The 250,230-nt window shown below is 41.6% G+C and overlaps 5 protein-coding genes across 23 annotated transcripts; 2 read left to right on the forward strand and 3 right to left on the reverse strand.

Moving 5' to 3' along the window:
- Positions 1–12,203: 12,203 nt before the first annotated feature.
- rasa2 (RAS p21 protein activator 2) lies at positions 12,204–71,062 on the reverse strand. 2 transcript variants are annotated; one of them, XM_034216062.1, is made up of 24 exons: positions 70,913–71,062; positions 66,511–66,634; positions 56,509–56,612; positions 56,328–56,422; positions 53,950–54,026; positions 48,840–48,923; positions 46,556–46,628; positions 46,380–46,456; positions 45,808–45,909; positions 42,357–42,510; positions 39,924–40,072; positions 39,180–39,294; positions 38,740–38,814; positions 37,674–37,797; positions 35,848–35,954; positions 35,674–35,757; positions 35,007–35,075; positions 34,840–34,913; positions 32,243–32,349; positions 27,512–27,594; positions 24,123–24,331; positions 17,269–17,372; positions 15,760–15,940; positions 12,204–14,428 (listed from the first exon to the last, which is right to left on the reverse strand). In XM_034216062.1, the coding sequence occupies exons 1-24, from the start codon at positions 70,968–70,970 to the stop codon at positions 14,398–14,400; spliced, it is 2,460 nt and encodes an 819-aa protein (XP_034071953.1). In that variant the 5' UTR covers positions 70,971–71,062; the 3' UTR covers positions 12,204–14,397. The 2 variants fall into 2 exon arrangements, with proteins under 2 accessions (XP_034071953.1, XP_034071952.1); XM_034216061.1 differs by having other exon boundaries at positions 12,205–14,428; positions 34,998–35,075.
- Positions 71,063–74,568: 3,506 nt separating this feature from the next.
- On the reverse strand, positions 74,569–85,922 carry zbtb38 (zinc finger and BTB domain containing 38). Of its 6 annotated transcripts, none has more exons than XM_034216056.1 (3): positions 85,811–85,922; positions 85,118–85,261; positions 74,569–79,131 (listed from the first exon to the last, which is right to left on the reverse strand). In XM_034216056.1, the coding sequence occupies exon 3, from the start codon at positions 79,129–79,131 to the stop codon at positions 75,505–75,507; it is 3,627 nt and encodes a 1,208-aa protein (XP_034071947.1). In that variant the 5' UTR covers positions 85,118–85,261; positions 85,811–85,922; the 3' UTR covers positions 74,569–75,504. The 6 variants fall into 6 exon arrangements, with proteins under 6 accessions (XP_034071947.1, XP_034071946.1, XP_034071951.1 ...); XM_034216055.1 differs by having other exon boundaries at positions 85,118–85,279; positions 85,811–85,897; XM_034216060.1 differs by lacking the exon at positions 85,118–85,261 and having other exon boundaries at positions 85,811–85,914.
- A 472-nt stretch (positions 85,923–86,394) lies between these two features.
- Positions 86,395–90,240, reverse strand: fbxo36a (F-box protein 36a). Its single transcript, XM_034216063.1, has 4 exons — positions 90,145–90,240; positions 87,246–87,354; positions 86,927–87,099; positions 86,395–86,762 (listed from the first exon to the last, which is right to left on the reverse strand). Exons 1-4 carry the CDS (start codon positions 90,238–90,240, stop codon positions 86,613–86,615), a joined length of 528 nt encoding a protein of 175 aa, XP_034071954.1. The 3' UTR covers positions 86,395–86,612.
- Positions 90,241–90,684: 444 nt separating this feature from the next.
- trip12 (thyroid hormone receptor interactor 12) lies at positions 90,685–141,095 on the forward strand. 13 transcript variants are annotated; one of them, XM_034216065.1, is made up of 42 exons: positions 90,685–90,835; positions 94,322–94,468; positions 94,898–95,023; positions 95,368–96,155; positions 100,462–100,567; positions 103,025–103,161; positions 104,850–104,933; positions 105,102–105,197; positions 105,290–105,441; positions 107,403–107,438; positions 107,535–107,630; positions 107,725–107,817; positions 107,908–108,069; positions 108,888–108,956; positions 109,042–109,207; positions 110,379–110,496; positions 112,577–112,733; positions 113,329–113,482; positions 117,496–117,724; positions 117,854–117,972; positions 118,340–118,547; positions 119,811–119,911; positions 123,631–123,805; positions 123,888–124,029; positions 124,387–124,578; positions 126,369–126,520; positions 127,119–127,276; positions 129,231–129,304; positions 129,428–129,627; positions 130,121–130,248; positions 130,393–130,544; positions 131,925–132,067; positions 132,160–132,316; positions 132,475–132,573; positions 133,799–133,913; positions 134,834–134,988; positions 135,243–135,407; positions 136,223–136,387; positions 136,487–136,600; positions 137,945–138,039; positions 138,175–138,278; positions 139,613–139,809. In XM_034216065.1, exons 2-42 carry the CDS (start codon positions 94,371–94,373, stop codon positions 139,807–139,809), a joined length of 6,177 nt encoding a protein of 2,058 aa, XP_034071956.1. In that variant the 5' UTR covers positions 90,685–90,835; positions 94,322–94,370. The 13 variants fall into 13 exon arrangements, with proteins under 13 accessions (XP_034071956.1, XP_034071962.1, XP_034071963.1 ...); XM_034216071.1 differs by having other exon boundaries at positions 113,410–113,482; XM_034216072.1 differs by having other exon boundaries at positions 113,413–113,482.
- Positions 141,096–144,202: 3,107 nt separating this feature from the next.
- Positions 144,203–242,060, forward strand: dner (delta/notch-like EGF repeat containing). Its single transcript, XM_034216080.1, is given in 15 exon segments — positions 144,203–144,908; positions 196,953–197,185; positions 197,244–197,355; positions 199,489–199,586; positions 210,011–210,174; positions 214,119–214,267; positions 216,377–216,490; positions 216,492–216,531; positions 218,705–218,818; positions 225,856–226,089; positions 234,257–234,379; positions 235,006–235,119; positions 236,083–236,214; positions 237,258–237,504; positions 240,885–242,060. Coding segments are annotated over 15 exon segments (2,277 nt in total). The 5' UTR covers positions 144,203–144,617; the 3' UTR covers positions 240,997–242,060.
- Positions 242,061–250,230: the final 8,170 nt, after the last annotated feature.

Raw genomic sequence — 250,230 nt, forward strand, 5'->3', positions numbered from 1 at the left:
TTGAGAGGACAGAGTCGTGGCACAGCAGGCAATCAACCACCCACTGCTGAAATATGAAAAGAGATATGAGGACAACCTTCAGGAACAGTGATGACGGTAAAAAAAAATCGCGATTTGCTTTCTAATATCCAAATTGTATATGCAAAGTAAACAGACCAAAAGAAAAGAAAGCCACTGGTGCAGAAGGAGTTTTTAAACCCAGTCAATCACTAAATATAGAGGTTTCAGTCAAATAAACACAGGATTTAGCTTTCTGAAGTGCAATGTATGATGCTCGGTGTCGACGGTGGAAACAAACTAAGCAGCCAGAGAAAAACAACAAGGCCACACAATTTGGAGAGACAGTTCCACAACCAAACTAAAGTTATTTATCCGTCTAGTTTACTTTAAAGGTCACCTATTATGGTGACTTGGAGTTTCAGGCTCTGCACTTTCCCTCCTCACCTCATACCTCAAAGACCGCACCTACAGGGTTACTTGGAAAGGGTCGGAGTCCGACCCTTGTCAATTAACTACAGGGGTCCCTCAGGGCTCTGTTCTTGGTCCCCTCCTCTTCTCCTTGTACACAAACTCGCTCGGATCTGTCATTAGCCCGCATGGTTTTTCATACCACTGCTACGCTGACGACACCCAATTAATTCTGTCCTTTCCCCGCTCAGAGACCCAGGTCGTCGCACGCATCTCTGCTTGTCTAGCTGACATCTCTCAGTGGATGTCTGCTCATCACCTCAAGCTCAACCTTGACAAGACTGAACTGCTTTTCCTTCCGGGAAAAGATTGTCCCACTCTTGACCTGACAATCAACATCGGCACCTCTGTTGTTTCCCCGACTCAGACTGCAAGGAATCTGGGTGTGATCCTAGATAACAACCTGTCCTTCACTGCAAACATCGCTGCTACAACCCGCTGCTGCAGATACACGCTTTACAACATCAGGAGGATACGTCCCGAGCTGACCCAGAAAGCGACGCAGGTTCTGGTCTAGGCTCTCGTCATCTCACGCCTAGACTACTGCAACTCCCTCCTGGCTGGTCTACCTGCATGTGCCATCCGACCTCTGCAGCTCATTCAGAATGCAGCGGCTCGTCTGGTCTTCAACCTTCCTAAATTCTCCCACACCACTCCGCTCCTCCGCTCCCTTCACTGGCTTCCGGTAACTGCTAGAATCCACTTCAAGACAATGGTACTTGCGTACCATGCTGCGAATGGATCTGGCCCTTCCTACATCCAGGACATGGTTAAACTGTATACCCCAGCACGTGCACTCCGCTCTGCATCAGCCAAACGGCTCGCTGCACCCTCGCTGCGAAGGGGACCCAAGTTCCCATCAGCAAAAACACGTGGGTTTGCTATCCTGGCTCCAAAATTGTGGAATGAGCTCCCCATTGACATCAGGACAGCAGATAGCTTACACACCTTCCGACACAGACTGAAAACTCATCTCTTTCGACTCCACTTCGAGCAATAGAACTATTAACAAAGCACTTATATACTAATAAAGGACTGGCTTACCTAAAGCCAGTTGAGTAGCACTTGAAATGTTTTTGCTCTATGAAACCTGATGTACTTATATGATTCTGTTTTCTTCAAGTTTGTATTTTGTTGGTCGAACGCACTTATTGTAAGTTGCTTTGGATAAAAGCGTCAGCTAAACGCAATGTAATGTAATGTATTATGCCAAATCCACTTTTTCATGTCTTTTATACATCAACATGTGTCCCCTATAAAAAAAGAATATAATATCCAATATAAAGGATTGAAACAGTGAGTTCACGACCTTTGCTCATTAAAGATCCCCTATTATACTGTTTTTCATCAATATATTATAGGTCTCAGATATATACAAAACATGTTTCTGAAGTGTTTGGCTCCAAACACCGAACTGATCATTGCAGCATTACCCATAATCCCCTCTGTTTCAGCCCTGTTTCCAACGTGCTGATTCTCTGTCTGTGACTTTAGATGAAAATAAGGAGCCACTCCCCACGCCCCTCTGAGAGAGATTTGGTTAAAAATAACACTATAGGCGCGTTCACACCGGAGTACTTTTACCCGTACTTTTCCCGTTTAGTTCCGATAGTTCCTGGAATTTTGCATTCACACCAAAAAGAGTGCTTAGTTCCGAGAACTTTTACCCCCCTTTTTAGTGCCTGCTAGAGGTGGGACTATCCGAAAAAAGTACCAATTTCTGATTGGCTGGGCGAATTGCAAACCATGCCCCGTAAAACTCTGAAAAGTTTTGTGAAGCCGCCATTGTATTTGCTGGCATTAGCATTATTAGCATTAGCATTAGCCCCGCGCACCAACGGAGAGAGAATAACTTATGGCAACACAAAAGAAAACATGGGAGCGGTGGAGATGAGGAGGTGTCGGCGTTCTGGCGATTTACTCGGAAGGCTTTTTGTCCTGATCCATTTATAGCCAGTCCCCAACTCCGGGGACTTCCGGCCGGGGACTTCGGGTGGCAGTATACGCCGTGAAGTTTTTTGCGGCCTGCCAATAAACCCAAAGCAGAAGAAGAAGAAGTGACGTCAGCGGCTTCATTTGCCTAATCTTCCCTCAGGGAATTTATTCCGCTGTGAACACGATCGGCTCTTAGTTCCATGGGGGAACTAAGTGCTGGGAACTAAGTACGGCAAAGTACTTGGTGTGAAAGCGGCTAATGGTGCTCTAGGAGGAGATTCAGGTGATATGGTTGGGGGTACCTTGGTTGGTGATTGGCCAATGGTTACACAAGCCAAAACATCATTGACATCACAAAGTGGCCAAAATCTGATCACCTCATTTTCAGACAGGTTTTTATAGAAATGGATCAGCACAAAAAGAGAGAGAATCTTTGTTCCTGAAACTTTCAAGTCTCTTTCCACAGAGGGGACACATGTTGATGTAGAAGAGACATGAAGAAGAGGGGGCACATGTTGATGTAGAAGAGACATGAAGAAGAGGGGACACATGTTGATGTAGAAGAGACATGAAGAAGAGGGGACACATGTTGATGTAGAAGAGACATGAAGAAGAGGGGACACATGTTGATGTAGAAGAGACATGAAGAAGAGGGGACACATGTTGATGTAGAAGAGACATGAAGAAGAGGGGACACATGTTGATGTAGAAGAGACATGAAGAAGAGGGGACACATGTTGATGTAGAAGCAGGGGCGGACTGGGACTACAAATCAGCCCGGGACTCTCGACCGGCCCACTTCGGTACCGCGGGCCCACCGCAAGTAAATACCGCTAGTAAATTGTCGACGGGGACAGGGGGGGGGGGGGTAGACAATTTACTAGCGGTAGACATTAAGGGTAAATAATGTCTACCTCCGGGCCGGTGGACTTGTATTATCACTGGCCCCACCATTGTAACCACTGGCCCAGAGCATTCGTCCAAAAAAAATCGACTAATAATGAAGAAAATTAACACATTTGTTGCAATAGTAATTTATGCACTAACTACATTACTACTTGTACTACAACATTTTAATCATCAGTTCTTCCTCATTTTCCTCAATTGTTCATATTTGGTTTATTAAAATAATGATATTGTGGTCATTGTTAAAACATGTCTGCTATTATTATGAGTAGCCTATTATTATTTGTATAATGCACTTTCTGCCTTCCTGTCATTAGGAGTTAGAAATGTAATGGCTATGTAATTGATTTGATTAGAACCTTCATTATCCTAAACTGCTGGGACATTTCGCCAATACCTTTATATTGTCTACTCTTCACTTACTTGTCAGCATAGGTCGGCATTGATGTACAGAGCCGACAGAAGGCCTTGTTTATATTGGCATCTTATTGAGAGGTGCAGCTGCCAGTGACGCGTCCTAAAACCAGGAAGTAAGCTGCTGGTTCCCTCGATAAGGGTTTTGGAAAATAGCTGGAAATAAGGTCTGTGGAAAACAAACCTGTTTGATAAATGCACGTTTTGTTCAGCCGGATAATATCCACATGTCTACCCTACTTTTATAATTTTCGAATCATAAATCTAATCGATAGATTATAAAAGGGTTTTAGTACGCGTCACTGCACCACTAGAAGCCAACTCCATCGATCAAGCTGGCTGAAACTTTCTCTCCCTCTTCTTCTCATGCTCCCTGTCACTCTCCTTTAACTCCTCCGGTGACTTTCTTTTATTTGAAGATTGTTTTTTGCCCGGCGCTTGGCCGGTTACCGCTGGTATTAAAAACATTTGGCAAATGGTTAGGTGGCGCGATAGTCTGTAGTGAAGGAGCGCGCTCCCGCTCACGGGAGCCTGCTCGCGCTGCGCTCCGCAGAAAACAGCGGTTTGCTTTTCACCCAAAAACGACAACCGACTCACGGAACGCTATGTTGTAGCGTTGATAAACGAAACAATTTAACTAAATTGCTAGTCAAAATACCAATACCACAGGACAATTATTTTAAAGCAATATTTTTAGTGGCCCGAGCGGGCAAGTGGAAAGTACGTTATGCTGGCCTGGGGTGTCTAAATAGTGCTTCCGGGCCAGCGGGCCATTTAATGTCGAGCCCTGCCGGTTACCGGCCGGCTCACATCGTCCGACCGGCCCACTTCAGTACCGGCCCATCGGGATTCGTCCCGAACGTCCCGATGGCCAGTCCGCCCCTGTGTAGAAGAGACATGAAGAAGTGGATTTTGCATAATAGGTGACCTGTTGTGTTCAGATCAAATCTGACCGATTTACTACTTTCATCAATCATAACTTATTTGTTTTACATTTGATTGCATTAAGGCTTTATGATATCCTTCACAGTAACATTTGAACATTGCTGATCACCACTTTCAGGGCCGCCCCTACAGACTGCCCAGAGGGCCTCAGCTGCTGTGCGCAGTTCTCCGCTCAGTTCTCCGCTCACCCCCTGCTGACATGCGAGAGTGAGAGGTGACAAGGGGAGCACGTCTGTAAACCGACACAGTTGCAATTAATCGACATCTGACCAATCACGGCTTTGATACGGCCACTAGTGCAGGTGAAGAGATGTCGGTGAAAAGACAGTTTCAGTCCGGCGCAAGCAAGAGGGAAAAAAAACAAAACATGAAGAAACTAGAGCATCACTCAAAGGTGGGTTATTGTATGAGTCAAATGTACAACTTGCGAATGTTGTATAAGTCAAATTGCCAATTGCCAATAAAACATCAGCTACAATTCACGACATGAAGAAGGCAGTCTCTGCAGAGCATATAGGCTAATGGAGAAGCAGTTATTTCCAGCATTCTTTATTTACCATTCATTCAAGTATGTTATGCCTTTTATCTGCTGATGTACAGGAGGAAGAGTGATACACTGTCTGTCTAGTTGGCTTACATAACAGTTAAAGTTTACAGCCTAAAAAACATGGAGCATTTGTTCCCCTTTTATTCATTTTCATGTCAATTTGCACATTTCATGGTGATGCTCAGCCTCTCCCCTTAACTCCTAACAGTCATCATCATGTCAACCACAACACAGAGAAATACTGAGAGAAATGTGTGTGTAGTTGTTGATACATTGCTGACAGAGGGAACTAGAATACAGATTTAAGAAATATCAGTTTTTGAGCATGTCATAAGCATGTTTTGTCTTGACTATATTACAACTAAATTATAATAAAATAATTATATTATTGAATTGATGATTATTAGTAGAAGTAGTTTATTTGCATTAATTATATTTTAATCTTTTTGAGGCTAGTTTGGCAGGAAATGCAGACGTATCACCTGTAAACGCATACTGAACGACATACATGCACATTTACCATTTACCTCACTGTATACAAAAGTAACTGTTGATAATAATAATAAACAGGAATTATATTTGCAAAGTAGCCTACTTTGTCTCACAATGTCGCTTGGGGCCCCAAGTTGACCACTTTCATTGAATCTTGGATGATTTAGTCAACTTTGTAACACCCATGGTGTTCCCGGTCAAAAGTGACCGCCATAAAGAAAAGGAATTAGTAACCATCCGGATCAGATAAAAAACACACACAAACACCCTAGATGTGCCCAACCCCCCCATGTGAATCACACCTGGCACACACAAACACACACACACACACACACACACACACACACACAGAACAATTTGATACATTTCCCGCTCTTATGTGCCCATCCCCCCACATGGATCACACCTGGCACACGCAATACATGTTCAGTGTCTAGTCTTTGTATATTTACTGCAGTTTTTCATGTATACCAGTAGTCTGATACATGTGTTAAATGAAATGTGGTGATGATTAATGGTTTTTGTGTTAATGTAATAGCAGTTAAAACAGGACCGGTCAAATTTGACCGCGAACACCGAAGTAAGGGGGGGAAACGAAGACAACAGGAGGGCTAAGTTATATTTCTCAAACTTGCCCCTTTAATTGTATTTTCTTTAAAAGTCAGGTGGAGGGGGACAGGGCGAAAGAAGTCCATTCATAAGAGATGAAAGCAAATACATCAACGCACGCTAAGGACTGTTCAGGGATCAGAACGCAGCACGCCTCTGTAGGATGTGCTTTAAACTTGAACTGGACATCAGATCCCTCACACACTGCGCTTTGTATCCCTGTAAGGTGAAGACATCTCATGCTGTGGTATATGTTTGACCCTTAAAATGCTAACTTTTTCCCAAAGACCTCAAAGCAGATGTTTCAAGTCTCTGTGCTAAGATAACAAGCTGCTGTACTGCACAGAAACTATCTTTCTAACTCGAAAATAAACATATTCTCAAAAATATCTTTGGACAGAAGTAGACGGGGTCAGGTTAGATGAGTCCATACCACTGGGTTACTGTATGGCCACAGTATAAGCACATTTTGATTGTAGCAATTAAACAACATTACTTGTAGTTGCAACCTGATGTCCCACTCTTGACCTAACAATCAACATCGGCACCTCAGTTGTTTCCCCGACTCAGACTGCAAGGAATCTGGGTGTGACCCTAGATAACAACCTGTCCTTCACTGCAAACATAGCTGCTACAACCCGCTGCTGCAGATACACACTTTACAACATCAGGAGGATACGTCCCCAGCTGACACAGAAAGCGACTCAGGTTCTGGTCCAGGCTCTCGTCATCTAACGCCTAGACTACTGCAACTCCCTCCTGGCTGGTCTACCTGCATGTGCCATCCGACCTCTGCAGCTCATCCAGAATGCAGCGGCTCGTCTGGTCTTCAACCTTCCTACATTCTCCCACACCACGCCGCTCCTCCGCTCCCTTCACTGGCTTCCGATTACTTCTAGAATCCACTTCAAGACAATGGTACTTGCTTACCATGCTGCGAATGGATCTGGCCCTTCCTACATCCAGGACATGGTTAAACCGTACACCCCAGCACGTGCACTCCGCTCTGCATCAGCCAAACGACTCGCTGCACCCTCGCTGCGAGGGGGACCCAAGTTCCCATCAGCAAAAACACGTGGGTTTGCTGTCCTGGCTCCAAGATGGTGGAATGAGCTCCCCATTGACATCAGGACGGCAGATAGCTTGCACATCTTCCGGCGCAAACTGAAAACTCATCTCTTTCGACTCCACTTCGAGCGATAGAACTATTAACGAAGCACTTTTATACTAATAAAGGACTGGCTTACCTAAAGCCAGTTGAGTAGCACTTGAAATGTTTGGCTCTATGAAACCTGATGTACTTATATGATTCTGTTTTCTTCAAGGTTGTGTCTTCCTGGTCGAATGTACTTATTGTAAGTCGCTTTGGATAAAAGCGTCAGCTAAATGTAATGTAATGTAATGATCAGAGGTGGGAAGTAGTCGAGTACAAATACTTCGTTGCTGTACTTAAGTACATTTTTCTGGTATCAGTACTTTACTCCACTACTTATTTTTCTGACAACTTTTTACTTTGACATCTTACATGTTGAACACAAATACCTGTAGGCCTACTTTCTACTTCTTACATGTTGAACACAAATACCTGTACTAAGGGGAGGTCAGGTACTCTTTAAAGCAGCTGCTAGTTATGGGTACTTTTTACTGAATTATCAAAGCCTCTTTACTTTTACTTGAGTAAAGAAGTTTAGTCAGTACTTTCACCAGAGTATTTTCAAACACGAGTATCTGTACTTCTACTTGAGTAAAGGATGTGTGTACTTTTGCCCTCTCTGGCTGCTGATGCAGATTGCTTAGGTGCTAATAAATTGTAATGCTGACTTGCTATACACTTGCAATGCATGTACTAAATCTTGATCATTATTCAACACCGCAAGCACGATTAATTCTGTTATTTTGCATTGAATAATGTTTAACGTATATTTTTTATAATATTTTCATTATGAAGGCTTTTAATGTTCCTAAGACTGAGCCACCGCAGTGGAAAGGAGGCCCTGAATGTGCCCTCAATAAATCAGAAGATTGAGGTTGAGTGTAATAACATTACAGACGCCTGGGAGACCACGCCCTGAAGGCACGCAGGTTTATTTATCTGGCACCTTTTAAAATTTAAACAGACAAGAGATTAAAAATCATGCATTTGGCGTTAAAATTCAACACAGAATATCCAGGGAGAGCCAAGAAAATAAATTGAAACGGGATGACTATTACATCAAATAAAAACAAAAACCATTAAGACACTCCTCATGGCTCTGTGGTTATTTGAGGTTTTATTCCTTCCACCCACACTTTAATTCATATGTCAAACAAACTGTGGGGGGGGGCATTAAAAACCAAATACTGAACTGTGTTACATAAAGGTTATCACCGCCTCCAACAGCAACAAACCTCAAGCTACGTTTAACATTTTAAAACCGCTGTTAATCTCTTTAAGATATAAAAATAAGACTTGTTTTTTGTTTTAATGGTTGTGTAAATCCAGAAAGTAAAAAAAAAAGCCCCATTTTGGAAATATATTGTTCGTTGCTAAGGGGCTCTTTACAAAATACTATGTCCTGCTACGTTTAACGTTTTAAAACCACTGTGAATCTCTTTAAGATATACAAAGAAGACTTGTGTTTTATTTTAATGGTCGTGTAAATTCAGAAAGTCAAGTGGAAAAAAAGGTAAATCACATGTGCTGGTAAGAGGCTCTTTACAAAAATACTGCTGCGTTTAACGTTTTAAAACCACTGTCAATCTCTTGAGGATGTACAAATAAGACTTGTTTTTTGTTTTAATGGTTGTGTAAATCCAGAAAGTAAAAAAAAAGCCCCATTTTGGAAATATATTGTTCGTTGCTAAGGGGCTCTTTACAAAATACTATGTCCTGCTACGTTTAACGTTTTAAAACCACTGTGAATCTCTTTAAGATATACAAAGAAGACTTGTGTTTTATTTTAATGGTCGTGTAAATTCAGAAAGTCAAGTGGAAAAAAAGGTAAATCACATGTGCTGCTAAGAGGCTCTTTACAAAAATACTGCTGCGTTTAACGTTTTAAAACCACTGTCAATCTCTTGAGGATGTACAAATAAGACTTGTTTTTTATTTGAATGGTTGTGTAAATCCAGAAAGTAAAAAAAAAGCTCCATTTTGGAAATATGTCTCGTTAGAAAATATTTAAAAATATCTCCATAAAACAGCGCACTAAATCTCATGAAATATAAAACACCAATTTTCCAACCAGCTTTTATGTGGAGTTAGTCTTAATCTTTTTAATGCGAGCTCAGACACGGCAGGAAATATGAGACGCATTGGCAAAGTGTTTTTATTGTAAATTGTTTCAAATGGACATAGGAAAGACCTTGCATGGAAAATAAAACATGTAATGTGTATAAAAACAGACACAGACTTTGTACCGTGGAGACATTCAGAAGCGATGTGAAGATGTGCCGAACAGGAAGAAGCTTTTTCTTATTTCAGAAAAACTTCCCGTGAGGATTGTTTGTCGTACTCACGCTCAACAGATGTCCGCTGATTGAGAGGAGACTTGATTTGTAAACCCTGACATTATTTGTTCTTAATTCAAACCTTAACTTCTTGCTTTTGTGGTTAATATCAGAAACACACATCAGACGGCTGCTTCTAATGTTCCTCTGATCAAAGCACGTCCCTTTTCAGTTTGGCATTAGACGCTGACAAACGGGTTTTTATTACACGGACAAAAATGCATGAAGAATCCCTTATTAAAATCAGAAAAGCACAACTAACTGACCAAGTGAATGGAAATTAAACACCGTAACATGTTCGCCGTCTTTTGAACAATAGCACACAACCAGAGGACATCAAACGCTGCTTCACTGGCCCCTTATTAAAACCAGCAATGGAGTTGACATGAAAGCTTTTACAATAAATAACAATAACTTTACGCCATGAATTGTGGTTGAAATTTGGTCCAGAGTCATTTTGTTCAACCTTAAATCTTTCCACGAGTATAGGCAAAGATTAACTTCCTGTAATCAATCATTTTGGCTCCAATTAACCACCTGCATGTGGACAGTCATTGCTAGCTGTTGGACATTTCTCACAGTTTTCACTTCAAACTGCATTCATTTCAAAACAGCTGGCAGATACAAACACACAGTCAGTAAAGGGACACAAACCTCAAAGAAGCTGCAGACACTGAACAAGGTACCGCGACGAGATAGCACATTAAATCAGTGTTTAAAAAAAAAAAAAAATACAAAACATTTCTAGAAAAATATATTGTTAAATACACAACACATGCACATTTTAGAAATATATGACGCACCAAAGACAGAACAAATAATTTCCACAGGCAAAAAACACACGGTTAAGCGTGTATCATCAGCATAAAAATGTTCCAACTCTTGTCATTAAAATAAATTCAAGTTTCTTCTTCTGTATCTTTCAACACTTCATTGTTCAAATGGGCAAATGATGGGGGACAAAGACAAAACCACGATCGAGTCAAAGCTCTGATTGTTCATCACTTTATCCAGCTCAAAAATATTTGTTGATTAACTAACGGCATTTTAAAACTTCTTAAAATGTGCTGGTTACACCCTAAGATGTTTCTTCATGTCAGGGGAACAATCTTTTTTTGATTTTAAGACATGATGGTTGGCTCTTATACGTTATGATAAGCATGGATCATTATATTTGACAGCTTCGACAGTAGATGCAACCCTACTTCTGCAAGATATGATTGTGAGGATGACACTAGGACAGAGTCACATAAAGAGCATGTGTATCATTTTCAATAAATGCATTTTTTTAAAACTTTACAACACATACTTTTTCTTCATGGTTTTGGCAGTTTTACCTACGGTGGCCTACAGGTGCAAACGCGAACAACGGACTAAAACACGCTGCAGCGTCAGAACAAGGTGCAAAAACACACCAAAAGTGCCAAAACACGTGCAAAGGAAGAAACATCTTCACCAACATGACAACACATGCGCAGCATTTAGAAAACATTTGACGAAACATGCGTCTGCAAATTTAAAAAAAAGCCTCAAGAAGCTAAAAAATCGGCAGAAACGGGGACACGAAAAAGTGACGCCCAGAGCTGGGACAGGAGAGCTTAATGACGTTCTGGGATTATAATGCTGGCCAACTGTCACCGTTGTTGGAAGCGTACCTAAAATGTAAGATTTATTGGCTTAATTTAACAATGTGATCAAATGATTCCTGCTGATATTATTGCCGATCTGTTGTAAGCTAGCTAGCTAACATAGCTAGCTAGCCGATGTAACATAGCTAGAGTCATTTCAAATATACTGACAAACCACTTATAGACTAACTCTGCTAACGTCAACAAGCTCTCCTGTCCCAGCTGTGTGCGTCACTTATTATGGCGCGTTTCCACTGCAGCGGGTAGCTCGCTTTAAGCGTGCCGAGCAGTGCGGGGCCCGTTTTTGGTTGCGTTTCCACTTGGCCTAGTTTTGGCCCAGGGCTACTTTTTCACCTTTTTTCTGGCCCGACTAAATCGTGGTTCTAGGGCCAGGAACAACCAGGCTTAGTCGGGCTGAGTATGCTAAACTAGAGAGAGAATCGCTGGCAAGGGGGCTACAACTACAACAAGATGAACATATTTGACCGTGATTTAATTGTAATACACGTTTCTAAATGATGCCGAAGTAACAACATACTGATACCGGTTAGTACAAACCATGAATTAACGATTTGACAAGTCTGCAGACAGACGGCAGGCGAAAAACCCTTTTAAAATGTGTGTTTTCTGAATGGAGATCGGCTAAGCTAACGTTGTATATGCTCCGACCGTCCACACTCACAATAACGGCCTACAGAAATAAATAAACCAGCGACTGTATTCGCCATGACACAGACAGTCTGTGGTTTGTACTTGTTTAACTTGTGTCTAGTTTCTGAACAGATATGAAGAGCTGTGAGCTCTGAGGGCTAAGAGCTAACGGCTGTGTTGTTTTTCTGGGGCTCTCATTGAAGATGACGTCACGGCTCCGCCTACACTGCGTTACTATAGTAACTACCCCAGTTCCTAAACTGTAATGGAAGCGCAGCATTAAAGTGAGCCGGTGTCGGTACACGATGTGTTCGGGGGCCGTCTCTTACCAATGACGTCACGCATTGTACGCATTGTGATTGGCTGTACGGTAATTTACACAGGGGTGCTCGGGGGCAAATCACATCTACAGATCATGACGAACCGAATTGAAGTATTCCTATACTCCTAGCGTGTGAAAAACATGTTAAAAAAACATGAAAACGGAGCAATGGCTGTACGGCAACTCAAGAGGACCATCATACACGGTCAGATTCCGAACATTTAAACATAGCCTACACTTCATTCTTTACTTTGTCCGTTATTATATGTAGAAGATATTACTTTTTTCTCCGTGATGTTGTTTCCATAGAATCCTTTTCCGTTTCACAGAACACAAATTGGGTTATTTACATAATTATGTTTACACTACTACTCCCATACTCCTAGCGTGTGGCTGCGATGCTAGCTTTGCGGCTAGCGGTTAGCATTTGAAATGGAAATATACATCGAAACATCATGTTTCAGTAAAAGAAGGCCCCACTGATCATCTACTCTGAGACGATTCCAGGGAGGCCTGACTTGAGTTTCTAGCACCAGGGAAAGTGGACAAAAGTGCCCCAGATCAGCCTCTTAATTTACCCAGAGCCTAGTGCTTGGCTTTGGGCATAAATTCAGGAAACTCCCCTGAGTGTTTTATTAACCCTTTCATACTCTAGACAGCGTGGGTAAATTACCATACAGCCAATCACAATGCGTGACGTCGTACATCGTGACGTCACTGGTAAGAGACGGACCCCGAACACATCGTGTACCGACACCGGGCCTAATAAGGCCTAACCAAAGCGAGCTACCCGCTGCAGTGGAAACGCGCCATTAGTGTCCCCTGGTTTACGTTGTGTTTTGAGCTTGCAGCGATTCCTAAATGCAGCACTTGAGTAAACGCCACAAATCTTCATTTGTATGCGTTTTGGCACATTTGTGTTTACATTATTTTTGAAAGTCCAGCGTGTTTTTCCTAATGGAAATGTTTTAGCATGTTTGCACCGTACTAAATCAACAAGAGACACATTTCAAACAAATTCTCTTAAGCCATAGGTACAAAAGCTGCTGATTTTAAAAATGAAATGTGTTGTGATTGTCTGGACTATTTAAGGGATGATGGGGAGGTGATTTATGAATATGATTGTTCCCTCTTGTTCCTCACATAAGCCACTCCAGATATGTTGCGATGCACAGCGTACCGAAACGATTCACAATCACAGGGAAACACGACTCTACACCACCATGTGCTCTCAGGACTGCATGCTCGCCTTAAGTCACTAAATCAAGGATATGTTAGCAAAAACAAACAAACACAGAAACCAAATATATATATATATATATAATTTTCTCCATTAGAAAACATTTGTATTCAAAATACATTTTGTTTTTTCTTCAAGTCAAACCTATGAAATCGTCTTTGGTCAAGAAAAATATCTTAAAATCTACAGGCTTTAAATGTTATTGAACACGAATGATTAAACAGACAAACGGATCATGAAACTGATCAAATTGGGGAGAGTTGATACCAAGTATCTAATCGTTTCCATTTGGAGAGCTCCAAATATTTAAAGTGCTTCTGCATTATTCCCTCAGCATTTCATGTGAAAGAAACATCCATCAAAGTAAGGCAGATCGGTTTCCTCTACTCAACTGTCCTCGGAAAATATTTATACACTTTTGTTCAGAGCAAGGACACTAAGAGAGGATAAAAGGGGGGACACATAGAGGACCATAATCCACAAAGATGATTATTAAATCAACTTTTAAAGACGTGGTGTCAGAGCAAAACCATACGAGATTTGGGAGAGCATCATTAAAAAAAAAAATGGGTGAATAAAAGAAATTAGCAGCCTATTCACACACCAGGTAATGATGCTTCTTTCACACAGCTGTAGATATCAAAGAGGACATAAATTAAGATGAGGAAAAGGGACCAGAGGAGGGGGGGGTCCGAACAGAGCGAACTCAACAGGGTTCAGAGGAGACGGTTCCGGTTCAGATCTGCTCGGGTTAGGAGGTTTTCCCTATGATGGGGTTGTCCCTGAAACAGAGAGAATACAAAAGGTAACTTATCTGGTTGGTAGAATCCATGTGTTCGTTCTTTGGTTTTTCCGTTTCAAATGCGAATAGGAAAAACTAAACAGCGGTGTTGTTTTTTTTGTTTTAAAACTAAAACGGGAAAACCAAAGAACGAACCATACACAGATTTGGTATGTATGTGTTACAGAGGGTATATGCAGGAATCCTGAAGTCAAATGTAACACGTTTTGAGACCCTCTCCATACATTTTAAGACCTCATCGCCACTTTGAGTTGTAACCTTGGCGACACACTTTACCTCACATTGACTATATGCAGTATTGATTGTCCTTCCTCCTTATCTTCCAACCATTTGGACGCAGACTTGCATTTCCCCATAACGATGTTGTTTGACAACCGGCGTAAACGGACCTTCGCGCGCTATCAAGCAGTGAGCGTGCGATGTCCTGTTCAGATGACGTCAAATCCAACGGGATGCCATCAATAAACTACACAGAATCACACTACACACCTACGCAATGATTACATTCAGGCAGACTGTAGAATACAACCTCTTTGGACCATTTATATACTTATTGAAAACAAGCTACAAAATGTAACCTTGGAAAATGCCCTTTAATACTTTTTAATAGCCTTAATTTTCGCTAAATTGATTGATCAACTTTTAATACTTTTTAAGACCCCGCGGACCCCCTGAGGAAGAATAGCCAACGCTCATGCTAATGCTAATCCTAATAATGAATAACAATCTGTGTGTAAGCAGGTATGGCTGATCGATTGCAGTCAGAATTAACAAGGCAGTGTGAAGTGGCAGTTCACTGTGTCTGTTACTTCATGTTATCCTCTTCGACATGAAAACATTTCAAAATGATCAAATCAAACTGTTTTGCACTGGTTGCCCCCAAAAAATATGTATGCATATATTCTACATTTCCAATTAGCTGCTAATGGGGAAAAAACTAAATGTTCGTTTCGATCAAATTTACTTATCATATTAAAAAAGTTAGGCTGCTATAGTCCTTGAGTTGGCATAGCATCCTTAAGTCCAAGTGGATATTTGTAAGAAAATTCTCTCAAGGCATGCCTGAGATTTAATGTTCACTAGAGTCGGAGACATCTAAATATTCAACAAGCTATTCTCTAAATTCACACACACCACACAAACACCTCACACACACTTTCATATTTACCTCTAAGGCAAGGAAACGCACCTGTCCTATCCTGGTAATGCACTGACTTTAGAGACTTATACTTCACATAAAGGTACATGTAACAGAGTGATAACTGATATGTTTCTACCCCTGCTGGTATTACAGTACAGATTTGAACTCACATGCTCCCGTACTGCGCCGCGGTGTCGCTGCGGATGTTGTGCTGCCTCTGAAGTTCCTCCATGATGTTTCTGAGCTGCTTCAGGGTCTGAAAGGTCTCTTTGGGTTCCTGAATGGTGAACTTTGAGTAATCCTCCTGCTCCCTCTGAGGCCCCTGGTACACCGCCATGCTGGCACACGCATCTGCAGAGAGGGAACCAAGCATTATAGCATCATTATTATAGCAGCATATAGCAGCACTATAAAGCATCATATAGCGTCATTAAAGCAGTGGCGAACCGTCAGGGCCTTCAAGGTATTCAGAGAATACCCTGGAACACTCAGATAAAAACTAAAAATCGATTTAATTATATATATAAAATGAATAAATGAGAATGGTATCTGTGTTGTTGATCTGTAATATTACAGTTGATTTGTTTGTCCTTCTCGAACCATGCACTACGCATTTCAGTGGTTTTGTGTTAGAAAAAAAGCAACCAATCAGATCTTGTTCTGGGTCTCTGGGTAGAATATCCTTCAACCAAGGTATTCTACATCCTTGATCGAATGCCCTGGCCGTTGCTCTGAATGAGAGCGTACGTTTGGACTGACAGTTTGATCAACCAATCATATATTCATTTGTAGCCGATGGGCGTATCCTTTCAGAGTTTCCCTCCGTTTTATTGTTTTTAACGTTGAAATGACAAGATGAAGTTGGTGCGGAATTGTTGCGAGTACCCTTTTCAAGACGACAATTCAGTGAAAAGACGGACATTATAATGCCGGGGGGAGGTGTGTGTGTCTACAGAAGGTCCAGTTGTGATAGACACGGTTCGCCACTGCATTATAGCACCATATAACATCATATAGCAGCATTATAGCCTAACAGCACCATATAGCGTGATTAATATCATTGTTCCTATTTTACCATTTTGATCCCTGCTTTTATTTATTTGATGCTTTTCATGTTTTTTTGCAGAGCACTTTTGCCCCGACTGTTTTTTGCACGTGCAAACATAAATCACTAAAAGGTCAGGAACTCTGACAAAGACGTAACGCTCCAGGAATCCACAAGGTGTCTCGGGGGCAGCTTTATGTGGAGTGCAATCCTCAGATCCTGCCATCACTCACACTTCTCCTGAGATCTCATGATGTTGTTTTATTAAATGTGCTAGGACTGTCTTAGGGAAGAAAGCTTTTAGTTGTGCAGCTCCACTAACTTGGAACAGTCTGCAAACATGTTTAAAACTGAGCACTTTGGTTCCCCTGCATCATTTTAAAACTCGGCTGCGTGACATGCTGTTTGATACTCACGGTACCTGTCTCTGTAAATAGAGTTTGTAAACTGTACCCTGTACATTATGTTGTTTGTCATCCTTATTGTTGTTCTGTTGTTTTTATGTTACATGTGTAACTAATGTCCTGCAGGTCACCCTTGAAAAAGAGATCTTTTGATCTCAAGGGGCTTTCACCTGGTTAAATAAAGGCCTCAAACAAACGGAGAATATTTCCTGAACAGAACACACACTGACCCTCCATGTTCTGCAGCTTGGCATCGTTTGCGGAGAGCAGGGAGAAGATCCTCTCCGTCTCGCGGTCACAGTCGATGTCCAGCTGCAGGTTGGCCAGCACGGTGCTGAGAGAGGAGAGAGCAACAAGTGTAAGAGGATCTCACACACAGAGGGGGGGGGGGTTCACTGAGACTACCTGAAAGCACATGTGGGGAGAGAAGACATTGATAGATAAACCCTAAATTATAAAAGTTTGCCTTGGAAAGTAAGAGAGCCTAAGGATAAATCATTTATTTTGGCATGTTTGGGGTCAGAGCTTTATTGGAGCTAGGGTTTTGAAACGAGGAGATCAAGGGGATGACATTGCTGTTGAACTATCCAGCAATCCTGGAATTCCTTTTATTTTGTATTTCTCTACCATAATCTGAGATATTCAATATTTGAATTTGTTGAGATAAAAACAGAAATCCAGTAGAGCCCTGCTTGTGCTTTTATGAGCTAAATAATTAAGAAAATTTAGGAAAAATACCCCAAAAACTAAAGGTGTCACACTGACTTAAAGGTCACCTATCATGCTATCTTTAGGCAATAGCATAGGTATATAAATATATAAAAAACATGTCTCTGAAGTTTTTTGCTCAAAATACCAAACAGATCACCCATTCTAGCCATGCCTCATATCCCTCTATTTCACTTCCTGTTTCAAAAGTGCTGATTTGGGGAATAAAGCTTTAAAAAATAAAAGATTGATAAAATAAAAGAGGGGTCTGAGCTCATGCGGGACCCGGCAGCTACTGTCTAAACTAAATGCTGCCGTGATGAAACGCCATATCATGGATTATCAAGGATCTGAAACAGTATGGAGCTCAAAGGCTTTCTCTCTTGCCGGTTATACCACAAGGTGAGTTCCTTTTTATTTCCTGTTTCTTCACACACATGCTCTCCAGTACAGGTTAGCTCTGAGTGTTAGCGATGCTAATGTAAACACCCGACCAGATTACGTCCAAAGCAGTCGGGCATTGTTTCTGATAGCAACTTTCTGATTGGCCCGTGGGTCCACATTTCAGATATTATGTCATATCGGACGCAAATCTGGATCAGCTCCGTTGTTCCCCGTTTTTAGAGATTTGGGTACGGAGGAAAAGAGAGGGTTTTATTTTCTGACGCTGCGTGAGTTCCCCGACACACCGGGGAGACATATTTATGTAGAGAAGACATCAAAAAGTGCATTTTGCATGATAGGTCCCCTTTAAGGCAAGGCAAGGCAAGGCAAGTTTATTTATATAGCACCTTTCAACACAAGGCAATTCAAAGTGCTTTACAAAAAACGAAAGACATTAAGAAAATGGCATTTAAAATCAGTCATTAAAAAGAAAAGATAATAAAAGAAACATTAAAAGAAAAAATACATGGATCAAAGTTACAGTGCAGTTTAAGATATGAATAGTTCAATTAAAAGCAGCGGCAAAAAGAAAAGTCTTTAGTCTGGATTTAAAAGTAGTCAGAGTTGTAGCGGACCTGCAGGTTTCTGGGAGTTTGTTCCAGATATTTGGAGCATAATAACTGAACGCTGCTTCTCCATGTTTAGTTCTGACTCTGGGGACAGAAAGCTGACCAGTCCCTGAAGACCTGAGAGATCTGGATGGTTCATCATTTAGCAGGAGGTCAGAAATGTATTTTGGGCCTAAACCATTCAGTGCTTTATAAACCAGCAGCAGTATTTTGAAATCTATTCTTTGACACACAGGAAGCCAGTGTAAAGACTTCAGAACAGGAGTGATCCACTTTCTTAGTGTTAGTGAGGACTCGAGCAGCGGCGTTCTGAATCAGCTGCAGCTTTCTAATATATTTTTTAGTGAGACCTGTGAAGACACCATTACAGTAGTCGAGTCTACTGAAGATAAAAGCATGGACAAGTTTTTCCAAATCCTGCTGTGACATTAGTCTTTTAATCCTAGATATATTCTTTAGGTGATAGTAGGCTGATTTAGTAACTGTTTTAATGTGACTGTTGAAACTCAGGTCAGAGTCCATGACTACACTTAGATTTCTGGCTTTATCTGTTGTTTTGAACATTGCAGACTGAAGCTCAGCGCTAACTTTTATACGTTCTGCCTTGGCTCCAAAGACCATTACCTCAGTTTTATCTTTGTTTAATTGGAGAAAGTTCTGACACATCCAGTCATTGATTTGTTCAATGCACTTACTCAGTGTTTGAATTGGAGCATAGTCTCCTGGTGAAATTGTTACGTAAATTTGTGTGTCATCCGCATAGCTATGGTAACTTATTTTGTTGTTTTTCATTATCTGAGCCAGTGGTAGCATGTAGATGTTAAAGAGAAGAGGCCCCAAGATGGAGCCTTGAGGAACCCCACATGTCATATTTGTCAACTCAGATGTGTATTTACCTATAGAAACAAAGTTGTTTCTGTCCTTTAAGTAGGATTCAAACCAATTTAGAACTGTTTCCGAAAGTCCCACCCAGTTTTCCAGTCGGTCTAGTAATATGCTGTGGTCAACAGTGTCAAACGCAGCACTGAGATCTAATAATACTAACACTGAAGTTCTGCCACTGTCTGTGTTTAAGTGGATGTCATTAAAGACCTTTACAAGAGCAGTCTCAGTGCTGTGGTTTGGACGAAAGCCTGACTGGAACACATCGAAACAGTTATTTAAATGCAAGAAATTACTCAACTGTTGAAAAACAACTTTTTCAATGATTTTACCTAGAAATGGGAGGTTTGATATGGGCCTGTAATTGTTCATTACTGAAGCATCTAGATTATTCTTTTTTAAGAGCGGTTTAATGACTGCAGTTTTCAGGGCCTGTGGAAAAATACCTGAGTGAAGAGATTTGTTTACTATATGAAGTAGATCTGAGGCCATGCAACGAAAAACATCTTTGAAATATCCTGTTGGAATAATATCAAGGCAGCAGGAGGAGGATTTCAGAAGTTGAATAATGTCCTCTAGGTTTTTATCATTAATCTGATGGAATTGTGTCATGGTGTTTGAATTTATGTTAGGTGGACATAGGGACAGCACATTTGCTGTTCCTGATGCAGAGGCACTGACTGCTTGTCTGATTTTCTGAATGTTGTCAGTGAAAAAGGCAAATTCATTGCACGCCCTGGTGGATAGAAATTCAGAGGCTACTGACACTGGGGGGTTAGTTAGTCTGTCGACGGTAGCAAACAAGGCACGTGCATTGTTTTTGGTAATGATGTCAGAGAAGAAAGACTGTCGTGCGTTTTTCAATTCCAAATTATAAAGGCCAAGTCTCTCTTTATAGATTTCAAAGTGAACCTGGAGATTTGTTTTTCGCCACCTGCGTTCAGCTTTTCGACATTCTCTTTTTTCTGCTCTCACGGTCATGGCCTTTCTCCATGGAGATATTTTCTTCCCAGTCACTTCCTTTACCTTAGTTGGAGCAATGGCATCTATAACATTTTTAATTTTTGAATTAAAATGATCTACTAGCTCATTTACTGAGATGTTAACAGGGGCAAGTGTGGAAGAAAAATTCTGAGTAAACATTTCCCTAGTATTTTCAGTTAAATATCGCTTTGTGGTTACCTCTTTTTGAACATTTTTGTGAACAGAAATAGAGCTCTCAAAGAAAACACAGGAATGGTCAGAGAGTGCAACATCAGTCACCACAACCTTAGAGATATTCAGACCCTTTGAGATAATTAAGTCCAGAGTGTGCCCCTTATTGTGCGTGGGCTCCGTCACATGCTGAGTCAGTCCATAGCTATCAAGAACACAAAACAGTTCTTTAGCCCCTCTGTCCTGGGGGTTATCAACATGGATGTTAAAATCACCAACAATGACTAGACGGTCAAAGTCAATACACACTATAGACAGCAGTTCAGTAAAGTCATCAAAAAAGCTTGCACAGTATTTGGGTGGTCTATAGATATTTAGGAACAGAGCTCGAGAGGAGCATTTCAGCTGAAGGGCCACATATTCAAAAGAAGCAAAGTTCTCATAAGATGTCTTCCTGCATTGAAGGGAATCATTGAACAGAATACCAACTCCACCCCCTTTCTTATGCATTCTTTCCTGACTCATAAAACCAAAGTTGGGAGGGGTTGATTCGATAAGAACAGCTGCACTGTTATTTTGTTCAATCCAAGTTTCTGTTAAAAACATAAAATCGAGATTGTGCTCAGTGATAAAATCATTGATTAAAAATGTTTTTCCTGCCAGAGACCTGACATTTAATAAAGCTAGTTTAAGTTTGTTAGATACACTATCAGTCATGTTTTTTGTAACAAGCTGTGGCTGACATGGAATCACTGCTAAATTTGATAAACTCACACAAACGTTTGAGCACTTCCTGTTTCTAAGCTGATTCACCGCTCTTAATATATTACCTATCAACACAGATATCGGCAAAGCTACAGGCAGGCAGGGCCCCGACATGTCCTGGAAAGAGTTGAGAGTAGGGCTGCAACAAACGACTAATTTGATAATCGATTAATCTATCGATTAATGAACATTTTTAATCGATTATTCGGATCGTTAAGGTTTTAACTGTACTACTACTTATATCGATACTGCTTATCGATCCGGTCTTTTTAACAATAGTATTAATGGTTCTTTTGACAAGAAATAAGGTAAAACTAAACAAATTGTGAAGAAAACTAACATTGCTTTTTATTGTAATTAAATGCATAATATTTCACATCAAAAGAAACAACAACGTTTTAACAAATCGTATTAAATAATGTGATGACAGAACTGTAAACAGAATAGCTGAAACTTTTACAAAATAAATAACTCAGTTTCCTCTAATCATTAACCCATGTTTGTATAATTGTGTTAACTCCGTGTGTTGCTGCTAGCATACATAACACCTGACGTGGAAACGTTCCTCGTGGATGGGGCTACAGAGCTGCTGGAAATACAGTGGAACCCGGTGCATTCCTCCGTCTGGATGTGGAGCACTTTTGATAAATGTTTAGACAAATTGCTCGCGTTACCGCCCTTACATACTAAACTCTTATTGCACTTTTGGCAACGAGGATTCTCCACATCGAGACGGGTAAAGTTTAACCACACCTTGGAGCGCGTTCTCTCTGCCATCTCCTCCGTGTGTGTGTGTGTGTGTGTGTGTGTGTGTGTGTGTGTGTGTTGCATGCATGTAGCAGCTGCGTGTGTGTGTGTAAACGGCCCCGCCCCCTCGCAAGCAGGCGGGGGAGAGATCTCTCGTCTGAATTGGGAAGATCGAAAATACATTATAGACGCATTTTGTAGTCATATTGCATATTAGAAACGGAGTTGGCGACACTAAGACTGCGATATAATGTTTATGTAGCAATAATACATATGACATATGTTTTAAATGTCTCCTGTACCGATAAAAAAGAGTGATAACGTTGGAGCTTAACGGGGTGTAGAACACATGTGATGACGTCACCAACGAATCGACGACTGAATTAGTTGCCAACTAATTTGGTAATCGATTAAGTCGATTAGTTGTTGCACCCCTAGTTGAGAGTGCCATACGCCCTTGAGCCTGGACCCATCACATATCAGTAAGAGTTTGTTGCGTTTTGTACACACACATCCTTATCAGGCTTCGGAGACTGCAGATGCTTTCTTGAAGGGAGGGGAGGTGGTTGACATAGGCACGGTGATGGAGACGGGGGAGATGGTGCGGGGGTAGAGGACATGCTGCCAGGGGGGGGAGGTGGTTGACGTAGGCACGGTGATGGAGACGGGGGAGATGGTGCGGGGGTAGAGGGACATGCTGCCAGGGGGGGGAGGTGGTTGACGTAGGCACGGTGATGAAGACGGGGGAGATGGTGCGCGTCTCTGCAGTGATTTTGGTGGGCGTCGTTGAGGAGCGGGGGTAAAGGACATGCTGCCAGCCCTGCGTATCGCCTTAATTTGGTCTTTGAACTCCAGGAAGGAATCGGTGCCAACCCCCTGTATCTCCTTTGTGTGTTCAGCGATCTCCAGGAGGGTGGGCGAGGGTGAAAGGGTGACCGGAGAGTAGAGAGAGCTGTGGGGTGAAGGAAGAGTATCCTCAGAGGTGACAGGGGGGGGTGAAGGGCGGTGGAGACTCCTCCATTTGTCTCTCTTAAAAGCATATCCAGGAGAAATATGGCGTTTCTCTCCTGAATTAAGATTCAAATGAATAGCAAGTGCAGTCAAACACCTGTGGATGCAAACTAAATAAGCTTTTTAAAAAGAAGCAAGAAGAATTTCACACCAACATAAAGTGTCTTTATTAAGAGTGTTGAGCTTGGTTTGCGTTAATGTTGATCCTCATCTGTCAAATTAACTCTTTCTACCCGATATGAGTGTTTTCTCCTACCTCTCTGATCTTGGTCAAGTGTTCATTTGGCAGCTATTTTGGATTGTGTCTTGGTAAGAAAATACGAGATAGTTGAAAGATAACGTATCTCCGTGCAGGTGCCGGTGACTCATGTTGTTAATTAACTCTTTCTACCTGATATGAGTGTTTTCTTTACATCTCTGAAATTGACCCTGTGTTCATTTGGGCAGCTATTAAGTCTTAGTATTATTAAAAAGTATATGAGATACTTTGGCGATAACGTATCTCCGTGCAGGTGCCGGTGACTCACGCTAAAGTGTCATTTAAAATGTTTTCTCTCAGTGATGTTATGTTAAATGTTTGTTTTTCATGTGTCCTGATATGTGTCCATATTGATGTTACACATTGAGCTGCAAGACACATTTCAGACTTGATCGGACTAGTATTATCGTATCATTAATTAACCCTTTCTACCCGATATGAGTGTTTTCTTTACATCTCTGATTTTTACCCCATGTTCATTTTGGCAGCTATTAAGTCTTAGTATTGTAAAGAGATCGATAACATATCAGTGCAGGTGACTCACGTGGTGCAGGGCTTGCAGCCGGGGGCGCTGCTGCTCGGGCTCCTGCAGCACTGCCAGAATCCCCCGCTGTAGTTTGAGGGGTGGAAGGAGGAGAAGCGGCCCTCGTTGCAGCGACTGACCGGGCCGAGCACCTCCAGCCACTCGCCGGCCTCCACGCAGTTCCCCGCCTGCATGTACAGCAGCTTCTCGCAGTGCACCACCTGAAACATCTAACACCACACAAACCAGTCAGGTCAACAGGGTGTGAATGTTTTCATACCTCTACTGTTTAATGTAAAAAGAGTAGAGCTGCTACGATAACTTATAGAAATATAATCAAGTGGAGTAAATCCACAAGCTACCCTGCAGTATACAAAGTCATTCAAACTAGCTGCACCTTTACCAGCTTTGAGAACACTTTCATGATCAATCATTATAAAACATATCATATATATTATTCTGAAATGGACCAATCTGCACAATGAATACTTTTACTTTTGGAAATATCTACAGTTTTATGTAAATATAATAGAGCTGCTCGACAACTCAAATCGACAGAGAAATAACTATTTTGATAATGTATTTAAGAGGACATATTCTGCCTATTTTCAGGTTCATATCAGTATGTAGTGTCTCTACTTTAAAGAGTCCTCTCCTGCTGATGTTCAGGTGTATATCAGTATGTAGTGTCTCTACTTTAAAGAGTCCTCTCCTGCTGATGTTCAGGTGTATATCTGTATGTAGTGTCTCTACTTTAAAGAGTCCTCTCCTGCTGATGTTCAGGTGTATATCAGTATGTAGTGTCTGTACTTTAAAGAGTCCTCTCCTGCTGATGTTCAGGTTTATATCAGTATGTAGTGTCTCTACTTTAAAGAGTCCTCTCCTGCTGATGTTCAGGTGTATATCAGTATGTAGTGTCTGTACTTTAAAGAGTCCTCTCCTGCTGATGTTCAGGTGTATATCAGTATGTAGTGTCTGTACTTTAAAGAGTCCTCTGCTGCTGATGTTCAGGTGTATATCAGTATGTAGTGTCTCTACTTTAAAGAGTCCTCTCCTGCTGATGTTCAGGTGTATATCAGTATGTAGTGTCTCTACTTTAAACATTCCTCTCCTGCTGATGTTCAGGTGTATATCAGTATGTAGTGTCTCTTCTTTAAAGAGTCCTCTCCTGCTGATGTTCAGGTGTATATCAGTATGTAGTGTCTCTTCTTTAAAGAGTCCTCTCCTGCTGATGTTCAGGTGTATATCAGTATGTAGTGTCTCTACTTTAAAGAGTCCTCTCCTGCTGATGTTCAGGTGTATATCAGTATGTAGTGTCTCTACTTTAAAGAGTCCTCTCCTGCTGATGTTCAGGTGTATATCAGTATGTAGTGTCTCTACTTTAAAGAGTCCTCTCCTGCTGATGTTCAGGTGTATATCAGTATGTAGTGTCTCTACTTTAAAGAGTCCTCTCCTGCTGATGTTCAGGTGTATATCAGTATGTAGTGTCTCTACTTTAAAGAGTCCTCTCCTGCTGATGTTCAGGTGTATATCAGTATGTAGTGTCTCTACTTTAAAGAGTCCTCTCTTGCGGATGTTCAGGTGTATATCAGTATGTAGTGTCTATACTTTAAAGAGTCCTCTCCTGCGGATGTTCAGGTGTATATCAGTATGTAGTGTCTCTACTTTAAAGAGTCCTCTCCTGCTGATGTTCAGGTGTATATCAGTATGTAGTGTCTCTACTTTAAAGAGTCCTCTCCTGCTGATGTTCAGGTGTATATCAGTATGTAGTGTCTCTACTTTAAAGAGTCCTCTCCTGCTGATGTTCAGGTGTATATCAGTATGTAGTGTCTCTACTTTAAAGAGTCCTCTCCTGCTGATGTTCAGGTGTATATCAGTATGTAGTGTCTCTACTTTAAAGAGTCCTCTCCTGCTGATGTTCAGGTGTATATCAGTATGTAGTGTCTCTACTTTAAAGAGTCCTCTCCTGCTGATGTTCAGGTGTATATCAGTATGTAGTGTCTCTACTTTAAAGAGTCCTCTCCTGCTGATGTTCAGGTGTATATTAGTATGTAGTGTCTATACTTTAAAGAGTCCTCTCCTGCAGATGTTCAGGTGTATATCAGTATGTAGTGTCTCTACTTTAAAGAGTCCTCTCCTGCTGATGTTCAGGTGTATATCAGTATGTAGTGTCTCTACTTTAAAGAGTCCTCTCCTGCTGATGTTCAGGTGTATATCAGTATGTAGTGTCTCTACTTTAAAGAGTCCTCTCCTGCTGATGTTCAGGTGTATATCAGTATGTAGTGTCTCTACTTTAAAGAGTCCTCTCCTGCTGATGTTCAGGTGTATATCAGTATGTAGTGTCCTCTACTTTAAAGAGTCCTCTCCTGCTGATGTTCAGGTGTATATCAGTATGTAGTGTCTCTACTTTAAAGAGTCCTCTCCTGCTGATGTTCAGGTGTATATCAGTATGTAGTGTCTCTACTTTAAGAGTCCTCTCCTGCTGATGTTCAGGTGTATATCAGTATGTAGTGTCTCTACTTTAAAGAGTCCTCTCCCTGCTGATGTTCAGGTGTATATCAGTATGTAGTGTCTCTACTTTAAAGAGTCCTCTCCTGCTGATGTTCAGGTGTATATCAGTATGTAGTGTCTCTACTTTAAAGAGGTCCTCTCCTGCTGATGTTCAGGTGTATATCAGTATGTAGTGTCTCTACTTTAAAGAGTCCTCTCCTGCTGATGTTCAGGTGTATATCAGTATGTAGTGTCTCTACTTTAAAGAGTCCTCTCCTGCTGATGTTCAGGTGTATATCAGTATGTAGTGTCTCTACTTTAAAGAGTCCTCTCCTGCTGATGTTCAGGTGTATATCAGTATGTAGTGTCTCTACTTTAAAGAGTCCTCTCCTGCTGATGTTCAGGTGTATATCAGTATGTAGTGTCTCTACTTTAAAGAGTCCTCTCCTGCTGATGTTCAGGTGTATATCAGTATGTAGTGTCTCTACTTTAAAGAGTCCTCTCCTGCTGATGTTCAGGTGTATATCAGTATGTCGTGTCTCTGTTGACGATCAAATGATACATTCATAATAAATAATAGCTTTGCAGCTGATTGTGAAGTAAGTATTAGTTCCCCTTTGTGTTATTAATCAATAATGAAAATAATCAATGGTTGAAAACCCAATAAAGACCATCAGAGCGGACCGTGACAGCAGAAATAGATTTATGAAACAACGTGTTTTACTTCCTGTGATTCATAACGCTTCACTTTGACACATTGCAGGAGATTTAGCATCAGATGTGTTTGCATTTCCGTACTCCTCCAACACGACTTTCCGGGTAAAAAGGAGTGAAAATACCTCCATCTGTGAGTGTTCATTAAAAAGGGGCCATACTTTGAGAGTGATGAATGGGTGGGTGTCTCGGGGGGATCGGCTTACATTTTTGCGGTTAAAGGCACTTTCATCCAGTTTCTCCACAGCCTGGATGTTTTTCACATTGATGATGCAGAGGGCTTCTTTCCCTAAAAAAGTAAACATGTAAAAAATGAAACTAGAATAATAGAAAGTCAGAGGTAAGAACAACCCATGTGTGGTGTACAGTGTAGTCGTAAAAGCTCTCAAATATAAGAAGGCGTAGGTCTATTTTTACAACCACAGTGCTTTAAAAATATATATGTTTTGGGTCATTTCTGAAAGATGATCCATCCAGAGTAGTACAAGCTATTTGCAAGGTCCACAATATAACGTTTGGTGAGTTCTCACAGACTAAATGGCAGGTTAGTAACCACAACATTTTAAAAAGTGCATTTAACGCTGTAAAATGTTCCCATAGTCCAGTTCGCTGCAGGAATGGTGCGCTCAGCCTTCCTGCTGATCTAAACCTTATGATATGGATCATATACATTTTATTAAACATTTTCAAATCAAGTTTTATTTATATAGCACATTTATAAACGATTTTTGGTCGAGCCAAAGTGCTGTAAATATAATAAAAATAGCCTACAGTAGAGACACTTTACAGCAAATACAACAGCACAGATTGTTCAGAATATCAGTATGAGAAAAAACAACACCCTCTATCCTTAGACCCTCTGTCCTTAGACCCTCTGTCCTTAGACCCTCTGTCCTTAGACCCTCACATCGCACAAGGAAAAACTTCCAGAGAAAACCCACAGTTTAAAGGGAAAATGGGAGAAACCTCAGGGAGAGCAACAGAGGAGGGATCCCTCTCCCAGGAGGGACAGACGTGCAATAGATGCCGTGTGTAAATCAAAGAGATAATATATAATACAATATTGAGTTATAACCAGGGGTGCACACAACCTTTTTGCCCTGGTTCTCAAAGGAGCACCTGGAGATGGTGCTTGGTGCGCATCCTTCAAATGAAATAAACCAGACCTTTTGAGGGGTACTTGACTTTATAAACGGGGGGGGGGGGGGGGGGAGTTGCGCTAGTGAGCACGCTCATGGACTGTTCACCGGAGCCTCGCAGCAGGGTTACTGTGCGGAGTGCATAAAGCAGACCCTTCACACAATAGCGAGGGGGTAGAGCGAGGGATCGACAGATGCCGTCGTGCTCGCGGACGGATTAAAAAAATCAAACCTAAACGGCTTACGAATTATACTTTGGCGGCCGTTAATATACCTGGGTGGCCCGCCCAGGTAAAGTCTATGTGTGGGAAACCCTGCTATCTTACCAGTTAATATGCAACTTGCAAATATCTCTCTCTCTCAATGTTGGTGCGCAAATGCGCCTTTTTTCAAATGATCCGGTGCTCCTTTTTTCGCGGCGGGTGCGCATGCGCACCAGCGCACCAGCGCACCAGCTATGTGCAGCCCTGGTTATAACTGTTCACACAGCAGGGTGTCTTCGAGTCTCTGTGAAAACCCATATCCAAAAACCTCCAGAGAGCAATAAGCGGGAATATGCAGGAATCCTGAAGTCAGATGTAATACCCTTTAAGACAGGGCTATTCAATTACACATTCAGTTGGGCCAGACATTCAGCGGCCTGTAAAAAGCGGGTAATGACACATTTGAAACCAACACATATTACTGCGATGAAAAACATGCCATTTGTATTCATTGTTCATCTAACAAAAGGTACGTCAAAAAGTGCATAAAAACAAATTTGCATTAATTTAACAGAATCTGAGGCATCTCAAAGTGCATTATTGTAGCATTACATTTGTTTGCTTTAGAAGTCAAATATTCAGGTTATTCTTTTTGAACCAGGCACATCACAAAGTGCATTTAACTGAATACAATAATAGAAGTCTTAATAAATGTCCTCACATACAAAATAAAATTGGATGCATGTTATGGAAATAATTATCATAAGACGCCAATTTGTAACATACAGGACAAACCTCGATGTCTGTTTACCTTCTTTAAGGACACAGGCGGCTTAGCCAATAATGTTATTGTTCCCATTCTGTGACCGGTCAATACTGGGTCACAGATGGTCTGTGTTGTGGGTACACTGGGACACTTCCTTCTCTGTATTTGTGGACTCCAAGGTGAAATCTTCGAGGTCATAAGTGTCCGAGGCAAGTAGCTCTGTGTTCCCACACTGTTTAGGCTATCTTCTCAAATATGTTGTTTACTCTCTGCGAAACCAGTTAGATGGTCTGGCAAGAGAGAGGCTCTCCAGAATTGACGTGGCAACTCTACCGTGAAGTCAGAACCTCTGACTCTTGGATTTGTGATGTGAATACTCTGGTACCAACTCCAAATAAATCACAGTGGTTTGACATCAAAGCTCCGACTCTTCCCGTGTCTCCTTCCTGAGTCGGTGACTCCACTGCATGCTACACAGAAGTTTCCTCTACAATGCATATGACACATGCACATCAAAAAGTGCATAAACAAACAGCTAAAGAGCTTCAATGTAACAAAAAGAGTTCTACTATTTTTTCACTTTTCAAATAATAACAAAAAGAAAAATCATACGACACATTACAAAGTGCATTTAAATGAATACAGAAAGAACTGTCAAACCCTTCAGTGCACAAACCCATAACAAAGGATAAGGGCAACTAACATATGAATGAACACTACACGTCTACTATAGTAAACTAGGAGCTTACTATCACCTCAGTTGTGATTTGTCATCGCTGACTTTCTCAATGGGAGAAGTGACATTTTTCGTTTTGAACAAGAGCAGTGATTTTTGGCTCATAGGATGTCAATGCAATCCTAAGACATTGGTGAAGAGTGCTGTCAGTCAGGGAGCAGCGAGTGCTACTTTTCTTTTAGTTCATGTGTGAAAAGCTTGACTCACATTTGTATGTTGATCCAAACATACTGAGCACACAGATCGCTACTTTCTGAACGTTAGGGAACTGCTGTTTATTGACATCATTCCAAAACTTCGCTGGCCCGTTATTTGGCCACGGGAGGCTGGGCCACTCGGGAGTTGGTTCTGGGCCGCATCTGGCCCACGGGCCGCCATTTGAATAGGCCTGCTTTAAGACCTTTTTAAGACCCTTTCCATACATTTTAAGACCTCATCGCCACTTAGAGTTTTAACCGGTTACCTTGGCGACACACTTTACCTCACATTGACTATATACAGTATGGATTGTCCTTCCTCCTTATCTTCCAACCATTTGGACGCAAACTTGCATTTCCCCATAACGATGTTGTTTAACAACCGGCGTAAACGGACCTTCGCGCTATCAAGCAGTGAGCGCGCGATGTCCTGTTCAGATGACGTCAAACCCAACGGGATGCCATCAATAAACTACACAGAATCACACTACACACCTACGCCATGATTACATTCAGGCAGACTGTAGAACACAACCTTGTTGGACCATTTATATACTTATTGAAAACAAGCTACAAAATGTAATACCTTGGAAAATGCCATTTAATAGCCTTCATTTTCGCTAAATTGATTCATCAACTTTTAATACTTTTTAAGACCCCGCGGACACCCTGAATACTGTGCATTAGAAATAACTGTAGTGTAAAAAACAGCACATTTTGTAATATGTGGGCCAACGACTAAACCACTGTAATGTCAAACGTTGCACTGAGTTGCAAGTTATTTAGAAAAATAACGTTAAATGCATATATTATGGGGTTTTTCAGGTCTAGAAACATGATATGATTGTTTGATCCTCATTTCCTCATTGTAAAAAAGTTTTGACACCCCTTATTTACATAATCAGCTTGAGATCTCCATTTATACATTACATGACATGTTACTTGTTAGACGCTTTTATCCAAAGCGAATGACATACTCAATACTGTGGGCAATCCCCACAGGAGCCATTTGGGGTGAAGGGTCTCAGGGACACAACGACATGCTGACTGCAGTGGGGTTTGAACCTGTGACCCCCCTGATCTGAACACCAACGCACAACCCACACGCCTCCGTGTACATATTCCTTTCTACATATTCTGCATTTCCATTTATTATATACAGTGGTGTAGTGGTCGTTGGACTCGGGGGACCGCCATCCCCCCACTTATTTGGAGCCCCCACCTTTTTGAAGCATGTTTTTATTTTATTTTTAATAGTCAGTTATCAGTTGCAAGTGTGTATTTGTTGTAATAATGACGAAAACATTATACATTTCACAGTAATTATAATAAAAACGTAGCTCAAGTATTTATGCAACTTGATTTGAAGCATGTGTGTGTGAGGGGCAGCATCGTGTGTGTGTGTGTGTGAGGTGACCAGGTGTCCGGGTTTGTGCGGGACTGCACACATAGCATTTTTATCATTTGTCCCACGTCCCACAAATTGAGACTATGTCCCGCATTTGAGTGACAGTGGCGCAGAAACGCCGGCTCGGTTCGCTGACGTAAACGGCATCATGTAAGTTGCGCTGACAGGCGACAGAGGTCCACAGTGTACTCCCCCCCCCCCCCCCATGACAGTTCACGAGGGCGTCCAGTGTCCCTCCCCCGCCCCGTCCACCCAGTAAAAAATCACCACTACACCACTGATTATATGTTATTAATGATTTCCAAGGCTTTGACAATTATGTATAAAATAAAGGTGACAGGATTTGAACGTTTGACTTGTATTACTTTGACGCCCCCTGGTGGTAGCATTAAGAATGACACCATGACAGAAAGTACTGCATGCAGCTTTCTCTTGTTGGTTTGATTTTATATTATGCAACAAGTTGTCATTATACAACTGGATCTCACCTTTATGTTTGTGGTAGGAGAGCTCCCTATTGGTCAGTCTGAGCCATCGCTTCTTAAAGGTTTTCTTTCCAAGTCGTTTCCTGCCCTGGGCTCGCTTCTGTACTTCCCTACAAGAACACACACAAGATTAAAAAAGGAGTTTAAGACGATGAAAAACAAATAAAATAATTGCATTTTCTTTGTTCAGCTGCAAAAAAATAATACAACAGGCCACTTAATGTTGTTTATATATTATGTCATGCCTTCTTTTTTTTACCTGCTATACCACTTTTACTGTAAATATCCCCGCTGTGGGACTAATAAAGGAATTCTAATTCTTAAAGGCAATGCAAGTTTATTACAAAAATGAAAGATATTAAGAGCATTAAGAAACACTAATTTAAAAGCAAAGATAATAAAACGTGAATGACAAAGGAACATGAATTAAAGTTACAGCAGTGTGAGATACACACATCTGAAATGTTGAGCTCTGACTCTCAATCATTGCTCACTTTTTAGCAGAAATAGATTTCCATCACCTCATTTCATTTTTAACTTATCCTTTAGTTATTTCAAGTGCTTCATGCTAAACGAACCCCCCTTTGGAAAATTATAATCTGACCCCATGGTACCTTTTGGTTTTCGCCAAAACTATTGCTCTTTTAAAAAAATGCACATTAGTTAAGTTTACCTTGTCTTTCTAGGACAAAAGAAGCAGCTTCGCTTAGCTTCACAGCAGCCACTAGCTTCACTTAGCTTCACAGCAGCCACTAGCTTCACAGCAGCCACTAGCTTCACTTCGCTTCACAGCAGCCACTAGCTTCACTTCGCTTCACAGCAGCCACTGGCTTCACAGCAGCCACTTAGCTTCACTTAGCTTCACAGCAACCACTAGCTTCACAGCAACCACTAGCTTCACAGCAGCCACTAGCTTCACAGCAGCCACTAGCTTCACTTAGCTTCACAGCAGCCACTAGCTTCACAGCAGCCACTTAGCTTCGCTTAGCTTCACAGCAACCACTAGCTTCACAGCAGCCACTAGCTTCGCTTAGCTTCACTTAGCTTCACAGCAGCCACTAGCTTCGCTTAGCTTCACTTAGCTTCACTTAGCTTCACTTAGCTTCACAGCAGCCACTAGCTTCGCTTAGCTTCACTTAGCTTCACTTAGCTTCACTTAGCTTCACTTCGCTACGCTTAGCTTCACAGCAGCCACTGGCTTCACTTCGCTTCGCTTCACAGCAGCCACAGGCTACGCTTAGCTTAGCTTCACAGCAGCCACAAGCTACGCTTAGCTTAGCTTCACAGCAGCCACAAGCTACGCTTAGCTTAGCTTCACAGCAGCCACAAGCTACGCTTAGCTTAGCTTCACAGCAGCCACAAGCTACGCTTAGCTTAGCTTCACAGCAGCCACAAGCTACGCTTAGCTTAGCTTCACAGCAGCCACAAGCTACGCTTAGCTTAGCTTCACAGAAGCCACAAGCTACGCTTAGCTTAGCTTCACAGCAGCCACAAGCTACGCTTAGCTTAGCTTCACAGCAGCCACTAGCTTCACAGCAGCCACTAGCTTCACTTCGCTTCACAGCAGCCACTAGCTTCACTTCGCTTCACAGCAGCCACTGGCTTCACAGCAGCCACTTAGCTTCACTTAGCTTCACAGCAACCACTAGCTTCACAGCAACCACTAGCTTCACAGCAGCCACTAGCTTCACAGCAGCCACTAGCTTCACTTAGCTTCACAGCAGCCACTAGCTTCACAGCAGCCACTTAGCTTCGCTTAGCTTCACAGCAACCACTAGCTTCACAGCAGCCACTAGCTTCGCTTAGCTTCACTTAGCTTCACAGCAGCCACTAGCTTCGCTTAGCTTCACTTAGCTTCACTTAGCTTCACTTAGCTTCACAGCAGCCACTAGCTTCGCTTAGCTTCACTTAGCTTCACTTAGCTTCACTTAGCTTCACTTCGCTACGCTTAGCTTCACAGCAGCCACTGGCTTCACTTCGCTTCGCTTCACAGCAGCCACAGGCTACGCTTAGCTTAGCTTCACAGCAGCCACAAGCTACGCTTAGCTTAGCTTCACAGCAGCCACAAGCTACGCTTAGCTTAGCTTCACAGCAGCCACAAGCTACGCTTAGCTTAGCTTCACAGCAGCCACAAGCTACGCTTAGCTTAGCTTCACAGCAGCCACAAGCTACGCTTAGCTTAGCTTCACAGCAGCCACAAGCTACGCTTAGCTTAGCTTCACAGAAGCCACAAGCTACGCTTAGCTTAGCTTCACAGCAGCCACAAGCTACGCTTAGCTTAGCTTCACAGCAGCCACAAGCTACGCTTAGCTTAGCTTCACAGCAGCCACAAGCTACGCTTAGCTTAGCTTCACAGCCGCTTCACAGCCGCTTCACAGCCGCTTCACTTAGCTTCACTTAGCTTCACTTAGCTTCACTTAGCTTCACTTAGCTTCACTTAGCTTCACTTAGCTTCACTTAGCTTCACTTAGCTTCACTTAGCTTCACTTAGCTTCACTTAGCTTCACTTAGCTTCACTTAGCTTCACTTAGCTTCACTTAGCTTCACTTAGCTTCACTTAGCTTCACTTCCTGTTGATCAGGCTCATATCGAACACTCACCCCTCCTTCAGCACCACAGCGTCCTCCAGCACACTGGACTCTTTGCTGACGTTAGTGGAGATCTCATCAAGGAACTGGACAACAGAATAATTTCAGTGTTAATCATTTAAAATGAAAAATAAAGGAGAACAATTCTACAGAGCTTTAGGTAAATGTACCTTTTTTACTTTTTCGATACACTTGTCTTCTTGGAATGATTTGAAGAAGTCGTACATGTAGGTTTCTTTGAAGCTAGACTACAAAGAGAAAGAAAGAAACACAGAATTTACGATATTGCATTTCACTCAAAGAGTGACTATATTTAACACTTTTGACTGTTCCTCTAAAACATAGACTGCAAACAAATCACTTTTACAAATGTCGTTATTACAGTTTTACCCAATTTATTTTGGCTCTTTTTAAAAAGTTGTGATATTCTCTAAACTTAAAGTAAATTGTCACAACCGTTTCAAGGGGTATCACAACTCTACTGCATGTCTAGGAGTAACAACATCTTTCTAAACCTTGCATGTTGGCCAATACAACCAAAGTGAAAATGTGTTTTTCTATGTGAAGCAGTCCAAAGAGGTAGGTATGCTCGGACGGCACCGATTTCTCCACAGAAAAACAACATCTGCACAGAGCCTTTCACCACTTGTCATGTGAACGCAGCTTTAGTAACAAATCTCTGTTTAGTTGTGTTTGCTTAAACGAATCAGACATTCAAGACTGTTAAACGTGTTGTTCAGAGATTGGAACTCCTTGTTTTAAAAGGAATTGAGCCAAAGCTAATCAGAATGAAGCATCATGCTACCCTTCCTCTCACTTTGCCATCATATTTCTTTTTACTCTTACCATTTTTTTTGACAGACTCCCCCAGCTGCCCAGCGTCTGGATTGTTTTTGAGATGAGGGTGAGCGTGCGGGAGATCTCAGGGTCCTGGAAATAAAAAGAGAAATGTAAAATCACAACTAGTCTTCCTGTATATTATATATATATATTAAAAAGGTGTTGGGACGGTGCACTCACAGGGTGGTGGGAGCGGAGCTGGAAGGAGTGCGGAGAAAGAACAGCGACGGCGAAGAACCGCAGGAACACAAAGCTGCTGACGGCCGAGTACTGGACATGTGGGTCAGCTGTAGGGAGAAACAATGAAACATTTAATTTATCAAGCGCTTTATCAGGCGAAATGTCAAATCGAGCAATAAAACAACATTTATCACAAGGACCCCCAAACAACAGATTCAGAGACCTGCACTACGAATCCAGTAGTGGATATGTTCGAGTTACCCGGCTTACCTAACCCTAACAAACACGCTCTCGCTAAGCGGTCCTACGACGCTGGTTATCAACTCGGTAACTCAAGCCAGGGTTTCTCTCTGTCCGGCTGAGTGCGCGTTCACATGAAAGGGGCGGGGCTAGTAACATTTGACCAATCACAAACATGGAGAAGCGTACTGACAGCGCAGCGTCATACTTCCTGAATGAAAAGTCAACTATAATATTAGACATATGAAGTTAAACTTCCATGACACTTTATCCAGGATCAAAGCCACATAAACCTGCAAGGTGAATACAGCTGGTAAAAGAAAAAGTGTTTGAATGCGTACATTAACAGGTTTATGTCTAAGACACGATCTGTCTTTAATTACATTTGACTCGAGTGTTTCATCAACTTAATGTGTTGCTTAAAATAATACTTCTGCATACAGTATGTGACACTGAGTGTTGCAAGGCCAGATACGGCTCAGCTGACTCAGATAAGGAAATATATGATACATTATGAAGTGATAATGGGACACATCGACGTCTGCACTCAGTGCCGCGGACTGTAGGCTACGTAATGTTACTTTGATCCGGTTACTTATGTTGTGGCAGATATTTAAGTAAGCTTTCTTAAAGGTCATCTATCATGTTATTTTAAGGCAATAGCACAGGTCTCTCAGATATATAAAAATATATTAAAAACATGTCAATGAAGTGTTTTGCTCAAAATACCAAACAGATCAGCCATTCTAGCCATGCCTCATATCCCTCTATTTCACTTCCTGTTTCAAAAGTGCTGATTTGGGTATAAAGCTTTAAAATAGGAGGGGTCTGAGCTCATGCGGGACCCGGCAGCTACTGTCTAAATGCTGCGGTGATGAAACGCCATATCATGGATTATCAAGGATCTGAAACAGTTTGGAGCTCGAAGGCTTTCTCTCTTGCCGGTTATACCACAAGGTGAGTTCCTTTTTACTTCCTGCTTCTTCACACACATGCTCTCCAGTACAGGTTAGCTCTGAGTGTTAGCGATGCTAATGTAAACACCGACCATATCACGTCCAAAACAGTCGGGCATTGTTTCTGATAGCAACTTTCTGATTGGGCCGTGGGTCCACATTTCAGATATTACGTCATATCGGACGCAAATCTGGATCAGCTCCATTGTAGCCCGTTTTTAGAGATTTGGGTACGGAGGAAAAGAGAGAGGGTTTTATTTTCTGACGCTGCGTGAGTTCCCTGACACACCGGGGACACATAGTTATGTATAAAAGACATCAAAAAGTGCATTTTGCATGATAGGTCCCCTTTAACGCTAAGGTTATAATAGTTGCTCTGAAGATGGGAGGTGATACAGTTTTTCTATATTTCCTTTCTCCTGTAATATGACTCGATAGCTTTAAACTCCGCACAATCAATAAACACATAAATAGAACAAATTGCATAAATGGTTTGGTCCAGTCAAGGATAATAAAAAATAATGATGCATAATGCTCATTCATTTTAATATTCTGAATCATATTGCAATTGAATAAAAAATAATTGCGATTATCTATTCCGAATCTGGCAGCCCTTCTACAGGCTCTTACCTGAAAAGCGTTTGCAGGCCAGGTTCCTCAGAGACCTGAAGACGTCACACATCAGGGGGGGGCAGCTGGAGCTGGACTGGGTGATGGAGGAGAAAACCTTCTGCACGTAACCCTGAAGGTTCTCCTGCACAATAAACAAAAACATTAGTGCTGCTTTCATTCAAACCATCATAAAAAAGAGAGGAAAACTAATGTCTAAAAAGGAAAAAGGCCTACAGTCAAATGTGGAAGACAAATTACACAGGCATTCAGATGGATAGTCTTATTCAGGATTTATCAACTTGATTAAATAAGTTGTATTTTGTGTCTGTGTAGAGGTCTGTAATGGCGCATTTCCACTGCAGGGCTTAGTACGGTATACAGTTAGGCCTCGGTAGGCCACGCTCACTTTATGCTGCGTTTCCATTACAGTTTAGGAACTGGGGCAGTAACTATAGTAACGCAGTGTAGGCGGAGCCGTGACGTCATCTTCAATGCGAAACACAAAACCAACCTCAGCCGTTAGCTCTTAGCACTCAGAGCTCACAGCTCCTCATATCTGTTCAGAAACTAGACAAAAGTTAAACAAGTACAAACCACAGACTGCCTGTGTCATGGCGAATACAGTCGCTGCTTTATTTATGTCTGTATAGGCCGTTGTTGTGAGTGTGGACGGTCGGAGCATATACAACGTTAGCTTAGCCAATCTCCATTCAGAAAACACGCATTTTAAAAAGGTTTTTCGCCTGCCGTCTGTCTGCAGACTTGTCAAAGCATTAATTCATGGTTTTCACTAACCGGTATCAGTATGTTGTTACTTCGGCATCATTTAGAAACGTGTATTACAATTAAATCACGATCAAATATGTTCATCTTGTTGTAGTTGCCAGCGATTCTCTCTCTAGTTTAGCATACTCAGCCCTGGTTGTTGGCCGGAAAGAACCTGGATTTTGGAGAGCCAGAAAACGGTGAAACAGTACCCGCTAGCCGGAACTACGCCAAGTGGAAACGCAACCAAAAACAGGCCGGGCACGGCACGCTTAAACCGCGCTGCAGTGGAAATGCGCCATAAGAGTCAGGTGTTTACCTTGTTCACCACCACGTTGTCGCCTTCCTTTAGTTTAACCGGGTCTATCTCACATGTTTTGTTGGACTCACAGATCTATGGAAGACAAAACAACAACAGTCAGGCCTGATAAATGAGAAATGACTGATTGAGATTTCTGTGTATAATGCAAATGTTTTCCTATTTTCTTGAAATTAAAAAGGACATTAACAGGATCAAGACATTTTTCAGACGTCCCTAAACTAAAAATATATCCTTTAACATGAAGCAATATTAAATCAGAGATAGAAGACAAAAAATTACGACAAAGAATAAAATATAGCACATTTTGAAGATGCAGGTAGATCAGTGTTGTAGTGGAAATGCAGCTGTGTGTGTGTGAGTGTGAGCGTGTGTGTGAGTGTGAGCGTGTGTGTGAGCGTGAGCGTGTGTGTGAGTGTGAGTGTGTGTGTGTTTCATACCTCATCTATTACAGGCTTCAGGGTAACAGCCAGGTAATTCTTTCCCACAATCTTCATCATGTCGTCGATGCAGCGCGTTGCCAGTGAGTTGCCACGGAATATAGTGTTAGCCTCCCTGTAAGGACACAACAACAAAATCAATCAATCATCAATACGTACATTATATACAGGTTTGACAACATTTCTTATTTTAACAACAAAACAGATTTTGATTCCAAAGCTTCTCACGTATATTTGGATAAATTCTCAACTTTGATGACAAATACATAATTTTGTTTTCATACATTGGAATTTTTATTTGATCCTTATTGCACATTCTTGCATTACAGTATTTTTATTCTATTTTTTTGTATGTATCTTTTATGTATTTAATTCTCAAGTAAATCAACTGTTACAAAACCCAATATAAAATATTCTGATAATTAATGACAAAGATAAAAGAAATCCTCAATTTGAGTAAAGTGATTCTAGTCCAGTAACACGTTTATCAAAGTTAAAAAATAAATAAAGATACCGTGAAAATCCTCCAGACTTCCCATTTATTGTTTTTCAGAACTACTTCCCGTTTCTAATTTCACTTTGGTTGCATTATGACAGCCGGTACAAATGATGCATGAAAATAGAACAATAACACCAACGTTGTGGAGAAAAAAGGGAACTTAACTTTAGGGTAAGAGAGGTTACAGAGTAGACCATGATAACAATCTGTAACCATGTACTGTATGTGTTTGTGTGTAAACTCACTGAGTGTTTTCCAGCTCCAGCGCTGCCACCGCAGAGACGAAAGGCACAAAGCGGTTGTGGTGGAGCAGCAGCCGGACCGTGGGCAGGACCGCCTCGTAGCGCTCCCTGCAGATGTCCCCTAAGATGTGAGCGGCTGAAGCCGAGATGGGCTGAAGGAGGCCGGGAGAAAGAGGGGGACGACATGAAATACATAGGTGGCTTTTCATTATGCTAAAGCAGGGGTGTCCAAACTTTTTTCAGCGAGGGGCACACACAGAAAAATATACGAAGGGCTGGGCCGCTCACTAGAGGTACATCGAGGTAGAGGTACATAGGTTCAGTTATAAGTTAGAAAAATCAATCAAATGTAATAATACATTTATTTTGGGGGGCGCCTTTCATAACACCAAAGGACACCTTACAGGGCATAGGGGCAATATAGGGAACAATTAAAACAGTGGATTTAGTGAAGTATTTAGTGAAATGTAGGTACATGATGCTTGTGTGTGTTGGCAGCTCATCCCTCAGATTGATTACAATAAGGAGAAATATGAAGGGTGTATTTCAAGCATGTAAATAAGTCATTGGGCTTTTTTCTGATTAACTAAGATATGTTAGAACATTTTCCAACTTGAATTGACTGAATTTATTTGAAAAGTCTTATTAACACATGAATACTACTGTGTGATATATGTTTACATATTACATTACATGTTAGTAGCTTTTATCCAAAGCGACTTACATACTCAATACTGTGGGCAATCCCCACAGGAGCAATTTGGGGTGAAGTGTCTCAGGGACACAACGACATGCTGACTGCAGTGGGGTTTGAACCGTATATATACATATATATTTAAGAAGTACAATATAAGAAAAGCACAAGTTTCCTTTGTGGGTCTTCCATTATACTTTTAGAATTTGCTGAGGGCCGATTCAAAATGGCCCGCGGGCCGTAGTTGGACACCCCTGTGCTAAAGTGTCTTGCAGAAGATGGGCTGAAGGAGGCCGGGAGAAAGAGGGGAAGGTGAGAGGGGGAAGACATGAAATACATAGGTGGCTTTTCATTATGCTAACGTGTCTTGGAGATGGCGAGAAAAGAGGCGAGGACGAAGGAGCCGAAGCTGCCAAATGAGAAATCCTTGGTGCCTTAGCTAGATCATTAAATAAAAAATAAAAAAGTGGGTACAAGTACTAACATTGGCACATTCAACTCCTACTATAAGCCTGTTAGCCATTGAAAAAAAAATTCAAGATGGCCACCACTGATGGCTTTGAAATATAGTCATTTGCAAAAAAATCACTTTCCCTTTATGAATGATCTCAGTGTCAAATCATACATTATTTAATCACGCAGAAACTGAATGTAGACCTCAGGAATGACTCAGAAGCCTCTTATATGTGACAATATGTAAGTCACACAATCAAAATAATGGAAAACTAGCCTGAAATGCATGGTAGTTGAGGTGGTGGAGGTAATTTAGTTGTAGGAGTGTAGTACTGTAGAGGTAGTACTACGTTGGAGACATCACTGCTACGAAGCTTGGGGTTCAGTGACGACTCATGTTGCCAACATAGAATCTAGTATTAGTGTAGTGTCCCAAATCCTAGTATTTTAACATTGTGTGTTTAAAAAAGGACAGAAAACATCTCTGAAGAAGTTTCTAAATGCTAAGTTTGACCTTCCCATAGTAAAAAAATAATTTGTTTTTATTCAGTGGTTAAAACTCCGTGGTAAAATACTGGTTCCTTGGCAGAACATTTCAGTGTTCTTGAAATGTGGGAATGTTTGTGCTTGTATCCGCTTTTGAAAGGTCGTTACAGCTATCTGCTTCACCGACTGTGTAGAGCAGGTCTGGCAGTCAAACGTCACGCCACTTGCTAAAAGAATCACACGTAGCTCTAAGCTCCTCTAGAAGCCTCCTCAATCTGAGGGTTGAGAGGTGCATTTAAGGCCTTTGAAAATCCTCCACGATGGCAGAGAGGGAACGATTCCCGGGTCACAGGAGGAGAAAGGACACGAGGAAGCACACGGTTGCATAATGAAAAGCACCCGTACATTAATGGCAATGAGAGAAGAAACAAACGGAGTATGAAACGACAAAGGAACAAAACAATTTGCAACTAATTGTATTTGTAACTAGGGACCATTTGGAAACATGTCTTTGATCATTGTGTGATTTTTTAAAAAGAGGATCTGGATCAAAGAAGAACCGTTTGTAGGTCAGGACTTTACATTACACTTCCTGCAATTAAAAATATTGCACTGGTCGATGTTGCACTGATGAATTGTGCAGCCCTTCTTGATACATTTTAAATGAAAGGAAAGCGACATATCTATCAGGAACAATTGGATCCTAATGAGCCGCAGAAAGGCTTTGGTGTCCTTTTCTCAGAAATATCCACTTGAGTTTGTTCTTTCAGAGGTTCTCTCTCCGCTGTAACTTGAGCTCCTACCTTCACGTCGGGGGATTTGAGCAGCAGGTTGCAGAGCGGTGTGTAGAAGGCAGATGGCAGCACCGTGTCTTCGATGTAGGTCAGCTTCAGACGCAAAGATCCCAGATCATCGGACTTTGACTTGCTGCCGTTCCCTTTGGGCTGGAGGAGATACCTGTTCAAAACCACAGGAACGCAGAACGTGCTGTGAGGATGTACGGGAACAACAAATACGTTTCCATGTCCCGATTATACATCTCCTTGAAATGGAGCTTGATTATAAAATAAAGCCAATCAAATAAATATAAGATATACATACATAAAATGATACATCGGTAAAAAAAAAAATCGAAGTTAATGTTCGGAAAGAAATGCTGAAAACGTGTACTGTTAATATAATTTGTTATACCTCACACCTTGTCCAAATACAGGATAGGTTGTGCAAACTAATACATTTCTGCATTAAAAGAAAACTACAGCTGAACAGGGCGGTGGTCAATGAATACAAAAGATACATTAGCATCTCATCAAAGTCAATAAATGAGAGAAACAATTGGAAAACAAGTTTTGACAGATCAAAATTTGGCAAGTTTCCCCTCCAAAAGAAACGTGTAAACGCATAAAACAAAACTGAAGATTCCTGAACGACTTTAGTTGAACTACATTATTGTCTAATATATAATTGAACAGACTACCAGGGCTACATTAATGCCCAGAGAAGGATTTGCACTGTGAGGCTCAAACTGACTTAATGTGACTCCATAATGTGAATCAGACTTCCAGCTGTTTATCCACATGGATGCACTGGGTTACTTCTACTTGAATACTAAAAAGGACATGTTAAATACTTCTATTTCTGCTGCATGCATGTCCTCCCTAAAGCCAACAGGTGGAGCAAGATACAAAAGGATTTAGTGCAGTTACACAGCAGTGCTTTAAAAGCTGCAGCTACATACAGTAGACCCGTCTATAAGCCGCTTGATCTGTCATCAAGGTAAACAGGCGCAGAGACGCTCCCCAGAAGACGTAAACAGATCACCTGTCCTGATTTCATGAAGCTGAACCGTCTCAATGTGTGCACCATGTCCAGCATAAACAGGACAGGAGGTACTGCCACCACGCAAAGAGCCGCCCACACACTCCACTCACAGCCCTCATGTACTAACAGATTGCTATCTGGCATAATCCCACATCACCTACACTGACGCACAGCTAGGAAACACCCACACAAAATGAAAAACTGCTGAACACGGAGAAATCCGGGAAGATTTTTCAAACCATCGAGTAAAAGCAGGGAGAAACGTAACGGTTAAAGTTAAGCAGGGTGTGTTTCCTTCACATACAGACTAGAAAGTAAGAGTAAGACCTGATGTGGTTATGACCAGGCTATGAGGTTTATTGCCAACAAGTTAATACATTTATGAATTAGCACACCGGACTTCCTGGACTTGATAACATTATTATTGTCTCTGGTGTTTCCACAGTCCATTACCAAAGAGAAAGGCTACCACTGTTTGTCCAAAGAAGTCTTTTTTTTCAAACCGCAGACAACCAAATATCTGTCGGTGTATGAAACTGTTGCAAAGTTATTCTTTTATCTTGCCTGGAGATCTAGGAATGGCCTATTCATTCTCAGCCATGGCAGTACAAAAAGCCTTCAGGGCATTTGACTGCATGAAGCCAACAGACTTCGCAGTGTGTGTGGCAGACTGGCAGTTTAACCAATGTCTTTTTCAAATTTAATACACATTACAGTACCATGAATCCAACACATTATTAGTATAGATCAGTGGTTTTCAAACTGTGGGGCGGAGGTACTGCAGGGTGGTCGTGGGAAGATTTTATTATTTTCTCCTTTTAGCTTTGTGAAGCACCTTGAGATGACGTTGTTTTTAAAGTGCACCTATGTATTGTTATTAATATTATTCAATTGTAAACAAACACTGCTCGAAAATATCTCATTGGTCAGAGAGCTGTGGGCATACTGCTGCCTTTTGCAACATTACTTGTGTGATCGGCTTTTTCTGCTGCCATCAAAACCAAATACAGATCTGAACATTGAGAATGAACTGAGAGGGGCAGACTGAAAACAACAGCCCCGCTTTGAAAAGATCTGCGAGGGAAAGCAAGCACACACAAGTCATTGATGAGCTAGTGTGGAATAGGAATGGTAAAGTGATGTGATCGTTTGCAACCTGCAGTAGAAAGTCATTAATTCATATATTTTCCTTAAAGAAATTTGAATTTAAAAATCTACTACTATGGGAAGAAGGCCTGCTAGTTTTAATTAGGCCAAATTAATTCACAGTATCTTACAAGCACTTTTGTTCATGTGTAATCCATAATAAAATATACAATTATAGTTGGATCTTTGTGTCTTCTTATTATTAGCAGAGAAAATGTAATGTTTTTACAACAATTAATCCTACCAATATAGATGGGAACCGGGTTGGGGGTCCCGAAAATATTTCCAATACCCAAGGGGGTCCCGACTGAAAAAGTTTGGGAACCACTGGCAAAGATAAATAGCCTATTCCAAAGAGAAATTGATGACAGTAACTCATGTAACCCATGAGTGCAATCAGGTGAGCAAGTTACCCAGAATGACTAATATGCTTAACAATGAGTGTTTTTAAATGTATTCAAATGTTTCCTTTGTTTAATGCTTTTAATGTTTTTGTAATACACTTTGAATTACCTTTATGTTAATGAAATGTTCTATGAAAAAAAAACATGCCTTGCCTAAACAAGTGTGCAAGTTGTTGTGTAAATTGTGTGACAGGAGGAAAAACCATTATAGCAGAAATATATATATGTATAACTTAAGAGCAATGGCGCAGAGTGTTCGTTTGTGTATTCTCAAGTTTTTAACGCCTGAGTTTAAAGACGTGATCAACTTCTTAAAAATGTGTTTGCTCAGCTCAGAAATGTCGATATTTTTTCGGGTTTATGCGTGATAAGTTTACCGACGCTGGGGGACCGTAACTCAGGATAAGCCACCTGCAGAAAATGTGCAGGATTTGACGCACAGGCTACTTTATTTGATGAAATATTAAAAACAGTTTTTATTTATTTCAGTGTCACAGTATCACCTCAAACTATAAGAGGTGATACATTAGAAAGGCAGGGTACATGCAGGAATCCTGAAGTCAGATGTAATTCCTTTTAAGACCTTTTTTAAGACCCTTCCCATACATTTTAAGACCTCATCGCCACTTTGAGTTCTAACCGGTTACCTTGGCGACACACTTTACCTCACATTGACTATATACAGTATCGATTGTCCTTCCTCCTTATCTTCCAACCATTTGGACGCAGACTTGCATTTCCCCATAACGATGTTGTTTAACAACCGGCGTAAACGGAGCTTCGCGCTATCAAACCCTAACCCCCACCCCCCACCCCCGTTGACAGTTCACGAGCATGCTTCCAGGCTGAGTCACGACTGAAGAGCCGCAGGTCGAGTCCTTACCAGGCTTTGTGGATGTGGTCGCTTCTCAGGATCTTCACGTGGACCCGCGTCTCCCCCAGAAACACATCCTGAGCTAGATTCTCATTGTTCCACAAATCCACTCTGCACAGATAGAGAAAGGACAGTTATACAAATAATATTCAACTCATGTATTGTTACTGTGTGTGTGTTCAGCACTAACATCACATAACCACCCATTTCCAAACTAAATGGCAAACATAAATGTCACTACAGGAGTGATGCTTACCTGCTCGCTGCATAAAAGCTAAAACAATAACCCGTGCATTGACACCACCTCAAATCCAAACCTTTAAAACCATGCATGAGTTTACCTTCCAGTCTGTCTAGTCTTACCCAGTGAGCTATGAGTCCACTGTCACGGACGCCCCACATATCCTTAACCAGAAAGCAAGGCTCTCTATCAGTAGTCAGAACACACCACATCTAAAATGCACCTTTTTGTCCTCAAGTTGTTAAGACATATCTGTTCGTCTGTCAGGACTACAGAGGGGGATGAGACAGAAAGAGGGAGGGTCACAGAGGGACCAGATGAGAGTGAAGGACAAACGTACTTGATCTCCAGTTTTTCTATGTCTTCCTCCTCCACTTGGAAATGAGACTTTTTAGAGTAGCTGCTGGTCCGTGTGACCTGAGGGGGGGGGGGGGGGGGGGGGGCATGTGAGGGTTTACTTACAGAATACAGGAGTTATTATACAAATAGTGTTGAAGAAAGCAAAGTGAAATTTACCTCAAAGAAGAACGTCTCTTCAAAATGAGGGTCGCTGGTTTTCTTCTTTACCTTCGTTTTCTTTTGGTCCGATCTGAGGAGAAACATTATGGAAACTCTTAAAAACTCACATTTAAAACAATAAAATGTCCTGCTGATCTTTGTCTAAACTGTATCTATGTGGTTACAATCGCTTTTTAAAATACTGTTTATCAAGATCACAGCCATTGAAAGACCGTGAACAAACACATTAACGTCATTATCACATTGTCATTTGATATGTATTTTATTATAAAACAGATATTGAATATTGCCGCTTTAACATTGAAGTAGAGCTGCAACAATCAGTTGATTCATTATTAGGGATGTAACGATACCAAAAACGCACGGTACGAGAATATCGCGATAACAAGTCCACGGTACGATATTTATGGCGATATCGAAAAATAAAGAAAAACAAATTTGAAATCTTTTTTTTATTAATTTGCTACGTCAGAACTCAATTGGCTTTTCAGGGTCCCAGTTACTATAGATGAGAGTAACACCTACGTCACTTCCGGGCGAAAATTACAGCCCGCCCACTTTTGGGGGAAAACAACGCTGTCATTTGATTGGCGGTTAATACAAATTCTGAAGTTTTTGCCAATCCGATCAGACATTAAAGAAAACCGTGGATTTTTGGATCTTCAGAGCCCGATCACGATGGCCAGTCAGGCAAACAATTACATTCAATCATTTGAAATCGACGATCAGGCTCGATATATGGTTAAATTAAAATCAGTAGGCGAGTCTGTAATTTCGTCAGCTGTTACGCTCATGAGCGAGGTGGAAAATAATAGTTTTATCATGCCAAATCGCTGCTGTGTCGTTTATTGCTCCTCAAACATTAAAACAAATCCATAATTACGTGTTTCTGTACTTCCTCTAAGAAGAAAGGACAGTAAAGAAGAGCTCTGTGGCTTCAGGCTCGATCGCCGTTCAAATGACAGCGTTCCCCCAAAAGTGGGCGGGGCCGTAAAGTGACGTAGATGTTACTCTCATCTATGAAAATCGATAGCCTACTGCTATATTTAAACATATATCGAGCCCGATCGTCGATTTCAAATGATTTAATGTAATTGTTTGCCTGACTGGCCATTGGAATCGGGCTCTTTGAAGATCCAAAAATCCACGGTTTTCTTACATTTCTGATCGGATTGGCAAAGACTTCAGAATTTGTATTGACCGCCAATCAAATGACAGCGTTGTTTTCCCCCCAAAAGTTACTCTCATGTATACAAACTTATTTTGGACAAGGCGAAAAAACACCTCAGGTGAGCTTAAAAAAACGTTTTGGGCCAAATTGAGAAAGTTATGTCAACTTGCTTACAATACAGCATTTAATAAGTGATACTTTAAAATGTGCATAAAATAAAGAAATAGCAATATTGAAAATTGACTTTTTGACTTGAAAAAAAGATTTGTACAGCATTTTAGTAGATAGTAGTATTTTAAAGTGTCAACAATATAATAATCAGACCCTGCAATAGAATAAATCAAGTTTCACTTTAGTTTTTCAAGTAACTCAACTCTAACTCACTCACTCACTCACTCAGCATCATCAGGTTATCTTTGAGGAATATGAGCATGTCCACATTTCCAGGTAGAAGCTGGGATGTTTGGGCGTTTACAAAATCCCCTGCTGTGGAACAAACTCTCTTGCTTGGTACTGATGTTGCTGGGACAGAGAGATATGCTTATGTCTCTACTGTAGGTGTGTACATGTAGCCCTGCAAATACGATGTCCTTTTGTGTTGTCTGTTTTATGTTCATGTTGTAACCTACTTGTTGCCATGTTGGACAGGTAAAAAGGCGATATTCTATATATCGTTACATCCCTACTAATTATTTAGACTTACACAATAAAATCATGACAATCTTTAAAGTGATTTCTGATTAAATAAAAAGGCAGAAAATGCAGTTTTCAGCCTCTCAAAAATGGAGGTGTCCTGCTTTGATTTAGATCACATCGGTTTGACCAAAGAAACGTTTGGGGGAAACAACGCTGTCATTTGAATGGCGATCGAGTCTGAAGCCACAGAGCTCTTCTTTTACCGTCCTTTTTTCTTAGAGCAAGTACAGAAAAACGTAACATTTTTTATCTGGTGGGTAATTTGAAATATGAAAATTAGTAGTAATGTAGTGATGTTGAACCATCAAGTTAAAAAGGGGCAAACGTGCTGCTAATATACTTTATAACATGCAGAGAAGAGCAATACATAGGTACAAAAAAACATTGCTATATGTGTGGTATTTAATGAGTTACCTGGCAGGTCCAACGAGTGACACGGTGGCGTACGGGTCACAGTTCTGCCCGCTGATCAGAGGCAAACCCTGACACTCGATTATCCTGCAGGAAACAGTGAGGGACACAGTTAATACAAATACTGTGCACGGTTTTAAATGACAGCATAATTACCAGTTCAAAGTCAGTCATATTGTTTATTATAGCAGGGTGGTGGTCAAATCACTCATTTTAAAGTCATGTAATAATGAAACACTTCAAGCCGTTATGAATAAAAGGAGTTTAAAGTGACCCAGACCTTGGGAGAGATTTTAAAGCATGAATGGTAAATACACTTTTTGTTGGTTCAACAGACAGCAAAGCGGAAATGCTATTGCTGTTAACCCTCTGCAGACTGAATTTTATGAGCATGGAGTATATTTATTTAGAACCAATGGAGGTTTGAAAAAAAGAAAAAGTGCATTTATGACGGTGCACTAAACATACGACTACTGAACATTTAATTAAATCGGTATTAAATGCTGTGGGCATCAACACACAGGATACAATCCCTGTGTTCCATCCAGAGGAAGTTTCTCTCCCACACACTAGTGACATCACTATGTAACACGGATAGCGCTCCAACGCATTGTACGTGATAACGTAAGGGGCGGGACATCGCTAAGACCAATCACAACAGAGCCTGCCAGCTAACCAATCAGAGCAGACTGGGCTCTGGTTTCAGACAGAGGGTGAAAAGAGGTGCTGCAGCACAGACAGTATGAGAGCAATGAAGAGCTTTTTGAACATTAAAGGGTTCATACACTTTTTCACCAATGACTTCTCCAGGACCTTTACCTAATTTTCCATGACCAAAACAATGACTCTTTCTCAGCGTTCCACTGAAAATGGTTTATTTTAACATGGAACAGGAAAATAAGGTCTGCATATGAAACATGTCGTGCCTATCTAAAACAAATCAAATGAAAGGCTGACCAGCTTCTACGCGCTAAAGCAACTAAAATCTCTGACCAGTAAAATACCTCGTCAGTTAAATGCCATTTTACGTTTCATTACTATACGATACAGTATTTATTAGATGGATAAAATCTAAATTATATTTGATGCAACTTTAGTTAAATTTCCATGACTTTTCCAAAACTTTGGGAAAAATATCGTTTTCCATAACTTTTCCAGGGCCTGGAATTAGCATTTTGAATTCCCATGACTATTCCAGATGTGTAATGACCGTAGAACCCTGACATTAAAGCATGGAGACATTTCAGAGGCAGAACATACAAACATGAACCTGAAAATGAGCAGAATACGTCCTCTCTAATTCCCAAACAGACATTTTGACAACAATATAAAACAGCAGAGTTGTCGGTCTTCATTGAGAGGCATAGTGCTGTGCTCTCATGTTTGGCTCTTGACACACAGGGACCACTGCTTTTTTCACAGGTGTTTCATGTGACAACAAACAGACACTGTAGGCACCCTAAACAGGATGTGGCTGCTAAGCCCGAGTCACCCGAGAGTGAGGATGAATACAGCCGTCACTAAGTGAAGCCGGAGGGAGATAGTCAGGATCAGGATGTTTGTGTATCACCTTCCAGGGCGCCATGACAATATTCCCTACAGTGTCCTTTGCATCCCTTAACTTAACCCCATCTCCCCGAGTGCTCTGGACATCTCTGGTGACTAATCTGGCTGCAACAGGATGGCTGGAAGTGTGCAAGTGATAAGCGAGCGGGCGACAGGTTAAGCAAACAATCTGAGAGGCGCAGTGAATGACGGCAGCAGAAAACCGCAGCGGTTGCAGAGTGAGAGGCGAGACTTCCTGTTCAGATGCCATCACTTCCTACTCATTAACCCGCTCTCCAAGTATGAATGGGGGATGCAAAACAACCGACGTAAACAGCATGAGGTCTCACACGTACGCACATATACTTGGATGTAAATGTGTGTATACATGCTCAAGCACAACCTTTAATGAGTGTTTTTCTCTTGAGCAGACAGCCTCCTGTGTCATTAGTGGCAACAGTGACGACTTCTTGAAGTCAAACGCTGGGCAGAAATAGATAAAGTAATGGGACACAAACATCCCACGGAAAGTTCAGATGAGTAATTTGAATTTATCAATGAAGACTTCTTTTTGATAACTACTCGAACACATCGTTGGTTTCATTCTCAGAACTAATAACAAATCCTCCCAATTTGTTTTTTCTACACAATTTTGAGGTTACATATTTTAAAAACGTGTGCCTATAATCCATAAGAATACGTATACAAATATAAATCTTCTCAGTGGCTGTAGGTCATATAGTTCAGAGGAAGCGAGCCATTGTTGTTGTTGAATCTGAACAAAAGATACAATACACATTTTGTTTATTTCTATAGTAGTACGAAAACGCCCCTTAGGGCAGTGTCTGATTAGGACAATGACATGTTGTGTTTTCCCATCAAAACAAACTACTAAGAGAAACTATTTTGGAGAAACCATAAAATTATCCTGCATTTGTATGTTTTTTATTTTAAGGAAGAATTTTAAATTGTAATATTTGGGAAGATGTCGACATCTGATCCGCCATGCAAGTTAAATGAAAATGTATTCGGCTTTTCAGGGTCCCAGTTAGTAAACAAACGTATTTTGGACAATGCAAAAAAAAACACCGCAAAAGTGTCTGGAGGCTGTGGCTCAGTGGATAGTAGGGATGGGAACGATTGATCGAATATTCAAAATTATTCAGGTTTTCGAATATGAGTTATGAATATTTTTATTCATTTATTAATTTATTTTTTAGGGAGAGGTGCCCAAGTTGATTACATATGATCAAATGGAATAATTCAATGTGCCATAGCTAAGTGTGTTAGGTCTAAAGGTGTGCAGAGCTGCAGGTGCTGATCTCTCTCCGGTTATACTTCACCAGTGTTGTGCTAGTTACTGAAAACCAGTAACTAGTTACCATTACTAGTTACTTCATTTCAAAAGTAACTCAGTTACTTTACTGATTACTTACACCCAAAAGTGATGCGTTACTGTGAAAAGTAACGTTTTAGTTACTTGTAAAAAGGGCTCCCATTAATGCCCTTATAGCCTTCCTTTCAGTACTGTTATTGCATTGGAGAATAACAATCTGTTGATCAACTTCACATGCATTATATGCAATCTGGATTGCATCGATATTAGCTGGCTTTCCATGTTTGTATATTCTTTCTCCAGGTAGTTGGAAAAAGTTTTCCGTCCCATATGTGCCGCCCGGACATGCTATCATGCTAACTAGCTCCCTGAAAGCGGGTGACTCCACTGTAGCAATAGCCTGCATGTGTTCTACAACATACCGTGCAATGGCTTTATCGACTTTTCCCTGGCTAGCAGTCCCTTGGTTAAAATCCAGCCGCTGTTGGTTAGGTGGAGGTGGAGTGGCGTCGGCTGAGTCTCTGTGGTCTTAGCTACTAGCTTCGTCCCAGCATGTTGTTTTTGCAGATGTTTTAAGAGATTTGAATGACTGGTTAGGGCAGTAGATAGGATCTTTGACCCGCCAAGACACAACTTACATTTAACTAAAACGTTCTTTTCTTTGTGCTCGACAAAAGTGAAATAGTGAGAATATCTCCAGGTGGAGAAACTAGACTTGAGCTCCGCCGCCGACATGATAGTCTTGTTAGTAAACAACACAAACACGCCCACAGCGCGTCTCCGCATGTGACACAGGAAGTATCCAAGTACATTTACTCAAGTACTGTACTTAAGTACAGTTCTCATCTCTGTTCGCCTGGCTGTTGACTATATACCAAAAAATTAACGGAGTAACGCACCATGTAGTAACGGTAACTGAGTTACTGAATTTAAAAAGTAATGCGTTAGAGTACTAGTTACTGTCAAAAATAACGGCGTGACAAAGTAACGCGTTAGTCACAACACTGTACTTCACTTGCGTTTATGTCCAAATCCATCAGATCTCGCTAGTTCTAGCTAATGATACGGCTGCTGCCCCTCCCTACACGCAGATCAAGCAGACAAACCTCATCTTATGCCCAAATCCCAGCTGAGAGGGTCTTCTCTACAGCTGGCCTGATTGTGAATCCTCTCTGCACCCGCCTCTCCCCTGAGTAGACATGCTCATATTCTTAAAGAAGAATGAGTATTGAATAGCTGCATTCTGTGCATAGGCCCTGTTATAGGTTGTTGATCTCTGTTGTGATAGGGTTACGTTACCCTAACCCGTTATGATGTTCGTGTCTGATCCCTCTTTCATTTCAAAACCAAGTTATGTTTTAAGCATGAAAGCTGTAGGCCTATAGCTGTCAACTGTTCAAACTGTGATCACCAGTTCAATACATTTGACTAATTCGTCTTGGTTTCTTTACTTATTTGAACATGTATTAATTTTTTTGTCAACATTTTTTTTTATAGGATATACATTTCGGTTAACCGTTTTTTTGGGGGTCGAATATTCGAATATACATTTGCTTTCAAATTCCCATCCCTAGTGGATAGTATGATGGACTTCGAATCAGAGGATAGCAAGTTCGAGTCCCACTGCAGTCAGCATGTCGTTGTGTCCCTGAGACACTTCACCCCAAATGGCTCCTGTGGGGATGTCCACAGTATTGAGTATGTAAGTCGCTTTGGATAAAAGCGTCTAACAAATGATATGTAATGTAAAAAAAAAAAAAAATTCAACTTGTTTACAATACAGCATTTAAAAAGGTAGGGTAAGAATGGAGAAACCAGCTCGAGTGCGCTAGAATTTAAAAGTACACAGCCGAAAAAACACACACGAACGCGCACATGACCAATGAGGGCACGAGATAAGTTTGTGCCCAGATGGAAGGCTGACAGGCAGGTAGGCCATCCAGTTACTTCGTCGTGCTTTTTACAGCGCCACGGCTTCCATAATGGATTTATTGTCACAGCATTTAATTTATTCATTGCTATCGGGATGTTAAGAGCATTCCATGGAATATAACAAGTGTTTCTGAAGTGAATTACATACCCCACCTTTAATATGCAATACTACATTTGCATAAAATATAGAAATAGCAACCATTCCCAGTTTATAAGACAAGATCAGACATGGCTTCTCAGACGAGGTACTCTTGGCTTTTGTAAGTGCAGCTAAATGAAGTCTGATGTGATGGTACTCACCGGACCACTAAGTGTTGACCCACTGATCCGTTCTCTGTGATCACTTCATTCAGCCGCATCTCCAAGTGAACCTTTCCCTGTAGGAGCAGAGAGGGAGCAGTTACTCTAAACATCACGTCTGTGTTTTAAACTACGACATAAAGGTTTCAAATCAAAACCCAGGTTAATATAAGGGATGTGACATGAGATAGAAACATGTGCAGTGGTGGTATGGAATTACACTTAAGAGCAATTTGAGCTACTTGAGTTTAACTAGGTTTTGTAGATTTATGCTACTTTATACTTCAATACCACTATTTTCTCGGATACATTTTGTACTCTTTACTCCAGATTTTAAGTAATACAAAATATCAACTTGTAAAAAAAACATTGACATATAATAAGTTAAAATGTCCAGCAGTCAGTAATTCAAACCACATTGTCCAGCTGTGGTGAACACATGAATGCATCAATAATCCAGTAATTAACATTTAGTAATTGCATTTTGTTTTAAATATTTCTCTGGGTCTTTTTACTCTCATGTGTCCGGTCTCAGCCTCATGTTGTTTTAGGTTAATGTTGGTACAAGTGTGTGACAAGAGCCACAGCAGCTGCACATTTTGTCATCAGTCATAAAAGATCTTTACGGGGTCGGATGTGGTGAAGGCTGCCGGTCTCGCCTTCGGAAGTGTCGGAGAGAGTGAGTGAGATATAGAGAGAGACAGAGCTAAACAAAACGCCCACACACTTGCACTCTGCCTCTGCAAATCAGTACTTGGCTGAGAAGGCAAGCAGCTCTCTCTCTCTCTGATGCAAGATAGGCCTTTAAGCTAATATTATATTTACTTATATATCCTCCCTTTTCAAAAAGCCGTTGTACCTTTGTCTTCATTACCTCCATTGGAACAAAGCTGCTCACATAACAGCCGTTTGACTAAAAGCCAGAGAGGTATTGCAATAATTCCTCCCTCTCTCACTGACTTTGCAGTTTAGAGTGTCTACTTGTGAGTGAATCAGTGTAGCAGCACAAACCCAGAATAGTCTGGCGTGGGCTAATGGCAGCTCGAGTCAACACGTTAGCTTGCAGCAGCACAGAAGTGGTAGTGAGCTGTAGTTTCACCCAGCGCAAACACACCGCAAAAAATATCTGATAAAAGACATGTACAGTTGAAATAGGGCAACCCACATGCCCTATATGCGAAATAAACTAGAAACTGCACCCTGAAAAAAAAGATGAAGAAAATGCTGAAAGGCAGATGAAGGTTTCGACACTAAAAAAGGCAGACATGGACCCAAAATAAAAACATGATATGTCAAGATTATAGCTATAGAATCATAAGCATTAGTACTTTAGGTAGGTGCTACCAACTCCAACAACTATTAAGAACCAATAATCATAGAAAACTTGTATACAATTATATTAGCCTTGATTTAGGCAGTATACACATTTTAAAAGGGGCCTTATTCGGCTCATTTTCAGATTCATATTCAGTGTCTCTACTGTGACATGTTTCCATGCTTTAATGTTCAAAAAGCTCTTTATTTTTCTCATACTGCCCGTGTGTCTTTTCACCCACTGTCTGAAACCAGAGCCCAGTCTGCTCTGATCGGTTAGCTGACCGGCTCTGTTGTGATTGGTCAAACGCTTAGCCATGTCCCGCCCCTTAGCCTATCAAGTATAATGTGTTGGAGCGCTAGCCAATAGAAGAGCGCTGTTGAAACATGACTAACGCGCCTTATTGGACATGAAACAATCTAATCAGTTTGCACATTTTAGATCACATCAGTGTTTCCGCCAGACCAGGGCTGAGAGGGCGTCCGCCCCGAGAGCGGGAGGTGTGACGTCACGTTGTGTCGCGTGACTTGAATTTTGAATTGAGCCGTCCCTTTTATAGATACTCTCTCTTTACGTATTAGTGATGGGAATTCCGGCTCTTTTTAGTGAGCCGGATCATTTGGCTCGGCTCCTAAACGGCTCTTCATGTTACCACAGTTTACCACGGAGCCTCAGTTTTGCCGCTGCGAGGCTCCGGCGCTCGCAGTTCACGCGCTTGCTCTACTAGCACCCCCCCGTCAAGTCTCGCCGGCAGTACACTTTCCGTCACAGGAACACGCTTTGCTGGCGGCGAAAAGAATCCCACCAGACTCCTTTGCCCCTCCAACAGAGGGATGTCCTTTTTGTCATTTCAAAACGATAACATTTTTATTTTTTTATGCCCTCGCCTCGAGTTCAGGGCGTCCCGAGCTGAATAAGGTCGTCAAATGACGGCAAGACGCCCCCCTGGCGGAAACGCTGGGTTACATGCAATCCAATTTCCACTTTGTTGTGTTGGAGTGCGAAATCTTTAAATTATATTTGTGAATCTTTATTTAAAACATTAAACTTTTGTGGAAGTTACCTGGACTTCTGAGTTGGGATCTACTGGATGAAGGCTGCACCAATGCTCTTTTCCACTGTATTTGGCCAGGTCATCCTTCCTGATTGACACCTTGCCTGTAAAGACAAACACATTAAACTACAGAGTTCTAAATTGAATAAGAAAACATGTTTGTGTCAGTGCCGTGCTTAAAGAAACTCACCAACAGGTAGGTCCCTTTGGAAAACGCTCTTGGCATAAACGTAGAAGGATAAACACTGAAATGGACGAGGGATCTCAAAGTAGAAGTCCTCTCCATAGAAGGGGCTGTGAATAAAGACAGAGGATTCATTTAGGACACAAGGATGCATCTTTTGGTTTAAAAAAAAAAAAAAAGGGGTGTGCAAATGTGTGTAGTGGGTGGTTCAATGTGTGATAAACAGATTAGTGGCAACAGCCGGATTCAAGAAATGGCTCATCGTGAAGGCTTGGTTATTGAGTTGGTGTCGTTTTTAACCATTCTTAATCCAAACTAGAGCGAAAATGGTCATTTAGGGTTTTTTTATTTCTGGTTTGGTTTCACAGTACACAAATCAAATATGTAGCCCATGTACAAAATGTAATTTGCTCAGGGTAATGCTTTTACAAAGGAGCAGGGGTTAAACAGTAGTGGTAGAAGTCATTCTTACTGGTCAGAAATGTAGCCATGGAAATGGAGAAAACATTAACCGAGCAACATGAAGTAAAACGCGCCACAGAGATGTTCGGTGATACCGTCAGTGTGTCAAGTGTTCCTTACAAATAATGCTATTCTGTATGTTCTCTTCGGATCAGATGTAAAGCAAACATCAAATGTCTGCTTTAGTCCAACTCAGTCCTTTCCCACTCTTGTTAACCCGTCATTTACCTGTGTCCATCAGCTCAAATGATACTGCATGGACATTGGCTCACTGCTATTTGGTGGGCTTACGTTCTCACTGCAGTTGAACCGACGTAGCATTCGGTTGGAAATGGTGCGAGAAACTCACAAACGGTCTAATGCCATGCAAACACCAGATTGTAATTACTGCATTCACAACTGTCCAAACAAACCACACCAGACAGTGCACTGAACCAGAGTTTGGCTTTTGAAAACGACTTAAACTCCTTTTTTAAAAGTGTATAAAAACTGCAAAGTTAGAATTTGAAGATCTCGATATTATTGTGAATTTGTGACAAAAATCTTGTTCAGTTTTCAGAAATGTATTAGGTCACCTGCAATGGAAATTAAAGGTGGGTCGGTAATTCACTTCAGAAACACTTTGTTATATTCCATGGAATGCTGTGGCTCAGTGGGTTGTGTGCTGGACTTTCGAATCAGGGGATAGCAAGTTCGAGTCCCACTGCAGTCAGCATGTCGTTGTGTCCCTGAGACACTTCACCCCAAATCGCTCCTGTGGGGATTGTCCACAGTACTGAATGTATGTAAGTCGCTTTGGATAAAAGCGTCTAACAAATGACATGGAATGCTCTTAACATCCCGATAGCAATGAATATATTAAATGCTTTGACAATAAAAATACATTAAAAAATATCATCTGTGGAAGCCATGGCGCTGTAAAAAGCACGACCAATCATCTGAGCCGGCCCGGCTAAAGTAACTGGATGGCCTACCTGCCTGTCAGCCTTCCATCTGGGCACAAACTTATCTCGTGCTCTCATTGGTCATGTGCGCCTTCGTGTATGTTGGAGGAGGGGCTCTGTAAGGAAGTGGCAGATTTTTTTCGGCTGTGTATTTTCAAATTCTAGCGCACTCGAGCTGGTTTCTCCAAAATTACCTACCCCACCATTAAGATCTGTTGACTAATGGTGTGAGTGTTTAATTGACTTAATAACTTTAAATGTGTAATTTCCTCAGCTACCCATCCACCTAACCTAATTATATGCTTGACTTGCTGTTAGGTTATAATAATTGTGTAATATCTAATGTTCTGTTTATGGCTCTAAATTATGTACGAAAAAATGTAATTCCTTACAAATGTGTTTTTGTGCTTCAGGGAAAATGTAATGACATCATACCTGAGCAATACTATCATAAACACAGGATTTGTTCACTTCCTGGGAAAAAAGCAGAAGGTGGATGACACAGGTAGTCATGATGACTCATCAGGTGCTGTGGATTCAAATGCATCACTTTCGCCGTCCATGTTCTTTAAAACCTTATTTGTTATTTCCTTAACATGCAGACAAACAGAGTGCAATGCCTCTTACAATTACTTTGGAAGACCATTATGTTATAATCCTGTACATTAACCTATGTCAAACATAATGGGAAAATGAAATCGCTTGGAGCGGTTACATATCTGTAAGGTTACATAATTATATCTAGATAGTCAAATGAAAAAGAGCAAATCTGGGTTTATTTAAAACTAATGAGAAGTGCCATTTAGGGAACATTGAGGCAGTTCAGAATCAGAACTGGATACAGCGTGGGAGGCGGGGTCTCGTTCTTTCCTATGAGAGCTGCTCATTGGCGCATGACGACAAAATGGCCCAACTTTTGAGAGAACGAAACGTCACAGATTACCCATCATGCCTGGCTGTCAGAGCAGAAGAACCCGTATGTGCGCTCACAGAGCATGCGCCCCTTAAGCCCCGCCCCCGGAGCTCCCACTCTCGGCTCAGTAGAATGAATGGAGAGAGAAAATAATTTAGTGCATTTTATAACTTTAAGGACCTAATGATTCTAATAAGGGCTATAAAATACTTCATACAGGGTAGTTTATTTAGTTTTTTTTTTTTGAAAGTATCCGCTGATTTGCAGACGTCTCTTTCCCCATGTTAGTCAATGGGGAAAAGTCTTTCAGGGCCCAGTGACGTCACGGACTGATACGAGAGTTGTAGTACCGCCGTTTGGACACAACGAATATTTTCATCAGAGTCCGGCGCACATCCTGGGGGCTTGGTTACCGGTCCTACAAATCATATCTTGCAGACTTTACAAAACATAATTCTTTGGTACAGATCCTCTTTAAAAAAAAAAAAAAAAAAAAAAAAAAAATTCATTTGTTTTAAAAAGTACTTGCGTTTAATTTGTCCAACTCATACAGCCCTATTCTGCAAAAAACCCAACACATTCACAGCTCATTTAGAGTTTCTAATGCACCTAACCTGCATGACTTCAGACTGTGTGAGGAAACCTGAGCAACATAAAGAAACCCATGCAGAGACTGAGAGAGAACATACAAACGCCATCATTCAAACAGCATGTGCTACAGTATACAATACATCCTGGTTAGACCTCTTTGGTTCAGCACGTGACCCTCTGCCCTGCAGGAGCTGGCAGAAACAGAGGACAAAAGCATCTGTGCCACTAATCCTGCCAACATGATGACCTCACCACCGACATCGAGAGCTGACCGGCTGTGTGTGACACAGCCGGTTGTAGGTTAAGCACCAACTCAAGGTGCGTGCATCCAGCAGGTTGACCACCTGTCCCAACACACTGAACTTAGACTGTTTTACTGAATCGCACTGTTTATATGTTTAGGTAAAACTGCAGTCAGTCTGTCATTTCTATTTTTCTTCAAAAAGTTATGCTTTTTGGGCTTTTCCCTTTCCTGTAGTTTGTTATATAGGCTTTTGTGCATTTAAAATGGTCTGCAAAAGGCTAAAATCCCAAAGGTCCTTCCTACACATTCCCCCCCTGCCTGAAACGACTCCCTTGGACTCCTTTTACTTCCTGAACATAGTGACATCACTATGCAACATTTGTGTTTCTATTGGCTAGCGCTCCAACACACTCTTCTTCGTGATATGAAAGGGCGGGACATTGTGGTTGACCAATCACAACAGGTTCACAAAATTAATATCTTTTTGAACATTTTAGCATGGAGACATGTCACAGCAGGGTCGGCGTCATGGGGGGGGGGGGTGGTCATTCGTGGGCCACCCCCCCCCAAACGAGTCACTGTGCCCCCCCAACGCAGGGCGGGCAAGCCTTGCCACTTTGCCGGGTTTAAAAATAAATAAATAATAATTCATATAAGTGAAAAAGTTTCCACAAAAAAAAAAATGTGTGTGAAATAAAGAATACACATAAAACACAGCCTGAGGTGTGCTCAATGCTGCTCTCTGATTGGTGTGTTGCTTGACCAATGACCCCCGACCTTTGTTTTGGCTACGTTACGTGGCTGTGTGTTTCGATGAAAGCCGAGTGGCGATCTGTTCATTTGTTAAAGTGATTATACAAAAATAATATGATATACAGTACAAGTAAATAAGAGAATAAATGAAACAGGTAGGAAATACTATATGGCAGTAAAACAAGAGTACAGTTTAAAAGGGGAGTGATTAGTAAAATATCCATAAAGAAAAAGTACATCTGCTTACAGTTCTGTTTCATATGGGTGTTGAGAGAGGTATCCATAGATCTCTTAATTTTGCTCTCAAAGTGCACCAGATTGATAACTTCAATATTTAAAAAAAAAATCTTCTATGTCCATATGTTTCTGTTTTGGTGGTCGTGCCACAACCGTGCATCATGTATGCACAAGTCATAGGTGCGCTATAAAATAGCACTACACCCTGCAATGTGTGTGAAAGACAATAGACTTTACAGCATGTTTTGAAATTGAAGTTGCGTTGGTGTTGGTTGCGTGGTAAATGATTGCCCCCCCCCCCCCCCCCCCATTTGATTTGTTCTAGAGCCGACCCTGGGTGGTTCTCAATGTCGAGTAAAGCTGCCCCAGAGCCACTATTTCAAGCATACTATGTCATCGAGTGCCACCGAAGGACTGTTCCAATGTCCAGCATACTTGGAATTCTATAAAGCCCGGCGTACTTCGTTTGGAGAAATTTCGAGGCTGCACATGTGTAGACTCCGGTCTTAAAATCCCCACAATGCTTTGCGCACGGACCAATTTCCCCAAATCTGTGGTGGAAAATGTAAGGCAGGGCCTCTCATATGACGCACACCTGCTCGCCTGTTCCACTCTTCGTTTTACGAATGCCAGGAAGTATTCTTGCCTCGCTTCTGAAGCAAGACGCTCGGAAGACATGTGCTACCAAGCAAGCGTACTCGACATTGAGAAACACCCCCTGTGTCAGAGTAGAAGCACTAAATACAAATATCAACCTGAACATTTGCAGGATATGTCTTCTTTAAAAGTCCTATTGGGCCAGTTAAGTTGATGGATGTGTGGAGGTTTAAAGCTTAGCCGGAATAGGCTCAACTTAACAGACACTTGCTTTTTCTTTACATTGGCCAGTTTTAAAAAGACCTATACCTGGCAGAAAAGGAGTGCTACTTACTCATGCGTTTGCCTGTCAAACATTAATAGAGTTTATGAGTCATGTGTCCGAATACCTTGCACTTTTCAACTTTCTCCGTTTTCAAATTCTGAAATCAGGACCTGGAACTAAGCCTCGTGAATATCTGGATAAATACTCACTGCACTGATGTTTCACTCTACAATTTATGCATGTTGGATGGTGAAATATCTCGCCTGACACTTCCGCACTGGGTTTGGCCAACACATCCAGAGTACACCCACACAGCCTCCTCAAAACACATGGAATAATACACCTATACCACACACAAACACACACTACCTTCGACTGGGGGGACTGTGGCTGCGAGGGAGTGCGGTCGTCTTTCAACCAGAAGGCTGTGGGTTCGATCCCAGCCCATGCAGTCAACACGTCGATGTATCCTTGGGCAAGATACTTAACCCCTGAGTTGCTCCCGATGGCCAACGGTGTGTTAATGTTAGTTCCTAGAGTAACATACGCTGCTCTGTGTGAATGGGTGAACGACATGTAGTATGTAAAGCGCTTTGAGGGGTCTTAAAGACTGGATAAAGCGCTATCTAAGTACAGTCCATTTACCTTGCTTTCTGTTGCATCCAAATCATTGAAATAATGTGAGACAGTTAGGTAGAACCACAACTGCGTGCTTTATCCATGGATTAGCTGCAATTAGAGCGTCCACACAGCCTTTAAACCGTTAGAAACTGGAGCATATACAACCGGAATGAGTCAAACACCAAATAAAAAACACAATGGAACAAATTGGAGTGATTATTAGGATGTGCTAAAGAGAGGTTAAGGTAGTTGAGTGACACAGAGAGGAAGACAGGGGAGAGCGTGGGAGGACACACTTCCTCAGAGATTGTAAAATCCTTTTGAACCGCACCGAAATCAGCAGAAAAAATAAAAGAGCTGTTGTGAAATACCTAGGCTCGTGTTTACAGTGAGATGTGCAATGATGTAGATAGAAACCTAAAAGGTTTCAGTGCTACCCGTCTCCCACACCTTCCTCTGAAGCGAATGTAGCTACTGGTAAAATAGCCCATTTCAGTCTGAATCACTTCATGTTTCCCAGCAGTTCAAATGGTCCCCTGCACACATGCAGCTCTGAGTCAGTTTGTAAGATGTAATCAAATGAATTTCCAACCGGACATTTCTCACATGATCGGCCAGCTACACACATTACTTGTCCAGAGTTTAGTATAAATGTTTCCACATGAGAGATTGTATCAGGAAGTTGTTTTTCTATTTTCTCTCAGTGAAATGCAATGAATTTAACTCGTAACTAAATTACAAAAGGAATAAAAGCAGCCAATAGTTCTATTTTAAAAACAGTCCCAGCAACCTGTGTTATATATTAAGGAAAATAAGTGACTAGTTCAAAAGTATGCTATAAAAAAAACTCATCAAGTTTCAATCTTCAAAATGTAAGTAAATACTGCCAACACTCCGCCGCTGAAAACGCCTCTATTGGACTCCTTTCTAACATAGTGACATCACTAGGTCACACTTGCGCTTCTTTTGAGGATGACCTGGCCGAAGACAGTGGAAAAGAGCATTGGTGCAGCCTTCATCCAGTAGATCCCAACTCAGAAGTCCAGGTAACTTCCACAAAAGTTTAATGTTTTAAATAAAGATTCACAAATATAATTTAAAGATTTCGCACTCCAACACAACAAAGTGGAAATTGCATGTAACCTAAAACGTACAAACTGATTAGATTGTTTCGTGTCAAATAAGGCGCGTTAGTCTTTGGCTAGCCTCCAACACATTATACTTGATAGGCTAAGGGGCGGGACATGGCTAAGCGGTTGACCAATCACAACAGAGCCGGCCAGCTAACCAATCAGAGCAGACTCGGCTCTGGTTTCAGACAGAGGGTGAGAAGAGGTGCTGCAGCACAGGCAGTATGAGAACAATAAAGAGCTTTTTGAACATTAAAGCATGGAGACATGTAGAGACACTACATACTAGGGCTGCTCGATTATGGCAAAAATCATAATCTCGATTATTCGGGTCACTAATTGATATCACGATTATTAAAAACGATTATCCATTTACTTTGAAAACATCAATTTATTGGAGAATTTTTTTTTGAACAGTATGTTTTGAACAGTTGATTACTCTGAACTTTAAGTATAATTCAACTGAAAAACCAATAAAAAAATAAGTAATAATAAAAAAATATTCGTTTTATTTCGATTACGTTATTTTCGTAATTGTTGCAAACCATAATTGCGTTTAAAATACGATTAATTTAGCAGCACTACTACATACTGATATGAACCTGGAAATGAGCATTACAGCTGGGTAACTAAATGTTTAACTAAATTAAAGTAGTTCCTAAAACACATGTAGCATATTATCCTGAAATGTATTTCAATTATTATGGCGGTTAGAATAACAATAGCAGATATAGGTTCTAGTTAAAGGAAAAGGTTCAGTTTTCGTAACAGCACTCCCTAGCTGATTTAAAATCATTCTGAAACAAATGCTCATCTTCCTTAAAAAAATAAGACAAAATAAACAAATGACCCTCGAAGTTCCACGATGACATAATAGCAGCAAATCCTCACTCTTGTAAAACTGTTGGAGCTTGGCATGTTGATCGGTTGACGGGAACGTAAGCTACACATCCACGACGACGCGGTTCACTTGTAGTTCAACAATGAGGAGGAAATAAAAGAGCCTGAAACTTCGCCCACATAAATACAGGAGGATGGATTCCTTCCTGGATATCGCCGACAATACTTGATGAAGATGAGTAATGACTGGACTGCATGATAAAACACAACTGCAATCATTCCTCTTCTGAGTCACGTCGTCACACTGAAGACTTTGACACTTCCCATAATATTATTTTCTCCCCTAACTGATGAACTGTGTGGACATTTTTTGTTTTGTATGTGAATGAATACTTACTGGCAGTACTTTTATGTAATAGGCAGCGATATTTAAATGCAAACTTTTTACTGCTCTTTATTTTTCAAATAGAGTTAATAGTTTGACAAATAATACCACCCTACAATTTTTAGAAAGATATGAAAAGCTGTTATTGTTTATCTACAATATTTAAAAAATTGTACATATGTGTTTTTTAGGGATGCTTCGATCGATATCGGCCGATACTCACTCTGTCGATCGATCGGTGCTCTCTATAAATGCCGATCGGGAGAGCCGATCACATGATGTAAAATACATGACACTTTTCTCTGTGCGCGGCAAAACAAGCTCGCCAAAATGGCTTCACCGGTCTGGCAGTATTTTAAGGTGTCCGAAAAGGACAGTAAAATAGCGGTATGCAACGTGTGTGAAGCAGAAATCCTGCAGCTAACAAACACACGCTAACGGCCCGTCCACACAGCAGCTTTGAACAAATCTTGAAAATCTTGGAGCTGGGCGTGTCTGACAGCTTGGGGATTTTTTGCGAGCAACACGACCAACAACCAATCACATGAATCTCCCGCCCCCGACATACAAAGCAACAAAAAACGGGGATTTTATGCGAGCAATATATATATATAAAAACTCCCCAAACAGGTGAAAACCTACCAGTTTCACCCACTGTCTGTGCCACCTCCCTCCATGCCTGGTTCCTCCGGTTTGTATCCCGGTAAATAGTTCTGGTCGTAAAGAACCGGGTGATTTGCTACCGTAATTTCTCGTTTGGAATATGAGGAAATTAACTGCGGTCTGGCTCTCCCTGCTTACACGCGGTTTGATTGGCTAGCGCTTCTACTGTCAGATTTGCATAAACGAATCTGATTGGCTGTCGCTTCCAGCTCAGCCTCAAAAGTTGAACATTGTTCAACCTTGGAATCCTGAACATCCTGGAAATCCTGGAAATCTTCGCCTCGCCCCCCCACAATGCAGTTCGGCGACAAGCGAGGGAAAGTGACGTCATCCCCATTCAAAGTCAATGGGCGGAGACGCGCTGGAAGCGGTGGACAAATCGCCAAAAGCTGCTGTGTGGACGGGCCGTAAGAGTTAGACCTAACACACTTAGCTATTTTATCTACCTCTGGAACTAGCTACACTAGTTATAAATATGTTTATTCTTCACTGTCGGGTCACTCATTACTGGATCAGCGAGCTGCATGAGATACTGTCAGGCTGTCAGGAGAGAGAGAGGGAGAGAGAGAGAGAGAGAGAGAGAGAGAGAGAGAGAGATTTTCTCCCGTGTTATTCTCCAAAGTTAATGTAAGCTTGAATAATGTACTTCATTTGAATGTAATAATGACGTTGGTTGTTGTTTGTGGAAGCGCCAGTGAATGAGCATTAACTGAGTTTTAAACATCACTTTAAATGGAAGATCCCCATAGGCCCCGCCCACTCGATCGGATCGGCCGATACTGATTCCGGCGATCGGCCCCAAAATTGGCGATCGGAGCATCCCTAGTGTTTTTATATATCGTATTATTTGCAAATAACTGTTTTTTTGTTGTTTTTTTTATAAATAATGTGTACTAGTTTATCTTTTATTTTCACTTTGATTTCTTATGCATTCATAAACATTTCAAAAATGTAAAAGTTCTTGTGTTTATATATTTTTTTTCTAGTAATTGTATTTAAAAATGGACTACATGCCAAGAAACTCACCTCCCGGGATAACAAAAAAATGCATTCTGATTTTATAATAGGCTTAATATTATACATCTAAAATAAAACTATAGGCCTTTCTTGCTCACAGACACCACCTTCAAAATAACTGTTGACCACATCCTTAGTAATTATGTAGTTCAGTGGCATTTTATGTCACTTAAGAATGTGTGGTGTAATTCAGTATTTATGACACGTAATAAACGTGTGTAATGTTTAACTTGACTGTATCGTTATCAACCCCTCCCTGTACAGTATCAGCTGTAAAACTGAATATAGGTCTGGGTGTATACCTGGATAGAGGTATAGTAGGAGATGCAGAGGTAACGTTGCTTACCTGACGCTCTTGTCGAACACCTTTGTGCGAAACACCTCCTCCTGATCCAGACTTATGGTGCAGAAGGTGCAGAGATCTCTTTGTCGATTTGGACCCGAGAGTGGACCCAGGTTCTTAGCCTCACCTGCAGAACAAAGACATCGTTAATATCTCGACTGAAGCATTAAAACAGCAATAGCCTTTACCAGTTAAAAGGAAAGTGACATCATTTTTAATCCTTTCAAAAGACACATGCGTACTTCCGTTGGTACATATATGGGTTTTGGACAATCCCCACCTCTGCTATGTAATCGAATTTCCCCATTTCTATACCTCCCTTCAGTCTTAAGTTGTAAGTAAATCTTATGGGAAACTTGACTGAGAATTAACTAAATGACATGTGAGCAAAACATTTAAAAAACCTTCAAAAAGGGGTGCCTTTCTTTTTTACCCATGATTTAACTATACCCGTTTTAATTCCTATAGAGAAAGGGTATACCAAGCCACATCAAAATATATTTTGTAAAATCGTACATTGTCCCGAATATTTCCAACTATTGGAAACCTAAATAATGATTTCAGTTTAAATCAGGGTTATGGGCCGTTTTATTTCGTTGCTTACAAAGGGGATGCATGCATAGTTAGTGTTGTAATACATGTAATTGTTGTGCTATTTTAAGCCACATATACTTCTTAGATCTTAGTAGGTTTCACTCTATTTTATCTGGTCGAAGGATTTTAGTTATAGTCTTGGATCTTGAATTATTAGAGGAACAAAGTGAGCAAACGTAAGCGGCAGGAAAACGGTTGGTAGTGAGAAACACCGATTTTTAACATGAAACAGCTTTATTCTAAGTTTTTATTTAAATTCAAATCAACAGGTCTATTTGTTTTCAGTGATAAGATCCCATCGGATTATTCAGCTTCCAGTAAAAACCACATCCTCAACAGGGAGGAGCTGACGGCAACGATGGCATTTGTGGTAAATACAACAACTCCTATGATTGCACGCTTCTTCAAAATGCCACTAAACTATGTCTTACTTTTTTGACCCCTATGGGCCAAAAATGACATATTGGTATTTATAATATATGCCATATCATATCCCAAAAGGTTGCTCTGCAAATGTATTGCAATTGACAAGATCAATTCAAGTTTAGCTAACAGTTTTACTACTGCTAATCTTAAGCACCAAAAAAAAGATTTGAAATATTCTGATGTAAAATGTGTTAATTTCCCTCCAGCTCACAAAGTACAACATAATTATATTAAAATAGGAGCATATGTGATGAAACTCATACACAGTACATCTTAAAAACACACTTTTATGTTCAACATCCTCATGTTCACATGGGGACCCTTGCCAGTAGTTCGGCAAGCTGCAGAGCGGATGTAGCTGATGTAGACTTGAGGTTCATATGTGGTTAAAAACATGAAACATTGACTTCCTTAGCATAACCAATGACGACGGTAGAGCGCTGATTCAGAAATGACAAACACCTTTGAAACTCACACCACTCGACACACGCTTCCATCACATCCCCAGGCAGTCCCAGATTGTATGCCATGGGGTTTTGTACGAAACAAACATACAAGAAATCAAAGCCAGATAAGTAGCACTATCAATAACGTGAAACCGATTTAGGACAGGTGGATTAGAGTGGCAGGAGTCTAAATTGGTCCCATAGCAGTGGATAGGTACCTTAAGCCCAGCTGGAGACTTAATGAAGGAAAGCCACCAGTGAGATCAGCGTTTTAAACAGGCTATTAATAATGCCGGTGTATGGCTAATCTTAGGAACGGTCGGAGAAAATAGCCAAGCTGTCTCTAAACTTGGACTACGGTTACCTGGTGGGAGTCGATCACATATGCACACAGCTACAAACAGTTTACTTAGCCAACCAACCCTACTGTCGTCTCTTCAACAACATTTCCAGTAAAAACAGAAGCATGTCACCTTGTGAAAACCCAACAAAAGGTCAGAGTCTGCCTAAAGAATAGCTCAGCTGAACACTGCTGAGTCAACTGGCCTTTTCCTCCTTTTATTCTGACAAAGAGGCAAACAAGGGTATATATCAAAATACCATACAACTGCTGCCAAGATAGCCTATGTTTTTACAGAATGCCTCCATCGATGTAGGCTAAAGGAAAAAGGACAAAGCGTGAACGAGGAAGAATGGAGTTTCGTAAGACTGCAAAGTGAGTTACATGCCACGGTAGTTCCTCTATTTTGTTCTGCTTACTGTTCTCACATTAATTCATAGTAGTGAAACTGACATTTGTCTTCCCACTGTGTGCTTAGCCTTACTCAACCAGAGCCTATATTTTAAATAACAATAATCATTATTATTCAACTTTAAAAATCTGCTTTCATTTCGTCTGAAGATTGACAACGCCGAAGTCTACTTTCCCAGTTGAGATGAAGCAATGCCACTAGGGCATATGTAATCCTAACCATAATAACTTAGTTGTAACCAACAGAGAGGATGGTGGAGCAGTGGTCGTACACTAATGGATGTGGGTTAAAACAGAGAATAATATAAATGGCATGCTGCATATCTATGAGTAAATATATGTAATGGGAACCCTCATTTGATCGCAAAACATTGGTAATGGCTTCATCTTTTGAATATCAGCCATACACATTTTACTGTCGAGAAATGTAGCAGAAGAAAACACATTTACACATTCAAACAGGCAGCTACTCCCCTGGACCAGCCTGCATGAGAGGATGAGGAAATTGGCTTGTGAGGCATTTCACTTTGAAGCCAACATTCTGGATTTGGACCCCACATGCATGACTCTTGTATTACTGTACTACCACCAAGATGCTGTAATCATGCGTCTCGTGTTGCATAATGAGACATGATGATTGCATATAAATGTTTCTGTACTAAAGCCTCCAGATGCAGGTCAGAGAGCAAAGCTGTGTGTCGAGACGGAACTTAAAATAGAGTCCTCCAGTTGGGTCTTCTGCCGCCTATTCATCAAAAAACCATGCGATACAATGTAGGTTATTGGCAGTAGTTAATGATATTTAAACTTTTTTTAAAAAGGTGGCAACACTTGAGAAGATTGTTTGAGATTAAACAATGAAAAAGGAGCAACTATTTTAGATCTTATTTGATATGCTTTACAGTACAGCGTTATGTCTTTGCTGAAAAAACAAGCTGCAGTGAGTACATATACTCACTATACAACAACTCTGACAGAGAACTCACTGCTCCATAGGTTTCCCTTTCTATAATCATGAAAAATGTGCACATACATGTTGTAGCCTACTTACACTTCCTCACAGGATATATTTTACTTTTAATGAAAAGCTACAGTGCACAATTGTATTGTGTATTGTATATGTCTTTAGTAGATTGCTATATTAGAGAGAATTCTCATGTAATCTGTATATTTTATAGTATGTATTCTTAGATACTCTTCGTTATGTATGTCTTTTTTATGTGAATATATATTTGCTTATAAAAGGTTTATTTTATGTAATTCTTGCTGTCAAAAATGCTGCGGTGACAAAAACTATTTCCCAACTTGAATGAATTAAGTCTCTATCCATTATGTTAAAGCGGTTGTTAGTAAGCAGAGGTTGAAGAAGTACTCAAATTATTGTAGTAGAAGTACCAGAGAGTAGGAATGCTATTACAAGTAAAAGTCATGCATTGACTGTTATCAGAGCTGTTAAAGGTGCAGCTTATTTTAAATATGTGCATACTGCAGGCTAGCTTGTTATTGTTACTTCAGGCGTAACTAAAGTCTTATTTAAGTGTTGATTATATAATCTGCAAAGTAACTAAAGGTTTTAAATAAATGTAGTTGAGCAAAAGTACACTATTAACATTTGAATTGTAGTGGGGTAGACATACGAAGTAGCAACACATTTAAATACTCAAGTAAATCACAAGTCCCCCTAAATACTTGGTTACTATGTTAGTAAGCTAGCCTACTTTCCCACCAACATTAACCTAGCTTTAAACAACAAATCCACAAACACAATAAAAACAGCCTTATTTTGAAAACGGTTCAATTTTCAAATATGCTTCAAACACCCAGTGGGCTAGAACAGCAACAACTGACGGCGGCTCCATGAATGAAATCATTCACAACAATCTACCGGGCTGCTGTTAGCATGCTAGGCTAACTCCACAGCGTTCACAACAAGCAGCTACCAGGCTGATGTTAGCATGCTAGGCTAACTCCACAGCGTCCACAACAAGCTATCGGGCTGCTGCTGCTGTTAGCATGCTAAGCTAACCTAACAACAGCCAGTAGACCGACCAGATCAACCGCTGCCTCCACACACACTGTTGATGGCACGCCGCGCCCCTCCGGCTTCCCCTCTCCGCCAGCTTCTCCCCACCGACCTCTCCTCATTGTGAGAGCCGGGAAACATCGCATCCCCTCCGGTTAGACTTACATATTTTCCCCCGCAGGCTCTGTAAAACCCTAACCGTCGCGTCGTCCTCTTCCGCCATGGTCAGCGTTGACTGCCGCTCCGGTGCTGCTCTCTCATATCCGTTTATGAAGCAGGCAGAGCGGAGGAGAGCCAGCCCCACTGCCGCGTCACCGTCCCGCACACACTGCTGCTTTAAAACGTGTGGAGGAATATAAGCTTCCCTCTAAACACGAGCACTTCATGCTGGAGGTAGATGGTAGGAGTGTATACAGGGGATTTAATACCTGTATTTAGTGTTTCTCATTATCCAACGCCAATGCTCTGCTCAACGAGGACTACTTTGACTTGTGGAGAAGTTCAGCTAGCTATATTAAGCTAATTTAAAGAACATATAATAATGTTTTTTTTTGGTTAACACTGCCTGTATTCAGTTGTTGGAAGTTGTTAAGTTCATTAAGTTCAATTTGAGGTACTTAACTTGAGTATTTCGAATATAAGCTTCATATTCTACTACTCCAATACATGTTTAATTTAGCCCACTTACTAATATTATTGAAAAATGTATTGTAAATCATTGAATACAACAAAGTGATAATGTCCCTAAAGCTGACTAGGGCACTTTTAAAATGTGCATTAACATTCAACACCTTAAGGTTCAAATTTGAGGTAGCCTACTTGAACTTGACTTGGCCTATTTCCATATGTGCTTTTTATTTTGCACCTTTTCCTCCACCTTATACCTCAATTTGAAAGATTCAGTAACTTCACACACTATACACACAATATGATTCTGAAATGGGTCATTCTGCACAAAGACAACTTTTACTTTTTGGTCATTTTGGTATAGCTAGATGCTAATACTTGTCTACTTATATCTAAGTTAGATTTTAAATGTAAGGATTTATCACAACAGCCTATTTTACTTGAGTATAATATCTAAGTAACATATTTCTTCCAATACTGTCTGCATATGTGTATGAATTATCACTCCTTTTTTCAGGCTTATGCAACTGGTGAGATGTTAACAATATTGCAAAAGAAACCTCACAAAGGTCAGAAGCAAATGATGGAAAGTGACGCTGTTGAAATATCTGCAAACATCACAGCTATGGGATATAGAAAAAGTTGGCAGGCTAAATGAATGCACATTTAGATTTCAACCAAAGAGTACGAGATTTAGGTGCCTTTAGAAACTACACAATAAGAGGAACACATAGCAGTTTAGGAGTAGCTGTGGTAAATGTTTTTCCTTTAACAGATTATAATACATGGAAGGAGATTATGTTTTATGTGGGTTCATTAGAAAACATCTGCTGATACTACGTATGGGATTTTTGGGGGGACTTCAAGTGTATAAGCAATATTGCACAAGTTTTCAAAATCTTAGATTCAAAAATTACTTATTCACATTCATCTCAATCAGTAATCAAATCCCATTGGATGATAACATTACATACATCATTTCATATTCCTCTCTTTCCAGATGATGTTCGTTTTGATTGGATAAAAACACACGACACGATCCTCATCACCGATAGTAGCAGGAAGGCTTGGAGGCAACCAGGTATGCATTTTAATCTATGTATATGTATGTCTCCTGTTTACATGTAGGTGGCACTAGTTTACAGCACTTATATTAAGATCACTTTTGCCCTATCTTTTAAACTGCAAATCATGTCACAAACGTATCCGAAAAACATTGTGACATTATGAATATTAATATAAAATATATGGCGTCTTTGTATCTAATATAGTCGTTAAGTTAAGGCTTTATAAAGGACATCTTTGTATTTGAAATCCCGTAATAAATGAGACCAACAAAACATTTCTAAAGTGTTTTACAACATCGAAAAAATAAGAACTATTTATCATTATGTGAAGTCCCTCTTGGACTTGTATCATATTTTACAAAAGTAGCTGTTGTACAATACAGTGATTATATCCCCCGTTCCTTACTAAACAATAATATGAATATTTAACATTAAAAAAAATGGTTTTATTATCTCAAAGTGCATATATAATTGGGAGGGATGAAACCCTCTTTAATGGTCGCACACAGCACACAGTAATGCTGCTTTTAACCCATCCTAGTACCAGGAGTCTAATACTAGGAGCAGTGGGCAGCTAGTGGGCAGCTAGTGTACAGCGCCCGGGGAGTGAGGGGGGAAGGGAGGTGTCCGGTGCCTTGCTTAAGGGCACCACGGCAGGGCAGGAGGTGAACTGGGACCTCTCCAAGTAGCAGTCCACACTCCATATTTAGGTCTGTTCGGGGACTTGAACCGGCGACCCTACAGCTCCCAGTCCAAGCCCCTACTGACTGAGCCACTGCCGGAGTTGGCTCCTGATGCCATTAGTTAACTTGTCATGAATGAAACATAATTGAAAATGCTGCTCACGTTTAATCTGGAACAGTATCAGTTTTACTACATGAATTGCTGCTATGAGCGTTTAAAAAGTAATTATCCTTTATTAAACTAATGACAAATAGCCTCCATGGCATAAGCAGTGTGTTGAGCAGTGCCTCAAATTCATGATCCATCTGTTACATCACGCGCCAAGTCTTAGAAAGAAGCAAGGAATTCAGAAACATCTGGAAACTGAGTCTTGAGGCCCAACTCTAAATACAGATGTAGTGTGTGTGTGTGTGTGTGTGTGTGTGTGTGTGTGTGTGTGTGTGTGTGTGTGTGTGTGTGTGTGTGTGTGTGTGGCCTAGCATTACTATACTTGTGGGGACCTAAATCTGTTTACACAGTCACGTGTGGGGACTCGCCTCCCTTATGGGGACAAATTGGAGGTCCCCCATGAGGGGAATCATTATTTTAGGCTAAAGACTTGGTTAGGGTAAGGGTTAAGGTTAGGCATGTGTTGGTTATGGTTAAGGTTAGAATAAGTCTCCAGGAAATGCATGTAAGTCAATGTAATGTCCCCTGAAGTGTGTGTGTGTGTGTGTGTGTGTGTGTGTGTGTGTGTGTGTGTGTGGTCTAGCATTACTATACTTGTGGGGACCTACATCTGTTTACATAGTCACGTGTGGGGACTGGCTTCCCTTATGGGGACAAATTGGAGGTCCCCATGAGGGGAATCATTAATTTTAGGGTGAAGACTTGGTTAGGTTTAGGATTAGGGTTAGGGTTAGGGTTAGGCATGTGTTGGTTATGGTTAAGGTTAGGATAAGTCTCCAGGAAATGCATGTAAGTCAATGTAATGTCCCCTGAAGTGATGTATACATGGTATGTGTGTGTGTGTATGTGTGTGTGTGTGTGTGTATGTGTGTGTGTGTGTGTGTGTGTGTGTGTGTGTGTGTGTGTGTGTGTGTGTGTGTGTGTGTGTGTGTGTGTGTGTGTGTGTGTGTGTGTGTGTGTGGAACGAGGGAATGGACTTCTCAGATGGGCGGCAGGTCCCTTAAGGACCGGGAGCAGCGGATAACCTCCATGTGGGTTTATATTTAGGAAATTCTTTGCTCTGAACAGGATTTGTGAAAATACGACCGTTCAAATCCTACTGTTTTAAAAATGTTCCACTCCACACATTTACGTTTTAGCTGTCTGTAATGATCCTCTTTATTATCTGAGCATTAGTAAGTGTGATTAGTCAGTGGTTAGTCAAAAACTGTGAGTCGAGAGTCATTTATATTTGATTCAGAACCAGGCCAAAGAAGGACAGGATGTAACTGTTTATAATATCAACAACATTTATTTGAATTATTACATGTTTGATACATATTAAAACATACATAAGTGGTTACTCTCATCTCAATAGTTCCACGTGTTGATTCAAAATCTTAATATATCAATCAATGTATTTAACAATCAAATAAGCATAGTCTAACTATAAAGTGCAACTCACGCCAGGTAACTGAACGTGAAATTTAAAAGTGTGACAGTTCATACAGTTTTCTTCATATATATGTAAAAAGTGAAGATGTCACCACACTAGGCAGCTTTTCAGTTCTCCAACACATCGTACCCATCCTATTTAATTGCTTTAAGTCATGCCAGTGTGTCTGCCATATATGCATAGACAACAGACAAAGTGCAGTCTGTTTCAGAAGGTCCTCCTATCAACAAAAATAACACTCCGTTGTTGAGTTCTGGAGGGAAAATAAATGACAGCGTATACTGGTATTAGTGGTGCATTGCATTTGTCCTGGTTGGTCTAAAATCCTGCTGCTGGAGTTGGATTTTTGGCTCAAAAAGTGAGGAGAAGCTCACCAACCCTGAACAGTTTGAGAAATGTACAGTCTATTACAACTCCTGTCATAATCATGTCCCCTTAAAACAGTCGTACACACATTATTGTCCAACTTTTATAAGCGGACATGTTGCTACGGAGTATGTGTGTAAAATAGAGCATATTGCGTTGTTTTCAACTCGTACTGCTAAGCTAACCTGGCTAGAGCTTGGTTTTCTGACGTGTTGTACTGGAACACCTCAACTTTTGTTTGACGTCATGCACAGCTATGATTTCCAACTTCCCAGTACGACTGGTACGCACCATAGGTCCTTATTGTTAGTCCTTTCAAAAACATTTCGTTAAGCTCGGCTGCAAAGACAACGCTCTTACATTTCCTCACCAAAACGTCTTTTTTTGCCAATTGATTTCCTCAGAAATCTTCAGAAAAATGGCTCCTCTTTGCACGTCCATTTCTCCGGCTTGTGTATAGAAATGTGGCTACCTTGAGTTTCAGATTCATCTCTCCTCAAGAGTTTATAGGAATGATCAAGATCATTGTGACTGGTCGTTTTTTGCCCCATCAAAATGTCCTTGTTGCCGTCACTGTCTCTGTCACAGATTTGCTTTTTTGAGACAAGATGCATAGATTCCTGTGGATTGATCCTTTTTTTCGGCATTTTATTTTTCACCCTGGAGGATGTCAGGGAAAACACTGTGCCGATGCACGGCGATAACGGACTTTTAATTTTGGAGTATGACATGTCTTGGTCGGTAGGTAAAGACACTAAGTCACCTGTCGTGTCCTCTATTTTAGGATTCATTTTATCAATGGAAAGATATTCTTCGTCCACTCTTTCACTTTTTATTACAGCGTCCCCTTGGTTGCCACTGTTTTCTATTTGTATGTCTTGTTTCGTATCTTCACGCAGGTGTGCGGAGTTTTGAGAGCACGGTGTGAAGTTGTCAGAGTTATATCCCTCCTCGTTTGTCTCCTTGTGTTTTTTCTCATGGCTTCTCTTGGTGGCAAGATAAAGAAACCGTTGGGGACAGAAGGAGCAGCGATACTTCTTCTCTGGGTTGGGGCTCCGTGATGTATTATCAAAGCAGGAGCCATTCTCCATACAGCTGCTGCAGATGTAATCCCCACCGGCCGGTGCCTCACCAGGAGGACCTTGTTTACCGCATGTGCGACAGAAACATGGGTGGGAACCAATAACATGAGCTCTCAGACCTGTCTCTGTGATGAACGAGCTGTCACAGATGTCACAGATGTAGGTGGCTCTCGGGCTGGAGTTCTTGCTGAGGCTACGTTTCATTTCTCCACTCCCACCGGACGTGCTCTCTTCTATCAGCCAACTACTTTTCTCGATGTGGGCCTCACTTGCAGCCGTTCTATCTACAGATGTTTCAGGATAACCGTGAAACAAAGCCTTTCTGTGCTTGAACCTCAACTTCTTTGTTTTCTTTTTGGATTTGTAAGAATAGTAAGGGCGCCACAGCATGTCGGCTGTGTCGCAGTCATTAGGATCTTCGTATGCCTTCGTATGCGCTTTGGCAGAAGCGACTTCCTGTCTCAGTCGGACCCGAGGGCTCTCCGAGGTTTCCCGTGTTAGAAGACACTGACTGGAGCTCTCCTCTTCACCCAATTCTCTGATTCTCCTTTTCTTTCTGGGGAAGAGCTTGGAACTTTTGATCTGGCGGCAGATTATGGCCTCATTGCCTATTTTCACTGTTATCTGACAGAGCGGCATGGTGGCACCATCCACAGATGGACCCGGGCACGCAGGTTTGGCGATATATGTTTCAGTCTTTGCCCCTACCTTTTTATCGTATGCCAGATTCTCATTGCTTGATTGAAGAAGCTCCTTGGTCATATCCTCAACCCTTTTTGCAGAAGCTGATAGCTCACCTAGCTTTTTAACAGTGTTCAAAGAGTTAAAGAACGGCACATTATGACTGATGTGCCCTGAGTTACTAAGTACTGTAGGATCACCTTTGAAACTTATAGTGGGAAACTCAAAGTCGATGTTTGGTGAATTTTCATTCTCCGCCTCTTTTCTTTCCAAATCACTTTGGTCAACATCTTGATCACATGGCTTGTCAAAGCTGATGCGTGGCATGACAGGTGACACCATCTTTGGAGTTGCCATGAATGTCAGAGGGAATGAAACAGAGTCAGACTTACTGATGAGACCCTTTTCTTCAAACGGAGGGATGAGAGAGTTGCTCTCTGGCGGGGCTTTGTCACCTGTTTCATCAACCTCTGAAAATGTCTGACTGTATGTCTTGTATTTTCTCTTTCTAAACTTCATAGGCAGAATCCTGTAGAGTTTGATTGGATAAACACTGGCTTTCAAACCACCGTTAGCGGATTTTTTCTTAACAGCTAGATTAGGATCAATGCCGTGAAAAGACTTCTGATGGTTCTTTAAGATATAATATGTCATGAATGTCTCCAGGCAGAAAATGCACTGATAGCGGCGTTCCCCTGTGTGCCAGATTTCGTGCTTTGTTCGATACTCTGCCAATGCAAACACTTTATTACAATAATGACAGGGGTATGCTCTCTGCCAGGAATGTACATTTTCGTGCCGCTTCAGACTGGATAAGGTGATGTAGACGCGTTTACACACACTGCAGTTGTATCTCCTCTGACTGCCGCCTGGTCTCACCGCCTTCTCGTCCTGTGAAGGCTCTGATTGGTCCATTTCAAGGGGCTCTGGGGTGGAGAGGTCAGCAGAAGGAAACTGTATTGCGTTGCTCTCAGTGTTAGGCTCGTCTGAATCTGAATGTAGTTCCACCTCTTTGGTTAATATGTCAGAAGAATCCTGATTAGGCGATCTTCTCACAGCCTTGGGACAGAGCTGCTCGTGGTTGCGCAGCCGTTTGAGGTGTATGAACTTTCTGTGACAAAACTTGCAAAACAAATGACTGATAAAACGTTTTTTATGTACTTCTGAGTGAACGACGAGAAGAGCCTGATTTGTGAATATCTCCGGACATTGTTCACATCCGTATATTGAAATGCTTTCTTCAGTGTGAGGGGAAAGGGTTGGTGGATCTAACTCCATTTGAACATTGTCAGTGGCTATTGGTAGCCCGGGGCCTTTGCATTTGTCTGTTTCTGCTTCTGAACTAAGAGGAGGTGGGGTCATGACTGCAACAGGTGCTTTAGAAACACCATCAGCTTCTGTCTGGGTTTTTGTATTTGGTGTATCTGCTTGCGATTCAGCTGGTCTTGGAAGTATACTTCGACACAAATTTTGTCTCAGCCTGTGGCGCTTTTTGAGCGGACCTGCGTTCCTGTAACTGAGTTGCTTTGACTGAGATATTGCTGGTTTAAAGACCTTCTTGTTATCCCACTGACTGCTGTCTTTGCCTTCAAATGATTGTATCACTGCATACGAGTGCTCTGAGAGGGCGTGGGTTGTCTCATTGTTCACATTGAGGCAGGAGGTTGTAGGAGAACTTGATGGAAGCTGTCCCACCTCTGGAGACTGCCTCTCCCCTTTGGTTTGGACCAGAGGGGTGAAAAGATTGGTCCCAGAACACACTTCATTGATAGAGAAGGCGTTGGTGATGCGTGGCCCCCTGTCAACGTTCTCAGGCCTGGAAGCTTCCTGTTTCGTTTTTATTGACACTGTGGCTTTGATGCCGTCTGTGGATTTCACACATTGGTCCTGCCTCTCTTGTTCTGCAAGCTTCTCCAAAAAAGGAATGCCAAGTCTTTTTCCAGCTGCTACTAGCACACGTGTGTCCTCGACACCCGGCGATGTCACCTTTGAGCAGTAGATGAAGTTCAGGATACTGGCAAACACCTCGGACTTAAGGTCCATCAGCTCCAGCACTTGGTCGGAGCTCCATGTCTCAGGTTTCGTCAGAGCGTTCCTGAAGTACCCGCTGCAGGCTGCCAGGATGTTCTTGTGGGCCCGAAACTTCACATCCTCCACCACGATGGTAACGTCGCAGAAGAGGCCTTGTGAGCGCTGCTCATTGAGCTTGCTGAGCACAGTGTGAGGATGAGCACTATCCATCAGGTTCTGAGTGCATGGAGACACCACAGTCATCTAAAAACAAAGAAGAAAGAGAAAATAATTGTTACTCAGATTTCATCAAAATGGTGGATCAGGCTGTGATTTTATATAAGAATGAAGATGTGAGTACATTTTGTTTTTGTAATGTTTTAGCTGTTCTAGTGTTTTAACACTAGATGGCAGTAATGTCCTGAGAGATGAGCTCCAGTGCCAAAACAGACAGTCAATACGTCATAATCTCCATCTTGAAATAAATACATTAAATTTAAACCTGAATGAATTAAACATGTGCTGAGTTAAATACAGAATGTACACATCAATACATAATCTTTGGAATGGTGGATGCCTTTATTATACTAGTTTAGGATTGTGCCCCTACTATCCTAACTCTTTTATTGAATTTGTTTTTATTCTTGTTTCTCTTGTGAAGATGTTTTTAATCTCTTCTAAGGGCTATAAGGGATTTTTATTTAAAGCTTTTCTCATTTTATTAGGAAAACCTTATTAATGTAATACAAGTACATTTATTTAGACTTTACTGTCACATTGGGCTATCAAACATTTGTCAGTGCTATGATTGGAGCAATGATTGTTTGAGTAATGTCTATTAATCCTATTGTCAAGATGCCCTTGAGCAAGGCATTGAACTCCTGAATGCTGCAGCGGGTTGCACAAGAAAACATCTAGATGGCAGTGTGATGTACAATACTGAGATTACATAAGAGTACTAACAGTTGGACATTTCGTGGAAGGACATGACTCAATATATGAGTCAATAATGTTGCCACTGATCTAGAATTTACCTTTAAATATTATTCAAAAATTACGGTAGCTTAGTTTTTCATATTTGAAGTCTTCATGTCATGATCAACCCAATTTCATATTGCATTAATCCCAGAAACAGAAGTCGTGAGATGATTTCTAAGACTTGTATTGATGAGAAGTCTTTGCTTGCGCCTGCTAAAATAAACTCAGTCGTAGATTTCTCTCTCATTATTGCTGATAATAACTCCGTTTGGGTGGTAAATCCATTCCATGTACTTCCACAGCTCTGCAGCCTGGTTTAGTTGTCATGACAGTCTTATTATTCTCATGGCCTGGGTTAATATGTAAATTACATGCAGACAGTTATGCACTAATTACTCGTTTGCTCCCTTTTTCCGTCAGTTGGCAGTAGTGACATCCGTTCACTTGTCCCAGATAAAAAAATGTGTCAACCCTAGCAACTTCAGGAAATAATTCATGAATGCCTCATGAGGGAAATGGCAGCCACTGATACAATGTAATGTAGCACAGGAGCAGAATAATCCCTGCTTTAGATACACTAACATTTTGGGCCTTTACAACGCAGCAGAAATGCTTAAAGTATTGTACTAAATACGTTATCTTAAAAGGCCCACGTGATAGGCTAAGGGTAGAGACATCTCTAAGCAGTTGACCAATCACAACAGAGGCGGCCAGCTAACCAATCAGAGCAGACTGAGTAGAATAGAACTGAATAGAGGTGCTGCAGAACAGGCTGCATGAGAAAAGTAAAGAGCTTTTTGAACATTAAAGCATGGAAACACGTCACAATGTGTTGGAGCGCTAGCAAATTGAAGCAGGAGTGTTACATAGGGATGTCACTATGTTACAGAAGTAAACAAAGGGGTCCTGTGGAGGCGTTTCAGACAGGGTGTGTGGGAGAGAAACTCCCTCTGGAGGGGACACAGGGATTTTATCCTTTGCCGACCATTTACATGCACAGAAATCCATATAACACACTACAGGAAATGGAAACCCCAAAAAGCATAATAGGACCTGTTAATGACACAAACTTAGTCCTCCAGTTATAACACGCGCTGCACAGATTTCTACCCAGACAGGCAATGCATATCGACATGGCAGCATTTGTGGATAAGTAAGAAACTAAATGATTTGCAACATTATAGAGGAAAGTTCATTCATTCTCACTTTGGAAATAGGAAGTTCTAACTTTGGCCTACGCATAACAGAGTCATGGTAGTTTGTCTATAGTGCATGGGTCTATGAGTCATATAGCATGTCTCAGGCTGACTGCATTTCTGCTCTCAGCTTGCCTTTGTAAGGGATGAATCATCACACCTGCATCAACGTTATTTAAATACCTGACATCATCCTCATTTAAGGCTGCAATGAAAGTCATACAGCGGTGGAATTTCCTCCTTGGAAGACAATTCAGCAAACTGCTACTCTGAAGGCAGAGAGCTGTTTTCAAAGTCTCTCTGTTGTGAACTTGTTCTTTGTTCTTGGTGCTTTATGAGTGAAAAACAGGTCGAAAAGGGCTTCATTTGTCATGATATGAGATTTAATCTGTTTCAATTATACTGTGAAGATGGTCCCATGCTATTTTAAATCAAGAGGCAGCTCTATTTTATATCTAATTTGTTTCGTGTTTAAAAAATGTTATCTACCATACGCATCATCATTTGGAAATTAGTACATGGACATACATTCACAGTATTGCTCATTTACTTCCAAGGCGTTTACGTAACTAATCAGTGATTTCATTTAAAAGAAAAAAAAATCAATTTTGTCCTCGTGCAACAAATACAATATGGCCGCCGTGTTTTTAAGCCTCTCCATCGGCTGAAAACACAGCCTCCTGCCTTCTTTCTCAGACAGGCCTCCGTTGTCATGGTAACATGCTATGGCGCAGCACTTATTGGGTTTCAGCCTGATAGCAAGTGAGTGTGTTTAGCTGTCCGGGTGTTCGGTCCCCTCTCTCCCACAAACATCCTGCCCTCTCTTAGAACCTGCCGCTCGCAGCCGTCCACAGAGCGACGAGGTTTGCCTTTGTCTCTGCCTCAATGTACTTTGTGTGTATGTGTGTGTGTGTTGGTGTGTGTGTCTTTGTCTGCAGCAGAAATGCTACCCAAAGGACTTTCTCATCTGATAACAGCAAGTGATGCTTTGAACTGATTTCTGCTGTTTACATAAACGTCTTTTCATCTATGAGGCTTTTTTTACTTAACCACTGTCATTTTTCAGACTTTACACCAGTATTGTTGTGTATTGTATAACACATGCTGAGCGGAAACGTTTAGGATTGTGCCACACCCACCCTACACTTTCCCTTCAAAGCTCATGTGATATTATTTATATTTTTACGTCTCAAACTGTGAAATAAAAATCCCCACACAGCAAACCACAAACCAAGAAAATGACAGTATAGTATAGACACAGTGTTGTCAAACAAAGACCGAAACGTCAAAGCAAAAGCCACTTCACGCTTCTCTACAAAGTGCACTTCCGCTCAGAAACAGGTAACGAATTGAGGGAAACCGTGCAAACATACCTTAGAAAATCTGAGAGAATGATGCACGGCGAACAGGAAACGGTGTCATGCAGTGTCCCTTCTCTAAAGCCCTCAATATACAAACTATACGTGAAAAACAGTTTTGTGAGAGCAAAGCGAAAGTAGTTTTCTTTCTATGATGGTCGCTGAACAGTGGTGCTGTCAGAAGCAGATCTTTTTCTGACGTCTGTCTTCCTCTCCCTCCCTCTCTGTGTGCAGATGACTCCCGTTTCACCGTCCTTCGCCTCTCTCCATGCAGCCCGGGTCCTAAGCTACATCTGCCCTGCCGTCCTCTGGCTCTCCATCTCCTGTCCCACTACACCAACAACTCGCAGTTCATACGGCATGTAGCTAAACCGGAGTATGGGTCTGTCTTTTGTGCTAGCTGGGCAACTGAAGCGTTCGTCGTGGAGCCACTGAACAGGAAGCGGCAACTTTTATTAAGCGTGGCAGAGGAGTGTAGGGAGAGCGGAGAGATGCTGGGTGCTACATCACACACCAGCTCTGTGCTCAATGATACAGCCTGATAGAAAGCGCTCAGCTGCATTGCTGGTGGCAGCGCAGAGTGAGGGGTACGCTGCTGTACTAATGCTGAATTAAATATCACCAGCAGTATCCCACTGCATCCATGTTGACCAGAAGGAACAACGTCATTTGCATGAAACTAAATCATCTCACATGCACCTTCAATGCATAACGCTGCACCATCTGCTTCATGCACACATCGTGTTTCCGTGCAGCAATATATAACACCAAAGCCTGTGCTTACGCAGACACTGTGGTTAGGTAATGCAGAGCCAGAGAGAAGATGGAACTGTCCTATTGTGCATCAGAGCACATAGAGGACAGATGTTCATCGATGCTTTTTCTCACTATCGCAGTGAGCTTGCAAAGTGAAAGCGTGGCTGAGGGTGGGAACAACAGTCCTGTTATTAGAGGGGATTCTCGGTGTACCTATATAGAGGCTGCTGATTGATGCAAAGGCAGCAGATGCGTCAGCACTGCAGACGAGGGGGAGGGGAGGAGGCTGAACCCGACGTGGCACTGTGAGCCTCTCGCTAGCCTCTGAGGACACAAGCAGCTCTTTAATTTACACAACTGAGTGCAGTCATATCACTGTATGGTCTTTCCTAATGCTGGCTGAGACCCACTTTACAACAGTTTGAAATCAAGTGCATTTCTTGTACCGATAACTTCAAAAGGCTGAGTAGTAGGTGCCATGTCATTATGCAGGCTCGTACTCACTGCCCTAAAGGAAGGAAATAAGCTATTCATGGGGTGTTTGTGCTTTTGGTCTTAGCTGCTGTTTTGTCCTGTTCCTTTTTCTGTACATTACATTGTGTTGGTTTCGTGATGCACAAATACTCAGTCTTCTATTTTTGCTGCAGACAGCCTCCTTGAAGACCCCTATATTAGCCTGGGCAGCAGCCAGAGTACTAAGTACTAAATAGCAATCCAAGGCAAAAGTGGATTCAGTGCATACTTTCCATAACTGGAGCTATACAAGCTACATTTGGAAACCTAGGGGGGGGGGGGTCTGGCTAGAATAGAAGTGGGATGCAGCAACCACCACAGCTGACTGATGAACAGAGACTGCTGTCAGTCAAACATGTCAACGTCATAGCAATAAAGTTTAAGTCACAGCAAAGACAGACATAATATGAAGTCATATGAACAAACAACACCCTAAATATTGTGAAGGGATAGGAGTAGTTGGAGGTTAACTCTAGTTATATTTATGTCAAGCCAAGCCAGGTTTTATTTAAAGATAATATATACAGTTTTATATTTGTAACATTTAACATGGCGTTTCTTTTATTAGTAACTATGATGATTTGAACTGGATGCAGGTTTAGACGGTGGGCAAACTGATCATTTGTCAACAACCTAGTGGTCTTTCTAACATAAAACAATCCCCTAACATTGCCTGTACGCTATGTACGACATATACTTGTCCAATAATTCATGTAAGCTGAAGTTCATCTGCATTAAGCCAAGGAAATAAAGGCTTTTAAATTATTTGTAACTCCTAAATATGGTGGACTACTAAGCCATTGTATTTTGAACTGCCTGGGCCATCCTAAATATGTTCCATAACCTAGGGTTGACAGGATTGAGAACCATTATTCAAGCTATGTTAATTAAGCTTTGTTAGTTTAATGGTTTTCATGTAGTCTTTCTAACATAAAACAATACTAATACAATCCTAATAATGCATGTAAACTGAAAGGCATTTGCGTTCATCTCGCATACACGGTCCACAGGATTGAGAACCATTAGTAAAGCTTTACTTTTTCAAAGAACTGAGAAATCGTTCTAAATTGGAATCAAATCACGGCCATTACTGAAAGCTGAAATATGACTGTTTTGTGGATCATTTGAAATACTTTGTAAGCAAAACCTTGTCAGTCACACTTGTCATCACAGCTAGTTTGGGTCAGGATATACAGGCTTGTGATGCTCCGTAAGCTACAGCCTGTAGAGACGTCGATCAGCGGGGAGGAAGAGCATGCCTCATCCTCATGCTCAACGCATTCACACTCTTAGCATAGAAAGACATTCATCCCTGGTAGCATTTATGTGACTGCCATTACCCGCACTCACACGTTGAGTCGCCTACCAAGATGTCTCTGTGTGGAAGGTTTTGTCTCTGTGGAAGTCTCTCTGGTGTTTGTTTAGGAGGAAAAAGACATTGACTATTACCCGGCTCCCGTTCTCCCTTTGGAACCAGATCAGACCTTCATCATCCTCGCTCTTCCCGTCTGTGTATTCTGGTTTCCTGATTGGACTGTGTTGAGCTGACTTCTGGAGGGCTGCTGCCACTGCTGCGTCACTCCCGCTGCGTCCCTGACCCACAAAGAGGAGCTGTGAAGGAGGGGTGTGTGGAGGCAAAGGATAAGCTGGAAAGAACGGCTGTACACCGCTCCAGCAAACAAATGGATGAGGCTTCCGCTCTGCCTCGGTTTGGGGCCTAGTTGCTGCGACGGTATTCAGGAAGTGGCTCTGGGAGACAGATCCTTTATTGTTACGTAATGAATATTTTCCCTCCTAGACCAGACTCGGCTCAGAAGGCGGTATCCAATGTTCAGTAGCTAATAATAGGCCATAGTGGTGACCAGTCGAGACTGTACGCAGTTATGTCAGATCATTCCAACACCTAGCTATCATTTGGATGGAAGACTATTTAATATTGAGGGGAGTTCTAAAATAACACAGGAAAACCACACCATTTTCTCGTCCCTTAACACCGGACAATTACTAATGCTTGTGTTTCTATTTTTGTCATCCTTTAGTGACAATAAGAATCAAAGACAGTATTTAAGACTGTCTTGCTAACCTTTATTGTACCATATGTTGTCCACTAAGGTGCCTGTTAGAAAAAAAAGCAGTGCATACCTTAGTCTTAGGTTACTGTAGTTGGCTTGTACAGGTTTCAGTTGAGGTAGGACCGGTGTAGCTGATGCCCCTACAGAGCTGTTTGTGCAATCCAGAAAAGTGTGTTCTGGTCTTTAGGCCTGGACATGGTTACCAGAATTACTTTTTTGCACACGTTACCTAAGGGTTTATTTGCTTATCTTCCTCCTCCCATCATCTGACTCTAGTTTTCATTGCCATGTTGCTCCCTCTGCTGGCTGCACACATGACAAGCACAGAGACCATGTTAAACCCAGGCTGGCTGTAAGCAGAGACAGCATTGAGCGCAGAGGGTTTCAGCAGAGGGCGCAACAACCGTTATCTTGCAAATGTAAACAGGAAGTAGGCAATATGATGATTAAATGTTTGTCTGCAGGACTCTGGTTGCTAAAGTGTATATATAAAGGCCTTTTTGGATTAGTTAGTTAGTTAGGTTTATGACTCAGGAAACATGATGGGATAAGGCTGTAATACGATTTTTTTATTTACTAGTAATATTACAGATTTAAACTCTTTGCAACATACACCATTTTCAAGTAACATGTTTTTATCCATTGAATACCGGTGTCAGTTGTTGTCATCCAAAGTACCCATAATATACTTTTTTTTTTACATACATCTTTAGTTTATTCGACCTAACAGTCATCTTAAGAACACTCACTTAAACTCACAAAAAACACTGAATATTGCTTCACAAAATACCACATGAATACTGACTAACCATCCTCTGTAAAAGCATTTGTATTACAGTTGTTTTAGAACGGTCATAAACTGTTCAATTGCTTTACTGCTGGCCCTTCCTGCCACTGGTGTGGAAAAAGGTCAAAAACATCTTCCTCCAGCCCATGGCACTTGCTATGCCCTCCATGTCCCTGGTGAAGCCAGCACAGCCATTCCTCACAGTCTGCTCCCAGAACTTCTCAGAGTTGCAGATCTGGTAGGGTCACAAAAGATAATAAAACACATGCAGATTGTGAGGTGTGGTTATCAGTGTACAAATATACATGGGATCAAGGGTACACATCAAAGAGAGGGAAAGTGAAATGGAAAATAGCACAAGGGGTCATATGTAAATGTATAATTTTAAGAGGCTCTCACCTCTCTGAATCTCTGTGAAACTTGTGCCAGCTGTGTTGTATCTTTCAGCTCTAGGTTGGCCAGGATTTTGAGCAATATGTCATCGGTTAAGCGCTCCAGGTAATCAAACTTCCCTTGACAAAGTAACTTTGTGTGTTCAAGGATCCTATCCCCGAAAACAGCTTCAACTTCTTCTACAGGTGAGAAGAATGAGAATTTCCATTAAAGCAAATGCTGAGCACAAACAATTGTTTTTTTTTAAGAAGTGGAAATATGTTTAGTATCGCAGACAAGTGTATACAACAATGATTGGACATATGTTCTAATGAAGAATCCTTACGCTGTAGCATTTTCTGTTGTAGGAAATCATGATGGGATATCTTCTGCTGTTTGGGAGCAACGCCCTTGCAACCAAGTCGAACAGAAATCTTCCAAGATGTCAATATTACCTGAAGTTTGAATAACAGTACGGGCAGAGTGAGGACATTATTACTTTATTCCAAGAGCTTATGGTACATATAAATTCCAAGGAATACTTATGTTAGGTTTATTTAACTTGGATAAGTCAACCTGTATAATTTGGCCATCAATTCACTGATTACCTCACTCAATTTAATTTAAGAGGTGAAATTGTAATAATGGTACAAAGTCTTTCTTCAACTTTTCAAAAAATAAACAAACATATTATAATTGTATACTTTATGCCTCTACTCTACTTCATGTGGAGGCCAATTTTGTACTTTTTTGTAAATATATAGGTAGGCATACTTTATAAATTCAGAATATAGCTCGCACGGCGGCGTGCGTTGAAGCTTCAACGCTTCTTCCCATTCACTTTGAATGGGGTGACGTCACGCTTTGCCGAATTGCATTGTGGTTCCATCGCTTCGCTTTGCTCGCGTTGCTCGCTTCAAAAGTTGAGCAAAGTTCAACTTTTTAAGCTTCAACGGAAGCCAGGGTCGGCGTCATGGGGGGTCATTCGCGGGCCATGCCCCCCCAAATGAGTCACTGTGCCCCCCCAAAGCAGGGTGGGCAAGCCTTGCCACTTTGCCGGGTTTTTAAAAAAAAAATCATATAAGTGAAAACGTTTCCACTAAAGGTTTTTTGTGTGAAATACATCAGAAATAAAGAATACAAATATAAAACACAGCCTGAGGTGTGCTCACTGCTGCTCTCTGATTGGTGTGTTGCTTGACTAATGACCCCCGACCTTTGTTTTGTTATCATTACGTGGCTGTGTGTTTAGATGAAAGCGCAGTGGCGATCTGTTCATCTGTTACACTGATTATACAGTAAAGCCATCGAAAATAATATGATATAGTAGGCCTACAGTACAAGTACTTCTGGGTCTCTGTATTTCATTCAAGCTCGGCTCTGTGTGTGTGTGGCACGAGCGCATTTTGTGAGTGCGCGAGTGGTAACGTGGAATGTTGTTGTTAGCATCTGGTTAGCTAGCTATGCTAACGGATATAAAGAGCTGTTTCTACACCAAGGTGGAGGAGAGTCCTCTCCTGTCAGACTGAGAGGATCGTATAACCTCAGCTCAGTGAGGTAAGGACTCTCTCAGTGTTTAGATAGTTCACTTTAGTGTAGGTTATCTCAGTGGGTCTCAAACGGTTTGGTCACCATTTATGTAAACAAGTATTTGCGAGGAATACCTTTATATGATTATTATAGTTATTAAAGAATAAGAGAATAAATGAAAAACGGGTATGAAATACTATAGGACAGTAACACAAGAATACAGTTTAAAAGGGGAGTGATTAGTAAAATATCCATAAAGAAAAAGTACATTTGTGTACAGTTCTGTTTCATATGGATGCTTAGAGATGTAGGCTATCCATAGATCTCTTCATTTTGCTCTCAAAGTGCACCAGATTGATGCATTTAACTTCAATATTTTAAAAATAAGCTTCCCGGGGGAGCATGCCCCCAGACCCTCCTAGAGGACGTTAGGTCCACCCCCACCTAAAACATGTTCACATGGATAGGATAATAAATACATTTGCACACTTTTCATATGGTGGCCTATGTCCTTATATGTTTCTGTTTTGGTGGTCGTGCCACAACCGTGCATGTATGCACAAGTCATAGGCGCGCTATAAAATAGCACTACACCCCTGCAATGTGTGTGAAAGACACTTTACAGCATGTTTTTTTTAATTGAAGTTGCGTTGGTGTTTGTGTGTTGGTTGTTGACGGCAGTGTGTGCCCCCCCTTGGTAAATGCTTTCCCCCCCATTCGATTTGTTCTGGAGCCGACCCTGACGGAAGCGTCAGCCAATCAAATCATATGCCAGTACAAGCTCTAGCCAATCAAACCACGTGCGTGTGTGTCCGGGGCGGGAGATTCATTGTGATTGGTTGTTGGTCGAGTTTCAGACACGCCCACCGGCAAGCTTCAACGCAAGCCGCCGTGTGGACGCTGCTGGTGCGTTCACACCAGACGCGATACGATTTTTGGGGGCGGCGCGATTATATGTAAAGTCAATGCAGAGATGCGGACAGACGCGAATCCGCTCCGACGGCGCCCATGAAGCGGTTGATGCGAATGCCGTGACAAACGCTTGAGTTCAATTTTTTCAACTCGAGCGTCAAATTCGCGTGTCGCGTTTTCGCAGTTGCCAATCAGCGGTGAGGATCTCAGCCTGCCGTCACTGACGTTGAACCACAAAACCAAAACATTAACCATTAGCTGTTAGCAGTTAGCACACAGCTCCTCATATCTGTTCAGAAACTGGACTTAGGAACAACTTAAATGTTGATTATTTTGTATTGATTAAACCATCCTCCATTATATTTAGGTGACCAAAACCATGAGTGGGTTAACAGAAAATGTATTCACACTTATTCTGCTAAGAACTATTTTCTTCAAAAAATAGTAAACCTAACCCTAAAAATATTAAAAGTAAAAATGTGCTGCATTTGCTTTTAAAATATGTTTTAAGCCAAGTCATATTTGAAGTAGCTACATTTTCCTAATCATACTTAAATACTTTAACTTAAGTACCATTTTCGATGCAGTACTTTAACTTGAAATTGAGTAATTTTACAGTGTGGTATTAGTACTTTTACTCAAGTAAGAATCTGAATACTTTTTCCACCACTGAAAGCTAACAAGCTAACGTTTACTAATTTAGTAGCCTAGATGAAATGTAAGCTAGCCTTTGCTTTGTAGTTTAACTACATAATGGTTTTATCAAACCATAAAGTTATTATATAGAAACTGAAATACTCAACCTCATTTCTGGAGACAATGAGTTGGAAGTAATCTTTTGAAGGAGGAGGACCCTGACCACTGAATTGAAAAAGATGATCCCCAAGCAAAGACGCCATTTTTGGACGCAGATCTGTAACCATGACAACTGCAAAGCAACTAAAAATATCAGAATGTACTCAACTGCAAAGAAAACCATTGATATTGTTGATGAGAGGTTATGTTGAGCATAATATTTATTATTTGTATCGTACTTTTTTTATTGCAACACCACCAACTTACAACTCAAGAAAGAATACCGTACAGGTAGCAAAACATCATATACATTACTGTTTTATGTTTGTATAACGTGTGGGGGACGGGGGGGTTCACGACCCAGCGGATTGATACTTCATATTTGTGACAAGCTAATGTTACCAATGACTTCAGTGGTGCAATCATTATCTTTACGTATAGGACACATATAACTGGCGTCTTTATATCGAAACCTGTGTGCCATGTTTTAAATTGTATCGGGGAAAACTTAGCGTAAAAAAACAAAACAAGATGCTGTTAGCTAAACCCAGAAGTAGCGTTAAGTAGTCCCTGGCGGATGAATCACGCGGATGTATATTGCAGTTGTAGGCCCCCTCAGCTGATGTGAAACTAGCAGTAGAGAGAAAAGAGGAGCTGCTGGTGCACTGTCTGTTACAACTACAACACTGGAACAAATAGGTAACAACATTATACAAAAGGGTGGACATTTTCAGTGACATCTCAGCCAACAGTTTCGTGGACCTTCGAGGTTATTCAATATCGAAATACATCGGAGGAATTATGACTCAGTGTTGCGAAAATATCTCGAATACCGTTCCTGCTTTCCTGTTTTTTTGTGTCTAAAGGTATCAGAGGCCATTTCTTTTTTTGGCTAGCTAGCAGCTAACATTGTAGCTGCTAGCTAAGACAACTTGTGCATTTTTAATAGGAACATATGACCAGATTGTTCCCAAAAAGGCTGAATCTGTTAGTTGTAACTAAGCTGTTCCCATTGGCATCCTGTCGAGCTGGCAAAACGTTAGCCAGCTACAACAAGGCTAATATTAATTAGCTTTGCATGCTAAGGTTAGCTGGTGATAGCTTTAACGCTCTTGTTTGGTTTGACAACGCTTAACGTCATATACGTGACTGCTGCCCCGCAGTAGTTCTGTTTTGTTAAGGTCAGTGTTTTTTTTGTCAACTGGACAGCTAACATTAGCCAAACTAATACCAATTATTAGCAATAGTGTGTCTAGCTAACAGTCGCGTGTTTATTTTTGTCAGCCTACTGTTTGCGAGTCATTGACGAGACAATCTTTTTTGGCTAAGCTAGCAGTTAGCAATCGCTACTTGTTATTCTCGTCAAGATATTTGGCTAAGCTAGCATTAGCTTGCTAACACGTAGCATCGGTTCTTGTTATTCTTGTCAAGGTACTTGGCTAAATATATTGTTCGTTTCTACCCCTTTTACCTACATAAGGAAGACTCTACTGTGTTGACAGTGAGAATGTTATAGAACTTCTTTTTGTCTGGCAAAAAAATAGCTAACACGCTAGCATGCGCTGTAGTGAATCAGAATCCCTTTATTAGATTCAAAGGCTTTATTGTCATATGCACAGTAGCTACAATGGGATTATGGCAATTCAAATGTGTTTCCCTAGGCTGCTCCAACAATGCAACATTAATATTGATATATATGACATAAAATACATTGATACAAAACAATAGAAAATAGTGCAAGAAGAAACTGAGTAGAAATTAAATATTGCAAGATTAAGTGGCAAGACCAATGTTGGTCAAACAGAGGGGACATTTACATCTTTACACCAATTATGTTTAAGTGCCATGCACACATATGAAACATTTAAGATCAAATAATAATTAAGTATAAAGAGGTAATTAGTAGCATTATAAAAAAATTAAGTGAATCAAGTAGAAAGTAATGAGGTAGCTGATGACATACTATAATTACTAATATGTATGTATATATTGCAGTGTTATATTACAGGGTATTGCTAAACAAACAAGCAGCCAGTAGTATAATTTTAACTGGTGTAATTATTGCACAACAGATGTATTTGTTGTTGATTGTCATTGGCCTTCAGTCAGCTTAGAAAACATTCCGTATAGATTCCGATATCTACTTCTGTACTCATTGCATTGACAGATGCTAAGAGAGCATTTTTTTTATTTCCCTGGTTACCTTTCGACTTGACAGTTGTGTGATTTTGACTTGATCATCTCATCAAACAGTACAGGAGGTGAGCTAACTTGCTTGCGAAGAATGTATGGCTTTTTCCTCCATCAGCCAAACACAGATCAGTGTGTGTCATGGCAGTCTGAATACCAAGTTAGCTTAGGCTGGTTTACGCCGTAGCCTGCTGCTAGCTGTATTACATTGGGAAAGACGGTCTAGCCGATGCTGCCATTTTCTATATAGAGCTAATCCCAGGTGAGTGTTATCGTTATTTGCCACTTTAAGGAATTTGTCCGTCGCCATTTCATACAACAACACAACGCAGACAGGGTAGCTGTTTGGGTTTAGCAGTGCGTTTACTTATGGGGCTAAAGTGGTTGACACACCGGTACGCCAACTACGCATTTCCATGTAACCACAGCTACATTAGCTAGCCTAACTTTTACTTGCCAGTCTCTGGTATGCGCTTTCTACCCTTTCGGCTGTCATGATAATCAACATTTTGCGACTGAGATGTGTGTTATATAGATGTGACGAAGTTACTGTCAAAATGTATAGGACTAGCTAGGATATGAGTGGCTAAACATGCTAGTTGCTGCTGCTGGTGGTAGAGAACTACGTCAGAAATAAAGGCCTCTGTAAATCATGGGTATAACAAATAGACACGGTCGTGTTTGTTTAGTGATGTAGTGTAAGAAACTTTGTACAGGCGAGTGTTTCAAGCTGCTGATCGTCTGATGCGCTTAACTAATCACATTATACGCGAGTGGTGCACCAGTTGTCAGAATAAACAAAGACTAGGATGCACTGTCAGAGCAGGCCTAAAATGGCCCTGTGAGCTGCCAAGTGTGGCGTATTTTATTATCAAGGATATCATGATTTAAACCTTAACTAAATTGTAATCATTGTTTTCTGGATGGAAAAAAGTATTTTAGGTTGTGATTAAGAGCCTCTGTGTATCAATTGATAACATTTCCCTAGTGTGTGTGTGTGACAAATCAATCCAGTGAGTAATTTACTTGTTTAATTATTCATATATAATGCTTAATATGTTAAATTCGTATTCTTTTACACGCTTGACTAAAATGATACCAACACCTAACCCCAACAAGAAGCTCTTTTGGTTATGTAATATAATGGCCATTTAATTATCTTTTTGTGGGTTCTGTTTGACCTGATTTCTGCATAATGGTATTTTATTTGTCTGTTACATTGCTCATTATTACTCAAAAACATCTTGGGTTGTATTTATAACTTAAGGGGATATTCTGAAGAGGATTATTGGGTGAATTTATTCCAGTTGTTCCTCCTGTCAACAGTTTTAACATACAAATATATTAAAAAAACAAACAAGTTGAGTGGGTTAGTAGGACACTTAGTGATAGGCTCAACTATTAACAGCATGATGCAAACTGCTCTGTTTTCTAAACCAATAATTATAATGTGATACCGACAGTAAGAGTTGATATTTAAAGGTCACTTTTTTTGCAGACATGAGAAATATAAGACATGAAGTGAACCGAGTGGATATTACTTGAGTCTTGTTTTTTCTTTCAAGAAAGCACATTATTGATTCAATAATTTATTTTAGATTTTAAAATTCTACTTCACTTAGCGATAATTATTTGCCGTCTAAACCGTAGCCCACCTTTTTTTTTATATGAACAACTGTCTGGTTCCCTGCTCATGAACTTTTTGGCAGCCTGTTTTTGCCCCTAGCTGATAGGTCATGTCAGTAATAGGATTTGTCAGGGGTTTTCTGGTGGGAGTTTCCTTTGATGTACAATCTTACGAAAACTGATGAGACAGTTGTTCCCCTGATCACCTCAAACAGACTAGAGAGGTGATCGTGATGGTTTCGAACACCCCATCAGCCGTCACCTACCACCCAGCAACCCATTCCAAACCATGGACGACCCTGTGGTGGTTGGAAAGTGTAGATATAATACATTCGTTTTCTTATGTGGTTTATTTTTCCTTTGTTGCAGTGAATGGTAGTGTCTAGAAAGGGTATGTCCCTTCAGGAGAGAGGTGCCAATGTCCAACCGGCCTAATTCCAATCCAGGGGGGTCACTGCGCCGTTCACAGAGGAACACTGCTGCGGCCCAGCCACAAGACCACACAGTTGCAGGAAGGTGAGTCGACCTGCACACTTACTTTAAATTAGACCTAAATCCAAATTAAGAGGCAGTTATCATGTTTTATGGGGGGGGGGGGGGGGGGAAGGCTGTTTTTATTTCATTTAAATGAGCAACAAATAACTTTTAGGTAAAGGGATATTTTTACTTGAGTCATGTTTTTATTTCTCTGAAGTTGATAAGAATGTTGCTTTAATGCTAAATACATAAGTAAGGAAGATTATATTGTTTTCTTTATAGTTATTATTATAGTAAAATGCTGATTAACTCATTTTAGATCCTGTTACTCCAGAGGTGTTAATGATCAGAGGCTATGGAGACGCAGTAAGACTATATGATTCAGGGATTGATCATGTCTCTTTTCTTTATGTGGCTTGATTACATAAACCCACACTATCTTTTGCTCTTTAATTTCCAACCTCACAGGTTGCAGTCAGAGCAAGTTAAACATAAAGCAAATTCCCCACCCGAAAGTAGAAGACCTAATTCTAAGGCTTCCAAAGCCGCAGCCAGCTCAGCCACTGGCCAGTCCAAAGGGCACAGCTCAAGAAGGTACCCTCTCCTCTCCTTGGTGCTTATTGTGTGTGCATGTGTGTCCACCATCGTTATACAGGGCTGTGCGATTATGGCAACAATCATAATCACGATTATTTTGGTCAATAATTGATATCACGATTATTAAAAACGATTATCAGTTGATTACTCTGAACTTTAAGTATAATGACTGAAAAAACAATTACATTTATTTTTTATAAAATGAATAATCGTTTTATTTCAATATGATTAATTTCACAGCCCTACATTTCAATGACTACAATTAATGTGTTATGGTGATTAATCCTTTTTCACAGTTTGGATAGTTTTATAAGATGTGTTTTTGTTTTCCCTCTTGGCAGAAGCGGTCTTTCTCTGTCAGTGGCTTCATTTGTGTTGCAAGACGACCCGGAGGCAGCAGGGACATCCGAACAAGAGCGACCAGGCCAACAGTCAAAGAGTGAAGGCCCCCGAGGGCTGAAGCGAAGCGAGGCTCCGGACCAAATTAGTACCTTCGGACCTACCCCTGCCAAGAAGCCCAAAGCACTCCCAGCACCCAGAGACAATACCTCTGAGACCAAGAAAGGACCAGCGAAGTCCAAGAAGCGATCACTTGCTTCAGAACCACCTGCATCGTCAGGTCGAGGCCAGAGCAAGAAGAGCGGGGCCGCCGGGGCCTCACCAATCCCGAAACGGAAGAAAGCGGACTCCCTCCCCGGTCTAAGTAGCACCGCTGGGCCCCTCCCCAATCGTACCGAGGGCAGAACTGCAAAACCCACCAAGCTGGCGTCAAAATCGGCCGCCTCAGCCAAAGCTGGGTGTAGCAACGTGACGGACTCCTCCTCTTCTGCCTCCACCTCTTCCTCTTCCTCCACCGCAGGCACCAACAGCGCCACCACGCAGGGCGCCCGAGTCAAACAGGGAAAAGATCAGACCAAGGCACGGCGCTCTCGCTCGGCCTCCAGCCCCTCCCCACGCCGCAGTACCCGTGACAAGGAGCAGGCCAAGGCCGCCAGCTCTTCCAAGTTCGAGTGGGCAGCTCGCTTCAACCCCAAAGTCAACCTGCCAAAACCCAAACTGTCCTTGCCCGGATCCTCCAAACCTGAGACCTCCAAACCTGGGCCATCAGGATTACAAGCTAAACTAGCAAGTGAGTCACATTACCTGTGTTTGGATCCCCTCTGGATCATAGCGATCCACAGTGTGTGCTGCTCTCTCCTTTACAGCGGCATTGAGGGAAGTATCTGCAAGGGTTTTTACGGATTTGTCTAACAATATTTCAGGGTTATAATCGACAGAAGGGTCGACACATTAATCTTGTGAGCTTCGATGCCGCTAACACCTCTGGAAATAAATGTCACGGCATCAGTTACAAACTCTAACTGTATTTGGTTCAACTGCTTCCCAGTTGAGACGTAAACATTCACCACAGGTCAATCGTCCATATTGATGACATAGCCGTAATTTAGCATCCATAACATTTAGATGCGTTACATTCTGCGACTATACATTTAGTGGACACTACTTTTTCTACTACTTTGGGATTATCCTAATGCGCTATATAGTAATGACATTTCTATACTCTGTATTCGGACACTAAAAATAAACTAGCGGATGTAAACATACTTCATTATAAAATAAGGAATGATTTCGCACACAACTAGAGCCTTTTAGGTCTGACATGTTGTGCATGCATCATGTATAAATACAGTTGGGGACACGCTGCATACAGTGTGTGTGTGTTGTGGAGCGTTATCTACTTGTGGTTAGTGTGGCTGCACTGAGCTGCTGAACTGGCTCAGATTTCAGTGGCCTGAAACTGGAGAATAGCTACATCCCTAAATACTGCTGGCTGCTCGATTGTCAGTGTGGAGCACGTAGGAACTCTCAGGTATGGGACAGATTCAAATTCAGTATGTTTTTGTTTATAGTCATGTGACTTGGCGGTTTAGCATTGCAAATATATTTGTTGTCGAAATCGGCTGCCAACTTACCAAAGTGTCCCACTGGTGATTGGGATAAGAGAGTCTGTCAATTATGAACAAAACAAAACGGCCTAACCCTACCCAAAGGTAATTCTCAAGGTTCTGTACTTGCCTGAGTTAAAACACATTTCTATGTAATAAATAATAAACAAAATAAGGCAAATATGTTAAATGCATTAAAAAACCATTTATTTAATTTAACAATGTATTGTAGACAAATTGCGTAATGGTTGTTAGGCAATATCTGACTAGAGGAAACACAACCTCCATGTGGTATCTGACATTAAGAAATAAGCATTCTGTACTGTGACGTGTTGGTTAGAGAACAATCACTGATGTATAGTTGCACTCGTATGTCAGTCGGGCAGAGCCGCAGATATCTCAGTATATGTTTAGTGTGCAGGAAGTGAGTGAGCTGTTCAGGGTGGGTCGGGCTGTTCTAGCTAGGTGAGCTCAGGTGGGCTCTGTGCCTCGGGCCCTGGGCCCAAATGGAGAGACCCCTCCTAAGTTGGCCGAGTGTGTTAGCCCACCAGCTGATGTGTGTGTGTGTGTGTGTGTCTCTCTCTCTCTGTGTGTGTGTGTGTCTCTCTCTGTGTGTGTATTTGTCTGTGTGTCTCTCTGTGTCTGTGTGTGTCTCTCTCTGTGTGTGTGTGTGTGTGTGTGTGTGTCTCTCTCTCTGTGTATGTGTGTCTCTCACTCTGTATGTGTGTGTGTGTGTCTCTCTCTCTGTGTGTGTGTGTCTCTCTCTCTGTGTATGTGTGTCTCTCACTCTGTATGTGTGTGTGTGTGTGTCTCTCTCTCTGTGTATGTGTGTCTCTCTCTCTGTGTGTGTGTCTCTCTGTATAGTGTGTCTCTCTGTATAGTGTGTGTGTCTCTCTGTATAGTGTGTGTGTCTCTGTCTCTCTGTATAGTGTGTGTGTGTGTGTCTCTGTATAGTGTGTGTGTCTCTCACTCTCTGTATAGTGTGTGTCTCTCACTCTCTGTATAGTGTGTGTCTCTCTCTGTGTGTGTGTGTGTGTGTGTGTGTGTCTCTCACTGTGTGTGTGTGTGTCTCTCACTCTCTGTATAGTGTGTGTCTCACTCTCTGTATAGTGTGTGTGTCTCTCACTCTCTGTATAGTGTGTGTCTCTCTCTGTGTGTGTGTGTGTGTACTGCTTTTGACAAGGGAAGAACTTCATCTCCCTCTTTATATCTCCGAATCTAAGCCTCTTATTTATTACACGCACATTACATGTTGCTATTTTACGATATAATGGCGAGTAAGCTTATCCAATTTGCATTATGCTTGAGTTGAAGTGGTTTTGTATGGCTTTAGGTTTCACAATGCCTTTTTGATTACCTTGATATATTACATATTACAACTTAGTACTTTTTTTTTTTTTAAAACGCATGTAAAATATGCAACACTAAGCTGTGGCTCTTTCCTGCTGTAACGCTGCACGTGTCCCCTCTGTGGGACGAATACAGGTACTCTGATTTAGATTTAGTGGTACAACTGCCACCCAGTCAAAAGGGAAATAGGTTTGATTGGTTCAAGTGGCTACAGACAAGCTTTGTTTTGAGTTTCATGGGGAAAATGCAAAGATACATTTGAATTAACTCAACATTTAAGTTGTATGTATCTTTAATTCATTTGGTCTAAACTTTCAATGTTTATTTTTGTACTTCTGAATTATGCGTCACAGCCCCAGCGTGAAGGTTGTCCTGTCATAGGGCCATGGCTTGGGTTACTATTAATACCCATCTAGTCAGCGGCTCAGGGCTCTGCACAGGCTACACTCGAGCCTTTCCTATACACAATATCAGGCTTTACTCTTTTCACAGACCCGTGGACAATAATCATGATACACTGGGGATTTCGTTGGTTTTAAATCGATCATTTGACAAAACTGTATCAGTGTTGGTACGCTATGAAAGTCCTCAGTCAAGTAAAGCCTTTGTATTTCATTTATAGTATTAATTTATTCTCTAAACTTGTTGTGAATAACTTGTGGGTGTAGGGATGGGTACCGAGCCCCGGTATTAAACAGGCCCTATTATTAAAGACCGTGGTACCGTTAAGCTCCGACGTTAACGGTATTTTTATCGGTACTGGAGACATCTAAAATATATCTCATATGTATTATTGCTACACAAACATTATATTGCAGTTTTAGTGTCGCCAACTCCGTTTCTAATACTGCAAAATAGGTCTATGATTATTTTTTGTATTTTCGATCTTTCCAATCCAGACGAGAGATTCTCTCTCCCCCTTCTGTGTGCGAGGGGGCGGGGCAGTTTACACACGCAGCTGCTACATGCACACACACACACACACACACACACACGGGAGATGGCGGAGAGAACGCGCTCCAAGGTGGTTAAACTTTACCCGTCTCGATGTGGAGAATGCTCGTTGCCAAAAGTGCAATAAGAGTTTATCGTGTAAGGGCGGTAACACAGTTACCAGTTTGTCTAAACATTTATCAAAAGTGCTCCACATCCAGACGGAGGAATGCACCGGGTTGGACCGTCTTTCTAGCAGCTCTGTAGCCCCGTCCACGAGTAACGTTTCCACGTCAGGTGTTATGTATGCTAGCAGCAACACACGGAGTTAACTCCATGATTCAAACATGGGTTCATGATTAGAGGAAACTGAGTTATTTATTTTGTTACAGTTTCAGCTATTCTGTTTACAGTTCTGTCATCAGATTATTTAATACGATTTGTTAAAACATTGTTGTTTCTTTTGATGTGAAATATTATGTATTTAATTTAAATAAAAAGCAATGTTAGTTTTTTCTCCCAAAGAACCGATAAGAGTACCGTTAAAGACCGGATCGATAAGCGGTCTCGATAAAAGTAGTAGTTCCGTTAAAACCTGAATGATGCCCATCCCTCTGGGGGTGTTTGTGGGGGGGGTATTATTATGACCAATGTCTCAAATCCTTCACAAACATCACACGGGTCTTGTCAGGGGGAAATGGTTTGATTCAGTCTATATTGATAATTGTCTATAATGTAAATGTAAAATAAAAAGGATAACTTTACGTAGTACTGACTGCCTTTGGGTTGTTTCATAGTTTTGGCAGATTGTGGGAATAAATTAGTTTGAATAATTAAAGCTTCAGGTCCTGACGGCTGTTATGATATCAGTCAGAGGCAAAACCAAACGGCCTTACCCAAGGCTGAACAATTTCCTCATCAGTGTCGTTTGTGTCACATGTCGATGTTGCAACCGAACACTACACCTGCTGTTAGCATGTCACTGGTAGCACGCTACACTTTCATGGGATTTGATGTTCGTGGAACTAAATGTTTGTTTCGTACTTTCCAGGTTTTTATTTAAAGCATTGAAGTGAAACTAACTCACATTTTGTCTTTGCCCTGGCCTACATTTTCCTGAGCATTTATCCCAGACTAAAGAACTTGATACCAGTGTTGGCACCTTGTCCACATGGCTTACATGTGACCTTTTTATTTTCACCCTAGGTTTGAGGAAATCCACTAAGAAGCGCAGCGAGTCTCCTCCAGCAGAGCTCCCCAGCTTTCGGCGGAGCACACGCCAGAAGACCACGGGCTCCTGTGCCAGCACCAGGTACTGATCACAGTGAAGCCTTACTGGAGACAGATGGCATGCAAATGTTGAATGGATGTGACAATTAGGAAAGTACTGTCAAAGTGGCTCAAATGGTGGAATGAGCTCCCCATTGACATCAGGCCAGCAGATAGCTTACACATCTGCCGGCGCATCTCTTTCGACTCCACTTCGATCCATACAATTACTAACAAAGCACTTATATACTAATAAAGGACTGGCTTATCTAAAGCCAGTTGAGTAGCACTTGAAATGTTTGGCTCTATGAAACCTGATGTACTTATATGATTGTTTTCTTCAAGGTTGTATCTTGTTGGTCGAATGTACTTATTGTAAGTCGCTTTGGATAAAAGCGTCAGCTAAATGTAATGTAATAATGTAATGTAAGTTGATTTAAGGGTTTAGACCATCACTCATACTTACTTCACCCATTATCCTTTCAAAATAACATTGATAATCATAATTTATCTGCAGGGAGGCTAGTACTCTGTACAGCAGGGCTATTCAATTAGTTTGGAATGGGGCCGGTTGATGAAAATGATCCAAAGCAAGGGGCCGGGAACAAGATGGCTTGAAATATGAGCAATCATATTAAGAGCTTTAGATACAGTAAATACTACAACAGCATAGTGGAGTGCATATATTGTGTTTAATTAAATCAAACATAGCCCCAAGGCCTTTATAGATCTAATGGCGCGTTTCCACTGCAGGCCTCGCTCGGCCTCGCTCGGTTTGGTTAGGCCTTATTATGCCCGGCTCACTTTAATGCTGCGTTTCCATTACAGTTTAGGAACTGGGGCAGTTACTATAGTAACGCAGTGTAGGCGGAGCCGTGACGTCATCTTCAATGAGAGCCCCAGAAAAACAACACAGCCGTTAGCTGTTAGCACTCAGAGCTCACAGCTCCTCATATCTGTTCAGAAACTTGACAAAAGTTAAACAAGTACAAACCACAGACTGCCTGTGTCATGGCGAATACAGTCGCTGCTTTATTTATGTCTGTATAGGCCGTTGTTGTGAGTGTGGACGGTCGGAGCATATATAACGTTAGCTTAGCCAAGCTACATTTAGAAAACACGCATTTTAAAAGGGTTTTTCGCCTGCCGTCTGTCTGCAGACTTGTCAAAGCATTAATTCATGGTTTGTACTAACCGGTATCAGTATGTTGTTACTTCGGCATCATTTTTTAACGTGTATTACAATTAATTCACGGTCAAATATGTTCATCTTGTTGTAGTTGTAGCCCCCTTTCCAGCGATTCTCTCTCTAGTTTAGCATACTCAGCCCGACTCAGCCTGGTTGTTCCTGGCCCTAGAACCACGATTTAGTCGGGCCAGAAAAAAGGTGAAAAAGTAGCCCCGGGCCAAAACTAGGCCAAGTGGAAACGCAACCAAAAATGGGCCCTGCACGGCTCGGCACGCTTAAAGCGAGCTACCCGCTGCAGTGGAAACGCGCCATTTATGGCAAGTTCAGAACTCAGTAGGCCTACATGTGAAGCTAATTTAACCATCAACATCATTTGATTTAATTTAGGTGAAATTATCTAATCATTCACGCAGAGATGCAATCAATGACAGGAGTTGTCTCTACAGTAGCTAGTAGGTGGGTTCGAAACCCGAGCCCGCCTACGTTTTCAGGCAATGTCTTCCCCTCTATCTCTCAATGTAACACCCTCTCTGGAATAAAGGCACACCGACAAAATTACTTTTTAACATTATACATTAAATTATATATTATACTCAAAGGGCCAGTAAATGTCACCCCGGGCCGCCAATTGAATAGCCCTGGTTTAGACCATCACTCATACTTACTTTATCCATTATCCTTTCAAAAACACATTGATAATCATTGTCTGTCAAGTTCCTAATCCTTCAATATATCATTTCAATGCACAGTGAGCTAAAGTTCCCCCTTTTCCTTCTGTGCAGTATCAATCAGAACGGGGACAAGCCTGCTAGTTTATGCTAACAGGAAACTCACTCAGCAACCAGGTTCCACAGGAGTGTTTAAGTTGTTTAAAAATGTTTCTTGGGCGTAGAAGTGGACAGCAGTAATTACAAGTGTAAACAACCACCAAGACGCATTGTGTTGCCATCACTCAAACCACTTAGCAGTTTGGTCTGTGACCCATATGACCACATATCCTTTGTAGTGTACACACTAATGCTTCCTGATTCTCCTGACTTTCCTTTGGTTTCTCCTTCTTATCTCAGTTGGTTCTCAAATGGTGTCAAACCACGTCAGAACATTTTGAAAAGCTGTTGATGATATATTATGAGTCTGTCAAACATGCCAAGCCAATAGACCGGGTTTTTGCAATACTTTAATTATTTAATATCCAGCATGGACAAGACATCAATGGGCACTGCTGCTCTGCATTACTTTGACTTACATTATGATGTATGATTCTTCAGTGTGATTATTCTGCTGTGGCTCACACTGTTTCCCTCTCTTCAGTCGGCGGGGCTCAGGCCTGGGCAAGCGCGGGGCAGCCGACGCTCGCCGACAGGAGAAAATGGCCGACTCTGACAACAACCAGGACGGGGCCAACTCGTCAGCTGCTCGCACTGATGAGGCATCACAAGGGGCTTCAGGTACCCATCAGGACACTGTTTTAATTCCTGATTGACAGAAGTACATAACAGCCGCTTTCACACCAAGTACTTTGCCGTACTTAGTTCCCAGCACTTAGTACCCCCATGGAACTAAGAGCAGATCGCATTCACACCGGAATAAGTCCCTGGGGGAAGATTACGTAAATGAAGCCGCTGACGTCACTTCTTCTTCTTCTGCTTTGGGTTTACTGGCAGGCCGCAAACCACTTCACGGCGTATACTGCCACCCGAAGTCCCCGGCTGGAAGTCCCCGGAGTTGGGGACTGGCTTCAGTAGAAGCTGCTGGGACTCCCAGCAGCTTCTACTGAAGCCTTCCGAGTAAATCGCCAGAAACGCCGACACCTCCTCATCACTCCACCGCTCCCGTGTTTTTTTTTGTGTTGCCATAAGTTATTCTCTCTCCGTTGGTGCGCGGGGCTAATGCTAATGCGAGCAAATAAAATGGCGGCTTAAAAAAAAACGTTTCCGAGTTTTACGTGGTTCGCAATTCGCCCAGCCAATCAGAAATTGGAACCCTTTTCTCCCCAGGAAAGTACCACCTCTCTAGTACCTCATTCACACCAACGCAACTCCGGTTCAAGCTCCGTGCTAGAGCTTTTCAGGTTCAGAACCGGTTCTTCGGTTTAGCTCCGGCTCTTTTCACACCGCCCAGAGTCCGACTGGTGCTGCGTCATCGTTTGCGTCATGACGTAACCGTTTGCGTGCCTGCTTCATTAAGCCAAACCGTGCGGATGAAATCAGTTGCATTAATTTCTTATGGCTCTATCTGCAGCTTTTCCGGAGTCATTTCTGTGGTTTAGTTATATTCTTATAAAAAAGTGTACTCGTGTCAATAAAGGTTTTTTTAAAACACAACGGCTTCCGAGGTCGGTCTTATTTCTTAAGGTGTATCATTCATTTAAATGAACTGTAACCTTCACCCAGGTATGTAACAGCTGTTCTCAAATGAACACGTAAAGTTTAATATTTATAGTTTTATAGATGTATAATGAGTTATAATGAGAGGTGATCAACGTGAATGCTCAGGTTCCACCTTAACACGCAGACACGTTGCTTCACCATGAGCAGAAACCTTTATATATACAGTCTATGGCAGAAAGAATGAAACTCTTGTTAAGTTTCTCCATCGTTGTGAAGAAACTGGATAAAACGCGGGCTTTTTGTTGTTGTTCAGGAGTTGATCTGTCTCTGCCCCCGCCTCGACGTAAGCGTGACGTATGCGGTGCTTTTGCTCTGGCCGGACAATTTTTTGGTGCTTGAAACGAACCGGATTCCGGAGCTAAGAGGCTGCTCCGCTGCGGTGTGAAGAGGAAAACCCGGTGCTTTTCAAGCTCCAGCTCCGAACCGGCCCTGAAACACCGTTGGTGTGAATGAGGTATAGCAGGCACTAAAAAGGGGGTAAAAGTTCTCATTAACTAAGCTCTCGTTTGGTGTGAACGCAAAATCCCAGGAACTATCGGAACTAAACGGGAAAAGTACTCCGGTGTGAAAGAGCCCAACGTCCTTTTTATAGGCCTTTAAATCTATGGATGATCCAAAGTATGAACCCTCTTCAAGCTTTATTTTACGGCTTAAATGTGAAAAAAATGAAGCCATTAACATCATTTTTCTTTCAACTGTTTCACCTTTTATTATTCATTTTGATTAAATATTGTTTCTGTGTCCAGCTTCAAGCTCAGTTGCTGGAGCAGTGGGCATGACCACCTCTGGAGAGAGTGAGTCTGATGACTCTGAAATGGGAAGACTTCAAGGTACATTAACCCCCCCCTTTCCACTCGCTGATGTTCCAATGTTTCCCTGCTTAGATTCAGCTTTTGTAGACTACGTCACTATATTTTTGAAGAATTAATAAGTGTGTGCATGTCTCTGATCGTTCTGTATAGTTTGTTCTCTAAACCTAGCTGTTTTTGTCCCTTTAGCCCTACTGGAGGCCAGGGGTCTCCCCCCACATCTTTTCGGGCCCCTGGGACCCCGCATGTCGCAGCTGTTTCACAGGACCATTGGCAGTGGAGCGAGTAAGCCAAACCTTCTTGCACTAACTTCAATTTTCTTCACGTTTGGTAAGCTCTGAATAACCCCCCCCCCCCCCCCCCCCACCTGTGTCCAGGCTCCAAGGCTCAGCAGCTCCTGCAGGGTCTTCAGGCCACAGGCGACGAGTCCCAGCAGCTCCAGGCTGCCATCGAGATGTGCCAGCTGCTGGTGATGGGCAACGAGGAAACACTCGGTGGATTCCCCGTCAAGAGTGTGGTGCCCGCTCTGGTCAGTCTCATGTGTTCCTGCATCATTCTCAGCTGTCCTGTGTGTTGTATGCCTCGCTTACACACACAGTTACACCTGTTGGTCATTTTATATCACCTCACCAAGACCTCCCAGTTCATATCATGGATCTTTTCATAATATCCATGTTCAAAATATCTATTTAATTTATTTATTCAACCTCCCAAAAAAGCTCTAGCTTATCTCCAAATACTTTTTTAGTTATGAATTTAGAAACCGATGTGTTCTCACCAATGATCTGTTTTCACTTGATTAGAGTGAAAGTGAAAGTGAGCATCCATAATCCATATAGCATTTGAACAATGATTTCCACCTAGATATGTGTTGCTGAAGATAGTAATCAAATCATATTTATTTTTCAAAAATGTATATCTCTAGAATTTATTTGGCGTTGCATAAAGAACAGAACTTGCTTAAACTATAGCTTCGGTGCAAAAACAAAATACAATTTAAATTGAATTTGACTGTATTTTTTCCCAAAAAGGATTACTTCAACTTCCTTTAAACTGTTTTATGGGAAAGTGTTCATTACTGCTCCATCTATAGAGTCGGTCCTAAAACCAGGAAGTAAACTCCTTCCGGTTCCTTCGACAAAAACGCAAAGCAATTTCTCCATAGGATTTAGGAAAGTAGCTGAAATCAGGTCTGTGGTTGAAACACATTTAAGAGACGGATCACGTTTTGTTCAGCCGGATAATCTCCACATGTCTACCCTACTTTTATAATGATCTAATCATAAATCTAGTCACCAGAAGCAAAATGCTATCGTTATGCTATAAAGGAGCTACAGCAGGGTCGCTGCTTCAACGTCACGCCAACTTAACATCCATATTCAAACATACAGATTCAAAATGGTTCAAGTTGAAGCGTTTGTTTGAACACTTTGCAGGAGGCAGAACAGAAACTAACTTAGTGTTTACGTGTTCGGTGTAATGACGTACAGAATCAGAATACCTTTATTAGTCCCACGGAGGGGAAATGTGCGTGGTACAGCAGGAAAAAGAGCCACAGACAGCTTAATGTTACATAATGTTAAATATGTGACATGCGTTTAAAAAAAGTTATGATATAATAAAAAAAGTTACATAATTTCAAAAAATACACATCCTGTAACAGTTCTGAGGATGTAGGCAGCATGTGCACATAGTTTGTTGGTATTTAGCAACAAGGGGTGATATAGTCTGTGTTGTGGTTCGTGTGTGGGGGGAGGGTCAACTAGGGGCTGCGCTGGCTGTATAGTCTGACCGCTGCAGGAAGGAAAGACCTGCGGTACAACGTGCTCGAGAGCCTCTGTAGTCCTATTCAGCCACTTAACAACCATCGCTTTTCAGACACGTCAACTCTTCAAAAATCACCAGTGGGGTCACAGCCAGGGGCGCCGTAAGGGGGGGGGAAGTTAGGACGATTCTAAGGGCCCGTGACTGACAGGGGTCCAGACAGTTTTAGAACATTAAGAAAAACATTTTTAAGTAACCAATGTGATATCTTTTCATGGGGCCCAAAATCCCTGGCGGCGCCCCTGCTCACTGCTGATGTATTTAATGTCGTAGAACAACACGTGATCTGTCTCTTCAATGCGTCTCAACCACAGACCTTATTTCCAGATATTTTCCTAAACCCTACGGAGTCGAGGGAACCGGAAGTGGTCAAATGTTAACTTACTTCCGGGTTTTAAGACGAGTCACTGTGGCTCTCGATATCATGACTATTTAAAAAAATAAAAACCGGTTTGAATAATATCACACTCAGTGATATTGCATTGCGTGGTTTCATTACATAAATAGATATTTGTACCGAGTGGACTTTAAGGTCTTCTCATTCTGAATTGTGCGATCAGAACGCTTTGTATAGAAAATGAAAAATACTTTAGTTAAATGTTGTTCCTGTGATCTTTGACTACCACTAATCTAATTCCAAATTAACATTCTACTTTTCATTCACAGATTACACTGTTGCAAATGGAGCATAACTTTGATATAGTGAGTATTAAAATGAACTTTTATTTGTTGTTCATTGTTTGTGTCGTCCATTCTTTGTAATGCCTGTTTACTCATGCGTGTGATCCGTGCCCACAGATGAATCACGCCTCTCGTGCACTCACGTATATGATGGAGGCGCTCCCCCGCTCCTCTGCCGTGGTGGTCGATGCGATCCCTGTCTTCCTGGAGAAGGTAAGACACCACCTATCTGTCCCCGATCGCTTGTTAATTTGCAACGGTGTCCTTTTTGATATGCTAATGCCTTGTTCCACCTCGGTGTGTGCAGCTGCAGGTTATCCAGTTCATTGACGTAGCGGAGCAGGCCCTGACCGCCCTGGAGATGTTGTCAAGGCGACACAGCAAAGCCATTTTGCAGGCTGTAAGTGTCCTTTTTGTCTTCCCCCTTAAATGGTCCCGTCTCTTCGCCACAATGACGCTCAGCAACACTGTTTTCATGTCCTGCTCACAGGGGGGGCTCGCTGACTGCCTGCTGTACCTGGAGTTCTTCAGCATCAACGCTCAGAGGAACGCCCTGGCCATCGCAGCCAACTGCTGCCAGAGCATCACTCCAGACGAGTTCCACTTTGTTGCGGATTCTCTGCCACTGTTGACTCAGAGACTCACACACCAGGTGCGTTTATTCTCCAAGTCACACAAGTGTCAAATGCAACACCATCACAGCAGGGGTTCGACTCTAGTGGAGTTCTCATTCCAGGAAAAACATGTTTGAAACAAGAAGCCAAGTTATACCTTAATGGGTTTGTTCATTGTTTTCACATCAAAGAGGGAACAAGGCCTGCGTGTGCCATTGTTATTAGCTTTGTACAGTTATATGACCACTGAAAGAAAAGTCCGTACGAACAGCATCTTAATCGCATTAAGGAAGTAGGGGATGGAACATTGTACGACATGTGGATTTAAATGGAGATCATATACAGATAAAGAGAGAATAAATGTTGTATGACTTGTGTTTTGAATGTACACAGTTCAGTTAGCCAGGAACTACATCAACAGTTGTTGCTGGTAGATGTTAGGTTGTTTTCCCATCACAAAGACCTGCGCTGATATACTCTGGCTCAGTTTGGAGAAGTCGTATGAGGAGTAAATAATGCCACAGTTGCATAACAGAAACAGATTGTAAGTCACACAGCTGGATTTCTGTAGGCATAAAAATGGAGCTTTGCCTCAATATTTTCGTGTTTGATCATAACATCGAAACACTTGAAATAGTTTTGTAGTTAGAGCCACTGAGGTGCCGCTTTGTCGACATAGTTGACGCACACATGAGCTTGTCTGAAGAATAGAAGACGGATAATAAATGTTCTAGTTGAACACTCAGTCCATCTATTTTCCTTTAAACTTGAATCAGATTTGCATTGAAGTCATTTCTTTCAGGATAACTTATTGTAGAGATTCACTAATGGCTATATTCCTAAACATTTCTTTCAGGATAAAAAATCCGTCGAAAGCACTTGCCTCTGTTTCGCCAGACTGGTGGACAACTTTCAGCACGAGGAGGTTTGTAAGACTTGCCACACTGTTTGCTGTGTTTGTGTTGACTGCTATCGAACTCCCGACGTTCAATATTACTGTGTACGCACAGAACCTTCTGCAGGAGGTGGCGTCCCGTGACCTGCTGACCAACATCCAGCAGCTGCTGGTGGTGACGCCTCCGGTGCTCAGCTCGGGGATGTTCATCATGGTGGTGCGCATGTTCTCCCTGATGTGCTCCAACTGCCCCTGCCTGGCAGTCCAGCTTATGAAACAGAGTGAGTAACAGACACACACGCAAATGTTCAATATAGCATACAATCGTACTGTATGTTCTCACTACACAGGGTGTTGTTGTGCTCAGTTACTAGGGCTGCTCAATTAATCGTATTTTAATCGCAATTACGATTTTGGCTTTGGCTTGCATAAAAACAATATCATCGAAATAAAAAAACTTTTAAAAATAATAATTATGTGTATTTTGAAAAAAAATTCTACTTAAAGTTAAGGGTAATAAACTGTTCAAAACATACTGTTCAACATTTTTTGCAATAAATTGATGTTTTCAAAGTGAATGGATAATCGTTTTTAATAATCGTGATATCAATTATTGACCCAAATAATCGAGATTATGATTTTTGCCATAATCGAGCAGCCCGATCAGTTACTAGAGATTCTAGCCTTTTAATTGGTTTGCAGCTGGAAATTAATCATAAAGTTCAGTTAAAGGCGGGGTAGGTACTTCACTTCAGAAACACTTGTTATATTCCATGGAATGCTCTTAACATCCCGACAGCAATGAATATATTAAATGCTTTCACAATAAATACATACAAATATTTCATCTATGGAAGCCGTGGCGCTGTAAAAAGCTCGACCAATCATCTGAGCCGGCCCGGCTAAAGTAACTGGATGGCCTACCTGCCTGTCAGCCTTCCATCTGGGCACAAACTTATCTCGTGCCCTCATTGGTCATGTGCGCATTCGTGTGTGTTGGAGGAGGGGCTCTGTAAGGAAGTCTGAAGGAAGGGGCAGATTTTTTTCGGCTGCTTACTTTCAAATTCTAGCGCACTCGAACCTGGTTTCTCCATTCTTACCTACCCTACCTTTAACGTGAGCAAATGTATTCCAGGTCTCAAATCTTTCTAAATATTAGAAATGAGACGATGACCTTTCAGTCAACATTACACAGTGATAAAGGTCTTGCTATCAATGAGTAACTCGGCTAGTGTGGTCAAAGCAAATACCTGTAATTGTTATATTAATCATTCTTAAAAAGCGGTATCTTGTGTGTGTTGGTGCACATGCTGAAGCTTAGACATCCCACAGTACACGATAAAGCATTTCATACTCGTGTTAAGTCATTTGAACCATCTGGATGTATTTTAAATGTACAACAGGCTTGGTAATAACATACATGTGTTTGTTTTACCTTTTACTTCTCAACAGACATAGCAGAAACTCTGCGCTTCCTCTTGTGTGGTGCATCAAACGGCAGCTGCCAGGAGCAGATTGAACTGGTACCCCGCAGCCCCCAGGAGCTCTACGAACTGACCTCCCTCATATGGTAACATCTATTCACCTATGATCAACCTCGGGAACACAACATATTACACTTTTTGAGGAATTGGGGTCCCTAACTGGGGGGGGGGGGGTGGTCAGAGTGGTTTGATCCCCAGGCCCTGCTGTCAAAGTGTTACACTGTCCATGGGCAACATACTCGGCTCCTATATGTCCAACGGTGTCAGCTGAATTAATTGTATTATAATATGTGCCACAAATGTTAGTTCAGCTTCTCCGTGTCCTGTAAACACTAGTGCTGGGGGGAAACGATTATTTTGAAAACGATTAATCGGGCGATTATTTGATCGATTAGTCGACTAATCGAACGATTATTTTTCTGTTGTTCAATTCATAAAAAACGTAATGTAAAAAAAACGTAATGTCAAAGATTTGTTTTCACGATACTGTGTCTCAGGGGATCTTAATATTTAAGAACCTATTAATGTGTTATACCAGATTAACGGAAATAATCTCAGCTAACTGACGATACAAACCATGTTTACCAAAACAAAACACAAGTCTCATAAGAAGCATCTAAATGACCCCTGAGCGAAAAATGCTAACGGGCATTGGCACAGAACTCAAGATAAAAGTACCCTTATTACTTATCGTAGCTGCACATACAATATATCCGATTAAAGCTGAGACTCCACAGATTATGTAGGTATATAGTATCATCACTGAGTGATCCGGACTCGCGACAGGGGAAGCAAATACAGTCATCACAACACGTACCTTCACAGAGCTTCTAGGGAGATCGTCTCACCACCGTAGCTGTCAATCTGATCAAAAGACGTGTTCAATGGCATTAAAATGAGAAAAAACGCGGCTGAATCGGTTAATCCATAGGTTTTTAACGTCTATGTATAAACAAATGATTGAATTTATAATCCATAATTCCATTTTATGTAAAAAATCGGAGAGCAAATGCTAGCTGCTAATGGTAGCCACCACAGCTAGCTGCTGCTTCTGCTAGGCTATGCAGCAGTCTCAGTGAGATATAAATATATAAATATCTTTGCGTTTTGGACTAACTTTAAAATATTCCCATGCTTTTGAAGACCTAGGGCGAGATGTTTTCGTTTGGGGGCTTCGTGCGCAATCCTGTGAGGAGGAGGTGGTAGCCGTTTCAGTCAACATTGTGTTTGAAGTGCGATTGCGAACTGCTTGTTGCTTTGGGTGACCCACGTGTGTGTAGCGACGCGTCGACGCGGAAATATGTCGTCGACGATATTTTGAAGTCGACGCGTCGCTACAGCACTACATACACAGATACAAGAGTTTTGCTGCAGTACTCGATTGACAAAGATAATCATTTGAGTCAAATAGTTTAACCCTTAGATGCACGAGTGACTACACTCTTCCATAAGTGGGTCAAAAAGGACCCGTATTAGAATAATGTGTTTTTATACCATTTGTCATTTTGGTTAAGAAAAATCACTTGTATAATATTTCACTTTTTTAATTTACATTTTGAAAAAAAACGTTTTCAACATATCGATGCAAAGATCTCCGCTATTCTGAGACCCTCACAGTATTCCAGTCCCTTTTCAAAACTCATCTCTTCTCCTCTTGTCTACTCATAGCCCCCCCCATCAATCCATGCCAGTTGATCAAGTTTGATAGTCCTATACCCCCCACCCTAACCTTCCCTTATACAAATATAATGTATTATTATTATTATTATTATAATGACAGGTATCAGATCTTGCTGTGTAAAATAATCTTCATGAGGTGTCACTTGTGATGTCGTCTGTGTGTCCTACAGTGAATGTATTCCTGACAGCAACAGGTGATAATAATCAAAGGTTCCCATAGGATAGCATTTTTCACCCACTGATGGAAGCTTGGGGTAGAAATACAAAAACTACAATTTCTTAAAATGTGAATGGCATGATATCCAAAACATGTTTTTTGAGGAATTGCTGGAATATGAAATGATAAAAAAAATGTATTACAAAGATACTTCAAGAAAACCACCTCACCGGGTAAAAAAAGACCCACTTGTACATCTAAGGGTTAAAGAAAAATGATCAATCAGACAACATTGTATATCTCTCTCTAACCCCCTCCTCTCCCCGCAGTGAGCTGATGCCCTGCCTGCCCAGAGAGGGCATCTTCGCGGTGGATGTGATGCTGAAGAAGGGCAGCGCTCAGACCACAGAGGGCGCCATCTGGCAGTGGAGGGACGACCGCGGACTGTGGCATCCCTACAACCGCATCGACAGCCGAATTATTGAGGTATATATCCATCTCCCACTCTGTGTATCGCTTACACCTCAAAATGCTTGAATACATCAATAGATATCATCAATGTTGAAATTAGGGCTTTGCAATTAATCGTATTTTAATCTTAGTTACGATTTTGGCTTGCAACGATTACGAAAACATGTAATCGAAATAAAATGATTGTTATTTTTTTTTAGAATTTTTATTTATTTATTGGTTTTTGAGTTGAATTAAACTTAAAGTTCAGGGTAATCAACTGTTAAAAACATATTGGTCCCATTTTTTTATATATAAATTGATGTTTTCACAGTAAATGGATAATCGTTTTTAATAATCGTGATATCAATTATTGACTAAAATAATCGTGATTTTTGCCATAATCGCACAGCCCTAGTTGAAATATAAAAAATTTAAATAATATTAAAACTCAGTCATTTTGGACCTCTTACACACACAACAATATTGACATTTTGCATAACTTGACAACATTCAGTCTATTTACTGTGTATGAGCATTTCTCAATACATTTACTCACACACACAAATGTGGGGCTTATCGGCCTGGGATACTGATGCTGGGTGTATCTGGTGATTATCTTGCCCTGCAGACAGCACACCAGAACGGGGAGGATGAGATCAGCTTGTCAACCCTGGGCCGTGTGTACACAATTGACTTTAACTCTATGCAGCAGATCAATGAAGACACAGGAACAGCACGTGGTATCCAGAGGAAACCCAATCCTCTTGCCAACCCCAACACAGGTAATGCACATCTTTCCAGATCAGAGATGTGTGTGAAGATGACAGTGTCGTACTTAATCTTAAAATCTTTTTCTCACTCTCATAGGTTGGTTATTCATTATTCTTTAGGTGAACTTCAGCATTGTAATTTGTTTGTTATCGTGTACATCGCCACACATTTAATGAGTGCAAGTCGTTAGGCCTGTCGCGATAATTAATTTTGTTGGACGATACATTTTCCCGGAAATTATTGCGATAGACGATAATATTGTCGGGAAGGTGGCGGGCTCTCCATCTCCAGCGGCCGTGTTTGCTCCCAGCTGGGAACACGGGATGGGGTGGTTGTGTTTCAGGTGCAGTTTAAGGTTGCTCGTATTGCTAGCTTTTGTTGCTACCTTTTTAAAACAAATGTGACACACCGCCCGGCTCATTCAAGTCCGTAGGTTCGCCTCGTTGATTTGTCTTAAATCCAAAATATTCCCACACCGGAGATGGAGTTAGGTTTTGCAATCAATTCCATTTAACTTAAAATTCCCCTCGAGTAAGTCACACGTTGCTCGGCTCTATATTATTCATTTGGCTGCTGCACGCGGAGTGTCCTGCCTGACCTGGCTGTGTGTGAGCCCCGCCCCTCACAGCGCGCCTGGCTGTGTGTGAGCCCCGCCCCTCACAGCGCGCCTGGCTGTGTTGAGCCCCGCCCCTCACAGCGCGCCTGGCTGTGTTTGAGCCCCGCCCCTCACAGCGCGCCTGGCTGTGTGTGAGCCCCGCCCCTCACAGCGCGCCTGGCTGTGTTTGAGCCCCGCCCCTCACAGCGCACCTGGCTGTGTTTGAGCCCCGCCTCTCACAGCGCGCCTGGCTGTGTGTGAGCCCCGCCCCTCACAGCGCGCCTGGCTGTGTGTGAGCCCCGCCCCTCACAGCGCGCCTGGCTGTGTTTGAGCCCCGCCCCTCACAGCGCGCCTGGCTGTGTGTGAGCCCCGCCCCTCACAGCGCGCCTGGCTGTGTTTGAGCCCCCGCCCCTCACAGCGCACCTGGCTGTGTTTGAGCCCCGCCCCTCACAGCGCGCCTGGCTGTGTGTGAGCCCCGCCCCTCACAGCGCGCCTGGCTGTGTGTGAGCCCCGCCCCTCACAGCGCGCCTGGCTGTGTTTGAGCCCCGCCCCTCACAGCGCACCTGGCTGTGTTTGCGCCCCGCCCCTCACAGCGCGCCTGGCTGTGTGTGGGCCCCGCCCCTCACAGCGCGCCTGGCTGTGTGTGAGCCCCGCCCCTCACAGCGCGCCTGGCTGTGTTTGAGCCCCGCCCCTCACAGCGCGCCTGGCTGTGTTTGAGCCCCGCCCCCCACAGCGCGCCTGGCTGTGTGTGAGCCCCGCCCCTCACAGCGCGCCTGGCTGTGTTTGAGCCCCGCCCCTCACAGCGCGCCTGGCTGTGTTTGAGCCCCGCCCCTCACAGCGCGCCTGGCTGTGTGTGAGCCCCGCCCCTCACAGCGCGCCTGGCTGTGTTTGAGCCCCGCCCCTCACAGCGCACCTGGCTGTGTTTGAGCCCCGCCCCTCACAGCGCACCTGGCTGTGTTTGAGCCCCGCCCCTCACAGCGCGCCTGGCTGTGTTTGAGCCCCGCCCCTCACAGCGCGCCTGGCTGTGTTTGAGCCCCGCCCCTCACAGCGCGCCTGGCTGTGTGTGAGCCCCGCCCCTCACAGCGCGCCTGGCTGTGTGTGAGCCCCGCCCCTCACAGCGCGCCTGGCTGTGTTTGAGCCCCGCCCCTCACAGCGCGCCTGGCTGTGTTTGAGCCCCGCCCCTCACAGCGCGTCTGGCTGTGTTTAAGCCCCACCCCTCTCAGCGCGTCTGACTGTGTTTGAGCCCCGCCCCTCACAGCACGCCTGGCTGTGTTTGAGCCCCGCCTCTCACAGCGCGCCTGGCTGTGTGTGAGCCCCGCCCCTCACAGCGCGCCTGGCTGTGTGTGAGCCCCGCCCCTCACAGCGCGCCTGGCTGTGTGTGAGCCCCGCCCCTCACAGCGCGCCTGGCTGTGTTTGAGCCCCTCACAGGCGCGCCTGGCTGTGTGTGAGCCCCGCCCCTCACAGCGCGCCTGGCTGTGTGTGAGCCCCCGCCCCTCACAGCGCGCCTGGCTGTGTTTGAGCCCCGCCCCTCACAGCGCGCCTGGCTGTGTGTGAGCCCCGCCCCTCACAGCGCGTCTGGCTGTGTTTGAGCCCCGCCCCTCACAGCGCGCCTGGCTGTGTTTGAGCCCCGCCCCTCACAGCGCGCCGGCTGTGTGTGAGCCCCGCCCCTCACAGCGCGCCTGGCTGTGTGTGAGCCCCGCCCATCACAGCGCGCCTGGCTGTGTGTGAGCACCTCACAGCGCGCCTGGCTGTGTGTGAGCACCTCACAGAGCGCCTGGCTGTGTGTGAGCCCCGCCCCTCACAGAGCGCCTGGCTGTGTGTGAGCCCCGCCCCTCACAGCGCGCCTGGCTGTGTGTGAGCCCCGCCCCTCACAGCGCGCCTGGCTGTGTGTGAGCCCCGCCCCCTCACAGCGCGCCTGGCTGTGTTTGAGCCCCGCCCCTCACAGCGCGCCTGGCTGTGTGTGAAGCCCCGCCCCTCACAGCACGCCTGGCTGTGTTTGAGCCCCGCCTCTCACAGCGCGCCTGGCTGTGTGTGAGCCCCGCCCCCTCACAGCGCGCCTGGCTGTGTGTGAGCCCCGCCCCTCACAGCGCGCCTGGCTGTGTTTGAGCCCCGCCCCTCACAGCGCGCCTGGCTGTGTTTGAGCCCCGCCCCTCACAGCACGCCTGGCTGTGTTTGAGCCCCGCCTCTCACAGCGCGCCTGGCTGTGTGTGAGCCCCGCCCCTCACAGCGCGCCTGGCTGTGTGTGAGCCCCGCCCCTCACAGCGCGCCTGGCTGTGTTTGAGCCCCGCCCCTCACAGCGCGCCTGGCTGTGTGTGAGCCCCGCCCCTCACAGCGCGCCTGGCTGTGTGTGAGCCCCGCCCCTCACAGCGCGCCTGGCTGTGTTTGAGCCCCGCCCCTCACAGCGCGCCTGGCTGTGTTTGAGCCCCAAACAAACACGCATGTAAACGACAATTTTTTTAGACCTCTGAAAAGTTATTGAGTTAATTTTTATTTATCGTACGATAAGTCAATTAATTGCTTATCGCGACAGGCCTACAAGTCGTTGCACTTTCCTCGCATTCTTGCAAGTCCCTTCATTAAGGGAGAGATTACACCTGATTAATCTGAGACGGAGCAGCAAGCTGCAGTCTGTCTGTTGAAGTGTTTTTTTTCCAATTGTGTGCATGTGTGTTAACCTCATGTGTGTTAACCTCATGTGTGTTAACCTCATGTGTGTTAACCTCATGTGTGTTAACCTCATGTGTGTCACCCCGGGATTCCACCGGCTCCGTCTGCGCTGCGTTACAGCTGCGCCATGGTTTTGTTCCGACCTCCTACAGCGTCAAACCCCACCGGGCGCATTTCAGAAGGGGAGCGTCTTGCCTGCAGGCTCGCAGTTTTTGTAGATTTGGGCATATTTCCTGGACAGGCTACTTTTGTGCAGACAAAGTTAATAATAATTGTAATATTCCAGTTATAAACGACATGAATGAAAGATGTGTTGCTGTATTTTAGTGGTTAAAAAATGCATTCATCATCATAATTATTCTATATATAATTTACACAGTGCCTGTAAACCGGAGGAGAACGCTGGCATTCCTCCTCCTACTTGAAAGACTACGGAGGGATAGGGTCTGCAAAATGAGTTTATTTTGGGGATTGACTGGATGCTCTGACCGGTCCACTTCCTGCCCGGCGCTATGCAACGCGTCGAAAATAAACCAGCCGCCTATTTTTAGTGGAGCCCAGCGCCGAGACGCTTCTAGCCGTAACGCGGCGTGTCTGGTGGAATAGCACCCACTGACTAGAGTGGCTGTGAACGCCGCGGCCGTAACGCGGCGCAGACGGACCCGGTGGAATCTAGGGGTAACGCAGCTTCTCCATCCCGATTCTGTGTTGTGACACCGTGATTTAGAGAATAATTCTGATCTGTTTGCTGTCCGTCTGCAGGGGGTCACCAGGAGGTTCGTCGAGAGGATGCACGAGCCCAGTTGATGAAGGATGACCCCGAGCTGGCAAAGTGCTTTATCAAAACTCTGTTCGGGGTCCTGTACGAGGTGTACAGCTCGTCAGCCGGCCCTGCTGTCAGACACAAGTGCCTTAGAGCCATCCTCAGGATCATCTTCTTTGCTGATGCAGAGCTGCTGAAGGATGTGCTGAGGAACCACTCTGTGTCCAGGTAACAACAGCTTCAAGCTATTATTAACTTTACAAAGAGGATCTGACGCAAGATGAAGACACAAAGGAAAACAAGTAAGTCTTTAAATTGAAAATAAATGGACTTATTCTTGTTTTCTTTTGTCTCCAGTCACATCGCCTCCATGCTGTCCAGCCAGGACTTGAAGATTGTAGTGGGGTCTCTGCAGATGGCTGAGATCCTCATGCAGAAGCTGCCTGATGTCTTCAGTGTTTATTTCAGGAGAGAAGGTAGTGTATAACCCCATGGAGCCACCTTGTCTTGAAACCCTGTTAGCTTTCAGAAACCTCATTGTTTAAAGCTGAATTTTTCCACTTGCAAATCGTTGTCATTTTGGATCACCCCGAAAATAGAGCGCGGTACTTATTTGTTCATCTAGACATCTCATTCCACAGAGGACACATTAATGTCTCCCCTATCAAAAGCTTACCAAGTTCTCCTGCTGTTAGTTAACATGTTTAGGTTTGTAAATGGTGTTGCTGCAAGTGTTTTCCTTTCCAGTGCGTTTCCAAATGTTTTTCTTAGCCCGTTCCAATATGCTATTTCTTTAAAAGCTTGAGACCATTTTTACATTTGTCTCTCTGCTTCCTCCTCCAGGTGTGATGCACCAGGTGAAGAACCTGTCCGAGTCTGAGAGCTTTCTAGTCACTAGCCCCCCAAAGGCTTGCCCCAGTGGTACTGCCAGTTTGTGCACGACCACCATCAGCACTGCATCCACTACATCTGCTAACAATGCAACTCCTGACCTGGGCTCGCCCAGCTTCCAGCACAGCATGGACGACTCCCTGGACCTCAGCCCACAGGGGTGAGTGTGTGAGCATGTGTGGCTTTACTTTACCCGTCCACAGACACAAGAAATGTTTCTAACACCGATCCAGTGTTAATCAAATCAAAGTTTATTTATAAAGCACATTTAAAAGCGATCTTTGGTCAGGCCAAAGTGCTGTACATGTAATAAATACTACAATCACAATAAAAGACAATAAATTACAACAGATGTATAAAAACACAGGGAAAAGTCAGGAGTCGTGCTCCGCTCTGACTAAAAGGCCAGGGAGAAGAAGTGGACACTCCTAATAAACACAAATTACATCTGCATCCTCCTCGCGTCACCAACAGTTTGTGTCGCTAATAGAGTGCCACAGTGACGCGGAAGCAAAACCCGGAAGTAAGTTAGCATTTTAGCACTTCCGGTTCCTTCGACAAAAAAGCAATGGGATCTCTCCGTAGGATTTAGGAAAATAGCTGGAACTAAGGTCTGTGGTTGAGACACATTTAAGAGACGGATCACGTTTTGTTCTACGACATTAAATCCATCAGCAGTGACCCCACTGGTGATTTCTGAAGAGTTGACGTGTCTGAAAAACGATGGTTGTTACCAAGTGGCTGAACAGGACTTCAGAAGTTGTACGTCATTACACCGAACACGTAAACACTCCTCTAAGTGTGTTTGCCCTGTTCTGCTTGAAAGCAAGTCCCTGCCTCCTGCAAAGTGTTCAAACAAAAGCTTCAACTCGTTCCATTTAGAATCTGTCGTTTTGAATATGGATCTTAAGTTGGCGTGACGTTGAAGCAGCGACCCTGCTGTAGTTCCTTTATAGCATAACGTTAGCATTTTGCTTCTGGCGACTAGATTTATGATTATATAATGATAAAAGTAGGGTAGACATGTGGAGATTATCCGGCTGAACAAAACGTGATCCGTCTCTTAAATGTGTTTCAACCACAGACCTGATTTCCAGCTACTTTCCAAAACCCTATGGAGAAATTGCTTTGCGTTTTTGCGAAGGAACCGGAAGGAGTTTACTTCCTGGTTTTAGGACGCGTCACTGTACCACTCTATAACTAGCTCTGTAATTACCTCTGAATCGCAGTAGAGACCTCATTACAATATAGCAGAGTCAACACAAATGAATCGTCAGTCCCTGAAACGGATAAGAATGTTAACTGATGTGTGTTTGTCAAATGTTTTTGTTTATTTTATGGAAGGGCAACGAGTTGTTTTTGTTACTATCATGCTCTTTGTTCCCCAAGAGCATGATAGTAATTATGTTCTTTCTCCTTCTAGGCGGTTAAGTGACGTCCTGAAGAGGAAACGGCTACCCAAAAGAGGACCTAGAAGACCTAAATACTCTCCCCCAAGAGACGATGATAAAGTAGACAATCAGGGTGAGTTCAAGTGCTGCTGCTCTCCCTGTTTGAGTGTCTGATGTTTCAAAGATCCCCTCTAAAAAAGACCTTTCGAGACGTGACGTTCAGTTATATCAGTTTTTTACTGACCTAAGTTGTTCAATGTTGGATTGACAGCAGATTAAATTGCTGTTCAGTACAGGGTTTCCCACACATAGATTATACTTGGGCGGGCCGCCCAGGTATATTAACGGCCGCCCAAGTATATTTCGCGACCCATTTAGTTTTTTTTTTTTTTTTTAATAATTTTTTTTTTTATATATATTTTTTGTATTCGTCCGTGACCACGACGCCATCTGCGATCGATTAACTTGTAGACAATGATCCCTCGCTCCCTTGCTCTGATCTCGCCTCCTTCTGGCCTGTTAAGTGGCCTGCCTCACACAGGGTGACTGGCTGTCCACATGATGTGGCCTGCCAACATGGCCACTGTCATACAGATCACAAATCAAAGCCATTGATTGGTCTCTGTGTGTCATTCAAGCTCGGGATAACCTCAGCTCAGGTGAGGTAAAGGACTCTCTGAGTGTTTAGATAGTTAACTTAGTCTAAGTTCTCAGTGGGTCTCAAACAGTGTGGTCACCATTTATGTAAACGCATATTTCCATTTGAGAGGGTAGTGATTGGTCTAATGGATAGTGAGGTGGGCTGAAGATCGGAAGGCTGTGAGTTCAAATCCCGCCAGGAACACCACCACTAGTGTGCCCTTGAGTAAGGCACTTAGCCCTTAGTTACTCCAGGGAGAATGTCCCTGTAATCGGTCATTATAAGTCGCTTTGGATAAAAGCGTCAGCTAAATGAAATGTAATGTGATTAGTAAAATATGCATGAATAAATAAATAAAAAGTTAACTAGGTGAAAAAAGGTAAGATACACTTTTAAAACTTGTTGAGAGAAAACTAGTCTTTGCTGCTGCCTCAAAGAGGAGCAGGGGGAGAGGATGGAGAGGAGGGAGAGGGGGGAGAGGAGGGAGACAGGAGAGGCTGATTCAGGAGCACAGACACACTCACAACTATAAATGAACCAAAACTAAATTAATAAACAAGTTTCAGTGTTTTTTTCATATTGGAAATGGTATGTTATTGGTTATGGCCTTGATTTTATGATTATTGAAATGTATACAGTTCTGTTAAATATAGGTGTTCCCATAGATCTAGTCTCTTTATTTCCCCCTCAAAATGCACCAGATTGATGCTTTTAACTCCAACATAAAAAATAAAATCTTACCGGGGGGGCATGCCCCTGGACCCCCCTAGAGGATTTGAGGTCGACCCCCACTAAAAATCACATGGATAGGTTCCTAAATACATTAATAAATACATTAATTTTTTTAAATAGTAACCCATTTCCATATGGTCATGTGTGGGTAGTAGATTTAAACTATAGGGCTATCATTATGGGCCCTGCCTGTACCTGTTCGCTCTGCCATCGCGTGAAGGGTCTGCTAACAAGCGACCAACAGAAAGGTTAATGTTGTTGCACGTCACCTCAACCCCCCCCCGCTACCACCACCCCCCAAAGTATATTTCAGATCTGTGGGAAACACTGGCAGTTAATGGACCAGCACCAGAGGCATTCCCATACACACAGGCGTTGGAGCTGTTCTTCATGAAATCCCAGAAGGATGAAGTGCTCTGACAAACAGTGCCATCTTTGCGCAAAATTATTATACAGGAATGAAAAGTCAATAAATAAACATGTTGTTAAAACTTTTTTTTTTTTCGCGCACCCCCCCCCCCCTTGCCACCACCCGCCCATGTATATTTCATATCTGTGGGAAACACTGCAGTAATTAAAAGCTTTTTGATGTTTCTTGAATAGGGATGGGTATTAAGATGTTCACCGTTCTACAGGGGGTCCGCGGGGTCTTAAAAAGTATTAAAAGTTGATAAATCAATTTAGCGAAAATTTTAAAAAGTATTAAACGGCATTTTCCAAGGTGTTACATTTTGTAGTTTGTTTTCAATAAGTATATAAATTGTCCAACGAGGTTGTATTCTACAGTGTGCCTGAATGTAATCATTGCGTAGGTGTGTAGTGTGATTCTGTGTAGTTTATTGATGGCATCCCGTTGGGTTTGACGTCATCTGAACAGGACATCGCGCGCTCACTGCTTGATAGCGCGTGAAGGTCCGTTTACGCCGGTTGCTAAGCAACATCGTTATAGGGAAATGCAAGTTTGCGTCCAAATGGTTGGAAGATAAGGAGGAAGGACAATCAATACTGTCTATAGTAAATGTGTGAGGTAAAGTGTCGCCAATGTAACCGGTTAAAACTCAAAGTGGCGATGAGGTCTTAAAATGTATGGAGAGGGTCTTAAAAAAGGTCTTAAAAGGTATTACATTTGACTTCAGGATTCCTGCCCTGTTCTACTACTCCTACCGGTACTGTTTATCGATCCAGTACTTTAGTGGTATTCTTAACGGTTATTTTTGTAAAAAAAAATTAAGGAAATATTTCAAATTTTAGAAATGGACACCTATGTAGCAATTATAAATCTGAAATCTATTTTCCTAATTCTCCAGTACACATAGCTTACCTGATAACATCAGAGCTTATCGATACCACGGTCTTTAAAAATGTAGCCCCGACGCCCGTTTCAAACCGGGTTGCGCTACCCATCCCTACTATTGGAGTACAGTGAATCATCATAGGGCTGTGCGATTATGGCAAAAATCATAATCACGATTATTTCTGGTCAATATTGATATCACGATTATTCAATACGATTATTCATTGACTTTGAAAACATCCATTTATTGAACATAAAAACGAATTAAAATAATAATTTGAACAGTATGTTTTTAACAGTTGAATACCCTGAACTTTATAACCTAACCCTAACTGAAAAACCAATACAAAAATACAATTATACATTTATAACTACATTTAAATAAATAATATCAAAATAATAAATACCAATAAAGAAGATAAACAAATATTTTGGAGCGCACTTCCATAACCTACTAAACATATATAAATATGATAACTAATGTCACTCACAACCTGTAATGTTTAATTATACTGCTACACGCCAGTGGCGGACTGGCCATCGGGGCGTCCGGTACAGAAGTGGGCCGGTTCCCCCCCTGTTGACAATTTACTTACGGTACCAAGGTGGGCCGGTCGGATAACTCACTAGTCGTCGTTGTCCCCTTGACAATGTACTAGCGGTATCTAATTATTTTTTACTTGCGGTACCGAGGTGGGCCGGTCGGATAAGTCACTAGCACCCCCCCCGTTGACAATTTCCTAGCGGTACAGAAGTGGGCCGGTCGAGAGTCCCAGGCTGATTTCTTGTCCCAATCCGCCCCTGCTCTTATTTGGGTAACCCCTTATCCGGAAGCCGGAAGTAGCGAGCTAAGAGGCTCCAGCTTGAGTTAGTAAAAGTTGACTGTACGCTAGAGACGAAGAATAAAGACACGGCAATTAAAGCTTCCCTTGTAACGTGTTTATATCGATTTATTAAACAGACCTGCAAGTCACAACCCAACCTGGCGGAGAGGGCTTTTAGGGAGGGGCGACAGCGCGGGCAGGATGTATAACGCAAGGCAAATTGAGAGCATCATCGCGAAAGGGAATGCAGCAAAATAACCGTCGAGATTAAAATACGATTAATTGCACAGCCCTGAATCATCATGATTTGAAATGGCATTTTGTGGTGTTTCTCAACCTCTGTAATCTCCCTTCCTTTACAGCCAAGAGCCCCACCAGTACTCAGTCCCCCAAATCCTCCTTCTTGGCCAGTCTTAACCCAAAGACCTGGGGCAAGCTGGGAGCCCAGACCAACAACGCCAACTCAGAGCCGTCGCGCACAGCGGGGGTCAGCGGGCTGGCGAGGGCTCCGCCCAAGGACTCAATTTCAAATAACAGGTACGATGAGTCAACGAGGAAGGTTTTATCCAAACTGTGATTGATCACCTTAAGTAATTGAGATTTTTGTATCTGTTTGCAGAGACAAAATAAAAGCCTGGATCAAAGAAACGGCCAGTAAGTTTGTGGAGCGCTACTTCAGCTCTGAAAATGTGGATGGCAGCAACCCTGCACTGAATGTACTCCAGAGACTTTGCACAGCCACGGAGCAGCTCAACCTGCAGGTAACGCCTCACATGATTCAACTGCAAACATTAATCAACTTAAAGTCCATATGTATTGCTGTTTTTGTGGAGATTGCTAAGGGCACAATGTCCTATCGGCATAGCCCTCTGTCTGTATTTTCTCTTGTCTTCTCATTCTGCTGTGTTCGTGACGTTTCTGGGGCTAAAGCTCTATAAAAACGTAGCAACCAGATCGTAAACACGCAAGAGGAAGCTACGAGAATGGCAGACGCAGAGCTGAAAAAAACGCAAATATATCACAGCGCTTGTGATGAATAGAGAAATACAGATACTGAATTTGTATTTAATTGACGCCAGCATTAAAACATCTTTCTAATGATGTGTTTTCTGTACCAGGTGGACGGTGGCATCGAGTGCCTGGTGGAGATCTCCAGTATTGTATCAGAGTCCGACGTGTCGTCCTTTGAGATCCAGCACAGCGGGCTGGTGAAGCAGCTGCTCGTCTACCTGACCTCCAGCAGCGACAGGGAGCTGCTCAGCCGCGACGTCCGGCTCAAGAGGTTCCTCCACGTGTTCGCTGGCTGTCCGGTGAGAGACCTGAACACGCTCTATAGAGTACTGCTATTTCTGTAGGGCGACCCTGAAGTTAGCAATTCCATGGATTTTGAAAACTTCTGAAAATAAGCTCTGTGGCAAACAAGTGTTGTGATACTGTTTTGTCCAGCAGAAACATCTCCACATATGAACATAGGGATGGGGCGGCGTGTGGCGCAGTGGGTGGTGCGTAGGTGTTCGGTTCAGGGGGTCACAGGTTCAAACCCCACTGCAGTCAGCATGTTGTTGTGTCCCTGAGACACTTCACCCCAAATTGCTCCTGTGGGGGTTGCCCACAGTATTGAGTATGTTAGTCGCTTTGGATAAAAGCGTCTAACAAGTAATAATAATGTAATATTGTTAAGGATTTAACGGTACTACTACTACTTTTATCGATACCGCTTATCGATCCGGTCTTTTAACGGTACTTTAAAAAAAAAAAAGGTGAACAAAACTAACATTGCTTTTTATTTAAATTAAATGCATAATATTTCACATCAAAAGAAACGACAATGTTTTAACAAATCGTATTAAATAATCTGATGACAGAATTGTAAACAGAATAGCTGAAACTTTAACTAAATAACTCAGTTTCCTCTAATCATTAACCCATGTTTGTATAATGTAGTTAACTCTGTGTGTTGCTGCTAGCATACATAACACCTGACGTGGAAACGTTCCTCGTGGATGGAGCTACAGAGCTGCTAGAAAGACAGTGGAACCCGGTGCATTCCTCCGTCTGAATGTGGTGCACTTTTGATAAATGTTTAGACACACTGCTCGTGTTACCGCCCTCACATGCTAAACTCTTATTGCACTTTTGGCAACGAGCATTCTCCACATCGAGACGGGTAAAGTTTAACCACTTTGGAGCGCGTTCTCTCCGCTGTGTGTGTGTGTGTGTGTGTGTGTGTGTGTGTGTGTGTGTGTGTGTGTGTGTGTGTGTGTGTGTGTGTGTGTGTGTGTGTGTGTGTGTGTGTGTGTGTGTGTGTGTGTGTGTGTGTGTGTGTGTGTGTGTGTGTGTGTGTGTGTGTGTGTGTGTGTGTGTGTGTGTGTGTGTGTGTGTGTGTGTGTGTGTGTGTGGCCCCGCCCCCTCGCACACAGAAGGGGGAGAGAGATCTCTCGTCTGGATTGGAAAGATCAAAAATAATCATAGACACATTTGTTTGTCTTTTTGCGTATTAGAAACGGAGTTGGCGAAACTAAAACTGCAATATAATGTTTGTGTAGCAATAATACATATGAGATATATTTTACACGTCTCCAGTACCGATAAAAAGACCGATAACGTCGGAGCTTAACGGTACCACGGTCTTTAATAATTGAGCCCCGGGGCCCGTTTAATACCGGGGCTCGGTACCCATCCCTACATGAACACCACTTTCATAACAGTTGAACAAATTAACGTTGGGCTATAAAGGAACTACATTTGTGTCGCCACCGCCAAGCTACAAGCAGCTTATCCTATCCAGTCGTCTTATTTAGACACTTGTTAGAAATCGCCCTTTTTACCTCGTAAAAAATTCATACCTTTACCAGTGGGGTATTTACTGAAGGATTTAATGTAATAGAACACAATTTATAAACGTCTATAGCTTGTGTTAACCACAGACCTTGTTTCAGGCATCTAACCAAAAACACATTTAAAACTGTTGACATCCGAAAGTGATAACATTCCGACTGATTTAGAACTCATTCCCGCACCACTCTTATCCCCATCATTGGTCATCTCAATATTCAGAATTGTGTTGTAATATTTCCCCCCCTTTTTGTTTGGTTTGTAGGTTCCAGGCATGGAGCTGGCAGGTCGTCTGGACCCGACAGAGAACGCTCCTTACCTGGCACTGGTGCACAAAATGAACAGCTGCCTGAGCCAAATGGAGCAGTTTCCTGTCAAAGTGCATGATTTCCCCAGTGGCAACGGCAATGGCAGCAGGTGTGCAGATTTGTTACCTACGTTTTTAAATAACTTTATTGTCTGTTGGGGAAAGTTCTGAAGTGGAGTCAGGACTCAGAGAGACACGATGGAGAGCTGGAGCTTTGATGGCAAACACTGACGGTTTATTTGGAGCTTCGTCCGGAGAATTCATAAGACATGTCACGAGCCACGAGTTGACCACACGGTTGAGATGCCACAATCAATTCTGAAGAGCCCTCCTGTAGCTCCAGGGTTTACCGAGTTCAGAGTGTAATAATCAACATTAACAGCTGAGGGACACTGAATCACATTTGTTGTCTCTTATGGCTCGGGGTCCTCTACACCCCGAGAAGGATGTGTTCCAGGTGTCCCACAACAAGAACTATCTCTGACCGAGAGTTGCCCGGTCACAAACTGGCAACATCAACAACTTGCTTGGGCAGCGCCTCCTTAAGGGAGATAACGGCTGCTCAAGGTTGGTCAGCTGCGTCAGAGGGCGAAGCAGGACATGCAGGGCACATTATTCCCCAACATTGTCAAACACTTATTTTCAGTTATTAAACAGTATATTTGATTTATATTTTGTTAACGTGTTTTTTTGAATGTGTCTCTACAGGGGCTCTCAGGCGCTGAAGTTCTTCAACACACATCAGCTGAAGTGCCAGCTGCAGAGACACCCAGACTGCACTAATGTGAAGCAGTGGAAGGGCGGCCCAGTGAAGATAGACCCCCTGGCCCTGGTGCAGGCCATCGAGAGATATCTGGTAGTCAGAGGTGAGGGACTGTTCTGTGTGCCTGCTTTAATACAGAATGAGCAGCTCCTATAAACAGGGAGTTACTTAAGTAAGGGATAAAGTGTAATTACACCTAACGACTTGACTCCCAATATGAATTGAAATTATTTTATTGTCTTAACCCTTAGATGCATAAGTGGGTCTTTTTTGACCCGGTGAGGTGGTTTTCTTGAAGTATCTTTGTAATTACATTATTTTTTATCATTTCATATTCCAGCTATTCCTCAAAAAACATGTTTTGGATATCACGCCATTTTAAATTTACATTTTAAGAAATTGTAGTTTTTGTATTTCTACCCCAAGCTTCCATAAGTGGGTCAAAAATGACCCGCATGCATTTTCTATGGGATCCTTTGATTCTTCTCACCTGTGGCTGTCAGGAATACATTCACTGTGGACCACAGACATCACAAGTGACACCTCTCAGGAAGATTATTTTACACAGCAAGATCTGATACCTGTCAGTATAATAATAATACATTATATTTTTTCAAACATGGCATAAAAACTAGGGCCGGGACTCGATTAAAAAAATGTATCTAATTAATTAGAGGCTTTGTAATTAATTAATCGAAATTAATCGCATTTTTAATCACATATACATATTTGACCTAAGAATAGTGAGAAGCAATTTTTTTCACATGGATTTTAGTATACCATTAGGCGCATTCACACCGCAGTACTTTTCCCACAAAGGTTCATGAGAACTTAGTTCATGAGAACTCTTTGAACCTGGGGGTGGATTAGTCAAATTAAGCCGCTGACGTCACTTCTTCTTCTTCTGCTTTGGGTTTACTGGCAGGCCGCAAACCACTTCACGGCGTATACTGCCGCCCAAAGTCCCCGGCCGGAAGTCCCCGGAGTTAGGGACTGGCTTCAGTAGAAGCTGCTGGGAGTCCCAGCAGCTTCTACTGAAGCCTTCTGAGTAAATCGCCAGAACGCCGACACCTCCTCATCTCCACCGCTCCCATGTTTTATTTTGTGTTGCCATAAGTTAGTCTCTCTGCGTTTCTGCGCTGGGCTAATGCTAATAATGCTAATGCGAGGATAATAAAATGGCGGCTTCACAAAACGTTTTGGGAGTTTTACGGGGCGTGGTTTGCAATCCGCCCAGCCAATCAGACATATAGCTCTTTTCTCACAAGAGAGCCGTACGAAAGTCCCTGCTCTCTAGCAGCTCTCTGCTCTCTAGCAGGGACTTTCGTCGGGGTAAAAAGGTTCTCATTAACTAATTTTAGTACCGGCTCTTTTTGGTGTGAACGCGATAAAAGAGGCTAACGTCCAGGCTAGCTTCCACGCTAGCTGCTATATGTTTTTGCATTGAGGTGATACTTGAGGCTTGATGTGCTGCGGTGATATGCGAATTCCTTTTTGCATAATTTGCACACAACCGTGCTCTTATCGACGCTTCCATCCGTCCGTGTTTTAAAACAACATTTCCCACTGTTGTTCACTGTGGTTTGTTGTTGTCTGAAGTCATGAACGTTAGTTGGTGCTCCAGTATAATCGGTACGCCTGAAACTCATCCAGTGAGAAACGTTCCGCTGTGCAAAAATAAGTGCGATTAAAATGCGTTAATTTTTTTAACGCGTTAATTTTTGTGTGATTAATTAATCTTAATTAACGCGTTAAAGTCCCGGCCCTAATAAAAACACATAATTCTAATACGGTTCCTTTTTGACCCACTTATGGAAGAGTGTGGGGTCCAGCTACTCGGGCATCTAAGGGTTAACAATGATCGTATTTCTTCCGTTCTCCTTCTTGATCCTCCTTAGCAACGATCGCTACAGTCCTTGACAGCGGTCTGTACTACTGTATTATAACAACGTGTCACATGTTCTGAATTGACCAATCGGAATCGAATATTCAACTAAGCCGTCAAATATATGATTTTATTCATCGTTTCTTAACTTTAAATCTTGCTTCTTGTGCAGGGTACGGCCGAATCAGGGAAGAGGATGAAGACAGCGATGACGATGGTTCAGATGATGAAATCGATGAATCACTGGTATGTGATTTGTACAAAATAAGGATTTGTTTTCCCTCTATACACCCTTAATCCTGCGTTTCGATGCGTATTGAAAGTCCTGCTTTAAATTCGATACTATCATTAAAGCGATGTTTTTCCCAGGCGGCGCAGTTCCTGAACTCGGGCAGTGTGCGTCACAGACTGCAGTTCTACATCGGTGACCACCTGCTGCCGTACAACATGACGGTGTACCAGGCTGTGAGGCAGTACAGTCTGCAGGCGGAGGAGGAGCGAGAGTCGACGGACGACGAGGCAAACCCACTCGGGCGAGCTGGCATTTGGACCAAAACGCACACAATATGGTAAAAACGCTTTTTGTATTTTCATTTGAACAGTTTTTTGTTGTTTTAGTGACTGAAGACTTGTTGTTTATCTCAGAGTTGTGTGGCATCTTACTTAACCTTCACTGTCTTTAGAGAACAACCGTTTGGGGGGATTTGCTTGTTTGAATCTCATTAGGCAGTCCTTGAAAAGTCAAACCAAATGTCTTAAAATGTTAGAACAGTCTTTGTTTTATCTTGTTCTGTATTTATTTTAATATTGTTGTTGTGTTGCTTTGTCCATGAAAGCTGCTATACAAATAAAGTGTATTATTAGGGTTATAATTACCATGTCGCTGAGATGTACTCTTGCACCTGAACTAGCTACCTGTTAGGCCAATAATCATTTGAAATTCTAAGTGCTATTACTCAAAGATACCCAAAGTCTGGTCACCAAAGAGTTAGCCATTTCCGGTGTAAAAGCTGTCATGCGTTCTCATCAGACACTTTAACGACCTGTGTTATTTGCTAATAGGTATAAGCCTGTGAGAGAGGACGAGGACGGCAGCAAAGACGCTGTGGGTGGGAAGCGTGGCCGAGCCCAGACTGCTCCCACCAAGACGTCCCCGCGCAACGCCAAGAAGCAGGATGAGCTGTGGCATGGTGAGCATCTGAAACGTCTCACAGCGGAAGCTCCAACGTTATTTTTATCTGGGGGATTCCTGGTTATGATGTTTACAAATCAGTAACAATCCTAAATGGGTTACTGTGTACTTAATTCCTACTCTTGTTTCCCTTCACTTGCAGACGGCGTGTGTCCCAGTGTCGTCAATCCCTTAGAGACATACCTCACTTCGGAGCCACCGGAGAACATTACCTTCGAAGACCCCTCTTTGGAGGTCAACCTGCTGCTGAGGGTCCTGCACTCCATCAGTAGATTCTGGTTCTACTTATATGAAGTAAGTCTCCTTTCCGAAAGAGTCACAAGAATAATGTTTGTGCGAAAGTGTGCCCCGTTATCTTGATGGAGATTATGAGTGAGCATTGCACCAGATTAAGGTGATTTAACCCTTAAAGGACAGTCCCCCAGTTAAAAGGTGTTTTCCTAATCTGCAGTGCTACATTTTAACATCGAAAGAGTTTGAAAATATATTTTGGGGATTTTCGGTTGGACTCTCCTTTTCTTTTTAACCTGTTCAGCCTCCGGGTTTTTTTTCTTTCACGAAACTGTGTCTCAGGGCTTCTTAACATTTAAAAACCTATGAATGTGTCATACCCGATTAACGGGAAGAAACTCGGCTAACTGACGATACGAACCATTTTTACCAAAACAAATCACAAGTCTCACAAGAAGCATCTAAATGAGCCCTGAGTGAAAAATTGATAACACACTTGGCACAGAACTCTAGGTATAAATACCCTTATTACATATCGGATCTGCACAAACAAGATATCAATTAGCAAACTGAGATTCCACAGATTCTAGGGGTATAAGTATCATCACTGAGCGATCTGAACCTGCGACAGGGGAAGCAAACCCAGACATCACAACACGGAGCTTTACGGAGCGGGACATTGTCTTACCTATGCTGTTTTTCTGATCAAAAGTCGTGTTCAATGGCATTAAAACGATAAAAACGCTGCTGAAGGTTAATCCAATGTGTCCGTCACTTTGAAATGATTACTGATAATCCATCTTCATATTTATGGCTATAACGGAGTTTTCATATATAGTTGCTATGAGAGCTTCCTGTTTTGGGCATTCTGGCTCCGCATCACTCATTCCCCAATGGGTAATGTTTAGATGGATTTTAGGAACTTCCCCTCGATTCCATTGGCTCTAACGGTTAAAAAGAGGTGTCAATCAAATCGACCGAGGGGTTCCAGAGATATGGCAAATGCACCCAAATGACCCCAGAAGTGTTTGTTTTTTTGCTAAATCTCTCTAAAAAGGTCAAATTCCACTTGTTTTGCATCAATCTTGATACAGGGTACTTATTATATGTTGTAGTTTGGATTCCTGAAGCTTTTAGTCTACTATCCCATCATCCAAGGGTGGTTTTCACTACAAGTAATGTTTTCTTTTTGGACGGACACTAGAATTGACATTTTTTTTTTACTATGTTCAATCTGAATTTTCTTTAAAATAAAAAACATCTATTGATTCTGACTCTTCTACATCCAACTCACAGGTGTATCATTGCTTTGAGAAAAAAGATTATTAATTTACCCCTTTTAGAAGTGAAGTTATGGTCATTTGTTCTGGGAATGTCATTTTCGAGCCTGAGCTAGCTAGTTAAATTGTGAATAAATAAAAGTAACATTTTATTTTGTTGCAGAATGCTGTGTGTAAGGAAATCATCGCGACCAGTGAGTTCATTAACAGTAAACTGACAGCCAAAGCTAACCGACAGCTTCAGGACCCGCTGGTCATCATGACGGGGAACATCCCCACCTGGCTCATCGAGCTCGGAAAGACCTGGTAAGTGTTTTATACTTTACACCAAAACAGGATGTAAATGGTGCTGATGTTTGGCATGGTCCTAACATACAGTATTCTCTCTTCCTCTACAGTCCTTTCTTCTTCCCCTTCGACACCCGGCAGATGTTGTTCTACGTCACTGCCTTCGATCGGGACAGAGCCATGCAGCGTCTACTGGACACAAACCCTGAGATCAACCAATCAGATTCTCAGGACAGCAGGGTGGCCCCTCGTCTCGACAGGAAGAAGGTAAAATGTGTTGCCATCTTTGACCGTTGCATCTTATGGAATCCTCCCATTTTACACTGTATCTGAAGCACTTTGCATTGTGTGACTATTCTGGCTTTGATAATAGTATTTAACATTTTGCTGTTTATTTTTGGCTTAAACCTTCATTGTGTTTTCAGAGGACGATAAACCGCGACGAGCTGCTAAAGCAGGCTGAGTCAGTGATGCAGGACCTGGGCAGCTCCAGGGCCATGCTGGAGATCCAGTATGAGAACGAGGTACAGATAATCTCAGTTACTTTCAAACACTGGTTTTAACGTAACAAAGTACATTTACAAGTATCCTACTTAAAGGGGACCTATTATGCAAAATGCACTTTTTGATGCCTTTTATACATAAAAATGTGTCCCCGGTGTGTCGGGGAACTCACGCAGCGTCAGAAAAAATAAAACCCTCTCTCTTTTAACCAAATCTCTAAAAACGGGGGAACAACGGAGCTGATCCATATTTGCGACCGATATGACGTAATATCTGAAATGTGGACCCACGGCCCAATCAGAAACGTTGCTATCAGAAACAATGCCCGACTGTTTTGGACGTAATATGGTCGGTGTTTACGTTAGCATCGCTAACACTCAGAGCTAACCTGTACTGGAGAGCATGTGTGTGAAGAAGCAGGAAGTAAAAAGGAACTCACCTTGTGGTATAACCGGCAAGAGAGAAAGCCTTTGAGCTCCATACTGTTTCAGATCCTTGATAATCCATGATATGGCGTTTCATCACCGCAGTATTTAGTTTAGACAGTAGCTGCCGGGTCCCGCATGAGCTCAGACCCCTCCTTTTATGGTTTATCAAAAACATTTTTTAAAGCTTTATTCCCCAAATCAGCACTTTTGAAATAGAGGGATATGAGGCATGGCTAGAATGGGTGATCTGTTATAAATCATGTTTTTTATATATTTGTATATATGAGACCTATAATATTGCCTAAAGATAGCATGATAGGTGACCTTTAAGTATTGTTTTCACATGACTGTACTTTACATGAGTTATTCAATTGTTTTGTTGTTTACTTTGATATATTTCTTACTTACTTACTTACTCATCAACCCTGCATCTAAAATTGGCTACATGTTGACAAACTGCTACAGTAAAAAACTGCTGAATGATGATAACATGACAATAATACTACACAGTGATAACTCTGCATGATACTAACTTTTACTTTTGATACTTTGAGTACATTGAGCAAATAATACTTCTGTTTCAAATTATATTGAAACGTGTGCAGAATGAGTACTTTTTTTTTTAACTTGAAAAGCAAATTGACGCTAATACTTTTGTACTTTAACTTATTTCAATTTTAAACTAGGACTTGTGGTGGAGTATTTTAACGATTCAGTAATGCTACTTTTAACTGAGTCAGGACTCTCTGCAGTAAAATGCTTTAAATTCAAGTTGTTTTTTTTAAGGGTTTATTGAAATGTTTTCCTGTTCTTCCAGGTGGGCACAGGTCTGGGCCCGACTCTGGAGTTCTACGCTCTGGTGTCTCAGGAGCTGCAGCGCGCCGACCTCGGCCTATGGAGAGGGGAGGAGGTCACTCTGGCCAATCCTAAAGGTAGAAACCCCCAGACACACACAGAATATGAGGATATGTTCTCCCTTCACTTAAGGCGCATTTCCACTGCAGGGCCTCGTACGGTATAGTTAGGCCTCGGTAGGCCAGGCTCACTTTATGCTGGGTTTCCATTACAGTTTAGTAGCTGGGGTAGTAACTATAGTAACGCAGTGTAGGCGGAGCCGTGACGTCATATTAAATGTGAACCACAGAAAAACAACATCAGCCGTTAGCTGTTAGCACTCAGAGCTCACAGCTCACAGCTCCTCATATCAGTTCAGAAACTAGACAAAAGTTAAACAAATACAAACCACAGACTGCCTGTGTCATGGCGAATACAGTCACTGCTTTATTTATGTCTGTATAGGCCGTTGTTGTGAGTGTGGACGGTCGGAGCATATATAACGTTAGCTTAGCCGATCTCCATTCAGAAAACACGCATTTTAAAAGGTGTTTCGCCTGCCGTCTGTCTGCAGACTTGTCAAAGCATTAATTCATGGTTTTTACTAACCGGTATCAGTATGTTGTTACTTCGGCATCATTTAGAAACGTGTATTACAATTAAATCACGGTCAAATATGTTCATCTTGTTGTAGCTCCCTAGCCAGCGATTCTCTCACTAGTTTAGCATACTCAGCCCGGTTGTTGGCCCGGGAAGAACTTCGATTTTGGAGAGCCAGAAAACTGTGAAAAAGTACCCGCTAGCCGGAACTACGTCTAGAGGAAACGCAACCAAAAACGGGCCGGACACGGCACGCTTAAACCGCGCTCCGCGCTGTAGTGGAAATGCGCCATAATACAAGACACTACCACAGTGACATTTAATGATTAAGTATTTGTTGTCCTATGATTAGACCGTCTTCACAGGTAGTATTTCTGTCTGACTTACTCTGACCATATTTGTGTCTCTGCCCCAACAGGAAGCCATGAGGGAACCAAGTACATGTTCAGCTCCAGAGGACTGTTCGCTGTTCCCTTCGGCAGGACAACCAAACCAGCACACATAGCCAAAATCAAAATGAAGTTCCGATTCTTAGGAAAGCTGATGGCCAAAGCCATAATGGACTTCAGATTGGTAATGACCTCCTCTGTTTTTTGCTTATATCTCTGTTAAAACACTCGTATTTATAACCCAACATTGGTATTTAGGGAATGCTCTTCTGAAGGAGGTTAATTGACCTAATGTTTGCCTGTTCTAGTTTGATCTTTCATGCATATACATTTGTGTACATATGTCCTTGATTGTCCTCGAGATATGACTGTTTCCCCCCTTTCCCAAAATGTACTTTTTTGTTTCTCACTCAAACTGACTTTCTGAACCCCTCCCAGCTGGACCTTCCTCTCGGGCTGCCCTTCTATAAGTGGATGCTGCGGCACGAGATGTCCATCAGCTCCCACGACCTGGTGAACATCGACCCCGGGGTGGCCAAGTCCATCCAGCACCTGGAGGACATCATCCGCCAGAAGAAGCGGCTGGAGCAGGACCGGTCACAGGTGAAGCCCCAACAACCATCACATCTGAACAGAAAATCAATCACAGAAGACTGAGGATTTAGTGCACTGGTACCAGACGTTTCTAAAAGCAGGGTTCCTGCAGGGAAATGCACTTTTTGATGTATTTTATACATAAATGTGTGTCGGGGAACTCACGCAGCGTCAGGAAATAAAACCCTCTCTCTTTTCCTCCGTACCCAAATCTCTAAAAACGGGGAACAACGGAGCTGATCCAGATTTGCGTCCGATATGACGTAATATCTGAAATGTGGACCCACGGCCCAATCAGAAACGTTGCTATCAGAAACAATGCCCGACTGTTTTGGATGTAATCTGGTCGGTGTTTACATTAGCATCGCTAACACTCAGAGCTAACCTGTACTAGAGAGCATGTGTGTGAAGAAGCAGGAAGTAAAAAGGAACTCACCTTGTGGTATAACCGGCAAGAGAGAAAGCCTTTGAGCTCCAGACTGTTTCAGATCCTTGATAATCCATGATATGGCGTTTCATCACAGCAGCATTTAGTTTAGACAGTAGCTGCCGGGTCCCGCATGAGCTCAGACCCCTCCTCTATAAAGCTTTATACCCCAAATCAGCACTTTAGAAACAGGAAGTGAAATAGAGGGATATGAGGCATGGCTAGAATGATCTGTTTGGTATTTTGAGCAAAACACTTCATAGACATGTTTTTTATATATCTGAGACCTATGCTATTGCCTAAAAATAGCATGATAGGTGACCTTTAAGGCTTTAATGCTGTTGTAAAGTATTTCTAGCTCTGTCTTTATGTTGACCTGTCTCTCTGTGTGCTCCAGACGAGGGAGACCCTGCAGCAGGGCCTGGAGAGCCTGAACATGAACGGCTGCTCGGTGGAGGACCTCGGGCTGGACTTCACCCTCCCAGGATACCCCAACATTGAGCTGAAAAAGGGCGGCAAAGACTTCCCGGTCACAATCTACAACCTGGAGGAGTACCTCAGGGTATGTGATGTGGCTTTCTCCTCCTGCATCTCTCACCACGTATCACACTTTCTGTCACTCGATGTTGTATTGAGCTTGTTTTGTTCTCTTTCTCTGCAGTTGGTGGTGTACTGGACTCTAAATGAAGGAGTGTCCAGACAGTTTGAGTCATTTAGGGAAGGCTTTGAGTCGGTCTTCCCCCTGCATCACCTGCAGTATTTCTATCCAGAGGAGGTGAGCACATGTTCTCTTTTAACAATTGTTTTAAAGTCAATAGAATATCATCTGATCCCTGGTCAATAGTATTTAACCAGTTCAACCCCACGGGGGCAAAACGCAACATCTTGCAAGAAACGACGCTTGAGGGCTTCTTAACATTTAACAAACTATGAATGTGTCATACCAACTTAACGGGAAGAAACTCAGCTTTCAGACAATATTAACCATTTTTAGCTAAACGAAACAAAAGGGTAATAACAAAGGCTCTGAATTAGCCCGGAGCGAAATTCTAACACAATTAGCACAGAACTCACGGTAAAATACCCTTATTACTTCGGATCCTCACAAACAAGATATCGATTAGCAAGCTGAGATTCCACAGATTCCAAACATATATGTATTATCACTGAGCGATCAGACCTCGCGGCATGGGAAGCAAACACAGACATCACACAACATAGCATTACGGAGCAAACACGGGAGAAATGTTCACCTCTGTCGTGTTCAATGGCATTAAAACGCTGCTGAAGGTTAATCCAATGTGTCCGTCACTTTGAAATGATTACTGATAATCCATCTTCATATGTTTGTCAATAACGGAGATTTCATATTAGCTGCTACGAGAGTGTATGACAGCTTCCGGATTTGGGCATTCTGGCTCCGCATCACTCATTCACCAATGGGTAATGTTTAGATGGATTTTAGGAACTTCCTCTCGATTCTATTGGCTCTAACGGTTCAAAAGAGGTGTCAATCATCAAAATCGACCAATGGGTTCCAGAGATATGGAAAATGCACCCAAATGACCCCAGACGTGTTTTTTTTTGCTAAATCTCTCTAAAAAGGTCAAATGTCACTTGTTTTGCATCAATCTTGATACAGGGTACTTATTATATGTTGTAGTTTGGATTCCTAAAGCTTTTAGTCTACTATCCCATCATTCAAGGGCGGTTTTCACCATAAGTAATGTTTTCTTTTTGGACGGACACTAGAATTTACATTTTTTTTTTTTCTATGTTCAATCTGAATTTACTTTAAAATAAAAAAAATTATATATTGATTCTGACTTTCCTACATCCAACTCACAGGTTTATCATTACTTTGAGAATAAAGATTATTAATGTACCCCTTTTAGAAGTTAAGTTATGGTCATCTGTTCTGGGAATGTCATTTTCCAGCCTGAGGCCTGAACAACAGGCTCGGGGCTCAACAGGTTGAACACAATGTTTTGCCTAGTAAGGAGAAATAGCTTTTTTTCAAGGCGTTTAACCGTTTGCCACAGGATAGTTGGATAGTTGGATAGTTTTGGCCCCGTTTTGTCTTCTCTGATTGTTAATTGTCCCTCCTCTCCTGCCATAGCTGGATCAGCTGCTGTGTGGCAGCAAATCAGAGACGTGGGACGTGAAGACGCTGATGGAGTGCTGTCGACCGGACCACGGCTACACACACGACAGGTGGGACCAAACTCCATTTATCAGAAAGGGCCTTTTAATGATCCCAGGCTCATTTGTCAGACTCCCTGCATAACACACAGTGTGTGTACGCAAACCTTTCTGGAGTTTGAAATGTATTTCCTCCGTGTTTTGCAGCCGCGCCGTACGGTTCCTGTTCGAGGTGCTGAGCAGCTTCGACGCCGAGCAGCAGAGACTCTTCCTGCAGTTTGTCACAGGAAGCCCCAGACTGCCCGTCGGTGGTGAGTCACCTCACACACATTCACATGTCCCGATCATTCGGATCAATACTGAGATTATTCACACATTTTAGGAACTAAATCATTCAACATTTCTTAAAACTGCATTTTTACATTTTATGGAGAATAGCAAATGTTGTGCTTATGTTCAAATCTTTGCTTCAAAATGATACTTAACCTGACCACAGTGCAACTCCTAGACGCTAAACTTTGACCCAGACTTAATTTAAAAGCCTTCACTTTAATGGTGTGCTACATGCCTGCTAATCTTTCGCATTCATACAAGACTGAAACACACTGCAGACTGCACACCTTGATCACAGCGGTCTGTTTGCAACTAAATTGATCCGAAATATCTAAATTGACCATAGAGAGAGTAAGTTAGCATTTCTCCACTTCCTGTTCCCTCGTCTCAGAGCCAACGGGATCTCTCCGTAGGATTTAGGAAAATAGCTGGAACTAAGGTCTGTGGTTGAGACACATTTAAGAGACGGATCACGTTTTGTTCTACGACATTAAATCCATCAGCAGTGACCCCACTGGTGATTTCTGAAGAGTTTACGTGTCTGAAAAACGATGGTTGTTACCAAGTGGCTGAATAGGACTACAGAAGTTGTCGAGGACGTTGTACGTCATTACGCCGAACACGTAAACACTCCTCTAAGTTAGTTTCTGTTCTGCTTGAAAGCAAGTACCTGCCTCCTGCAAACTGTTCAAACAAACGCTTCAACTTGAACCATTTAGAATCTGTAGTTTTGAATATGGATCTTAAGTCAGCGTGACGTTGAAGCAGCGACCCTGCTGTAGCTCCTTTATAGCATAACGTTAGCATTTTGCTTCTGGCGACTAGATTTATGATTATATAATTATGAAAGTAGGGTAGACATGTGGAGATTATCCGGCTGAACAAAACGTGATCCGTCTCTTAAATGTGTTTCAACCACAGACCTTATTTCAGCTATTTTCCTAAATCCTATGGAGAAATTGCTTTGGTTTTTGACGAAGGAACCGGAAGGAGTTTACTTCCTGGTTTTAGGACGCGTCACTGCGGCACTCTATGGACCAATCAGAATCAAGTATTTACCTTGGCCGTGTAACTATTTGTTTAATATCTCATTGGATCATGGACATTTCATTGCAGGGAGCCACATTTGGAATTGCTATTGACATCCAATGAATTGTCCAATCCTATCTCACACACACACACACACACACACACACACACACACACACACGCTTCAAAACAACAAACACGTTATATGAGCTTATATGAATGTATTAGACGTGTGTGTTTTTAAATGTTATATCAGTGCCTCACACCTGCTGCTGTGCCTCAGGTTTCCGGAGCCTGAACCCCCCTCTGACGATCGTGAGGAAGACGTTCGAGTCGACGGAGAACCCGGACGACTTCCTCCCCTCGGTGATGACGTGTGTCAATTACCTGAAGCTGCCTGACTACTCCAGCATTGACATAATGCGAGAGAAACTGTTGATCGCGGCTCGAGAGGGCCAGCAGTCCTTCCACCTCTCCTGATCTCACCACGTCTCATTCAAATGCCTTCTACAGCGACTGATGAAATCATGACTTCCTTCTTAGTTTTTTTGTAACCACATACATCAAGGCTACATGTACAGCCTTCTTGTTATAGAAAGCAGCTTGCAGAAAAATTAAGACTTTAAAAATATATATTTGCTGCCCCGGTCTCTCCAAAAAAAAAACGGCTCCACAGGACTTAAAATATACAACAACAAAAAAGAGAGAGAGTAAAACTTATATCAGTAGTTGAGTAATGTTAAAAAAACAAAAAACATCTGGGTGACATTTTAAATTGCATTGCTATGTGATATTTAAAAAAAATAAATAAAAAAAAGGGACGTCTCCTCTCCTGAGCGGTGGACTCCGCCACTGCTGGGCGTCGGGGGAGGAAGTGGGGGGGGGGGGGTGGTCCATTGAGCAAGCTAGGTTTACTTTAGCTCCAAAGATCATTTGTACAGACACATTTGCAGACTTTGCTCATTCTACACATTTGATAGAATAGCTCTTTGTTCTCTCGTCCCCCCCCCCCCCCTCTCAGTTCGTCTGTCTCACATTTCGTTCTGTAATATATCGTTTGTGTGTTGCATTTTGGTTCGACCGCCCTCCCATCCCCTGTGTGTGTCTTTTGCTTAAAGTTGTGGAGAGTTGCAGTTGGTTGAATGCGGGTAGTGATGAGCGCATATTATCTTTTTCTTCCCCCATCCCCCCCTCCTCCAGTTGAGATGGTTTTCTGGCCCCCCTTTATTCTAGAGCGTCAGCTCCCATGAAGAGTTGTAACCAATGTGTTGATCAGGTAAATTTTGTTTTGCTCTTGTTTTGATGGAGTTAAAGTCCCGTCTGTTTGGCCCTAACCAGGGTCTTCACATGGCGGACCACTCTGAGCGACCCCTCAACACATAATGTAGCTGGGCACAAAATTTGGCTGGTCTCATTTTATCGTTTCATGGCCAGATAGCATTTCACGTTTGTTCATGGAATAAAGTTTATATGCAGTTTCGCACCCTGTTTGAGGTGGGAATGTCTGCTTGACCTTTTTATTTTATTTTTTATTTTCTATATTGTCTTTATTTCTTGCTGTAGTTGATAATTATTATTATTTTTTTCTTTGCACTGCTGGCTTGGAACAAACCGTGGTGTGCACCTGCAGTCTGCGGCCAGGGGAGGGCGCCACTGTATGTTCTCCTGGCCCCATCGTTCATGTGCTGGTTTCTAAGATCTGCAATAATTTACTGCATCAGGTTCATGTTTTTACCTGAACATAAATAAAGTAACTGTTTGACTCATTCCTGGTCATTTATTTATCACTTCATCACTTACACATGTTGCTCTCATCGGTGCTTTGAGGGTCCTTTAAACAGGGGTATTACAATTTGATCAATCAACTTAGCGAAAATTTAAAAGTCTATTAAACGGCATTTTCCAAGGTATTACATTTTGTAGCTTGTTTTCAATAAGTATATAAATTGTCCAAAGAGCTTGTGTTCTACAGTCTGCCTGAATGTAATCATTGCGTAGGTGTGTAGTGTGATTCTGTGTAGTTTATTGATGGCATCCCGTTCGATTTGACGTCATCTGAACAGGACATCGCGCGCTCACTGCTTGATAGCGCGCGAAGGTCCGTTTACGCCGGTTGCTAAGCAACATCGTTATGGGGAAATGCAAGTCTGCGTCCAAATGGTTGGAAGATAAGGAGGAAGGACAATCAATACTGTATATAGTAAATGTGAGGTAAACTGTGTCGCCAAGGTAACCGTTTACCTCAAAGTGGCGATGAGGCCTTAAAATGTATGGAAAGGGTCTTAAAAAAGGTCTTAAAAGGTTTTACATTTGACTTCAGGATTCCTGCATGTACCCTGTTAAATGAGTTTCCATGGAGGTGGATTTGTTTGACTGCCCTTTAGGTCTCAGCTGGATCTTTACCCACCTCTGTGTTTACAAGCTCTTAGAAAAAACACAATTAAGCCTTTGATTTGTGAAATTACATAATGCGTGATGCAAACTGGAGCTGCAAAGCTTAGTCTGATAGAGGAGAAATAATCGAATAATGACCCAAAAATGCGGTTCAGCAACAAATATGGAGGTTTTTAATATATAATATGTGAATATTTACTAGAACTTTGAATAACTTTTTTACAATTATTTTGACTTTCTATCAGTGTCTGGCAAGTAACTTAATCAAGTATAATACTTATAGACAAATTTGTACACAACTTTTACCATTTATGCCACTTTATACTTCTACTCAACTACAGTTAAGAGCCAAATCTGGTACTTTTTACTACATTTAATTTAACACTCAGTAGGCCCTACATACAAACACATGGTATGCTTATATGGTATAATGCAGTACTAGTAAAGTATCTACATTTGGTTGACATTGACTAATTTAAAAACAGGATAATAAAATAACCAAAAAGTCCATCTGTAAAATAGTACATTTAATTGTGATACTTGAAGTACATTTAGCTGATAATACTTCTGAACTCATATTGAAATATTCCATTATGTAGAATGAGTACTTTTTGTATACTTTAAGTATATTTTCGATGCTTGCACTTTTGTACTTGAAATCAGGACTTAAAGTATGTTAAGAAGACCATAATATGTGTAGGCCTACTTAATTAAAGGATGTGAGTACTTCTTCACCAACACTGCTTTCTATAGACCGGTTGATTCAGAACATATTTGAGAGATTAATCAATAATGAACATAATTGTTGGTTGCAGCCCAAAGAGATATTGTTTCACCTGTTTTCCATAAAATACCAGCAATCAGCTTCACTGAAAACCTGAGCCATTTAATTTCTTGGAATGATTTTCTCCTGATTATAAACGAAACATGTTCAGTCTGTTGTGTAGTGTCTCCATGCTGTGTCCAGCAGGATCAGTGTGTGTGCTGCAGTGTCCCTGCACTGTGGGAGCACTCATTATGGAAATGGAAAGGTTGAAGGCTGAGTGTAAGGCCGACGTCTTCATTTACAACCACCGGGTTTATATCGATCAGGCTGAAACATGCAACAATAAATTAAGGACGTAAATCTCACAGAAACCCTGGGGATTCAGACGGATGAAGAGGACGAGGTCAAGGACTGTTTAAACTTCTGCTCCATGTTCAAGAGAAGGTAAGGGGGGCTGCCTGTTTTCTCTTGTCTCTCAGTCATAACCAATTCATTAAATACACTTTCTACAGCTATACAAGAGGTGCACTTCAATTAAAGTGGCCCTATTATGCGTATCCCTTTCCTGTTGTGTGTCGTATATGTTTTTGTGCATGTAAAAGGTCTACGAAGGCTAACATCCCTGTGTTTCCCACTGCCTGAGCAACTCCATTGGACTCCTTCTCAAAGTGTGGTCCGCGGGCCACTGGTGGTCCGTGAGCGCCCCCTAGTGATCTCGGAGTATATTGGTAACATTTCACATTTGAGATAAATAAATAAATCTAAGTTTTCCGCACTCTCACCAGAATATCTACGCAATGGAGCGAGCATCAGTTTCACTTTCGATTGCATGATATAGCCCAGTGCAACACCTTCATCACACATGTTGCCACTTGTTTGTACCATTTTCAGGCGATTTGTAATCTGTTCTAGAAAAACGATGTGTTTTTGGATATGTGTGGAGTTAGGTGGTCCGCGAGTGTTTTTTTATTGGTTAAGTGATCCTTCGTATTAAAAGGTTTGAGAAACCCTGCTCTAGAACATAGTGACATCACTATGAAACACTTGCGCTTTTATTGGCTAGCGCTCCAACCGGCTCCAACACATTGTACTGATAGGCTAAGGGGTGGGACATCTCAATCACAACAGATTTACATACACAGAAATGTCAATGTTTAGATTTAAAAAATGGTGGCTAATGACGAATACAATTTAAAATATATGGACTGCACCTTTCAAAGTTTAGTGTCCTTGAAAAAAGTTGATAGGTCATTAGTTACCTAACACCTCTGTGAGCACACTGCAGGATTAAAAGAAGCATTAAATCAAATTAGGGACTCGGTGTACCCGAGGGAAAATCCACCCAAAAACAGAATAACCAACACATGTGTCTTTGTCCTGATTACTGCCCATCAAATGATGCTGACTCCTTCATCTTAAAATACATGTTTATTCTTATTTAATGATTATATTTTATGACAAGTTCTTTAACCACCCAAGTGAATAAAGGTTATGACCTTTAGGATCTGTGTTCATGCTGCTTTTTGGCAACTGTTTAATGATCTTGTATTTCTATTTTAGGCTCCATCTGCATTATTCAGCTATTTTTGGACTTGGAGTGCATCATCCCCTGTTGGTGTATTACCGCGTGTTATCTCCGGGAAGCAGCTAATCTTATGGCAAAGCTGATGAGGCGTTTCTCCTCTTCCTCCTCCTCCTCCTCTTCTTCCTCCGTCTTCTCCACCTTGAGAGTCCGACTCCAAGGAGAGGTTATGGATGATGAGACTCTTAAATGAGGAGGGTGCAGACTGGCTCCCCTGATATTCTGCACTAGAAAGAGAGTGTGTGTGTGTGTGTCGTCAGCTATCATCGTCACTATGACTCGGAGGCAGAAGAGAGGCGAGACCCCTCCCCTTCTCCCCCTGCCTTCCCCCTCAGCCTCCACAGCATCAGGCAGTCTGCTCTCAGTCATTCTGCCTGCGCACCGCTCAGGCTCCACATCCTCTCTCTCTATTTCAAAAGCCTCTCTCTCTCTCACACACACACACACACACACACACACACACACACTCCTCTCTGCAGCTACTTGAACTCTGAGGAAACAGGAGTAAAATTCACACAAGAAGAAGCAGAAGAGGAACCAAAGAGGATGGGGATGTGCCGCCGTCCTCCCCAGATGATCCAAAGCTCCACAGCTCCTCCACTCCTCTTCCTCCTCTTCCTCCTGGGCAGCAGCAGCAGCAGCGTCCTCCCCTCCGCCTTCCAGCTGGCCCCGGACACCCCGGCCCCGGCGCAACCCACCCCCACGCAGGCCACTCCTCGCCCGGACCCCTGTGAGGGACGACCCTGCCTCAACGCAGGAGTCTGCCTGGCCATGTTGGAGGACACCTGGGAGTACAAGTGCACCTGCAGCAGGGGCTTCACCGGGCGCAACTGTGAGGTACGGACCACTCCGACTATACTGTCATCTACCTGAGTGTGTACTGAGCAGTGTGTGTGTGTGTGTATGTGTGTGTGTGAGAGTGTGAGAGTGAGGGTTTCTGAAATGACTTTATGAGGCATATTAGAATCACAAGCATCGATACGTTGTGTCAAACCTGCATCCTATCAGTGTTTTCTTTGCAAGTTGAGCCAAATCCTGCAACCTTCAAAGTCAACCTTTCCAATCTTTTAGTGTATCTGGATTAATAGTGAGCTGTGTGTGTGTGTGTGTGTGTGTGTGTGTGTGTGTGTGTGTGTGTGTGTGTGTGTGTGTGTGTGTGTTAACCCTGCATCATATCAGTGTTTTGATTAGCATGTGAGTCCTTACAGTAGATGGCGGTGTGTGTGAGTGTGTTTGCTCCTCGCTGTTCCTCCGATGGTTTTTTAATGGGAGCATGTGCTGTCACCGAGACACGGAGACGAGTGCTGCGTTGCTGTGGCAACAGGAGGAAAGAGAGAGGCAGCAGCGAGAGTGTGAACTGTAGATCTATACGTGTGTGTGTGTGTGTGTGTGTGTGTGTGTGTGTGTGTGTGTGAGTGAATATGGCGTAATGTGGAGTATTTTTGGATGTAAAGCTTATCTACCGTATGGCGCACACAGTAAATCCACAGGTAGAGTTATAAATATCAATCAATCAATCAATGTTTATTTATATAGCCCAATATCACAAATGTTACATTTGTCTCAGTGGTCTTCACAGTTTGTACAGAATATCAGTATGACAATACGACACCCTCTGTCCTTAGACCCTCTGTCCTCAGGCCCTCTGTCCTCAGGCCCTCTGTCCTCAGACCCTCTGTCCTTAGACCCTCACATCGTACAAGGAAAAACTTCCGGAGAAAACCCACAGTTTAAAGGGAACATGGGAGAAACCTCAGGGAGAGCAACAGAGGAGGGATCCCTCTCCCAGGACGGACAGACGTGCAATAGATGCCGTGTGTAAATTGAAAAGATAATACATTTTACAGCATAGGTAGTCCATAAATACATTCCTATGTTGCACCATACTTTAAATGTGAGATACATATTTATTAACATCTGGCCAAAAGGAGTCTTCACACTGCATTCATTAACTGGAACATCTGAACACTCATTAATGAGCTTTTTCTTTCACAACATCTCCTACAGTATCTGTAAAGTTGTCTATGTCCGCCTGCTTTTGTACGCACTTAGCAATGTCACCGGTCTCTTTGAACACCCTTCAGCGTTGAAGAAGTATTATATTATATATATTTTTTCGGTAATGCTTTCTCGACTGATTCTCAAGGTTTTATTTCGACTTTGTTGATGAAATAATGTAATAATGGTGATGGATAAACCACGATTGACAGATCTAAGATGCATTCAGCTCGTCCAGGTTTTGTGCTCAGTGTCCGTTCAGGATAAGAGACCCCAAATGTCCTGCATTGTCCCAGAACAAATGCAGTTATATGACTGTTAGTGAAAGATTATACTTCCTTCTATCAGTAAGAAATGATTTGATAGGTACAACAAGGATGTATCTGCTTTTACGCGACCATGAAGTGGACATCTTCTTACTGCATCATTTGTATCTACTCAAGGACATTTTAAGTTGTCCACCATGCACTTATCTCAACATTAACCATGTACTCCTCTGCTGGAGTACATGCACTGTGGCTAAGCTTGTGTAGCCTAAAGGCAGCGAGTCCTCTGAGTCATGCGTCCCGGGTGCAGAGAGGATAAATGAGTCTGCTGCAGCATCAGGAGGGAAGGTGACCGGGTGAACTTTAGCAGAATCACCAACAGGTGGCAGCCATACCCCCCCTTGTGTTTACATCTGGCTGTGCATACAGTATGTCTGCTTGTCTTTGTGTATGCATGCCAGTATATGAGACATATGTGCTGCTGGGGTGCAGGATTGAAGCCGATCCAGGGCCGATCAGACTTGGCTGTGCTGGTTTCAGAATAGAAAGCAGCTGCAGCTTGTTACCTCTGCTCCAACACACCACAGAGGACAGTGTCACACAGCCTGAGCTGAGGCTGGACTAAACACGCATCTCATTTTCATATTTTTCATGCAAAAGCTACACTTTTTCCTCTTCTGCTGCCACACTACCCAGCGTTATCTCTTATGCAGCAAACATCGGGTCCAAGCACAGACCCCGAGCCAGGCCTGAGGGGGAATCGTTGTTTGCCTCTCTCCCCTCAACGCTGGATGTTTCTTCTCCATGGAAACTGGAGCAGCAGTCAATTGAGATTTGGTGAATGACCTGATTGGCTGAGCGCAGTGCTGGTTTGCATCCTCTGTCCTCTGCATGCGTCACCACACAGATGGTCCAGTGAGAGAGGAGATGGAAGAAAGAGATAGGAAGGAATGGAGGAGGACAGCAGATTGGGAAAAGAGAGGCGTTAGGAACATACAACTATTGATCTCTTCTTGAAAAGAGTAAAGTTTCGCAGCTTAGTGAAGAAATCCTGTTGTGTCACCCTCCTCCCTCACCGTCTTCATCGTATTTTATTTCAAACTTGGGGCGCAGGATTAGAGCAGAAAACAATCTGTAAACTTGTATGGTATGTCTAGGATTAAACCAGCCATGCCTGTTGATTTCAGGATATATACTGCAACATTTTTAAAATCCGTTAAAAGCTTCGTGACAAACCCAGTACTATAAAGGAATCAAAGCGAACCACAGCAGCAGGCAGCGGGGGGACACAAACCCAATTTATTCGCTAAACTGGCTGACTTTTAATATCAGCCTGCACCTTTTCTGGACGCCAGCCTGTAAGCTGTCCTATTGGAATTCACTACCACTGGCCTTTCTCTGAGTTATTAGCTTTTCTGCCTCTGGCTTATTCATTATTGAAAGGCCTGTTGTGCGCCCTGATGGATTTGGTAACTTGCTCTACAACACAATAGAGCTGTGGCAGCGCAACACAGCCATCTGTCATGAAGCTAGACCAGGGACTTGGTGCTGCTCAGCTCCTGTTAAAGCAACGGAAAGCAGGCTGGATTTAAGTTTACAGCCTCAGCATTATGAGGACTGAATGTACTTTAAATGTGCAGTTATTTGGAGAGGGGATGTGGGACTGAAGATGGTGGAAGAGGTGATATCTCTGAGGAAGCACAAAAGTAATTACGTGGTTTCTGCAGCCGATAGCTCTGCCTCATCTTAGTGAGCTCACAGAGACGTTTTTGACTTAATGATGATTTTTAGATCCCTCCTCGTCACCTTATTTCTTTCCACACCTGCAGGTGATTTCTCACTAACAGGTTCCTCTGTTTTAGCTCTGGTTTATTAGCATCTTACTGTCATTTTTTAAATGTTTCACCTTTTCTTCCAACCACAGGTGAAGAAGTACTGAGATCTCAATAAAAAAAACACTGTTATAATTTAATGTCCTGCATTCAAAATCTTACTGAAGTAAAAGTACAAAAGTATTAGCATCAAAACGTTGCTTGTTAAAAAGTACTTGTTATTTAATAGTTAATAATGATTATTGATGCATTCATGTTTTTATAATAGCTGGTAAAAGGGAAGATATTTGTACCTAATTATATACTGCTCTGCTGATAGATAGAGTATTGACTATAGCCTATAATTATAAGCAGCGTCGAACTCAGATCATTTACTGAAGTAAAAGTACACATACTATGGTCTTAAAATACTCCACTACAAGTAAAAGTGCGGATTTTATCATTTCACTTAGTACAAAAGTATTAGCATACAAATATATTTAAGGTACTAAAACTAAAAGTACTCAATATCCTGTTTTTATACATTTATTTTAATACTGTATTATGTCAATGAGGATCACATTTAGATACTTGAAATACTGTGTAGATTATTAGTACCTGGCTGTGACTGCATTATACCATATCAGTACATTATGTGTTTTTATATGTAGCTACAAAGTAACTGCTAACTGCACCTCAGAGTTGTAATGAAAGTCAATAATGCCTGTTTATTTCCCACAATATCGAAATACTCCTTCAAACTCTGACCTACATTTGGTTCAAAGTATGTTCAAATCCTCTGGCATAATGACTATCTTCTCTATACACATTAAAAGTAGAAGAAACCTCTGAAGTTGAGGTCGCAGTATCTCTGCTTTCTTTCTCTTCCTCATCAATACAGTCTGTATCTGGCCACGCCCCCCTCTGCACCTGCTGAGGTGAGCGTGCGCATCATGGCGAGTTTAGGCCTCCTACCTTTTTATTTTGTATTTTACCTTATTTTTCTACCTCTAATTAAGAGTCACCGTAGAGATTCAGTCAAACTACCTCACTCAAAATGAGAAGACTGTTGTTGTTCACCAAACTCGGCAACTAGCAGCCTGGTAAGTGCAGTTAGCATATTTTGTTGTTTAGCTTGTTAGCTTTCAACTGGTAGTCGTTGACATTAAGGCTTCACTGTTTGTGATAAGCACAATAATATCAAATAGTTTTTTTTGTAGAGAGTTTTAAGGAAGCTGAAGCTCCAGCGTCAGGGTTTCGTCCAAAATCTGCAGAGCACCATGTTTAGCCTGTAGTGACTTTCCCTATGCTAATGCAGCTCTTGCTCGGCAGGACGCTTTGCTGCATGTGTTGTGTTTAAAGACAGGTGTGTGTGTTTAAATACAGGTGTGTGTGTGTTTAAAGACAGGTGTGTGTGTGTTTAAAGACAGGTGTGTGTCAGAATTTGCCTTGATATCCTAAGAGTTTGGGAACAAGAGGATCCTTGAAGGTTTTGAAAATAGACAAAATAGACATGGGATATTAAAAATGATAACATATATTGTTTTGTGCAATAATAGCCATAAAAAAATACAAAATTGTATTTTGTAATTAATGTTAGTAAAATGCTATGTTCTGCTGTATGAGTGTGTCCTGCTGTTGTCATTTCTGTATGAGTGTGTTGTAATTCAAACTATGTCATGTTGTTCCTTGAAGTTGAGGTAAAGGTCTTGAAATAATTTGATAAGACCTTCAATTTAAAGCTTCAAAAGGTGTGTCAACCCTAATTTGTATTTAGACAGTCATTGAAGTCTGCGTGATGTGTCCGATTTTGAGAAGTTGCACAGTCATCTCCCACTGCAGTAGAAAAAAGTAGAAGCCCTCAATAATGAAACGGTATAGTCAGTGTAGTCATTTATAATACATTAACACATTTTTGAGTTGGAGGCTGTCTTTAATCTTGTCTTTATACTGTATCTATGTCAGATATGTGCCGTGTGCAGACTTTGAGACCCCAGGAACTCTGACTTGTTCCTTCGTGCGGTTTCACCTGTTTTATGAATTTGCATGAAGCTACAGTATGCTGACATCGCTGCACCGCCTTATGCACTTCAGCCAACTTCTAAAAATAGCTTGTTTCACATTGATTGCATTGCATTTGCATGAAAATATCTTTCCACAAGACTCAGCAACAGATTAGAGAAGCTAATTAGATGTTACATTGAGAACACAGCGAGACACTTGCTATTAACACCCGACATCCAGAGAAGGTTGTGTGTGTGTGTGTGTGTGTGTGTGTGTGTGTGTGTGTGTGTGTGTGTGTGTGTGTGTGTGGTCAGCTCTTGTCTCCCTGGGCCATTCAGCTGCTTCTACAGATACATTCTGAGCTGCATCCAATTAAGCTCAAAGCTCCTCAGCAGCCTTTGGTCTCTTTGATATGCCTAGCTTGTTAGTGAGAGGGAGGTAGAAGCCACAAGGAATATGGTATATAAAGATACGTGTGTGTGTGTGTGTGTGTGTGCATCAATGGCCTCTTCCATCCTCTTGCTGCAGAGGGACTCCTACTTATTGCTCTATTTGCTGAAGTACTTCTGTTGAACTCAATATTGTCGTTTCTCCAGAGGAACATCGTGTGGCTTTGGCTGCTTTTCCTTACGGGCCAATTAAGGTCTTCCAAGTGTTTATTTTAGATGTCATGATATCATGTAGAGCTAGTGCATCCTTAATGGGATTAAAAGCAGAAAAGTCAAGGGAACCAGAGCATGTTTGACAATAATTGATCGGATAAGGAAAAGATTATGAACTTATTTTTTACGTCAGAAAAAAAGCGAATCCATTAATTAACTAATTGTTTTATTTGTAGTCTGCATGATTGGTTTTAGTCGGAGTGTAAGCTAATTGAATATAACTAAGTAAATACTGAATGAGGCATTTATAATTGGCGTTACACGGTCAGAACATGAGTCAGCATTAACACCTGTATATTCAGAATAGGGATAGCAATATGTATTGATTGTAACAAACCCAAATCATCTAATCTTTGTTGTAATCCACCGACATCACTGTCTGCCACTGACATATCAGAGGTCATGTTCAAACATACACGTCATGCAACAAAAATAATTCTGCTTTGCAAAGAGGAAAAAGCTTCTCTATATCTAACAGTCTGTCTGATCGATAGCTAATACGGGCTAACTGGATACACTGAGTGTGTTGCTAAAGGCTCTGAATGCACAGCTATTATTATTGTTCAATGAAAGACAAGGGAATTATTATTTACGTGGTTCATTTATATTCACTAATGTTAGGGTGCGCACAACAAAGAGACGTTTGTGGGGTGAAGATCTGGAACCGTGTGAGTGAGGAGCTGAAGGGATGTCCAGACATCAAACTATTCAAACAGAGCTTTAAAGACACAATTCTCACAAGACAGGGACTGCTGAACCATGACTGTTTATATTCTTGTGTGTTTGTATGAATTTGTGTATGTATATATAGAGACCATTCTCCTAACTTGCCTGTATATATTATATGAATGATTATATAAATTATTCAAGATGAAAGTATACATTGATATTGTATGTTAACATATATTAAGATGTAAAAAAAAAAAGGGAGAAGGGGTCGGATTAAATAAGTGTTCTTCCGACCCCTTTTCGGACGTGTAATTAAAGCTTAGTTGTTTATTGATATCAGACAATGATACTACAGACTATTCAATTATTAATTAAATATTTCGTTTTGTTATTGCATTCATTTGTATAGCACTGTATCATATCATCTTTTGTTTCATTTGTATTTTCTTTGGTTTTACACGCTCGGAAAAAGTAAATAAACTAAATCATCGTCACAATCATTCTTTATTAATTTATTAAACAACCAAATCAACAGCTGTTTTCCAGGACAGGACTAATGTGGGGCCAGTTTTGACGAGACAAACCCCATTTTGTCACATTATGATGTTGCCATGTTGGTGAAAATGTACTTATTTGATGGTTTGCATCTTGAAATCTACTTTAGAGAGTTATTGTGTGTGTTTTTACCTTATTTACAATGTTACATTTCTCTTCTCTTGCTTCACCCCCCTTTAAAGCACCTAGCAGTATGTATACGGTTAAGGACATGGAAAAAGCTGCAGTAGCAACCCCTAAAGGTTTCAGTGTTTATTGCATACTCCAATATTATTTGTTGAGGGGAATGTTGTTGACGGGCTTAGAATGAAGAGTTTGTTTAGGTTTGAAACCACAGGACAATAATCATTAAGATCAAAGCAGTTCAGCATAAGGAGAAAGATTTCTTAACATTTTGGACTCACGTTGGAGCAAAAGAAGTGTCCAAAGCAGAAAGAGTTAATCTTCTTAAAGTAAGGAAGCCAATTGTTGTTGTTTTCGGTATCATCGGTTACAGACGGTTTGATGAGCGCAGAGATGTCACTTTGGAAACAGACTGTTCATAATCCGGCCACTACTTTGATTCAGAAAACACTGTCTCCTTTGAGCCATTATCACGGAGCGATCACTATTCATGTTGATGTCCTCAGATGTTCCGAGGCGGTCCGTGCTGCCTTTGAGCAGGAGGGCTCGTGGCTAATCACTCGGGTCATTTCCATATCACTCATCACCTGGTCGTTTGATCTGTGGGAAACATGTGAAGATGAGGTGTGTGAAGGGTGAGTAAGGCTTGATCCATATGGATGATACAGGAGATGAACTGTACACAGTGCTTTTCCTCTCCTCGTATTGATCGCTGCAGTCACCTGCGGGTCCGTGATGACAGCTGAAAATCATATATTAGATTTATTTTCACTTGATGTGTTTGACAAGGTTGGCTCTTCAAGTATTGGATGCCATTTGAATAGTTATCGTTTTAGCCAAGCTAACAGAGAGTTTCTGGAGATGTTGGTCAAATGTTCAGGTTCTTATTTGTACGTAGTATCTCTCCTGGGACATGTCTCCATGCTTTACTGTTCAAAAAGCTCTTTATTTTTCTCATACTGCCTGTGCTGCAGCACCTCTTTTCACCCTCTGTCTGAAACCAGAGCCCAGTCTGCTCTGATTGGTTATCTGGTGGGCTCTGTTGTGATTGGTCAACTGCTTAGAGATGTCCCGTCACCGTCACGTACAAATGAGACCATAAACACGTCTTGGAAATGTTAAAGGTCCCATGTCATGGCCATTTCTACTGATCATTGAGGTCTACTAGAATAGATTTACATTGTTCAATGTTCCAAACTCACATTGGTCTCTCATACAGCATCTCTGTATAGTACTTGTATTCACTCTCTGTCCTAAACGGCTTGTTGGAGCTCCTGCCCCCCCCCCCTCCCCGCCGTTTCTCAATCTCAAGGATACTGGCTTCCAAGCCAATATTTCATGGATGCTACGTCATCGAGTGCCGCCGAAGGACTGTTCCAATCTCCAGCATACTTGGAATTCCACCGAGGCCGCGTCCTTGGTTTGGGGGAAATGTCGAAATGTCGAGGTACATGGGTAGACTTTGCGTCCTTAAAATCCCCACAATCCGCACGGACCAATTTCAAAAACCCTTGTGGAGAATGGCTGAACCGACGCAGCACACATTTTTATGTAAGTATGTAGTGGCGTAGAACATGTGTTGGTAAATGTGTTACTTTGTTTTTTTGTTTGTTATCAACAAAAATCTGTTCCGTGAAAGTAAAGCAAGTTCATAATTAGATAGACATTGTGAGGTATTTATTTTCGGTACAGTTAATGTTGAAACCGTTAGAGTGGCACACTTGTTAGCCTGTTCCATTCTTCTTCGTTTTCCGAAGCCGTGGCTTGGAAGTATACTTGCTTCGTTTCTGAAGGAAGTGACTTGGAAGTACGTGACTACCAAGCCAGCATCCTCGAGATTGAGAAACGACCACAGCCTCGCCGCGTCCCGCCGTCTCAGGGAGGAGAAATCAGCGGAGCTGCAGCTGAGAAAAGATTGAGTGTGTGTGTGAGCAAGTCCGCGGATTGGTCAATTTGGACCAATCCACGGACTTAATGTAACGGCTCCGCGGACGTAACATAACGACTCCACGGATTGGTCCATTTGGACCAATGGCTCCATTTGGGTATGGGCACATCACTGTATCCAGGAAGAAAACAATGGAAAAAGAGAAATGTCCAACGAGGCGTTCTGGGGCAGCACAGACAGGTCTTCTCTGTGTTAGAGTTTTACTCGCTACAGGGTCTACTTTGAGGGTTTGTGACTCTGCAGACCGTTTACATGCAGAAAAACATTCATAACACACAAGGGGACGGGTAATCACCAGAAAAGCATGACATGGGACCTTTTAAATTAGGTAATACATGAAGTTACAAGTGTGTTCATTCCCTCAGAGACTTCTATTCAATCAGACTTATTTTTGCTGACCATTAGAAAAAGTGCACTTTTAAGACACGTCCCGATTGCCATGAAGCTCAAAGATAGCTTTTGTTTAAACGGTAAATGCCACAATATTTCAGGTCACTTTACAACAACTTATATAAATCCCTAGAAATCTAAATATTGCATGTATTATCTTACCATTAAGCAGATGAATGCATAATAAAATGTTATTCATAAGACAATTGAACAGGAACAGCGTTAAACATTTTGAAGGCAACATGCACAGCTCTGCCAGTGACAATTTAATAAAGAAATGTGTTACTTCAGTCATATTTTATACCTTGTGTCATTACATACAGTCTGATCAGTTCCTCACATAACCTTTAAGACGTACTGCGGACTCTCCTCAGGATCAGCGCTCTTATCTCTGCGTCATGGCCTCCTAAATCTTTGTGAGACTGCTGTAACTTTCCTCTCTCTGTCCTGGATAGAAAATAAGTCATTCCTGTTTCCCCAGGGGTTCAGTTTAGGTTTTTTTTTGTGGTACTGCTTCTTGTCTGCCCTTGTTGCTATTTATATATGTTTAATGGAGCAGCAAGTAGTGTCGCGGTGCGCAGTATGCTGTAAAAAACGGGCCGAGCAGCTCTTACTCAGCAGCACTTCACCCCTGTAATAACCCTCTGACACCGTCTCCGTGCTGTCACTTCTAATGATTCGCCTCCTTGTTGTTGCTGCTGCTGTCAACATAATGAGTGTGTGTGTCAGGGGTGTGAAAAATGAAAATATCTCGATTCAGCTTGTGTGTGTGACTTCCACCTCTCACACATACACACACAAGCTGAATCGAGATATTTTCATTTTCTTTGCCTATTACGTTTTCAAATCTCTGAATCGCCAGCAATGTTTCAGTTTATTCAACAGGTTACATATGTCTAATTGTTTGCTCATAACTGCCCAAAATAATTGGGGTTAACAATGTGGATATTGTGGTGACCACCTATTTAACCACTGGGACATAATTCAAACTTGGAACTACAGTTGCGGTTATTGTTCCTACACGGACATGTTATGGGTTACCTATAAATAGTGTGTACCCTCTTGGCTCTTTCTTGTCGACCCGGGCTGCGACCCGACAACATGTCCTTTACAGCTTGTGAATAAATTACTATTCTTGCACCTTCCTTGCACCGCCTCTGACTCCATATCTCTCGGCACTACACTGGTGACCCTGATACGTCTTGAGAAGTTTCCGGGACGGAGCCGAACACGGCAAAAGGAACTCGAGTTTGTTGGAGTTTTGAGGTTTTTACAACCCCACTCGGCTCCGCGTGTCGTTTTGACGAGTCCTGCTTAAAATCATAACAGGAAGGAAATCAGACAGAGAACACCCAGATACCAGTTTAAACAATCTGTTTTAATTATCAAAGGTAACAATGCAATGCACTATAATACATTACAACACCATATAATACAATATACTAAAATCATATTGTAATGTTTTAAGAAGTAGCCGGCCACTTCTGCCCTGGTTCGCGTGCTGCGGAGATCCTTCCGGTCCTGACAGCATGTGAAGAGAGGCCGAACTCAGGAATCAACAGAATATATACCAGAAGACAGAAGGAAGGGGTGAGGTCAGCTGGTCATCTTTTCAGGTCCTCTCATTGGCAGACGCAAAATATGCTTTGTCACAATGACCCAGCGCTGGCCAGCAGAAAACCAAACAGGCCCATTTTACAACAAAACACATCTTATCACCCAAGTCATGTGTTTCTTTATGAAAGCCATACTTGTTGGGAATATAACAGTCATTATCCCATGACATCCTCAGAACTAGCTCCCCAACAACGCCTAACTGTCTTCATCATGTGTAATCATCTCTGAACTTTTATTCACCCGAAGTAAGCTCACCCTTAGTCTAAAAGGACCATTGTCTCTCTTAACTGTGTGACTAAATTCTCAAGGCCTGCAGGATGCGCATAATTAACTTAGAACGAATTTAGCCACTATATCTAATGGTTAACCAAGAAAAACACTCAAAAGGGTAATCTTTTCACTCAAAACAGAACTCACAAGTAATTCTGCATTTTACCCCTCAAAAATAGCCTTTTGATGAAAAGGTTATAAGTGAAAGAAAAAGACTATTGCGCTAATCTACTTTAAAGAAAAAGGGAACATTGTTTCAGGAATCTATAAAAAACCTCTCTATATTTAAGAGGAAAAATGTATTTTGTTCCTTCAACTATTAATACACAGGAATGTATATACCCACACATATATTTAGGGATAACATGATGCAATACACCTCTTATATATTGGTGAGATTAAAATGAATATACCAAAAATATGCTGCATCACATCTTCTGCATAATACTCTTCATAAACTTCCGCAAGTTCCTTTCTCGAAATGCCGGGGTTTGATTGGAGACGTCCGTGGCTGCCACCGGCACGCGGACTGAGGCTCGGTGCGCGCTCCGCAGAAGGCTGGAGACGTTGCTCGCCGTTCCCGCATCGGCTTTCTATCCAACGGGGGGACGATGCACGACCTGCTGGGTCGACCAGCAACCCCATTGCTACCTCATGGGTTTGTTCTTCGGGGCGTGCGGCTGCACGTCCCGGCTGCTAACCACGTGGGGCTAACGACGGCTGGCAGCTACCCATGGCTGGCAGCTAGCGGCTAACCACGTGGGGCTAACGACGGCTAGTGCTAACGGCTATCAGCCCTTTTGACTTCATGCCCGCCGCCGCGGCACGTCTGCCTGCGGCCGGGTTGCTCTCCTGCTTCCCGGGGATACCTCGACATCTGCTGAGGACTTCATGCCCGCCGCCACGGCACGTCTGCCTGCGGCCGGGTTGCTCTCCTGCTTCCCGGGGATACCTCGACACCTGCCGAGGACTTCGTGCCCGCCGCCGTTGCACGTCTGCCTGCGGCCGGGTTGCGCTCCTTCCTCCAGGGGGGACTGCTCCTCTCTTCCGGGGATACCTCGACGCCTGCCGAGGACTTCGTGCCCGCCGCCGTTGTGCGTCTGCCTGCGGCCGGGTTGCGCTCTTTCCTGCTGGGTTCTCCGCGACACCTACTGCGGCCCCTTTACGACGGCCCGCCCCCGGTGTGGGTGCCCTCGCCCTCGTTAGGGCCCCTGCCCTCTCCTGCGGCCCCCTTTCGTGGCCCGTTCCATGGCCCGGTCCTCACCTGCGGCCCCACCCTCCTCGGCCCTTGTGGTGCTTCCTCCACGGACGTGGGGATATATTTTTTTTTGCCATGTTTGAATTCTGAGGGGGCTTGTGTGGTGACCACCTATTTAACCACTGGGACATAATTCAAACTTGGAACTACAGTTGCGGTTATTGTTCCCACACGGACATGTTATGGGTTACCTATAAATAGTGTGTACCCTCTTGGCTCTTTCTTGTCGACCCGGGCTGCGACCCGACAACATGTCCTTTACAGCTTGTGAATAAATTACTATTCTTGCACCTTCCTTGCACCGCCTCTGACTCCATATCTCTCGGCACTACAATATCATCTACCTATGGAGCTAGCTAGCTACCCGGCTGCACCTACAAAACAGCAACAGAAAACACAAATGGTCACATAAGATAAGCTTTACAGGTTGTTGCGAGTTATTTCAGGATCTGATAAACAAGTGTGTGTGAAGAGGGGTGTGTGCATGTGTTTGAGGTGGAAGTCACAAAGCTGAATTTGTAAAAAGAATTATTTTTATTTTGGCATCGGGATGTGTTTGGCTCTCTATCACACATTTTTCTTTGACACTTCTTAGCCCTCCGTATCTCTGAATTGCCACCAATTTATTTCAGCTAATTCACCGGTTTAAAAATGTCTAATTATTGTGGCTGAAGGCAGTCCAAATAAAGTTGCAAAGGGCTAAACGGGACGAAACACAAATCAGTTCTGTGGTGACTATTGCCACTCAATATCACCATGGATTGATACTGTGTAGTTTTTAGTTAGACGCGTACGCTCTCCAATTACAACCACGACATTCTTATTAATACCATTTATTAAACCCCAGCGTGTGTTGGCAACGCGGTCGAAAACTGCTTACACTGCCTCAACCACCCGCACCCAGGGGCGGACTGGCCATCGGGACGTTCGGGCGATGGGCCGGTACTGAAGTGGGCCGGTCGGACGATGTGGGCCTTTCCAACCCAGTCTCACAAAAAAATGTGTAATAACTACGTTGGTCCACAACGTAGGACGTAGTATTTCTACAAAAACGCCTCTGAAATTGTAAGATCCCTACGTTTTTTTTCACCATTCATTCCAATGGCTGGCGTCTATGTCACGTGATCTTCACATTTCTCCCTGCAGAAAAAAAAAACATGGCGTTTTATTCTCGGTGTAAAATGCCTATTTTAAAGTTAGTTTGGCCATTAAAATGCCTTTTGATGTCATTTGATGCGAGAAATATGAGTTGTTATTTCAGATTATGTGTGCAGTGGATGCACATGATCTTTAGTTTGCTAGTTATTATGAAGATTACTTCAGGAAATTGTGTCTATACAACGTTTTCATTGTTACCAAGGTGGTTGCTAGGGACGCTGCTATCGATATTATTTCTGTTATGTTGTGTAACTGTTTAATGGTGTTATCTTTATTGCTACCCCCTTCCCCGTCAATGTATAGTGTTGGTCCACAGAGCAAACGTATTAGTTTAACAAAATCCGCATCTAAAATGGTGGCATAGATACGTTATTTTCCCCTGTGCAATTCTCCATTTACTCAACAATAACACATAATTATCCTTGTGTTTATGTATTTGTTTGATTAATAAACACAAGTTGGAGTCCGTCAGGACCGAGGGTCGGAGCAGCTCATTTGCTTTAGAGAATATTACACCGGGAAGTAAGTATTCTCTCCGCTTCGCTTGACAAACCCCGTGATAGTCCTCAAGCTCTGTGATTGGATGTTTGAGTTTGCGCCGAGGGTTACGCCGAGCGTCGAACAGCACTTGAAATGGGATGGACCCACGGCAGACTGTCCAAAACTGGATTTGAACGGGTCCACCGCGTCCCCCCCTCCCCCACCCCATCCCCAGAACTACACATGCTGGCTATTGTGTTTCGCAACATGTTCTGTATCTATGGCACGTCTCTACTGGGAGTTGTAGTTTTAAAAGACGTTTTCGTATTTCCCATAATAAGAAGTTGCCAGTATTAAACTGTGTACATCCCTGGAGGTTTAGGGGATAGGAAACACTCACATTTAAAACATATAATTAATAAATGGGTGAAAATGGCTTGTGCCCATAATGGGCAGCATTAATATATATACCCACATGCCAGCTAAGGTCAGAAGAGCTTTATTTAACAGCTGGTCTTATGTGTGTGACCCCTCCTGTTGTTTATTGATGAGCCTGAAACATGCACTTGTCAAGGTTCAGAGGCACATTTTGCAAATATGGCAGTAGCCATCGATCATCTTAAGATAAGATATACTTTATTGATCCCAAGTTGGAAACATTTGCGTTACATCAGCATGTGTAACAGTTGTCAATATGCAGTGGTGTTTATTTGTAAATCATTTAGTATAATCACACAAATTCTGTGTTTTATATTTAATAATTCTGTGTTCTTTATTTATTGATTGTTCAATACCTGACAAGGCCGGAGATGAAAAACTTTGGTCGCAGGTTCCTCAACAGTGCATTACAAGACATCTATCAATATGTGTGTACCTCCACCATTAAACTGTCGTATTCTGCACATTCCTTATACTATCTACATACATCTTATATAAGAGTATAATACATATGTATAATATCAGTTAAAATAAGTGCTTCAACATAGTTAACATTGCTGGAGGTATACACAAAGTTTTTCATTCATTGCATAACTACACCGTTTCTGTATATGATATGTCAATAAACCTTAGAAACTCTTGAAATCTTGAAAGGGATGTGCAAAATAGTCATTATATACAGTCTTTAATTAACTATTAGTAGAGAATAACGAGTAATGAATATACTTTATAGGGATCCTATTAATATCTAATAATAAAAATAATGAAATTCAATAACATGCTTTAACCACTAGGTGTCCCTTTATATCAGCTGTGCACCTTTATGGTGTAAATACAGCCTATCTACCAATTGGATCAAATATAAAAGTCAGCCGAATTAGTGTTGATACTGCAAGGAGACGTATTGTGTGAAAAGAAATGTAAGATGTTGTTTAATGGCTGATATATTTATGATCCACGTCACGTTTTCAGTGTTGGCGGCAGTTCCTCATGTTTGTCTAGAAGTCTTCTCATCAAGGCTCTATAAATAGAGAACTACGGCAGATATGTAATATTTAATGCAGCCGAACCGTGTATTACAATGCCGTTATGTGATGACCTCCAGAGAGAAAAGCAAGCACACTCGGAATAAAGTGTTTTCGGTCTGTTTCCGGTATTTGTTTATGACGATGTGCTGTGAGATGTGAGACTGGAATTGCACAGGGGAAAATAACGTATCTATGCCACAATTTTAGATGCGGATTTTGTTAAACTAATACGTTTGCGCTGTGGACCAACACTATACATTGACGGGGAAGGGGGTAGCAATAAAGATTACACCATTAAACAGTTACACAACATAACAGAAATAATATCGATAGCAGCGTCCCTAGCAACCACCTTGGTAACAATGAAAACGTTGTATCGACACAATTTCCTGAAGTAATCTTCGTAATAACTAGCAAACTAAAGATCATGTACATCCACTGCACACATAATCTGAAATAACAACTCATATTTCTCGCATCAAATGACATCAAAAGGCATTTTAATGGCCAAACTAACTTTAAAATAGGCATTTTACACCGAGAATAAAACGAAGTTCGGCCATGTTTTTTTTTTCTGCAGGGAGAAATGTGAAGATCACGTGACATAGACGCCAGCCATTGGAATGAATGGTGAAAAAAAACGTAGGGATCTTACAATTTCAGAGGCGTTTTTGTAGAAATACTACGTCCTACGTTGTGGACCAACGTAGTTATTACACGTTTTTTTATGAGACCGGGTTGGCCTGTCGGATAAGTCACTAGCACCCCCCCCCCCCCATCTTGTCGACAATTTACTAGCGGTATTTACTTGCGGTACCGAGGTGGGCCGGCGGTACCGAAGTGGGCCGGTCGAGAGTCCCGGCTGATTTGTAGTCCCAGTCCGCCCCTGCCCGCACCTGTAAACGTTGAGGTCATCTAAATACCCCGTGCCCATGCGCAGTATAGTAAAACAAACAACAAACACATACACAGGGCACAACCAGATCCATTTCTTGAAATCATTTTACCCTTTTTTCCAAACACAGGCACAAATGTCTATACAATCCAGTAGTCTACCAGTTACTCGAGTGCGATGGTGATTGCGATGAACAGAAAATGCATCTTCCCGACCCCCCCCCCCCCCCCCCCTTTTTGTCCGTACAAAACCCCAAGAAAATGGTGGCATGCGATCGACAAACCGTTCATGTTGTGAGTTGACTTGAGAACAGATTTGATCAGATCTGCTGTGTTTCAGACTTGATTTGACAATAAAGTATCTATCGTATCGTATTTATTTCAGGTTGTGTTGAAGAACAGCTTGTATTGCAGTTTTGTGTCAACACAAATCACTGATGGATGTGTCACTACTGATTCAGAGAAAAGACTATGGAGGCAAGATCGAATGAATGAAATTAAATAAACTAGACATGCAGTCCTTTTTAATTGCTATCACACAAAGTTGCCTCAAACCAAGCATTTATTTATTGGCTTTACCAAAGACATAGTATTAAAAAAATATACAAATACAACCCATGTTCGTTCTGATGTTGATTTGATGTCACTACGGCACCACTACTCTCTCTTGGATTCATACTAATTAAACATAATATTAAAAAAATACAGTTTTAAATTAAGCAAAATAAACAAGTCCATTAATTATGTTCATCTTCCCTCATGTTGCCGCCTCCTCTCTGGCTCAGCGTCAACTGCTTCCTCCTACACACAAATGTTGTTGTTGTTTTGTATTGAGTCACATTTTAAATCTGCCCATACACACAAATGTGTTGTTATGTATTCAGAGGATGGACGACTCTCATGGGCAGGCAGCCTGTAGCTGTGAGGACTATTCATGGAGAGTGTTCGCTGGGAAAGGAGTGATTGAGGAGTCGCTATGAAACTGATGTAGTGTGCCTTTCCTTATCTTTCAAACTCCTACAAACAAATTTAGCATTTCAAGGCCTCTCTTTTTTCTTAGATGGTTTTAGAAATGTATAGAAAATTAGCTTTGGGGCAAACGTACATTATTGATGCTGACAAACTAGAATAATCTCCATATATTAACACCACTTTATGATTTTAGAAGCGTAAATGCAATCGCAGGTATACAAAGCTAATGTTGGGCTATAAACAAACTACATCACGGTCACATGACTTCACCTCACCACCGCTAAGCTAAAGGCGGCTAACGTTTTACCCCTCCTGTTGTCTTCGGGTCAAATCTGACCGATTTACTACTTTCATCAATCATAACTTTTTTGTTTTACATCCGATTGCATTAAGGCGTTATGATATCCTTCACAGTAGACATTTGAACATATACAATTGCTGATCACACTTTCATTGCATTTTGGATGATTTAGTCAACTTTGTAACACCCACACACACACACACACACACACACACACACACACACACACACACCACACACACACACACACACACATACACATACACACACTAGATGTGTCCCCCCCTTATGTGCCCAATCCCCCCATGTTAATCACACCTGACACACACACACACACACACACACACACACACACACACACACACACACACACACAGAACAATTTGACATATTTCCCGCTCTTATGTGCCCATCATATTACATGGATCACACCTGGCACACGCACGCATGTTCAGTGTCAATTCTTTGTATATTTACTGCAGTTGTTCATGTATACCAGTAGGCTGATACAATATGTACAGTTTGAAAGGGTGTTAAATTAAATGTGGTGATGATAAATGGTTTTTGTGTTAATGTAATAGCAGTTAAAACAGGACCGGTCAAATTTGACCGCGAACACCAAAGTAAGGGGGAAATTAAGACAATAGGAGGGTTAAAAAGACACATAAAAGCTTCAGACATTCACAAGTTGGGTATTTACTCACACTCTTTTATGTCATAGAACAAAACATGAAACATGAGGTGGCGGAAATTATCGCATAGTTTTCAAAAAAAATTATATATTTAATTTAGACCTTTATCTGATTCACCAGAGGCCTGTACTACGAAGCCGGTTCAACCTAACCTGGATATGTTTGAGTTAGCCGGTTGGCCTAATCCAAAACATACGCGCTCTCGCTAAACTGTACTACAACGCGGGTTATCAAGTGGATCGCTCAAGCCAGCCGTGTCCTATCTAGTTAGGTGCGCGTTCACATGAAAGGGGTGGTATTTGGAGCATTCGACCAATCACAAACATGGAGAAGCGTACTGACAGCGCAGCGTCATACTTCCTGAATGAAAAGTCAACTATATAATTAGACAAAGACGTTAAACTTTAAACATCGATGACTCGATGACACTTTATCCAGGATCAAAGCCACATAGCTGCACCTGCAAGGTGAATACAGCTGGCAAAAGAAAAAGTGTTTGAATGCGTACATTAACAGGTTTATGATATCACTGCCCCGTCTAAGACACGATCTGACTTTCATTACATTTGACTCGAGTGTTTCGTCAACTTAATGTGTTGCTTAAAATAATACTTCTGCATACAGTATGTGACACTGTGAGTGTTGCACGGCCAGATACGGCTCAGCTGACTCAGATAAGGAAATATATGATACATTATGAAGTGATATGCCGCGGACTGTACTTAATGTTACTCTGATCCGGTTACTTATGTTGTAGCAGATATTTAAGTAAGCTTTCTTAACGCTAATGTTATAATAGTCAGATTGCTCTGAAGATGGAGGTGATATTCTATTAATGTTCACGTTCACACAGTCGGTGATTTTTGCCGGCCGTCTTTCCTGCAACGGCAGCTTTTCTGTATTTCCTTTCTCCTGTAATATGACTTGATCGCTTTAAACTCCGCACACTGAGCTCTGATTGGTCAGCAGGCAGTGCTTTCACTGAGTTGATCTCTTAGCCTGCAACCTAACCTGCTCCGGAGCAGGTTAGCCGCTAAGCATAAGTTACCATGGAGATCTAGCCTGCTAAAAGTGAACCAGCTTCGTAGGACCGGAAAGCCGGAGTTTCCCCTGAATTTAGCCGGCTAAGCGAAAATCCTGCTTATGATCTTATTTGAAGAGAATATATATCGGCACTTTCCTTATTGTTCGGAGTTTAATTCTTTATGGTTTTTGCATTTATTGTAAGTCGTAATATAGTATCGTACCATGATGAAAGGAGTGAACTCTGGACCTGTATTTGACGTTAAGCAGGATTATTTTGGAGACCCTTTAACTAAATCAATACAGGCTGCAGGCTTTACAGTGAGATCATTAACGCTGTAGGAGGACGTAGGAGAAGGTCATGATGTGTGAAGAGCTCATCTACATAGACTTAAACAAATATGCTTTATCAGAATCACAAATATAAAAAATTAAATGTTGTGTGGGGCACCTCAAGAATAGAATAAAATATATCTTTATGGTCATCATACAAAGACATTTCTCTGGCAACTCTCACTGCAGTTAAAATAGACAAAAATAAATAAGAGTGGTAACGAGATAACATTCAACGTCAATATGCATATTACACTTACAGTCAAACAACGTTAATGTACAAAACTGTTTAGTGCATGTCTAACTGTGTGTTCATTAAGGGTTATAGTGACCAAAGGAAGCAAGTCAAATAGCCATACATATTACTAAATAGTAGTGGTAGCTGAAGGAGGGCAGATCAGCCTGAGGTTGGTTCAGTGTGAAACTAGGACCCGTGTTCGGTCATGTTTAGCCATTGCATTCATCGCTTTATAGAGTATGAGGAAATGATATGATATAAGATATGGTGTGTTTGAGTGTGTGGAGGTTTCATCCTCTGCTCTGTTTTCACATCTTCATGTGGGCGGTGTGTAGCAAAAGATCCGGAGCTCTTTTAAACAAAATGCAAAAAAAGCTACGTCTCCTTCACTGTTGCAGATTATACCCAAAAAAAAAAAGTTTCCTTCCTATTCGGGGACGAAGCTGGTGGGAGGAAGGCGATGATAACATGTCCGGTGTCGCTTTTTTATTATCGCGCTGGCCCCATTCCTGTTCTGGGGTTTCCATGGCAACAGAGCAATGACGAAGGGGGGAGTAAGACAAAACATCAACAGGTGGAGAAGCAAGAAAAAAAACTTCAGCCGTGCCTACTACCTGTTTTTGTTTTGGAGAAATGTTGCCCGCATTAAAACAGTGATCAAAAGGAGGTATGACATCATTTCTGTTTGTACAACCGGATTATTCGAGTGCAGAATCCTTTTGTTACTCGACTTCCTGAGAGGCGGGGAAAATAGAACTGTGATAATTTACAGATTTGTTAAGGTGACAGCGGGAACAGCTCCAGGCGCATGTTTAGCCTGACATGAATTCAAAAGAGGTATTTTGCTTATTTGAACACCTGCTGCATTCTGTACCTGTTTAAGACAATACAACGTGACCTTGGAAAAGGTACATTTACCTATTTCTGTTTTGAATTATGAGGTGTACTTTACTTAAATATGACCTACTCCAGTACAACTCAATTATATATATATTGAACTTTTGTCTTCACTACATTCATTTGACACTTTAAGTGAAATGTTTTTAGGTTGCAAATCAAGATGTTTGCAAACAAATACAGGGGTTTAAGAAAGCATAATGTTTTGTTATGAATGTAATTAGCCAACACATTACCCAAAACAGTTAAGTTGAATAATCTAGCCAATTAAGACATAATTAAATCTATAACCATTTAAGTAATTTTCAAATTTATTGTGAGTCATGGGTTGTTTTTTTCAAATGTTTTTTTCGATTGTTCTGCATTGGCCACTTTTAGGCTTGCTCTACAATGTTCTGATTATACTTACTTACTTTGGGTTAAGTAACATGTCCAATGCATGACCTTTTTTGTAACCTTTTTTCTTTAGCCCCTTTAATTAAGTAAATGATCTCAGTACTTCGCCACCACTGCCTGACAATCACACCTCGAGACAGCTCTTTGATTTAGTTCCAGAAACAGTTTCCTTTCATGCTGGCGCCAGTTAAATCCTGTCGGCAGCAGTAGGTGTTGTGAAGAAAACTTCTGCAGCAATATAGAGGAAATGATGGAAGCTGGATCGTCTTTAGTCAAACACCGAAGTTTATTAAAAGTATAATACAGCCGGAGAGTTCACAAGGTAAATTCACACTTTCATGCAAAGCAACCAAATCAACTCTAAACACAAAGGGCAGAAACATCTCTATATATCTTTAAAGGAGGCATCTAAACAGCCCGCCTTTTCCCCTAATCATGACCAGACATCGGAACAAAGGCACCTTTGTATTCCAACTCCTCATGTGCCCAAACCCCTCACCCACAGGAAGGCAGATGAGCTCTTGACCTGTCCTCCTGAAGTTACACGCAGGATCCCATGCAACTCCACAAAAGCACACGTCTGTTAAGCAACAAAAAATAAGAAAGACTGAGAACCTCTAAATACACAGATCGGATTAAAATATTCTCTGACAGGTGTCACCTTTTTTTTCCTTACAGTGGATATCTTGTTTTGCAAGGAACCTTCTGTGTATGTAGGTCAGCTCGCAGAACCACATCCGTCTTTCCCGGCATGTGGCCTGAGAGAGAGTCTTTTTTTATATTGCTTTATAGCGTTTTCTCGCCTGCAGAAAGATATGTATTAATACTTGAATTCAACCTCTGGACACCACAAACCACACAACGTCTAAATCCACTAACTGATGCTCCGTCTTCTCAGTCAGTCTGATCACAGCGGGTAGTAACATTTTATTCAGAAGTTAATGATGAAACAGCATGTCATATAGAGAGACAGCTTAAGAGCAGGGGGCGGGGGGACGGGGGGACGGGGGGGGGATCATTAAGTGTTTTGTGTTGCACAGCAGAGTCTGCGTCAGATTTATTGTTTCACAGAGGACTGCAGCAGAGAACACACACACACACACGAACACACACACACACCTCTGTAACTGTGGGAGAGTGATGTAATCCTGATTCTCCAAACACTCCGGCTGGTGATAAACCATCTTCATGCCTCTCATTATGCATGGCAGGTGATTTATGGTGTACCAATATATTTCACTCACTTCTTTAATACTAAGCCTAACGCTCGTATTTCTCAAAAAATACCCTCTTATTAGTTAATTAGATCCTACAAAATGACTGGGCATGATTATGCAAGATCCCTTTGAGGACAGTAGGTGCATTAGCTGAGTCTATAGTTTGGAGGTGTGTTTTCTACCTGGCGAAGGGGCTTCAGTGATTGGATGAAACCAGAAACACATGACTCAAAAAATAGAGTTGTGTCCCTTTAAGTTATAATGTGTGAATAAACCTAATGATTTGCTTATCATTGCTAATTATATTGCAATAGAGCAAATCAGAATGCAATCACATGACATTTTTAACTTTGTCACCAGATTTTGTCTGCAGTTATCTTCAGTCTGATATTCTATCCTTAGATCCTGATAACTTTGCATTAAACCAATAAGGTGGTTCAGAGATTACGTGTTTTTGTAGGTCGACCTTTAAGTTAGCAGCGCAAGGGCTCGCTCGACAAAAAGGATGGATGGATTTCAGTATATTGGGGTAAATAAGCTTTGTGGCAAACGTTAACAAGTAAAATGTTACACGTTTTGTTTAGCAGGATAATCTCCACATCTTAACACCACTTTGTAAAAGCAATCGCCAGAAGCGAACGCCTAAAAGCCTATCAACGAACTACATAACAGTCGCATGACTTTATGTTCAGCTAAAGGTGGCTAATGTTTTGCGTGATGACATTTAGCGTCTCAGTTGATCACTTAGAATACGTCGTTTAAAAGACACAAAGGCGTGAAATGAAACGTGCAAATCTCTTGAGCTTGTGTTAACCTTATACCTTATTTCAGGCATCTAGTTATACACACGTTCCAAAAACCTTTGACTTTGAGACGAGGTAACCGGACGTGGTAAAATGCTAACTCCACGTTCCGATTAACCCAGCTTCCCCAAATGTCTTTCTTTTTGGTGTCTATATACGCCGGGATCCGGAGTCATGGATGATCCTGCGCTCATCTGTCCTGGATCGCGAGCCCTGGATCTTGAGTCGTGGCTGTGGTCCTGGATCATAGGTCCTGGATGGATATCCTCGTGGATTCATCTTCCTATTATACACACATGCATTTCCAAACATTTGGTCTATCTACGTTGTAAATGTATTATCTCTTCGATGTACACACGGCATCTATTGCACGTCTGTCCGTCCTGGGAGAGGGATCCCTCCTCTGTTGCTCTCCCTGAGGTTTCTCCCATGTTCTCCTTTAAACTGTGGGTTTTCACTGGAAGTTTTTCCTTGTACGATGTGAGGGTCTAAGGACAGAGGGTGTTGTATTGTCATACTGATATTCTGTACAAACTGTGAAGTCCACTGAGACAAATGTAACATTTGTGATATTGGGCTATATAAATAAACATTGATTGATTGAACACATTCCAGGTTTAAGGACTTATTCCTGCACCCCTTTGCACTGCACCTAGACCAAAGAAATCAGTCTAAGCTAGAGATGGCTGGTCCAAGCGAAAGTATACTTTATTGATTCAGTTAGCTCACTCGTACGTCTGTGACCTAAAGCCTTTTAGTCCATTTTTAAAAACGGGACAGCTCGCAACAGCAGCTCTTTGTTAGGAGCGATCGAAAGTGTGTCATTTTTCATATCGTACGCCCTGCTCCAAGCTACTCTGAGATGTATTATCCTCTCCGTAATGTCTCAAGTGATGAGGTCTGTTCAACTTCTGACAGCTAAGAAAAACACTGTAGTCCCAGCTCTGAAACTGAGCCGATCTCACAGCTAATCAAGAGTAACTGCAGCGCTGTATTACGCACACAGCTGTCATTGTAAAGTGAAGAAGCTGCAGAGGGGAGAGATATAATACCAAACAACACCGTAAAGAAATCTCCATCTGTCAGCTACTTCTGAAGAATTCACAAAGAGCCTGAAAGCTCCAGATCCATTTAAGTCTGCGTCTGATAGAATAAGAAGACAGACAACTGGAGAAGAGACGTCCTGCAGCTCCACTCCCATACGTATACATAGCCTTGCCGCAACTAGTCTCTTCAATCATCCTCCCCTCACTTAGTATTCTCTTTACTCCTCGCCTCCTACTCTCATTACTTGCATCAATTCCCGTCCATCTCTCCGTCTATATTGGAGAGTTTAAGAGGGGATCTTGTTTCAAAGGGATGCTGTTGAGAAATAATGTGAGGTTTAATGTCAGTTCAGTCAGACAACTCACGTGTTTCTTAATATGTTTATTAGAAGCAGCATGTAGTTTGAGTTTGGCGTCTAGGCTCGGGCCTCATCACTCCACAGATTTACAAAGAACATTGAGTGATGATTAGATAACTATCCCCCGAGCCTACAGGTGGAAGCTGGGGTGGTGGGGGGGCAGGCGAGCAGCAGCAACATGAAACACAGCAGCAGGAACATGAACGCAGCAATAGCAAGTGAACACAGCAGTGGCAGCAGCATAGCGAGGCAGAGGCAGGAAGACCTGGCAGCTTAAATAGAGCGGCATGTTTAGGAGAATGTGTTTGGGTGGTTGTAAGAGGGACGAGGCGCGTCACGTGTTAATGTATCATTGGTGCTCGAGTTGACTGCCTGAACTAGCTCGCAGGCTTCGGCCCATTAAGTGCATTTGGGATTTTGAGTGACAGAATAAACACCAATAGTGAAGATGTGTAGGACGGGACGATTTATAATATATTATTTTGATGTGAATTCATGAGCAGGAAGGACACTTTCACCTCATTATCTTGTTTTTTTCCCACCTATTTACATGTATTTATGCATCAAGGCGAGATGGAAATGTATCAAGGTGCTCGGCCATGTTTGTGTGGGCTCTGTAGATCCAACATTTTGAAAGAGGAGTTGCTCTTTGAAGCCACTGGGGCCAGGAAGTGATGGGGAAGTTTGAGGGAGGGGAGGGATGGCAGAACGCTTTGATGTGCAGAAATAGATAACATTAAAGGCTCGCTGACAAAATCACACACTTTCTGGCCGTGCACGGTACGACAACTTGGATTAATATGAAGCAGATGGTTGCAGATTCATCCCAGAATGATTTGGGAGATGATTTTGGAAAATGAGGACAATGCAATACTGGGAGCCAATTTTGAGGACAATGTTTTATTCTTTGTGGTTCAGTCTGATACTGGAATGAGCAGCCAGAAAATTAAAGAAATGTTACTCTTTTAGGATGAAAAACGTACTCTAAATGCAATTGTTGTGCTTTTATTTAGGTCTTAAAGGTGGGTTAGGTAAGTTTGAGAAACCGGCTCGAGATACACTTTTTGTTATATTCCATGGAATGCTCTTAACATCCCGATAGCAATGAATATATTAAATGTTTTGACAATAAATCCATAACAACATGTCATCTGTGGAAGCCGTGGCGCTGTAAAAAGCACGACCAATCATCTGAGCCGGCCCGGCTAAAGTAACTGGATGGCCTACCTGCCTGTCAGCCTTCCATCTGGGCACAAACTTATCTCGTGCCCTCATTGGTCATGTGCGCGTTCGTGTGTGTTGGAGGAGGGGCTCTGTAAGGAAGTGGCATATTTGTTCCGGTTGTGTATTTTCAAATTCTAGCGCACTCGAGCTGCTTTCTCCAAAATTACCTACCCCACCTTTAATGGGTGCATATGTATAAATGTGTCTTTTGATTGTGTATATAAATAGGTCTATACATATTTTTATATATATCTGTTTTTGTATTCAGGATTGTGGGAAACGGTATTTCGATCTCTCTGTCTCTACACCCAAACTGAAAGATTGACAATAAAGTTGACTTTGACTTTGATTAATGTGTAAGTTAAAGGTCACCTATCATGCTATTTTTAGGCAATAGCATAGGTCTCAGATATATAAAAATATATAAAAAACTATGAAGTGTTTTGCTCGAAATACCAAACAGATCACCCATTCTAGCCATGCCTCATATCCCTCTAATTCACTTCCTGTTTCAAAAGTGCTGATTTGGGAATAAAGCTTTAAAAAAGGAGGGGTCTGAGCTCATGCGGGACCCGGCAGCTACTGTCTAAACTAAATGCTGCCGTGATGAAACGCCATATCATGGATTATCAAGGATCTGAAACAGTATGGAGCTCAAAGGCTTTCTCTCTTGCCGGTTATACCACAAGGTGAGTTCCTTTTTACTTCCTGCTTCTTCACACACATGCTCTCCAGTACAGGTTAGCTCTGAGTGTTAGCCATGCTAATGTAAACACCGACCATATTACGTCCAAAACAGTCGGGCATTGTTTCTGATAGCAACGTTTCTGATTGGGCTGTGGGTCCACATTTCAGATATTACGTCATATTGGACGCAAATCTGGATCAGCTCCGTTGTTCCCCGTTTTTAGAGATTTGGGTACGGAGGAAAAGAGAGAGGGTTTTATTTTCTGACGCTGCGTGAGTTCCCCGACGCACTGGGGTCACATAGTTATGTATAATATACTTCAGAAAGTGCATTTTGCATGATAGGTACCCTTTAAGTTTCCTTGAGCAACATTTAGTGTTAAGTATATCACAGGCAGCTGTTAGGAGTAAATGAATGATTGCAATCCATCTTTTTCTGCTGCACTCCCTCCGGCTTTGCTGTGAATAATGATATGTTTTTTATGAGGCTTCATGAAGGGCTGCACATAGAAAAACAACGTTATATAATTACCTTCTTTGTGTATCTTGTGGAGAAGTCTGATCAGTCTTTATTTAAGAACAAGGGTATGATACATATTTTTAAAGCATCTTCAAGCTAATTGTTTAGGTTTCTGATTCTGTCACACTTGCTCTAATACTCTAATTTGACTAATTGTGCTAAAAAAACAAACAATTTCAAATTTCCATTTTCCCAATGGGATCAATGCAAGCTCTACTCATCTCATTTGTACACACTAAATGTAAAAGAGGTCACTAGAAAAGTTGTTCTCCTACTCAAGTTTTATTGCAATATTTATGTTTACAACTACTTTGCTTGTGTTTTGAAGTCGCTGTAACTTTATTTTTTTTAATCTGCAGGGCGTTGTTTACACCTGATCTCACACATCTCCTGACAGCTGTCACTCTCTTCACATTTGATGACTTGATTCATGTCATCTCTTTTGCTCTATAAAGACAAAAGCCTGAGGGAACAGGCTCAGTCTCTGAAATAGGTCCCTGTCTGTTTCTGTTGGCTCTTCAAATGACATGATCATTAATGAATTGTAACCCTAACATGGTATAATAGCATATACATATTTTGGAAAATGTATTGATTGCTATTTTCTAAATTACGCCCATTTGACACTGTAGTTACACTGTTATAACACCCATATTACACTGTTATTACACCCTTAATAAACCCATATTACACTGTTATTACACCCATATTACAATGTTATTACACCCTTAATAAACCCATATTACACTGTTATTACACCCATATTACAATGTTATTACACCCTTAATAAACCCATATTACACTGTTATTACACCCATATTACAATGTTATTACACCCTTAATAAACCCATATTACACTGTTATTACACCCATATTACACTGTTATTACAACCCTTAATAAACCCATATTACACTGTTATTACACCCATATTACAATGTTATTACACCCTTAATAAACCCATATTACACTGTTATTACACCTATATTACAATGTTATTACACCCTTAATAAACCCATATTACACTGTTATAACACCCATATTACAATGTTATTACACCCTTAATAAACCCATATTACACTGTTATTACACCCATATTACAATGTTATTACACCCTTAATAAACCCATATTACACTGTTATTACACCCTTAATAAACCCATATTACACTGTTATTACACCCTTAATAAACCCATATTACACTGTTATTACACCCTTAATAAACCCATATTACACTGTTATTACACCCATATTACAATGTTATTACACCCTTAATAAACCCATATTGCACTGTTATTACACCCTTAATAAACCCATATTACAATGTTATGACACCCTTAATAAACCCATATTACAATGTTATTACACCCTTAATAAACCCATATTACAATGTTATTACACCCTTAATAAACCCATATTACAATGTTATTACACCCTTAATAAACCCATATTGCACTGTTATTACACCCATATTACAATGTTATTACACCCTTAATAAACCCATATTACAATGTTATTACACCCATATTACACATGAATACACCCATATTAAACCATCGTTACACCTGTATTACACCCTTATCATAGTCATGTTACTGTGGGGCGTGTGGTGCAGTGGGTTGTGCGTTGGTGTTCGGATCAGGGGGTCACAGGTTCAAACCCCACTGCAGTCAGCATGTCGTTGTGTCCCTGGGCAAGACACTTCAACCCAAACACACAGTAGAGTATGTAAGTCGCTTTGGATAAAAGCGTCTAACATGTAATGTACTGTAATGTTACTAAATTATAACAACCACATTACAAATGAATACACCCCATTTACCACTGTAGTTACACTGTTATAACACCCATATTACAATGTTATTACACCCTTAATAAACCCATATTACACTGTTATTACACCCATGTAACACCATTATTACACCTGTATATTATACCCATATTATATCCTTGATACACTGTTATTACACCCAGACATAGTTACTGTAGCCCCAAACATACAGAAACAATTTAAGGGTTAATGAGCTTCAATCCCAAGTTAAAAACCCAACAATCTTTCAGTTTTAAATTCAGGCTAAAAATATCCATGACATGCAAAGATCAGTCCTTGCCCTTTCTCTTTGTTCAAAAACAATGTCTCAACTTCATTGACTGTGACAGAAAAACCCTGAATATTGTAAAGAAAAGTCACAAAGAAAGTTTTATTGTCAGAAGAAAATCCTCCCAAGCACCGGCTCCTGGTAAAATAAAATATCGTTGTCAGAAGTGACGGCTGTGCATCAGGAGGGGTTTCACGCCGGCTACTCCTCTGACTGACGGCTGTAATAAATCATAACAACAATAATGTCTGCCTGGGATTCTGACAGCATATTGCCTAAATGCTAAACGAGAAGCTCAAGAGACCGCATTATACGTCGCTTTTGAATAGTTGATGCGGTCGACTGCGTATGACAAGTGAATACATTTTTTATATTTAAAAATGTTTCAGAAAGACACAACTAGTCATAACTTTGGGTTACTTTCTACTGATGCCAAACCCATCCATTTTCCCTGTTCAGAGGTGCGTACTAGAGTTGTTTCCAGCTGTGATTAATCGGCCATGCTCAGGTTGAACCCTTTGTAAACCTTGAAGAAACATACAACCGTCTTTTATGATCTAGTTTGACAGTCGTAAAGCAAAATAAGAGTGAAAAATAGCTCAGTCAACCTAAAGGCTGACAATCTGGAGATCTTGTCAGGTAAAAAAAAATGTACGCGGAGCAACTGTGGCCGTGAGGTAGTGGGTCAACATGTCTATGATATTGTTATCTATAATGTTAGCTTCCTTGAGCAAGTGGCACATCGCTCTGTATGATAGGGGTGTGGTATAAAGCGCTATATAAATACAGTCCATTTGCACGACCAAGTTCTTTATCTTTATTGATTTTCTCCGTTTTATTTTACAAAAGCAAGTGATACAGAGCATGTACATTTGGTTCCAATTCAAGTAACGATATACACACATGCTGACAAATCAAAATCTCCATTTCAATCCTTTCATGACCGAGTTTGACCCAAAGTTGATCCTGTGATCCCAGCGCAGATGTTCACCATGACTCGTGTGTCAGTAAAGGCAAAGAAAGTGGAGAAACTGCCACAAGCTAACATGAACTGCACTGATCAGTAAGAGTCATCGCTACCTCGGTGTAACGGAGCACATATTCGATCAAAACTGGCAACTGCTCATCTGTCGCAAGTGTACAGTAATAGAGTGCCACAGTGACGCGTCCTTTCCGAATCATAAATCGATTAGATTTATGATTCTAAAATTATAAAAGTAGGGTAGACATGTGGAGATTATCCGGCTGAACAAAACGTGATCCGTCTCTTAAATGTGTTTCAACCACAGACCTTATTTCCAGCTATTTTCTAAAATCCTACGGAGAAATTGCATTGTTTTTTTGTCGAAGGAACCGGAATGAGTTTACTTCCGGGTTTTAGGATGCGTCACTGCGGCACTCTATTGGAATAACGTTTATATTTCCCCAAGTTAAAGGTCACCTATTATGCAAAATCCTCTTCTTCATGTCTCTTCTACATCAACATGTGTCCCCTCTTCTTCATGTCTCTTCTACATCAACATGTGTCCCCTCTTCTTCATGTCTCTTCTACATCAACATGTGTCCCCTCTTCTTCATGTCTCTTCTACATCAACATGTGTCCCCTCTTCTTCATGTCTCTTCTACATCAACATGTGTCCCCTCTTCTTCATGTCTCTTCTACATCAACATGTGTCCCCTCTTCTTCATGTCTCTTCTACATCAACATGTGTCCCCTCTTCTTCATGTCTCTTCTACATCAACATGTGTCCCCTCTTCTTCACGTCTCTTCTACATCACCATGTGTACCCTCTTCTCCAAGTCTCTTCTACATCAACATGTGTCCCCTCTTCTCCAAGTCTCTTCTACATCAACATGTGTCCCCTCTTCTTCACGTCTCTTCTACATCAACATGTGTCCCCTCTTCTTCATGTCTCTTCTACATCAACATGTGTCCCCTCTTCTTCATGTCTCTTCTACATCAACATGTGTCCCCTCTTCTTCATGTCTCTTCTACATCAACATGTGTCCCCTCTTCTTCATGTCTCTTCTACATCAACATGTGTCCCCTCTTCTTCACGTCTCTTCTACATCAACATGTGTCCCCTCTTCTTCATGTCTCTTCTACATCAACATGTGTCCCCTCTTCTCCATGTCTCTTCTACATCAACATGTGTCCCCTCTTCTTCATGTCTCTTCTACATCAACATGTGTCCCCTCTTCTTCATGTCTCTTCTACATCAACATGTGTCCCCTCTTCTTCATGTCTCTTCTACATCAACATGTGTCCCCTTTTCTTCATGTCTCTTCTACATCAACATGTGTCCCCTCTTCTTCACGTCTCTTCTACATCACCATGTGTCCCCTCTTCTTCACGTCTCTTCTACATCAACATGTGTCCCCTCTTCTCCATGTCTCTTCTACATCAACATGTGTCCCCTCTTCTTCATGTCTCTTCTACATCAACATGTGTCCCCTCTTCTTCATGTCTCTTCTACATCAACATGTGTCCCCTCTTCTCCATGTCTCTTCTACATCAACATGTGTCCCCTCTTCTTCATGTCTCTTCTACATCAACATGTGTCCCCTCTTCTTCATGTCTCTTCTACATCAACATGTGTCCCCTCTTCTTCATGTCTCTTCTACATCAACATGTGTCCTCTCTTCTTCATGTATCTTCTACATCAACATGTGTCCCCTCTTCTTTATGTCTCTTCTACATCAACATGTGTCCCCTCTGTGGAAAGAGACTCTGAAAGTTTCAGGAAAAAATATTCTCTCTTTTTGTCCTGATCCATTTCTATAAAAACCTGTCTGAAAATGAGCTGATCAGATTTTGGCCACTTTATGATGGCATAACGATGTTTTGTCTTGTGTAACCATTAGCCAATCAGCAACCAAGGTAACCCCCCCCCCTATCACCTGAATCTCCTCCTAGAGCACCATTGAGTTCTTTGTAACCAAATGTCTCTCAGAGGGGTGTGGGGAGGGGCTCCTTATTTTCATCTGAAGTAACAGACAGAGAATCAGCACGTATGAAACAGGGCTGAAACAGAGGGGATTATGGGTAATGCTGCAATGATCTGTTTGGTGTTTGGAGCCAAACACTTCAGAGACATGTTTGTATATATCTGAGAGCGGTAATATATTGATGAAAAACAGTATAATAGGGGACCCTTTAAGACATGTAAAATGCCCACTCATGTTCCCATGAAAGTCAGAATGTTGTGTCTCTTTCGCGGTATTGTGGGACAGCATTATCTCCTTTCCTTGGGTAAAGGATGGTCCAGTGTATCCTAAGCTAACATAGATAATAAAGGAAGCATTGAAGCTTCCTTTCTTATCATCTAGAGATTGCAACATCATGGCTGCTACTTAAAAACGTACGCGTAATTTCTCTCAGGAACCGAGGAAAGCTACATTTACAATTTCCTCACAACCGTAAAACCTCTGAGTGAAATGAGGCTTTGTAGTAAAGGTGGACATCAACACTCTTTGAATTAAAACATGAACGCACGTACAGTAGACAAGACGTGCAGAACAAATCGATATTTAGATTTTGACACCACGGTATTCTTTCATATTATTTCCACGTCTTCAAAGCCAAGCAGAAGGTGTTATTCACAGGGTTTGAAATTAAAACCGGCATGACTGAAATATTCAGAGGCTGTGACTCAAGTCTATTTTATGTGACTCTCTCTGGCAGCAGTTACTCAGCGAGGTTCAGTCAGCCTTCTGTGTTTTGAGAGGAGCAGAGATTAGAGTCTGTTGATCCTCCTGCAACCATGGCCTGCATGAGAGAAATGTTCGACACAGTCTTGCATCATGACGTGGAAACAGAGCTTGTTCCTTCAACTGTGTGAGTCATTTTCACTGCCAACAAAAGATAATCCATAAAGAAAAGTTCCATGATGTGATAGAATAGACTAGAATCCTTTATTGTCATTACACCAGTGGCGAACCGTGTCTATCACAACTGGACCTTCTGTAGACAGTAGACACACACCCCCCCTCCCCTCCCCCCGCGGCATTATAATGTCCGTCTTTTCACTGAATTGTCGTCTTGAAAAGGGTACTCACAACAATTCCGCAACAACTTCATCTTCACCTTGTCATTCACTTGTCATTTCAACATTAAAAACAATAAAACGGCATGAATTGCTTCGTCGCATTCATCTAGATCAGGGGTGTCAAACTCAATTTCATCGCGGGCCACATTAGCATTATGGTTGCACTCAAAGGGCCGGTTGTAACTTTAAGACGATATAAATATATAAAATAATGTATTATATGACATTATTGCCTCTGCATTGGATTATTATCGGATAGGGTAATAACTTCATGATTAACTACGTCTGAAGGCGAAAGTCCAGGGCAAATAATTGCAAGTCTCTTCAGTGCGCATGTCACAAAATGAGATGCATTGTGGGACATGTTGTTTATTGGCAATGTGCTTCTGTAAAGTGGCAAGTAACCGTATAATAAACATATTATATTCTTTGAAAGCTCTTGCGGGCCACATAGAATGAAGTCGCGGGCCGGATTTGGCCCCCAGGCCTTGAGTTTGACACCCCTGATCTAGATCCTCTGTCTCGAGCCAGTTAACTAGCGGGCCTTCTAGAATACCCTGGAACCGAGGGAAACTCTGAAAGGATACGCCCATTGGCTACAAATCAATATATGATTGGTTGATCAAACTGTCAGTCCAAACGTACGCTCTCATTCAATGCAACGGCCAGGGCATTCGATCAAGGATGTAGAATACCTTGGTTGAAGGATATTCTACCCAGAGACCCAGAACAAGATCTGATTGGTTGCTTTCTTTTCTAACACAAAACCACTGAAATGCGTAGTGCATGGTCCGAGAAGGACAAACAAATCAACGTAACGCTAATATTACAGATCAACAACACAGATACGATTCTCATTTATTCATTTTATTTATATAATTAAATCGATTTTTTTGTTTGTTTTATCTGAGTGTTTCAGGGTATTCTCTGAATACCTTGAAGGCCCTGACGGTTCGCCACTGCGTTACACAGGTATAATGAGATGAGTAGAGCTACTCAAAACAACATACAAACAACAAGCATTCATACTTCAATATGCAGATGAAGTTAAAGTGCAGGAATATATCGGTTTAAGTAAAATAAATGTGTTTGAATGTGCATACAATAGTTGTTGTCTCTTGTGCATTAGCATTCCTAGAGCCCTGTCGTCATTGTTCAGTATACAGATCTGTTTATGCTATTATCTTGATTACCATCTGAACCCGTACTCTTTGTTTGTTCCTTACTCTCCGGTATATTTGTTTTGTTTCATGCTTAATTGGGGACGTAAATTCCTGACTCAAACATCAGGAACACCTTGGGAAAAGTGAGATGTTTTCCTACTTACTCTTTCTTTACCTTAAGATGCACACTCGATACTGTACTTTCACACACTTATTATATAACAGCTGATATTCCACATTGACACATTCTTTTACTTTATAAGTCCAGTTAATTATGCACCGGTCCGGTAGCAAGTTTGATGCTTCCTAAATATTAATTTCTTGATTTATTTTGGCTTTTCAAAGAGGCCCTATTATGCTTTCGGGGTATTCCCTATCTTATCCTGTGTTAGATATGTTTTTGTGCGTGTAAATCAGTGACCATCAACTGGCTGCCCGCGAGCCAAATATGGCACACCAGACATTCTCATCTGTGTGGCGCTGGCGGAGTGGTTAGTGCTCTAGTGTGTTCGCCCCCCACTCGTTTTTTGTTTACAACGTCTCGTGAGTAATGTGCAGTACCGGAGTCCAACAGAGAGGCAGCAGCTGCGGGACAGTAGCCTGCGTACTGCGTAGCCTTCCCGGCCTTGAAGAAGAAGTGATCCTTCGTTAGCGTGAAGAGTCTGCTTTATGCATCCCGCTACGAGGCTCCGGTGACTTGACAGTACAGGAGCGTGCTCCACTAGCAACCCCTCTCTCCCACACACTCCCTTTGTACGGCTAAGGGGCGGGACACCTCTAAGCGGTTGACCAATCACAACAGAGCCGGCCAGCTAACCAATCAGAGCAGACTGGGCTCTGGTTTCAGACAGAGGGTGAAAAGAGGTGCTGCAGCACAGGCAGAATGAGAGAAATAAAGAGCTTTTTGAACATTACAGCGTGCCATAGTGTGGATGCACACAATACAAATGTGAACCTGATAATGAGCAGAATAGAGCCCCTTTAATATAATCAGATCTCATCCCAGTACTCTTGTGAGTATCCTGCGGGGGCAAATTGCTCCATTGAGGGATGATCTTCCAGTATTATTTTGTCACTATCATGAATTAAATATTTGTGTTTTAGCTGGGTTGCGGGTGCTCATTACGCGCTGCATATTGGAGATAAAAATGACTGCCGGCTATATGAAAGTTCAATTTGGTTCATCTAGCTAATTGCTGTGTGATTGATTATATAATTACACCGTATTTGTTCCTTGGATGTTATAGTCGGCCTGTTTTTCCCTAACCGTGGTGATGCAGTGTTTCACAGCTGTCTATCTGCACAGATTCATGTTGTGTGTTGTAAGGTACTCAGGCTGCGTTGTACATTTCCTGATGCGAGTTGTGCTCCTCTGAGATTACGCAATGCAGAGATGCTCCACTTTTTCTCTGTAGCCTTGAAATCTGCAAACAGCGAAAGCTCGACAAATACGGATGGATCTAGATCAGATGCATCAATTTTTAAACACACCTCATTAGTAAAATATGAAATATAAGACCCGCGTCGACACATGACGTTTCTGCTGATGGACTGCAGAACCTCAAACACTGCTACGGATAAATAACGGCTCTACTTTTCTCTGGGTCAGCGAATCTATAGATTCTAGTAGAGAAGACTTGGCATCAACGTCATCATGGTTACACTCTTGAAATTAGGTCTGTTGTTAACACAAGTTTACAAGATTTTCACATTTTGTTCTATGACATAAAGTGCGTCAGTAAATGATGAACGTCTGAAGCTTCTATGTGGAAAATGGATGTTGCTAACAAGTGACTAAATAATTTACTAAATCTCATCACGCCGCACATTAGCCGCCTTTAGCTTAGCAATGTAGTTCCTTCATAGCTTAAAGGTGGGGTAGGTAAGTTTCAGAAACCGGCTCGAGTGCACTAAAATTTGAAAGTACACAGCCGAAAAGAATCCGCCCCTTCCTTCAGACTTCCTTACAGAGCACCTCCTCCAACACACATGGACGCGCAATGCACGCCCAATGACGGCACGCCCAATGAGGGCACGAGATACATTTGTGCGTGCACGAGATGGAAGGCTGACAGACAGGGCGGCAATCCAATCCGTTTAGCCGGCCCGGCTAAACGGATTGGTTGTACTTTTTACAGTATTACGGCTTCCACAGATGACATTTTTTTATGGGTTTTTTGTCAAAGCACTTCAGATATTCATTGCTATCGGATGTTAAGAGCATTCCATGGAATATAACAAAAAGTGTATCACGACCCGGTTTCTGAAACTTACCTACCCCACCTTTAACGTTAGCTTTTCATTTCTGCTGATTGCATTTACGCTTTAAAAATCGCCAAGTGGTAATATGTGGAGATTAACCCTGCAGAAAACTAACTATCATAAACGTGATTTGGACACAAAGCTTATTGTTTGCAATATACCGAAATCCAATGGGGAAATCTCATTGCTTTTTGCAGAGGCAGCCCTTGCACAATGCTAACTCCTGGGTCGACGTGCATATGTAATCACTGCTCCACTCTATTATGGTATTTAATATGAAATTGCATCCTTGGATAATTGACAGACTGAAGGGAATCTATAGTTTCACTCACACTTTCTATATCATTGGCCACATTGAGTCAGAATGGCACAATTGGATGAAGAGTTAAAGTTCTCACACATGAAAAAATTATGCTTTCAAATTACCCAAACTACCGTACTTTTTAGTATACCAGAAAAACATTTAGTTAGTCCCAATGCATAGGCTATGTCAAATTCAGTGATTGGTTTTAACTGCTTAAGTTGTATTGTATTGGTTGTATTGCTTAAGTACCATACTTGACATACTTGTACTTGAGTATTATGTTAGGCTACATACTCCACTTCATTTTGGAAGGCAATATTGTACTTTATACTACACAACATTTAATTAACACTCATAGTTACTAGCCACCTACTGTATATAAAACATATATAAAACACAGGATATATGATGCATGTGGGAAGTTACATTTTTTTTACCCCTCACCTGTAGTATACTCAAAATACTTTCTCAGACTAACTTCCATACTTCAACAATTGACTTCATTCTTGTAAATAATCCTCGTTAGGTGTTGTATCCTTTCGAAGCAGAAGGATCTACATTACAGCAGAATGCACTCGTCCAGAAACGACGTTATCGAGGATCTGTGTCCCTTTATCTCTGCGGGGACTTTTAACGACACAGTTGTCTCTTTTTACCTGCCGAGATATTTTTCTCATTTGTGAGCGAGTGTTTTCATGAGAGAGCGATTAAGCAAATGCTGTCTGTCTGTTTCTCCCTCCGTGGTAAACAGCCCAGATGTGGAAGTTAGTGGATCATAAGCCGGATCACACACACACACACACACACACACACACACACACACACACACACACACACACACACACACACACACACACACACACACACACACACACACACACACACAGCATTTTGTTCTTATTGTGCTCACGTTACCTAGCTACTGTAGCCATGGCAACACATCTCGATCGCTATTAAGGGTCTGTAGAACAATCTCAGAAAACCTGCTGTGTGTGTGCATGTGTGTGTGTGTGTGTGTGTGTGTGTGTGTGTGTGTGTGTGTGTGTGTACAGCTGTCTTCAGCTTTCATGCTACCTTATGTATTACATTGTAAATACTATATTATAATTCTTTGTACAGTCTTAACCCCTTGGTGTCATGACAACTATTTGTGTAAAACTACTTTCCACATGTAATTCTATTAATTGTATACACTAAACATATATTTATGATATGAATTCTCCCACAAAATAAAATGCATTTACACTTCACAGTTATATATCTGTTAATCATCTTATTTGTGCTAATTATTACAAATAATATTATCGTGCTATATATTCATTCTGAGACCTTATTGTAGAATGTTATTATTTTTTAATTCATTAATTTGAGGAACTATATAAACTATATATATATATTTCAAAAAGGTCTCGAACTAAATTCCATATACGCAATAGTGTTGCGTTTTATATTAATTAATCATCTTATTTGTGCTAATCAAACACATATTGTGCTACCTTAAGTATTACATAACATATCCTATTTCTTAACCCTTTAGTGCAGCCGTGTCAAACTCAATTTAATCGCGGGCCACATCAGCATTATGGTTGCACTCAAAGGGCCGGTTGTAACTTTAAGACTATATAAAAATACATATATACATATTTAATATATATAAAATAATGTATAATTTACATGATTGCCTCTGCAGAAGTTATTATGGGATAGAGTAATAACTTCATAATTAACTACACCTGAAAGCAGAAGTCTAGGGCAAATAATTGGAAGTCTCTTCAGTGCTGATGTCACAAAATGTATTTTTAAAAAATAAATTAAATTCTGGAAATGTAAAAAAAAAGGAAATTTTGAAGCAAAAAAGTCAAATTCTGAACTAAATTCATATTTGAGATGCATTGTGGGATATGTAGTTTATGGGCAACGTGCTTCTGTAAATCGGCATGTAACCGTATAATAAACGTATAATATTCTTTCAGAGCTCTTGTGGGGCCGCATTAAATGAAGTCGCGGGCCGGATTTGGCCCCCGGGCCTTGAGTTTGACACCCCTGCTTTAGTGTGAAACTGCGTAGTTTCCTCTCATTTAGATTTCAGTTGTATTTCCATGTGCAGTGTGAGTCATGGCTGCCCTTCACACTAATTTCATGTGTGTGATTAGCTGAACGATCTGGCCATTAAAGCGAACCCCCTTCGTATTATGATGCTCCGCTCAAATGACTCTCCCATAAACAGTAAGTGGCTGATAACCGGGGGAAATGGAGCGCTCGGTCAGCGGCTGTTTTCAAACCGCTGACGGCTTCACAGGAGCTTTTTAACTTCGCTGGAAATACACCCGTTTGAAGCCCTCCAAAACCCTCATAGTCTGTGACTTAAATTCCTGAAACCAGTGACCTTAACATGTACAATACGAGCTACACTCCTCTCCACAAGAATTAGGATGCAAAACATATCCACCATAAACTCACAATAACTTGACGCAGCTCAATGATGTTGCAGAAAGTTGGCAGGAAAAGCCGCTCTGAAATGATTCCTCATGCCATTTTGTTTTTCCTCACTGCATTACCTTTTCGAATAAAGCGCTGTGTTTATTATCACCCACTTGAAATACAATGCTGTGTCGTGACTTTTTAGTCTATTCTAAAACTTCAAAAGCCTCTGTCTTTTTGTCGGGGTTGTGGTTTTTGATCGCCTCAATTTGTTTCAAAACAAATTGTTGTTAGTTTGCATCACTTAAAGAGGACATATTATGCACATGTTCAGCTTCATATCAGTATGTTTCCCTCTACTGGGACATGTCTCCATGCTTTAATGTTCAAAAAGCTCTTTATTTTTCTCATAGTGCTGCAGCACCTCTTTTCACCCTCTGTCTGAAACCAGAGCCCAGTCTGCTCTGATTGGTTAGCTGGCCGGCTCTGTTGTGATTGGTCAACGGCTTAGATATGTCCCGCGGCCGCCCCTTAGCCTATCACGTACAATGTGTTGGAGCGCTAGCCAATAGAAGCGTGAGTGTTACTTAGTTATATAACGCTAAAATAGGGCCTCTTTAAACCCACCAAAAATAAGAAAACATAAAATAGCTCAATATCATCTAAAACATTAGACAAAATCAATCACTATAATAATCCTTTACAAGCTGAGTGTAGACTTTCTGCAGGCTGTAATGTAATTTAAATCTCCTCTAAAGGAAGTGATACGAGGAAGCTAGCAGGCACTGTTAAAACATTAATTCATCTGTGTAGAGAAATTCAGTTTTAAGGTCGGAGGTCAGCTTCAGATCTGCTGAGCTGGGATTTCATGTAATGACTTGCTCAAGGACACTCCTACCATGTCTTCCTATTAAAGGTTTGTCTCTTTAATTACTAACTCTAGCCCAACAGACTGCTCCTAATGATTTAAACACTTTAGCAGAACAGCGACACAGCAGGAAACTGATTTCACAAATTATACACATCGGAAATGAAACGCTTTTTTTTTTTACAGTTCCATGATCATCATTTCTGCAAAGATTTTGAGGAATTTAACAAATAGCAGATTCAAATTAATTCAAAACAAATGAAATATTAAAGGTAAGAAAGGAGAAACCAGCTCGAGTGCGCTAGAATCTGAAAGTAAGCAGCCGAAAAAAATCTGCCACTTCCTTCAGACTTCCTTCCAGAGCCCCTCCTCCAACACACGAACGCGCACATGACCAATGAGAGCACGAGATAAGTTTGTGCACAGATGGAAGGCTGACAGGCAGGTAGGCCATCCAGTTACTTTAGCCGGGCCGGCTCAGATGATTGGTCGTGCTTTTTAAAGCGCCACGGCTTCCAGAGATGATGATTTTAATTTGTATTTATTGTCAAAGCATTTAGGGATGCACGATATTGGTTTTTTGAAACCGATACCGATAACTTCCTGCTTCTCAAGACCGATACCGATAACCGATAATAATATAATATATATATATATTAAATGTACCTGTAGTTTTTGCACACCTGTAAAAAAAAGACTAGTAGTGAGCAAATGACATGAGCATTACTACTATGAACAAAACAAAGCCAAGAACAGTTTTCTTCAAAGTGACCATATTTATTTTCCCAAATAAAGTGCCTTCTTCAAAAGCCTCGTCGATAGGTAAAAGCCCCGGTGCCTTTGCAGCTGGCTTAGGATTCGCCGCTAGTTTAGCAGCGCAGGCGTCTTCGTACGCTTTTAACACACCATCGTAGCGATGGCGATGTTTCAGGTGACTAATCAGGTTGGAAGTATTATAGCTCGTTGCCTTTTTCCCTCCTCGTGGAACTTCTGCATTTGTTAATACAAATAGCAAGCGAACTATCTAACTCTGAAACTTTGAAATAGTCCCATACTACCGGCGACATGTTTGTTTACTGTCCTGGCTTCACGGCCGCACACCATTTACGTCACAGCCAGGCATGAGTTAGGGAGCGCTGGATTTTGAAAAACTCCCCTCTTCCTAAACCACTAATACCACAGTACTGGCAAACCGGGAGGAGCCGAGTGAAAAACAAGCGCCCCTCATCCCAATCCACCCACACCGCAGTATTTATTTCTTTTTTTTACCCAAAAAATATATTGTATATTATCGGGGCTATTAATACTGTTATCGGGTTTATCGGGATGACGTCATAATTCCTAATATCGGACGATAATTATCGGGCCGATAATGATCGTGCATCACTAATTTAATGTATTCATTGCTATCGGGATGTTAAGAGCATTCCATGGAATATAACAACAAGTGTTTCTGAAGTGAATTACCTACCCCACCTTTAATTCATTTTGTATTCATTTACTTAACTTTTAAGTGGGATAATGTGCAGCGAGTTGGTCATGCTATGCTTGCTTATATCCTGTTTAACTCGACATGCTGTGTACTGATTACAATACATTTAGCTAACTCTTAATTGGATATGTATCAAGGTAACATTCTCTTTGTTCCCTATAATAACAAATCTGAAAGGGGAATTATACAAATATACATTTTCTTGATTTCCTCATAAATTAAGCTTCAGCTCTTCATACCTTTTACTTCCCCGTCAGTAAACTCTTTGATAAGAAGGCCAACTCACTTCCGCCTAACCTCTCAGGGGAGGCCAGGTGTAAAGAAGAGCAGATTCCTTAAATAAACTTTGCTCGGTTTGCAAAATGGATGTGCAGCTGAACTCAACTCAAGGGTAATATTATTTTTTTTAAAAAGGCATTTGACACTCCTTACTGTAGATGCAATGTCAGCAGGCTCAGTCAGCCATTTGTATGCATTGTACTTCTTTCTCTAACATTATAGTGTTACAATCAGGGGCGCCGTAAGGGGGTAAAACGTTAGGACGATTCTAAGGGCCTGTGACTGACAGGGGCCCAAACTATTTTAGAACATTAAGAAAAAAATGTTTAAGTAACCAATGTGATATCTTTTCATGAGGCCCAAAATCCCTGGCGGCGCCCCTGGTTACAATACCATCATTCTTGGATTACTACTGGGATTTAACGCTGTATTTAATTAGAGGATTGACTGGTGCACAACTTTTGCTTCAGTCTCACTTTAATACATCATGGGTTGTTTTGAGAAAATCAAAAGGTTGACCTACAACCTCTGAGCGGAGCAGTTTTGACTTTAAAGCGGTCAACAAACACTTTGTTTTTGTTTTGTCCTTTTACAGATACACTATATTCACAATGTTACAATGTTGAAGAAAGTTTAAGGTCACCTATTATGCAAATTCCACTTCTTCATGTCTCTTCTACATCAACATGTGTCCCCTCTTCTTCATGTCTCTTCTACATCAACATGTGTCCCCTCTTCTTCATGTCTCTTCTACATCAACATGTGTCCCCTCTTCTTCATGTCTCTTCTACATCAACATGTGTCCCCTCTTCTTCATGTCTCTTCTACATCAACATGTGTCCCCTCTTCTTCATGTCTCTTCTACATCAACATGTGTCCCCTCTTCTCCATGTCTCTTCTACATCAACATGTGTCCCCTCTTCTCCATGTCTCTTCTACATCAACATGTGTCCCCTCTTCTCCATGTCTCTTCTACATCAACATGTGTCCCCTCTTCTTCATGTCTCTTCTACATCGACATGTGTCCCCTCTTCTTCATGTCTCTTCTACATCGACATGTGTCCCCTCTTCTTCATGTCTCTTCTACATCAACATGTGTCCCCTCTTCTTCATGTCTCTTCTACATCAACATGTGTCCCCACTTCTTCATGTCTCTTCTACATCAACATGTGTCCCCTCTTCTTCATGTCTCTTCCACATCAACATGTGTCCCCTCTTCTTCATGTCTCTTCTACATCAACATGTGTCCCCTCTTCTTCATGTCTCTTCTACATCAACATGTGTCCCCTCTTCTTCATGTCTCTTCTACATCAACATGTGTCCCCTCTTCTTCATGTCTCTTCTACATCAACATGTGTCCCCTCTTCTCCATGTCTCTTCTACATCAACATGTGTCCCCTCTTCTCCATGTCTCTTCTACATCAACATGTGTCCCCTCTTCTCCATGTCTCTTCTACATCAACATGTGTCCCCTCTTCTTCATGTCTCTTCTACATCAACATGTGTCCCCTCTTCTTCATGTCTCTTCTACATCAACATGTGTCCCCTCTTCTTCATGTCTCTTCTACATCAACATGTGTCCCCTCTTCTTCATGTCTATTCTACATCAACATGTGTCCCCACTTCTTCATGTCTCTTCTACATCAACATGTGTCCCCTCTTCTTCATGTCTCTTCCACATCAACATGTGTCCCCTCTTCTTCATGTCTCTTCTACATCAACATGTGTCCCCTCTTCTTCATGTCTCTTCTACATCAACATGTGTCCCCTCTTCTTCATGTCTCTTCTACATCAACATGTGTCCCCTCTGTGGAAAGAGACTCTGAAAGTTTCAGGAACAAAGATTCTCTCTCTTTTTGATCCATTTCTATAAAAACCTGTCTGAAAACGAGCTGATCAGATTTTGGCCACTTTATGATGTCATAACGATGTTTTGGCTTGTGTAACCATTAGCCAATCACCAACCAAGGTAACCCCCCTCCCATATCACCTGAATTTCCTCCTAGAGCACCATTAGGCGCGTTCACACTGGAGTACTTTTCCCGTTTAGTTCCGTTAGTGCCTGGAATTTTGCGATCACACCAAAAAGAGAACTTAGTTCAGAGAACCCATTTTCAGTGCCTGCTAGAGAGGTGGGACTATCCTGGGGAGAAAAAAGTATCAATTTCGATTGGCTGGGCGAATTGCAAACCACGCCCCGTAAAACTCTGAAAAATGTTGTGAAGCCGCCATTTTATTTGCTCGCATTAGCATTATTAGCATCAGCCCCGCGCACCAACGGAGAGAGACTAACTTATGGCAATACAAAAAAAACATGGGAGCGGTTGAGATGAGGAGGTGTCGGCGTTCTGGTGATTAACTCGGAAGGCTTCAGTAGAAGCTGCTGGGAGTCCCAGCAGCTTCTACTGAAGCCAGTCCCTAATTCCGGGGACTTCCGGCCGGGAACTTCGGGTGGCAGTATACGCCGTGAAGTGGTTTGCGGCCTGCCAGTAAACCCAAAGCAGAAGAAGAAGAAGTGACGTCAGCGGCTTCATTTGCCTGATCAGATTTTGGCCACTTTATGATGTCATAACAATGTTTTGGCTTGTGTAACCATTAGCCAATCACCAACCAAGGTAACCCCCCCCCTTATCTCCTGAATCTCCTCCTAGAGCACCATTGAGTTCTTTGTAACTAAATCTCTCTCAGAGGGGCGTGGGGAGGGGCTCCTTATTTTCATCTAAAGTAACGGACAGAGAATCAGCACTTTGGAAACAGGGCTGAAACAGAGGGGATTATGGGTAATGCTGCAATGATCTGTTTGGTGTTTCAGCCAATCAGAGACAGGCTCTGTATATATCTGAGAGCTATAATATATTGATGAAAAACACTATAATAGGGGACCTTTAAGTTGACTCTGCTAAATTAAGTTATCTTTTTGCAGAGAAAACTGCATCCATAATTCTACATACTTTTCTCCCTGATTTTCCTTTTGTGTTTTTATTCTGTGTGTAGTTTTGCAATCCCTTGAATCCAGTCCAATTAAAACATGTTGCATAAGTGTGTCTGAAGCGGCCAAAATCATAACAAATATAAGAAAGAAATATAACTCAAAGCAAAGTGCCGCTGAGACACCCGTCAGCGAACCTTACGCATGGGTAAAATTAAAGGTCCGAGCAAAAGTCGTTTTTTGTCCAATTTATTATTTGCTGGCACAATATAGCCTACAAGCACAATGTCTTCTTGTCTGTGTTCGTTCTTACCCGATGGTAAGAAACCATAGGCCTACCGGATGCGCTCTCCACCACCACCTGTTTCCCAGATTTATAATGAGCAGGTCTCCCATCCCCCGGTGCCCAAAGGCTGCCTTTAGAAAAAAACCCATAGAACAACTTATTTGATAAACTTAAATAAGAATTAAAAGGAAGATTTACTATACACAAAAAGAAACAATAAAATAAATGGATAACTATTAAATAATATAAGCTCCTAGATATGGCTCCATCAGTGTGAAGTCAGCAGACTCATCCATTCCCTCCTCTAGTTCAAACTGATGAAGCTGAAGTAACGCTGCTGTTTCCGTCCTCCTGTATTGATCCTCCCTCCTGCTTCTTAGATTAGCGAATAGATCACAGCACCTTGTGAAGCAATTAATTTAGCTCCTGAGAATCTCTTAGTTCTGTTCAATAGTCCATGTGGAAATATAGATAAAGGGACTAATGTGGGTTATTATCAGCTGCTTAGATTTAATAGATTCACAGAGTGTGCCAGAGCCTGGGGCATACGAGCTGTTTGGTGCCGAATAATATAACCGAGTATATGACGACTAATGGAACCAGAGAAAATGGAGCAAACACTGAATGGTAACGCCACCAGGTTAGTTAGATGATAACCCTACTATTTAAGGGCTTAGAGGTTTACCTGGGGATTATTCAAGGTTTTGTGAGATATGGGTAATTACAAGGTGCAACTAGAAGATAAGGAAAGTACCTTTTCTTTCTTGAGTACTTGTGTTATTTATGTCAACAATGCTCTCGTGTACCGCATGTGTTACCAACGTTTGTGAGTCACTCCATTAGATTGTATAGATGTATCTAATAAAGCATGCACAACAATGTTACATATAGGACCGCACACTTTGGAAATAAGTAACTCATTTGAAACTGGAATTTTGAATTGGAATTTGTTTTTTTAGTTGACATGTTTAATAAACTTTGGCCATTATCCCCCAAGCATGGTCCTAACCCTCTAGCACAAACTGTCAGCTGATAGATCCACTGAATTTGGCGATGTATACTGTTCATCCATATTTGACATAAAGAAACGCAATTGGTACCTTAAAGGGGACCTATCATGCAAAATGCACTTTTTGATGTCTTCTCTACATAAAGATGTGTCCCCGGTGTGTCAGGGAACTCACGCAGCGTCAGAAAATAAAACCCTCTCTCTTTTCCTCCGTACCCAAATCTCTAAAAACGGGGCTACAACGGAGCTGATCCAGATTTGCGTCCGATATGACGTAATATCTGAAATGTGGACCCACAGCCCAATCAGAAACGTTGCTATCAGAAACAATGCCCGACTGTTTTGGACGTAATATGGTCGGTGTTTACATTAGCATCGCTAACACTCAGAGCTAACCTGTACTGGAGAGCATGTGTGTGAAGAAGCAGGAAGTAAAAAGGAACTCACCTTGTGGTATAACCGGCAAGAGAGAAAGCCTTTGAGCTCCATACTGTTTCAGAGATAATTAAGCAATAGCTCACGACAATGAGCAATGCTCATTATATCACAGCTAAGGGGCGTGGTTCGGTCCGACGCGAAGCGGAGGGTCGACAACCCCCTTAGCTGTGATATAATGAGCATATATTGCTATTATAAAACGGTTACCAAGTGTGGCAATATGAAAGAAAAATACACACTCTAATTTAAATAGTTTTTATTAGTAAATAATGATATTCAAAATAAAATAGTCCCTCCGTTGCCTTCTGCACGAAACATAGTGCGAGGTGGTTGCTATACAACAACACTAACAGCTAGCGAACATATTAGACAGAGAACGTTGATCCATTATTTGGTTATTTATTTACATACATTTGTATGTTGCAGTTTATTGTGCAGCCACTGAAAACCTGTCCAGCATCAGTAGCATGGCTTACGTGGTTACTTGTATAGGTTGAGGTTGTTCTGGGCTGTTGCTTGGCGTGGTCAGAATATTGCTCCACTTTCTCCGGTCCCCGAGATTTGGCTTCCAGTAGCTCTGGAGAGAGCTTTCGCACCTGTGGCCACTAACGGTCATCATTTCTCTGCTTTGTTTCAAGACCCGCATCAGAACGCTTTTGAATGGTGGTACTTTTCCAGTTGGTCTACCTGCTCTTCACGTAGCTCTGCATGTCGTCGTTTAGGGGCTTTCTGGAGATAGGCACTGCTCAATCCACTCCTCCATAGTAAGACCCCCCCGGAGGTCGAAGTTAATCTTAAATGTTTCCATCTTATGCTTTGTAAGTTTGTTTCGTAACGGAAGAAATGTAAATATATTTATAAAACTGACAAGTCAAATCTAGCAATCTGATTGGTCGATAGTGTTTTTGCGGACCTCTTTGATTACAGATTTGAAAACATCGTTGCTTGCTTTAAAAGTAGCACAATTCATTATGTCAAACCTTGGGAAGTATCTAGATATCCCTGCCCTAATGCCAAAGGAACTGCATACTGAATATGTTTTGCCGTTTGATGTCTATGTCTGGACCGCTGCGTAAAAAGGAGGGTTTCTGCCCGTTACTTCTCCGCTGCTTTCTTGTTCCAGTTTGAAAAGCAACAGTTTGCTTTTCAGCCCAACGGTATACTGTTTTTCTCAGACGCGGAGGGATACTGACTTGTTGTGAAAAGTAACTTACAATTCTACCCGTGGTATATGCTCAGTATATCACGGCTAAGAACCAATCAGATTGCTTGATTTGACTTGTCAGTTTTATAATCCTTGATAATCCATGATATGGCGTTTCATCACGGCAGTATTTAGTTTAGACAGTAGCTGCCGGGTCCCGCATGAGCTCAGACCCCTCCTTCTTTTAAAGCTTTATTCCCCAAATCAGCACTTTAGAAACAGGAAGTGAAATAGAGGGATATGAGGCATGGCTAGAATGGCTGATCTGTTTGGTATTTTGAGCAAAACACTTCATAGACATGTTTTGTATATACTTGTATATATCTGAGACCTATGCTATTGCCTAAAAATAGCATGATAGGTGACCTTTAAACTGGGATTGAAACCTGGGAATTGTAATTTTTTATTTAGAATATCCAATTCAAAGTCCAGTTTCAAATTCCACACTCCAGTAAAATATATTGATATGATCATGGTGTGACTTGGTTAAGGTTGGTTATGGTTAAGAGGATATGTACCAAACCAATGTGTTTTTGTTTAGTCTGTAGAGTAGAACGATATCTCTTAAGCCTTTAGCAAACATTGCAATTTTGACAACATTTAGTCCTGTTAGATGTAGTGTTATTGGGCTAAAAGTGCCAATTGGTCGAGATGTTTTATCACATTGTGATGGAGGCTGGATGGAGACTGTTATAAAGGAGGATAAATAAGGAGAGACAGAAGAGAAAGGTCACGAGCCGGACTCTAATTCTTCCTCAACAAACCGAGGCTGCAGTTCTCTGAGTGCAGATAAAGCCTCAAACTGTGTGAGGACCGGACAGAGGATTCTGGGATGGCTGTGCTTCAGAGCAGAGAGACAGTTTGATAGAGGCATCATGAGGAAAAACTGGGGAGAGATTAGCACTAATGAGCTGTGACTCGGCTGTGCAGAGAGCGGACTGTTAATGACGCTCTGTTTCTCACATGCAGCGAGCATCCTTCTGTTCACTGTCCCGGGGTTTCTGTTTTTCCTCCATTCTATTAACCCTCCTGTTGTCTTCGGGTCAAATCTGACCGATTTATTACTTTCATCAATCATAACTTTTTTGTTTTACATTCGATTGCATTAAGGCTTTATGATATCCTTCACAGTAGACATTTGAACATACACAATGGCTGATCACCACTTTCATTGAATTTTGGATGATTTAGTCAACTTTGTAACACCCATGGTGTTCCCGTCAAAAATGACTGCCATAAAGAAAAGGACTTAGTAACCATCCGGATTAGATAAAACACACACACACACACACACACACACACACACACACACACACACACACACACACACACACACACACACACACACACACACACACACAGAACAATTTGACACATTTCCCGCTCTTATGTGCCCCTCCCCCACATGGATCACACCTGGCACACGCAATACATGTTCAGTGTCTATTCTTTGTATATTTACTGCAGTGTTTCATGTATACCAGTAGTCTGATACAATATGTACAGTTTGAAAGGTTGTTAAATGAAATTTGGTGATGATTAAGGTTTTTGTGTTAATGTAATAGCAGTTAAAACAGGACTGGTCAAATTTGAGCGCGAACACCAAAGTAAGGGGGGAACACGAAGACAATAGGAGGGTTAAAGTGAACAATCTGTGGCTGCTGATACCTGAGTTATATTCAGTGAATTTGAAAACAAAATGGCAGGGTTATAGATGCCTATAACAGGCTCTGAAAACCAACACGGTGTCGTTGGTAAGCTTCAAGGCTTTGTCCTCTTTCACCTTCAACGTCTATACAGGAATGTTTTCTCCAAATATGATCAATTATTGATGGCAGCGAAACCGGCATGAAGGAGGCTGTCAGGGCGAATCTTTCCATTGCTGCATGACCGAACCACATGGGGACAAAACGCAATAGTGTGCATGCAGGGAACAATCACAAGCATTCAAGAATAAACATTTTCCTCTGAGATGTAAAGGAGTATGACGTAGCAGAAAATACAGAAAGTAAAGTACATGTTCGCAAAAAGTAGAGTACTCGAGTAAAAAGTACTTCCACAAATACATTTGTATCACTCTATCTACTTTACATATCATACTGTTTTCTTAATGTATTGCTATTAGCACATTTTGCTCTCTACTTAGACCTGCACAATACATATGTTTTATTTTTGACCCGCACTGCCTGCTGTTATTACTGCAGGTTTAATACTATGTACATCTTAGTGTATTCATTAAATACTCCTCATACTGTTATGTTGTATATTCAGTGTAGCCTATTAATGTGTGGGCTCATACTGCAGTGTGTTAGTGTGGAAAAATTAAGCGAGGCAGCGACAATATATCATCAACACACAGAGACAAAATGTAATAAAATAAATGAGAGGAGGGTGTGAAGGAAGCTGAGTCAGAGGGCAATAAAATAAATAGCCGAGTAGCATAAGAGAGCAGAGTTTGGACTACACATCTTTTTTAAAATCAAAGCCCTTTAAGGACACATTCGTTCACTAATACAAAAAAGAAGCCAGATATTCATGGCTTTATCAAAAAGAGAAGAACAATTAGATTAGATTCACTTATACGTTATTGATCCTAAATAGGGAAATAGTTGTGTTGCATCAGCATGTAAACAAGGCATTGCACATGAAAATAAATACAAATAAATCGACAAAATATACATTTTAAAGAGGCCCTATTATACTTTTTGAGGTGTTCCCGTTCCTGTAGTGTTATATAGGTCTGTGTGCATGTAAATGGTCTGCAAAGGCTAAAAAGAGTTTCTCTCCCACACACTCAGGACACACTCGATATAAAGTGGCTTGTTTGTTAGCTTGGTCTCAAGAAAGGACACAAACAAATCTATCCTACGAACGGCCCTAATTAACAATATTCACGCTGCTTCTTTCACCCACTCAACAACAAAAATAACAACGTGCTATGCACAATATTTTCACCATAATAATAAAAACTACAATAGCAATTACTTTGCACAGTATTTTATCTGCACCAAACTACATGTGAACATTTTGAATAGATGTATAGACAGAATAAGACCCACCTTTTCAATCAAGCTTTTCATCACTATAGTTCTTCAAATCTTTATTCTTCCCCTTATTTCAGCCAATACTTTGGCTCTCCATAACTTCAGCTTATTTTAAGCTACAGAAACCATTCAAATATTAAACTATTCAGCCTGTCAGGAATCGATGGGAAACCTTCAACTTTTTCTAAATATTTTATACTTTTTGAAATATTCAGCTTTTTAAACTATTTTTTTAACATTGAAGTCAATGGGAGATGCCTTCAAATCCTGTTTTCCTACACTTTGCGCCAAATGCATCTCCTTCCACATAATAAGAAACCATTCAACTATTACATTATTCAGCTATTTCAGGACATCAAGGCTATACATGTTGTCTTTTTTAAACCTTTTCTTTTAAATATTAAGCTTTTTCTGCATTTTTTTAGCTAAAAGCAGCTACCATTCAGCTAATAACATATTCAGCTTTTTCTGCATTTTCAGCTAAATTCAGCCATAAATGTTCACAGTTTACAGCATTCGCACGCATTTTCTGCAAACAATGCATTTTCTAGTTGTACTATATATTTATTAGTTGTATTCTGTCCTGTGTTTGTTGACTTGGTATTAAGTGATCTATTCATATTTTTTTGGTTATTATTTTTGGAAGTTCTTTGTGTTAACATCTATGTATGAAAAGTGCTTTAAAAATACAATTTGATTGATGGAAAAATCACATGTTTCTGACTCATCCTGTTGTTATTTATTTTCTATTTTCTTCCAGTTTTTCACCGACCCGTGTGCCAGCAGTCCCTGTCTCCATGGAAACTGCAGCCGTAGCGATGATGGAAGGGAGGGGCAGGCGGCCTACACCTGTGTCTGCAGCGAGGGCTACGAAGGGGGGCGGTGTGATCAGATCCTGATGGACCTGCCCCCCGCTGAGTGGGACCCCTCCACCCCCCCCGCCCCCGAACTGGCCACCCCCGCCGCCTCCACCACCGCTGCCGCCACTCAGCCACCTACAACCACTACTACTGTACCCCCCCCCACTACTGCCCCCCCCCTCCACTACTGTCCCTCCCCCCACCACCACTGATACCACCACCACAACTCCACCTCCCACCCTGCAGCCATGGCAACCCAAAGCTGGACAGAGGCTGCTGGTGGTGTCGTGGGAGGCCGACAGGGTGAGATATCTTCTAATACATTTTGGGAGGGAACACAGTGAATTTAACCTTTGCAGACCATTTACATGCACATGTATTATTATTAAAAAAAGACATGTGTGGTGTTGTGATAGAGATGCCTGACGAACTGGGGAGAAAAAGAGTGCAATAAGAAACATACTGTATTAATTGAAATTATAATAGGAAACTGTGTCGTAATAACCATGAGATTTAAAACCTGAAATTCTGAAATTCTAAACATTTTTTTAATAAATACAAATTATTAGCTCTTTCATAATGTACCCTATACCAAATAGAGGCCGAGATATCTCTATATTTCTAGCTCTTTATTTACCCATCACTACACACACAAACTAGCTGTGTCATTTGTTAAAAAAACATATTAATAATAATCTTTGTAATTGGGCAGCAGTAGCTCCGTCTGTAGGGACTTGGCTTGGTAACTGAAGGGTCGCCGGTTCAAGTCCCGATCAGACCAGAAATACAGGGTGTGGATTGATAGTTGGAGATGTGCAAGTTCACCTCCTGGGCACTATTGAGGTGTCCTTAGGCGCTTTCACACCGGAGTACTTTTCCCCATACTTTTCCCGTTTAGTTCCGATAGTTCCTGGGATTTAGTTCATGAGAACTTTTACCCCCTTTTCAGTCCCTGCTAGAGAGGTGGTACTTTCCTGGGGAGAAAAAAGTTCCAATTTCTGATTGGCTGGGCGAATTGCAAACCACGCCCCGTAAAACTCGTTTTTTTAAGCCGCCATTGTATTTGCTGGCCTTAGCATTATTAGCATTAGCATTAGCCCCGCGCACCAACGGAGAGAGAATAACTTATGGCAACACAAAAAAGCGGTGGAGATGAGGAGGTGTCGGCGTTCTGGCGATTTACTCGGAAGGCTTCAGTAGAAGCTGCTGGGAGTCCCAGCAGCTTCTACTGAAGTCAGTCCCCAACTCCGGGGACTTCCGGTGGCAGTATACGTCGTGAAGTGGTTTGCGGCCTGCCAGTAAACCCAAAGCAGAAGAAGAAGAAGTGACGTCAGCGGCTTCATTTGCGTAATCTTCCCTCAGGGACTTATTCCGGTGTGAACGCAATCTGCTCTTAGTTCCATGGGGGAACTAAGTGCTGGGAACTAAGTACGGCAAAGTACTTGGTGTGAAAAAGGCTCTTGAGCAAGGCATCTAATCAGTAACTGCTCCATGGTTGCCTGTTTGCTCCTCAATAACATACATGCATGTGTTTTTGTATATGAATGCACTTAGAACTAATGTGTATAGCCCCAGTATGGACCTGTGTAGAGAATAACTGAATTCCCCCAACATTTTTATTTGACCTTTGTTTAACCAGGATAGGATTACAAATCTCTTTTTCAAGAGAGTCCTGGCCCAAGAATAGTAACAGCACAGTTACAGACAATTTGAAACACACAATCACAACACAGTCATACAACCATTGTTAGCCAAAGCATTTACAGACACAGTGGTTTTCTTCAAGGTCATTTAGCTTTGAGTCTGTTTAATGAGACCAGCTCTCGGAGTTTCAGCTTCAGTCTTCAGGAGCAGCGTAACTTAACGCCCTCTTTCCCAGTTCAGTGCGGACTTTTGGAACAGTTAGAAGGAAAAAGTCCTCGGAGCGAAGCCGATAAGATCCTGTGCATTTTTCTGTTTATGTAGATCCTTAGATAAGGGGGAAGAGCACCAAGAATAAGCCCTATATAAGGATGTGCCAGTGCTTCAGATGAAGGGTCTCCTTATTCTTAATAATAATCAAGTTTAAAATACTTGTATTTATTATTAGAAATACATGTGTGGTGTTGTGATAAAGAGATGACTGATAAACTGGTGGAGAAAGAGTGCAATTAGAAACATACTGTATTCATTGAAATTATAATAGGAAACTTTCACAATACGAGTGTCAAAATAACCTTGATTATTAAAACCTGAAATTCTAAAATGTCATCTTTTGTCATAGTTTAAATAAAAGTATTAAATGAATGAAAAGTATTAGCTCTTTCCTATACCAAATACCTGGCAAACACACATGCAGTACTTCACTTCTCCCCGTCTGGTGGTGCCGTTGGAGGCTGAATTGAAGCGTCTGTGTGTTAATCTGTAATGTGTGTGTAATGTGCGTGTGTGCTCCAGGTGACGGAGGGTCTGCACTGTGTGAGTCCGGAGCTGTGTGAGCTGACATCAGGAACTCTCACTCTGTCTCTGGAAGTGCCCGAGGAGACGGCTGTAAAGTAAGAGCAACTTTTTTTATGACTTTCTGCTGTCCCCTTAAAGCACGGAAAGATTATCCAGCCAGAGGCGAAATGTAACTTTGGGTCCCCAATTATCTCCCACTCTCCTTTTGCATAATCTTTTTTTTACTGCGGAAAGTTTGGCTTGTCACAGAAGGAAAAGCACACTTTTGGTTTTTATATATTAATTTATTTGTCAGGGTTACAGCAGGTGCACGCTTCGATTTCAGAGTCGGGCCAGATTCTGCACCAATCAGAATCCATGACTCTACTGGTGGACACCCAATGAATACTTTGTTATGCACACAAGAGCTAGAGAAAGAACGGTTAGGAGAGGAGTTGAGGCGGACATTGTACGTGATAGGCTAAGGGGCCGGGACATCTCTAAGTGGTTGACCAATCACAACAGAGCCGGCCAGCTAACCAATCAGAGCAGACTGGGCTCTGGTTTCAGACAGAGGGTGAAAAGAGGTGCTGCAGCACGAGAAAAATAAAGAGCTTTTTGAACATTAAAGCATGGAGACATGTCACAGTAGAGGCACAAAATACTAATATGAACCTGAAAATTAGCATCAAAGGACCCCTTTAATATTTTAGACGTCTTAAAACTGGCTTCCGGTAACTGCTAGAATCCACTTCAAGACACTGGTACTTGCGTACCATGCTGCGAATGGATCTGGCCCTTCGTACATCCAGGACATGGTTAAACCGTACACCCCAGCGCGTGCACTCCGCTCTGCATCAGCCAAACGACTCGCTGCACCCTCGCTGTGAAGGGGACCCAAGTTCCCAACGGCGAAAACACGTGGGTTTGCTATCCTGGCTCCAAGATGGTGGAATGAGCTCCCCATTGACATCAGGACGGCAGATAGCTTGCACATCTTCCGGCGCAAACTGAAAACTAATCTCTTTCGACTCCACTTCGAGCGATAGAACTATTAACAAAGCACTTATATACTAATAAAGGACTGGCTTTTCTAAAGTAGCACTTGAAATGTTTTTGCTCTATGAAACCTGATGTACTTATATGATTCTGTTTTCTTCAAGTTGTATTTTGTTGGACGAACGCACTTATTGTAAGTCGCTTTGGATAAAAGCGTCAGCTAAATGCAATGTAATGTAATGTAATGTTAAAAAGATGTTATCACACCAGACATGACACTTTCCACCTGAATTAGTCGATGGTACAGTCGGCTTGGTCGCAAGGAAGAACAGGGTGTCCGCGGGGCCTTAAAAAGTATTAAAAGTTGATAAACAGCATTTTCCAAGGTATTGCATTTTGTAGCTTGTTTTCAATAAGTATATAAATGGTCCAAAGAGGTTGTATTCTACAGTCTGCCTGAATGTAATCATGGCGTAGGTGTGTAGTGTGATTCTGTGTAGTTTATTGATGGCATCCCGTTGGGTTTGACGTCATCTGAACAGGACATCGCACGCTCACTGCTTGATAGCGCGCGAAGGTCCGTTTACGCCGGTTGCTAAGCAACATCGTTATGGGGAAATGCAAGTTTGCGTCCAAATGGTTGGAAGATAAGGAGGAAGGACAATCAATACTGTATATAGTCAATGTGAGGTAAAGTGTGTCGCCAAGGTAACCGGTTAAAACTCAAAGTGGCGATGAGGTCTTAAAATGTATGGAGAGGGTCTTAAAAAGGTATTACATTCGACTTCAGGATTCCTGCATGTACCCTGAAAACACAACTCCCAGAATCTTTAATGAACTAAACTCACGCTGCTTTCGTTGATCCTCAACAAGAAAAACAACCATGCTGTGCATTATCATTTCTGCATATTCAAGATAATAAAATAAAAAATGATAGAAACGACTTTGCACAGCATTTTATCTGCATACATAACTACATGCAACACCTTTTGTTGGCAACTTAACAAAGCTTTGTTGCGAATAACCTTCCATCTCTTCATGACCCACCTCTGAGACCTGAGAAGCTGTCTTACACCACACCGGGTGTATTTAATCTTTCCTGAGCTTGTTTTCTCATAAACACAAGAACAATGGCTCTGAGAGTTAGGGACAATGAATAATGCAGAAGCGATGGTCAAGGTGAGTCTTGGATGTCCTTGGATAATTATTGGATGTTCTCCTCCTTGTCGATGGCAGGCACGACGGCAGACTGCGAGTAAATCAACTGCTGCTGCTTTGTTTTCATACGGTATAATTACACACAGCGCCTGAATGCAATGTGAAGGACACTTATGTACAAACACACATGCACCACTTGGAATTGAAGCAGTGACATCGATTTAGAGGCTGATACTAATGTTACGAAGCTGTTTCATCCCAAAGGAGCTGAAGAGGGCTTACAGATTCAAGCATATTACGCAACAATATCAACACTGATGCCTAAGTAATACTCATGAGAATGTACCTGCTTTTGGGTAATATTCTCCTTGATGTCATTGATTTGAAATATTAATGATTCATAATAACTGACTGTCTACTGAATCAACTTCAATAGGTAAAGCAATTGATTAAAATACCAACACAATTGATTTGAATCAATCAAACCGCTTTCGTTTCATTCCTTTTTATGTTTAATGTCTGTTTCCCTATATCTTGTCTTAATATTTGTCCTTGTGGATGTTGTAAAGGGAGCTACTGTGGTGCAAGACGAATGACATTTAGACTTTATCTGACAATTAAAGGTAGGGTAGGTAAGAATGGAGTTCGAGTGCGCTAGAATTTGAAAGTACACAACCGGAAAAAATCTGCCTTTCCTTCAGACTTCCTCACAGAGCCCCTCCTCCAACACACACGCACATGACCAATGAGGGCACGGGATAAGTGTGTGCACATATGGAAGGCTGACAGGCAGGTAGGCCATCCAGTTATTTTAGTCGGGCCGGCTCAGATGATTGGTCGTGCTTTTTACAGCGCCACGGCTTCCACAGATGAAATATTTGTATATATTTATTGTCAAAGCATTTAATGTATTCATTGCTATCGGGATGTTAAGAGCATTCCATGGAATATAACAAAAAGTGTTTCTGAAGTGAATTACCTACCCCACCTTTAAGTATTATCGTATCGTATCATTTTTGATTTTGAATGTATCGTATCTAATTGTAACGTAATGTGTCGTATTATTTCGTATTGTATCGTAACACATTGCAAAATTTGGAATCATATCGTATTGTATTGCCTAGTATCGTATCGTTTGGTATCCGCATTGCATCGTATCATACATGATTGTCCCTTCATATATTAAATACCAAATGGCTCACTTCAGCTTGAGGGAGAAGTCATTCCCAAGATACCTGATACCTCTGTGTTGTTCCTCATGCCAAGGAAGATTCATTTCAGCAGCCTGTCAACTATCTTATTATTTCAGAATTAGAATTTAGGTAGGTTGAAACAAACACGGAGTTTGCTTTGGTGAACAATGGTTCAAACATAAACACAGTAACACATTGAAATCAACAGGAAATATTGAGGATAAAAACAATATTATAAAAACGAATTTAAAGTAATATGTCCAAAAAACATGAAGAAATACAAAACTATTATGAAAATATTTATGTAAAATGTACAGTATATTTAACATCAACAGTGTAAGAGCTGTGCAGTTTTAAAGGGCCCATGTCATGCTTTTCCGGTTATGACCCGTCCCCTTGTTGTTATGAAGGTTGTTCTGCATGTAAATGGTCTGCAGAGTCACAAACCCTCAAAGTACACCCTGTAGTGAGTAAAACTCTAACACAGAAAAGACCTGTCTGTGCTGCCCCAGAACGCCTCGTTGGAGATTTATCTTTTTCCATTGTTTGCTTCCTGGGTTCTGTGACGTGTGAACACCCAAATTAACAACAAATGACCGGATTGGCCCGAATGGACCAATCAGCGGAGCACCTCACACACCAGGATCCCTTGGCTAACTAACAGGGGGTCCCCATTGACTTGCATAGAGCTCCCTGAACGCTGGTAATAGACGAGTTGGGATCGCGGAGAAATGCTCTCCGCAGACCCATTCTCACAGCGTTATAAACCTTTTTCTTTCTCAATATCAAGCCACACTTATTGTTTTCACTTCGGCTGTGAGTGTGTGTGTGCTCAGGATGAGTTTTGCTTGTTCTCGCTGTATCTCCGACCCGGAAACCTGTCCGCTCCTCGCAGCAGCAGCGAGCCTCGCAATGTCCCGAGTCTCGTCCAATCAGAGCACACTGGGCTCACAGGGAGGGGGGGGGGGCAGGAGCTCCAACAAGCCGTTTAGGACAGAGAGTGAATACACACACTATACAGAGATGCTGTATGAGAAACCAATGTGTGTAAATTGCACAATTTAAATCTATTCTAGTAGACCTCAACAATGGAATTATGATCAGCAGAAATGGCCATGACATGGGACCTTTAAAGTGGTAGTATAATGCACAAAAATGTGTGAAATTATCAGAGGATTGTGCAAATGTCTTCAGTTCAAATGATCAGTTACTGCTCATAGCTTCACCTTCAGACTCAGCTTCCTTTTAAATGTAACATTTTATCACAGGCAATTCACCTGTGATGCTCCAACTTACCTAAAATATCTGCTTTTATGTGAACTGTGGCCAGCACGCCTTTTCTAAGGATCTAAAATTGGCTCAAGTTTTCACTTTTAAGGCTCTTAATGGCCACTTTATGGATACATTGATTACCAATTTATCTCTGTTATTTTAGCTCCTGTATTTAATCTTCCAGTAATAGATCAAACAGCTTGAGGTCTGTTTCCACTTGCCAACCATCAAATATATTAATTAACACTATCAAATGTATAACACGTATAATGCATCAGCTATTTTTAATCTTCTTGACTGTAAAGCTCCTTCAGCTTCATTATGAAAAACACTGCAGAGGTAATAATAATAATTATTGGTCTTTTTTTTGCAGGCATTCATTAAAGCTGTTGCGCGTAGGTCGAGAGGACAATGACTTTTTTTTATAAATATGAGAGAGATTATTTCAGACGTGGGTGTGAGGTCAGGTTAACGGGGCATTTAGAGGGATTTAATCAGCGAGGAGCCTCTTTGAATCAGAATCGTTTTTATTACCCAGTGAGTTCACACATACGAGGAATTTGCTTTGGTCTAAATGGTGCCCTACAAAGACACAGAATAATACGGTGTTTTGTCCTCTTTAAAGGTCCCCTATTATACTGTTTTTCATCATTCATTCAGCATTACCCATAATCCCCTCTGTTTCAGCCCTGTTTCCAAAGAGCTGATTCTCTGTCTGTTACTTTAGATGACAATAAGGAGCCCCTCCCCACGCCCCTCTGAGAGACATTTGGTTACAAAGAACACAATAGTCGCTTTCACACCAAGTACTTTGCCATACTTAGTGCCAGCACTTAGTGCCCCCATGGAACTAAGAGCCGATCGCGTTCACACCGGAATAAGTCCCTGAGGGAGGATTAGGCAAATGAAGCCGCTGACGTCACTTCTTCTTCTTCTGCTTTGGGTTTACTGGCAGGCCGCAAACCACTTCACGGCGTATACTGCCGCCCGAAGTCCCCGGCCGGAAGTCCCCGGAGTTGGGGACTGGCTTCAGTAGAAGCTGCTGGGACTCCCAGCAGCTTCTACTGAAGCCTTCCGAGTAAATCACCAGAATGCCGACACCTCCTCATTTCCACCGCTCCCATGTTTTAGTTTGTATTACCATAAGTTAGTCTCTCTCCGTTGGTGCGCGGGGCTGATGCTAATAATGCTAATGCGAGCAAATAAAATGGCGGCTTCACAAACATTTTCAGAGTTTTACTGGGCGTGGTTTGCAATTCGCCCAGCCAATCGAAATTGATACTTTTTTCTCCCCAGGATAGTCCCACCTCTCTAGCAGGCACTGAAAATGGGGTAAAAGTTCTCTGAACTAAGTTCTCTTTTTGGTGTGATCGCAAAATTCCAGGCACTAACGGAACTAAACGGGAAAAGTACTCCAGTGTGAACGCGCCTAATGGTGCTCTAGGAGGAGATTCAGGTGATAAGGGGGGGGGTTACCTTGGTTGCTGATTGGCTAATGGTTACACAAGACAAAACATCGTTATGACATCATAAAGTGGCCAAAATCTGATCCGCTCATTTTCAGACAGGTTTTTATAGAAATGGATCAGGACAAAAGGAGAGAGAATCTTTGTTCCTGAAACTTTCAGAGTCTCTTTCCCCAGAGGGGACACATGTTGAAGTAGAAGAGACATGAAGAAGAGGGGACACATGTTGATGTAGAAGAGACATGAAGAAGAGGGGACACATGTTGATGTAGAAGAGACATGAAGAAGAGGGGACACATGTTGATGTAGAAGAGACATGAAGAAGAGGGGACACATGTTGATGTAGAAGAGACATGAAGAAGAGGGGACACATGTTGATGTAGAAGAGACATGAAGAAGAGGGGACACATGTTGATGTAGAAGAGACATGAAGAAGAGGGGACACATGTTGATGTAGAAGAGACATGAAGAAGAGGAGACACATGTTGATGTAGAAGAGACATGGAGAAGAGAGGACACATGTTGATGTAGAAGAGACATGAAGAAGAGGGGACACATGTTGATGAAGAAGAGACATGAAGAAGAGGGGACACATGTTGATGTAGAAGAGACATGAAGAAGAGGGGACACATGTTGATGAAGAAGAGACATGAAGAAGAGGGGACACATGTTGATGTAGGAGGGACATGAAGAAGAGGGGACACATGTTGATGTAGAAGAGACATGAAGAAGAGGGGACACATGTTGATGTAGAAGAGACATGAAGAAGAGGGGACACATGTTGAAGTAGAAGAGACATGAAGAAGAGGGGACACATGTTGATGTAGAAGAGACATGAAGAAGAGGGGACACATGTTGATGTAGAAGAGACATGAAGAAGAGAGGACACATGTTGATGTAGAAGAGACATGAAGAAGAGGGGACACATGTTGATGTAGAAGAGACATGGAGAAGAGGGGACACATGTTGATGTAGAAGAGACATGAAGAGAGGGGACACATGTTGATGTAGAAGAGACATGAAGAAGAGGGGACACATGTTGATGTAGAAGACACATGATGAAGAGGGGACACATGTTGATGTAGAAGAGACATGAAGAAGAGGTGACACATGTTGATGTAGAAGAGACATTGAAGAAGAGGGGACACATGTTGATGTAGAAGAGACATGAAGAAGAGGGGACACATGTTGATGTAGAAGAGACATGATGAAGAGGGGACACATGTTGATGTAGAAGAGACATGAAGAAGAGGGGACACATGTTGATGTAGAAGAGACATGAAGAAGAGGGGACACATGTTGATGTAGAAGAGACATGAAGAAGAGGGGACACATGTTGATGTAGAAGAGACATGGAGAAGAGGGGACACATGTTGATGTAGAAGAGACATGAAGAAGAGAGGACACATGATGTAGAAGAGACATGGAGAAGAGGGGACACATGTTGATGTAGAAGAGACATGAAGAAGAGGGGACACATGTTGATGTAGAAGAGACATGAAGAAGAGGGGACACATGTTGATGTAGAAGAGACATGAAGAAGAGAGGACACATGTTGATGTAGAAGAGACATGGAGAAGAGGGGACACATGTTGATGTAGAAGAGACATGAAGAAGAGGGGACACATGTTGATGTAGAAGAGACATGAAGAAGAGGGGACACATGTTGATGTAGAAGAGACATGAAGAAGAGGGGACACATGTTGATGTAGAACAGACATGAAGAAGAGGGGACACATGTTGATGTAGAAGAGACATGAAGAAGAGAGGACACATGTTAATGTAGAAGAGACATGAAGAAGAGAGGACACATGTTGATGTAGAAGAGACATGAAGAAGAGGGGACACATGTTGATGTAGAAGAGACATGAAGAAGAGGGGACACATGTTGATGTAGAAGAGACATGAAGAAGAGGGGACACATGTTGATGTAGAACAGACATGAAGAAGAGAGGACACATGTTGATGTAGAAGAGACATGAAGAAGAGGGGACACATGTTGATGTAGAACAGACATGAAGAAGAGAGGACACATGTTGATGTAGAAGAGACATGAAGAAGAGGGGACACATGTTGATGTAGAAGAGACATGAAGAAGAGGGGACACATGTTGATGTAGAAGAGACATGGAGAAGAGGGGACACATGTTGATGTAGAAGAGACATGAATAAGAGGGGACACATGTTGATGTAGAAGAGACATGAAGAAGAGGGGACACATGTTGATGTAGAAGAGACATGAAGAAGAGGGGACACATGTTGATGTAGAAGAGACATGAAGAAGAGGGGACACATGTTGATGTAGAAGAGACATGAAGAAGAGGGGACACATGTTGATGTAGAAGAGACATGAAGAAGAGGGGACACATGTTGATGTAGAAGAGACATGAAGAAGAGGGGACACATGTTGATGAAGAAGAGACATGAAGAAGAGGGGACACATGTTGATGTAGGAGGGACATGAAGAAGAGGGGACACATGTTGATGTAGAAGAGACATGAAGAAGAGGGGACACATGTTGATGTAGAAGAGACATGAAGAAGAGGGGACACATGTTGATGTAGAAGAGACATGAAAAAGTGGATTTTGAGTAATAGGTGATCTTTAAATGAAAAGAACAAATAAAAGTACTATTATAAAAACTTCTCTCTCTCACCACCTGGCTGCCTCTCGGCTGTGAGAGCGGTGACTCGGCTTCGTGTTTGATGTCTGCTCGGCGGGATGGCAGATGTTGGATCTCAGTGTCTCTCGCAGAAACATGGCCCTCATTGTTCTTCTCCTCCTCGGGGCCCAGCAGGGGGCCGGCTGCTCTGCTCTCATGTTTACAGATGCAGCGCTACGCTCTCCTCAAGAGCGCCCTTTTCTCTCCGCGATCCTCTCACACATCCAGATAGAAAACAAATGAGACCAGTTCGGCTGTTAGGATTACTTATTTGGAATTAGCATTATTTCTTGATTTAGATTTTCAAGTCAAGTTTAAGCGTTTCAAAGACGATATATTACAATATTATGAGATCATGCCCTTAATCATCCCTCGATAGCCTGAGGGTTGGTGAGAAGAAAACTCATGTAGTGCCTGGAATAAAAAGGGTTCATCTCAGGAGGAGCATTAAGGTATACTGCTTCAGTAAAACTTGACTTATTATGAATTTGTAGTTGTTTGTCTAGCTATGTACTTTTATTTTGTTAATACGTATACATTTAGAAAAGGTACACATACATTTAAGTCAGATGCAGCAATTTTGTATCTCTTAAAACTAATAATAATAACATTTATTATTAAAAGTCAACAACAATATACCAGCATTATATATCGGCCGTCAGCACCCTGCTCTCATATCAGTCAACCACTATTTTTTGTACTGAGCTCCTGATGGATGATAGGCTCCGACACACTGGCTGTATTTCACAACTCGTGTTCATCAAGGTCACAGTGTTTCCACAGGAACTAATATCCCCCCCACTGAGTCCAAACACTGACAGCCATTACTCACAACCCCTTACCCATAATGCCTTGTTGGGCAAACAGGAGGAGCGTCCTTAAATCATCCGCCACGGTTCAAACACAGGACAAAGTGTTGACCTTTAATTCATGTTTGAGATGCCTAGCAAGGTGATGCTATTGTTCACTCGCGATATAATATTGGTGCAGTTTGAAGCTGTCCTAATATTTTACGCATGTTTCTGGTAATATCCATTATTTAAACAGTTAATATTGCAAGTAAATGTGTTGCAATATTCCAGTTTTGATGAAAATGTTGATATTTAAAGTAGGAAATACTGATATAATTGTAATGATATACATATGATAATATTGTGTTGGCAGTTGTTGGGACATTTTTTACTGGATATCTTTCCACATCCTTACACCAGTATTTTAAGTTTAATACATTCTCAAAAAAACACAAAATGCACAATAAATAAGGTCAAAGTTTGTTAAGTAATTTGCGATAAACATGTCCTTTAAAATGTTCCATAGATATGATGATAATACCATTATTGGAAATTATTTTTGTCCACAATAATCATGAAGTGAGAATCTAGCCCAATTCCAATCCCAACTGTTTCACTGTCACCAAGTGAAAAGAGATCATGACAACTGTTCTGACTGTTCTGAATTTGTAATTTGGGCTGAACTCAGGGCCGTCCCTGGCCAACATGAGGCCCCACGCAAAGTTATATGATGAGGCCCTCTGTTTCGCGAGCGTGGACGGGGGGTGCTAGTGGAGCCTCGCAGCGGCGAAACCGTGCCGCGCCACACTAATTGCGCCGCATAAGCGCATTTTCGGCTCAGTTTCGGCACCCTCCGCAAGATGAAGCCCCACACAGTCTGCATGACGGCCCTGGCTAAACTTTATAAAAGCCCACAATGTTAAGATTTTCTTTGTGATTCTCCTGAATGTCCTCTCTTCATCCCTCCCTCCCTCCCCTGCTTTTTGTTCTCCCCCTCTAGGGTGGTGGTGAACGCCAGTGGAGCTCCAGTTCTGTGGCGTGTGAATGAAGACGGTTTCCTCCGTTCCTCCATTTTGAACGGCACTACCATATGGTTCCTGCAGGGCGCTGACGGACTGGTGGTGCCGGACCACTTCCTGCCCCTGGGGCAGAACTACTTCCTCAGTAAGACGTTGTGCATATTCAACACATTTAAAAAAACTGTATTCATATCAAGCAAAAATATCCAGGTCTGGAAAGGTAATGCTATGTGGATGTGTCTTAAACCTGCATTTTGTATAATAGCCAGCAGAGGGCGACTCCACTGGTTGCAAAAACAACTCAGATTGTATGGAAGACTACGAGAAAAATCACCCAACTTCTCACTGGAATTATCATCTCAGAAAACATTTTCCTGATAAGTTTTTTTGTGTCAATCTCTAGTTTGAAGTCTTCTTCAATACAGCATAATGTTCATTTAGCAATTTATGGTCCTATTTAGAGTAACAATAGGCGCTTTCACACCAGAGTACTTTTCCCAGTATAGTTCCGATATATTTACGAAAATGTGCGTTCACACCAAAAAAATCCGGAACTAGAACTTAGTTCATGAGAACCTTTCCACCCCCTTTTCCGTCCCTGCTAGAGAGCAGGTAATTTCGTGGGAGAAAAAGGTTCCTATGTCTGATTGGCTGGGCGGATTGCAAACCACGCCCCGTAAAACTCCAAATAAGTGTTGTGAAGCCGCCATTTTATTATCCTCGCATTAGCATTATTAGCATTAGCCCATCGCACAAACGCAGAGAGACTAACTTATGGCAACACAAAAGTAAACATGGGAGCGGTGGAAATGAGGAGGTGTCGGCGTTCTGGCGATTTACTCTGAAGGCTTCAGTAGAAGCTGCTGGGAGTCCCAGCAGCTTCTACTGAAGCCAGTCCCCCACTCCGGGGACTTCCGGCCGGGGACTTCGGGTGGCAGTATACGCCGTGAAGTGGTTTGCGGCCTGCCAGTAAACCCAAAGCAGAAGAAGAAGAAGTGACGTCAGTGGTTTCATTTGCCTAATCCTCCCTCAGGGACTTATTCCGGTGTGAACGCGATCTGTACTTACTTCATGCGAACTAAAGAGTTCTGATGAACTAAGTTCTCATGAACCTTTGTGGGAAAAGTACTGCGGTGTGAATGCGCCTCTTGGTGTGAAAGCACCTATAGACAATACATCAGGGTATGCTTTAGGGTGGGGCTACCTTTCGATTGAGTGGCTACACGATGTTGTCAAGTTAGGGCGGTCTTTAAAGGCGTTGAATTCAAGCTATAAATAAGCCTTTAATTGGTTTTGTGTTCAACAAATATTTTAAAAGTTGCAATTTACATTATTTTATTTACATAATGCTTCCCACATTAATGTCAAGCAGATCAGGATAGTGGAGACAAGTCTTTAAAGTTAATATTTTTCCACATTGAAGTTTGCTTTGCTCCTTGTGTCACCTCTGGTTCCAAAAAACAAGATGGCGGCCGCCAAAATGGTGACCAAAAACGAGTCTTCAAAACCATTTTCCGCAACATCCCACTGACTGTTCTACTTCATCAAAGTGTGAACGTGTGGGTCAAAGGCTGTGGTATTTATAACTTTTAAATGTTACGCACAATGTATAATTTGAATAACACTTCATTTACTACTTTATTGAATTTGTTCACCCATCAAGACAAACTAATAAGGAAACATTTTAAAATGCCTCCAAAAAGCAAATTTACAACTGAGCCAAAAAAATCCTCTGAGGATTAATGAATTTAAATAAATGGTATTAACTGCGTTTATTCCTGACATGTCATTGGGGACGGGGAGAATCGTACATTTGCATATCAGTCAGAATATTTGATTTGCATATTGGAAAAAACAACAGATATTTATGCTGATATTCCATCTGTGTTTTAAAACCGAGCTACACACAAACAGATGTTGTGAGTAGATAAGTCGCACCATCGTGCCAAAACATGGTGTGAGTCCCTATCTTTGACAGAAAGGCTGTTTAACCTTGTGTGTGCTCGACATACCTGATGCTGCTTCACTAAGCTGTGACCTTGACATGTCGTCTAACTCTGTGTGCCTCTGCATCGCCTGGGAAAATACAGAGAAGGGAAGAGAGGGAGAAATGACATTGGGGAGTTAAATCAGAGGGGTGGAAGGAGAGAGGAAGAGTCAGATAAGAGGAAACGAGAAGAGATGGAGTGACAGAAAGGGATGAAAGAGACGGACAGAGGGAAGTGAAGGTCAAACAGAAAGAATAAGATGCATGCAGTCAGGAGGGAGGAGCGTTGACATGACATTTCCTTCCTTTTACGTCACTGTGTCTGAATGTGATGGAGTGGTGACTCTGCAAGGCCACCGCTCGGCACAAGTTTTTCTGTCTGCCTCCTGATTGGCTGAGGATATATTGCGTCGTCAAAGTCTCGTCATCTGTGTTCTCGCTGCTCATTGGCTCGCATAAGGCTCTTAAAAAGTGTCCGTTAATGTTCACTATGAGGCTATTTTTATCCCGTGTAGCTGTCAGGTTTGATTGAAGATGTTATTTGAGGTGTTCTGAACTTCTAGATCCAGAGAGACGAGACGGAGAGGCTTGGACTCTATTTTAGTCACACAGCTACCTGCATCAGCTCTGCAACACTTTTACACGTGGTAATTGCTTCGTTGGCAGCAAGGTGTACTTTATAGGCAAAGAGTCATTACATATCTGTCCTAAAATCACAGACTGTATGAAATAAATGGTTGTAGTCACAGGGACGTAACCCATTGTTTTGTAGACGATGGTTTTGAAGCTTTAAGTCTGTCTTTTTGTCCGTCACCATCTTGTTTTTCTGTAACAAGATGGTGACACAAGGGCAAAAGTACGATTAAATATTTAACAACACATTTGTAGGCAACAAAATGTTACAATGTATGTTTTAAAACACAGAGAGCATCCTGACTGGACAATGCAGTGGTAGCCCCGCCATAAAGCATAAGCTATTTTATTATCTATTTTACTCTAAATGGGAAAATTATTTACAAAATGAGAGTCATTCTGTATTGAAGAGGACTTGATACTACCAAATGTCATACAAATGATTTTTTTAAGGTAAAACATAAAATAATAAGTAGGGGAATGTGTCTCATAGACTACAGCAAAACCTGCTTTATTGTCAATTTTGCTTTAAATATACATTTTAATTGCAAAATGAACATTCTGATGAATTGCAAACATATTCCAACTAGAGATTGAGACCATAAACTCATCAGGACAATGTTAACTGGGATAATAAATCAAGTCAGAAGTCGGGTCATTTTCTCATAGACTTCGATACAATCTGACATCTCTGCAACCAGGTGAGTCGCCCCCTGCTGGAGATTAGACAGAATGCAAGTAAAGGCATTTTATCATCAGTTGTGATGTGATTGTGATGATCAGCCTACAGCATGGATTAATCTCAACTATGTTTATTTGAATACATATCTCTCTTCTTTAATAAAAAGCACATTTCAAAATTATGTCGGATTGCAAATCATTATAATGAACCTCTCTCATTTGGTCAATATTTCTCCCCACAAAGATATTAGGATATTGTTGTTAACCCTTAGATGCACGAGTGACTGGACCCTACACTCTTCCATAAGTGGGTCAAAAAGGACCCGTATTAGAATAATATGTGTTTTTATGCCATGTTTGTCATTTTGGTTAAGAAAAATCACTTGTATAATATTTAGTATTATATTTTGGTTCACACTAGAAATATTTTATATTTCATTTTTCACTATTTATAATTTTAGACATTTTCTTTACATTTTGAAAAAAACCTTTTTCCCAAAGGATCCCATAGAAAATGCATGCGGGTCATTTTTGACCCACTTATGGAAGCTTTAGTAATTTCTTAAAATGTAAATTAAATATTTGAATGTCGTGATATCCAAAACATGTTTTTTGAGGAATAGCTGTAATATGAAATGATAAAACAAATGTAATTACAAAGATACTTCAAGAAAACCACCTCACCGGGTCAAAAAAGACCCACTTATGCATCTAAGGGTTAATCATGCCAATGCAGGACATACTTTTAAAACGAGTGAAGAAAATATAAAAGGCCTGTTCTGTTGTAGGTGTGTTGCGCGTGGGCACCCCCACAGCCCCGGAGGTCACGCTGCGTCTCAACCTGACGGTGAAAGCCAGCAGCTGCGTGGAGCCCGGCAGCAGCTTCAGCGACCCTCAGTGCTCCGGGAAGGGAAAGTGCATCACGCAGCCCTCTGAGGTGAGACATCAAGTGGCAACTTTGAGCAAGGCACTTTTATTTACATAACACCTTTCAACACAAGGCAATTCAACGTGCAGCAGAAACACATTATAATATGGCATTTAAAAACAGTCAAAGACAATAAACATAAAACAAACTAATATAGAATCCTGCAGTATTATTTCATACTTTGATTGGAAATCTATTAAGTTAAAGATAAGATAAGATGTACTTTATTTGCTTCCAATGTGGGAATTGTTTTCGTCACAGCAGCTCTTAACCCTCCTGTTGTCTTCGGGTCAAATCTGACCGATTTACTACTTTCATCAATCATAACTTTTTTGTTTTACATTCGATTGCATTAAGGCTTTATGATATCCTTCACAGTAGACCTTTGAACATATCAAATTGCTGATCACACTTTCATTGCATTTTGGATGATTTAGTCAACTTTGTAACACCATGGTGTTCCCGTCAAAAATGACCGCCATAAAGAAAAGGAATTAGTGACCATCCAGATCAGATAACACACACACACACACACACACACACACACACACACACACACACACACACACACACACACACACACACACACACACACACACACACACACACACACACTGAACAACTTGACACATTTCCCGCTCTTATGTGCCCCTCCCCCACATGGATCACACCTGGCACACGCAATACATGTTCAGTGTCTATTCTTTGTATATTTACTGCAGTGTTTCATGTATACCAGTAGGCTGATACAATATTTACAGTTTGAAAGGGTGTTAAATTAAATGTGGTGATGATTAATGGTTTTTGTGTTAATGTAATAGCAGTTAAAACACGACCGGTCAAATTTGACCGCGAACACCAAAGTAAGGGGGAACGAAGACAGTAGGAGGGTTAAACAAGGCATTGCACAAAATGTGAAAATTAAAAGAAGAATGACGTATAAACATCTCAAAAATAACACAGAACTTAAATGAAAAATATATACATCATGACAGTGATAGAGGCAGTGAGTCCTCAAATAGAGATGTAGGCTATGTGGTAAGGAGACACATCGAAATTCAAAATAAAGCATCCAAATACTTGCAGTTAAATAATATAGTTTTCTTTTCAGTCAAGATTTGCTGTTTTGCACAAGCGATGTTTCAAATACCTGATATTGTCACTGCAGCTTCATCAGTGCGTCCAGCGATGCCTTTTTGCCATTATTTACAAATGTATAGCAGAAAAATAAATACATCTTCTTTCTGGGATTCACTTAAAGGTGGGGTATGTAATTTATTTCAGAAACACTTTTTGTTATATTCCATGGAATGCTCTCAACATCCCGATAGCAATGAATACATTAAAAGGGTTAGGGTTAATGTCATCTGTGGAAGCCGTGGCGCTGTAAAAAGCACGACCAATGAGCTGGCCCGGCTAAAATAACTGGATGGCCTACCTGCCTGTCAGCCTTCCATCTGGGCACAAACTTATCTCGTGCCCTCATTGGTCATGTGCGCATTTGTGTGTGTTGGAGGAGGGGCTCTGTAAGGAAGTCTGAAGGAAGTGGCAGATTGTTTCCGGCTGTGTATTTTCAAATTCTAGTGCACTCGAGCTGGTTTCTCCAAAATTACATACCCCACCTTTAACAGAGACTTAGAGCTTTGGACAAATGTCATGTAAAAATCAAAAGAACAAAAGCCAGTCGCACAAATGACAAATTTCATTATCTGAAAGTCAGGAATGCATGTGGGTCTTGGTGTCTAGCCCCCTTTAGGATAAAAAAAAACATGCACATTAAACCAAAAGACATGGAGTGACTCGCTGGACATGCTTGAAAACTATCCAAACACTAGTGAAGGGAGTGTTTTGCGGAGATCATCGAATGGTTTCTGTCTTTAAGCTCAGCTCCTCATTATCTCGCGCCTCGCCTGTCACTGCTTCTTGTTACTGCGCGGTTATATTTCTGAATCACTTTATAATCAGCAGTCTCATTATTCCCATTTCACAAGTTTCTCTTTCTCCCATTGTTTCACCTTCAAGGCTCATTGATTTGATGTGTGTGTGTGTGTGTGTGTGTGTGTGTGTGTGTGTGTGTGTGTGTGTGTGTGTGTGTGTGTGTGTTTGTGTGTTTTGCAGAGTACTTTCTTCTGCGAGTGTGAGGACGGCTACACTGGAATCTTTTGCGAAGAATTTGACGCCTGCCACCACCGGCCCTGTCGCAACAACGGCACCTGCACTGACGTGAGGCAGGGGGGGGGAAGGAAGGAACTTCACATGCACCTGCCCACCAGGTGTGTGTGTGTGTGTGTGTGTGTGTGTGTGTGTGTGTGTGTGTGTGTGTGTGTGTGTGTGTGTGTGTGTGTGTGTGTGTGTGTGTGTGTGTGTGTGTGTGTGTGTGTGTGTGTGTGTGTGTATGTTAGAAAAATATCACTGGCTTGAGCTTCAATCTCAGGATCCATGTATTTGTGATCCTCTCCAGAATGGAAGTAGTCATCACATACAGAGCATCAACTAGTTCCTGAACAGTGTCCTTCACATGCTGATATCCAAGAGAGGGAGTTACACAGTCACAAAATAGTTTTTTCAGAAAATCTCAACATTCAGACTTTTTCAAAAAATTCTGACTTTTTCTTAAAATCTCAAAATTCTCACCTTTTTCTCAAAATCCTCACTTTTTCTCAAAATCCCAAAATCTCACTTTTTTCTTAAAATCTCAAAATTCTCACTTTTTTCTCAAAATCCTCACTTTTTATCAAAATCTCAAAATTCTCCGTTTTTTCTCAAAATCCTCACTTTTTCTCAAAATCTCAAAATTCTCACTTTTTTCTCAAAATCTCAAAATCCTCACTTTTTATCAAAATCTCAAAATTCTCACTTTTTTCTCAAAATCTCAAAATCCTCACTTTTCTCAAAATCTCAAAATCCTCACTTTCTCTCAAAATCTCAAAATTCTCACTTTTTTCTTAAAATCTCAAAATTCTCACTTTTTCTAAAAATCTAAAAATTCTCCCCTTTTTCTCAAAATCTCAAAATCCTCACTTTTTTTTATCAAAATCTCAAAAAATTCTCACTTTTTATCAAAATTCTCCCTTTTTTCTCAAAATCTCAAAATCCTCACTTTTTCTCAAAATCTCAAAATTCTCCCTTTTTTATCAAAATCTCAAAATCCTCACTTTTTATCAAAATCTCAAAAAATTCTCACTTTTTATCAAAATGCTCACTTTTTCTGAATACTTAACATTTTTAATAATCACTGGCTTCAACCTCAGGATCCATGTATCTGTGATCCTCTCCAGAATGGAAGCAGTCATCACATACAGAGCATCAACTAGTTCCTGAGCAGTGTCCTTCACATGCTGATATCCAAGAGAGGGAGTTACACAGTCACAAGATGGAGGAATAGAAAGCAGTATTCAATGTTTACTTCAGATTAGCTCCACGTCAGAAATGAGCATGCTTGATGTCTATCTCCATAGAGGCTGAATCATCATGTTAATCACATAGCTATCATCTGCCTCAAACAGTCCTGATGCTCTTCTAGGTAATCACACATCCTGTCATGTTCACAGCTACAGTTGGGAAACCTTTGTTATCATGTTACTCTCATATTGGAAGAGGACATTCAGTATTTTCCCAACAGTTTACATTACAACAAATAAGCAGAAAACAAATAGATAAACCAATTTTGGAAGTTCAGAATCTTAGATTTAGACAGAATGTTGTTTCTTACTCGATTAAATGTGTTCCCATCGCAGTTCCTAAAGAGTCTCAGTCAAACTGTGAGGTCTCATATTGTCGAACATCTCTGAATAAGAGCACAGGAGCAGAGATCGCTTTAAACCTTTGACCTTGTCAGATACATTTTACGACATGGACTTGAAGTGAAGGTCAGAAGGTAAATGTTGGAGCCGACCACTGATTGGCTGTCGCTCCACATCAGAGAGCCCTTTGTGAGCAGCTGTGTTAGAAAAACAGGGGGAAAAAACAACCAATTTAATTGAACTAGGTGCTGGATAAAAGTGCATTTTGCGGACATTGATGGATTATTTACATTGTAATTTTTTAGCTGGTACTCTTCCTCTTCACATAACATTTATATTATAGACAACAGACAAACATTTACATCAAAGTAAACATAATGAAATCATTCCTCAAACATTTTAAAAGCAAGAAAGAAAATACACCGTTGAATTATTGCATTTAAATTGTCTATTGTGTTTGACTTGTTTTATGGTGTGTGAGCTGTGCTGTTTTGTTGAGTGTACAGCACTTTGGTCTGGAGGTTTTAAAGTGCTTCATAAATAAAGCTGTATTGTATCATATTATTGTCACATCATGCCTTTGTAGTGCTTCTTCACTTTGTTCTTCTATATGTTCTAGCCTAATCGGGTCACTTTTGGCAGCATCTGGCCAAATTGAATGAAGGAGTCTGATTATAATCTTTATTTGTTGTGTGTGTGTCAGGTTATGAAGGGGAGCGCTGCCAGCTGCTGGTGGATCACTGCGTCTCTGAGCCCTGTAAGAACGGAGCCACGTGCTTCAGCAGTCTGGCCGGGCCCCGCTGCTACTGCCCCGAAGGTAACGCCACTATTTATTCATATTTAGCTTTTAAAAAACGGTGAGTCAGAGACAGATAGACGGCCAATTGTCCCAGGCGGGATTCGAACCCAGGTCCTTCGCTCGGTGACCAAGCCTTAATATATGGGTCGTCAGCTCTACCGGCTATACAGCGACCCAATTTATACATATTTGTATTTCTTACCATTACCAATTTCATTGATTTCCTCTCTACATATAGGCAAGGCAAGTTTATTTAGCACTTTACAACACAAGGCAATTCAAAGTGCTTTTACAAAAATGAAAGACATTAAAGGTGGGGTATGTCATTTATTTCAGAAACACTTGTTGTTATATTCCATGGAATGCTCTTAACATCCCGATAGCAATAATAATAATAATAATAATGCATTACATTTTTTATTAGAGCGCTTTTACAGGTGCTCAAAGCGCTTTACGATTACACATTACACATATTAGACATGTAAGAGTCATTACTGCGGACATTACCCACAGGAGCAAATGCGGGTAAAGTGTCTTGCCCAAGGACACGACGGCCTGACGCAGTGACGGCCGAGGCGGGATTCGAACTGGAGTTCACCAACGCCCCTTGATCTGATGACCAACGCGCCAATGAATACATTAAATGCTTTGACAATAAATACATAAAAAAATTCATCTGTGGAAGCCGTGGCGCTGTAAAAAGAACGACCAATCATCTGAGCCGGCCCGGGTAAAGTAACTGGATGGCCTACCTGCCTGTCAGCCTTCCATCTGGGCACAAACTTATCTCGTGCCCTCATTGGTCATGTGCGCGTTCATGTGTGTTGGAGGAGGGGCTCTGTGAGGAAGTCTGAAGGAAGGGGCAGATTGTTTCCGGTTGTGTATTTTCAAATTCTAGCGCACTCGAGCTGGTTTCTCCATTCTTACCCCACCTTTAAGAGCATTAAACACATTGGAAACATTAATAAGCAAAGATAATAAAACATGAATAACACAGGTACATGCATCAAAGTTACAGTGCAGTGTAAGATGTGAATAGTTCAATTAAAAGCAGCGGCAACAAGAAAGTATCCTTTCCTACTTTGCACTGCAACCGCTCACAACAACAACTAATGGGATACATAATGTCTAATCTCATCCCATGTGTGGGTGAATTTACTCTCAGGGATTAATAAAGTGGTTTTAATTTTAATCCAAATGTATAACAACCATGAGAATGACAACACAGTATTATTATTTATTTTTACGCTCTTCTCTGATTGTCTGTAAAGTGTCTTTGAGCAGTGGGAAAAGCGCTATGTTGTGTTATTATTATTATATTATTATTACACATATGATATGATACTTGCCCTTGAAAAGCATTCTTAAAAATGTTTTTTTATGAAGCATTATGAATGGGAATAAGTCCTTATTACTATTTAAATAAGTGTACTTCAAGCCAATTATAACGCAATATAAGTAATAATGCATTAAAGGCATTGGTGTCCTTTCTAAGATATTAACACTCATAACATAACTCAAGCGTCTCGTTGGTGTGTCATGGGGAAAAAAGAGTAAAAAGAGACAGATTTTTCTTTAAATCCAGCAGCCGTATGTGTGTTTTTCGGCTGTCTGAATCCAGTTATTATCCGCTCGGTGTGTGCTGCGGGTTAACAGTATCTGTGCCACAGAGATGCTTAATTTAAACCTTCCTTCTCTATTCTAATTAGTCTTCATAGCCTCAGCGACCTGCATCCGCCTCTCCGGGGAAATCTGTGACCGCAAAAACTTCTGCCAGAGCAGCGTTTCTCCACAAGAGCCCGGCGTACATCGTGAACTGCGTATGTAGAGTGGGGATATACAGAGAATGCAGGGAAAACATTAGCTAACAATGGACCTGGCCACATAAATAAAGGAACAGCAGATGGAGGCGGTTTCATTGTTCCCCGTACATACCGCTCCAGGCAGTCACTTTATTCTCAAACTGGAGGAGGCCGTGCTCACACTGACTGATGTGCAGCTGGAGAAAAACAAGGTCTCCAATGAGGAGAGGAATTCATAATCCATCACTCGTGTGTCTTCTTAACGAGAGAGAAACAGGGGTGAGGAGAAGGCCATCACTTTTTAATCAGTGCGAGAGTTTGTCAAAAGCGGCCCTTTAAAGATGTCATGAAAAATATTCGATTATTTGGCGTCTTTACTTTGAAGATACCCTATTATGTTCTTTAGGGTTGTTCCCTTTCCTGTAATGTGTTATATAGGTTTTAGTGCATGTAAATGGTCTGCAAAGGCTAAAATCCCCCCTCCATCCCTCTGCCTGAAACGCCTCCATTGGACTCCTTTGTTTACTTCTGGAACATAATGACATCACTATAACACTCACGCTACTATTGGCCAGCGCTCCAACACATAGTACGTGATAGGGTAAGGGGCGGGACATCTCTAAGCGGTCGACCAATCAAAACAGAGCCGGCCAGCTAACCAATCAGAGCAGACTCTGGTTTCAGACAGAGGGTGAAAAGAGGAAATTATTTACTGTTTTAATAAAGTGTATGGAAGATTGTAATAAAGCATCAATAGTCAAATGAAGTAAATGCACTTTACTTTACAATCTGTACTGAATAAAACACCATCTGCCGTTAAACCTGAGCATAATCAATTTCAAGAATCCTTAGGAGTCGCTAAAGGAAGTGTTCGCCCTTGATGAACACAGATGCAAAATATGTTGAAAATAGAATCTGATGGAAATGCACCAAAAAAAGGCCATCTTAGCCTTCAACCTCAAAATAGGAAATCCATACATGAGGATGTCTCGGCACACGGCACGCTGTTGAACAAATGATCAATCAATAACTGAGTGAAAAAGCTGAACAACACTCACAGAGAAGAAAACACACACTAATAAATAAATAAAATCCCTTTTTTCCATCGTTCTGGAAAGGTTTCGGTCAACGTTTATGTGACTGCTATCTGACACCACTGGATCTTTTTAAAAGGTTGAAAATCATATTGTTCACATTTAATTTACGATTCAAGGGAATAAAGCAGGGGTTTCAAACTCAAGGCCCGCGGGCCAAATCCGGCCCGCGACTTCATTTCATGTGGCCCCGCAAGAGCTTGCAAAGAATATAATATGTTTATTATACGGTTACATGCCGATTTACAGAAGCACGTTGCCCATAAACTACATGTCCCACAATGCATCTCAAATTTGCCTTTTTCTCTGAATTTGACTTTTTTTCAAAATGTCACTTATTTTTTTGATTTTGACTTTCTTTTTCTTCAGAATTTGGCTTTTCTTTTTAAATAATTTTGTGACATTCTCACTGAAGGGACTTGCAATTATTTGCCCCAGACTTCTGCTTTCAGACGTAGTTAATGATATAGTTATTACCCTATCCGATAATAATCCAATGCAATAATGTAATATACATTATTTTATATGATTAAATATTTATATATGTATTTTTATATAGTCTTATATATAAAACTGGCCCTTTGAGTGCAACCATGATGCTAATGTGGCCCGAGAGGTTTGACACCCCTGGAATAAAGTGAAGTCGATTTAAAGTCCTCCTTATCGACAGAAACAGTGTTTGTTACAGAAGCACAGAGAGAGAAAGAGAAAGATGTTCGTCCATACTGATGAACACATCAGAGGAAAATGCTTCAGATGTCTGTTTCAAACACAGAATCAAACGTAGAAGATACGTTTTTCATCCACACATCTTTTTCTTATAACATGTAACGATGGATTTAAAGTTGAAAGTATAAAAGAACATTACTTCATTGCATATCAAAGAAGGAATTTATTAACAATCCAAAGTCAAAGAGTGCTTTATGTATAAATTCCAAATATTAATGTTGTTCCTCCTGCATCCATTTCCGCCGCTACCAGTCTCTTTGTTTGGATCCCACTTAACACACATTTAGGACTTCATTAGTACCGAAGTGCACCCCCCCCCCCCCATTGACAATTTACTAGCGGTATGTACTAGCGGCACCGAGGTGGGCCGGTCGGATAAGTCACCAGCACCCCCCCGTTGACAATGTACTAGCGGTACCGAAGTGGGCCGGTCGAGATCCCCGGGCTGATTTTTTGTCCCAGTCCGCCCCTGACGAACACCATTAACGAAATGAACTCCACAGATGTGCTAAAGTACATTTTGTACTCTGACTCTTCCACAGAGACGCTCACACTTATTTTAACTTTACTTCACTCACACTCACACGTACACACACTGACAGAAAGGAGGTGTGGGTGTCAGCACTGCCTCCAGTCATAAAGCGCAGGGCGGGGGAGCGACGGCTAAATATAAACTGTTAACTGCTTTTAATGTTGGCAGGTTTGACTGCCAGCGGCATGTGAGAACACACTCCTCTAAGTCAGCCAGGTCTCTTGTCACAAAGCGTGTGTTTGTGTGGATATTTAGACAAACAAACAGTAAGATGTTGAGCTCAAGAGGAGGAATATGACATGCAGAGCTAAGTTGCTAAACACAGATGAAAGCAGGGGATTAAAACATGATGCAACCAATAGATTACGTTACATTTAGCCGTTGCTTTGTGCAGATACACTTACGCTAAGGGAGATCAACCAGAATAGCAAGATTCCTGCAGGTGCATTAGCTTCAAACAGAAATTAGTAGGGATTTTTGTTTAGCTTTTATACCAAATCATTCATTTAGAGCAGGGAGGTCAAACTCAAATACACAGTGGGCCAAAATTAAGAAATGGGTACTAGTCGAGGGCCGGACTGGTTCAATGTTTATTGCAGAACTTATTGAAATGAACTTATTGCACATATTAAACCTGGAACTAACAAAGCTTAAATTATTGCCTATAAAAACAACATTAAATAATCAGTTGCATTCATTTCTTATGGCTCTATCTGCAGCTTTTCCTCAGTCATTTCTTATGATTACATTTCTCCACAGGCCAACAACAGCTGTTGTCGTGAGAGAAAGTGCAGAAGGAAACATCCATTAAACTCAGGTTGCTGCTCTGTGATGCTAGTTCAGATACTTGGCATCTCATCTTGGGTTCAAGTTCAAATCAAATCAAGTTTTATTTATATAACACATTTATAAACGATTTTTGGTCGAGCCAAAGTGCTGTACATATCATAAAAATAGCCTACAGTAGAGACACTTTACAGCAAATACAACAGCACAGATTGTTCAGAATATCAGTATGTTAAAAAAACGACACCCTCTATCCTTAGACCCTCACATCGTACAAGTTCATCAATGTTTGGGCTCAGGCTCTGAGCGGAGGAGACCCTCAGGATGGAGTGAAGGTGTGCGTGCAATATACCAGCGGGCCAGATCTAATAGTAATTAGAAATTATCCTGCGGGCCGAAATTAAATCCACCAAGGGCCTGATTTGGCCCCCGGGCCTTGAGTTTGACACATGTGATTTAGATGTAGGAACATGTGTGTTTGCAAGCATATGATTGAGGCAGAGCAGTGAAAAAGAGAGAGAGAAAGAGAGATTCGGGTGAGATTTTCTTCCGACTCCTGCCTCTCTGCAACCGAATGATAAATGTCCTCCTCTCACGGTGAAATAAAGTCTCGCAGATCAATGGTAGCTTGAGAGAGATCTCTTCATTAGCTCAATTGAGTTGGCACCGCCATGCAGTCGGCACAGGAATCTACTACAGTGTTACTGTAAATCACACACGCACACACACACACACACACAACTTTAGTGTTCATATAGTGTAGTGTTTCTCCCGCTGCAGTACAATGGCAGCTCTCGTGGGGAAGTGAAGGCAGAGGAGGAGAAGGGGTGGAGAATAAAGGGAGGAAGTTATTTTTAGATGTGGAGGATATAGGTGAGAGAAGCAGAGGTTCGCACACTAATGAGAAGATGTGAAGAACCCAACAAAGAGAAGTGAACGCATGACTGAAACACAACTATCCTCCTTTAACACATCCCTGTAAAAGCAATCATTAATACTCTGATAAGCTGCTGTTTTTTTTGGCTCTAACGATGATGAGAAAAGGAACAAAGAAGGAACAAAAGGTGGTGTCTTCTTGATGTCTTTGTTTCAGTACATTATCCACACAGCTGCTTCTACAAATGTGGGCAGTTGTGAGGCTTAAAGGCACAATGAGAGCCATTTCTCGTTTTTAAATTCAACATGTGTTTTATCAAAGTAGCAGTGATATTACATTACATTACAAAAAGTGCATTCGACCAAGAAGATACAAACTTGAAGAGAAGTGCTTTGTTAGTAATGTTATCGCTCGAAGTGGAGTCGAAAGAGATGAGTTTTCAGTCTGCGCCGGAAGGTGTGTAAGCTTTCTGCTGTCCTGATTTCAATGGGGAGCTCATTCCACCATCCTGGAGCCAGGATAGCAAACCGACATGTTTTTGCTGATGGGAACTTGGGTCCCCCTCGCAGCGAGGGTGCAGCGAGTCGTTTGGTTGATGCAGAGCGGAGTTCACGTGCTGGGGTGTACGGTTTAACCATGTCCTGGATGTAGGAAGCCACAGCATGGTAGGCTAGTACCAGTGTCTTGAAGTGGATTCTAGCAGTTATTAATAGCATATGTGCACATTATTTCATTAAGGGGAAACATATAAGGGATCCAAGGACAGATCCCTGGGGTACACCACTTTATTTATCATTAATTGGTTTAAAAAAATTGTTGTGCTCTTTTTCAAACCCAAGTCACGTTTTTCCCCAGATTCATGCTTTGTCTGCATGGATTGAATTACGCTCTTTTATCGCTGTCAACATTAAAGCACGTAAACATCTCAAGTAGAGGCACAAAATTAAAATATGAACCGGAAAATACGAAATATAAACAAACAAAATCATAAATCATGGCAATACTTATGTTGATGTATAATGTTTTTATAGTTTTTATGCTTTGACGTTTGTATTTTGTTTTTGTTTGCTTTGTACAGCTCTTTGAGGCATTTCTTGCGATTTGGGGCTATAATACATTTTGATTTGATTTGATAAAAAACACAAGAAGAAATGCCAGCATATTGACGCCCGAGGTAGGAAGATTGTAATTTATTTGATAGTATACCATTCTACCATTCCCTCTCCCTTCTGCAGGCTACCAGGGAGCTACCTGTGAGCAGAAGGTGGACCCCTGTGCCTCCGGCCCCTGTCATAATAACGGGACGTGTTACGCTCAGGGTCCCGGCCCCCTGGGGTTCGGCTGCAGCTGCACGGCGGGCTTCACCGGCGCCACGTGCGCCCAGCTGGTGGATTTCTGCGCCCTGAACCCCTGCGCCCACGGGGTCTGCCGCAGCGTGGGCAACAGCTACAGGTGTCTGTGCGTCCCAGGTGAGCAGCGGGGCTTTTAAGTGCTTTTTGTAAAGGCTTCAGGTGCCGAGTTTATCCAATGTCACTTAGAGATGGGACAGCTCAGCTCGTTTTAAGATTTTCAGATTTATATGAAAGTAAATGTAACCAAGTACTGCACCTAAGCACAATTTTGAAGGACTTATCTCACCTAAGAGTATTCCTACACTCTGGTGCTTCTACTTTTACTTAAGTACAAAATCTGGATATATGTAATGCGTATGTAAAGTGCGTATGTTACAGGAATTTGCTAATTTGAATGCATGTAATCTAGTTCTTCGACAATTTTGTTCCACGATTTTTCTTAATTTGTTCAACTTTGCATTATTATTTGTGTGCAACAGCTACAGGTGTCTGTGCGTCCCAGGTGAGCAGTGAGGTTTTTTGTGCTTTTTGTAAAGGCTTAAGGTGCCAAGTTTATCCAAAATCACTTAGCGGTGTGAGGGGGGACAGCTCATCTCGTTTTAAGATTTTATAATTTATGCAGTAGTTAAAAGTAACTAAGTTAATTTACTCAAGTACTGCACTTAAGTACAATTTTGAGGGACTTGATGCTTATACTTTTGTACTTTTCCTTGAGTAACATTTTTGATTGAAGGACTTTTACTTCTAACAGAGCATTCGTACACTCTGGTACAAGATCTGAGTACTTCTACTTTTACTTAAGTACAAGATCTGAGTACTTCTACTTTTACTCAAGTACAAGATCTGAGTACTTCTACTTTTACTTAAGTACAAGATCTGAGTACTTCTACTTTTACTCAAGTACAAGATCTGAGTAGGCCTACTTCTACTTTTACTCAAGTACAAGATCTGAGTAGGCCTACTTCTACTTTTACTCAAGTACAAGATCTGAGTACTTCTACTTTTACTTAAGTACAAGATCTGAGTACTTCTACTTTTACTTAAGTACAAGATCTGAGTACTTCTACTTTTACTCAAGTACAAGATCTGAGTACTTCTTCCACCTCTGGATATATGTAAAGCGTATGTACATAATAGAAGAATGTGTGTAGCAGGAATTTGCCCGTTTGAATGTACAGTATGTAATTTAGGGTTCTTGGACCATTTTTTTTTACACACTTAAAATTGTTCTCAATTTGTTTATCAACTTTGTATTAATTTTTCAAGCCATCTTCATAAGATGACACACAGATACAACATTATATAAATGTAAATTCAGAAAGAGAAATGAGGGCAAGATTTGGGCTTTTAGTTCAAAAGAGATCCTGTTACGATCTGTCTGTTTTTGTCATGTCTGGTTCTGTCTTTGGTTTCCTGTCTGTGTTTCCCATCTTGTCTGTTTCTGCTGATTGTGTGCACCTGGTGCCCGGTGTTGTCTCCTCCCCTCTCACCTGTGTCTTGTTCAGTTGATTAGTTTGTGTGCATTTAGGTTCTGGTTTTTCTGTTGGTCTTTGTGGGATTATTTGATGTTGTTGGAAGGTTCTTTGTTCAGAGGGATTTTTGTGTTTTTTTCCTTGCCTTATTTTTACTTTGTTTTGTAAACAACAACAAAGACGTATTGTTCAGGCGTTGAACCAGGGACCCTGCGGTTGAGAGTCAACTGCTTTTCAGCTGAGCCACAGCACGTACACTAAACCTTTCTGAAAACACTGAAATATATTTAGTCCTGTATTTATTCCTACATTTATTTATACTTTTATTTATTTATACTTATGACATGTTCCGACCTCTATATAAGTGAGGGTCTGAGCTCTCTTGATTCCATCGTGTCACCGGGCCCGGGTACAGGAGGGGAAATATGGTTCTTATCATACATCCATGGGTATTATGAGCGTTGTGGTTCAACGGTTCAACCGATCTGAATGGCTTCCTGAAGCAGTCACGTGGTATCGACAAGCAGCGAGGCTTCGTTTGTCATCGATGACGTCACTGGCCCAAAACGATACAAGCCTCGATACATGCTTCACAAAAAGCTTCGGGGATTACTCGACACACGCTCCGAAGCCTCGGCACAATACGTAACATCACTACTGTGTACCTTGCCCTCCAGCCGTGACAGATCCTGAATGTATGTTGTTCATGCTAGAGATGGAAACCTGTCATTTTTGTTCCTCAAAGCCTCCTGCCACAGCTGATCCACCTTCACCTTTCTCTCAACAAATACTATTCAACATCCTATAGAAAGAAGTCATGGGAAAGCTGTGGTGCTGTATGTGTGTCAAAAAAGTACTTAACATGGTTTGGCTTATTTAAAACTAATGTAGGTGCAGGTTTCTTGCTGTTCTGAGACATTATCTTCAGGGATTGATTGCACTTGATGTAATGTAAAAGGGAAATGGACTTTAATAGATACTTCATTATAACAGACCTTGGGCCAAAGTAATACATTCTTACTTTTGAATTACCACTTCCACTTTCCAACCAAAAATCAGAAGCTAATGCCTTTGCACTACAAAAACTTGAAATCTTGCTATATATATTTGTCTAATATCTAGTCAGAATATTTCTTCACACCTGATATAAGACATACTAACTTCAGAAGTAACACTGCAGTGAGATATCAGGTCTTGTTTTTAGACGATGCATCATCTTGTTAAGTCAAATAATCTTATTTTGAGTCGTATCTCAGATGAAACACATATAGTTTTACACATTTATTTTAAAATCACCAACTAACATCAGAAAACAGAAAACGTTTTGAGTATTTGCGGCTTTTATTGTAACACAACATTTCCTGATTCTGGTCAAATATAGTTCAAAATGAGTTCTACCAGCTAATTACAAGATCTGATTTATCTAAATATCTGTTAAGAATGTCACAAGGCTCAGGACCCAAATGCACAACACCAGGAACAGATCAGGATTAACAAGGTCTTTTAATTAAGGTCAAAACACAAAACGCTTACTTGGAAGATCAAAACTCTAAACAAAAACATCTACTATCAAAAATATACTTAACACGATCAAGGAATGACTGGCAGGCTTGACGAGACAAGACGAACTGGCACAGGACAAAGGGAGACACAGACTATATATACACACTAGGTAAGGGGACACAGGTGGAAACAATTAAGGGAGGGGTTGACAATCCCACTGGAGGGAAAAACACACAAGGGCAGGAATGCTCTGAAACGAGGGGGAAAGGTTACTACAAAATACAACAGGAAATCACAAGACAAGACAAAAGGACTGAACTAAATCAATGAACTTAACACAAATGTCTAGACACCACAATATCCCGTCTTATTTCAAGTTCTCTTACCAAGCTAATTTTCATTTGTTCTATTGGCAGATGTTTGTACTTATTTCAAGTGAAAACAGCTTGTTTTCATTATTTTGTATAACTTGTTTTTTTCCAGTGTGGGCTCTCGGACCCCTTGAGCCATTAAGAAATCCATCTAAAGACACCTTGTTCCTAATTCATCAACGCTCTTAATCCAGCTTTGCAACCAGCATATAAAGCTTAGTTAGAACTGAAAAGACGATGACTTTGTCTCAGCCTCAAAGCAGCAGCAACTCTCCACCGTCTGTATGATGAGTTATTTTTAGAAAGGGGCGATCGTTGCACTCGCACCGATGCCTCTGTGATGAAATCAATTGAGTGGAATGATGACTTTTCATAATCCATTGTCTTGCTATTACCTAGCCGGGATTGGGAAATAGATTACTTTCCCAGTGGCCCATGAACGTAATGAGACACTTTGCCCCTATTGCTCTCTGTTTATACAGTCTGTCAGTTTAATATGAGCCAATCAACATCTGGATCTCTATCTTGATGCCTCCATTCATTCCCCTTCATCAGCAGCATAGCGGCTTCTTACTGTCTCTTTCTGGGAATACAAATTAATTAATTAAGGTTTTCCTCTTAGTGTTTACTCCCTGTCTGTCTTCTTCTGCTGTTCCCTTTGGTGTTTACTTCCTGTCTTCTTCTTCAAAAAGTATTCAACTGTGTTTTCTGATGGTTGTCCGCAGCAGACGTTAAAGTGACCGGACATCTTTCTGCAGATTGATATGACTCCACATACTGTAACTAAGGAGCATCCTCTTTAGCAACGTTCTGCTAGCGAGACCTCTGGAGTGTCCAAATTGACCAATCAGAATCGAGTATTCAACTAAGCCATGTAATAACGTTGGATTTTGGCAATTCCTTAAATGAAAAATGCTGAAATTAAATGTTAGGCAATAAATTAAAAAAATAAAGAATTACAAATGCACATTTTTGACTAGACCTTCAACACGTTTTTGTATGCATTCAACAGCAAAAGGTTCATATGCATCCTTTTTTAAATGTCATGATAAACCTGCCTCTAAATTTAGCAGTTTTAAAAAGGTCATTTGGATTACACGTACATAGAGTTGTGTTTGATCAAAATAGAAGGGAAATTAATACCATATTTGCACATTATTTCATTAAGGGGAAACATAAGGGAGCCTAGGGCTGATCCCTGAGGTACACCACTTTATTTATCACTAATTGGTTTGAAGTTAGGCTTTTTTTTAGCTCTTTTTCAGCCCAAGAAACAAGTTTCCTGAATATTTAAAAGTTATTGCTTGAGTCGATAATCCCCCCACAAGTCATGTTTCTCATGTATATTCAAAAGCTTTCACTCTCGCTGTGTCCTGCCGTGCGGAGCAGTCAACCGCTTCTTTCCAATTATTCAGATATCTATTTTCTTCCTCGCATCCTCAGTCATATTTTTTTATGTATTTTGCATTTCTCTTCTTTTTTTGTTCCTTCTAGTCCTTGTCCCTTTGTCCATTATCTTCCTGCCGTTCACTCCACCTCATTCCCCTTTATTCCTCCGTTGCCTGGTTGCCATGGTGAAGAAGTGTGTGTGTGTTTGTGTGTGTGTTTGTGGCTGGCTCCCAATCAATTGTCTGTGGCTGTGACCATGCTGATTGAGCAGATGCTGTCGTCCAATCAAATGTCTGCACTCAGACCACCCTGTCTAATGGGATTTGTGAGTTGGCGTTTCCTAATTAGCATTGCAGACTAAACAGGCGTGTACACACACACACACACACACACACACACACACACACACACACACACACACACACACACACACACACACACACACACACACACACACACACACACACACACACACACACACACACACACACACACACACAATAGCACAAGAATCATAATTATGAGAGATGGCGTATTGTGTAATACTGTATGTTAGCGCTTTGCTAAATAAATACCATTATTTAAGATTCAAGAAGAAGATATGTGGTGTTGTGGCCAGTAGAAACATTTTAATGATTTCCAAAGAATAAGGAATAATCAAATTGTGATTTCCCATATTGCAGTATGTTACGAATATGTAATTGCTTTTTGCTTAAAAGTAAAGTAATTAAAAAGACATATCATTGTCAAGGTCACCTCTTTTATAGAGGACATATTTAGCTCATTTTTAGGTTTATATGGGTATATTGTGCCTCTACTGTGACATGTTTACATTCTTTATTGTTTAAAAAGTTGCTATAGGAAAAGGAAAACCCCAAAAAGCATATAAGGCCTCTCATATAAAACCATTCAAAACAAATCTTGGCTCATTTGTAAGAAAGAAACACATTTGTTTTCTTATAAGAGGGGTGGTAGTGCAAAACCAGGAAATGTGAAAAATGGTTGTATTATCTGTTAAATCTGCACTCCTTAATAAAGAAACACATATTACCAACCTTGCATACTAAATATTTTGGACCGAAATTGACCTTTTTCTCCACCTCCTCATAAATGCCATCTGGTCATTTAGGTATGAGTTACATATGAGCGTCTGTATTTATGTGAATTACATGAATACAGCAGTGTGTGTGTGTGTGTGTTAATCTGCCTTGTGTAAGTGTGTATGTTGTGTAAATGCGTGACAGAAAGCTGCTGAGGAGCTGATATGTAGACGGATCCATCCTCCAGTCTCCTGTAATCCCGCTCCCGTCAGCGGCTGCCAGGACACCAGCCGGCATGCAGAGCGAGTCTTGGAAAGGCACTTGACATTTCACTGGCATTTCACAGACCCTAGAGGCTCTAACTGGGCTCCTCATTAATTCCTCTCCATCCCTAAACACACGTTAGCTAAAGCCCGGGGAGGGATTGTTTTGAAACTTCGTCAGCGCTGGGACCCAACTGAGAAACGTAGTCAGTGGGAGCGGAGCTAATGAAAACAGATTGCTACTCCAGTCATGTACTTTACAAACTGTACATGGTGGAGCATCTCTATGAAGTGCAGCTGGGAGTGGGAAAGTACATCATTATAACTTATATACTTTTTTACATGTTCTTTGTGTTATACTATGATTTTGTTAACTATGACTTTTTAAATACTTTTGCTACATTTTTATTTATTTAATCGTTTATTTGGCAGGGACCATGCACAGTAATGAACACTTAAAACATTCAAATGTGTCAAGCGTAACAGTGCCAGATTTAGCTTTGAGCTAATTTCCATCCGCAGTCCCTCACATAAAACATTTAAGAAGTTTACATTTTACAAACATAGCAAAAACAAAATACATGATATGCAAAAGGTGCAAAAGAGCAAAAGCAGCACACACAAGTATTTATGACATGGTTATACAATGTAGCAGCAACGACATATAAAGTACAAGAGGAGATACAAGAGCTACCTAAAGTACAGGAGGAGATACCCCTGTGTTAAAGTGCATTTCGCGGTGATTGCACGTCTTTTTGTTTCTCAACCATTCTTTGAGTTGACCTTTGAAGCTATTGAGAGTGGGACAATCCCGTGTCTCAGTTGGGAGGCTATTCCACAAAGAGCTGCCTTTAACGGAGAGGACATTTTGTCCAAAAGTGGTCCGTCTGCGGTGGACCTCACAGTCTCCTCTGGTTTCTGACCTAATGCAGCGTCCAGTGTGTTTTCTGTGGATGAATTCCCCTAAGTACATATTATACTATGTCTTTTCAAATGTTTTTTTTTGAAAAGACATAGTATTAGATATTATAATTTCATATTTCTTGACATACATTACAACTAAATATTAGAATAGACACTTTGATTACATGTTTTGTTATTTGTCTTACTTAAGAAAAAACTAAATAAATATTAGCAATATACTTTATGTTGTACTTTGTTACTGACCACCACTGATTTATTTCTAGCAAAAGTCCTTTTAGATTTAATACACAGTGACTTTCATAAAATAAATTGACATCCACTCTTTCCTCAGGTCCTTTCTTGTTTTTAACAGATTTATCTAAATGACGAGCCCACAAACTGTATCATATCAGAGATACAATCTGTACATTACACTTTAGTTTTTACTTCGTTCTTCAATGTCACTGGAGAATAATAGATTGCCTGTGACTCATGCACTGACCATGCTCTCAGATGTTGCACAGCTGCCATCCTATGGAAAACACGGAGCACTGCATGCTACTTGACCTTCTGTCCAATGCCATTGAAGCTCAGTCGCAGAATACTGGACTGACAATATATTCCTACACTTAATAAATGTTAGGTGATTGATATCTAAAGTTTCCTTGTATTTGTTTGCAGATATGTGGCTGCTCTGTTAGCCGTTGTGCTGCATGAGGTTCTTTGGTGAAGTACATTGAGAATGAATGTAGGAACCTTTTGAGGAACCTGCTTTCTGCATTTTTTGTATCCCTGGCAAGAGTACACACGTGCACTCTTTCTCCTTCTTTACATATAAACAAGTCTACACACATGCACAGAGTAATACAAATGTTAGACCAATCGTAACCATCCTAATGTCCTCCAGATTGCCATACACCATTAGACTGTTGTTTAAAGCATATTGTATACATTGTCAAATCAATTCTGTGCTACACCTTTAGTCTGACTTCAGGCAACCCCTTACCACACCTTTTTCACTTATTATACCTTATTTACATGAAAGTATATCCCTTTTTTTGGAAGGCAATGAATTGATTATGATGATTAAAGGTCATGATTGTGGTTGTTTTTACAGTTATGCAAGTACCATAGCGCCACCAAATGCTAAACAAAATGCAGAGTTATTTTGAGGGTCCGTAGAGTATATGTGAATGAGTTATATTAACTGCTTATCACAGCCAAAGAGCTTTCATTTACAGTTCAACCCTCCCCTTGATAAAATAGGGCAATGCAGCAAAATGTATAGTATGACTAAATATTTAATGACTCGATAATATACTCTATTTCTGTTTCCCATTCAGGCTACCACGGGCTGTACTGTGAGGAGGAGTACAACGAGTGTCTGTCGGCCCCCTGCCAGAACTACGCCACCTGCAAGGACCTCATCAACGCCTACGAGTGTGTCTGCACTACACAGTTTGAAGGTATGTCTGAGTTTGGGTTTATTATTATTATTAGATGCATGTCTTCTGTATACTATAGACCAGGGGTGTCCACACTTTTTTCTCCGAGGGCCACATACAGAAAAATATAGGAAGGGCTGGGTCGCTCATTAGAGGAGAGATATATAGCCTCATAAATTCAGTTACAAGTTGGAAAAATCAATCCAATGTAGGTAAGTTATTCTTGATACTTGAGAATGCTGTGAGAAAAAACAGCCTCCATCACAGCTGTCCAGAGGGTTTACTTAATGTTGTTAGCAGCTCATTCCTTAAAACAGAAGCTTCAGATTGCTTATAATAAGAATAAATATGAAGGGTATATTTCAAGGTTGTTATGTGAATGTGTTATTGGGCTTTTTTCTTATCAACTTAAATTTGTTAGAACATGTTTTCAACTTCACACATTCACACATGAATGGTGTGTAACATATTTTGAGATGTACAATATCAGACAAGTACAAGGCTCATTTGAGGGCCATATTTCATTATACTTTTTGAATTAGCTGATGGTCCGCGGGCCGCATTTGGCTCCCGGGCCGTGGTTTTGACACCGCTGCTGTAGACTAGTGCACGTTGTGGTGTTAATGTGGTCTGTTCTGTGTGTGCAGGCAGACACTGTGAAATCTACAAGGATCCATGTCTGAAGATGCGCTGCCAGAACGGAGGGCGCTGTGAGAGCGAAGGGCTCAACGTGTCCTGCTCCTGCCAGCCGGGATACCTGGGTGAGCATCGGCAGAACACTAACCGCCTAGGAATGAAATTAAGAAGAAGTGACTTTATTAATCATTTTTCACTCTGTTAGAACACATGCACACATGCAAAGGACACACTAGGTCTTGATACACACATACAGATACTGTACACATGCACTTTTTTTATGGAGAGGTGCCAGAGCAGAGTTTTTTCAGCCCCAGTTTGTTCTGTGATGATTCATAAATTCTTCTTCTTCTCAATTGGGGGGTGCTGAAGGACACTCCGAGCACTTCTAGCACCTCTTCAGCTAACAGTCCACACTCTGTTTTTCTGGTCTGATCGGGACTTGAACCGGCGACTCTTAAGTTCACAAGCCAAGTCCCTTCAGACTGAGCTACTGCCGACTGAAAATGTATATGGTTATAAATCTATATGTAAGGATATAGTAAACAATGCTTCTAATAGACTGCATTCAAGATAATAATTACTAAACGAGAAGATGCCCTTGTTGACAGTTTTTTTTTTTGTAGTAATATTAGATCAGAAGAGCCAGTGGTATCCAGTAGCAGCTCCACAATGACGGCTTTAAAGCATACTTCTTAAAAAACATCTTTATGACCTGAATTGTATGTAATAAAGACATCTTTTTGGACTTGTACTTGCACCTATAACTGTTCATATCCATTCAGCTACTCTGTGTTTACCTATTGTTGTTATTTGTATTCATACTTACTTTTTGTTTGTATCCCTTTATAAGCTCTTCCATGTCCTATGCTGTGTTTCACTCTTATTGAAGCCGCTGCTCTGACACCTCAATTTCCCTAGAGGGTTAATAGAACTTTTTCTTATTTTAAAATAATATTGATGTATGACATTCTGCATTTTGCTTCTAAGTCCATGGTTTTGTAAACAACTTTATCAAGGAGTATGAAAACTGTACGCCTCAGATTCTGCTTCTTCTACTTGTTATTGACCCTCTCCCGTCCCTCTAGGGGAGAAGTGTGAGGTGGACGTTAACGAGTGTGAGAGCAGCCCTTGTCACCATGGAGGCACCTGCGTCGACCAATCAAACGGCTTCACCTGTCACTGTCCACCTGGGTGGGTGGGGCCCAGCTGTGAGATCCGTAAGTCAGTCTGCCACAAAACCTGCGTTCAGCTATTCATCTCACATGAGAAACAGCTACATGCCCCCTCTCTCTGTCGGGTTTTTTTGGGGGGTTTTCCTCTCTCCTTCTTAATGTCTGTCTGAATTTGAAAGGCTGGAGGACAACAACAGACATATCACACAAACTAAATTCTTTATTTTTCTTATTGTAAGCCTTTTTAAAACAGGTCTTGAGTTAAATATGGTTACATTTGTCTACATTTTTGGGTCGACAACATTTGGAAATAGCTTATAAGACAAAATAAACCTGTTAGCCACAGCACAGTCTTTTTTTTTGTTATTTTGACCTGAATTTATTTCCACCAGTATCAGTCACTCAAAAATCACAATAAACCATTAATAATTTCAGAAAATATCATTAATCAAATAAATAGAAATCTCAATGTATTTAGCCAATTATAAACGTTATTTAAATACAATAAAAAATCTATTCCAACAATCAAGTATAGAATAGAATCGGAGGGATGAAACCCCTCTTTAATGGTCTCACATGCAGAGCACACAGCACACACAGTGACATGTGTTCTCTGCTTTTAACCCATCCTAGTACTAGGAGCAGTGGGCAGCTATTGTACAGCGCCCGGGGAGCAATGGGAGTGAGGGGGGAAGGGGGTTGTCCAGTGCCTTGCTCAAGGGCACCACGGCAGGGCCCAGGAGGTGAACTGGGACCTCTCCAAGTAGCAGTCCACACTCTATATTTAGGTCTGTTCGGGGACTTGAACCGGCGACCCTACGGCTCACAGTCCAAGCCCCTACTGACATGCCTTACTGAAAACAGCTCATCGAAATGGATTTATTATCAGACCTGACAAAATGATATCTAATTAGATTATGTTTAAATGATACGTATTAGTAAAACAAAAAACTAAGAATTAAAGTAAAAAAATACATTAAAAAAAGAAAAGAAAGTGTATTATTATTATATTTATGATTTTTTATTTATTGTATTTTTATTATAGTTTTTTGGAATTATTATTATACTTTCGTCTTTCTTTATTTCAGACCTGCAGTGGAAGCCGGCCCACACGGAGGACACCCTGACCAACATGCCCCGCCACTCCCTCTACATCATCATCGGAGCGCTGTGCGTGGCCTTCGTCCTCATGCTCATCATCCTCATCGTGGGCATCTGCCGCATCAGCCGCATCGAGTACCAGGGATCGTCACGCCACGCCTACCAGGAGTTCTACAACTGCCGCAGCATCGACAGCGAGTTCAGCAACGCCATCGCCTCCATCCGCCACGCCAGGTCAGTGACGGGGATTTAAAACATCCATTGATTTACAACAAAGTGTTTAGTAGATGTCATTAAAAACAACCATTTCTGTGTTGGTGCTTTGGGTTCATTTGCATGTTTTTAACAGGGGAACTCCACCAATTATTCACAAAAAAGTGATGCAGTGATGACGTTTGTAGTCCGACCTGGAAGTTAGCACCAACACACTTACCTCCTTTTCCCCTCTCTCTCCAAGTGAGGTTCTTACCCTCATTACCTCTGCCCGCCCTACCACCTGTCCTCTGGACCCTATCCCTTCAAACCTCCTTCAGACTATCGCTCCTGATATTCTACCGTTTCTCACCCATTTCATCAACACTTCTCTAACTTCTGGTCACTTTCCAAACAGTCTCAAGGAGGCAAGAGTAAACCCTCTCCTAAAGAAACCCACTCTCAACCCGTCTGATGTTATAAACTACAGGCCTGTCTCTCTCCTCCCGTTCCTGTCTAAATCACTTGAACGCGCTGTCTTTAAACAACTCTCCTGTTATCTCAATCAGAACAACCTTCTGGATCCGCACCAGTCTGGTTTCAAGGCAGGTCACTCCACAGAAACTGCTCTCATTGCTGTCACTGAGGAACTGCACACTGCATCCCTCTCCTCTGTCATCATCCTGTTGGACCTGTCTGCTGCATTCGACATGGTGAATCATCAGATCCTCCTTCGCACTCTCCAAAAACTTGGAGTTTCAGGCTCTGCACTTTCCCTCCTCACCTCATACCTGAAAGACCGTACCTACAGGGTGACTTGGAGAGGGTCTGAGTCCGACCCTTGTCAATTAACTACGGGGGTCCCTCAGGGCTCTGTTCTTGGTCCCCTCCTCTTCTCCCTGTACACAAACTCGCTCGGATCTGTCATTAGCCCGCATGGTTTTTCTTACCACTGCTACGCTGACGACACCCAATTAATTCTGTCCTTTCCCCGCTCAGAGACCCAGGTCGTCGCACGCATCTCTGCTTGTCTAGCTGACATCTCTCAGTGGATGTCTGCTCACCACCTCAAGCTCAACCTTGACAAGACTGAGCTGCTCTTCCTCCCGGGAAAAGATTGTCCCACTCTTGACCTAACAATCAACATCGGCACCTCAGTTGTTTCCCCGACTCAGACTGCAAGGAATCTGGGTGTGACCCTAGATAACAAACTGTCCTTCACTGCAAACATCGCTGCTACAACCCGTTGCTGCAGATACACGCTTTACAACATCAGGAGGATACATCCCCAGCTGACTCAGAAAGCGACTCAGGTTCTGGTCCAGGCTCTCGTCATCTCACGCCTAGACTACTGCAACTCCCTCCTGGCTGGTCTACCTGCATGTGCCATCCGACCTCTGCAGCTCATCCAGAATGCAGCGGCTCGTCTGGTCTTCAACCTTCCTAAATTCTCCCACACCACTCCGCTCCTCCGCTCCCTTCACTGGCTTCCGGTAACTGCTAGAATCCACTTCAAGACACTGGTACTTGCTTACCATGCTGCGAATGGATCTGGCCCTTCCTACATCCAGGACATGGTTAAACCGTACACCCCAGCGCGTGCACTACGCTCTGCATCAGCCAAACGACTCGTTGCGCCCTCGCTGCGAGGGGGACCCAAGTTCCCATCGGCGAAAACACGTGGGTTTGCTGTCCTGGCTCCAAGATGGTGGAATGAGCTCCTCATTGACATCAGGACGGCAGATAGCTTGCACATCTTCCGGCGCAGACTGAAAACTCATCTCTTTCGACTCCACTTCGAGCGTTAGAACTATTAACGAAGCACTTTTATACTAATAAAGGACTGGCTTACCTAAAGCCAGTTGAGTAGCACTTGAAATGTTTGACTCTATGAAACTTGATGTACTTATATGATTCTGTTTTCTTCAAGGTTGTGTCTTCCTGGTCGAATGTACTTATTGTAAGTCGCTTTGGATAAAAGCGTCAGCTAAATGCAATGTAATGTAATGTAATGTTAGCATCGCAAAGGGCTCCATCGAATAAAAGCAATTTGATTTTTCCATTAAAAGACACTAAGACCTGTGGCAAAAATATATTTATGATACTTACACGTTTTGTTCAGCTGGATAATCTCCACATATTAACACTGCTTTCATTATTTTTGAAGTCTATGCAATTGCCACAAGTTTGAAGCCAACATTATGCTTTAAAAAAAATTCATCATGATCACATGACTTCACATTGACACCGCTAAGCTAAAGGAGGCTAATGTTCGGCTTGATGATGTCATCTAGCTTGATTTAGTCACTTGTTAGCAACCGCTGTTTTTAAGACATACAGTAGAAGCTTCAGAGATGCACCTTCTTTGTGACTTAAACAGTTAGTCCACTAGTATCATTTGTATAAATACATTATGATAGAAGTGTATCAAATGTTTTTTAAATGCAGAATCTGAAAAGTAGGCTTACTAAAGCTTAAATGGAAATAGTCAAGTACAACATTGTACTTAAGTAGGCTACAGTACATGCTTTTCTCTGGAAGTTTTTCCTTGTACGATGTGAGGGTCTAAGGACAGAGGGTGTCGTTTTTCCAGTGGCGAACCGTCAAGGTCTTCAAGGTATTCAGAGAATACCCTGGAACACTCAGATCAAACAAACAAAACATTGATTTAATTATATAAATAAAATGTATATAAAATGAATAAATGAGAATCGTATCTGTGTTGTTGATCTGTAATATTACAGTGTTACGTTGATTTGTTTGTCCTTCTCGGACCATGCACTACGCATTTAAGTGGTTTTGTGTTAGAAAAGAAAGCAACCAATCAGATCTTGTTCTGGGTCTCTGGGTAGAATCTCCTTAAACCAAGGTATTCTACATCCTTGATCGAAAGCCCTGGCCGTTGCTCTGAATGAGAGCGTACGTTTGGACTGACAGTTTGATCAACCAATCATATATTGATTTGTAGCCAATGGGCGTATTCTTTCAGAGTTCCCCTCGGTTCCAGGGGTATTCTAGAAGGCCCGCTAGTTAACTGGCTCGAGACAGAGGATCTAGATGAATGCGACGAAGCAATTCATGCCGTTTTATTGTTTTTAGGGGGGGGGGGGGGGTGGCGGCGGCGGCGGCGGCGGGGGGGGTGTGTGTGTGTGTGTCTACAGAAGGTCCAGTTGTGATAGACACGGTTCGCCACTGCGTTTTTCTCATACTGATATTCTGAACAATCTGTGCTGTTGTATTTGCTGTAAAGTGTCTCTACTGTAGGCTATTTTTATTATATGTACAGCACTTTGGCTCGACCAAAAATCGTTTATAAATGTGCTATATAAATAAAACTTGATTTGATTTGATTTGATGCGTAATTATACTTAGTTACTTTCCTTCTATGTACTAACAAGCACTGTCATGCTTTATTTTTTTAGATTTGGCAAGAAGGCCAAGCCTGCCATGTACGATGCGACTCCCATCGCCTACGAGGACTACAGTCCTGACGACAAGCCTCTGGTCACCCTCATCAAGACCAAGGATTTGTAAAACACACCCATCCTTTCACAAGCTACACACAAACACACACATATATAAACAGAACGTCAGTATACATCTTGAAGTATTTCTTAAGAAAAAAACAACAGCAGAACAAAATTGAATGTATAGTTAGGGGAAAAAAACTCTGTAGTTTAAAAAATCTGGAATTTGATACATCTATTTTCCTGTCAAAGTCCACGATAAGGCTTTATTGTAGCATACGATGCATTAAGTTAGTGACGACACTACCAGTAAGCTCTGCTGTACAAGAGAGATGACTTTAGACTGTCTGTCTGCGACCCACGGCCCAACATTTCTACGTGTAATGTCAGCAGGCAGCGCTGATGGTGTGGTAGGAATAGATGCACTCCTCTCGGTGCATACACTGTATCTTTTTCTATATCTTAAAAAAAAAAAAATCTGCAGTAGGTTGCCTTACTTCGTGCATGGTTAGATTAGATGTTCTCTGTATTATTTCCAAATCCTTTGTACTTGGTTGTTGTTGTTTTTCTCAAGATTGTACCAAATATTTTTTTGGGAGGGGGTGATTTGTGGTTAGTAGAGGAAATACACACATGTATACAAATACTAGTCACACAGTTTTTCTTTTTTTTAAATACATATCGTCTTTAGATGCAAGTTTTATCATTGGTGTATGATTAGTAAAGACAGTTTACAGAAGTACTGTGACCCTACCATCCTGCTGTATGTATATCAGTGATATTTAGGATAATAGGTATATCTCTCAACACACAGACAAATAGTTGGTTTTAATCAGTGTACACATTCACCTCTAGTATTGACGGTGTTGACGGGTGATTATTTGCTGGCTTTAGGGTGGATGTAATGCAGGAGGAAGATGAAGAAGAGGAGGGTGATTTAAATGTGCTTCTGTGTCCTGCCATTGGAAAACTCTCTGTCCGTGCAGCTGTGTTGTACCTCTCAAGGTCAAGCAATGTTTTACCAATAGGCTCAGCTAATTTGATTTCTCTCTCATTTTAAACACATTTGCCACATGGTTACTTATTATCTATGTTGAATGATGTAAACAATAAAGATTCAAGTGAACAACAGAAGGCGTCTGTGTGTCTCATGTGTTGTTGTTGTTGTTCTACAGTGACGACAGCAAGGGGGAACATTGCACTACATTCATCTTATGTGGGCACTTTTGGACAGTAATTAAGTACATGTACTTATTACTGTACTAAAATACATATTTGAGGTACTTGTAATCAATCTGAGTATTTCCATTTCATAATACTTCCCACTTCTAATGAACTTTAATTGGTCAACCCCTTAGCCTATCACGTACAATGTGTTGGAGCACTAGCCAATAGAAGTGTGAGTGTAACATAGTGATGTCATTATGTTCCAGAAGTAAACAAATGAGTCTAATGGAGGGAACACAGGGATTTCAGCCTTTGCAGACCATTTACATGCACTAAAACCTATATTACACACTACAGGAAAAGGTCAACCCAAAAAGCACAACAGGGCCTCTTTAAAATATCATTTTGAAAGTCAAGTCCTTCCATTTAGTTTTGTGAGAAACAGCGTAGTGAACTACATCTCCTTTCTCGTATAGGTCACCTGCGCTAGCTAGCTGGGTAACTTAGCTACTGTATGTTCCACACACAAATGTAACGTTACACCTGATGTTTTTGATCGACTTGTGTAGTCTTTTTATCAACTAAAAAGCATGAATGAACAAGCAAGTCATGGTGATCGTTAGAGTACATCCCTGTACCAAACCCAGGTGTTTTAGTTCTGGTTGTGTAGTCTTTTTAATTCTGTATTGTAACAGTCTTATGCTGCGTTCACACCGGACGTGATGCGAATATTCGCTTCGCTCTAATCACTCGACTTTCACCCTGTCAGCATATTTTACATATTTTACCGTGATTTAATTGTAATGCACGTTTCAAAATGATGCCGAAGTAACAACATATTGATACCGGTTAGTAAAAACCATGAATTAATGCTTTGACAAGTCTGCAGACAGACGGCAGGCGAAAAACCTTTTAAAATGTGTGTTTTCTGAATGGAGTTTGGCTAAGCTAACGTTGTATTATGCTCCGACCGTCCACACTCACAACAACGGCCTACAGACATAAATAAACCAGCGACTGTATTCGCCATGACACAGGCAGTCTGTGGTTTGTATTTGTTTAACTTTTGTCTAGTTTCTGAACAGATATGAGGAGCTGTTAGCTCTGAGGGCTAACAGCTAACGGCTGATGTTTTGGTTTTCTGGTTCAACGTCAGTGACGGCTGGCTGAGATCCTCACTGCTGATTGGCTACCGCGAGATCGCGTCACGCGAATTTGACGCTTGAGTTGAACAAATTGAACTCGAGCGGTTGTCGAAGCCCCCTCCAATCGCCTCAATCGCGCCGTGGCATTCGCATCAACCGCTTCATGCGCGCAGTCGGAGCGAATTCGCGTCTGTCCGCGTCTCTGCATTGACTTTACATGTAATCACGCCGCCCCCAAAAATCGCATCGCGTCCGGTGTGAACCCAGCATTATATTTTAACAGTTTTAACGCAAACTTGACTTTCTTGACCTTCAAAATGATCTAACAAACATTAATTCATTAATTCCTGGCACGATTTAAAAGGGACAAAGAAAGATGACTCTCTCCGTAAACTACTGACCATTTTATTTCAAAATAAGGTGTCAGTTAGGCAGTTTTCCTTTAACCCATGGAGCCATGATTAGATGACATGCTGCAATGAGTGTTGGTCTGAATTGTTTTGAATGCATGGATCCTGTTTATTGTTTTGTATTTTCTTTATAAATATGCAAACAAAAACACAAGAAAGAAGAATCAACAGCTAGCAGTGTGTGTCTCTGCAATGTCCCAAGGTCATACCCACCAGACTGCATCGTGGGAAAGCCCTTTTATGGAGTGTTGGTAATGAGAACACACTCTGTGACCTGAGGCTTTATCCAGATGTTCCTCATGTAAACATCACTAAATACAGATTGAGAAACACACCTACATATAACACACACACACACACACACACACACACACACACACACACACACACACACACACACACACACACACACACACACACACACACACACACACACACACACACACACACACACACACACACACACACACACACACACACACACACACACACACACACCACATATTATTGATGGCTCTCACCTTTGCTTATGGTTTGCTTTGGAGGCCTTGTGCTTGACCTTTGCCCCCTATGTGCCCTGGAGGGTCAGAGTATTCCCAAACTGGCCTGACACGGGTCCCTGAACACAACAGAGCTACGACAGAGAGTCTACGTCTCCTTCAAGGCCTTCCCTTTGATAAACTGAGATTGTCTCTCCTGGCTGTGGTTTCATCAGAAACAATATCACTTTTCATATTTCAGGATTTACGGTCAAAGCATCCTGGCAGCAGGAGAATAAATTCATTCAACATTTCCCACAAATAATGGATGATGCTTCAGCGGATTCCCAGACCGCACTTTTAGAATAACAAGGTCACAAAAACCTAGCTTATTTGAAATCAGGCAGGAGGAGGACTGTTTGTTTTTGGTGCAACTTGACTTGTTATTGAGAAGATTAGGCAGATCAAAATGTGTCGGCACGACTACAGAGACTCTGTCCTTAGCTGCCTTTGTGAAACTTGGGAATAATGAGAATGGAGGAATTAAACAAACAACTTTTTCCAAAAACCACCAACCACTGAAATAATGCCACGCTATTTATGTTAAGTTTTTATATGATCATTTCCATTTTAACTGCATTCCTGCACTAGCTGGCTGCTTCGGTCTGGATGACTCATCCTCTGAGGCCTTGAAGTCTTTTTTTTAATACATAATGAAGCTCAGTATCATAATGCTAGCGGAAAAATCATTAATTTTTCATGTTGATTTTACATTAAACGAAAATGAATACGTTTGTATTGTGTATTATATTGGCTGCTTGATTGTTTTAGTAGCTCATTTCTATGTCACTGAAGATGGTCATTTTTATTTTCAAGAGATAAGTATTCATTTAGGGTGGAGACCATTGAAGGAACTAATTTTGCTTTAAAGAGGGACTATTATGCCTTTTGGGGTTTTCCCTTTCCTGTTATATATGTTTTTTTGTGCATGTAAGCGGTCTACAAAGGAATACAATTCCCAAAGTCGCAGAAGGAAATAAGATCACCATGGTGAAAAATGAATAGCAGTATTTTAAATGGTAATGGTATTGTTTTAATAGATTGTAAAGTAATAATTGCACATGAGCATATTGAAAATGAGCAGTGCTATGGCACAACAATTTACAGGCAATAATAATTATAATCAGAATAGTAATAAATAATGAATAGAAAATGATAATAATAGTGATAATAATAATACAAATAGGAATAATAAGACAATAATAATACAAATAATAATAGTTACAATACTTAATAATAATAATAACAATAATAATAATACATTCTTTCTCCAATTCTCCATGTCTTAGCAATTAACATTTTAAATACTTTCTATTGGCTCAGCTTATACATTAATATATTTCGATTATGTCTCATAATTGTACTCATATTATTTAACTGTCATTAAATGATTTGAACCGAAGACTTGCAGTACACTGATTTTCCAACATAAAACAGCTCAAAACAACACTTCCACTGTCTGCACTCTTCATGCTCGAAGCCTTGATTTCCCTGCACCCCCTGAACGCCACGGGGCAGGTAGCTCCACCTGGCGGCGGCTCTCAGCACTGCAGCCAGGCGGAGCAACACATCCTTCATGACCGAGCCTCGCAGACCAGAGCGGGACAGAGAGAAGAGCCGAGACAGCCGACAGATGTGAGTCGGACCCCGGGAGGAGAACACGCTGTAGTGAGACACGGAGAACCTGCGAGACTGCGAATATGTGGCAACCTGCGTCGGAGCGATTGCAGGTAAAGACGCGCGTGCTCGTGTGTGGGTGTGTGTGTGTGTGTGGGGCTCATTGTCGACAGGGCAGCGTTAAATAAATCCGTGTTACCTACCAGTGAAAGCCGTGGTGCTGTGCATGGCTCCATCCTCGGTTTCTGTGCAGCTACAGATGTCTTTTATCTAGATGTTTTAATTGTTATAAACCAGCTTTGCGAATTCAAACAATCAGCGTCTTTCTTTGCTAATGCTCTGCTCTCTGTGAGGCGTTTACATGCACCTATTCACAAGCAATACCTCCGCTGCATTTCGCTGCATTTCTGTGCAAATCACCGCTGCAGATTTCCTTAAAAACACATTAATGTTGTGTTTAAAAAACCTTGTTTTCTCGTGGATCCAGAGGCCTGTTTCCATCCAGACCTGCACAGTGCACACTAACCTACAGAATGCACTGCAGGCCTCCTCCTGTTGTCACTCTATTTTCCCGTCATGTTGTCACATCAGGATGCTTATTTACCCTCTCCATTCCCGTGTGAAATCGCAGCCAATAAAAGAGAATACCTTAGAGCAGGGTCTGGTCAGTAACCTGCAACCTGTTTAAGAACCAGGGGGGAAAACAGCGTTAATGACACGTAGTTTGATATGCCGAGCCGAGCCGTGCCGTGCCTGGTTTCACGTCTCCTGCAGACCTAATACTCTCCAGATGTCGGCCTCCTGCAGGACTGCTGCCAAGTCAACTTGCACAATCCCTTCTTCTGCCCGGGCGTCAAGAAGATGGAATCACGATTTATTTAAAAGCGAGAGTTCCGGTGTTCACATGTGGAGTGAGGGGCCTCTGAAGATCTGTACTGTAAACACACATCTGCATGACCCCCGACTCTTTCATTAGTTATGTAACCGGCTATCACTTGGATAACTATCATTGGATTCTGTCTTCAGGCTGTTTTGCTTTGGTGTAAAGTAACTAGTAGATTTACTCAAGAACTTAAGTACATTTTTAGGTACTTCTACTCTACTGCAATTCAGAGTTAAACCATGTACTTTTACTCCTCTCCATGTCTTTAATACCTTTAGTTACTTTACAGATGTGGATGAATGATGTGAAATATGGATCAACACTTAATTCAGACTTTAGTTCCACCTGGAGTAAAGTCACAAGCTACCCTGCAGTATACAAAGTCATTCAAACTAGCTGCACCTTTACCAGCTTTGAGAACACTTTCATGATCAATCATTATAAAACACATCATATATATTATTCTGAAATGGACCAATCTGCACAACGACTACTTTTACTGTCGCTACTTTCACTATATTTAGATTCTGATACTTTTGTACTTGGGTAACATTTTGAATGCAGGACTTTTATTGTGACATTCCTCCCACTACACAATCTGAGTACTTCTCCCACCTCTGCTGTATTTGGTTGATTGGACATTTGGAACTTAGCAATGAATTCAAGCTCAACAAGTGTCGTTCAGTCAACATATATCTCACTTTTCTTCTTGTGTATTTGTGTAGTGAATCATTCTCGTAAAATGTGCCAACTAACTCCACACTCAAAACAAATAGCTCCATGATGTGGTTGCAAGGTTGACATTCATGTAGGGTCTTTTTCCATCACAGCAGCCGTTCATTTTCTCAAAAAATAATTAATTGGTTATTTATTCACACGTCTAAGTCTCCAAAACTCTAGCTGAACCGTGCTAATAGCGGCTCCCAGCTTAACACATGCACTGTATTTGTTTTATATTCAAATGTTCATTTTCAACTTCCACTCTTTTAGTGCTTGAAAAAGAGAGATCGAACTAGGATGTCATGTTCTGTCAACTTACAGAATGCATCAGTTCTATACTGAACAATATGCTATTTCATGGTACAAGTTGATCAAGGACATATTATGCTAATTTTCAGGAGTATATCAGTATGTAGTGTCTCTATTGTGACATGTCTCCATGCTTTAATGGTTAGCTGACCGGCTCTGTTGTGATTGATCAACCGCTTAGAGATGTCCCGCCCCCTTAGCCTATCACGTACAATGTGTTGGAGCGCTAGCCAATAGAGTGCCACAGTGACGCGTCCTATCGAAACATAAATCTATCGATCATAAATCTATCGATTAGATTTATGATTAGAACATTATTAAAGTAGGGTAGACATGTGGGATATTATCCGGCTGAACAAAACGTTTTCCAATGTGTGTCAACCACAGACCTTATTTCGAGCTATTTTCCAAAATCCTATGGAGAAATTGCATTGGTTTTTGTCGAAGGAACAGGAAGTGGTCACATGCTAACTTACTTCCGGGTTTTAGGATGCGTCACTGTGGCACTCTATAGAAGTGCGAGTGTTACATAGTGATGTCACTGTTCTGGAATCAAACAAACAAATCTAATGGAGGCGTTTTGAACGTTTCTGTGTTGAGAGAAACTTCCTCTGGAGAGAACTTTGGTATTTTAGCCTTTGCAGACCATTTACATGCACCAAACCGATATAACACACTACAGGAAAGGGACAACTCAAAAACGCATAATAGGGCCTCTTTAAAGCGTGGTAACACAATAGAGGGACAACATACAAATATGGAATCTGAAAATGAGCCTAATAGGGCCCCTTTAACAGTTTATTAGGATGCATCCATAGTATCATAGGTCTTCTTTTTGTGAATGAATAGTTTTACAAATGGGGATTGTGATTGTGAATCTTTTGAATGTACCTCAAACAGGAAGACTGCTTAACACACTGGGAGCATGGCATTTGAATTATCGGAGCAAGTGCAATGCTTAGTGCAGGAAAAAGGCACCAAGGCTTTTAAAGAAGTCGTATTTTCGCTAACAGCCACTTGGCTCGCAGCTTACCTCCTGCAGACCAGCTGTTGGCCCTGAGTAGCTAAAGAGTTTAGCATATTTCTGCTGTCAACTTCTAAACTGTGGAACAATAAATGGCAATGTTTAACTTGATGGATGACTTCTGAGGGGAATTTGAAGTCTGCACAGGTTGTTCTTTTCTCGGGGTAAACAGAAAGAGCAGAAGCCCTATAAATTAGCCGTGGTCCTGCCAGGGTCTTTTGGATCAGGGAATAAAAGGTAATTGTTCAAATTAACGGCAAAAGGGTTACAGATGTAAACAATAGTGGGCTAAGCCATTAGTCAACAAAATAAAAACGTCATATTTTGATAATCTATTTGTTTTTTATGCTGAAATGCTGTTGAGAATTTATTATTTTATGTTTTTTTTATCATATTCAACTAAATATTTTAGCGTTATTGACTAACAAAACATGTACTGTAATTAAAGAGACACTACATACTGATGTGAACCTGAAAATGAGCAGAATATGGCCCCTTTATGAGCAAACAATTTACGAGTTGAGGTATAGCTATTTTCTAAATCACATTTTCCCAGTTACATTGAATTCTACAGGTAATTGTTGACTTATATTGTCTGCAAAATCTAAGAAAGTATTTGTAAAAAGTCCATATCCTCAGAAAATTGGCTGATAATACAAATGCAACCCTTATAGAGATGACAAGTAAAAGAGGTTGTATAGCAATAACATCCTTCCCTTATTCGAGCCAGGTATCTGGGAATGCACCGGTGTTTATTATCCTCCGTTTTGTTGTTTTCATTCACTCTGGCATCCGTCCACATTATCCTCACTTGTGCTGTCCTCTGTTGCCATAGCAACACCTGATGTCTTGCTGCATTTTTGTCTCACGCTCAGGCAGAGAAGAGGAGGGAGACGGGGGTGAGATAGATGGAGGTGCGTAGGGGTGAGGAGATACAGCTCGTGGCGTGAGTTTAGGTTTTACCCTCGACCAATCGCAAGCTGCTTTTCATATTGACAATCGGAGGTCTTTTGGAAGTGTGTGTTGCTATGCTGTGTGTTGATGCTGCATCATGTCCTGTCATCATGTTTTCCTCTCAGTGTCCATTTCCCCATCCCTCCTCTCGCTGGCCACAGGCCTCAATCCCTTCAGAGGGTCTTCCTCCTGAGCAGGGGCCATGTTAGTTCACAATATGCAACGAGCACAAATACACAAACACGTATATACAAGTTGTCAGGCGGGTAAAGCATGCTTCCTTATTTTGTTTTCCCTAAGGCGACCAAACGTCTAATTTCCCTCTGTCAGCACATCTTCCTTCAGCCGTGGTTTTCACTTTGGACACTTTAATGTGTGACAAACGGGGCCGAGCTCTTACAGAGACGTGACAGTAGGCGCTGACTCGGGTCAAACGCGGTGGGAGGCAGCCGCTGTCGGCGCATCTTTACTTGTTGTTACTGTGTGAAAATCTCCTCCTGCCTTTTATTTGTTTCTGTTTCCGGGTCTGTCTA

The sequence above is a fragment of the Gymnodraco acuticeps genome, unplaced genomic scaffold (genome assembly GCF_902827175.1).
Source record: "Gymnodraco acuticeps unplaced genomic scaffold, fGymAcu1.1, whole genome shotgun sequence".
NCBI lineage: Eukaryota > Metazoa > Chordata > Actinopteri > Perciformes > Bathydraconidae > Gymnodraco > Gymnodraco acuticeps.

Coding starts and splice junctions, on each gene's coding strand:
- rasa2 (XM_034216061.1), bottom strand. CDS start 70,970: ATGGCGGAAGAGGACGACGCGACGGTTAGGGTTTTACAGAGCCTGCGG. Junction 46,629..48,839: donor TCACTCGTTGGACCTGCCAG/GTAACTCATTAA, acceptor GTTTCTCCTCAG/ATCGGACCAAAAGAAAACGA. Junction 42,511..45,807: donor GACCACATCCACAAAGCCTG/GTAAGGACTCGA, acceptor GGTTTTGAACAG/GTATCTCCTCCAGCCCAAAG.
- zbtb38 (XM_034216056.1), bottom strand. CDS start 79,131: ATGACTGTGGTGTCTCCATGCACTCAGAACCTGATGGATAGTGCTCAT.
- fbxo36a (XM_034216063.1), bottom strand. CDS start 90,240: ATGGCGTCTTTGCTTGGGGATCATCTTTTTCAATTCAGTGGTCAGGGT. Junction 87,100..87,245: donor ACAACAGAAAATGCTACAGC/GTAAGGATTCTT, acceptor TCTCACCTGTAG/AAGAAGTTGAAGCTGTTTTC. Junction 86,763..86,926: donor TTTCACAGAGATTCAGAGAG/GTGAGAGCCTCT, acceptor TGACCCTACCAG/ATCTGCAACTCTGAGAAGTT.
- trip12 (XM_034216065.1), top strand. CDS start 94,371: ATGTCCAACCGGCCTAATTCCAATCCAGGGGGGTCACTGCGCCGTTCA. Junction 113,483..117,495: donor TCTTGCCAACCCCAACACAG/GTAATGCACATC, acceptor GTCCGTCTGCAG/GGGGTCACCAGGAGGTTCGT. Junction 130,249..130,392: donor GCAGGATGAGCTGTGGCATG/GTGAGCATCTGA, acceptor CTTCACTTGCAG/ACGGCGTGTGTCCCAGTGTC.